The sequence below is a fragment of the Bubalus bubalis genome, chromosome 8 (genome assembly GCF_019923935.1).
Source record: "Bubalus bubalis isolate 160015118507 breed Murrah chromosome 8, NDDB_SH_1, whole genome shotgun sequence".
Taxonomy (NCBI): Eukaryota; Metazoa; Chordata; class Mammalia; order Artiodactyla; family Bovidae; genus Bubalus; species Bubalus bubalis.
Window position 1 is genome coordinate 10,447,375 of NC_059164.1, and position 288,358 is coordinate 10,735,732.

The 288,358-nt window shown below is 38.8% G+C and overlaps 1 protein-coding gene across 7 annotated transcripts; it reads right to left on the minus strand.

Moving 5' to 3' along the window:
* Positions 1-1,418: 1,418 nt before the first annotated feature.
* CALCR (calcitonin receptor) lies at positions 1,419-110,287 on the minus strand. 7 transcript variants are annotated; one of them, XM_006078318.4, is made up of 14 exons: positions 110,207-110,287; positions 109,792-110,021; positions 44,823-44,903; positions 39,218-39,374; positions 38,342-38,452; positions 36,041-36,153; positions 33,726-33,817; positions 25,793-25,919; positions 15,579-15,732; positions 13,661-13,721; positions 13,518-13,584; positions 10,941-11,156; positions 9,798-9,839; positions 1,419-3,930 (listed from the first exon to the last, which is right to left on the minus strand). In XM_006078318.4, exons 2-14 carry the CDS (start codon positions 109,819-109,821, stop codon positions 3,265-3,267), a joined length of 1,917 nt encoding a protein of 638 aa, XP_006078380.4. In that variant the 5' UTR covers positions 109,822-110,021; positions 110,207-110,287; the 3' UTR covers positions 1,419-3,264. The 7 variants fall into 7 exon arrangements, with proteins under 7 accessions (XP_006078380.4, XP_044802369.2, XP_044802370.2 ...); XM_044946434.2 differs by lacking the exons at positions 109,792-110,021; positions 110,207-110,287 and adding an exon at positions 99,167-99,288; XM_044946435.2 differs by lacking the exons at positions 109,792-110,021; positions 110,207-110,287 and adding an exon at positions 48,288-48,434.
* Positions 110,288-288,358: the final 178,071 nt, after the last annotated feature.

Consider the following 288,358-nt stretch of genomic DNA (forward strand, 5'->3'; position numbering starts at 1 on the left):
AGGGTCAGACACGATTGAGCACACACACGTGCATGGTTTAAGGGTATGGGTTCCCTTGGCAGGTTTGACACAAAGAAATTGTTTCATAATGGCTACTATTAGCAAATATTTGATATATAGCTGGATGAAAGGTGTGTGAAACATCTGTTCAATCAATGATAATGAATGAAGGAATGAATGAGAAGGGTTGGAGCTCTGTGAAGAGTGTTTCTATCATTTCTTTCCAACATCTCTCCTTCCTCCAGAAGCCATGGTATCAACATACATCCAAAGGTCGATTTTGGGCCAAAGCTGACCATTTGAATTCAAGTTACCCTATCGGAGAGTCAGATTTTACAGTATGATGGGAAATTATTTTTGTTCAACATCACAAGGGTAATGATATTTATCTGTATTCCCCAGTAGAACACAAAGGGGAAAATGTCGTCTTGATGTATCCTTTATGAAAAATTTCCTCGGATCTCCAGAGGCCAGCAATTCTCGGTGCAATTACATTGCATGAAGAACCTACAAATTGCTTCTGTTTGCCTGTATTAGTTCATCATGCTTCTCATTTAATCCTCATTTTTTTCCATTTCATGCTTTCCAGATCTGAAAATCTTTCTAATAGTGGCTGTTATGCATTCTAATGATACTTAATTTGTTGCCTTTTATCCAGCCTTAATCTCCAAAACTATCTTAAAAATCAATGACTGTAACAATTCTAATGATCTGATGTGATGTTGGACAGTTCAAGTCTGGTCCCACAATAATGAAAAAAAAAAAAACAAAACAGCAATCATAAAAGAATGTGATACTTTCTTGTTCTAGATTTCTTAGCTGTACTTCCCAAACTTATACAAAATAGGCTGATAGTCCTGGTGGTTTTGCATTAACAAAGGTATGAGAACCGTGCTTTGGAGGTTATAGTCAAAGTGCAGATTGAAGATGGCTACACTGACAAGGACAATAACCTTGGTATTTTTGCATGAAAGTCAAAGTGAAGTCGCTCAGTCGTGTCCGACTCTGGGACCCTGTGGACTGCAGCCCACCAGGCTCCTCTGTCCATGGGATTCTCCAGGCAAGAATACTGGAGTGGGATGCCATTTCCTTCTCCAGGGAATCATCCCGACCCAGGAATTGAACCCAGGTCTCCTGCATTGCAGGCAGACGCTTTAACCTCTGAGGGTATTTTTGCATATGGTTTTCTAATTTATATTTTTGGATTATCTTGCCATCTCCTGTAATACAAGCAAGATGAGATGTTAGCATCCCAGATAATATGGAATGAGCTTAGGAGATGAGATGAATGAATGAAAAGATGGATATATTTCTTTAGAACATATGCACACATACAACTCCATGGACCGAGGAGCCTGGCAAGCCAGAGGTCATAGGGTCACAAAGAGAGTCAGACACAACTGAAACACACATACAACTTTTGCTTATCATTACTCTTTATTAATTCATACATGGATACAGGGCAAGCATTTCACGTCATTTTGGCAATGTGCACAATTCTATAGTAAGCTGTTTGATCTTATTCAGCCACTACTATATTAGCACAACAGCATTTAGAATATTTCAGCAAAATGTTATCACGTTTGTACTAGAGCTGCCAGAAATACTGTTTTCCATGTTTGTAAACAAAAATAGGAACACTATTACATAAACACTGTGATTGGAAAAATACCCTCTTTTCAAATCCTCCCTTACATTCAAGTAAAGGAGACATAAGCTACTTTAGTATCCAAAATACATTTTCTCTGAAAGAATATATTTTTCTTTTGTCTTTCCAAAACTATATCATCTCTAAAACTATATCATCTCTGAAAGGCAGTGGCATAAGAGCACATACTTGAGACTTGAGATGTGGAGGGCTTTGATGCATCTCTTCATTTAGAATACAAATTACATAAAGGTAACTGAGTACTGTTGCAAACTCACAAATTAATCTCAGGTGCCGGTAATGATACTGGTTTACTCAGGAGTTTTGAAGATTTTATATGAAAGTAAAGAGAGATATGGGAATATAACATTGGATTTTAATGAGAAACTCTTATTTTAAATGAGTTGGTATACAGTTAAACTTGTAGTGGTTAATTGTTTTTTCCCCCTCCTGTTTCACTAATAGCATCAAACAAGAGGTCAACTACAAACTGATTTCTAATTAGCCCTACTGAATCTTTCTGGAAAAGGCTGAGATCTTGTTAAGCTTAGAAGCTGGGTGGAAAGCAGTTAATGGAGTTATATGGAGTCTTTTAATTACCAGTCTTAAACAAATTTATCTTTTACTGCTAGATAGCACCCAAGGGCAAGAGGTAATCTGCTTTAGAAACCTCGAGTGATTTGCTTTATAAATCCTGGAGTTTAGGAAAGTGGAAAACTCTCTTTAGAGAGAGTATTCTCTTCCACTAGGAATTCGATTTTTTGGCAGTTTTGTGAAAAATTTAGTGGTGGGTTCTTTGTGACCTCCCAATTTATAAATGTTAGTAACCAAAGCACATTCAACATAAAAGCCAATTCCTTCTTACAGAAGTCAGGACCTGCCCAAGACCAAGCTGAGCACACAGTATTAGTAAAGTAATGAACACATAGAAAACTGACTTTTTTTTTTTTTTTTTCATTCAAAGCCTTGTATCTTCCTGCCAAATGCAGATCTTTTTCCCCCACAAAATTAGTCATCTCTACATTAGAAAGCCACTTTGTTTTGAGGAGGTCAAGTTGTAATTTGTGCGGTTTATATTGTGGGTGTGTCTGTGGATGGTAAAAAATCTGAATAACATCAGAATTGATTGAAATTAAAAAAAGAAATAAAAAAATCAGAACCATACCCAAATACCAAAGTATCCTAATTTAAAAGTTTCGAGTTAAAAAGAAAACCATTGATGGTGACTTGAATTTTTTGAAGGTAGAAATGGCTCAAGATTAACAAGGAGCACCCTGGATCTGAACTAGGTCAACTTGTGTTTTACTCAGGTACTTTGCTTACTTTACTCTGACATTTGTACATCTCAGTCCTGGATGAAAGATGGTATTCACAGGAATTCACAGGTGTTGCAGAGTTCACAGGTGTTGTAGAGGGAGACTCCATTCCTCCACTGTCTCCCGGAAGCAAGAGTACCAAGTAAAACTGTCTTCGGATTCACTATGGACAAATGCACTTGATACTTCTCACAAATGAGATGTGTGCTCCTGGGAGGATGGAGATCACTTGAGATGCAGGGTCGGTCTTGCTCCCAGGAAGTGAGGGCTGAGGGACCACAAGGCTGTTGGCGTCACATTTCAAGCGGATGACTCTTGCTCAATGATCTCCATAGCGACGACCTCAGCACCCTCCATGGCGATGACCTCAGCAGCACCCCCCACGGCGATGACCTCAGGAGCACCCTCCACGGCGATGACCTCAGCAGCGCCCTCCACGGCGATGACCTCAGCAGCGCCCTCCACCGCGATGACCTCAGCAGCGCCCTCCACGGCGATGACCTCAGCAGCGCCCTCCACCGCGATGACCTCAGCAGCGCCCTCCACCGCGATGACCTCAGCAGAGCCCTCCACCGCGATGACCTCAGCAGCGCCCTCCACGGCGATGACCTCAGCAGCGCCCTCCACGGCGATGACCTCAGCAGCGCCCTCCACGGCGATGACCTCAGCAGCGCCCTCCACGGCGATGACCTCAGCAGCGCCCTCCACAGCAATGACCTCAGCACCCTTCATGGAGATGACCTCCCCTCCCTCCATGGGGATGACCTCAGCACCCTCCTCGCCCAGGTTGTCGGTGGGCTCGTTCTGTGGCTCCTGGTGGCAGATGTAGATTGGCGGAGCCTCAGCCAGGGCGGCAGCGGCGGCGGCAGTGGCGGCCGCGGCGTTGGCCGCACGGTGGGCCCGGCGGCGGCCATTCCAGCGCTGAGCTTGGTACTGGTTCCACTGACGCTTCAGGGCAGCCTGGACCTGGAAGACGAAAGAGAACCTTCTGTTCATATCATTGTCGGGAATGCCCTGAGCACAATTCTCGGTGCTCATCAGAGGCTGTGTGTGTGTGTGTGTGTGTGTGTGTGTTAGTTGCTCTGTCGTGTCCAACTCTTTGGGACTCCGTGAACTGTAGCCCGCCAGGCTCCTCTGTCCATGAGATTCTCCAGGCAAGAATACTGGAGTGGGTAGCCATTCCCTTCTCCAAGGCATTTTCCCCACCCAGGGATGGAATCCAGGTCTCCCCCACATTGCAGGTAGATTCTTTACCGGTTGAGCCGCTAGGGAAGCCCCCATCAGAGGTTTGGGGTGGCTGAATTTTTAATTCTCATCTAAAAGGGCTGTATGGGAAAGGCTCTGGCTATGAAATACCCATCTTGGAGGAAGAATCTGCAGACCGGAGGACTGAGTAATTTGCTTCAGCTGCCCCTGGCAAGGTTATTTGCTATTTTGATCGAAAGTTTCTTCATTAGAGCTTTTATACCAGGAATGAAATTTGATTTGGTTTCATATTCCATATGGCACGCTCATCATATTAAGAAGGCAGAATTTGAAACCTTTTTATCTGCTACAACTTCTGATACAGCAGAAGCTTTTATCTAAATCTACACGTTATTGGTCATGCAAAAGTATCTGGAAGCCATTTCACAGCTCTGGATTTTATGATAATGGCCTTATACTGTTGATTTTCCTTTATCCAGCATGGCATGAGATGAGGTGTGCCCAATAAAACTCTGGTTAGTGGTTAACAAACCATGTATTAATCATTTTTTGTAATGCTAGATGTCATGGTGTTTGGGAAGGAGCAGTTATTCAATAAATGTTTTCTGAATGGTGTCAACGTTCATTCTAGAATGAGTTTCTAACGCCAAGAAAATGACCATCCATGACTGTATTGTAATTAGTGTGTTGACATCCAGTGGCATTAGGGTGAGGGTGCTAAAAATGTCTAGACTGAATCTGAGGAAGAAATGGAAGTTTTATTTCATGCAAATATGAAAGCCTGAGTTTTGATATAAGACTTAGAAACACGGGTTTTGGAGAACCTGAATCCCTCCCTGAGGTGAGTTATAAAGCACTGGGTCTTCTGCATTTACTGTTAGGTCTTCTACATTTACTGTTAGGTATTCTCTCTCACGCCATGGTGTATGATTTGGAGAACTGCTCGGGAGCTGCAGTGGGTTGCTAATTTTGGAATTACCAGAAGCAAGCACTCATAATAGTAACATCACATCACCTTTCAATGCCTTTTCCACTGACAAGGCCATTTCACTGTGTCTCATTTGATGCCATGAAAAAGGATTGAACTTTGGGTCAAGAAACCAGCTCTGCCCACGTTAGCCATGAAATCTTGGGCAGGATAGTTAACCCCTCTGAGATTACTTTCTTCAATACAACTTTTCTATCTCACCTAGTTGTCTGATGGATCACATGGCTACAGTATGAATCGAGTGGCATCTAAGATGTAAGTATAACACCAAACAAGGAGGCTACTAGTATTCCTCCTGTGATACCCTTATTATGGCAGGATGGTGGTCTTTAGACTGAAGGAAACTCTTCTGTCATATGTGTGGATGTACGTCTTTGGAGGGTGGTGTTGCCAAGGATATAAAAAGAGCTCTTAACAACATAGTTTCTGATCTCATGTTCAGTTATTTCTCATATATTCTAAGCTAGGTCTCCACGGAGAGTCCTCAACAGCCTGGAAAATATTGGATGCTAATGTGAATGAAAGTTTTCTTCACATTGTGATTTGTGCTGGGAAAAGGGTGTTGTTCAATCTTTTTGGGAAAAGGAAAGGTAATACTCTTGGTGGGAAGATTACCCTAGATCAATGTATTTTCAAATATGAATGCACTTATTAAAGATGTTGATGAATGAATAGTTCAGACTCTCCTCTTGCATCACCCACTTTGTCTCTACTTCACTCTTGAAAAAGCTACCATGTTTCCCTGTCAGTTTGTGAGCTTTGCTTTGCAATCTATGCAGTATGGAGAGTTACAGAATTGAAGAGACTAGATTGATTATATAAGAAAGGGCTGATACGAAACCATAGCTGAATCCATTTGGGAAAGAACATCCCTCCTGAGTTATACTTTCAGCTAAATACCTGTGGCCATGGCATTCTTCCTTTAGCACCTCTTCAAGAACCTAGTAAATATTTCAATTGCTTTCCAATTTGGGGGCTGTACTGTCTATTAGACAATAGGTCCTTAAATGCCGAGTTTATGATTTAGGAACTATCAAATGCCCTGTTGAATTAGGAAATATACAGCTCAGAGAACCACCGTCCCCAGACAAAGGGACTGATAGTTTCTGTGGATTCAAAATCTCCTAAATACCAATGTTGTCTTTATAGCTAAAACGTAACACAGATATTTAAAGTTATTTAAATATATTTAAAGATAAACGTAACACAGATATTTAACACTGTCTGAGGCGGACAGTGCCCAGCAGGGGAAAAAAGGAAGTCCTTTGTTTTGCCTCATCTGTCTTTTTAAAATAATCTCCACTGGAGGATCTATGCATACTAATGAAGTACCCAGCATGAGGCCAAAGGGTTTGAAGTCTATTTTAATTTTTAAAAATTATGACAGAAATGTTCATTGCCTCCTGTAATTGTATTCCAGAATTATAAGCTATCCTTTTGTGTGGAGATGGCAATCTGCTTCCATTTGTAAACCACACATGTAAGAATAGGCCCTTAGCAGCATATGAAAGACACTTCAATAATTTCAGTTTAATAAGGGCAATTATCTCCTACAATACCTCAGGTTGAGCCTAACAGTGCTTTGATCACAAGAATATGGGCATTGAATCTATTTGGAAAAAACAGAGGAGACTTTGGTTGCTTCTGAAAAGCATCAGAAATATAAAGAGTTGCCCATGGGGAACGAAGAATACACAAAGTTTTGAATTATATAAATGCATTGCTAGTTATAAAAGCAACTAACACAGATCACGTCACATTTTCCTGATTATGCCAATTTATTTATTGTCAACTGTAAAAAAAAAAATATGAGTCCTGATGGCTTGAAGGAATAATGATTATACCTGGTTCTATTTGTAACTAACTGTATAGGGTGGGTAACATTTGGAGGTCTCTATTTCTATATTTGTGAAAAAGAAAATCAGGTTGGAATCTTCGTGGTTGTTTGGATGTTTTAGTCTTTGGCCTTTGTTTTCCTGTTAAGTTCATTGTAAGAACTTGCAGTTATGTGCTCTTGAATGGAAAATGAGCTTTATCTCAAGAGTTCTGATCGTTTTTTGTCTAGGACAAAGAAATCATAGCTTAGCTTTGGGTCTTGAAGCTGACTTTCTTGAGTTTTCTAGAAAGGCAGTATTTTTGAAAACCAAGTTTTATTGAAAGAATTTTTAAATAGAAAAATTTATCTTTGCATATAAAGTGACAACATTACTCATCTGGAAATAGCACATAGGGACATAAGGAGAATCCCTTGCAAACAGGAAAGGGAAGTGGTGAGTACAGAGCTAGGAAAAATTGGGCATCTTGATAGCTGTCATCTGGAGAAGGAAACGGCTACCCACTCCCATATTCTTGCCTGGAGAATCCCATGGACAGAAGAGCTTGGCAGGCCCCAGTCCACGGAGTGGCAAAGAGTTGGATGCAACTAAGCACATAGCTGTAGTCATCTTTTTGAGGTCTCTTAGATCCTGAGTAACTGAAATGATTGGATGGTCAGTGTCCACTGTCTGGGAAGAGTTGTGGGAAATGGTTTTTACATAAGCGTGCTCTCACGGTCACCTCCTGACACCCGGCACTGGAATTCTCAAAAATCCTTTCCTCCACTGACTACCTGATCGATTTCCATGGCAGGAATCACTGACCACAAATAGATAATAACGAAAAATTAAAACCTTTATCTTCATTGTGGAACTGACCTATCAGTCCCCTAGATTTCTGCTAAAATGTAACTCAGTCAGGCAAAGCCTGATCACAGCCCTATCTCAGATGCAGCTGGAAATCACTTCCTGCAGGAGTAAGTGCCCTGCCCGTGTTCAGTGTGGTAAGACAATATGCCCACAGAAGACCCAGCTGAGGCCCAGATGCCTACAATTCATGGGACTGTGATATTGCATTTGGCACACTACATGATTTCTATATTATTAGAAATGTCACACTTGTACATTCCCCCAGTAACATGATACTAATTAAAATGGAGATGGTTTCTTTAATTCTAAAAGCAGAGAGAACACACTTGAACTAGAGACTTTCAACTGTCAGGCACACCTCTGGGCCCACTTTCTATGCCTGCCACTTCAGAGACAGCGTCATGGTTAAGACACAATCAATATTGAGGTATTTTTATAGGTGCATGCAGTTCTCTAGTGTTTTCAAGGTATACTCTGCCTGAACCTGATTTTTATATTAGCCCTATACTGATAATATTTTAGATGAAAATATTTATTTTGTATGCCACCTGAGCCAATTCAAAAGGCAGGGATATATGTTCACAGGAATTGATATAAAGATGGGGTGACCTAAGTCCTATTTATTTATTAGTTTTTACTATTCTTAAAGAGATACTTTGTTGCTAACAGAAAGATATTTTACATTTCTATCTCAGGCTTTCAGGATAGTCCCTAGCAATAATGAATGTACAGTATATTTTTGTTGGATTAAGGAAGGAGTTGATGGATGAATGAAGGAATAAAATATATCAATTAAAACAGAGAACAGGAGCAACAGTCTTGCAATTTGAGGGCTGGAGATGAGCAAGAGGTTGCAGAGCTGCAAAATATCATAGGTGCTCACTGAATGTTGTTTAACTGAAGCAATAAAGACTAGAAAATTCATTAAATATCAATTGATAATGGTTAGACAATGGTTCTAATTACCAACTTGGAAATAATATATAGATCTCTTAACAAAATGTGATATGCTTTGGTATAAAATTATTAATAAAGATTGATTTAAAATGATCACAGATACTTTAACATTAAAAGTTATGAGGTGTATAACTCAAGGAAGTATACTAATGAAGCTTCAGGAAGGAGACATATATATAATGCTGTGCAGTGGAAGATTTAGTCCATTTAACTAGGAATCGGGAAATCTGGGTTCTAGTCCTGGTTATAAGCTATGATTGTGACATTGTGCAAGTCGCGTGATCTTTCTGGAGTTTTGATTTCTCACCTGACAAATGAGGGAGCTTTCAAATCACATTCTATGCAGCCCTGGAAGTTCTTTGGTACAAATTTAAGCAGCTCCACTTATGTTTTACAAATTGGGCTTCCATGTAGAATATCATTGGAAGAAAGGGAACTCTGGCTAAAAAAAAACCCTTTAAAACACTGGCCATGTGGATCTCTAGGCTTTCCTGATCTAAATATTCAGGTAACAAATTACTTACTCCCTTTTGAGTCTTAACTCCAGGGTGATTTTCCAAGAGTTGAATAGGTGTTGTGACATTGGCCCCAGGCAAATGGAAAAGAAGGCAGAGACTCAAGACAGACTGGCTACATACTGGCTCTGCCCCAGTGACGCGTGGGTCCTTCCCAAGGCAATGGGGATGTGACTTGGGTTCTATGGGAACCCAGAATAGCTTTCACTGTTGCTTCTCAGGGTTCCAACCAGCTTAAGGTACAATGCCAGGAAATGTGAATTAAGCTACCTGTCTGGATAATACCTGCAATTGTACCACACAAAAACATAGATAAGATTCAACTTGCAGTAGTGGAAAAAATAAGATAGGGCTAGTCAGGAAACCCTGTAAGGTCAACTGTAGAAGTGAGAGATAGTACAAAGTGCACAGAGGCCCTTGGGAGGTGGTAAAGTGCTGGCTTCGTATAAAGAGGTGACACTCTTACATGAAATGCACACTTACCTCATGGTTGCAGAAGCAGTAGATGATGGCCACGAAGAATCCCTAAAAAGAGGAGGAAAAATGGAGCTGAAGTTCTTTTTGTGTGTGTTGTGTTGTTTAGTAATCAATACAAATAGACAACCTGGAGAGGAATATTTCACTATGGCAATAGCAAGTCAAAGCTCGATGGAAAAACAATTACTACCACTCATGTCCAGGGCTTAGCTCCAAGAATATTCCATCAGGAATGACTTTTTCTCATAAGGATTCTATTTTTTGGCTACAAGGACTGTTCTCATTAATCTGGTTAATATATTGCTTCCCTTAACATGGAGACTTATAGCAGAATATGCTGATTATAGGGGATATGAAAAGAATTTTTGTACCCAAAAAACTTAAAAACGAGGCTCTTGTCGAGTTTAGTAGAGAGAACTTTTGCAAGCACACATTACAATGCATGGCTACAGGCCTGACTCTGACCTGTCTCCTTGTGGTGAACTAGCGCTGTACTGTACCCACAGCTAAGTCCACCTCGCCAAACAGGACATGGATTTAGTAACTACTCTGAAGTTCCTGTCACCACTCAAGGTTCCTGCGTCCCCAAGCTTGTGTCTACAGAACTGGTCAAAATTGTTGATGATGATCCAGTTTGGAAAGCCAACTGGCATGGATTACATGGGTCTTCAACACTCTCCTCAACAAAGTAAAACCCAATGTGGCCCTCAGATATGGGGGAGGAGAAGGAGAGGTCAATGACTGTGGAGTAACTCTGTCCTCAGCACTGGGCAAGTGGGTCAATTTCTGGACAAATACTTCAGTTGTTTGTTGTTTAGTCACTCAGTCACTTCTGACTCTTGTGTGACTCCATGGATGGTTGCCCTCCAGGCTCCTCTGTCCATGGGATTTCCAGATGTATTCTCAAAGTTCAGGCCTCCCATTTCCTGTTTCCTTGCTCAGTTTTAAGATTCAAAACATGGGGAAGCAGGCAGTGAGGAAGACAGAGAGGGCCACCTCCCTTCCAGGTAATGCGTGTTCGAAACGCTCATTCTTATCACAGAGGAGCCCCAGACAACTGTGGTCCCTGCTCCAAGTAGCTGAGAGAGTGGCTGCATCCATGGTTCCCCCCTCACCCGGAAGTGAATCAGAGAGCGCATCACCCCTCACCTGGAAGTGAATCAGAGAGTGCATCACAAAGTCGTAGATCTTCCCAAACACCGGGTGGGAAGGTCGCCAGGGAAGGATGACGAACTGGACCCCCAGAAGGGGCACCAGGATCAGGGTGGCCCTCACCGCCTTCAGGTATATGTACGAGTCCTCCTGCGATTCCTTTATTTTCTTCACAAGCACCCGGATGATGTTCAGCAGGAAGAAGAAGTTCAACTGCAAAGATTGACGATGTTCTGAGCAAATTCTCCCAGTGAACGTCCCTGAAGGACACCCCCTTGGGCCCAGTTCTTAGCTACCCAGTGTGTGTGGTGGGGTGGGGAGGAGGGCTGGCACCCACACTGGATGGAACACAAGAGACTGCCTGAGAACTGAGACCATCTGCTCCTTGTTATGACAACATGGACCATCAGGGGAGCCAAATACTCTTTTTGAGCGTGAATTAACATCCCTCCCTTTTTTTTTTCTAAATGAGAAAATAATATCCTGAATATGTAACTATATTAGGTTCAAATCTAAGGAAGATGTTTTATTCTTTATTTAGGTTTCTATCATTTTTCCAAAGGAAGTAAAAAATGATATTTTTAGATATCACCTTATCTTTTCATTAAGATTTCCCCCTTAGCTAGGACTAGTTAACTAAAAGTAAAATGGGGGTCTGAGAAATTTACCTGTAAAGCTTATGCAGTGGAGAGGGCTAACCCAGACTACTTCTTGTTTTCTAGTAACACTGTTTAAAGGAAATCACTTCACAGAGGCATAATGTACATTCAATAGAGATTCTAAGTTTACAATTGGGAAGTTTAGACAAATGTATGTACCAGGGTAACAACTACTCCAAACAAGAAAAGAGCACTTCCACCACCCCAGAAAGCCCCCTCTTGCCCCTTTGCAGTCAACAACTCCATCCCCCCACCTCTAGTAGCCACTGATTTCTAGCATCACAGAAATGGGAGTGTGTATATATATATACACACACACACACACACATTGTGTATTCTTTGGTTACTTTGGTTTAACATACTGTCTGTGAGATTCATTTGTGTTGTATATATTGGCATTTCATTCATTTTTACTGCTGAGTAGTACTGCATTATATTAATAATACACACATGTAATTTGTTTATTCATTCTCCTGTTAATGGAAATTGCAATGGTTTCCAAAATTTGATTGTTATGAATAAGCAGGCAGTGAATACCTGCGTACAGGTCTTTGTGGGGGCATGTTTTCATTTGAAAAAGTGACCTAAGAGTGGAAGGCAAGGCCTGTTCAAATGGTGAATGTATGTTTAACTTTATGAGAAGCTGCCAAACTGCTTTCCAAAGAGGTGGCTTCATGTTACACTCCCTCCAGCATTATGTGAGAATTTCAGCTGTTCTTCACGCTTGCCAGCACTTGGTATGGTCACTCTTTAATATCTGCTGTTCTTGTAGATCACAAAAAACTACTTTTGGCTGTGAAAGTTAGTTTTGAAACCAAGGTTGTTTTAACATTTTAATTGATCATTTATTTAAAAATAATCACAGTGGTTTTTCTACCTGGAGTAGAAATAAATGTTGTTACCCCCAAAATTCAAGAAGGAAAGATATCTTTAATAAAAATAAAATATTTATGCAGTGATGATAAATATTCAAGACTCATGTTAGTAGGTCCTTGTGAGCACAGTTGAACTAGTAAGTACATCGCTACTCTGAAAAATGGCAAAAGAAATTGATTCTGCATTGGAAAGGCCAGGAAAGTCAGGAGACAGTCTGGATGTGACCCAGTTTGATCAGTTACTAATGGATGATTCTTCAGTACAGGAGAAGAGTATGATCTATGACTCCGACTGTTTTTATTTTTCTAATTCTTATCTGAAGAAAACAGTCTTGAGGTTAATGGGGGAAATAATGTCTAAATATTAGATTTGATGGCTCTGATGATAGCCAACATACAGTAAACTATGGGTAGAAATAAAGAACTTGGATATAGATTCAGATAATCATATTCTCTCCCTGCCCAAGTTCTTACTTGTCATGGGATTCTAAATGACTTTATTTGAGTCTAGTTTTCCTAATGAGTGAACCATCTTGATGTGTCCACTCTGAAGGACTGCTGTTAGCAAACAGCATGGCAATGTATGCGAAATGCCTGATATACTGTAAGTGCATGTTCAGTGGTAGTCATGATGATGGCTTGTGGATCAAAGGTGAAATGGAAGATGGTTTAGTTTGGCAGAGCCCAGTGGAAAATGGTGCAAGGGGACTCGGTGGTCTCTCTCATTCTTATCAGCAACATCTTCACCTTTGGTCTTTATCTTTAATTAGGAGAATTTATTGAATTGTCTAAAAAAAAAAAACAACACCCCACTGTATTGTTGCTGTGGCTTGTATAGAAATGAGCTTATGCCCCTCCGCTCAATTGTACTAAATAAAAATCATTTAAAAAAAAAGATCCTTGGATCAAATTATTATTATAGATTATCATTAAATTAACTTCATTTTGGAGTTGGACTACACATACTACATAAAACCATCTCAACAGAACACCCCACAGAGATAACACTGTTAATAATGGATTTAAAAAGCAATTCTCACCACCAGTGCCCCCATGACCGGACCGTGGATGATGTAAAGCAGGTTGGTGTCCACACTCAGCCAGCAGCTGAATAAAAGAAGGGGGAATCCATTAATATCACATTTTCTTTACAAATAAATTGACTAACAACCACAATACTTACTTGTCGTTGAATAACAGAGCCCGAGCAATAGCATGAGCAGTGCTTGGCAGCAGCGGGAGTCCTAAAATGGGAAAAAAAAAAAAGTGCAAAAGCTATGACTACAGCTGGATGCAAAGAACAGTGACAAATTCAACATCTTGTCAAGATGTCGTCCTGATGTTCCTGTGCAAATTATCTTTGGTCAAAGCAGATAAAATGCTCTTAGAACGTCACAAACTGTAACAGAGTTTGGTTAACAGCATCCAGTTACTTAAAAGCCTTTCACAGATTATCCAGTGTGGTAGGTACATGATGATGACCAGTAACTGAGACCAGAAAGCTTTTCATTGTGTGTGAACTGGGCTCTGTTACAGAGGGGAGCAGGGCTGTCCTGAAGGGACGTGACCTTCAGGTCATACGCTGACCTGAGACAGCGTATGAAAGCCAAAGTCTGATTGCTCCAAAGATGCTCTCAATATTTCTTCTAGGCTTTTTGTTCTTCTGTTTACAACACGTGTGTTGATCCTATTTTCGTTCAATAAGAACACTATAGCTCAGAATCCACTTCCCTGAGTAAACCTTGAAGTATTTGTCAAAAACAACTGAATTTACAAATGGAATGAAGGACGTAGCTGCTGGCAGTGCACCCTGTCTGAATCTTTTACAAATTAACCTTCATTATATAAAAGTAATCTAGAGTAAAGAAATTTTTATAAAAAACAAAACATTCTCTTTTTCTCAGATGTACCCATGCCCAATAAAATATTGTTTCATGTGGTTGAGATTTGTAGACAGTTTTAAAACCTATCCTCAGATTAAGAAATGTGTCTCGGGTGAATTAGACTGCCACACTTTTATTTTCTGTGAATTATGTGCAAAAGGATATTCAGAATATTGAGTTTTCATCTAAGAACCACCTCAGCTTCTTAACCCATGAAGCATATAGTTCAAAATGGGACCATCGATTAAATGTTTGACTTGAAAGAATTCTGAGTTGACTATTTACACAAGACATAACTGTGTTTTATTCACAGCAGTTCTAACACCCACTCAGGTTTAGAATCAGAGATTCATCCTCTGGATTGATTTTGAAATGCACATTTTAGAGTTAGAGAAGCAACATGGAGATTTCACTTCTACCTTGTCATTTTGTAGAAAGGAAACGTGTTTCGTACTTTAGAGTGTGGACTCTGTATCTGCTAATTCCTAGGGCTTGTCACCTTCCCCTAATCATGATGTCACTTTTTACACAGTTTAGTTCTTCTTTCCTTTTCCTCTTCTCCCTCCAGGCTTCCAGAGCCATAACAACCTTTCCCTTCCACTAAAGACAGTGAGAGAAAGAATAATCCTTCTCTCCCTAGGATTTTTCTCCTGGAGCACTAGATATGTTTTATTTGTTCACTATAAAAGTTCATGGAGGGTAGGGAATTTCATTCTTTGGATTACAACAATGGGAGGGCCAGCAAGGCAAAGAATCAATCTGAAGTGGGTTGTAAAATAAATGAATTTTCTGAGAACTTCAGCATTTGAAGTTGCTTCGATTTGGGAGAAAATGACCAGTAAGTGGTCCCATGCCGACTTATAAGGAAGTAACTCCTGAAAGAAGCATTCTTTCATTTTCTCTTGGGGGGAATTGGATCTTCTCTCCATCAGGGCATGCTTTCTGCCCATCTGTCAGCTGGGTTTGTTTCCTGAAGACATTCTCATCACCACAGCCCTCTTCTGTGGCACTCACCCCCATGCCTATCACAGTCTGTCTGAACTTGTTAAGAGTGTCTATCAAGTTCTCTTGGAGATTGAACTGTGGCCAGGACCTGTGTTCCATCTCTCCTCATAGAACCTGAGCCCTTGACTCTCTTCTGATCAAGACTAGCAGAAGACTGCAAACAATCAGGCAGAGGTAACAGCGGATCAAAACTCAGCAGCAGAAGATACCTACCCCAGCCCAGGAGGTAGTACCACCACATGCGCTGCCCCTCAGCGAACACAGACACCACAATGAGAGTGTGCAGGTAGAGGCCTTCGCAGAGCATCCAGAAATAGTTGCACGACATCATGTACTGGTGGAAAAAGTGCAGAATCTTGCACATCGGCTGTTGGAAAGAAACGAAGATACTCAGAGGAAGACATCTGCAACAATTTGGCCATAAACAGAGGATGAACGTGAAAATGAGCCAAAGTATCTGCATTCAGCCAGAGAGAGAGTTTCCCCGAGCATCTCTCAACATGTGTCACCTACTAGATGCGGAGATCAGGGTACTAGCTCATAGGTGATTAGTATCACATGTAAACAGCCAACTAGGGCAATGGAATTCCAGTGCCCCAAGTGTTCTTGTGGGCTGAGTTATATAGAGTTGTTGTTGTTTAGTCTGCGCTAAGTTGCGTTTGACTCTGTGACCCCATGCACTGTAGCCCGCCAGGCTCCTCTGTTTATGGAATTCTCCAGGCAAGAATACTGGAGTGAGTCGCCATTTCCTTCTCCAGGGGATCTTCCCGACCCAGGGATGGAACCCGCGTCTCCTGCATTGGCAGGCAGATCCTTTACCACTGAGCCACCAGGGACTTATAGACTAGACAAGTTTATTTTCTTATAATGTGTCTGAGAACCATAATTTCTGACAGCATCCAAGGATTCATCACATGACTTTTATGGCCCCTTTTCTATGGCCAATGAGGAGAATAACACAGAAATTGTTAATGCTGTCCTGAAGTTTACTGATCTGTTAATGATACCTACTTAACATTAAAAAAAAAAAAAAGGAGAGAACTGGACGATCCATTTCTCATACATGAGCCAGGAGCTATGTGGAACCCATCTGACCTGAGGGATTTTGTTTTTATAAGGGAGCCTTAGTTTCCACACTGGGGTCCAAATGTTTGGGACACAGAGATAAGGATGGCATCCTCACTTGGTACTGAATAATCCCTCCAAAAACATCCAATTCAAATATAAATAATAAAAGAGTTCATAGTGGTGCTTTTCAAATGTTAGCATGCATCAGAATCACTGGGAGAGCTTGTTAAAACACAGATTTTGGGGGCCCCAGTAGTAGAGATTCTGATTCTGAAGATCTAGGGTGGGCCATGAGATTCTCCTTTCTAGTAAATATCCAAGTGACGCTTAAGCTGTTGGTTTAAGGGCCACACTTGGGATAGATTTCGGGTATATAAGGAGTTTCCTCAGCACCTGACTCCTGTTTTGCTTTCTTGCTAGCTTTCCGGTAATAATAACCCTAACCATTGAAGAGCACAAGCTTGTTCTTCCAGCAGATTCACAATGCAAAGGCCCAACGCCCTGGCTTTGATTCACATGCATACTAAAACCACCTGAGGAGGAGCTGGAGAACTGTTTGTCAAGAAGCTGGAACAGTTGACGAACTGAAAGGCAAAACGTGTGCCTGTCAACTTGAAAACTCAGTGGGTCCAGTACTTAGTGCTAGCTGAATGGAGGAGGAAGATCCCCCAGTCAGAAAGTCAGCATTAACTTTGAAGGAAACCACTGAAGCCTTTCTCTCTAGAGAAATTTAGAAGATCCAGTGTTTTCAATTAAATGTGAATCTGTCATGCAGTCTTGGACTGATTTTTGATAACACCTCAGAGAAAATGAGCTTGAATCTGTGTGACTGTGGTCACAACTGGGTGTGTTTAGCAAAAAGAAAAAAACAAAACAAACAAAAAAAACACTGGAGAAAAAGTCCCATATGAGATAAATATGTTGGAAAATGATCCAGAAATTGGCAAAGGCAACATTCTGGAAGTGATTGGGAAACAAAGCCAGAGAAAAGAGAAACATGCTTTGGAGGGGGGCGCCTGTTAGACCTGTGGCAGGGGAATAAAAATTAACAGCTTGCTACACTCAAGGGTCTTTTCTCTATACAGTATAATGAGGGTATTATCACTTTGGGGATTTTCAAAGCCATGACTGAATGAGTTTTATATTCTCATGCCACAGCCCTTTTGGTTATTTGAGATTTAAAAACCTCTGAGTATGTGCATTCTGCTTTCACACTTAGTCATTTAAGATTTGAGCAGTATTTTACACATGCTCTGAGTTTCTATGTCTCCCATGCTGTGTAACACAGAAATGAAACTTGGTACCACGGTTAGAAAATCATGAGTGCTTATGGCCATGACAATGGTAACAACTATGATATAAATAATAATAGCTAACATCTGAGAGTTCTTGCGTGGCAGACTCAATTTTATGGGTTTTAGATGTATTGGTTCATTTCATCCTCACAAGCAACTCTTTGAGAAAGGCACTACGGTTATCATTATCAGGAAAGTGAAGCACAGTGAGATTAAGTAACTGGCTCAAGATTAATCTGTAGGTAGAAGAGTTGGGATTTGACATCCTGGGCTTTAGCAAGAACAATGCTATGGTATTTGAAGCAAGGCCCCTAAACACAACAAATATCAAATTGACTATTGCTCCATAGCTTTCTGACAGTTAATCAACATATCCCAAGGGAGTGTACAAAACTTCTAGTATTTACATGCGGTACATATTATAATGAAATATTACCGAGCCATTAAAAAGAATGAAATAATGCTATTTGCAGCAGCATGGATGGACCTAGAGGTTGTCATGCTGATTGAAGTAAGTCAGACAGAGAAGACAAATATCATATGACATCCCTTATATTCAGGATCTAGAAAGAAATGATACAAAAGAACTTATTTGCAAAGCAGAGACAGACTCACAGACTTAGAGAGCTAACTTATGGTTGCAGATGTAGGGAGGCGGAAGGATGGGAGGAAAGGATAGTTAGGGAGTTTGGGATGGACGTGTAAAAACTGCTGTGTTTAAAATGGATAACCAACAAGGTCCTACTGCATAGCACAGGCAACTCTGCTCAATGTCATGTGGCAGCCTGGATGGGAGGGGAGTTCGGGGGAGAAGGGATACGTGTATATGCATGGGTGAGTCCCTTCGCTGTGCACCTGAAACTACCATAATGTTGTTAATCAGCTGTACTCCGATACAAAATAAAAAGTTAAAAAAAATAAATCAAAAGGGGAAAGAAAACTTCTAGTATCTCAGCTGAAAGTTTCTTTTTGAGAATGAAAACAAATCTAGAAGAAGTGCTGCACTAAATTCATAACAGCCTTCTCAAAGCAGGGGAAACAAGGGCAAACACTGAGATGAAGACTCCCTACCAAAACCATGCTGCAAGATACCGTTTGTAGGTCACTATCAATGACCTCAGATATGCAGATGACACCACCCTTATGGCAGAAAGGGAAGAGGAACTAAAAAGCCTCTTGATGAAAGTGAAAGAGGAGAGTGAAAAAGTTGGCTTAAAGCTCAACAGTCAGAAAACGAAGATCATGGCATCCGGTCCCATCACTTCATGGCAAATAGATGGGGAAACAGTGGAAACAATGTCAGACTTTATTTTTCTGGGCTCCAAAATCACTGCAGATGGTGACTGCAGCTATGAAATTAAAAGATGCTTACTCCTTGGAAGGAAAGTTATGACCGACCTAGATAGCATATTCAAAAGCAGAGACATTTCTTTGCCAACAAAGGTCCGTCTAGTCAAGGCTATGGTTTTTCCAGTGGTCATGTATGGATGTGAGAGTCAGACTGTGAAGAAGGCTGAGCACCAAAGAATTGATGCTTTTGAACTGTGGTATTGGAGAAGACTCTTGAGAGTCCCTTGGACTTCAAGGAGATCCAACCAGTCTATTCTGAAGGAGATCAGTCCTGGGTGTTCTTTGGAAGGAATGATGCTAAAGCTGAAAGTCCAGTACTTTGGCCACTTCATGTGAAGAGTTGACTCATTGGAAAAGACTCTGATGCTGGGAGGGATTGGGGGCAGGAGGAAAAGGGGACGACAGAGGATGAGATGGCTGGATGGATGTGAGTTTGAGTGAACTCCGGGAGTTGGTGATGGACAGGGAGGCCTGGCGTGCTGAGATTCATGGGGTCACAGAGAGTCGGACACGACTGAGTGACTGAACTGAGCTGAGCTGAACCGAATTTCTTGTGCAGAGGTATCGCCCAGAGGGGTCAGATGAGAGAAACTGGGTTGATGTTTATAGCCATCTTAAGAATGAATTCTTTACAGCCATATGGGAATATGGTTGATTATAATTAATACATTTTAAAAAGAATAAGGATATCCTCTATACTTTTCTGTACCATATGGTCTTGGTTAAAAGACCATTTGTTGGTGTTTTTATGTAAGTCAAGTGAAATTGCACAAGTAACCAGGGTAAGATACCTCACTTCATTGCCACGTCTTGGCATTATTCTCTCTGCACTGTTCCTCAGATCCATACTACTTGTTCTTTCTCAATCAAATATCTTCCATAGGCACCAAAATGGATAGTTCCAGTACAGTTTTCTTGGCCATTGATCTCTCATCCCCCAAGCCTTGCTGTCACTTCCCTCATGTGTATAAGCCCACCGTCCCACCAGGCTCCTCTAGGTTGGGCAGGAGGAGTCAGTTTGCACCCTTGGTTTCACTTCTGAGCATCCATTCCAAGCTGAGCTTCCTGTGACTAGGGTGAAGTTCTGACCTAGTCCGTTGTCCCAGCTGTCCTGAACAAGTGAGACTTAAAAGAAATCCACTTTGTTTTTCAGAACTTGGGGCTCATTTAACTTTGCTTATGTAAGAGGCTATAGAAAATGTGACCCAATTGTTTTGGCGTTTGAGATACAAAATGCTCAGGTTCCTAGCAAAAACTAATCTTGCTGCATTGTCCCCTTTCGGACTCAGACAAAAAGTTCAGAGAGACAGTTCTTTCTAGAAAATGATGAGGGCGCTGCCGGCTTCCTCTAGATGTAGCAAGAACAATGCTTGTAATTCTGCCTCCCGACTCCCTCCATGAAGATCGTTGAAAAAGCAGATAGAACAAGAAAGTGAAATTTTAGATATTATGGAAATGAAATGTTCAAACGACACAAGTGACAATGGGCAATTTTCATATCACTCAGTAAACTGAGGATCTATTCAGCCCTTATTTATTCCATGAGTTATTTTGAGTTTAACTTAAAAAAAAAAAAAAAGTTGTGTGAAGGAAGAAGATTCTCACTCTTGGTTTTACTGGAGAGACTTTGCCCAGCCAAAAACCTTCCACAGGAATAGACTGACTACTTTGATGGGAAAGGGACCAGAAGCCCACTGGGATTCCCTGCTGAGGACTGAGAACACGGTTTTCTTTTGCCCCCAACTAAATACACCCTCACAGAAGTAGTATAAAAGCATTTGGGATGATGCAGCCTCCTTTCACAAGAAATAACTTTCTTTTTAATATATCCCCATGGGCACTGGGAAGGGAAATATTTTTGCCTCTTAACTGCTGATTCAGTGACCTGAGAATTGGGTCAAAATTAAGGGGAAAAAACCAAACAAACCCACAATTCTGCCTTTAGTTTGCTTAAAAAAGAAAGTCTTTAAAAAGTATATATTCTTTTGTATATATAGAAAATTTTATTTTTTTTATAGGAAAGAGACATATGTTTGAATCACAGACAGATGGAGTCTAATGGATGTGCTTTTCTCTATAACTTTGGTTGTGTTTTTCATGTTAATTTCAATTTTTTAATAAATATTTGTAGATTGACAATATCTAATAACTTCCCTTTTCCAAAAGTTTCTTCTGTTAGTTTCTTTGTTTGTCTCTCCTTTCTTGGGTTTTTCTTTATTATCTCTACTTTTCTCAGCTAGGGAAGACCTTAGTCTAATGTTTTCTGTAATGTCAGTTTTTCAGGAAAAATGCAATATTTCACATAATTTAGAGTAATTTACAATTACACATGACTTAATAATATGCTGATGATATGATGCTCAGTGTTTGGATATTATTTTCTCTGTCTTTTTAGAGGTGGGGAATTCACTGCTGGGAGAGATGGGGATTTTCTAGTTAAATCAAATTAAACCTTTCCTTGTTCTTGACCTGTATGTTCAAATATGTTACAACAGCAAAATCTCCTTTATTCCTAATGCCTGCATGCACAGTTTCAACTGCAATTTACTTTAATAGTCTTTTGGATAGGAAAAGATCCCCAAGAAATTGAACTTCTATGATAGCATTTATGATAGAATATGCATTTTCAAGGTGAGATTCAATACAAAGTTTAAGACCTGTGTCTCTCTTGGAACTAGTAAATAAGCAGTTTCAAGGATGAATAACATACAAGCTATATCCACTGGAGAGTTCTTTCCTGCCCTTTCTTGAACTAATTATGCCTGCCTGCGAGAGCAATCTGGTGTTGTTTGTATATGGAAGGTGAGATAAGAGATGGATCAAAATCTCACTGGAAAACAAAAGCTCTGTTCAAATAGAGAAATACTGAAAACAAATGTCCTTGTTTTTTTTCTCCACTTTGGGCCAAGTGTATGCTTCACAATTTACAAACATAGGTTGACTTTTGTCATTGTGGTCGTTTGTTTTTAGCCTATGCTATTTATTTGGTGAAAGACACATGCTTTCAGAGTTTGTCCCTTGGAAGAACCAGACATTTGGACACATGAAAGAGGGCAGCGTGTGCTCACACATGATCATATGCCCCATCTACCATTGTAAGTGGGCTGTGATTGGTGGCTTTGCTTCCCTGGTGGCTCAGAGGGTAAAGAATCTGCCTGCAGTGCAGGAGACCTGGAGTCGATCCCTGGGTTGGGAAGATCCCCTGGAGAAGGGAATGGCTATCAACTCCAGCATTTTTGCCTGGAGAATTCCATGGACAGAGGAGCCTGGTGGGCTACAGCCAGTGGGGTTGCAAAGTCGGACATGACTGAGCAACTAACACTTTCACTTTTTTTTCATTTGAACCTGAGAGGAAAGATTTCTCATTCAGGCATACCAAGTGAAATAGCCAGATGTTTTGTTCCTTTGTTTTCTACCAAAAAAAGACAGATACACACACACACTGAAACAGGTAAATAAGTGGTGGAGCCTCACATATGCAGCTGTAAGACACAGAACGCTGTTTCCATGTGAGGCTGGGTGTATTTCCAGGGATTGTGAAGAGAATGTCATAGGCATTTCCCCCAAATGATATGAATTTAGTTCAGCCTGAAGACTAAAATTTGAGTTTGGGGCACTCAATCAATATTTGACTAATTGGATAAAATTCTACCTTTCAAGAGTTTTACAGCTTTTTCCTAGGAAGTTTGCTCTTGCATAGCTACAAAAGACAACAAAAACCAAGTCTGTTAGGTTAAAAATATATTGATTAGGAGAACTAGGTCATGCTATAAAGATGAACTTCTTTCCTGGTTTTCAAACTTACATCACTTTGAGAATGCCTAATGTGTGTGAAAGAGCCACCCCTCACTCCTCCACATGCAGAAGGAGGCTTTCTATTAATTTCTCCACTCCTCTATCTCACACTGACACTCTCCCAGGGAATCAGCTGTGTTGTGGCTAAGCCAGGTCCCTAGGTACCTGCTTCCTGCTGCTAAGTCGCTTGAGTTGTGTCCAACTCTGTGAGACCCCATAGACGGCAGCCCACCATGCTCCTCCGTCCATGGGATTTTCCAGGCAAGAGTACTGGAGTGGGTTGCCATTGCCTTCTCCCAGGCATTATTAAATGTTTCTAGGCAATAGTGGAGTTGCAAGGCAGGGCTGAGCTGGCTTGGTGGTGGTTAGGAGGCAGCTGTGCGTGTCGACTGGCAGAGAACCTAGGCTTGTTTGTCCCTGAAGTATACTATAAAAGTGAAAACATCCACCAATGATAACTTAGGACACTGAGACAATGAATAGAGTAGCAGATTGGTCGAGAAAGCCGTGTGCAGAGACTTAAGGAGCTAGCCTCAGGGACAGGGTTAGCAGTTACCTTGCAAGCAATTGCTTGCAATAGCACACGCTGGGGAATTTTTAAAAGCTTTATGGGTCTTTGGGACTCTAGAACAACCCCTTAGAAGTAAACAGGCAAGTTTTTACTGCTCTCATTTGATGGGTAAGGTGAAATGGCTTCTACAATTTATTAGTGAACTCAGAAAAGTCCTGAATTTATACTATTTCAGGAAGATAACAGGTTAAGTATCATCTCATCATGGATGAGAGGCCCATTTATTCTGACACCCAGAGAGTGGGGTGGAGGCATGACAAGGGGGTGTGAGACCCCCACAGGAGAGGTGGGAGAGAGTCTACTTAAGAATTGGCGCTATCTCATCATTTGACTGAGCGCTGCTCCCAGGCGGATGTGCTGATTATTCAATAACCAAAGTGCCATTCCCTGGCCTACTTTGAACAGACGGTACCTTTCTCAGGTTTTTGTTTTTCCCCCAATTTTAAACATTTTACTTTGTATTAGGGAATTGCCAATCAACAGGGCTTTCATACTTCATAGGGAATTCCAAATTTGAGTCTTCTTCGCTGAGATAGTCTTAGTTAATGGCTTCTACACCTATTTTTCTATTTTGTAAACATTTATTTACTGTTTATTTATTAGCTGCATCAGATCTGCAGCAGTTGTGGGCTTGCTCAGCTGCCCTATGGCATGTGGGATCTTCATTCTCTGACCAGGGATCGAACCTGTATCACCTACATTGGAAGGCACTAGGGAATTTCCTCTACACCTGTTTTAATCTTAGTGGGGGTAAGCGTCCTTAATGAAATACAGTGTGCATCTTTAATTATGGACAGCCATCACTTTGAAATGGCTGAGTCTGTATCTTAAAGAACAATCTTCCTAAGGAAAGAAACCAAGATAAACAAGAGCTCCATGCAGCACAGAGGACACAGGCTGGGCTTCAGTGTGAGACAGGTCTGGGTTCAAACCCCACCTCTAATGATCCATAGTGTGGAGGACATGTGCTTTCACTGAACCTCCATTTACTCAGTTAATGATGGGGATAATACCCACTCTTCACTGGGGTCTTGTGAGGATTAAGTGACATAAGATTACTTTTATTAAAATCAGTTGACACGAAAAAAAGGAAACTCATTAAGATAAAACCCATTGTGCACCTAAGACAGGACTCTGTCCCCATCACAGATGCCATGGTTTGAAAAGATAGATCATAATGCCTTCCTGGATGTATTCACACGGCAGAGGCTATTAACACTGTGGATCCACTAGAAGCCAGATTAAGCTGCTTTCCCATGCCGTGCCACTGTCACACAGGATGCACGCTCTGGGCAGATTTCACGCATTTTTGTCATCGGGTTGGCAAAGCCATCAAGTACCAGTTCTGAAAGATGAGGCTATCTACAGATGCTTGCATAACACAGTTAAGCAGAGAAACAAAAAAAAAAAAAAAAAAGAAAGAAAATATCCCAGGCCATTCATTGTGTGCTGGATACCTTCCGTTTGTGCTTTCAGATGCACTCTCTACTCTGCCCCGGGACCCAGAGAAACCGCTCGGTGCATATCCTTCGGGGCTTCCTCACCCTCTGGCTTCTGGCTAGGCTCAGTTCACAGGGGCCACCAGCAGAGACTGGGAGGCAAGAGCGTGTGAACTAGGGACATGCAAACCTTTTTTAAAGTCATGCAGACATAAGCCATGATAAAATTCCTAAGAACCACTAGAGTAAATGCACTACAGCTGAAGTGACTGGCCCAAGACCATTCAGGCCCCAGAATGATGAGCAATTAATACCTACGCACACCTGTAACCCATGAGTGACACACCAGGGCCACCGCAAAGCACTACTTTATTCTAACACCTAGTGTGTGTGCTCAGCGAACTTCCCTGAGATGTTAGTGAGCTATTGATTAGTTATGACAACTCATGATCGATGGTATAAATCTTATTTGGCTATAACTTTATTATTTCCAGCCCTTTACTATAGCATATAACCGATACCTCCAAAAATTACACAGGGATGATATGCCTTAATGCAAAACTCAACTGTAAAAGTAAATATTATTATATATGTAAACAGCTGCTTATGTAAGACAATCACACCACGTTCACTAGTTACAGAGGTTGTTGTTTAGTTGCTAAGTCATGTCCGACTCAAGCGACCCCATGGCCTGTAGCCCGCCAGGTTCCTCTGTTCATGGAATTCTCCAGGCAAGAATACTGGAGTGAGTTGCCATTTCCTTCTCCAGGGGATCTTCCCGACCCAGGCATTGAACCTGCGTCTCCTGAATTGGCACACGGATTCTTTACCACTGAACCACCTGGGAAGCCCAGTTACAGATACTATATCTTTAAAAATAAAATTAAAAACAAATCATGCAGCACCTACCGGATCCCTTTTCACAAGCTCTCCATTGGGCACAACCTCAACCAGGTGGATGATGATGATGATAGAGTTCAGAACGTAGGTCAGAAACATGTTCTTATGCAGAGTCACCCGCTGGCAGCTAAGGCTCCTGGAAGGAAAAAGGAAGAGAAAGCATTAACCAGTGCCAAAATATTGATGCTCCTGGAAAATAAACCTTATGTAGTAATATTTTAAATCTTCTCTTTAGCAATAGATGAAAGAACATATAAATGAGGCTGGTCCCATCTTTTAAGGTTCATTAGTACCTTTCTGCCTGATTTTTAGACAGCTTCCTGGTCAGGGTAACACGGTTTTCGGTTCTCAGGGTGACTTCCTACAATAACTAAAACAGTGAGGGATAAAAATCAATTGTAATTGTAACAAATGTCATAAAATTAATTGAGAAGAACTTTTCTAAGAGAAACTATTAGGGTTTAGAGTGGTGCTTCAGAGGAAAAAACCAACTCTCCACTGATGTAATCTGCCAGAAGTTGAGTGGCAAATGGGAAAGAAAACTGAGTCCATGTCCTTGGCCCCTCACATAGGCTGATTTTCTTAAGTCTCCTGTCATCTTTCTCTTTCATCATTTCTTTTTTTCTCTTCTGGATGTGGGCCATTTTTAAAATCTTTACTGAGTTTGTTATAATGTGGCTTCTGTTTGTGTTCTGGTGTCTTGGTAGTGAGACAGGTGGAATCTTAGTGCCTTGACCAGGGATCGACCCTGCACTCCCTGCATTGGAAAGTGAAGTCCAAATCCCTGGATTTCCAGGGAAGTCCCCTCACCATTTCTTTTGATACCTTCTAATTTCTCATATTCCAACTGGAATCAACTCTACGGCTCCTCTTTCCCATGTCCTCCTGATGGTGGAGCTCAGACACAGAGAGAGAATTCTAACTAGGCTCAAATGTGACGTCGTGCTGGGGCACAAGTGTGGTTTGGACCTGGGATCGCTCCAAGTGCTCTGCTCGTTGGCACAGTTCTGCCCCACCTCTGGGGTACTAAACGTTTGCTGGATTTTCCATTCTCCTCTCCTCCACTTCCTAAATTTGTACATATGTATTTGTGTGAATGTTCACATAAAGGAACATTAGTTTAAATATCCTATTTCACTTTTTGATGCAAATGGAGAGAGCCTGCAGGAGGGCTGTACAAAATTGGAGTGATTATCCTAGATGAATTAAAATCTCGTGTTTACCATATTTGATCCAGTCAAAGAACATTTAACATAATGTGAGGACTTTAACATTAATGTTCGGTTAATGATGCCAATGATTGATCATAGTAACTACTCCTAAAAAATCTTCACGGAATAAAGCTAGAATTCCAGGCATTTAGACAAGAAAATTCTGGGGAAAAATGACAATGGAAATGCTTTCCTATATTTTCAAATCAAAGGAGAATGAGTTGTCAATTATCTGTAATGAAAAGTAAGTTTAAGCCATGAGGGATCTGTGAGAAGAGCATATTTTGATTATTGTGGCTACACTTTGCAACTCTACAGAAAGTACAGGCATTAGTAAACAGTTAATACAGAATGTTCTTAAATTCTCAACTTGTTGAGCAGGGGTAAAATGCAGGAGGTAGCCAATGGTAAAGATGGGGTTTAGAGAAGAACTTTCTCTCTCTCACATACACACATACTACCATGTACTATTTTATGAAGCAGCAGAAAATTTTGTTAAATAAATTGAACCTAATTGGTTTTATAATAGTACTTTAAAAGTAGGATGCAAATTTAAGACTTTAAATAGAAATTTATCATGCCCATTTATACTGCATAAGCTCTTCCATAAAGCAACTGTTAAATTTGTGAACAGCCATTTTTCATGTAGTCATAATAGCACTTTATAATTCTTCTCCCTGGGAGGCAGATATCTGTGGTCTCATTATTGGATTCAGTCTAGCCTAAACCAACGACAGTTGACATTATGCAGAACTAAGGAGTATGGATGAATGAATCCTTTGGCGTTGTTACTCTCATGCCTAATTTTCTTTGGACTGAGCAGAGTTCAATAATCTGTCGATGGACATTAGCTTACAGAACTGGTTAATGTTCAGTCTCCTGTGTAAACTAGAACTTCCCTGAACAAAATATGCTTCCTCTACTTCCAGTTTATGGGGCCACTTGTACCCCCGTTTTATTTTTCTTTTTAACACTTACTATCCTTTGCCATATATTTGCTTAAGTGAAAGTCACTCAGTCTTGTCTGACTCTTTGCAACCCCATGGATTATACAGTCCATGGAATTCTCCAGGCCAGAATACTGGAGTGGGTAGCCTTTCCCTTCTCCAGGGGATCTTCCCAACCCAGGGATTGAACCCAGGTCTCCCGCATTGCAGGCGGATTCTTTACCAGCTGAGCCACCAGGGAAGCCCAAGAATACTGGAGGTATAGCCTATCCCTTCTCCAGGGGACCTACTGATAAAGGTATTTGTTTTGTATACCTAGGAGGAGAGGGTCTGGCATGTGGTAGGGCTTAATACTCTTTTTTTTGCACTAAAAATCTTTACAAAATAGCACTCTTCTTCTGAGCCGTGACCATTGAACAGTTTTCCAGTACTTCAGAGAATTAACATCAAATGTTAGATGATCTCATATTTCACACTTTGTATCATATTGAACATTTGCCAGATTCTTAAATGAACTAATATTGGACATTATCCTGTTGTTCACATTATGTAAATGTATTATTTACACTAGGCACACAATGAGAAAATGATGGCTTAAAGCTGGATAAACTGTTAGGTTCCAAAGTAAGAATATGACTTACTTTGAAACAAGTTCTTCAAGAAACAAAGTCTCTGTTTCTTGAAGATTTCAATATAATTTCTGCTCGTTGAGTTTTAAAAATTTTATTACACTTATTTGACATTTACAATCTGCTTTATGAAGTGAGTTGAAGGTACTTTAAATTTACTAAAATTCTTTTAATAATCTAACATGTATTACTATGTATCCACTCTGATTCAAACCTTCTTGAAGATGCCTGGGATATATGGGTGAAGAAAACAGCTGCTGCCTTCAGGGACCTTATATATTACATAGTTATTTACTATTATAATAAATGTTCTGAAACAGAGGTATAGGATATTCAAGAGGATTACTTGGACTTAAGAAATGATGTGTTTAATTGTTCTCAATACAAATATCCTGTTGCTTGAATGAACATGAGAAAAGTGGTCATTTTCCTGTCAGACCTGTAATGTCTGTAGTGGAAATAGCATGAAGCAGATGTTAGCTACATATTATTCCTCTCGATAAAAAAAAATAAGTATTTAGATGGACAGGACATTGCTTACTCTTGAGTGATAGGGAACCATAAGTACTATAAATTCTCCAAGAGTGGGAGGATAAGACAACATAATCTACTCCTGTCTTGGCCCAGTCAAGGTGTCATTCACATATGATGATGAGATAATGATTTACTTTCGTACAAATCTCAAGATGTCACACTTTAAAGCCGAAGCCACATGTCACTTTCATAATTTTAATTTACCTGGTATAAATATTTCACATTAAAAACTGTTGCAAGTTACTGGTATCTTATGTATATATATGTGTGCTTGGGGGAATCTTGAAGTTGTATGAGAAGGTATTTAAAATTTGTCTTGAGTCTTACAGATTGTATAAATCAGTTTGCTATCACAGGGACAAGGGTCAATTTTAAGAGTTTTCATTTACTTAGGTATCATACCTTGTTAATGATGAACAAGAGGAATGCGGGAAGAAGGGAATGGGAAACAGACTGGAGTAGAATGTTAAAACTCTTAGAAAAATTCAAAACATTATACATCTTTCCTACCTGACAAGGGACTTAGTAGCTTGGAATTTAGCACAAAATATTTACCCTTAAGGAACTCCCTTTCAATTATGATTCCTGCCTCTTTTCCTCATTACTACTGGTCTATGAGTGAACATGTGCCAAGACGTGACCAACAGTTATCTTTGGGGTGAGTTGGGAGAAAGGATGCTATTTTTGCAGCCATCGATTTAATGGTTTCTCTGGAGGAATAGTCAGAGATGTATAATAAGATACTATACAAGACAAAGAGTTATCTATCCATCCTCTGTAAAGATGTGAAATAGAATAACGGAATACTGAGTGATAGAGGAATCAATATTCCTTTTGGAGCTCCCAGTGGAAACCACCCCCCCTTTTTTTTTTTTTTGCCAACGTAGTCAATGTAATATAGAGAATGGAATACAATGAAGACACTCCTCTTTCAACATATACCTCTATATACCAACATATATTTTCAGGCAAGAGTAATTGATATTCACAATATTTAACAATCAGCAATGCATGGATACTAAGCAGTCAAAATGGAGGTTAACGAATGTTCTATTATTGGACCTTCCTTAAGAGAAATCCATGAGATGTTTCAGTGCTTAGAATGGTTCTGCAGAAATGTAAGTTGATAAATTATAAATGGTACTAAAGAGATAGGTGAATTCATTGCAAACTTGCTTAAAATAATCAGAAAACAAACACAAATGTCCACTTGCATGACTTTCATAAGCCAGTCTTCTCTAAGGGTATTTTTACTTTAACTCTCTTACAGACATTTACTCTTGGCATCTAGTAGTAAGGAGTCTTGATTAACTAATGTGATGTTTCTATTTAATTCCTCTCCCTGGTATTGCTCCTATTTTCCCAGTGAATGTCCTAAAACCAATGTCATACTAACGGGGCTATCTTCAACCTTAAACTGGTGGATCAGAGGTAACCAGCATACTCATCCTGAAATTCTTTTAACTCTGCCATTTTTATTTAGTTAAGATCTTCAGTGTTGCCTTTTCTATGATCTAAATCACTGAAAAAATTTTCCTTTATCTTGAAGAGGGCATAGAAGTTCAATTTTGCTCTTTTAAAATAACAAAGACTTTATATACATTTATACATTCACTCCCAACAGCACAGGGAACATAATTCTTGTTTGTCTCAGAGTTACACAGTCCTGCCTTTTATCTTCTCCTGCATACTCAGAATAAAGTCATATTAAGATTAGTGGCATGCCTTAATGATCTCATTCTGAGTAATGTCTCAGGATTTCCCACCAAGTATTGGCTGTTCTACAGGCTCCCATATATTCAGTAAGTTTAAATTCTTGGCCTTCCTGGCCTGCTGGTTTGAGTAGGACACCTGCAGACTTATTCCTTGTTATAGACCCTAGAAAGCACATTTTGCGAAATTAGAGTGAGATTTCAATGGGATGATTGTGAATAGGGCATTAGGTCTCAAAAGCTGATCTGGGTGTAACTTCTCATTTTGGTTTCATGAAAGGTTTATGAAATGGATTATTTGGATTTTGCTAAATAACTCAACCCTGGGCATGCAGAATTAAGCAAGGGAGTGATGATTAGATCTTGCTCAAGTTTCACACTGATGATGTCATTTAAGTACATAAATTGTAAAGCCTCCCGTTATAATGTCCGGTTAATATCACAAGGGTGATGTTGAGCATTTGAAAAAAATCTAGAAAAATATTTCTATAAGAGAAAAATGTTGTCATAGATCAGTTCCCTTTTATTTTCACGATCATTTTGAATTTCTGAAATCCAACTGTAAGAAAAAATGTGAAGAATCAGAAACGTACTTTATTGACTTATTTTTAGCCATGCTGCATGACTTGTGGGGATCTTAGTTCCCCAACCAGGGATCAAACCCATGCCCCCGGCAGTGGAAGCATGGAGTTCTAACCACCAGGAAATTCCCAGAAATGTACTTTAAGGAAAACAGATAGCCTTGATATTTTTAGTTTGGGGAAATTTAAGGTAAGATTAAGAACAGGTATAAAAATCAGACGTGACTGCTTTTGGACTTGAATATGGTGTTCTTCATGCCCTAGTCACTCTTACTGTGTGTGCCCTGGAGAACAAAGCATTTCAGTTTGTCTTCCCATCACTGCATCCAGATTCTACCTCAATAAGACGTGTTTTTCCTCCCAAGACTTGCTCTTTGGTGGGTTCTTGAAAGAAAAGATGGTAAGGGCAAAAATTGGTGCTTCCTAGACAGTCTGCCCTCACACGCTCTCAAAGAATTTTACCAGATTAATTTTGCTTTGGAACTAACTGGAATTGAGAAATATTTCACTTTGCTTATGTGCTGCACTTTTAAACACCCATCTTTAGTGGTTTAACAGAGAAATAATTATTGAAAGAACACCCTTACTTTCTTTGCTGATTTGGTTCTCATACCTCATCACTCATTTAAGTGACAGGAGAAAAATGTTCCCTTGACATTTTTTTTTCATCTTTAAAGTCCTGCATGCATTTAGTTGCACCGTTGCAAATTTGGGGCCTTTTCTTTGAATTTTCTTATGATTATATTAAAAAAAAAATGAAAGAATAGACTTTCAGTGATAGACTTTTTAATCAGCATAATATGAGAGCCACGGTGATGTATTTTTCACGTTGTGGTCAAGCGTAGTTGAAAAATGAAGACATTCAAAGGTTAACCATGACACATGCTTACTCTGCTGTATCCTGAATCATTATAATTGAAAAAATTATTCAAATAATTAATCCCCCATGTCTTGTTGCTTTATCAGTCTTCCTCCTGTTCAACCATATGTGGAAGAAACTCATTTTATGCTTATTTATACTATTATTTGCTATTTAGTTAACAAAAACTTGCTATTTAGTTATATTGCTTAGTCTACATAAATTTTGATGATATCAGATGTAGACATATATAATATGTGATTATGATGTAAGTTATAGACAAAGATTAAAAACAGGGTCAAGGAAAAATAATACTTATGTTAAGGGTGTATTTTACAAGTGATTCCTTGGTTTAATTTTGTTTATTATTATGGCAATATGTGAACAAAAGTCAATTTAAGATTCTGGTATTCTGTATACAAATCACTGTACATTTATTTATATCTCACATCTTTTAAGTGTGGAGAATTATTTGTAGTCTGTGTCTATGAGGTTTTCTTAGTCATTTGTATAATATCATTAAAAAAGTATTAGTGGAAGGAAATACCATGGTAGTGTAGAAATTAGAATTCTCATGAAAGACTACCATAGTGCCTCCTGACTTTGACCTATAGAAATGACACTAAATTTAGGAGGCTTTTAGGACCAAATTTATGTTTGAGATATGTTACTATCTCACATATATTATGGTCATTTCGAAAAATATAGAATCAGTGTTTTAAATTCTCTATTGGTGTAAAATCAGTGTCTAAATCAACTTAATCATTTTGCAATAGATAATGCGATCATTTGTATGGACACAACCTCTGAATAGAAACCCTCACCGGAATTTTGTTTCTTACAGGTCTTAGAAGAGAATTTCAGTTAACAATGGTAGGGGTGCAGGGGCAAAAACCTGACACTTGACAACAGGCCATCCTCTTCAAGAAATTGCCCTTGACTCTGCCCGAGTCAAGGCCAAAAGAGCCTTCCTTCCATGGATGCACATGACTGGAGCCTTCCCAGCCCCACTTCTCTTCTGGCCCAACCCACTTACAATACAATTCCCAGTTAAGCAGGGTGTGTTTGAACTTGTGGCCTCCATATTTCAGAGTGGGGGTGAAAAAAAAAGGGGGGGGGAAGATTCTTTCCTCAATGCTTCGTGGCAGCTTAGCCGGTAAGTGGAACTTCACCATGTTAATGTAGTGTATCTACGGGCTCACAGGATTATTTCATTTTGGGAAGGAGGTATACTGCTTTTGAAAATTGTATGAATCCATCCTATTTTTCCTCAAGGGTTAAAGCATATTTTTAATTAATTTTATTTTTCTTGCTACTCCAAGACTCCCAGTGTCACACGTCATGGAATCTGCAGACTTTCTCGTGCAGATTGTTCTGTAAGGAACATATAAGGAACAACACTTTTGCAGTATACCACTTCTTTTAGCGCCTAAGAGAAAATACAAAGCAGATGCTGTAAGTGTACGTACCTAACACGCATGAAAATCACCAGGGAAATCACCAAGGTGACCATCGACATCGAATGACCCACAATAGCCAGGTAGTACAGAATGTACGCGCTCTGGAACCGCAGGAAGGAAAGCAAAGCAGTTACAAAGACAAATACATGAATAAATCATTATACAAGAGGGAAAATAGTTTCTATTTTTAAGTGATGTAAATTGACAACTGTTTTTCTCCTTTAAAAAAACTACTATAATTGTAAATATTTCAGAGGATTAAATTATATTGAATTATAAATTGGATCAATGGATTAACTATCTTAACTGATATCATAAGAATATCAGTTAAACCAGAATACGCATGACATGGTGGGAAGAACCTAAGACTGGGTTCATCAGAGTGTTCTTTACTCAGAGTATTGTCAGTAAGTATTTGTGTGACTCTCAGATCCAGTCACTTTACTTTCCCAGACTGCAGTAGTCCTCATCTTTAAAATAATGTGGTTGGACTAGACGATTTTTAAAGCAATTATATGCTGCTGTAAGGAACATCATTTAGCCCAGGCATACAGAAATATTGGATCTGAAAGGTTGTGAAAAGATGACCCAGGTAAACACTAACCACAAGAAAACCGGTGTGAAATTACAAAACTCTGGATGTTAAGTCAGGATGACCCAGAAATACTAAATTTCTATGCCCCTAATAATATAAACTTAAGTCACAGCATAAAGCAAAAACTGACAACTCCTGGTCATCAATAGAATGAACACAGGGAGGAAAAATCAATCTATAGATTTGAAGATTTGAACAACACGATCAACAGATTTTACTAATTCACATAAAATAAACACTGCACACAACATCTACAGAATGCCCATTCTTTTAAAAAACACAAAGGATATCCACATTGACATATACTAGTCAGTAAAGCAAATGAATACATTTCAATTCAAATCTTAAGTTGGATATTCACTGACCATCATATTCTAGAAATCATCAGTAAAAAGATAACTTAAAAAAAAACCCCTCATATCATTAAAAAGTAAAAATGTATTTCTAAATGACCATTGGGTCAAAGAAGAACTCATAATGACATACCAAAACTTTTTGGATACAGATGAAGTTGCACACAGAGGGAAGTTTACAGACTAAAATGCATATATGAGAAGATCGAAAATCAATGACCTAAATTTCTATCTAAACAAAATTAAACTTAAATGATAAAGAGAACTTGAATATATACTGAGTGGCTCAAAGACAAAATCTAGTTCTTAAAAAGAATTTCAATACCTCTTAGCAAGACTGATCAAGGGGAAAAAACAGACCCAAGATAGATGAAAAACTTGTACACAAAATGCTATAACTGGTTTTGGTGTCCTTGGCCTGTGCCGAGATGTCCCTCTAGTCATCTGGTCTCTAAGCTATCTATTCATCTTGTTCAATTGTTTTTTATTCTGTTTTAATGAAAGGAAAGTTTTCTATACTTGAAAGCTTTATAGAAAATGAAAGCACTGATGTTTCTGTAGCTTCCGAATTAGTAATTATTTAGCATACAGGTCTATCCTTGAAGGAAACAACAGGTTTCCTTTGCAGCCACCAGGGCTGCCCAGAGAAGCCCTGTGTGACAAAACGCTCATCCATGGTGTCTCCCAGCCCGTGGGGACAGGAGGCTGGTGGTAGATTTGGTGATCCTTTCAGATTTCTGAAGAACCTGAAGAAGGGGGTAGTTACCTACTGGCCACTTCCCACCACCCGCCCCATTGGCTTCAATATTTCTAAGCAGAGATAATAAAGCTATTTAACAGTAAGACACAAGAAGTAACAAATTAGAATGGGTTTCCACAAAAATAAACAGCTGTACTCCTATCAGTGGGCTGATGAGAAGCTCCATCCTCAAGAGTTTGTTCAAGGCTTGATAGCAAAACTGTCATGGACCTCTCAGGACAGAGAATGGTCAATTGTTAGCTGGTGACTTGGGGAGAAATCTGTAGTTCTGGAACCCTTCCCGGAGAGAACTGCTGAGGGAGTTCTTGAAAATGCTGCCTAATGTCTGGTATTGTAGGGAACCCCATCATTTGCTCCATGGACACATTCCCCTTGCCATAAATGGCCTATTCCACACACTTAGGGAACCGTCACTGATTGAGTGCCAACCAAGAAGTAAAGCATCGTTTTCTCCCGCACCACTCCCTAAACTTCCCCAAACTGACAGGTCATTATCTGATTTCCTTCTACAAAATAGGCTGGCTTCTTGGTAGCAGAGGTTTTACCATTAGGCATACATTTCCTTGTACAGATAATGACATTCTCCTCCAGTACTGAAATGTGCAATAGAACCTACCTGCATTTTCTCAGGGGTGAAAGCGTTGCACATGGTATAGTTGGACCAGGAAATGTTGCTCTCAGGATGCATGTACCAAACCCCATCTTCCTCACAATACTTTGTAACTTTTTCTGTTAGTGAAACAGAACTCATTACTATCTCAAAATCGCAAGATGGAAAAACAATAAATTAAAGCTAAAGAGCCATTGCAAAGGGTTAATCACTTTATAGAACCTGAACGTGAGTAGAAGTCAATAGAGACAACCAGGACCATGCACCACACAAGATGCTTTAATATGCATTGCTTCAATTTAGCTTCAGCAAAGCCAGGTGAAGCATTGCTATCTCCACTTTACATTGCCAAACTTCACTTTTTTTTCTTTCTTTCTATCAGCCTCATTGGAATCTTAACACTGCTGTTCACTCTCTCATTATCTAGCTACCTTTTTACCAAGCACTTTGTTTAAAAGGAAATCTGTGTCATTTCATTAAACTGTTGAGTGGATCATCGAGATACAGCTTTGGGTCAATGATAAAGTACTAAAGAATTTAAGTTTGTTGAATACAGATGTATTTAAGAATTGCCTTTCTTTTGAAGTGGATTTGTTCCCCAGCTGAGAGGGTTGTATCTAAAAATCAGGCCGAAAAGATGGATCTATGCCTGGAAATCACTGCTTGGCTAACCCCAAAGTTGCCTTTTAGTTAATAACTGTAGCCACTTTAGTAACAGCCCATTGCTGCTTTGGAACTGGCCTTGCAGCCTCAATTACAGAACAACTCTTTGTGCCAATCAGGTTCCTCTAAGAGAGTCATCAGATCAAGATTAATGAAGCATCATTTATTGGGAAGAGTCACTGAAGACCTGGGTACCACCATCAAATAGCACCGAATTAGGGTTTACAGGAAGGTAGTGATGAGCAATGGCACCCCACTCCAGTACTCTCGTCTGGAAAATCCCATGGACGGAGGAGCCTGGTGGGCTGCAGTCCATGGGGTCGCTACAAGTTGGACACGACTGAGTGACTTCACTTTCACTTTTCACTTTCATGCATTGGAGGAGGAAATGGCAACCCACTCCAGAATTCTTGCCTGGAGAATCCCAGGGACGGGGTAGCCTGGTGGGCTGCTGTCTATGGGGCCACACAGAGTCGGACACGACTGAAGCGACTTAGCAGCAGCAGTGATGAGCAGGGAAGAGCGATATGCTCTTTCTCTCTTCACATTCCAACTCTTAAATCAAAATGAGAATTCCTAGAAGTGGCTGGCCTGACCTGGTTTTAAAAGTGCTCCACTGTAATTCTGCTTCCACGGGGGTCAAACTTTGTAACTCATTCTCGGAGGAAGCAGGAAAGCAAGTCCCCCACCAGTGTGGCTAGACTGAAGCCTGAAGGAGAACCATGTTCTGGCTTGAAAGTTCTGAAAACCACTTCAACCTACATAAGTTTGTACAATGATTTAGAAATATTGTTTCTCAAATGTTTTTTTCATTTACTTAGAAAAGGGTTAGTTAGGAGTTCAGAAGACTTGGGTTCAGTTGTGGTTTTATATAAAATATTGTGTGAGTATAAAAGGAGATAATATATATGAAACTGTTTTGGAAAGTAAAAAAAAAACTATTCAAGGAAAACATTCCTTTGTTACTTTTATAATTACAGTGACTTTGATGTTACTAATTAACTTAACACATTTGTTGGCTGTTCATGTGGGGCAGGGCATAGAGCTGGGTTAGTATGATTCATGTTAATAGTACCAGTCTTCTTTACTGAGCATATTTCAATCATCTGCTGTTGGAACAGAAATCTAGTAAGTGTTTGGAGTTACCACCTTCTGATTTTTCTTCCCTACACATGATAGTTTTATATCATTTTCAACATTACAATCAAATTCCCATTATGCTTGTTCCACCAGCCCAGTACACACAAACTCTAGATCAAGGATTTGCATAAGTCATCAAATGGGAGACAATTGAAAATTTTACAAAAAATTCAGCTGTAAATAAAAACTGTTCAGTTTTAGAAAAAGTAATTGCAATGTTTATTAAAATTCAATATTACATATTTAAAATATATAAATGTTTCATTTTTATTTAATATTTAATAGAATTTATGACCAACATGCACAACTGGTCATTGACTTAAAAAATAAGGGCAGCTCACAATCTCTGTACAACTGGATATTTCATTTGTGGAGATGTTTCAGGACATGCTGAACTGTAGAGACTATGATTTGGTAGTATATTTTGCATCTGATTTTCTTTTTGGAATTAGAAAAATGCTAAAAGATTCATTGCAAAATATAAACTAAAAAGAAATACTCTACCTTCCACATCAAAGTCCGGAAAATAATCTGGGCAGTGCTGTTCAGCGAGTGTTCCGGCGGGTGTATCGTCCCAGCAGGCCCAGCCATCCCAGGTGCGGTTGCAGTACAGACCTGGCCATTTAGAGAGAAATTGCATTGCAGTTATCACAAACCATAGAGTCCTCAGCGAGATTTAATAGGGCATAGACCGTTACTCGGGGGCTCTCCACTCAGGTACGGAAATGTTAAAACAGCAGTAGCAACGAAATAACGGTACTAACTTTTCCAACGACTAAGAGACTTTCCCTTTTTTTTTTTTGGTAGGATATTCTCCATTTATTCCTCAAAAGGCTTACTTGTCATCTGTGTCGGATCTTTCCTCCAAAATTTCTCCTTTACGATATCTCCAGAAATGTTATGAAAGAAACCTCGTGAAAGTATATGCTCTATCATGGGTGGATGCTCAGCTGCTAAGTCATGTCCAACTCTTTATGACCCCATGGACTGTGGCCCACCAGGTTCCTCTGTCCATGGGAGTCTCCAGGCAAGAATACTGGAGTGTGTTGCCATGCCGTCCTCCAGGGGATCTTCCCAACCCAGGGATCGAACCTGGGTCTCCTGCATTGGCAGGCAGATTCTTTACTGCTGAGCCACTACTGGGCTACTCTACTTAATTTTGTCTTAAGGGCAGATGTTAACCAAAAGCAGTCAGATGAACCTGAGCAAAGAAACCAGGCATGTCTGTGGCATAAAATACACAAACATACCACAGTATGAAAGCCACTGTTAAAAACATTGGCATATTAAATTAATTGAGTTAACACATATTTACCCCCAGAAGAAAATAAGCCTTTACTAATGTTTGAAACACACATTCACATACAGCCTTCTTTTTACCTTCTCCTTGGTAGGGGGGTAACTTCTGCATTCGGTCAAAGCATTTGTGCTGTGCCTGCAACAGCCTCTGTTTTCCTAAAAGGAAGAGAAATGGCTCCGGCTCCAGCGTTGGAGAGTAGGTGGAATCTGAACTGGCAGGAAGAACCGGAAGTGGGCGCTGTATTAGACAGGAAATGGAGTTACTTACGGAGAGTAGAGAGAGGAGAATATATAATGAGATGATCAAAAAGTATGAAAACATTTATTTTCCTTCTATAAGCAACAATTATGCATGATCTCCACATGGATTATTTTTTCTTTATAATTTAAGTGTCTTTATATTTCATCTTTAAATTCTACCTAAAATTTTCATATTCGCATTCATTTCATCCACACTGAAAATGTATATCACCCACACAGGCCCACGCACCTCATTACAAGATTTTTAAAATTTTAATATCAATGTAAAGTTTAGAAATAAATAACCTGATTTCCAAAAAATATGAATATTAAATCAACTTTGTTTTCTTTGGAGCTCCTAAGAATCATGAATCATGTTATTCAAAGTAGATATATTAGTGCAATAAATAAGTTTTAATTGGATTCTTTCAACTGATTTGTTTGTACTTAGATTGCACACACTGCCAAAAAATTTACCCCATTTATTCCACAGAACAAACATAATATGTTCTTTTGAAATATTCTGCTTTGGATAATTGCCTTAATCTCTTTAAACTGGTTTCATCAGCAGATGACCTATACAAGGTAATTCATTTTCACTGCTGCAAATTAAGGTAAATCTTAAATAGTTTTCCTAGTGCTTCTAAATTTTCAGTGCAGGCTGACATTACTTTGTCAGTCTGTTAGTTTTCATTACCATCATAGGTCCTATTAATCGAAGTTGTGTGTCTGTGTATCTGAAAAGATGGATGTCTGACAAATTGTCTTACCTTGTGTTTAGGTAGATTTCAATTTCTTTTGTGGCTCTGATGTTTTGATTATGTTTGAACTGGAATTTTTTTTATATCCATGTTCTGCATAGAGAGTTTTTTGGAGAAGACTTGCAAGCATCAACCTGCATTGACCTCTGTTTTTCTGAAGTTAGAAATACTCCTGGCTTTCTATCACACCTACTGAAACACTTAATTGGCCTTATTCTGTTTAAATTATTCTAAGATGGAAGTTTCCCCAATGTACTGATGGCAGAGATAGCATTACATACCTTTCTCTATTCTCCACAGTTGCTAAAATAAATATCCTTATACCCCATATACCCCAGGCTATTCATGGTAGAGCCTCACTGTTTTCTAGCATATCTCACTGTGTAGACAATGCATCCTGTCCCATGAGATAGTCTATCACTAAAGGCTAAACAATAAAAATTCATAGTGGAGAGAGAGCATGGAGCAAGAAAAGATGGGAATGACTACAGATCCAAGGTAGAATTAGACTTTGAATATAGGGACTGTCTGCATAGGCAGAGAGGAGAGGGAAGGCCTTCTGGATGGAAGGTAAGGCACACAGGTAAGCCCAGAGGAAGGAAAGGGCATGTGTGAAATTGTACAGAAACCGAACTGGAGGGGAGCATGTTTGAGGGTAAGAAATGAAATCAAGGAAAATCAGATAGTACAGAGCCCTATGAAAACAAATACTAAACTTTTGGGACATGAAAGGCTCAAGGTATTTTAGCCAGTATTTTAAAAGCATGATGAAGTAAAGATGTCTTGCAGTTTTTTGACCAGTGAAGGTTGTGAAAGGAGAGTTAGGCATCAGATTAGAGCTGGGAAGGCCAGCCAGGCAGCTCAAGGCATGGACCACATCACCTTAAGATGGACCAAGAAACAACAACTCAGCACTTTTTCAATAAAAGCACTGAAGTAGACCTGATAAGGAATGGAGAATAGTAAGAGTCAAATGGCCTAGATATTTTAGCCAATACAGCTAAGAAAAAAAAAAATGTAGTGTCTTGAGAAAGAGAAGACATTAAGAAAGGAAAACCTTTCTTGGGGGAGAAGATAAGTTCTCTTTTGGACTGGATGTGGAAGCATCAGCAAGTCATCTGAGCAGAAATCACTTGCAAACAGAAGAGGATGAATATTTATTAATGTTGTAACATTATGGTTGCAACTCTATATGAACACTTATTGCAAATATAGTTGACACCACTCCAAGTGTTAGGATTATTTCTAATTTTAATGCCTCTGGAATTCATGACAGAAGAAATGAACACACTGACGATGATGATTAAAGGTGTACACGTCCCTTATCAATGTGGCTGAAAACCATTATGTTGTAATAGAATATGATGTCATACATAATTTTTTTTCTGTCACTTATATTAGATATGCTAGACACTAGGAACTATTTTGCTTAAGCTTGACCAAAGAAACATTCTGAATTCTATTTTTAAACAGACTGAACAACCCATTAAATGCTCCTGTGTTAGCTGGATATTCATGGAGGCCATGGGGAGACAGTATGTGCAAGAATAGCAAGTGGAAACCTGTATTTTCAATGACAACATTATTTGGCTCAATGCAGTTTTAAACACCAGTAATCATGGCGACATGACCATCTGAAAAAGTAGCTGTAGTTCATTTAGATGACAGTAGCATCTTATCATTCCTCCAATGTTGAAACAAACTCCAGTGAACTTCCTGTAACATGGTTCAACGGAGATTGTTTCAACACTGAGGGAATGAGAAATTAGAACTTCTGTCCTCAGAGGGGCCCTAATAATCTGAGTCCGCACCTGGTCTGGTTCATGTTTGAGCACTGACAAGGCAGTTTTTCCAGTGGTAGCTGAATGTTTCAGTGATTTTCTTTTGAAAATAACATACAAGTTGAGGCATCTGTTATATATGTATCCATGACATATATGTACATATAACCATTACATCTACGTAATTCCAATCATGGAATTACTACTGCTGAAAAATAACATGTAAATTTCATATTAAACTGTTTGCTGATGACTTCAGAGATAAAAATTGCTAGTGAGGTGGTACAATTTTCAGCAGTAAAGAGGGAAAATATAAACAGTAGCGATTAAACCACCAAGTGGTGTGAAAACAATATTCCACTTATCATATGTGTTATGTTTATTCTATATGTTTGTGGAATGTAAATATATAATTTTATGCTCACGTGAAGATAGAAATGAGACATGAAGGACATGTTTTTCTGAATAAAGACTGAAATTCGAGGTTTTGCATTCAAGCCATCTTGCATGATGCTTCCAAAATCAAACCAAAAAAAACCACCTGTTAATTGTTGTCCTATGCAGCAGTTTAGTCACCATATATGTGATGTCACTCCTAAACGTTCCAGTAGATGGCGCCACACATACGACCACCAAGCTGCCACTGACCGCTGTAGTCCGCAGAGGAAACATCAGTGTTCTTCTACTTTGAATGCCTTCCATATGTCAGGCACTGTCCTAGGTTCTGAAGAGTCAGCAGCGAGAACAAACCCGGCAAGGTCCCTGCCCCCGTGGAGCTTACATTCTAGAAGCTTCCATCCACACTAGTCATGGGGTCTAGCAGTAAAGCAATCTGATTTGAATGGCTGTGTGTTTAAGCAATTCCTACTTTGATGTAAGGCAATCAGCTTCCTTGTGTGTTACAGGCGGTTTCCAGAAGAACAGCGACAGAACAAGAAGAGAGCAGTTCTGCGTAGAACTTTAGAAACGGTCCAAAGCTACGGACTGTGGGGGTCCATGCTACTGGCTTGAAGGACGTTTCTACAGATTGTCACAGACAGACCTGTTCTAATGGGAAGATGCATCCAGAATTCACAAGTTGATATGACCAACTTTCCATGTCGCTGTTCTTAATAATGATAATGTCTGTGTTAGGATGATTTGTAGTTTTCAGTTACTTATACTTTTCAAAGTAAAGGATGAAATAGAGGTCTGTCAAGTGTTGGCTTTTTTTCTTCCAGATGGGATCAGACGCCTGACTATGCACTTTCTACCTAAGCAGTATATAAAACTCCTGTATGTATCATAAGGGGCTTCCCAGGGGGCGCTAGCGGTAAAGAACCCACCTGCCAATGCAAGAGACTAAGAGACCTGGGTTGGATCCCTGAGTCGGGAAGATTCCCTGGAGCAGGAAATGGCAACCCACCCCAGTACTCTTGCCAGGAGAATCCCATGGACAGAGGAGCCTGGTGGGCTACAGTCCATGGGGTCATAAATTCAACACAAATTGGGGAACACAGTTAAGTGACCAAGAACAACAAATGCTTCTCAGAAGGGCCTACTTTCTCTCTGTCTTCCTCATTGTTGGTGTGGCCGCTGTCGTCGTCCTCACTAGCATCTTTGGGGCACTATGTGCCAAGCACTGTTCTAAGCCTATTGCGTTACTGCACAAGAAGAGAAAGTGGTAAGAAGAGAAAGTGAGTGCTTTCGGTAAATGTAGATGAGGCTAAGGGAATGTGGTGAACCAGACTGATAATTTTTAAAGACCATTTGGAAATCAGGTTGGTAGAATTCAGTAAATATATTGGTAGTGGTTTTTCATAATAATGTATCTAAGAAGTGACCTTTTAGAGTAATTAATGTCATGAAAAATTTTACTTTTCTTTGAAGAATATTAATGTGGAACATAATGAGTGTTTTAGAAGAAAACTGATATATCAAAAATTTTATGGACAAACCCTCCAGATCAAATATATAATCCAAACAGAAGCAAAATTTCTGCTTGTCACAGTGAAGATCTCATAAAGCCACTTAAGTGCCCTGTGCAATCATGCTTGCTAGTCAAAAGATGCCTACAAATCACAAGGCACCTGCCATGCTCATGCAAATACATGAAATTCTTTCCATCTTTGAATTTTAAAATGTACTAGGTAAGAGTTTTTAAAAGGTGAGCTTTATTTAAAAAAAAAAAACACACCAAAAGTTTTGTAGTCTTTGTTAAAAGACTTTGTTTAGTCTTTCCTAAAAAAAAAAAGGTGATTGGATAATATTCAAACTATCTTATTATCTAGTAGTTACTTTATCATTTCTTCTATCAATGTCTTGTTACATGATTTGTGAAGCAAAATTCAGGAATATTCACATATAGTTGATCACATAGGATTTCATTTGAAATATGAATAACAATACCAATATGAATAAAATATACCAATCTCTCTGCATCTATAGAATATGATATAAGGCTTAGACATTTACAGACAAAAGAAAATATTCCAATAGTTTCTACAATATTATTGTTTAAAATTTCTTTCCAATGGCATGAAGATACATGCATTTCCAAGTACTGGATTACTTTTAGCAAATTATATTGTACTTTATCTGAAGATTAAAATAACACAGCTGTCTTACATAATAAACTATCCTCATTCAGACAGGTACAGAAGGAAGGACTACATTAGCAATTATTCCCATAAACTTTGATGTGTAACATTATAAAAAGTAAATCCCCTTAAAATTAAATTGACAGGCATGGAATGTTAGTAATAGTCTTCCTTGAATAATGTAAAGAGGAGATTTGTTAACAAAATATTAAAGAAAATTATAGTTTTTCTTCTGGGGAACAATGTCTACCCTTGTTCAATTATACTCAACCTTACTGTTTCAGCATTCTTGATTAACATAGCTTAAAATAACTGTTTCACTTACATTCAGGAAGATGAAGAGGGTCAAGCACCAGCGTGTAAGTGTGAACTTCATTTTGGGCCTTTGAAAACGGTCTTTTAAGACCTGAAAAATATAAAAGTAACAAAGACATTTGAATTAATGTAGCTCTAATATTGCCTGTGGCCTTTTTCTCCCCTGTTGATCTGACTTGAAGATCAGTGTCCCAAGACACCCTAAGTAAAATCCATGTAAAGTAAGAACAGTGTGCTTGACACACACACACACATATATATATACACACACACACTATAATGTGTAAAAGAGATAACTAGCAGGAAGCTGTTGTATAACACAGGTAGCCCAGCCTGGCGCGCTGTGACGACCTAGAGGGGTGGAATGGGCAGGGCGGCTCAAGGGGGAGGGGATATATGTATATGATTATGACTGATTCACATTGATATAAGGCAGAGACCACCACAACATTGTAAAGCAATTATTCTCCAATAAAAAAAGGTACAAAAAAAAGAGAACAGTATTTTTAGAGGCAAATGCAACTGCATGTTTCATTGCCCCTCCTCTCAACCTGGATAGACTGTTGTCTGGTTGTTGTCTAAAGTTCTCCCATTAAGAAATTCTTGAGCCCCTTTTACATGTCAGGACCACAATAAAAGATTATGAGAAATCAAGAGCAATCAATGTGGACCTCATTTAACACATGACATCAAAAGAACTGCTGAAAATTTCACTGGAAACATCCACAAAAAAGTCACTTCCATGGGCACGAATAAATAAAATTTGTGCTTTGTAAAGGACTAATAGCCATGCCTTCTGGGTAATCACAAGCCAACTTTCATTTAAATAGTTTATTTAGAGCCTTGAGGATTTGTCTTTCCTATAAATTCTTCAAGTTTCAAGTTGCTATTAAGAATAAATTTCTTCCACAGTAAGACTTGTGTTTGTCACCTAACAGCTCACCAGTCCTACTCAAGGGCACAATAGTCAGAAATAGGCTGCTTTGTCACAAATAAACAGTTTTTCATTTCCCTGCAGATAATTTTATACATGGAAAAATAAAGGGGTGAAAAAAAATTTTTTTAACACAAACATTTCCTTTCTTCAGTGGGATTTGTGTGAAAACTGTTTCAAATAAGGGTGAGTGGTTATAATTGCATCTAGTGCTGTATTGATTGTCCCGCTCTCGATTTTACATATTCTGGTTTGACTTAGTATCCACAGTGCGTGCCTGTTGGACTGTACCCTGTAGGCCTGTAAGACTTCAGACCGAAGAAAGGGCCTGGAGACGATGGCGGAAACATCAACTGTTCATTGGAGAGGGGATCTTAAACCAAAGGTCCTGGAACAAATCCCACCATTGTCAGCAAACGGCAGGCAGGACATGGCAGCAATCTTTGCTACTCGGGGGAGTTTACATCAGGTTGGCTCAGTTACCAGGGAAACGAGCAGCTGGGGCAGGGAGCAAGCATGTGGGCAGTTACTAATTAGGCCTATAATTAAGAGGACTGGATAGTCACTTGAAAGAAACAAAGCCTGGTCCAGCAGGGATGTATAGAGAGCAAGAGAGCAGCCATCTTGAGTGGCCTGACCATACGCTCCATCCCTACATACTCTGCAGGATCCCTGAAATCTTGGCCTACCCCTTTTCTGTGATATCACTGGGGTCAGGCATATAGAGGCACGCTGCAACCAAATACCACACATACAACACAAGTAACAGCAGCCAAGAGGCGGGCAAACTTTGGAGCCAGGGGTTTTCAGGTCAACTTTCATCCGGAAGTCCAGGTGAGGATACAGTATCATCTCACTACAACAATGCATGCTCAGTCGCTCAGTCATGTCCGACTCTGCAACCCGTGGACCCAGCAATCAAACTCACTTCACAGTGAGGTCACTACTCTCGCCCAGTCCATGAACAGACTCCCTCCACTTAGACTAAGGAGAGGATGTAAGATGGTCAGCAGGCCCAATACAGGGGAGCTATGACCATTAAGCCAAATACAAGCAGTAAGAACATTCTGAGATAATACCACCCTGCTGTGGTTTTTGTCTTGGTCTGTAGTATGATCCCACCTGTCCAGCCCTAGGTCCCAGAGCTGGTGCCGAATACTGGAGAGACAGTATAACAGACCAAGGGTTAAGATGATGGTGCCCTAATTAATTCCTTTAGTAGTTTGAGGTGGGGCTGAGTACAAGACAGGTGAAGCCTTTAAATCCCTTTCTAATATTACCCCCCACGAGGAAGCAAACCCAAACCACTGGGGCCGTACCTGCCAGCCCCAGGGTGATTTATAATGTGTTCTTCTGGGGGCAGATCCCGTGGCAAGAGCAAAAGCAAGCTATTGTCCTGACCAACCACTGGCAGCAGTCCTCAGGTGGTCAACAGTTGAACTTGGATGGTGTTGGCCAGTTGCCTCTGGGTTAACATGGTGTAAACACTGGAGTGGGTGCTCCTGGGACATGTTCACATGCAGAGAGAGAGTTTTCCCATCTCAGTTGTTATTATGTACGCCCTTCATCCTTTCAATTAGCCTGAGGGGCAGGTGTAAATGCTAGCGTGTAGCATCTGTATTGGCCCCTTCCTGAACTTGGTGGCCATCTTGCATTGCTCTACAGCTCCAGTAGGCCTTTGTAACACCTTGCACCTGTTGTGGGGCTTCCCTGATATCTCAGTTGGTAAAGAATCTGGCTGCAGTGCAGGAGACCCCAGTTCGATTCCTGGATGGGGAAGATCCGCTGGAGAAGGGATAGGCTACCCACTCCAACATTCTTGGGCTTCCCTTGTGGCTCAGCTGGTGAAAAAATCCGCCTGCAATGTGGGCGACCTGGGTTCGATCCCTGGGTTGGGAAGATCCTGGAGAAGGCAAAGGCTACCCACTCCAGTATTCTGGCCTGGAGAATTCCAAGGACTGTACAGTCCATGGGGTTGCACCTGTTGTAACACATCGTAGACTACACATAGCTACATAATTGTCCCATTATGCAGTATTGTTGCTCTTCCCACTTCTATAGCTGGGACCAGAAGCCCAAGGGTATTTTGCAGTTGCCACGGGCCCCAAACCCTTCTGGTTAACCGGCCACCTCAAACTCACGAGCCTGCCCCTGAGATAACACTCCTAAAGCCTGTGTCTGTAGCCGTTTAGGGCTGGTGGTTGGGGGTATGCTTGTCTTACCTGACCAGCTAACATCCTAGATAATCCATGTCCTTACACTTTGTCTGTATTCTTTAGCCATCCCCACATAGTCACAAGAGCCAGGAGCATGGGACAGCTACCTTTAAACTTGTAAGAGGATCTGAGGCTAGCAGGAGATCATCAGTTTAATGGAAGAGAAAGACATCTCTCATCTCTCATGGTGGTCAGCTCTGCAGGGCCATACATGCTGGTGGACTGCCTCCTCAGATCACTTCCTCAACTTTTCACACCCCATCCTTATTTTCTGATATCTTGGGGCTCACAGGAGTTTTTTTTTTTGGCCTCTTGGCTGCCTCACCAGTGATTGCTGTCGTTCGTTGAGCCACTCAGTCGTGTCTGACTCTTTGTGACTCCATGGACCGGACTGTAGCACACCAGGCTTCCCTGAGCCTCAGTATTTCCCAGAGTTTGCTCACACTTATGTCCATTGACTTGATGATGCCATCTGACCATCTCATCCCCTGTTGTCCCCTTCTCCTCCTGCCTTCAACCTTTCCCAGCATCAGGGCCTTTTCTGATGAGCCGGCTGTTCACATCAGATGGCCAAAGTATTGGAGCTTCAGCAACAGTCCTTCCAGTGAATATTCAGGGTTGATTTCCTTTAGGATTGACAGAGGGCTGCACTTTGTAGGTCTACAAGCCTTGTAGTTGCCCAGCCGTGGGACCCATGAGGCACAGGAGACGGCAACAGAGACTCAGGTGTTTACTGATGTGGGCTCTGGAGTGATACCACCTGCCAGGAACTGGCAGGCAGGCAGGGTGGGGCAGCGGGGTGGGGAAGGTGGCGACCCTTCAAAGGGGAATGACGTCATGTTGTTTCGGTCACCATGTTGGTTTGATTACCAGGGAAACCAGCAGCTGGGGCAGAGGGCAATCATGTGGACAGTTACTAATGAGGTCCTATCATTAAGGGGATTGGATATTCATGTGAGAGAAGCAGGCTCTGGTCAAGCAGGGGATGTACAGAAAGCAAGAAAATAACCATCCTGAGAAGCCTGACCATACAATGCTCAATATACTTGTCCCACCCCGAAGTAAAGTATATTCAATTTACATATTAGTATGCCAGGAAACTCAGGATGTAAGCTGTAATTTTCAAGTGTCATACACTGATCTTGACGCATTGTTTTTGATTGACTTCAAGCCCACTAGTAAGTTAAAAGCATACATATATGTGTCAGGGCTTCCCTGGGGGCTCGGTGGTAAAGAATTCACCTGAATATGAAAGTCCTATGATTTCACCCTTGAGAGAAGCAGTATGTATGTATTTAAGTCAAACTTTAAAATATTTAGGTAGAATTCAATGGCATACAAGCATTAAAACAGTCTATAAATACCCACAGGAATTTAAAACTGTAGGTTTATGATTTTAGTCCTCCTATACATGTTATTATGTCCTTTTACACACTATTGAAAAAATTCTCTTTCAGAAAAAAATATGCCTGATTTGATTAGATGATGGAACTGGAAGGGATTCTAGAGTTCAAGTTTTCTGAATTTTTAACTGAACACCTACTAAAATGATTTCCCTTAAATTGATTAGAAAGTTAGTGAAAGAGCTCTGGTGAGCCTAGATCATGGACCCCCAAACTAGTACACACTCTGACTTACTATCTTGTCCCACATCAAAATTTTCCCTAGTTGGGTTCAGTGTTCTGCCAGTGAAACCTCTAAGGCTGGGTCTAGTTGGAATAGATGTAACCCACGACCATAGTCCATTCTCTTGCTCAGTTCACTTTCTCTTAATTACCTTTAGGAATTCTGTTTGGCTCTGATCTCAAGGGTATCTTAAGGTAGAAGGTGCTTAGCCCCAGAACAAATGGGTTTAAATAAAGAAATGACCTGTGGTTTTATTCAAAATATTTGACAGTTGTTGCTACTTAAACATCCATCAATCAGAACAATTGCTGGCTGTTAACCACTACTAATGCTCACCAGCTGTAAAGCAGCCCAGGCTTCTCTCCTTCCCTTTCTTCTGTAACTCTGCTATTCGTTGTGTATGTACCTCCAAATTTGTGGTTGCAGAAATGGAGTTGTGGTGGGAAAAGGCAGAAAGCACTACATTTTTTTAATAAAAGAATTACATTTTTTAAATTTCTCTGACTCTAGTGATTAAGAATATTTTCTTTTATTTAAAAAAATTATACAATTTTAAAGGTTACTTTTCATTTACAGTTATTACAAACTATTGGCTATATTCTTTATGTTGTACGATATAAGAAAGCACTTCTTGTATTTATAAATTCACTCTTTAAATATTACTGAGTCAGATGCATTTCTTGCTCTTATCAGCCATTACACACTACAGAGAATGTCTGAGTGGGACATACCCTTATGTACCCACAATTCTGAGATTCCACACAAAGATATTCAACCTTAGAAGGGACAAGTTTGCCCTTGTATTTCCAATTCAGTAGCATATATTTACTAAATACTGAAAAGTGCCATCAAATGTAATTTAATTATTACAAAGCTTCCCTTTTCTTATTAAATTATTTAAGGAGCCATTTCCCTGAAATTTGAGCACCTTGGAAATGATCCTTTTTTCATGGCTGTGTGAGCAGTCCAAAAGGTTCTATAAAGTTAGCTCGATTCCCGGGGAGGTGGGGTGTGGGAAACAGAGAGATTAAGCAGAATTAATGATATCAGGGATGGTCAGCCTAGTTGGATGGCTAAATGTAAGCCATGATGATGTAAATAGTTTCCATCATAGCTGTTGTTTCCCACCATGACCCTAATATGATCTAAAGGACATTTATCTTAATTGATGGTGTCCAAGTCAATTTCAGTGCGGCAACCTAATATTTCAGGTGAATAGAACATTTTGCCACCTGCTTTATTACAGAAAGTTTGGTATTTGTGAAGAACTTGCTCATGACTCATTTTGCCAGTTTGCTTTAAAAAAATTCAGTATATAAAGAAGTTATGGTTCATAAATAAGACTTCTCCAATCATTTAATTAATTTAATTAAGAACACCAAGGAAGCAATTTTAATGAATGTTATTTGGTTTAGGGATGCAGGTTCTGGGTTTTATTCAGTCTTGCTAATATGAATGTTCCCTGTGGTGCAGCTTTGGAACACAGAAGAAGAAAGCTGTAGGGAGGAAAAGGAAAAGTTATACTCATCTCACCTTAACTGTTCGGTTCTGCTTTCAATCTGTCTTCCAGTAACTGAAAGTATAATTTTAAAAATGTTTCACAATAATTCCCCAAAGGAATACTCCATAAATTGAAAGAAGGTACTTAGACCAAAGAGAGTGCCATTTCAGCAAGGACCATTCTGTATAATTAAAGCTCTGTTCATGACACAATAGCAAGTTGCAATTAAAAAAAAAGTTAGTACTGAATTAGCAATGCATTTAAGACATAATGTCTGATGATCTTTCTAACTACATCCCTTAAGAGTACCCTGATGGTGATTAGGTATTAAAAGTATATTTCACAAATGTAATTACCAAACTATAAAGGGAAATGAATCTCAATGGCCGATGAAAACACTAGTCGTAATAAACTGATAAAAACAACTGACAAAATATAAACAAAGGCAGAACATGTTCAGAGATATTACAGAAAACGGCCCCAATTTTCCATTTTGCTTATCACCATTTTGCTTTTTTTTGGAAATTCCCACTAGCAGGGGAAGAATACAACAAATTCTTACAATTTCAGCATTGCAATTCCTAGTATACACTATCATTGTAATCTCTGAATAGAAGGGGGGGTGTGTGTGCACGCTAGTCGCTCAGTCGTGTCCGACTCTTGCAACCCCATGGACTGTAGTCCATCAGGCTCCTCTGTTCAAGGGATTTTCCAGGCAAGAATTCTGGAGTGGGTTGTCATTCTCTTCTCCAGGGGAATCTTCCCCAAACAGGGATTGAACACAAGTCTCCTGCAATGTAGGCAGATTCTTTACTGTCTGAGCTACCAGTGCCAAACAACAAATATTCTGTTTAATAATACTGTTTAAAAAGGGGAAGATACTTTCTTTGGAGAATTTCTTGGAAAGAAGTCATTGAGGACATCCATTCCTGGATATCTCCAGAGTGTTTCCAAAGAAATAGACATTACATCAAGGGATATTAGGTATTTTAATAGATCTTCTCTTTTCCTTGTGGACATTGTCTGCACAATTTCTTGGGAAAGAGCACTGAGAACAAGCTGCCTTGAGCTACCATCAAAAATAGAGTGCTGCGTCATTAAAATGCTTCGCTAGGGTGATTTTGCCCAGATAGTAAGTATATCCACAGTGAGTACTGAACTGATCATAAAAACAGGAAAAGAAAAAGCATAAAACAAAATTGAATCATAAACTAAGACAAAACAAGGGCTTCCCTGGTAGCTCCATGGTAAGAATCGGCCCACCTAAAATGAGACGGGGGTTTGATCCCTGGGTTGGGAAGACCCCCTGGAGAAGAAAATGGCAGCACACCCCAATATTCTTGCCTGGAAAATTCTATGGACAGAGGAGCCATGGGGTCGCAAAGAGCTGGACATGACTTAGCAACTCAACAACCAAAGACAGAGCAAACATGGTAAAATTTTCAATGGCAATAAGTTAAATGGCCCGAGGTCATGAATGAACTGCTAACAATTATTACAGATGTGTTACCTAGGTGGGAACCAAATAATGATGAAACATACACCATTATGGGGCAGACCGTAGATTTTGGTCCCAACTAAAGATTTCTATATTAAATATTTGTTTGATCACTTAGGACTGTGTAAGATCTGGAGGGTCTCTGCTTTCTAGCTTACTTTTCTAAGCAAGAACTTCTCCTCCTGAAAGTGACTAATAATCAGAAAGGAATAAAGTCCCAAAGGGCCAAATAAGGGTTAGTTTAGTGAAAAGGAAGTGTGAGCAGCCTTAATGTAATTATAAGGCAGCAGAACACTCGCTGTTGAACAGGCACCCTCCAATGACGTGAGGAGGTGGGAAAAGGGGGACCCATTACGCTGTTGTGTCAGTCAGCACCTGACTGAGAAAACCTTAGTGTAACAGCAGCATTTCAAAAGGGCGACCAGCTGGGAGGGTAAGGAAAAGCAGGGAGAGCAGTGAGCCCGGATTGAAAAGAGGCAGAGGGAATGGCCAGGTAAGGCACGCCAATTGTGCTCTTAATGTTGGGGTTCTTGAGACAGCCTGGAAGTTAAATCAGGCCCCAAGGAGAGACAGAATTACTGAGAAAGAAAGCACAAGAAACCACACCTATATCATTGTGTGTGCAGGACTGGAATTAGGCGGATAAAATTTGCATTCCCTCGTGCAATTGTCCACATGGACAAGATGAAGATGGCTACGTCTCCCTTTTTATCTGTAAGAATCAATGGTCCAAATTTCACAAAACCTTGAATCTCTGATTAACTTAAGGATCAAGTCTATAATATGTCATTGGATACCCCTGAAGAATCTTGTGGAAGCATAGGTATTAAGTACAATGAAAACTTCTATTGCTGTTTGGTATATACCCAAAGGAATTTAGTCAACAGAATCATTGAAATAACTTCATTTTTTTATAGGATATAACATATAATTGCCACAATTGGGAAATGTATAAATCTTTTAACATTGCCTTTGTAGTGTTATAATATCAAGAAAAATTTTATACATGTATTTATTTCTTTAGGAATGAAATTCAAGTTAGAATTCAAGTTAGTTTTAAAGGACTCTTCAGTTGGGGTTTGACTTAAGGTTATTCAATTAATAGTACTTGAATCGAGGACTCTGTTCCAGCTACATCTTTAATTCAATGACTATATTTAAAATTCTAAAAATATTTAGAAAATAATTCCCAAGTAAATTGATAGAGCCTTGAAAATTAGAATAAGGACTTAGACCATCTACATGTTTAGTGGTTAGAAAGGATGAATTAATAAGGATGGCCTTCCTTTGGGACCTAAGCAGCAAATTAGCTTTGCCATTAAATAGAGAGGCTTAGAGAGAGGTTTTCATCTTACCTTTTAGTGCTATCTTTATGCATTCATTTAAGTTATTACATGCAGTATGATAGATGGCTGCTAAATATGATAATAACAGCGGGCCCCTGTGTCAGCCGCTAAATTGGTAATTGCAAGTCAAAGCAGTTTAAATTTGCTAAATTATGTTGATATGTACTCAATTATATTAGCAACAGAAAGGGTGATAAAAAATATTTTCCCAAACAAGATGCCAGTGTAATAAGTCTTAAAAATAAAAAGTAAAACTAAGATTTTCCATCATGAAGTCAAATTAGTTGAATGATTTAAAATGTCTTAATCACTCTGGTTATTTTGTGTTAATCACAACAGAAAATAATATCCTATTAGGTTTAAACTTTGTCAATGATTCCCGTCTCTTAACAGTCAGATAAATATTCCTTAATATTCTAAAAGAGTGAGAGGTTTTCTAATATGACTTTATATAGTAAATCTCCATATATATTGTACTTTTTTTTTCTGATTTCTTGAGGATCCATATGAGGAGACTAAAATTTCTTTCACTTTCCAGTGTGGAAAATAACAGGTATTGTTAATTTTTCAGGGGTCTTACTATTATCATTCATGTAGCATTAATAAGCATGAAGATATGGTAAAAACCCAGAATATTAAATGTGGAAGGGATATATATATATATAGTGCGTGTGTGTGTGTGTGTGTGTATGTTTGAGCTATGCTATTAAAGCAACATTGGCTTTAGGCTTTTCAGGGATGTATTCTTGATGGAGTTGTGTTGTCTTGCTCCTTTACATGAAAAAGTGATGGACATCGTTTTCAAATTGTACCAGGCTCCCATAAATAACCTTTGACTTGTTACAGATGGTACTCTCCCAAATATGGCAGATTCAATATAAATCTCATCTCACGTCATCTTATGATGTGGTGTGGACCCTCCTTCAAGAGGTGGTGTCTATATTCATGCCTCTTCAATTTGGGGATACTTTAGTAATTGACTTGACTTACAGAGTGTGGCAGAAGTGACTCTTCATGACTTCGTAGGCTCAGCTATAGAAGCCTATTTATTGGTTTCTCTTTGGCTCTCTCTTTTCATGGAGACACTTGCCCTTGGAACCCAGCCACAATGTTATATAAAAGCTCATGTTATAAGATGTAGAAGGGCCAAGTTTGGGTGTTCTGATTGACAGCCCAAGTGTCAACTGCTATGCAAGTGATGATAGAGCCTTTACATGATTCTGGGCTGCTGTCTATGGGGTCACACAGAGTTGGACACGATTGAAGTGACTTAGCAGCAGCAGCACCTTACCTATAAGACTTCAGGCATCAAGGTACAAAGTCAAATTGTTTTCCCTGTGTTCTGTCTAAATTTCTGACTCACAAACAGCCAGAGATAATAAATGCTGATTATTGTTTTAAGTTATTGACTATTGGGGTAATACTTTATGCAACAATAGGTAACTGTAATAAAATACAGCTTAAGGGCTCAGGAAAAGATTAAGGAAGAGTATTTGCCAAGTTTCAGTTCTACCACTAAGTAGATGTGTTAGTCTAATGTAACTAGTCATAAGCAAAAGATGCAATGCTCCAGGTATCAGTTTTTTCATCTTTAGTTGGAAAAATTGGACTAGGTCCCTTCCAGCCCTAGGATTCATTATTTTCTGATGGACCATTCTACATAAGAGTAAAGGTATATTCAATAGATATTTGTTGAATGAATGAACAAAAATTTTAAAAATAAAATAATGACCATTAACTAAATATTTTGGGAGCTTTAGTTCTAACAGAGTGAGTGGGATGAAGTGGTGTATTTACCCCAAATACCTGAAATTGTTTCCAACAATATTGGGTTTTAGACAGGAAATGATGAAGTCTTATCTTGCACATCACTGAAAAGGTAATTTGGGGAGTCATTCTCTCAAGAGTTGTTGGCAACTCTTAGACTCAAGTTATTTGAAATATGATACTGTTATCTGGGAAAGAGAAGACCCTAACAGGGTATTTAAGAACTAATAGGCTTCCTAACCTTATATAATATAAATAAACAGACGCCCTAGGTTTTTTTGGACCTTTTAGTACATCTGACAAAAGCAAAACAAAATGAAAAAACTTTTAAGATAACTCAGCAAAAAATTCCAATTTAGAATCAATCTAAAACTTTTGAGGTCAACTGCTTTCAAAGCAGAAACTAGTTTTATTTTCTTTCTAAAGACTTTGTCCAAAGCAACATTTGGAATACTTACATTTGGAGATTAACTTTCTGGCAAATACAGAAATCTCCAGTTTATTTCCTCAGTGGAAATCAGTCTTATTTATTCTGGGGACAATGTTGCATTTATAGACTATGTCCTGATTAAGGACTCAGCATCAAGTATATTATATATATATGACATCAATAGATCACAAAAGGATAAACACAGATTGGAAAAAAATCTCTGGTAAAATTAGTAATAATTTAATTAGTAATCCTGATTCCAACATGTGGATATTTATAGGCTGTATACAAAAAAATAATTTCCCTACATGGTAAGTTTGACCTAAAGCTTCCCTATAATCATGTTAGTTAGGCATTATTTTTCCGTCTATGGGGTCGCACAGAGTTGAACATGACTGAAGCGACTTAGCAGCAGCAGCAGCACTAATCTTTTACTTTTACTAATCTATAGAAGGGATTTTCAGAGATGATTTGAAATGACCTATGTTTTTAAAAAACTTTTTTTCTAAAGGTTTTTGAGATTTTTTTCCTCCCTATAAATTAATTTCCCTGTCATGAGCAAAGGCATTCATTTATATTATTTCACTGTGGAAATCATATTGTCAAGTGGAACTCAGAGTAGTGAGTACTCTATAATTATTTACATTGATGACATAAAAATGTATCATCCCCTAACACTGTATTTTGAAGTCACGGTAGGTCAGCATGTCTCTGCTCCATGTTTTCTTGGTTCAGAGGAACATGAAGAGCTAAAGACCCTATGCCGTATGTGGCATCTTCATTTGATTGAGGCAGAAACTGCACCCAGAGAGAGTAAGAGACTTACTTAAAGTCTTCCACTGAATAAGAGGTAGAGTCCAAATTCAAACCTAAGTTTGTCTGAATCTATGGTCTACGTTTTCATTTTCCCCATATTCATGATGATTTCTTCACTTTAGAAAAGCATGTCTTTTGTTTGATGGTACCATAATCGGTAATTAAATAATTCAGAATCTTAAAAACATACATAGGATCTTCAAGAAATTTACATGGAACTGACAACCATTTGGTGAATATAAACGTGGGGGGATGCTCTTGCTTAATTAAATCCAGCTGGAGATCCTAAAATATTTATGGCAATTATATTTTTGATAGTGTGAATTACTATGACTTATATAGATGATCTGAGCGGTCTAATTAAAAGGCAACTCTTGTTCAAAAGTGGATGAGGCTCTTCAGGAAGTCTTGAAGAGCTCCACGCAGTCTGACGACATCAGTTCTGTACATACACAAGAGGACAGTATGACTCCACAGAACACTTCTGGTTCCGAATGGCACTCGTTTCATTTTTTTCCCTCAATACATGGCAACAGTGACATCACTTATGATAACCACTTTCCTTCCATTGTATGATTACTGTACACGGGAAGTGGCACCTAAATATTAGAAGGCAACAGAGACTGCTACGAGGAAAAACAAAACATTTAAGGCAAACCAAAAGCCCCATGAAGGCCAAGAGGGACCATTAACACTCTCCCAATATTGATACATGTCCATTCTCAAATCCGGACACAGAGCTACTGCTCTTCCACAATGCTCTGTGTTCCCTGGAAAGTCCAGAGATGTAGTCTCTACCTGCACATGAATCCTGACTCTCACTGGGCTTTCCAGGTGGTGCTAGTGGTAAAGAATCCCTGCCTGCCAATGTAGGAGACATAAGAGATACAGGTTCGATCCCTGATTTGGGAAGATCCCCGGGAGGAGGGAATGGCTACTCACTCCTGTATTCTTGTCTGGTTCCAGGACCTAGGAACCTGGCAGGCTACAGTCCACGTGGTCAGAAAGAGCACGCTCCTCTCACTATGCTTCTAGGATGTTCCTAAAGTAAAACTGGCTTTAAAGGAAACTGGGATACAAATAATCCCAAAGGACAATTAGAAGTCTCAAATGCTGTGCAAAAAAATATTTTAAAATTTTATTTTCAAAGATCAGGCTAATCATTCATGTTAATGAATGTTAAAAAAAAATCTAACAACATCTGTTGCTCAGAGTAAAAGTACATACATGTGTTTTTATTTGCTAGATCACTCTATTAAATACTGCAATATAGAATCACTGGTTTCTTACAGAATATCTGATTTAAAAAGATATTTCTTGTTTTTCATATTTCTTCATATATAATCTTTATTTGATTTTTCTCTTAAATTTTATTTGTAATATTTCTATATATGTTTTAAAAGGTAATCATTTCTAGAATGCTGTTTTTTCAGTAAAGCTTCTTAATATTTCTCCATGGCAAATGACCAAGCTAGGTGTGAAATCCTATTATAACATTTATGAGCTGTGTGACCTTGGGAAAGTCAGTCAGTCTTTCTGAGGCTTCATTCTCTCATTTGAAGAACAAGGATGATAATGCCTGTCTTGCAGTATTAAAATAAACTTCGAGGAAGTTGGGTCCATAAAACATTTTAAGTATTCATTATATAGACACTTATTTTTATTGTAGCCTGGGCAAATTCCATTTCTCTTTGAGAATAAACTGTAATTTAATAGTGAAGCCTCTAGAAAGTCCAAAAAGTCAGGGATAGGGCCCAGATACAGTCAGAGAAGTGGAAAGTCCTTAGAAAGTTAGAATTAGGAACCACTTTTACTCTCTGTGTGAAATAAGATTACTAGGAGACAGTCTCAATTTACGGGATTGTTCTTGCACATTGCTGGTAAACTTTTTCCTTTAATAACCTAATTTAAAATTTTACACATTAAAAAAGCTTCATCTGTCATTGTAATCATAAGGAACAATCTTCAATGGGATCTGAAAATTATTCTGCACTTAAACTGGCTTTTAAAAACAATCTCAAATAATATATTGGAGCTATCTGGCCCAATATTTTTCCAGGTACCATGCGAATAGCCTTATTACTTTAAAAAGTGGCATTTCACTGACGCTGTCTGAAGAAAAGATTGTGCAAATAACAATAATAATGGTGGTCATATGAATAACAATTATTAGCATTTACTATGTGTTAGCAATGTTTAAATTGCTTTATATGTGCTGTCTCATGAGTTCTCACAGACAGGGTAGGTACTTTTGTCACTCTCATTTTGCAGATGAAAAAAATGAGGCAGAGAGATTAAGAAGACAAGAAAGAGTAATAGACACGGCATGTCCCAAGAACAGCAATAGTAAGGCATGGTGCCTTAGTCATACTGGATGCAACCGAGCAAATATCTTTCAAACTAAAGAAAAAGATGAAGGGGAGCGTGACAATGAAAACAGTAGAATCCCAGCATTCCCATCTCTGTTCTCTTTCTTCTCCGTGGAAAACTTTCTCTGAGTATGTAATCTATATGCTGAACCATTCTGTGTGTGAGGCAGATGGAGAAAGCATTTCAGGGAGTGCCCTAAGCATTTGTGAAGCAGTATTTATAACTACAATTGGAAGGAAACTTAAAGAGTGTAAATAATTACTGAAGTTACGAATATTAATGTTCAAGTGATATTATTGATCCATTCTTTTGTCCTGATTTTACCACTCACCATACCCATATCATCTTAGGCTAATCAACTCAGCTCTAGTTTCCCATCTGTAAAATGAAACAGCTTTGTTAGCAGATAAGGTCTAAGGTCTCTTGAAACTTGACGTTTTCTGGTTCTTACAACAGCTCAGAAAACTTCATCCTAATTTTTTATAAGATGTTCTGATTTTTAACATATTTTGAGATCAAGGTCCTTATCAAATTGCACTTGACCTCTACCCAGAAGGCCAGTTTCTTGTCTTAGTCATTGAAATGAAGGCATGAGAGATTTCATTTGCCTTGAAAACAGAAAATGATACTGACATCCTATAGATTTAATCTTCTCTGCTCTGTTTGCTGACTGGTTTATTTGTTTCTGCTGTGATGCTGGCCTAATTAAAAAAAATAATAATTTCAGTCGTGGCCAAGACAAAGAAGTTCTGTTTTGGGGGCCTTCTGCCCACCTTTTACATAATGAGAATAAACTGTGGGATAACTCCTAGTGCAACGGAAGAGATGGAAAGCTTCTTTGTTATTCTGTGTTTCAATAACGGAATTTTTCACTTTAAAGTCCCAATGCTTCTGCAGAATAACTAGCACATATGTTTGTGTTGGTGTCAATTTCCTTACATGCCAAGAGTAGATCCCTCATATCAGTAGAGACTAGAAAAGGAGAAGCAGAATTTCTACAAAGATTAGCATCCTTAAGAGTGCACTGTTCAAAATCTTTCAATCCTATGCTTCATTGTTTCTTTGCAATTGATTTTTATACACATGGTCTCAATTGTACCTCACAAGCCTTAGTGAGTGCAGCAAATGTAAGTATATTCATTTTATAGATAAAGAAATGAGGCTTAGATAAATGGAACGTGACCATGTTTTACTATATGTATACAGGCTAGATATAGAACTAGCAGCCAAAGAAATTTGCCATTATTACCCAAGTTATAAATGCTAAGGAAAGAATTAGAGCTCACATCTTTCCACTGTTTTATTTCTCCCTATATTGTATATATCTCTATATATTTATATTTATCTAAGCAAAGATTAAGATTATCATAAGTTTTAGGATAACGAGTGAAGTTTCCCATAATGACATATTTCTTTAATAATAAAAAAGTAACAGTTACTAGAAGTCCTTTGTAAAGTAAAGACGGCCAAGAAGAAAGGATTTTGGTATATCACTCTTCAATTATTATGCAACTGGAGACTCCGTGAGGATACAGAGCTGTAAATTCACAGCCCTGAAACTGAAAAGGAGACCAAGTCCAAGGGAGACAGACTGGAATGGGACACTTATGTGTTGTTTGCTCATTAGAACCACGAGAGCATGAAATGGCTGGTGTTTGAAGCGAGAATACTATCAATGTAAAGATGCCAAGCGAGTGACAAGATAAGCCACCACTTCACAGTTTTGCCTCTGCTCAGTCTACTGGGGACTTTAGAGGTGATTCCACTCTTAACCTAGGGAGTCAGAACTGAAGATTTTTTTTCCTACCACACAACATTTATTGTAGTGCTAGGCACAAAGCCAAAACTCTGAAAATGCTTCCAACTCGAGGAAATTTGAAGTATTATAAACAGCTTTGAATTACTGTCACAAGATCTGTGTTAGATTTGAGATCTCTTTTTGTTATGTGTTAGCCACTTAGCCTTGAGCTAATGACCTGTATCTCTGAGAAAAATACTCATCCTAAAAAATTTAGATGGTATTGATAATTATAATACCTCTTCACATAGTCGGGAAGATTAAAAAATAATTATTATAAACCCTGAATGATTAGTACACATAAATGATTACTATTTCTACTTTTAAAAGAGGCCTTTTAAATATAACATTGTAATAATTCACAATATCAAACACACACACACACACATTGGACTCCCTTGTGTCTATGAAGGTAACCTGACTCACTCACTTTCTATCTTATAGCTTTAATGAGGACATATTGTCTATCCAAGATAAAAAAAATCTTGTTGAGCAAAACATTGACCAAAGGAGAAGTATAAAAGGAATTAGTTTTAATGTATCTATATGGAAAATCCATAAATAAGTCTAACTCCCCGTGAGAGTTTATTGTAGGGTAAAAGTGGCATCTTACATTGGTAGGGAAAAGATGGATTACTTAATAAATGGAGGGTAACAATTGCAAAGTCATTTGGGAGAAATTTTGGTTACTTCTTCCTTCCCAATATATCAATAAGTTTCAGATGGATAATTAATGTTAATATTTTAAATTAGAAATTATAAAAAATGTTGCTTTACAACACTCAACTCCTTGAAATGTAATAGAACATAGTAATTTGAAAGTTACTTGTTAAATGAATATTCGAGAACACTTCGTCCATGAGTGAGTCTCTGGATTAATCAGGTTCTAAGATATTTAGAAAAGGCAGAGGAACCAAAGATCATATTGCCAACATCCGCTGGATCATCGAAAAAGCAAGAGAGTTCCAGAAAAACATCTATTTCTGCTTTATTGACTATGCCAAAGCCTTTGACTATGTGCATCATGATAAACTGTGGAAAATTCTGAAAGAGATGGAAATAACCAGAACACCTGACCTGCCTCTTAAGAAACCTGTATGCAGGTCAGGAAACAACAGTTAGAACTGGACATGGAACAACAGACTGGTTCCAAATAGGAAAAGGAATACGTCAAGACTGTATATTGTCATCTTGCTTATTTAACTTATATGCAGAGTACATCATGAGAAATGCTGGGCTGGAGGAAGCACAAGCTGGAATCAAGATTTCCGGGAGAAATATCAATAACCTCAGATATGCAGATGGCACCACCCTAAAGGCAGAAAGTGAAGAAGAACTAAAGAGCCTCTTGATGAAAGTGAAAGAGGAGAGTGAAAAAGTTGGCTTAAAACTCAACATTCAGAAAACTAAGATCATGGCATCCAGTCCCATCACTTCGTGGCAAATAGATGGGGAAACAGTGGAAACAGTGGCTGACTTTATTTTTCTGGGCTCCAAAATCACTGCGGTTGGTGACTGCAGCCATGAAATTAAAAGACGCTCCTTGGAGGGAAAGTTATGACCAACCTAGATAGCATATTAAAAAGCAGAGACATTACTTTGCCAACAAAGGTCCGTCTAGTTAAGGCTATGGTTTTTACAGTGGTCATGTATGGATGTGAGAGTTGGACTATAAAGAAAGCTGAGCGCTGAAGAATTGATGCTTTTGAACTGTGGTGTTGGAGAAGACTCTTGAGAGTCCCTTGGACTGCAAGGAGATCCAACCAGTCCATCCTAAAGGAGATCAGTCTTGGGTGTTCATTGGAGGGACTGATGTTGAAGCTGAAACTCCAATACTTTGGCTACCTGATGTGGTGAGTTGATTCATTTGAAAAGACCCTGATGATGGGAAAGATTGAGGGCAGGAGGAGAAGGGGACGACAGAGGATGAGATGGTTGGATGGCATCACCGACTCAATGGACATGAGTTTGGGTGGACTCTGGGAGTTGGTGATGGACAGGGAGGCCTGGCGTGCTGTGGTTCATAGGGCTGCAAAGAGTCGGACACGACTGAGAGACTGAACTTAATTGAAGATATTTCCCTTTTTAAAAAAACCTAGAAGAATTGAGTTAAAATTTCTCTCTAATAGTTTGAAATGAAAATAGTTGTCAACTTCATTCTACATAGTGAAGTAACTGTGTTCTCTTGGGAAAAATAATTACTGTGTTGGGGAGAAATTAGTTCTTAATCCTAGGAGAAATTAAGAGATTAAGGTGAGAGAGACACTCTATGTTTGACAGTTTAAGATTGTGAACAAGTATAAAATACTAAAATTCTAGCTTTGAATCACTCCATTCCTAGAATATCTGGCCTTAGGTTAGCTATTCCTTGATACAAGATGAATGAAATTATTCCAAAGAGCATAAAACTATGAATAAGAATAAAAAAGAATAAAATAGTTTTAGAAAAAATCTACTTTTTCTTTATGATTTCTCTCTTTCTTCAAATTTGGATTTGTATTATGAAATGTAGTTTTTCTTTACAAGAAAGAATTGTATACAAAAACCTCTAACAATTAACAGAACTTCAAATTCACTTCATAAAATATCTTCTTCTTTCTGTGTCAAATAGGTGGTTTGGCAAATGAATGAATTATAGAGGGTATATATGGGCTTCCCAGGTGGTTCAGTGGTAAAGAACCTGCCTATTGGTACAGGAGATCAGTTCCTGGGTTGGGACTATCCCCTGGAGAAGGAAATGGCAGCCCACTCCAGTATTCTTGCCTGGAAAAATCCCATGGACAGAGGAGCCTGGTGGACTGCAGTCCATGAGATCACAAACAGTTGAACATGACTTAGTGACTAAACAGCAACAATATATATATGTATATACATAACATTTGTCATATTTATATATACAAATATAAACATAAGTACACTTTTACACAAATTTATATGTATGACATATGGTTTATAAGTTAATATGTTTATTAAAAGGCATACATTTACATTTAAATATCATCTCTTTCTCCATTGTATAGTTTTAAGCTTTCAATGATTTCCAAAGTACACATGCTATGAACTTTTAAAAATGTTATTTGAAAATTTAATTATTTTATATTTATTTAATTTTGTGATTTTTTTAGTAACAACATTTTTTATTTAAAAAATTAAAAATATTGTCATCTGATTAAAGATGACAAGCAACTGAAGTAAGTAGACATCTTCAGAAAATGACTGAATGGTTCTCAAGGGAAAGTATCAAAAACAATCTTTGGCCACTTCAAACTATTGGCCAGGGTTAGCTAAATAGTGTCTATATGTAAGCTTCTGGGACAAAACAATAGTGACCTACAGCTCTTATAAAAAATAAGCATAAACAACAGAAGCACTTCACTAAATCAAAGCTCTTTACATGAGGGCAGAATTCTGTGCGATTTCATGTGGGTTAGCCCTAGTGGGACAGAAAATTTTATCTTCAGGGTTAAAGTGATTAAAGCTTAGGCATCTTTGGAGAAAACAGACCTGCTCAGTTTTAATTACAGAGATGACGTTTTTGTTATTCATTGTGTGAACCATTAAAATTTAATTTAGTAAGCTTATTAAAGCAGCAAAGTAATCTAATGGCTTATTTTAGGTTTCAGAGTTTAAGATACCTTTGTCTACTGCTCTGAAATACTAGCCTTTTTTGTTCCTCAGAGTCTAAAACCAATCAATTAATGCTCTGACACCTCTGAATAGTCCAAAATTAAGTCTATATTTATATAAATTCTGTACACTATCAACAAAGGCTAACACTCGCCTGATCAGTTTCAGATCTACATCCATACCCTACTCATTTCTGCAGAACCAGAGCCTTGCATGGAGTTTGGTCCAAAGTACACTTTCAATAATGTTTGGGAAACTGCTGTGAAATTTTAAAATTTATGATATAATATTTTAAAATGGGTGACTGGTGGCTCAGATGGTAAAGAATCTGCCTGCAATTTGGGAGACCTAAGTTCAATCTCTGGGTCGGGAAGACCCTCTAGAGAAGGAATGGCTACCCGCTCCAGTATTCTTGCCTGGAGAATTACATAAGCTCCAGAACATTATTCTCCATTTAAATTTATCAAAATTGGTTACTTTATTTGAAAATGTAATATAATTTAAAAAGACTTTAATGGGAAAGAACTAGAAATATGTCTTACTCAAATTTAGCCTTTAAGGAACAAATGAAACACAAAGAAAAAGCTACATTGAAATTTCCTAAGATCAGAGTTCATTAACACTAATGTTCTGTTTTACCCCCAAATACTTGGCCTGAAGAAGTATTCACCCTCACTCCAGTTGCTAACTTAGGCTGAAATTGGTATGTAGTATTTATCCAACTTAATTGGAGATTTTGTGAAAGAGGAATGCTTGACTTTATTTCTATAGGAAACCTTGGTCTCCAACGCCTCCTAGAGAAATGCTGGGTTTTATAACGGTGTATGCACTGGCCTGCAATATGATTATGGGATGATTAGCTTATTCTAATGCCTATTGCATACATGGATAAATAGATTAATGAATGAAATTTGATAAGTGGACATACAGCAAAAGATGTAAGTATGTATTTAATCTAGTTTCAAAGTCAAGTAACAATCTGAAGAGCCACCAAACTGCATATTTGGCAATATGATTTTTCATTTATTTTTGAATCACCCCATATATGCTGGTTATCTTTTCATGTATCTTTTTTATTTCTTTTAATTTCATGTTTGAACATCTTGTACCTTGGTCTTACATAAATTTGATAGAATGTAAGGTCAAGGGAACAGTTCCACCACAGTTCAAACAGAACACTAGGCATTAGTATTTGTTCAATGAGTGAATGAATCAATGAATGGAGAGATGACTAAGGTCTGGGCAAAGTCAGTGATTACCAGTCTAAAACACTTAGTCACTGGAAAGATAGTACAATAAAATTAATGTTAATATATGTGAAGGTAAAATTGTCCTTGGAGTCTAGATTAACCATTCAATTTATACTCCCCTGATAATAAAAAAAAGCCTCCAAACATCACTATTTCTACATTTTTACATGTAAAATAGAGTTCTTTTTTCCCCCCACTGCTCTCTCTCAGTGTTCATCTTTTACAGCATGAACTCTCAGGCAAATTGGTTAATCAAATTGAGCAAAGGTAGACCAATAAGTACTCTGACCATTATTTATAGTCTAGAAAGTTAAGTTTGAAAAGAACCCTTTTCCATTAATGGTCTTCTGACATAATCATGTGCATGTCAATATAATTGTCCCTTGTAATGGAACTGGAACAATACAATGTTTGCGGCATCAAGTGGTCCTCCTAGGAAGTCAGCGGCAGACACAGGTGGTAAATTTATAAATCAAAACATTCAGATTTTTGCTTCTGCTCTGCTAATTTTATGGTAACATTAGATTTGTGGTCTCCTGACAGTGGAGAATACTCCCTTACTCCTTCTTGGCTCCTTCCCCTACTTGGGGACTCAGCAGGTGGACTAGTTTTTACATTCTAGAAGCTATATAGACTATGTAACTATAGACGTTATCCTCACCTTTTAATTGAACTTTAATGCCACATCCCACAAAAGGGTTGGTTCTATTTCATTTATTTGGATTAATGTAATATATTAGACAGGCGGTCCATAATTTCCTTTATGTAAAAAAGTACTTAAGATTATACATAAGTGGTGTGTCTTAAAATTCATTAAATATCCTTGCTGCTAAAAAAAAAAAATCCTTGCTGCTGCTGCTGCTAAGTCGCTTCAGTCGTGTCCGACTCTGTGTGACCCCAAAGACGGCAGCCCACCAGGCTCCCGTGTTCCTGGGACTCTCCAGGCAAGAACACTGGAGTGGGTTGCCATTTCCTTCTCCAATGTAGGAAAGTGAAAAGTGAAAGCGAAGTTGTTCAGTCGTGTTCGACTCCTAGCAACCCCATGGTCTGCAGCCTACCAGGCTCCCCGGTCCATGGGATTTTCCAGGCAAGAGTACTGGAGTGGGTTGCCATTGCTTTCTCCAAAAGATCCTTGATATGTTCTTATTAGCAAGGCTCCAGGGAGCACAGATGGCAATTAGTCACACAGGTGTTGGTGACTGAGGACACCAGCATTGCCTAGGAAAATAACTTCTGAATTTCCAGAAGGAAAAAGTGATATTAGATGCTATTCAAAATACCTATCAATAATCTAACCGTCTTGGATCCTTACATAAATTCTTTGCTCATTAATTAACATATTATACATGTTAAACTTATACAATATTACACGTCAATAGATCTCAATAAAGCTGAGAAAAAATATTATTATTTTTTGCTTATTTTAGAGTTTTCCAAATGGGTGAGTGATGGGAAATCTAAGCCTAGCAGGATGGATGGCCCTTTAAGCCAGTGGTCCTTCAAGTATAGTTGCTGGACCAGCAGCATCTCCGGTTGCTTGAGAGCTTATTAGATATGCAAATTCTTTGGCTCCACCCCAGACCTACTGAGCCAAAAACTGGTGGTCAGGCCAAGCAATCGGTGTTTCTACAAACCTTCCAGATGATTCCCATGCAACCTAAATTTTGATAATCTCTGCTGTAAGCTAAATGGAGGTGCCTGGAAAAAAAAGGCTCTCCAGAGAGAGCGCAGTGGAATATAACAATTAAAATAGTATATATTTTATAATATATATAAACAACATAACAATTAAAATATTATAATTTAAATTATACTTATAATTTAAAACATAGTTTGGTTATGGACAGGGCATTTCTTCATTTTGAATGTATTAAAATGTATTTAAATTAAAAATCCATCAACACAGCACTGTGTGGATGCTAACTGTGACTTGGCCCTGTGAAGAGCTTGCTTTAGGCAACAGCGGGATGGAAATTGTTGAATGTGGCTACCTAGGCTGAGTTGGTGTGCAAGTCTTTGAATACTGGCAGGGACCTGAGATGCTAAATTATAGCCGTTGGTGTTCCATATGCCCATCTTGCATGCTCTATGACTTCAGGAATATTTCCCTGAATCATATATTTCCTTTACATATCAAAAAAGAGCTGAAAATTACAAACCATGGAAGATGCAGAAATCAGCAAATTGCCAATCCAGGGAGTCAACAGGAAAAATAGTTCTTTTACTTGAATTCATTTTTATGTATTCTTCCAGGTAATTTCAGAATTTCATGGAAATGTGAATTATGTGGTCATTTGATTATATTTGCATTCTTTTAATCCTACTTCTTTTATTCTGTTCGTTCTTTATACTGGTTTCCATGTCAACAGTGCCAATTGTAAAAGCCACTGCTAATGGAAGCTTAAAAGCAAACCAACAAAAGGAACTCTCTAGCATTAGATTAATTGAAACAACCCAAAGATTTGGTGGCCAAAGTCTTAATCAAAATTCTTTCTCCAGTGGGGAGATGGGAGAGGGATGGGGCAATATAGAGGCAGGAGATTAAAAGGTACAAACTGTTATGCATAAAATAAGCTACACAGATACATTGTGCAACACAGGGAATATAGCCAATATTTCATAACAATTATAAATGGAGTATAACCTTTAAAAATGTGAATCACTATATTGTATATCTGTAACTTACACAGTATAGTACATCAACTATACTTCAATACAAATTCAATTTGGCTGAATTTTTAATATGATGAAATGATCATCAATGAATTATCAAAAAAGTTGTTTTTACATTACAGCTGAAGAATATTTCATATACTGAATAAATAAACCAGCAAAGCCAATAGTGTGGTTAACATTCACATTGACTTAAAAATATCCTTCTGAGGTTTTAGAAAAACAACTTATACAAACTGTAGAAAGAATATGAATTTTGTTAGTATGAACCCTATTGCATATGCTCACTACAGGTAGTCGTGCAGAAATCATTCCCATAACTGTGTGATATGAATCAAAGTAGTGGAAAACGAATCAAAGTTCTCACTATTTCCCTCTTTGTCAATTTTGGGAAGGACACTGCATGAGTAAGTCTCTCTAAAACAAGTGCAGGCTCTATTACGAATAGTTATACCCACAAGCCCCAAAGAGATGATATTCAGGGTTGGAAGAGTTTAGCTCCATGGGCGGGACTGTGCTGAGGACGGGACGCAAGGCCTTTTCAGTCTCCTTCACTCCCCACTAGTCACTACCTCATCTTTGTAAGTGCATCTGTTGTATGTGCCAATGTTTACTGCATCTCCTTTTACCTTAGGCAGATATTTAGGAGGTTAGGTTTCAAAAGACCCCAAGAGCAGAGAATATAGTTTATTGACAGGATGCTTTACAGACGGATAAGGACACTAATGAGAAAGCGGCATAATTGCTCTTCATGGTGGGGCCAAACCTCAGTTAATGGCTGATACACATGGAACAGAATTATTAAGGCACTGTTTCAGAACTGCAATGGTTCCCAAATTAGAACAGACCCACTAACAGTCCAGCTGGCTAGGTTTTGGACTGGTGGACAGCTTGTGGCCTACAGAAGCAATTCTTTAGAATAAAAAAGGAGGGGGTGCTCCTTTGCCAAAAAACCCAGAGGACTCTGCAGGAATTCAACACATATCTATATCACAGAGTCTTGACTGTTCACATCAAAGCAGAAAAGTCTCAAGAAAGATGTTAAGTATTCAATGTCATTGGTGTGAAAGATAATTTCCCATTTCCTGGTCAATGCAGAGATGTTTGGCAAACTACATGTAGGATCAACTCATTTGGCTGATATTCTTTATAAAAGATCCATTTACTGCCAAACCAGTAGGGAAAATGGTGCTCTGGCTTCCCTTCATATGACCTTTGTATACATAGGAGCCAGAGAACCAAGGCTTCTTTGGATCATGGTTCAAATTAGGGCTGGACTTAAATTTAGGAAGAAAGTGATCATATGTTCCAGTTGGTTGACTCCAAACTCCCTTAGTTAGTTTAACCAATTTCAAATACTACCTTTCTACTCAAAGAATGATGGTCAAATAAAAGCCTTCAGGGGATTTGCAGTTCTAGGATCAAAGAAAAGAGCTTTGATTTTTTTTTCCTTTCTCTTAGGCACATGCCATCTAACCCAGAGAACATAGCCAGGGGATCACCCAGTATAGGCCAAGGCTTCTGGGCTTTGAGGTGTAATGCAAGGTGGAGGAGCCGAAGTCCTCTTTCTCCTTGGTCAACTCACAGCATTAGAGTAATAAAGGGTTGTGTTGCTCTGCCAAACCAAAGACAAGCAGACAGGAAATCCTGCAATAATAGAGGAATGCCCAGCAGTGCTGGGTGGTTGGAGACCTAGCTCGTAACAGTCACTCAGTAGATAGTCTACTGAATCGATAAATTAATCCTAAACTCAGCTCTGCAGATATCTACCTATTCAACCGTAACAACTTTTCTTTCTTGAGCTTTCACAAACCAAGTATGATAATGGTGCTTACCTCCTAGGCCTTTACATTCTAGAAACACATCTTGTGAAGTCTCAGGGATTAAAGATGATAGTTCTCTAAAAAGTCACCTGGGGGCTGACATTTTGAGCATAAAAGGGGTGCCAATTTTTTCATTTTTATTCTTGTTTTATTTAATAACATTTAGGGATTTTAAATAGAAGAAAATCAATACATGATTTTCATTTGAACAAGTTAAAAGCATGTCGGATGGACACTCATTTCTCCTGTATTAACTAAACTGCCCAAGATTTACTCAGATAATTACTCAGCAGTAATTATCCAGGATGACTTTATTTTCGCAGGAAGTTGTAACCACCTTCCTATCTGGCATCCTTTCCTTCAGAAGCCTGGTATGTTTTAGGTCTACTTAGCTATTAAACCTCATGAGCAAAGGCCCCTAATTCCTGCTCTTCTTCATTCAGAGTGAACCCAGAGTAACATGATGAACACCCTTTTATATAAGTGTATTTCCCCACCCTAACTTTGCAGTTTGTGTCTAAGCATCCAACAATACCAAGTCTTTTTGATCTTTCTTCAATACCATCCCCCACTGAAACCTCATCTTTGACATTTTATTAACACAAAATATAAAAACCAATAGCAACTTAATGTTTGATCCCTCCCATTGGTCTTGGCATTTCAACAGCAGTCAAAGGCCAATATTTCAGTTGAAAATTTGAAGTTGTTCAGTCGTGTCCGACTCTTAGCGACCCCATGGACTGCAGCCCACCAGGCTCCTCCATCCATGGGATTTTCCAGGCAAGAGTACTGGAGTGGGGTGTCATTGCCTTCTCCGTCTTTCTTGCTAGTAGTCATTGATTTGAAGCTTCAAGTGTGTGGAAGAAGTACAAGAGCATTTTAAAAGTGCAAAATAAATCCTGCGAGCTGTTTTCTATGCTAAATGCTTTTTGCCCTCAGACAGTCACATGCTATTTCATGGAAGCGAGTGGCACACTTTGTCACCAGTCCTGGGCATTAATTTTTTTCCTGCTGTACTGATCAGCTTAAAGGGATCATTCTTTTCTTACTGTGAAATGCACTTCTATTTAAGAAATGTTAATGTTTCCTGTGAACTGATTTTGGAAAGAAAACCTGGAGACCCCGAGAAAACTCTGAACTCCTCTGACTACGCATGGAAAAAATTCAATCTCTCAAAATTATACAGAATAGTAGAGAACACCATATTTTATTTTTTTCCCCAAGAGGAAAGCTTTTTGTTTCTTGTACATATGTTTCAGTTTATTCAATTCAGTTCAGTCGCTCAGTCGTGTGCGACTCTTTGCGACCCCATGGACTGCAGCACGCCAGACCTCCCTCCCTGTCCATCACCAACTCCAGAGTTTACTCAAACCCATGTCCATACAGTCAGCAGTGCCCTCCAACCATCTCATCCTCTGTCGTCCCCTTCTCCTCCTGCCCTCAATCTTTCCCAGCAACAGGGTCTTTTCAAATGAGTCAGTTCTTCGCATCAGGTGGCCAAAGTATTGGAGCTTCAGCTTCAGCATCAGTCCTTCCAATGAATATTCAGGACTGATTTCCTTTATGACTGACTGGCTGGATCTCCTTGCTGTCTAAGGGACTCTCAAGAGTCTTCTCCAACACCACAGTTCAAAAGCATCAATTCTTCGGCGCTCAGCTTTCTTTATAGTCCAACTCTCACATTCATACATGACTACTGGAAAAACTATAGCCTTGACTAGATGGACCTTTGTTGGCAAAGTAATGTCTTTGCTTTTTAATATGCTATCTAAATTGGTCATAACTTTTCTTCCAAGGAGTAAGCGTCTTTTAATTTCATGGCTGCACTCACCATCTGCAGTGATTTTGGAGCCCAGAAAAATAAAGTCAGCCACTGTTTCCACTGTTTCCCCATCTATTTGTCATGAAGTGATGGGACCGGATGCCATGATCTTCGTTTTCTGAATGTTGAGCTTTAAGTCAACTTTTTCACTCTCCTCTTTCACTTTCATCAAGAGGCTCTTTAGTTCTTCTTCACTTTCTGCCATAAGGGTGGTGTCATCTGCATATCTGAGGTTATTGATATTTCTCCTGGCAATCTTGATTCCAGCTTGTGCTTCACCCAGCCCAGCATTTCGCATGATGTACTCTGCATATAAGTTAAATAAGCAGGATAACGTACTCCTTTCCTGATTTGGATTATATGTTTATATGGATTATATGTTTAGTGATATCTTAATTTTCTTGTACTTTTTCTTTTCAGTTCAGCAATTTGATAAAGAAAAGCATTTAATGTGTTTGACTTTACTAAAGTATGTAAGAGTCTATTGAGGAGTAACTCCCCAGGGAACCTAATGTATATTTAAGCTATAATGTAGGTGTAAATTTGGTTCCTTATTTTATTTTCTCCTGCCTTGTCAGATATTGAACATATACAAAAACAAATGAGAATGTAAAAAATAACATTAAAGAAAAACTATGGAAGCCCTAGTGAATTTCATTACCTCTTTTAGTCCTAATTGCTCAAGAAAAACATCCTCAAAGAGGGTATTTATGCCTTTTATATAGACTATTAAGCTAGAATTATTTTTGTACAACTCTATTTGTGCTTCCAATTTAGCTCAGCTTTTATTTTGACAGTTACAAGTGTCTGAGTGTGTGTATTTTTTTTCTTAATGTTTTCTTTTTGCAACTGATAACAGTCACCTTGTTATTTTTCAAATATTTTCCCCTAGGATTTAATTATTGGATATATCAAAATAATGTAGGATTTTTTAGTCATCAAGCATTTTTTTCCCCAAAAATGTGATTGATAATTGATAGAAACTGGTCATAAACAATTCCAGGTATCACTAGTCTCATGGAGGAAGAGTTAAAGGTAAAATGATGGGAATTCCTTTGATAAACATACTACATGGTGTGCATGTGCGTGCACACACACACACACACACGAACTATGAACAAAATATCTGAAAAGAAAACAAAAACATAATTACCTACAACCCCTAAAGCAATATTGTTATTTGTATTTAAGTGTTTTATGAGAAGATCATCACTTAGCCGAGATGTGTTAGACTTAAGTTTAAAAATTTGAGGGACATTGGTCCAGATAGTTTTAAAATATATTATTTGGTGTAGATCAGATGCCGGGGCCAGCGTACTGAGTTAGAATTTTACTGTAAGCACTGTAGGCTGCAAATGAGGCAAGTTATACTGATATGGAAACCTTGTATAAAAAGAAAAAATAATCAATTCTGAGAGTATCTGTATAAGATTGAAAGATGTAAAACTTTTAAGAGCATTTCCTGTAAGTTATATAATCTTATAAAAATAATTTTGGAGCATTTACCAACCAGAGAAATAAAAAGGCCAGCCTACGACAAGGCTAAGAAGATGAGTTCAGTTCTCATGTCCATCTTGAGTAGGTTCCACTGTGGCTCCAGGATTCCACTCTTACCACTCTATTAGCAATCTCAAAGACTTTAAATATGGCATTACGTGTCTCCACAGAGCTACAGAAACAGAACGCCCAACAGTCAGTCCAATCTGTTTCCCGTGCCTTTCAAATGGAATTCTGGGGACTGGCAAGAAGCATAAATGTCTGAATCTGACCTAACTGTGGAGTGTGGAGTACTGCCCTGCCTAATGTTCTAACTTTTTTTTTTTTAAGATAATTAAAATATTCTACCAGTCAAGCAAAATGTATCTGTATCTAAATCTTGTGGACAGATCACTTATGCTTCACCTCTGCTCCACTACCTTTTTGGGGGGTGATCTCATTTCCTGTTCATGTTCTCAGTGTCTTGGGGGACACTGGCTTCCCTTCAGTTCTTCACACACACCATAGAGCCGGTGCATATGGTGATTCCTTTCTTTGGATCAGAACCCTGACTCGTCTGTCTTTCAGAGCTCTCAGCTGAAATATTACCTCTGCAGGTAGGCCTCCTCTGACCACCCTGTTATCCTTTATCCTATTGCTCTCCTCTACTGTATTTATTATATGCTTACATATTCCTTGCCCAGTAGCTCAGTGGTAAAGAATCGCAATGAAGGAGACCCCAGTTCAGTCCCTGGCTTGGGAAGAGCTCCTGGAAAAGGGAATGGCTACCTACTCCAGTATTCTTGCCTGGGAAATCCCATGGACAGAGGAGCCTGGTGGGCTACAGTCCATAGAGTTGGAAGAGTTGGGCACGACTGAGTGACTGAGCACACACACATGCATACAGACCATAAGCTCCATGAAGACAGAGACCAGTGTTCTTCCAGTCCCAACACTGTGTGACCTAGAGTAGCTGCTCAGTAAATTTTTGTTGTGCAAATGGATGGAGGCTCTAAGAATTAAGGGAAGGTCTCCTGGAGGAAATGACTTTTAAGTTGAAAGCCCAAAGATCTCTAAGTTAGTTAGGCAAAGGCATGCTGGGTGGCGAGCATTCCTTGGCAATAGTCATAATGGGAACAGGGAAGAGCATGGTTTGCTCAGGGAACTGGAAGAACCTTTCCTATGACAAGCGTTTAGAGAATAAAAAGAAAGGGGAAGTCCAAGTCTTTGTATGGCCTGAACTGGAGGACCGACATCAAAAGTTTTCTGGGGTGGTTGTTTCCCGCCATGGACATCACGGGTCTGCAGCAGAAGAAAGCAAACAAGCAGAGAGCTGTAGAGTTGAGAGCTGGTAAGGACTGCCAGGCTTCTTGAAGGTTTCAATGTCTAGTTCCAGTCCCAGAGGGCAGGGTGGGAGAGGGTAGAGGGCTGCTGCTGCTGCTAAGTCACTTCAGTCGTGTCCGACTCTGTGCGACCCCATAGACGGCAGCCCACCAGGCTTCCCCGTCCCTGGGATTCTCCAGGCAAGAACACTGGAGTGGGTTGCCATTTCCTTCTCCAATGTATGAAAGTGAAAAGTGGAAGTGAAGTCGCTCAGTCGTGTACGACTCTTCGCGACCCCATGGACTGCAGCCTATCAGGCTCCTCCGTCCACGGGATTTTCCAAGCAAGAGTACTGGAGTGGGGTGCCATTGCCTTCTCCGAGGGTAGAGGCAGCCGCTTTCAATTTCTATAAGCTGCACTAGGAGCCTCCCAACAAAATACTAGTTGCTAAGAAGATTGCAATTAGTTTCTGTGTGTACAATCAAAAATACTGATTAATTCAGCAGGATTTGAGGGGCTGGCAGTTCAGTTTTGGACTTGGTGAGTTTGGAGTACCTGTGAAACAGTCCCATGAGTACATTAAGTAAGAAGACAGGAGTCATCAGTTAGGATAGGATTCTCTTGCAGGGCGGGCATGAAAATACGCTGTGCACTTAAATATGGTCATTCTGTCTTTGGTAAAATGTGGTTGAAAGTATTTCGTGCCGACATGCAACATTTTTCATAAAATGTTTCATAAAATCTGAGATAAAATTTTGTTTGAATTGAGATCCAGTAAAAAGTTTATCTTTGCTGATATATTTTCTATTTTGATCTTTAACCCAATGCATTCATTAACATGAAAATTGGAGGCAAATTTGGTGTTCAATGACAACCAATTTATTTTAAAAGCCTAGTACAGTCTACTTTTTCTTGTTCCTTTAAAGTGATTTGTATTCTGTTTAATCCCCACTTGTCCATTTTTTTAAAACAACATATGCTCAAACTTTGAGACAACTCTAAAGAAAAGATATATGTCTTCTTTATATTTTAAGTGGTATAACACAGAAAGGGAATATATAAACATTAGCATTCCTGTGTCAATCAACTTAATTCAACTTGTCTTTTCCTCATTTATCATTAATCAGGAAGGATTTAGTAGAAAACAATTCAATATCAGTAGCAAAAAATTCAATTTCATTAAGAAAAGTGATAAGCAACTTGGCATTAAAGCTTGCTATAGCCTTGTAAAGACTGCAAAGCTTCAGATGTGTGTTGAGTTTATAATTTGTAACCTGTGATTGCCATGCAAATTCACTCCACTGGGCTGAACAACTTAATTCAACCTCTCTCTTTCCCCATTTATAATCAATCAAGAAGGATTCAATAGAAAATTAGTTCAATATCAGTAGTAAAAAGTCAATTTCATTAAGAAAAATGACAAGTGATTGGCATTAAAACTCACTGTAGTCTTATAAAGACTGCAAAACTACATATGTGTTTTGCTTTTATAATTTGTAAGCTGTGATAGCCATGCAAATTCACTCCCCTGGGCTGAACAATAGATACAAATTGGATTATAAACTCTCAACTAGCAAAATCAAATTATTGCTTTGTAAATGAAACATGAAACTGAGCACTGAATTCTTTTTAAGATAAAAAAGCAATAAAATTTAAAGTAACTGATAGGAACTGGGGGAAGATACATTCACTGCTGCATTTGTATTAAATATTGACTTCAGAACAATACATCAAATACTTTTGTAATTAAGAAATCAGCTGCTGGCGTGTTTTGTTTTATGTTCTCTTAGTATATCTCAGATGATCTGGGCTAGAGGGCATCTCAAGCTTGTGACTTGTATGCTAACATATGAAAGCAGTTTGGCAAAATGAAAGTCAAATTCCACTTCATTCAGTTTCTCTGCCTACAAATATGGAGTTTACTGTGTGACTGGAACTAGCCACTCTTCTGAAAGGGCTTGGTCTGGGCCCATCCACCATAAATGAGATCTTTTAAATTCTAAATAAATCCCTACAGTCTGTTACAAGGCATTTGTGACAATAAACATAGCTGGAATATATTTTCCCATTAAAAAACAATAATTTTTACTTCAGTTAAAAAATCCAACTGTTAATCTGCTTACATTGATAAGAACCAAACACAATAATGTGGATATGAATAAATAAAACAGACAAATATTCAGGTTTGATATCAAATAAAATGGGAGAGGCATTAAAATTGAAATCAGATGGTTTAGTCTCCCTTTTTTAAATCCTAAATAAGGCTGGATATTATAGTTTTAATAAAAGCCTTCCAGCTTTACAGGCAAATACAGTATATTTATTACATTAATTCACATATTATTAGTGAATTTGAACATCTGCATTATTTTGCTGAGACTTCCCTTCATCCTTTTGATGAGTTGCTATTTTCTTTGCACATTTTCATATGTTAAATTCATAATTATAAAATACTTTATATAGTTGTATTGTTAATAATCTCCCTGTTATAGAGCTTACAATTTTGCCTTTTTTTTTGTCTTTGTAAATCTTGTTTATTGATATTTTATTTTTAACACACAGAAGAGTTTGTTTGTGGTCAAACACACCAGTTTTGTACTTTACGGATTTTTGTTTTGCTTTTGCTTTTTTCTTTAGAATGACCAGAGAGAAGTAGTCACCTATATCTGTCTCTCATTCTTCTTCATGAGTCTTTTAACTGGAAGTTGGGATGGGACTCATGAAATGCCCTGGCAACAATGCAGCTGAAATGACCATTTCTTTATAAAGGCAGACTTGGCCGGGAGGAGCTTGTGGCAAGTCTTCCCACAGCCTTCCTCCAACTGCTAAACAGCAAAGATATTTATGTCACTGCAGATCTCCACACCTGTGGTCAGTGATTTCACGCTGCTCATGGCTCATTTCATGCCGAGCAGCAGGAAAGGCCGCTGCGCCGCTTTCCCAGGCTGGACATGAACTCATCTTTTCGCGGGCTGCGAGCTGGCCCCGCTTCCCCCTGACTGCCACAGCCGGGCCGAGAACACACTGCATGCTCTACCGCCTGGGCTTTCTCCTTAGGCCGCGGCGTGCAAGAGGTTGGACCCTACGCATGTTAAATTGGTGGAAACGAAAGAATAAAATACCCATGAGGTAATGTATCTTGGCTTACTTTGTGAACTGGGAGGCCCTATACAAATGCTATTCCTGCTGATGTTATCAGGAAGAAAGGAACCTATTAGACTTATCGGTAAAATATGACTTTCTCAGATGCTGTTGTTTTTCACATCATGTAGACTAAAAATCCTGTCCTTTTGCTAAGTGTAGAGTACTAGTTTTGTTAAAGTTAACCTCAGAGAGCAGGAGTTTTTCCTGGTAAATATGAAAAGAATTTGAACTATGCTGTGTCAATTCTGCTTCTAGGCGCACAGACTCAAACAAAGCAGATTTTGGTTAAAAGGTGAGTTTAACAGAAATGTGGTATCTCTTAGGATTGGGATTATATTAAACCGAGAAATCCAGGTCAGAAGACCTTATCTTCTGCACTTAAATGATGTTTTGCCAAAGAAATGATGGAAGCTCCATCTTTGGGGCAGCTGATGCTAGGCTGGCCAGGACCCTGAGAACATGTTTTAAAAAGACCCTATGCTGGCAAGAGGTATAGAGATGACTTCATGGGACTTCTGAGTCTGGAATGTCTTTGCTTCTATTACCAATTATTTTTGCTGGATTTTTGACACAGCGTTTTAAATTTTTTTAAATCTAAACAAAAATAACTATTGACTTCCTGAAGTTAAACTTGAGTCCTGCCGCTACTATGAGACTGACCTCATATCACCCCTTTCATCATCAGACAAGTGAGGGGATTGGAAAGAATACAAAGAGCCTCCTTGCTACCCTCCAGGCTTGCCTTCCCCTTGCACAAAGTGTGGGTAGGGGCTAAATGAGTGAAACATTGGCAGTATGTAGTATGCTCAGATGCTCAGTCGTGTCTGACTCTTTGTGACCCCATGGACTGTAGGCCATCAGGTTCCTCTGTGCATGGGATTTCCCAGGCAAGAATGCTGGAGTGGGTAGTCATTTCCTTCTCCAGGGGATCTTTCCAGCTCAGGAATCAAACCCGTGTTTCTTGTACTGGCTGGTGGATTCTTTACCACTAGCTTCACAAGGGAAGCTCCAAAACAGTAGTAAGGGATCCTCTTAAACATACATTTTCTTAAAAAAAAAAAAAAAAAACCTGCTACAAATTAACAAACACTGAATATACTAATGTGGAATACCATACTCTCAGAAAAATTTTCACCATAATCCCTCAGACAATATAATTGGATATTCATAGCTCACTCTAACAAGGTCCCAGGCATCATGCTAGGTGTTTTAAGACAAGGCAACGCCATAATTCTGGATTTCCAAGGAAAGTCCTGGCTTATTCCTGTGGTCCTGATGTAATTATTAACAACCTCTCTGTTCACTCACAAAAGTGTACTTGAATAATAAGTCATATGGTCATATTACTTATGTGACCTATTGCCTTTTATCTTAGTAAGAACTATGAGAAAGATACTATTATTATGAGTCTCGTTTTGCAGATGACTTTACAGAAAGGTTCAGTAATTTATCTGAAACTAGCCAGTTTGTAAATGGCAGAATCTGGAAGTCAAACTTGGGCAGTACGGCTTCACAGGGGGTCCGTAAGATGGGTCCTATGGCGAGGTGGCTTCTAACTCACAGGGCATTGTTAGAACAGAGCAGAAACTAGATTCTGACTTGAATTTTCTTCATTGGGATAAGCTGCTTTCTGTGCCCTCACGCTCGTCCCTCTTCTCTCACAGACTGTTAAAAATTGAACAGGAGGACATACTCTCAGAAAGAGCAGAGAAGAAAGGGCAGAACATTCCCAGAAATGGGAATTCTCCCATTGACCCTAGCAACTTCCAGGAAGCCAGGGAAAAGCCCCTTGATCTCAAGGCATAGACCTCTCAAGGATGCACAAGAGGCTTGTGGGCACCCTATGCTTCAGGCATTAGCAGGTGGACTTGGATTAAAAGCCAGAGTTCTAAGATTCTAGTTGGTAGCTAGAGCTCCCAGGAAGTGTGACACGAGGACATGATGTGTTCATGTATAGAGCACAATTTCCTTTGAAGTTTATGTTATACATAGTGTAAGAGATAAGCACTGAAGTTTGACCTCTAATTCCTAAATGGAGACATTTTAGGAGTAAGAAGAAATCAATGGAGAGTACTAAGTGAACTCAATGACTATGATGATTGGCTAACAAATCTTTTTGCAAATCAGGTGGAGTAAAATTCTTTTCTTTCCATAAAACTGTAGGAGGATCTCAATAAGTTGTTAAGATGGAAAGTGATTAGACATAATTCTTAATTTCATGGTCCGTCCTCATGTGATTTTGACCTCTAACTAGGGATGAGTTCAAAGAACTGAGGTACAGGATTATAGTAAAACTCCTTCTATTTCATCTTCTTTTTAATGTTAAAAAATTTTCTCAGCACTTAGATCAAAAAGACCAAAAATAGGAATAGAATTGGATAGAATGCTGAACTCTGTATACTTCTATCAGTATATAATCTTTGCCTATGGATATTATAAACTAATGAGAACAAAGAAAATAGAAAAATAAAACCCCACAAACAAAACATTTCATGTCTCATTAAGGGAAGCATTTTCAATAAAGCTTTACTTTAGATATTTAATAATTTTTAAAATTCATGATATGTTGTATTGTGAAATTGTTGATTGACAATAGTGTAATACTAATTCAGTCTAGAAGAACTTATTTTTGTGTGTATTTAAATTATTATCCCCTGGGATTTTTACTAAGATTTACATTTGTACTTTTTTTTTTCCTTCAGAGAATGGTAATGGGATGATTATCAAAATTTTCAAGTAAAAATTATTTTCAAGTAAAAAAGGTGTTACTTTTTAATAATCGAGTGTAAATTATTTCCTTATTTTCAGAAAGTTGAATGGAAATATGAGTTAAAAGCATATAACAAAAAAATAAATGATGTAGAATTTCCAAATTGTTAAATTTCTAGCGATTATTCAAAGAAAGATGTCTGGCTGGCCATTTAGCCTTTTTGTGCCTGTTTTATCATGTTTACAATGCAGGAGTTGGATAAAATCCATTTAGTGTTTTAGCTGCTGAACTCTTTATTCAGAGCAATCTTAGGTGGCGAAGAGAGAGCGGAGTGGCTCTGGTAGAACTTGGCTGTGGCCGTGGCCAGGGCCTCTCCTTTATTGCCATGGCAACCTCAGAAGAGCAGCAAGAAGAATTCATATGAAAAATGACTCCACTTGGAGGCCAGGGGTTCAGCAAGACCTTTCTGACTCAAAAAACTGTAACTAAAAAGAAAAAAGAAAAATATGTCTAGCTTTCAACCTCATGTGATGGTGCAACCTTAAATCAAGAGCTTGTTTATATATTAATTTACATTGTGATCAGCCCTTTTGCTTGATATGTAATAACAAGAAGCAGTAGATTTAGTAGAGTCTGAGGTAGGAAGTTTGCTTTAGGTAATGGCAGATGTTCTAAATGTTGACCACTTCGGAGTCTTCTACTTACATCCAGGGAACACCGGACTTGCTTCTGGTTGGCATTATTGGATTTGCCAATGATTCATTATGAGAAATGTGCAATTAGCTGTAACCAATTTAATTTGTCTAAAACAGTTAAAATAATACTGCTACTGCTAAGTCACTTCAGTCGTGTTCGACTCTGTGTGACCCCGTAGACAGCAGCCCACCAGGCTCCCCGTCCCTGGGATTCTCCAGGCAAGAACACTGGAGTGGGTTGCCATTTCCTTCTCCAATGCATGAAAGTGAAAAGCGAAAGTTAAGTCGTTCAGTCCTATCCGGCTCTTAGCGACCCCATGGACTGCAGCCTACCAGGCTCCTCCATCCATGGGATTCTCCAGGCAAGAGTACTGGAGTGGGGTGCCATTGCCTTATAATATAGGGCAGCCAAAAAGTTACTCTTAATGTTCTGTCTTTAAACTGATCTCTGCTCTATGTGTCTCCAGGGTACAAAGAGGCAAGACCACACTGCACATGAGTATTACGATTTGCCTGGAGATTTACATCAGTGTTAGACACTAAGTGATGATTAAGTACTCTTAGACTTCTTGTATTTTATATTTAAGAGCACTAACATTTTTCAGGTGATTCTCGTAATTCTCAATTTGATACCCCTTTCAGCTAGGGAAGGTGAAGAGAGAAAAGGGGAAATCTGGTATAAAAGAAAGAATGAGATCTCAGCTGTGAAATTTTCTAGTTCGCTTCTTGAGCATACTCAACTTGTGGACCATTTAAAAAACCTAACTTAGGAAGCTGATATATGATAATATGAAGACAATTATCCTGGAGACTGAGAAACTTGGCTGTGGAAGTTTATGAAATGTTATGTTAAGATCTGTGGTTTGGGCATCAAGATGAGAAGATCGATGTAAAAAAATTAAAAGGTTGATCGTAGACTATATTCAGATCATCTGACTAGATAAACCCTCTGCAGATTGAAAGCTTGCCAAAGACCTTATCAAGTAGAATTCATGGGAAATGCAAAGCTAATACTGTTCTGTAACTTTTGTAACTGAGATGTAAAGACCATGAGCAGTGTTTAAATATTATTACAACGACAAGTACATTTAAGAAGGGCTATCCATGGACTAATCCTTCCCAAACCACCATATGCTGCTGAAGGAGCAGTGCTTTAAACAGTGCAAATAGGCAATTCAGTTTTAATCACTAAAAATCTTATCTTCTGGAGGGATCAGACTGGCAACATAATTAAACGCGGCGATTTGCTTCAGAACACAATGATGGAGTTCATCATTTGTTGCACGTTAGCTAAATACAGCAATTTGTCAAAATGTGAGGTGGAATCTTTATTTTCTCAGTAAGAACACTTGATCAGCTTTGTTTCTCAAGATAATGACTTGATTAAACAGCATATACTACACACTGTACATAGTGTATCTTTTCATTTCCCCTTTAAAGACAGGTTAGTGGAGAAACTTGTCAATTTGATTAAGCTTGGCAGATTTTAAGTATATCTTTAGAATTTACATTTATTGTAACCAAGAATTTCCATTTGTACTAACACATACACACACACAAGAAAAGGAGATGCGTAGACTGGGGCAGTTATAAGAGTATTAAGCAAATACAGTAAATGAGTGGATTAAAGATGGCAAAATAACTACTTGAAATATTTTTAAAAAATCCACTTTCAATCTACATCTTCTACCTATTTCTAGGAAAAAGCAATTAGAAGCGTATAATATAAATATCTGGAGGAATGAGGCATGACTGAGTATAAAGTTAATGAAAGAACTCCAAACAAGATATAAAAGCTCAAAAAATATTTAATTTTGAAATTATTTCCAAAAATGAAATAAATATGTTTGAAATATGCTTGAAATGAAGTAAATATACTTCAACACTATGCATATAAGGCAAGTCCTTCCTGAAATTGTATTTTAACTGAATTTAAGAAAGTTCCTAACATGAAAAGCCATTAACAGAGTGTTAACACTCTGCCATCTGCTGGACGACTTGTTAGCTTCCAAGAAATGCACTCAGGAACCTGAAATGAGTATATCAACAGCAAGGCATCTAACATCCTTTGGAAGAAAGGAAGCTCTGGAACGTGCTTGCGTGCGTACTCAGTTGTATCTGACACTTTGCTACCCCAGAATAGCCCACCAGGCTCCTTTGTTCATGGGATTTCCCAGGCAAAAATACTGGAGTAGGTTACCATTTCCTTCTGCCAGGGGTCTTTCCGACCCTGGGATCAAACCTGCATCTCCTGCATTGGCAGGCGGATTCTTTACCACTGAGCCATCTGGGAAACCCAAAGCTCTGGGATATACGCAGGCAAACCTTTCCACCATGTTTGTCAATAAGCTATTTCCCCACTTATTATGGAAGGCTTTTTGCTAACATGATCCATATGCTCAGAATCAATCCCTTAATTCCAGCAATAACAACACAACGACTTCCTTCAATAGGATTTTTTAGTGCCAGCTACGTTTGGGTCCATTCCCACATAGACAATAACAATGCTACTTTTAGGCACCAGGCCAGCGACAACAAAAACGAAGAAGAGTATGGAAAAGGTCGTAGGTCCTTTTATCTCCCCACCCTTTGGGAAAGCAAATAGGAGGACCACCCTTGCAGAGGTACATCTGCTGGATGGAGGGGACAGAACATGCCAGTACCTCTGCTGTCAACAAAGGGAACCTGTGCCTTAGAGCTGCAGGGGTTAAATACTGTAATATTTAACTTGACAGATAGAACAAATATAAGATTAAATCATGATGATATGTTAAGCCAGCCCAATTAGAAACTCTATAATTTGCTAAATCCAACTGAAATAAATGTTCAATGAAATAATTGAAATTAAGAAAAAGGACTTTCCCGGTGGTCCAGTTGTTAAGACTCCTCACTTCCATTGTGGGAGGCACAGGTTCAATCCTTGGTTGGGGAACCAGGATCCTGCATGCTGCATGGTGTGGCCAAAACATAAAAAGCTGGCCAGCAGTGAAATGAATAATAATAATAGAACTGGACATTACATTTAAATATTTATACTAGAGTCAAAGAATGTCAAGATTCAAATATATAGAGAGTGTGTAGACCCCCACTTCTACAAAGAAGTAAACAGATTCAGGAGGTTAAGTAATGGGAAGAGTTTAATGCAGAGAAAAGGCTGTATCAAAACCTAGTTTTGTCACTTACTAGCTGAGAGATCTTCAGTTCAGTTCAGTTCAGTCGCTCAGTCGTGTCCGACTCTGCGACCCCGTGAATCACAGCACGCCAGGCCTCCCTGTCCATCACCAACTCCTGGAGTTCACTCGAACTCACGTCCATCGAGTCAGTGATGCCATTCAGCCATCTCATCCTCTGTCATCCCCTTCTCCTCCTGCCCCCAATCCCTCCCAGCATCAGAGTCTTTTCCAATGAGTCAACTCTTCGCATGAGGTGGCCAAAGTATTGCAGTTTCAGCTTTAGCAGAGATCTTGGCCATTGTTAATTAGCCTCTCAGAGTTTTCAATTCCTCATCTGTACGAGGTAAATGTATGCTGTAACTTAGAAAGTGGCTATGAAGATTAAAGAAATATTAAAATAAAATACCCAGCTCAATTTCTCAAAGTCTAATAAGTACTCAATGAATATGATCCTCCAAAACCTGGGTCTCCTGCATTGCAAGCAGATTCTTTACCATCTACTTACATTTAAGTAATTTAAAAACGAAGGTTCAGTTCCATTGGTATGCATATCGATGTACATGTGCACATGAGTTTAACTAAGCCAAGGTCAAAGCTTGACCTTTGTGAATCAACTGATTTTCTACATTTTATTCAGCCCCATCTTTAGAAAGTCGCTTGCATGGCCTGAAGTAGGAGTGAATTAGGCTTGATATTAAACCTTTATACGAAACCAAATCTCTGTAATTCTCTCTCTTTGGCCTATTTCCATCCTCTCTGGAGGACATAACTAGACTAATTTCAAAGTTAATCTTTGATAATTAGCACTATCTTTATATATGAAGTACAGCCCATTAATAGATTATTGAATCAAAGAGAATTTATGAATCTTAAGCAAAAAGCAATTGAGGGACATCATAAGAGGAAATACTCATGTAGAGCTTCCCTCTTCTCTTAGTAGACTTGCCCCATAAAGAAGGGCTTACTTTTGCCCAGTTGCAAAGGGTGAACCATCTTTAGCAGAATATGTCTGACAATCCTTGGAAAAAAAGTTCTTCTTCATTGGGTGGCATAAACAGAGAATCTGTTTCTATGATAATGGCAAAAGTATACATCTTTTTTAGCTAGCAAATGGAAATATGAACCCTTGACCCCCTTCTTCTTTCAAAAGTATAGTGTTGATTTAGAGGAAGACAGCTTTAAAATAAAATGGTCTTTCACTCCACTATGGATTGTTTTTAAAATCTGCTGCCTCCTTGCGTATCAGATTTCAGCCATGGTGGAGAGACTTCACTGACAAAATGCTGACTGCCATCTTGGGGTTAGAGGGTAGAGACTGGTTTGTTTGCTCCATAAAGGATGCAAATAGGATCAAAGATGTAACTCATAGAGAAGTACTTCCCTGGAGGCTCAGCTGGTAAAGAATCTGCCTGCAATGCAGGAGACCTGGGTTCGATCCCTGGGTTGGGAAGATCCCCCTGGAGGAGGAAAGGGCAACCTACTGCAGTATTCTTGCCTAGAGAATTTGATGGACAGAGGAGTCTGGTAGACTACAGTCCATGGGGTCACAAAGACTGAGTGACTAACATACACACATAGAGAAGTATATTTGGCTCAATATATCAAAGAGTTTGGGTAGCTGTTTAACCTGGAGATACTGAGATGGGACAGGGTACTAGGGACTCGATCATTTTACAGGTGCAAGTTTGGTCTAGATAACCAGCAAGATCCCTTCCCACACTAGGATTCTATAATTCTAGGTTTACAAAATTCATACTGTAGAAAGATTTACTCTCTCTCTCTCTCTTTTTTTGCACAAAAAGGCCTTGGAGGCATATTAGTACAGTGGTAAGGACACAGGAGTGTGGAATCAGACTTCCTGACAGCTCTGCCAGTGGGCTTTGCTCATTGTTAGCTCTGCCAGTGGGCTTTGCTCATTGTTAGCTCTGCCAGTGGGCTTTGCTCATTGTTAGCTGTATCACCTTGGGCAGTTAATGATGTTTTTCTGTGCCTCAAACTCCCCATTTGTAAAGTGTGGTTAATAGCAGTATGTACTTTTTGGTGGTATTACAGTGATTCATGAGTGAGTACATGTTCTTTGAAAATGCGTTCAAATACTCCTTGCACACTCCCTCCCGAAGAGTCCATGCACTCTTCTTTTCTATTAAATGCACACCCGACTTTGACTACATAAAGGGAATGTATGTGTAATCCCCAAACAGGCAGGGGTGGTGACTATGTGCTACAAATTCCATCACTTCCCACTCCTGTAACCATTGCAGATATTAATCTTCTAGCATGGCACTCAATGCCAATACCACTGTGCCTAGATGTGATCTTAGCATCCTTCTCAACACAAGATTCCAGAGTAGATAAGTGAGAAGAAACTTATTGTCATTTCTGCTTTTGTTAATTTGTTCAAGATATTTAAATTTAAACTTTAACTGTGAAACCTGTCAGGATCAAGAGCTAGACCTCAGACTGACACTTCCACCCCACTTTTTGCTTCAGTGTGATGTTTTCATTGTGGCCTTGGTAAATTGCCACAAGATTTTGGCTTTATCTATTTATTTTTCCCTATGAAGAGATGTGTATTCTTAATAAGCCATCATGAAAACTGGTGTATAAAAATGTGCTTCTTAGAAGTGTGCTTCATTAGCGGTATTATGTCTATTAGAAGTCATCTGTTTGACAGTATATGTATTTATTTTTCACGCTATTTCATTTTTTAGAGATTGCCAAGAAAGGTTTTCAACACTTGCTAGAAGATATCTGTTTCTATTCCTTATAGATTAAGAACCATTCTAGAAATGCAAGATTTCCTCAAAGAAAGGAAATCTACATGCAAAGAGATGAAAGGAGATAGAAGTCAGACAGCACAAGTGACCTAAATTATTAAAGATGACCCTCTCATCATTTGTGTCTGAAAAGGGATTGATATTCATTATCAGCCTTTTCTTGGAACAAGAAAGCTAACCCTTAGGTAAAATGAGGCACACAGGAAAACTATTAATATAAGGATACAAAGTCCAGCAATAGTCTGTAGGGAAGGGCAGAAAGTTTACACGCAAGTAGCAGCAAGCTATTTCTAGTCTGTTTCTCAAGCACTATGTTTCAAAGGGAAGTCTCAGCTGCAGAAATAAGACATATGCAGAATTCTGAAGGCAGAGATAATGAAGAGTCCAATTGCCAGGCCATACATATTATAAGGATGTATCATTTTATAAAGTATATATCAATAATATTTGAGCACTTATTTTATACTAGGCCCTGTGCCAAGAGCCTTACTCATTCAATCTTTATTAACACAATCACTTTGATGGGACTATTAGGGACTCATATCCCTTTTGAATTGATGAGAAAACTGAGGCAATGGAAGGTTAAAATATTCACCCCAAGCCACGGTGCCAGTAACCAGCCAGGCCAGGCTGTGATCTCGGAGCCTCTGACTCCAGAGTCTCTGCACTCAACTGCTACACTGAAGGTCCTTGTGGCTGTCTCAGAACTGCCAGATCCCATGTCCCTACGGTCCCAGGGCCAGCGGGAACTTCTAGGCAGGCAGGTCCTAGCCAGATGATGGAGAATGTCAAACAGAGCCACTCGGCAGGTGGCAGTAGTCGTAGGTCAGTATTCTGCATGGGGCTGGAGAAACTTCTAGATGAATAGAGGTCAGGAACTTGATGGTCAGGAACTTGATAGTCAGGGGGAATCTTGTTGTGATCACGTTCCAGCAGTGCCTCATTGCCCTCCGTACTCCAAAGCAGGGCAGGCATAGTTAACTCAGGGCCCATGGGGACTATGACGGGGCTGGAGGAAGGCTTACTCATTAGTCTCAAACTGGTTATGAGAAAGAAATGACAGGTCTGCAGCTGGGATGGGACTTTGGCTGGTAGCCCCAAATAAATCTGATAGTGGTTTCAACAGCAAAAAAAGTCACTTACAGAGCAGATTAAATGCAAGCATTTAGAATGTCTCCTTTCAAGCTGTTTTGAAGGGATAGAGATTTATCAAAGGGGAGACACTGAATTCAAAACTTGCTAAACAGCTTCTTGATGCAGGTTAATGACTAAATCAAAGTGGGAGAGGTCAGGCACAGCACTGAGCTCATTGTAGTCTTAAAAGAGAAACATCAAGCGAAATCTAATCTGAAATCATATCTTTTGATTGGTGGACACAGAAGATTTATCACATTTATGAAAGACTATTTCTGCTTAATTTAAAATCTAATTAAAATATCCCCTATCCACTGAGGTCCTTCTCACCAACTATGAAAAGAATAGCCAGGACATGGAAGCAACCAAGATGTCCATCAGCAGATGAATGGATAAGAAAGCTGTGGTACTTATACATGATGGAATATTACTCGGCTATTAAAAAGAGTGCATTTGAGTCAGTTCTAATGAGGTGGCTGAAACTGGAGCCTATTATACAGAGTGAAGTAAGTCAGAAAGAAAAACACCAATATAGTATATTAACATATATATATGGAATTTAGGAAGATGGTAATGACGACCCTATATGTGAGACAGCATAAGAGACACAGACATAAAGAACAGACTTTTGGACTCTGTGGGAGAAGGAGAGGGTGGGATGATTTGAGAGAATAGCACTGAAACATGTATATTATCATATGTGAAATAGATCGCCAGTCCAGGTTCGATGCATGAGACAGGGCACTCAAAGCCGGTCCTCTGGGACAAACCTGAGGGATGGGGTGGGGATGGAGGTGGGAGAGAGGGTTCAGGATGGGGAACACATGTATATCCATGGTTGATTCATGTGAATGCATGGCAAAAACCACTACAATATTGTAAAGTAATTAGCCTCCAATTAAAATAAATAAATTTTTAAAAAGCATAGGAAAATATTGAGTAAAATAATCTTCCCCCCAAGAGAACTAGCAAATTCTCTTTACTGACAGAAAAACAAGAATGTTTATAAGTGAGCTACAACAAGACTCTAAGTGAAACTAGTTAAAAATGATCATTAGATATTCTATAAATTGATGTTCAATCGAGGTGCTTGCTAATTTATCTTCTCTGTTTATAGACTATATGGAAGAGCATTTGGACTTTCATAATTACAAAATACACTGAGAGAAAATTAATTGTTGCTGATAGCAAACAGTTCAGTTACTGTCGTTTTTAAAATATAATTTCTTCAATAACTATACCAACATATTTTATGATTGTTCTCTAGTTCTAGCATTATATATGGACTCATTTGAATCTCAATGGAGAAGAGGTGCAGATTATTAAAAACTTGAATAATGAGCATGTAGTTTTTCAGAACTATATGGAGATGACACATAATAAAGTCAAGATTCTGAAAAAATACATATTTGCTTGTAATAAAACTTCAGGGTAAATGTACCACTACAACTGCAACTGGTACTAATACAGATTTTGTTAACATCTAGTAAGTATATAAGAGAATCTAAACTAACCAAAAAAAAAGGCGGGGGGGAGTTCATGCTGAACTTAAACTTTTGTGTGGAGGCACTTAACATTAGTGGACAAAGCAATACTCAGGAAAAGAAATACTCAGCTCAGTGTTGTTCAATTAAAAATAAATATTTTCCAATATAAAAAAAGAATAAAATTAATCTGTAATACTGAATTCAGTAAATTGGATGGTCAAGCACTTGGAACAGATATTTCACCATGCATGGCTTACCTTAAATACTATATCCTGCAAACAGTTCAAAAATGAACATGGGCGTTTTCCTTCAAATATCATATTCAAGAAGAATATGCTATATGCTGTTTGACATGGGACATCTTCAATATGTTCTCTAATTTTTAATTAAAATTTGTTTTAAAAAATTTCCACTGCTTTTTCTCTTATTGCCTTTAACAAAATACATATTTTTAATCACTAAATCTAAATTGGAGGAAACATTTTTCTACTTTATTTTATATTACGTAAGTTAAAGTTATCCTTCATACTCATCCCACTTCTCCAATATAACTGTTCAGAAGTGGAAACCATGAACGATTTGAAGTTTACCATTCTAGATATTTTTATGTGCATATAGATATGTGTAGAACACACAATTCTACAAGAAAATCTATCAAAATATATTCCCCTGAACCTTTCTTATCTTAGTATACAAATATTTTTCCATGGCAGTACATATAGATCGAGGGCTTTCCAGGTGGTGCTAGTGGTAAAGAACCCACCTACCAATGCAGGAGACAAAGAGATGCAGGTTTGATCCCTGGGTTGGGAAGTGCCCCTGGAGAGGCAAAAGGCTCCCCACTCCAGTATTCTGGCCTAGAGAATTCCATGGACTGTAGAGTCCATGGGGTTGCAAACAGTTGGACACGACTGAGCGACTTTAACTTTCACTTTCCTGGAGGAGGCTATGGCAGGCACTCCAGTATTCTTGCTTGAGAATCCCATGGACAGACAAGCCTGGCGGTCTACAGTCCCTGGGGTCACAGGGAGTCAGACACAACCGAAGCAACTTAGCACTCAAATGACTGTATTGTATTGCATAATACACATATGCCATATACATTTAACAATTCCCCTACTGATTGGTGTTTAGGGAGTATCCATCTTTGAAGAATTACAAATAATACTGCAAGGAACATTACAGAGGTATTGAAGGATGTATACAGAAAGACCCTCACTTCTCTAGGGTAGATGATAAACAGAAATGCTAGGCCACAGCAGGTGAGTATTTGTAATTTTGACAAGTAGTACTAAAATCACCTGTTTTTCCTTGATTGTTAGTGTGGCTAAATGCCTTATTATAATAACTTTGGCCATGTGGTTCATCTTCCATGATTTATAAACTTATTTTTTTTTAATTGGACTTTTTATTTCCTAACCTTTCGGGTGTTTTGTATTAAGCTCAGAATTCTAATACCTAAGTAGTAACAAATACATTTTATTCTTTCTACTACCTTTACAGTTCTAATTTTTACACTTAGACCTGCAATGCATCAGTATTTATGAGTATGGTACAATGCAGACAGGCATTTTGAATTTCTTATCATTTCACCACTGATTTGAAATGCCAATGTTATTGTATGTTAAATTTTGAGGTGTGTCTGACCTCTTTATCTAGTTCCATTCATCTATTTATGCTTTTCTGTGTCTATATCATGGTATATTAGCTATTTCCATTTCATGACATGTTTTGACCTTTGATAAGGCAAGACCTTGACTCCTTTTAATCTTTTGGTTATATTTACTTGTTTACCACCCATCTTCTGCATTAGAATACTTCCTGGGAAGCATGGCCTTGTCTCTTTTATTACTGTATTTCAATTGTCAAAAACAATGCTTAGTCCAGAGTGAGCACTTAATACATGTGGTTTGAATAAACAAATTTAAATGTAAGTCTCTTTTACATCCATATTTTTTCTTTTTCTTAAAACTTTTTTTATTGTTAAACAAATATAGAAAACATAAAACAAAAATAAAAACACCCTTATAACTACTGCCCTATATCCAATTTTTAGAAAGAAAGAAAGCAATTTCTGTCTTTCATATAATTATCATGCCAGCAGTCATAGTTTCCAAAGCTGTTGTACTGGAAGGATCTTTATTTCTTTGTATACCAAGGTTTGACAACTGTTTAATTATTTGTACTATTTAAAAGGACATTATTCTGCCATTTGTTTCAGGAAGAAAAATAGCTACTTCCTGGGACTTTCACCTTTAGTGGTCAGCTTGATTATTTAGCCTAAAGTGTTTTTATTACCTGAAATAAATTTTTAAGGCCCGAAGCTAAATGCTGTGAGCACCCCCACCTTCTCACCTTTAGGTGTAGTGAAGAGTTTCTGGAGAAAGACCTGGTACTTGAAAAAAAAACATTTTGAATATTTGTACTCTTTACTTTTCATGGAGCAAAGTTAATCTTTAAAAAATATGTTGGCCTTTGAATACAAATATTTTCAAGCCCTTTTCATAATCAGTGCATTTGATAATTGAGATTCCCAAATGTTATCTTTCTCTCTCTCATTCTCTCAGTGGTGTCCCTGTCTCTTGAACAACTTTCCTTTGGAGGTCCAGCCTTGTTATCTTCCCTGTCTGGTGGATGACAGACCATGTGACAAGCTCTCTGCTGCACAACTATACCCCACATCACAGGAAGATATGAAACTTAATATTTGTTAAAATTTTTTAAGTTCAAGATATTTATTCTCACAACACATTGTGTATTCCTATACACTTGTCCCTGAATATATTAGAAGCAGCTATTTAAGATCCAGATCACTAATGAGCTCAAAACAAGAGATGGAACTCTAAATTAGAGCCTGCTATATTAAGAGAAAACCCCTCTGAAAGAAAAGGAATTGGTTTTCCTTCCTCATTCACGTGCTCTGAGGACTGAAACATGTCATACTTCTCCTTTTTCTTAAAAAGACAGAAACGTCTTATTCTTTAGCATTATGATGGAAACAAAGCTTCTTTGTGAGGAATCATTGAAATGTCTACTTTTTCTAATCTTCCATTGGCAATCAAAGCCACACTGTCTTCTAGGGAGATGAAGTTGCTCTTCAGGTAATTTAAATAGACATAAACAACACACTGATGATCAGTATTTGTAATTTAGAAAAACAGATCTGCTAGTTCTGGACTAATCACACAATTAGGTCTTTTTTTTTTTTTTTTTTTTTATAGACATAAAAGTCACGGATCCACTTTCAAATTTTATCTTCCCATGAAACTGATGACCTTCAGTGACTCCCTCCTTTATGCCCTGCAAGATATTGTCATCTGGTGATCTTTACAATTTCCATTCCCCCTTGTCTTTGTTTTAATGTTTTTATTGGATGGATATATGCAATCAATCATTTTCATTTCATCTGATTTTCCTTCTGAGAAACTTATATACTGTGCCCATATGGACACCATAGTCTAAAACATACATCCACAGAATAACGGAGGCACATTTAAATCAGTGGGATTTCTCAGGGTTTTGCCATCAGTGGAATTGTGGTGTGGGATAGCAGAAAGAAGGTTTGGGGTTCACATAAAATTGTGGGTGAGGGGTAACCAAGAGACGCTTTGGGCTGTGAACAGAACTAGGCTCAAGCCCCAACTTTGTTACTAAACTAAATGGACTCTTTTAGCGCACATTTTAACCTGAGTTAAAGTTTCCTTTTCTATAAAATGAGGATCAAAATAATTATAAAATAGATAGCAGTTACTGACTGCTGTTTATCTTGTGTCATTCTTGACACTTTTCCTACTTTATAGTAAATCTATAAATAATTCTTTAAGATAGAAATAATTCCTTCTTTAAAGGAAGCAGAGTTAGCTAAGCGAGGCCAAAAAATGTTAATAAGCAGTACATTCTGCTTTAAAGCATGTACTGCATCATAGAGTGTTGCTGCTGCTGCTAAGTCGCTTCAGTCATGTCCGACTCTGCGCGACCCCGGAAATGGCAGCCCACCATGCTCCCCCGTCCCTGGGATTCTCCAGGCAAGAACACTGGAGTGGGTTGCCATTTCCTTCTCCGATGTGTGAAAGTGAAAAGTGAAAGTGAAGTCACTCAGTTGTGTCTGACTCTTTGCGACCCCATGGACTGCAGCCTACCAGGCTCCTCTGTCCATGGGATTTTCCAGGCAACAGTACTGGAGTAGGGTGCCATTGCCTTCTCCCATGAGTGGGGATCAAATGAGATACTGAATGTGAATTTTCTTCCTAGATGCTGTGTGCTTCACTCAACCCAGGCTTAGGTGTTTTGAATACGAAGAGGGCTGTACTGTAAATATATGTGTATTCATTGATACCATTTTCTTTCAAGTATAACCTGTTTTCTTGAAAATTTTTAAAAAACTACAAAGTGGTACTTACTAGCATAAAGGTTAATCTTGGGATATTTTACAGAGTTTGCTTTCTGTACCACTCTTCATCACTAGCGGCATTCTTTCTAAGAAAAGCCTTGATTTCAAAATTTATTAATAAGTACAATTCCTCTCCCATTGTCTCCAGTGTGAGGTAGGGGACATAGGGTTGATGAATTCATAATTTTTAAATAAAGAGTCTTTTTAAAAACCTGTCATCAACTATTATCATCATTAGATTAAAAAGAATGGACTTTTTTTGTTGTTGTTGTTCCAGAAAGGGATGAATATATCTCAGAACAAAGCTCAATCCTTTAAATTGAACACACTTATTGATAGGACAAACTCTTGACATGCTCTTTGAGCTTTTTAATTTTGCTGCCAGACAGTGAAACCTCATCATGGATCCACATGGGTCATCGGATGAAAGTTGAGAACTCCTATTTTAAAGACCATGTGGGACTGTGAAAAAATCATGACTGAGCAGCAGACAGACCTGGGTGAGAAAGCAAGTTCTGCTTTTCATAGCACAGGATGGTGTGCCGCTCTACCATGGGCTCTGCAATTTGGCTGTTTGCGTTTAAATCTTGCCTCTGCTTCCAGTTACATCATCTTTCCTTATGTCCCTAAGGCTCATTATTCCCAGGAAGTAAAAAGAGTATGATAATAACGCCTTGATTATTATGAGTATTAAATGGGATAATTCACTTAAGAACATAGCCCTCCAAAATGTTAGTTTTAAAATTAATCTATTGTTAACATATTATTAATAATTATAATTATCTTTATTTCCTTTATTATTATTCATTTATTTAGCTTCTTTGATTTTCAGTTTACCTATCTGTAAAATGGAAATAAAAATAGCTAGCTTGCAGGATTGTTGTGGAGCCTAAATGAGACAATCTGTGTTGGTGCATGCTGCTGCTGCTGCTAAGTCGCTTCAGTCGTGTCCGACTCTGTGCGACTCCATAGATGGCAGCCCACCAGGCCCCATTGTCCCTGGAATTCTCCAGGCAAGAACACTGGAGTGGGTGTGTTGGTGCATAGAATGGCACTTGTCAAAAGCCCAATACATGGTAGTCCTTACTATTTTTTGTGGCATTTCCCTTCCACATTCCCCTAGTGCATGCACAGTTGGCAGGAGGTCCTTGACACCTCCAAGCCCCTCTTTGGTGTTGTACTTGAAACTCTGTCCCAGCCAATCCCTCCATCATCTGCCTAAAAACTCACCTGTCCCATCTATTTGTCCCTTAAGGTCCTGAATGCACCTGAAAGCAATTCCATCAGCAAACTGCCTTGGGAAAGTTTTGAATGTTATTAAAACAAGCACACTGAAAAATCCTAAAAGCAAAGCACATTCGTGATTATCACTTAAAAACTCAGCAATACCTATTTCAGAGCTCAGCTTAAAAGTATTGTGAAGAGGAAAGAAAAAAGACAAGAGACTCAAAAAAATTTTTTTTTCCAGCTTGGAAACAATGAATAATGGTAAGACCAGATAAGATTGTTTTCTCTTCTGCCTAAGTCTATTTTCATGTCCATCAGCATGGACAACTCAGGGGGTCCCCCAAGGTGCCATCTAGCTCCCCACATTTCTACCTGCTAGTTATTACGGGGGTTATGTCTGGATCTCAACCCTTTCTTTTCTTTATTGTGGGGTGGTATCTGGCAGTTGTAGATTCTGGACAGTGATGAGATCAAAAGGAAGGATAAATTCAGCTTATACGGCTATGATCTGATGGAGAATTTTCCTTGATAGAGAATGTCCTATTTTCTTTCTAATACATACCTCCAAATCTAAAAATTGTTCAATGCACCATAGTATGGAACTAGAACAGCTATTTTTTACTGTTCCCCCAAAACATCTGACTAAGGGGATAAAGTGAAACATCTATGTGATACCGGAGGTGTCATATTTCCTTTATTTCTTCATCTGTATGATGAAGGGGTTGGATTAGGACAGCTAAGATCTTCTCTAATTATATGTAAGAAGATGCATACTAAGGAGTGGGGAAAAGGTAGTTTTAGAAGGTTGGTAAGTGACTGAGAAGAGGGAGCATGAGAGAAAGGTGTTACGTTCTTTTGCAAATTCATCAAATACACAAGTAGGTCATGGACTAACTTAAAGGAACATAACTAGGTGTTAAGAATCTGAATGAAGTTTGGGAACAGGGACACATGACAAATGGATGGTGAGAGACAACTTTTATTGTCAAAACCTGGTGTTATTAAAACTTTGGGTTTTATTCTGAATCATTTAGCTGGGCATTTAAATAAATATGAAGAAGGACTTAAAAGTATTGTCCTTGTTATGCTAAGAGGTGGTACAGACTGGAAGGGGGCTGGGAAAAAATCGTTAAATCAACAAAGAAAGGTTCCATCTCACCTTTCCAGCTCCAATCTGTTATCATCAGAGTCGGTCTGTTCTTCTTCATTTGTAAGCCAGACTGTTCTTTGGCTTTCTGGCAGAGAAGAACTTAGGCTGGGATTAAATAAATTCTACAAGGCAATGTCTATGAAACTTTGGACTTCTGCTAAATTGATTAGGCTAATTTACCTATCTGAAGGTTCCCTAAACAGAATAGGATGATAAGCGCTCTGTTCTGCTACAGACACTGATCAATCTTCAAAAGCATTCAAGACAAGTGTCTGTGTTAAAGACCAAGTGATTTATTTATTTTTTTCCTGTCCTCAGAGGATATTTTGTGTTAACTGAGGGTAATATAAATATTTCTCTGTAATATTTTGAGATTGATGAAGGGCAAAGATGATCCTGAGCCCTTTTATTTTTCTTGAGTACTTAGAATGTAGTATCATATCAAATCGACACAGTAAATATTAAGAGTAGATTTTCTTTTCCAACTAGATTGAAATACAAAAAACTGCTTCTCCTTGTGCTGTATATACATTTCCCCCCATCCACGAGTGTGATTACACTTCATACAACTTTGGAGGATTAAACCTTCTTCCTTTAGAGTACATTCATTTCCCTTGCCTCTAAAATGATAACCTATTGCTGGAAAAATGACCTGATTCACAGTGAAATTGGATAGGCTAATGTGAGGCAGTTAGGTTCTAGATCAATATTTTGTGAAATACCCCATAAACACATGTTTTCCATTCTTTCTTTCATTATTCTTAAAATTGGCCTTAACAGTGGAGGGGGAAAAAAGCTTTAGACTGAAACATATCACATAATAGCATATGTGAAAAATTAAAAAATAGTAAACAAAAGAGCTAAAATTGATATTAGAAAGGAAAATAACTGCAGATATGGTAAATAAACTAAAAACATATCAGAGATGGTAAATAAAAATCACTTGCAAAAGGCTGAGCAGCTTGAACATGGAAACACACACAGATTTTCCTTTGACTCTCTGAACAGATTCCCCACCCGCTGCACAAGTACACAGAGTGCCAAAGTGGTCATCTCACAGGGAAATAAGACCATTCACAACACGTGGAAAAGTGCTGCCATGCTCCAAAATAGATCTTGGAAAGTTTATCATCTTCAAGTGAGTGAATAGGAAACTTGACCATTTTTAGACTGATTAAAGTTCAATGTATTTGTACTCGCCATTTTTAGAGCAATTTTTTTTCCCTCCACATCATTAAAACCCTATCTATCATGGGTTTCTGACTAATTTTCATGTAAGTAATCAAGACATAGTTTTGAAATGCTATTTAAAACTATATTTTGCTAAGACAAAATTTTGCTTTTGTTTTTAAGTAGAAATTGCATCTTTACAATAATAGAACAGAGTTTTCGCATTTGACTCTGCTTTTTATGAATGAGATGTCAACTTGGCAAAGCATAATTTCCCCTTCTTATAAACCACAGTGGAATACTATCACATCAGGTGCATCCTATGACCGCTGGAGAGATTAAGATTTAGAACAAATAAGGAAAACCACTTCAATTTCTTTAATTTTCTAAAAAGAGAGAAATCCATGGATCCACTGTTGAAAAAAATTTAAAAGTGAAAGACATTTTACATTATTTATTAAATTTATTTTATTGAAGTATAGTTGTTTATAATGTCGTGTTGACATTTTACATCATGATAACAACACTTTGACTGTAAAGCTTTTAACATAAATGTACAATAAACACACTTTTCTTTTAGGATTTACTTACTCTCTGAAGCCAGACCTCTTTCATTTTCCAATTCTGTCCTGGGTTGGCTGTGTGTTCTTCCATAAGTAACTTACCTCTACCTGCTTCCGTTTCCTTATTGTGCAAAGGGGATAATAATTGTACCTACCTGAGAGTGTTGCTATGAAGATTAAATATATTAATATCTATAAAAGGCTTAGAACATTACTGGCTCATAGTAAGTGCTATGTAATTATTAGATGTTATTATCATTATTGAAATATTTCAATAAATCTATTTTATTACCAAGCTTCCTTGAAATTTTTTAATACATATTTTCCCTGAAAATGAAAAATTACACATTTTGTTGTGAATCAGATATTGGTCAAAGTTTCACATTGGACTTTGTTCCTGTCAGTTACAACACCAAAACTTAATTCCTAAGAACCTACCATGTACAAGTTGGTTGTTGTGACAGAATGCCTTTTCCTCAGCTAGTTTTGCATATTGCAACTTGAAATACTTAGGAAAAATCCATTTGAACCAAAGAATTCATGGAAAGTTCTTCAGCATTTTACTTAGAAATGCCTGTCTTTATATACAGGCAACAAAGCAGGCAGGTGATAATCTTGGTTGGTAAAAATTACAGATTCAACCAAGGCTGTGAACAGAAGATATAATTATGAATATTTATAAAAATGATTAGATTTTTTAAGAAAACACATATCCTCCAAAGCGATACAGACTAAAATTAGCTCTTACAAGCCTGGATATGGTTCTGTCTCAGCAGGTACCAGACCCATTTAGACTCATGAATATGACATCATATGGTCAATCCCACTGTGAACAGCTGTATCTAAGAGGAAATTTGAAAATGATCAAAAAGGCCCACGTGCCCCAAGCCACCCTTGCATCAGTACTTAAAGTTCCTGTTATTATCTTAACTTTCTGAAAAGGCAGATTTCCCAAAGATTTTCAGCAGGGTATTAAGAACTGGTGTATCACAAAACGGTCTTGTGGCTGTGTAAATTGAGAAATGCTGTGAGGACAAGATTAAATGAATATATACCTTCATTTGTTAAATACATATTAATCGAGTGCTGGAAATAAAAAGAATCAACAGGACAGACCCGATGGGCTTTATATTCTAATGAAGGTGACAGAAAAGAGACAAGAACGGAAAATAAAATGATTATGAACTGTTCTAACTATTAGGAAATAATCACGGAGCTGAGAGAGAGAGATGAACAGGGCAACACATACTTTAGAAAGCGTGATTGACTGTGGTGGACCTCTTTGAGGGAGTGACATTTAAGCTAAGGTTTGAAGTAAGGGAAGCAGCTAGAGACGTGAACGTGAGTGAAAGAGCATCGTGGACGGAGGGAAGAGCTCCTGTGGAGGGTGTGAGGAGGAAAAAGACGTGTTGTGCTCTGGTGAATGGATTGAGGGGTCCAGGTAAATGGGATGGGAGCAGTGAGGCTGGGACATCCAGGTCACAGAGCGCTAAAGGCCACAACGAAGAGTGGGGCAGCAAGGGCATGGGGGTGGTGGGAAGCCCTTAATGATGATGCACGGGGGGATACCTGCTCTGATCTACATGCTAGGAGTTTACGTCAGGTGTGAGCAGAGACTATGTAGGGGAGGGGTGCAAGGCCCAGTGAGCAGGCCAGCCAGGAGCCAGGGGAGCGGCCCTGCCAGGGATGACCCTGGTTGGTTACACTGCCCGCGGAGGATACAGGGCAAATAGGACTTTGAAGCTTTTAACATGCTCCAGGGTAGCATCAAGCTTCAAAGTTGATACCAAAGATCCAAACTGATTGGTCAAATAACACATGTCAGTGAATGCCAGGTTCAAGAATTACCTCCTGAATCATTGATAACGTGATTGTTTTTTTCTTGAAGACAGCAAGGGTTTATGCCACTACCAGATAATCTGCAGATGGCAGGGTTTGTAGGAATAGGGTAAAAGAAAAGCAATTGATTTGGGGGTGGGGGCAAAAAGGAGTTGAGTGGGAGACTGTGGAGAGACAAGCAGTGGGGCTTCTTCTTAGGAGAACAGGTTTCTGGAATAAAGGGGAATACTGTGAGCAGTAGGGCTTTGGGAAAGTAAGGGAAGGGAGGGGACTCCAGAGACAGGCTGGGCCTCTTATGGAATGTAGCCCAGGGCCACTCTTATTCATGTGTTTAGCGCTCCATGTGGTCATCTCTAAGTACATTCATGCAAATATTTGCCTGCAAATGTTCATGACTCCCTGCCCCTTTGCAGACTCTTCAGGGAGGCACTGGACTTGGAGTCAGAAGGCTGGAGCTCACAGGGCAGCACTGGCATCTGGGGAGGACTACGTCATCCCTGCCTCAGTCTGCTCTTTAGTGAAAGCGTTCAACTCCGCATCAAAAATATGGATAAAATATTAGCTACCGAGAAAACGTATGGCATCACTTCAAATACTAGGAGTGCCTTTTCACAAATTAAAATGCAGCTCAGAGAGACAACTTCCAGCGTTGATATATGCTGACTCCAAGTTGCCACTACTCAAATCTGCCCCAATTATTAACACTTCAGCAGCTAAGAAGAAAGGCCAAGTTTCTCATTGACCTTCTATTCACTAAAATGATATATCTAATTTGCAAGAATATACGTTTTCCTCATTGGAGGCAATAAAATCATTCTTGTTTTTGAATGGGGAAAAGAAGCAAGCCTGTAAAGTCTCGTTGTTCCTGAATTGGCCCTCGAGCAAGTGATCACTCAGCACTTTGCTGGGATTTTTTCTTTTGCCTTAATGCCGTCTTTGCAGTCTATATGATGTTAGGGATGAAAAAGTGTTCTAATATTGTCCTGACCTTTTAGCCCTGTGGTGGGTCCAGGGAATGAGGTGTTAAAGCAATCTGCATTATTGTGCTCTCTGTGCCGGAACTTCTCTGAATCTTGGGCTAAACAGATCCCACCTCAATGTCCGTAAACACTGACATTTTCTACACTCTCCTGCTTGTAAGAATTCTGTCTGTCGGACTTAAGGTTAGCAACAAATAATTATGCTGAAGTTTGGGTTAATTAATGTATGAGTTGAGTCCATTTGAAATTTAAATTTGGCAGCAATGCATGTCACCTGTCCTTTTTTCCCTTGTTGCCCAAGTTGACTTCATGAAAACCCCACCAGAGAGGAAATTTCTAAAAAATGGCATAATTTTCCTTTAAAAATTATCATCAAAGTGATAATTTTTTCCTAGTCTAGTCCTGGGGTAAGTGCTATTACTTTTGGGCTCCAGAAAGGGATAAATAGAGTTTTCATAGTCAGCTGACACCAAATTCATATTTGTTTACAACAAATTAATTTGCTTAGTTCATAGAAATAGGCTGGGTCAGACATAAAAGCCTAAAGTCCTAGAAGAACTAATGTCACATTTAACTGCTGTGCATGAAATTCCTACATACATACATGGCTGCCTAGAACGCCCACTTGGCGTATGGCGTGAACCAGGGGAGGCTCAGGAACGCAGGCGAATGCGTCCAAATTCCTGGGCATTGGTTACTGCGAGAGGCTTAGTTCCTAAAACCTTAGTGGGTGTGAAAACTGAGCTTGACACCTCCAGAGAGACCGACTTAAAATGTCCATGGAGAGGTGCTCCCCATTCCATTGGTTATTAAAGGCTCTGATCATTCAAGACAATTCATATATACAATTCTAATAAAAGATGTCTAAGTTGTCATCAAAATTTCATTTGACTGCAGTTGTGAAATAAACCAACCTTTTGGCATTAGGCAAGCAGGCTTGAGTTCCAGCTCTGCCCCTTCCGAGAAGCATGGTGAGCCTCATTGGCTGTCTGTGTCTCTGCTTCCTCACTTATGGACTGGGATCGATAATCTTCCATAGGGCTGTCATGAGAACTGACAGCACATCACTCTCTCCCGCACAGTAGGACTTCAGTGAATTATAGCTGCTTCGTAATTATTTTATTTATATTCCTAACGTGTTAAAGGTATTAACTTGCTGATGATCAGTTATTCAAATAGTTGAGAATTAATTGCTCCCAGGATGCCAGTCCATATTGGTAACATGAGAGAGGTCAGTTCTATTTTTTTTCTTTTCTACAGAAAATAAATACTACTTAAGTAGCTTCTGCCTAGTGCAAGAAGCATGGGAGAAGTAGAAGAATCCACTTTGTGATTAAGAAAGTGTAAAGAGGCCGGTGGGAAATGCTTCTGCATGCCTAAACAAAATGCTATGCTCTGAATAGGTAAGTTCTGTTTTAAATGCTCAATGAAGAGAACAGAGTTGGCTCTTCCAATCAACACCAACTCAATCCAGAAAAAAGAGTGTGGGTGTAAGAAGCTTTGAGATGTGAATGGGTTATTGATTTGAGAGACAAGGGGCTAAAATCTGTAGCAATATTGAGCTGATACCATAAAGGTGGGAAAACTTAAGCCTCAATGTAACAAAAATAATTACAGGGAAAAAAAAAGCATGGTCATGTTTAGGTAAATTTAACCCATTTCACGAAGAGAAGAGATGGTCTCTTGTGTGTGCTGGATATGGGATAAATATGTGAATGTCCTTTTTAATATAGTAGGGAAATTAAAAAAAAAAACCCAGATATTCCACAACAGAAAACGGAGAATAAAATGTCATTAAACAAATATAAAATGGTATACTTTGTGATCCAAAATCGGCATCTTTCACTTGTATAATTCACCTGTGCAGCTTCTAAGTACACACATATGCTGGGAGACATTTGGGTGCTGAAAGGGGATATTTCTAGATTGCAATCTTTGCAGGGAGGGGAGTTATAAAACTCATATTTTCCCCCAATACACTGTTATATCAAGAGATTAAGAGTTTATTTCAATGAATGAATGACAAAAGGGAAGAATACTTTATATACACAGAGGCACACACACACAGGTGTGCATGCATGCTACCCCTGGAAGCCCCAAGGAAAGAGATATCACAGGGTGTGATATTATATCTTGCTTGAGAGCAGGGGAATTGACCACTGGAAAGACTTAAAAAAGAAGCAGTATTTAAGTTAAACTATAGGGAATTGTAAGATTTCAAAAAGGGGAGATAGAGTAAGGAGTATATATCAAACTGATTGAAATTGTTGTGTACACTCAATGTTTGCTTTTCCTCACTTCTCTTAGTTAAATCCAGTTGCAATCTCTCAATCCTTATCCCATTTGACTTACTCGCAACATTGAGTCCAGGTGCCTGCCCACTTTATCCTCTCTGGCTTCCCTAATACGATATTTTCTTGTGTTTCTTCCTTTCATCTAACCTTTCATCTCTATTGCAGGCTCATTTTCCACTGACCCTTAAAAAATAGGCTTTCTCAAATAGATGTTCTTACTTTTGTGCTTGCTTTTGTCCCTTCATTTTTGACTCTTTTTTTTTTTAACTTCTCTATAGGCCATATCCTCCATTCCTACACCATCAGCTGAAACAGCTATATGATTGTCTCCCAAACCTGTACCTTTAGTACAGAATTCTCTCTTGAAACACATTTCTATATCTACTTCTAGTGGACATTGCCACGTGGATAAGCCAAACGCATCACATTTCTAATTAAATTCTTTATCTGCCTTTCCCAAAATATTACTTGTCCTATGTGAAGGACATCCATCTCTCCTGTAATCTCTATAATCTCCTATAATCTGAAAGAAACTTGAAATTGATCACACAATGGTTCCTTTCCCTCACTTTTCCTAGTTCACATTTCTATCATTCATCAACTACCCTTGCAGACTCCTGTAAGCTCCTGTTTTTGTTTTGTTTGTTTTTTCCTTTTTCTTTTCTATCTCCACCAAGGTGACTCGAATTGCTTCTCTCTGTTACTGCAGAAGGTATTTTGATTAGTCCTGGCAAGGTCGGCAGGGTCACAAGAAGCTTCCATGCCGCTGTGCTAACTAACGGGTTTGCATTTCGTCATGAGGACAATGGGGATCCTTGAAAGAGCTAAAAGCGGACATTTAAATAATCAGATCTGCCTTTTTGGCACATCAGTCTGGCTGAAAGATAGGAAGAGTATTAGAATGGATACAAATTAAGAGGGTGGCAGATTCCGTACTGCTCTAATACCGAGTTAGCTCGGCAAGACTAGATCTTGTCGGAGCTGTAGGTGTTTCTCCCCCGACCTCGGGCCTTCGACTCCGTGTCCTGCATCGCAGGATACTTTCTGGGTGCCTCCGGATACCTGTGGCTTCTCGCAAATCACAGTGTTGGCTCAAGCCTCCGGGGCTTTTTATGGTCTGGTGTCCTGCCTATAACACAGCTCATCTCTTCCCCTGCTTATCTGGCTCATTGTTTTGTCACTTAAATGCTGAATCATGTCCCCGTTTAGGGTCACCTCCCTCGGAACGCTTCCACGGTGTCCAGCTTGGGGTTGTTCCTCCCTGGGCAGCGCTCACTGGCGTTTCTCTCTCGGAGTACTTATCCCACGGGTCCGTGATTGTCTGTTGGGTTGTCTGACTCTTCCAGTCCCCCGTGAAGCCGGGAAGTGTAATTTGTCACAATATGCCCAGACTAGGATGGCAATGAACATTTAGTAAACATTTATTGAGTTTTTAAATGTGGACAAAGCTATGAGAATGGTAATTTGTTAGACGTGTTACTGGGGAATGTTGAATAGTTCTGAAGGACAGGGGAAGGTGATATTTGAAATGCCAAATTCTGAACTACCACACAAATAAAAGGCAAGAATTGGGGATGGGGTTTCAGGAAAAAAACTAAAACTAGAGTAAAGCAGCTCTGCAAATAAACCATTAATGTAAAGGGGCCCCCTCCTACCCATACCCCAATTCTGAAGCAATAAAATATCAATTCAAAGTGCCCGCTGAAAATTTTCATAAGGGCTGAAAATGACGGAGAGACTGGATTCAATTTTTGTGCCATTGGAACTGGAATTAAGAAGCTGTTGAGGTTTTCTACTTGGCTTAGATGGGAAAGATAAAATGAGATCACATCGTGAAAGCTCTTCCATGCTAGGCTGGAGTGGTTCTAAGTCTTAGGCTCCCAGGGCAAGCAGTGAATAATTACGAATACAGGGTGACAAAATGGGAGCGTAGAAAACAAGTCTGACCGTGTGTGTAACACTGAATGCGTTACAGAGAGACTAAACGTGGCTGAATATTAGGGGGACATTTAAGTATTTTGTTAAAGGTAATAAAGCTTAAATGAGAGGGGTGGCAGTGAAACTGCGCAGAAGAAAAATGCAGCCTCCATGAGAAAAATCTGGAGTAGCCTTGAGAGTTGATAAGACAGAAGCAAGATACACATTTGCAAACAGAAATTTTAATGAAATAGAATGGTTAAATACTGATTACAAAAGCAGAAAATATTTCATGAAGCCAGATACTTTATTTCTTTGAGAAATAGCTCCTTGGGTTTAGAGTATTTGTATTATTCCTCTACAGAGAATACCAATTCATATGCTACTTTTAATAAAGAGAGGTTTTTCATTTGAACAAAGACATAATCTTATACTTCAGGTACCCAGAGAAACCCTGGGGTATCCTGCAGTGCAGGTCAAGGGCATGGAGCCGAAGGCACAGTGGGAGAAGTGCAGTCAGCTTCCATGAGCAATGGTCTTGCAGAGCCGGCTGGTTGGCTGGGTATTAGACACCTTTAACTGCACTCCTTGATCCACGCTTCTGACCATAAAAGTTTTTTTTCTTTTGAGGAAAAAAAAAAAGCACTAAACTGCATTCCAAACAGACAACACCCTTTTTGGAAAAACAATTCAGGAAAACTGCACTTGCAAATATTGAGAAATAGATTCTGATGACATTTTCTATCAATTCTTCCCCTCTCAATTCTTCATTGCTAAAATAAACATATGAAAACTTAACACCTTTCCATATTACTAGTTTTATACATTCATAAAGTGAAACCAGAAACATAAATTAATATTATTTTCTGTGTTTTGATAGAATTGAAAACAAGTTAATACCATGGTGACAACACAAAATATTGTCACTTGGTTTGTAATACTCATTTGTAATTTGTTTTGTAATACTTATTTTATAGACCTCTATAAGGTCATATCAATATTGAAAAGCACAGAGTGATCACATAAAATAATGCTTTTAATTATAATTAAAGTTGAATAAAATCTCATACCTGAGTGGAATATTACTTATGTATTGGTCATTCTCTATTGACCTTGAGGACAGGTCCTTATTTGTCGAGGTACCTTCAGGCTTAATGGAATGCTTGGCATATCATAAATAATCACAAATACTTTTTAAATAAATGACATTTAAAAAACATAGCACTTACATAGAACCTACTATGTACCAGGCACCTACTCAAAGTGATTTACAACATTAATTCATTTAATTCTCATTAGAAAAACCTGATTTCATGAAGAGAATTAAGATACGCAAAGGTTATATAATTTGCCGCAAACCATACAGATTCTTCTAGAAGATGGTAGAGTCAGGCATGAAACTCAAGGAGAGCCCTGTCAGAATCTGTGTTCTTAATACTGCTTTGTGAAAAATGCTGTCTTTAAATTAAATAGATGTACATATATAAATATATGTATTAACTATATTTCATAACAGCACTGAACTTAGAAGAAGACCAGGGTTCAAACACATATTAGATTTATTCAGTTTGTGGCTTTGAACAAGTTCATTAACCTAATGGGTTAATTTCCTTATAGGTAAAATCAAAAGAAAACCTGGTACCTCACAAGGCTATTGTAAGCTTTAAAGAAAATAATTTATGTGAAAATACTAGACTGTAGTCGGCACCCGGGTTATGCTATTTGGTGTGCCGAGAAACGTGGTACTATTTTCTTCTTTTCTGCCTTCAAAAGGGTACATATTTGCATATTACACATCATATAGATCTTAGTAAAAACGAGATCAAATTCTGTATTTGGTAAAACATTGTTTCCAGTAGCTCTTAAAGCTAGAATTAATTTATTAAACCATTTTCTGGACAGTCAGATAAGCTTCAGACTCAATAGCTTGTTTTTTAGAAAAAAAAGAACATATTTTTTTTTACCAGAAACCATTATGGTTTAAACATCTATGATCAATGGTGGAGAAAATATATATTACTTCTATTTTGGATATCAGGTTATAAATATTAAAAATAAAATTAGACCCACAATAGAGCATATGGCATTTATGTTCCAAGACTCTCCTACATAACCCGACTCGACCAAACCCGACGGGAACCACCTCAGTCAGTGGTTCCCAACCATGGCTGCACATACAATCACGTTAAAGAAGCCATCACAATGTAAACCCCCTCATCAGATAATCTGATTTAATTGGTTTGAGGTAGGGTCTGGGCATCCTTTTTTTTTTTTGAAAGTTCTCCCATTGATTCTAATTTGCAGCCTGAGTTGAGAACACTGGTTTAGGTTATCATTGAACACATCACCAGTCTCTTATTTCCATTTCATTTTTACTCTAATAAAAACCAGCAGTAGATAATATTTTCATTCATGTCAACATTGAAAGAATCTGAGAAGTTCACTAAGAATAGAGTTTTCTTCAACTTCGAGCATCATGAAACAAAACAACTCTAAGATTATTTATGTGTTCTTATGAATAAGTCATAATAAGAATTTCATGTTTACCATATTGGGTATGTCGGTATGGTCAATAAATAACCTTAGAGTACTTTACAAGGATTGACTATTATTCTTGTGGCTGTAGTTTCTGAAATTAACTGTAGATTAGAGGCATGGAACCAAAGCAAATCCCGACCAATGGTTGTTTTGACTTATGTTAAAATACTGAGTAGAAATGAGTGCCCACTGAGAATACTGACTTCAACTGCAAAGCTGTTTTGCAAAGCTAATCACCTTAGACCCTCTCATAATGCCAGCATAGAAAACCAGCAGTTCTGACCTTTTAAAGCTGGGTTCCAACTGGACACAGACTAGGCTACCAACATGCTATTACAAATGATACTTTATAAATCCCACAACACTAAAGCCATTCCTACAACACTAAAACCACTAAAATCCCACAACACTAAAACCATTCCTACCATTGTCTCTAATAGTAAGTGAAGGTTGCCCAAATATATGGACCATTTGTTTTTCTATTACCATTTAAGATACACTCAAACTTAGACACTCTGCTTTCTAAAGATTAGCTTCAGAAACTACGTGGCCACACTTAGGTTTATTTTGAACATTTCACTTTCCATCACCCAATAATGCAACAAATAACCTCGAATAGATGATTTGGTTCAGGTTAACTATGGCAGTCAGGGTCTCCTGATGATCGGCGATGGAACCCTGCCTTCTAGTCTTGCATGTACTATGTAATATTAGGTTAAAGCTTTCAGATGGAAATTTTATTAGACAGTTCTGCAAAATATAGCCTGAAAAATGGGTTAAAAAGCTAACTGGATTGTTAATTTTTGACTTTGACTGGATTTCCTTGGACCACAAGGAAAATGAATGTTTCAGGAAGATAGAACTAATATGTTAGAGCTTTTCTTGAAGTCTTTCACCCGGCCTTAGAAAAAGCGTCATGAAAGAAAGAGTACCCTTTTGGAAACTATGCACACAACATATTTTTCCTAATAGGTGTGAAGAATGGCTGCTATGCATAAATGATTGTTGAAAATAATTCTCTGTTAAACATGACTTAACAAGTAACTCCATTGACCACTGGGCTCATTACCAATATCGAGAACAACCAAGACACAGCATGTAGATGCCAGTATCATCTGTTTCTTAGTTAATAAACACCTCTTAGAAAAAATCCACAAAATTCAGCCCTCATTGGGTAATTTTTCAGACTTAGGAAGCTGAAGAATGAAACTTTTAAGGGAAATTGATATTAACAGCAGAGTAAAACTCACACACAATCAGAGGACTCTTCAACATGACACCCTGAGTTTCAGCACCTTCCCAGGACAACTAGCTTTCCTTTAATCAAGAGTAAGGAGAGGCGACTGAGACTAAGCCGACCCTAATCAGACCCTCAAACATCGCAATCAAACTGCAGTTTTGGAATCAAAACCCCAGGTACCTAGTGCATCTCCACCATACCCCGGAACATCCCAGAGCTTGGAATAAATCCCTCTCATTCCAAGACCCTCCTTACCTGGAGTATTTTCTCTGAGTTGTCCTCCATGGTGGCTCAGTAAAGCCAAGGGCGTTCGCAGGTGGTGGCTCCAGAGGCTCAGGAACTCAGGCTCCAGCGGGCATCTCCTGAGCAGGAGACGGCCGGCTGCAGCTGGGTGCGGTGCGGACGGTGCGTGAGCACCTCTCCGACCCAGGAAGGTCCGAAAGCGGCGCGGCGCAGCCCACCCAGAGCCTGGGGGGCTGGCCGTCCTAGTGGAGAGAAAACTACGTTAGTCCCGAGCGCTCTCTGTCTCGTCCCTCTCCTGATTTCCTGACACTTTAATTCTGCTTTAAGTGAGAGTTTACCCCTAACCCCAGCTTGTATTATAGGCTAAGAGGCAAACTGCCTTATCCCCGTGCTTGATTCCAACCTCCCCAAAGTCCAGGAGGCTCACCTTCCCGGCGCCTTCCCTTCCAGCAGTGAGCTGGGCGCAAACTTCTCCCGACTTAAGTCTTCTCCTGCCCGCTCCCCCGCCCTACCCGGCCCGCCTCCACGTCCCCCTCCACCCCCCCGTGGAAGCAGAGGAGGTGGCAGCGGAATTGATGAGCGCCAGCCCCCTCCCTGTCCCCGAACCCTCCCGCCCCCGTCAGCCCGCTCCTGTCCCCGGAAAGGGAGGGGGAGCAGGAGAGCTCCCAACGCCTCCGCAACATCCCCCTGCCCCCCTGGTCCGCTAGTGGGGCTGGGCCAGCCGCCGCAGCCTTACTGGAGTCCCGGCGGGGGGCTCACCCCACGAGCCCCCCGGAGTGAAAGGCGGAGTAAACACGAGGAGCCTGAGAGGGACCCGAGTTAGACCTTTGGGAGGGGGCAACAGTCTGGGCTGGGGGACGGAGGTAGCTTTTGGGGAGCCTTGTCCCCCTCCCCCAGAGGATGCCAATTCCGCAGGGGCGAGTTTCCAAAAGAACCCACCCCTGGAGATCGTGCCACCCTAGCTCCTTCAGCCACTGCTCGGGGGACAGCACCACCTGGGAGCCTGCGGACAGAGGGTCCCTAGTGGGCGAGGTGGTGAAAGTGAGATGGAGGTGGGTGGGGAGACGGTGGGCTAGGCACTGGGGTTCTGAGAGGAAGCCGGGGAAGGAGCTGGGGTAAGGAGAGAGGCCGTGGGGGTCCGGAAAGTGCGGGCAGAGCATTCAGACTGGGGCAGCTGTGCAGAGCTGAAAGCGCAGGCTGGATTCGAGGAAAAAAAGCGCCCTTCATACGGGGGGCTGCTGGTGGGCACAGTGGCTTACCCGGAGTGAGGAAGTGAGGAAGACCGGGGTCTCGAGTGCCTCTCTCCCCCCACCCCCCGCCACTCCCAAAGCCTCTGATGCCAGGAAGAGCCTGGGACAACCCGATTCCAGGCTGGGCACTACTCCGGCTGGCGGGAGCGCTCTGGGAGGTGGGCAAGTTGGTTCCAAGGACGCACAGCCCTCAGCATCCTTTTGCCCACCGCTGGATAGAGCAAGGAAGCCGTGGATACTTTTTTTCCCCTCCTAACTCTGTTCAAGAGACTTTGGGCTAAGAAAGCAACATCCCGCCGTGTCCCGGGACATCGAAGTGGCCGTGGACCGTCCAAGTTACCAACATTACTGCACTCAGCAAAAGAACTAACGGCAACAGCAACCAAATAGGACGGAAGAAAGCCAGACAGCAACACAGCACACTTTCCGGGACAGTACGAGTTGCTCCCAAGCACTCAGGCGTCAGCGGTACCCTGTGAATGGGACTGCAACCTGCGCCCATCTGTTCTCTCATCCCTTCCCTGGAGAGATTACACTATAGGCAAAAGGTGCGTGTGTTTCTGTCCTAATTTGAACTCCCATTTCCCACCCTCCGGGGGGACTTCGGGCACCCCAAATTCATTTGATTGGGGGTTTTCAGGGGGAAGAGAGAGTCCAGGGACAGATTTATTAGGGGTTCATTAGGGGTAAGGCAGACCTTATTAGGGGTTTTGTTTCTCCAGGCTCCTTCTCTGCTCCATAACCCACCCCACTTCACGCTGCCACCTCCAGTCTGGTGACCCAGAGGGCTGTGTGTGACTCATCATGCATTCAAACCCTACAGCACCACCCCAGTGCAGGGGACTATCCCACAGTCCCTTCATTCTGAGGATCTAAGTGGGAATGATGTATTTACCAGTAAAGAATATGACTAGGAAAGGTAGCTGGACCACTGGGAGAGGAATCTTGCAAAGGAACACACACACACACACACACACACACACACAATAATACAAACAAGACCTGTACAAGAAATCTGAATTCTGGGTGTAGATATGAATATTCCCTCTGTGCTTTGACTTTTTCCTGGGTTCAATAGCCCCCCGCTAACCATCTGGGGCTGACCAGCCAACACCTACCTGACCATGCCCTCCTTTGACACGTCTCTTACATAACATTCATTACCCTCTGCCAGTGCAAACAAACAGAAAATTATTAAAGTTGTCTGAGTATCCCTTATGGTCAACTTCTGGGGGCCAAGCACTGAGCATTTCCCTATTGTAGCCCAAATCGTGGCAACAACATTGAATCAGGAAGAGTTTCTGCTAAGCGGAGGGTGTTGCGGTCCTCAGCATAGTGTTACCAAGCAAGCACAGGGAGATTCTTCTGTTGTAGGCTTATCCTCGGGCATCCATTATCACCGACTGGCAACTGGTATTCTGAGCAGGATGGTGCTTGGTTCTATAAAGCTACTAAAGGTGTCTAAGACCCTTAACTGTAACTTAGACAAAACAGAAGTCTAAGAATTAGTGAGAAAATGGCATGAGTGTTTTATAAAATAAGTCCAACTGTGTGTGGTATAAGCATAAGGGACCCAGATGAATTCAGGTGCTGATTGTAATTAGAGACAATATTGGAGGAAAATAAGAGAGTTCTCTGTAGGTAAATTTCAGGGAAGACGAAATAGGAGAAGTGGGATCAAAGATGAGGCTCTCTGGCCTCTCAAGAGGATAAAATTGACCGTCGGACACAGACATTTATTGAGTGCTAAAGGGAGTTGCACCTGTTAGAAGCACTTGGCGTTTACAGAGATTTAACTCTATTGCTGTCTGAACACTGTCAAAATATTTTCTAAAGTAGATACAGTGCTGTAGACCCTTGGAGGGTGGGTGTTAACCTGGGGATGGTCTGATAAGGGGACTCGGCAGTGTTTTTAGAAATACCGTGAGGCCGTTATAGGGTTCTGAAACCAATTTAGGAGGCACAAGCTACATTTAAAAAATGAAGTAGAATAGAAAATACAGAGCTCATCTCCTGTGACAGGTGTGAGCAAGAAACTTGTGTCTGTACAAAGATACAAAGTAAAGTATATTTCTTTTTCTCACAATCAAAATTATCTTAAGATACTTGTTTATAATAAGCCACACTTCAAATGGAATATTGTATATTTGCAAATAAGCTTTCAAATAAAATTAGTTAATCAAAAGGGCATTCAAGAAATAAGCATCTTAAAATGTGATAAACATTTCTGAAGTTTTCTCCGATTGCCTGTGACTTTTAAATTCTCTGTCTTTACGAGACTTTGCCCCTTTCCTTCTGTCCCCTTTCCTCTTTTTTAAAAAAAGATAGAGAGCCGAGTGACCTCTCAACCTTGTGTCTTCAGAACAAGGTTTCTCTTCCGCAAAACCAGGATTCTGGCTGTATCACTTTAATGCCATTTATGGTTTTAGACTCCACTGACTTTTCCATAAAATCATGAAATTTTTGAATTGCTGTGAGTGAAAGGAAGATTGCCTTTTATTAAAAACTAACTCTACTAAAGCTTGTTCTTGTTAAATATGATTATGTAAGGGAAGGTCACATTTTGGAGGGACTGAGAAAAGTCACGCATATAAAAATGTATGCATTTTGTTATATTTGGAAGAAAAATCACTTATCAGGATAGCTGCATTTGAGTTTATTCTTTTTTGAAAAGAAATTTAGAGAAAAGATTTCTGGCCTCTCTCAGGAACCCAATTCCTAGTTTAACACCCCAAACAACAAATTTTTCCTTACCTTGAAATACAACCCAATCCCTCGACACACAATTCACTGCATATTCAATATTACCTTATGTCATGACACACTGGCCTATCTACCCATGGGGGAACCCCAAAAATACGATATGTAGCCCTTACCCTCAAGGAACCCACAATCTATTTGAGGATGTCTGTTTCTTCCTCTTTTACGTCTCCTTCCAAATAGACAACAGCTGGTAATTATCCTTTATATAATTACCCTTCACAGCTTTATAGACCTCATCATGACAGAGAGAAGAATAATTCACCTTAATGAAAAGGAAATATTTTCTTTTTAAAACAATTTGAACTTCCACCTGATAGATCAAGCTCTCTCTCGGGTAGGGTAGTCTCCGGCTTTGATTTTCTGTGTCTTTTCCGGAAATAGGAGACAATGCACTTGTGTCTCTTCCCTCTTCATCTTTCAAAGGGTATAGCACAGTTGTGTTGCTCTGCAGACACAGTTGAGTCTCCTGGCAGAGAAAAAACAAATTTCACTTAAACTAGGAAGTGTCTTTCCAGATTGTAGTTACACAAACCTTACTTGGGTTAACTGTTAACTTTATGAATGAATAGCTCCCGTTAGGAGGAGATGGTGGGGACATACACCATTAAGTGGCAGTGGAAACTTCTTGCCCCATGTCTGCTAAAGTTGGGAAATATCCAGCTATTTCCTAGTTTCTAGTGAGAATTCTGCAGAGAAATTCAGAATCCAGGAGGAAAACTGCAGAGGCAAATGATGCATGCATATATTTATTAATTCATTTGATAAATAATGAATACTTGAGTTCAAAATGTTTATGTTCTTATGGGAGGCTAGAGCTATATAATCAACAAAATAAGAAGTTAAGTTGTTGATTCCAGGTACTGACAATACTAGGAAGATCAGAGGCAGAGCACCGACAGGCAGGCACGGGTACCTTGAGCTGCGATGTGAGCAAGACAGAGCTGGCCATGTTGAGCTCCCCGGTAAAATCCTCATACGGTGTTGCTTCAGTCCTTGTTAAATGAAAATAAGTAACACTAGGATCTGGAATATATTCTTTTTGCAATTGTGTGTGTGTGTATACATGTAAAGGACTCTCTGTGATTTAATTGTATTTAATTTGTGATCAGGAACCTGGCAAACGGGAAGTATTTGACTTGCCCTAAGTGGGACAGGGAGCAGTAATTTTTGGTATTTTGGGGCTGGTCCGTATGAAGTTAAATTAGGAGTGAACCCTAGCATGGTGCTAGACTTTTGGCTTGGATTGTCTCTGGATATGTTGACAGAGTGCTAAAATGCAAGAGAATATACAACTTCCCTCAAAACTAAAGCAAAATTTACCTTTAATATCTATGATTCTTGGTTTTATATTTTCTGATGAAAAATCAATAGCTTTATTGAATTTGCTTTAATGAACACCAATCACCTGCTGTATGCTAAGCTCTCAGTGCATTCTCATTTTAACTCTGGGAAGTGCGTATGGTTATTATTCTCATTTGTAGAGAGATGCAGATGCTGATATTTAATGGTTTGACCATGGAGCCTGGATTCTAACATAGGCAGTCTAATATGTTAGACTGGCTTATATATGCATTTGACTGGCTTAATATATATTTGACTGGCCTTAATTCAGTAACTGTTCAGCACAGATATAGATATATATTTTAAATATATATATGTATATTTTATATATTTGTAAGATCATCTTAATAGGAAATTCTGTACAGATTCACATATTTTTAAATGACAGAATTTTTTTTCCCAAAAATAATGTTTCAGCCAACTCCAAACTGAACACCTAGCCATCTGAATTAGAGTAGATTGTTGCCTTCTAGGCACAGGATATAGTCCTGTGACCCCTCTAATAGAGGGGTCAGACCATTTAAACAATTAATAATAATTCAAAGATCTGTAGCAGAACTATGTTCCACTGCCCTGGGAGCTCAGAAAAGAGGGGATTAATTCTGCCTGGGAAGAGATTTGTTTTTACTAGTTATCGTCACCCTGAAATCTAATACTCTGGCTCTAACAGACTCTGATGTGGGTGGGTGAGTGTTGCAAACACAAAGCCTATACGTGCCCCCAGAAATAGAGTTTTCCTTTCTTTAAGTTTAAATAAGAGGTGACATTTTAAATTATATGGTAAACATACATAAATAAAATCATGTTACAATAGAATATATTGTCCAGACAACTTTTCTTTGGATATTGTGTTTAGACATTTACAACAGATTCTTTCCAGTTCGTAGCTTAAGCAAAAATGTTATTTTGATGATAATTTGCATGACGGGGCACTTAAAGGATAGAAAAAAATGGAATCAGCATAAAACACTGAGAAGAGATATTTTTAAAGCAAAATAAGAATAGAGAAATAGTGGACCCTGTTGCTAAAATTGAGACTTTAAATGTATGAAAATATTTTGATAAAATTTGGAATTTGCTGCCCCACTCGCATCTACCCTGGCTGGCTGGAGGAGATGGAGAAAGAGAACAGAGGCATTAGTTCCTAAGGGACACAGTTTATAAGGGAAACAGGACTCCTTTGCATCAGGTGGGTCTCTCCAATATCCTAAAATACTCTGATTTTAAATGATAGGAGAATGGGTCCCTGGTAGGCATCTATAAATACTTCCGAAATTGTTTTTAATCAAGTATATTACTCAGAGAGGAAGATGATGACAAGGGAACACACATGTTTCAAAGGTGGAAACTGAAAAGAGAAAGGCGTTTTTTAGTATAAAGAGACGGCACCATGAGGAAGAACAGGGACTCAAAGAGAGGACCATGAGATATCAGGTGATTCATCTCTGGGGTGATTCTTAAACTACCCTTGTCACCGAGGCTATCTTTTATAAAAATTGACTACAGAGTACTAAACTGATTACTATATACATATATATTAGTGGGGGGAGTGAAAATCACATCTTCAGAATCTCATTAAACCTCTGTCACTTGAGCATCACCATTTACCGGCCTTGTTTTTTCTACTTCAAAGGGGGGCAGCATTTTTCCATGTCCTCTTTATTCCTGTTCTATTTAAAGGATCTTTCTGTCTGTTATTGTTTATTTCTGCTCATATTTTACTTTGTTTTTTTTTAACCCTTTTCTAATATTCTTTTTTTCCATAACTCAAAATTTCTCCTACGTATTGAAGTGTGCCTTCCTCTAAGAAAGAATATCAGTTTTTATTTTCATCACTCAGTGATCAGCTGGCTAGATTCTTAGCTACTTGAAAGCAGCTCTATACTATTACTTATTTTTATGCTATTATTTAAAAATAAATATTTTTATGTTTCTAATGAGGATGTGTTGAGCTCTTTAAAAAAATGGACAAAAGTCACCCACTGTTTTATGCGGAGTGGCAGAATTATGAAATTTAGGGTAGTGATTCTCAAATTTTAAGGTGGCACAGATCACCTGGGGATCTTGTTAAAATGCAGATTCTGATTTATCACATGGGGTGGGGCTTGAGATTCTGAATTTCTAACAAGCTTCCCTGCCCACATGCTGGTTTATGGATTATCCTTTAAGTAATAAGCTTTAGAAACATTCCCTTCAAATATGCACGTCATTTATGAACTTCACTCTTTCAAAACTTAGAAATATTTTTATGCTATAAAATACATTACTGCAGGACCATGGAGAATAGAACTAATTCTGGTTTTCTTGATCTTAAAAATATTTTAGCAACTATCTGTAGTAGAAATACTGAGGTCAATGTTCTGGGAGAGGGGTGTTTTTGCTGAAGACATGACTCTTGTGTAGGAGGAAGCTGGGAAAGAAATTTACTCTTGGGAGATATTATGGACATCCGTCATTTTTCCGTGGGAGGATATTTGGTTTTAAAGCAGCTAGTCTTCCTTGGAGGCAGGAGGGAGTGTTGGTGGTGGGGATGTTTGGAATCAGTGTTGGTGTTGGGGATGAGGCTTCTGATGCTGGTGACTGTGGGGGTAACGGTGTCGAGGAAACAGGGGTGGTGGGGGCAGAGATGGTTACCCTGGTGATAGTGGCAATAGGGGCGATGATTGGATGGCGATTGTTGTTAGTATGATGGAGATGGTGGGAGTGGTGGTGGTCGTGATGACGGTGGTGGTGATTAACTGTGCTGGCGTCGCCCACGATGGTTGTGGCCATGGTGATATGGAAGTAGGTGTTGGTAGTGGCGGTGCTAGTGACTGTGATGGTGGTTGTCGTGGTGACGGGGATGGTGTTGGTACTCGTGGTGATTTGGTGGTGGTGGTTGTAGTCATGATAGTGGTAATAGAGGTGGAGGAAGTCATAATGGTCATAGTGGGAGTGTTAGTGTTGCAATAGTGCCAGGTGCTTGAGATGTGGGTGAAAGTGTGAGCGAAGGTGCTGGTATCAGCTGCAGTAAATAAAAGAGCAGCAGATCTCGGTTGTCAATTCAGGTTCAAGTCACTTAATATCTCTCTGTACTTGTGCAAACTAATGTCTCTGAATCTCAGTTTTCTCACTTAAAAAATGGCAATAATAAAATACTTAACTGTGAGTATGCTTTAGGGATTCATCGAAATAAACACATGAAGCCTTTAGCAAAGTGTAAGGTATATGATCTATTTTCAATAAATGCATGGATTAGTTTTTGGTGAAATTGACCGATTCCACAGTCATTCTTTCTTTTTTTTTAACGTGAACCATTTTCAAAGTCTTTGTTGAATTTGTTACACTATTGCTTCTGGTAGCAGTGTTTTATGTTTTTTGGCTTTTTTGGCCAAAAAAGATCTCATGAGGCAAGTGGGATCTTAGGTCCCCGACCAGGGATCAAGCCTGCATCCCCTGCATCGGAAGGCGAGGTCTTAACCACTGGATCATCAGGGAAGTCCTCACATTCATTTTTAATCTGTAACTGTCCAAGTAGGTTGAATTATGACTTATTTCTTTTTATTTAGTTTATGTTTTCTTTCTGTCACATATTCATTTGCTCAAAGTGAGAAGTCACTAGATTGGACATTGAACTTTGGATGATAAATGAATAAAGGCAGTTCAGGTATTTTCTATTTAATAATATTTTTCTATACTTTTAGCCCTTAAGAAATTGACACTTCTAAAATATAATAATATATTTCTACCCTGAAAATTCAACAATCCCATACACTGGGAAGTCAGAGCCAGTATCCTTGTAAATGGATGTAGATTATTTTCCATATATCTTTATTATTTAGCCCAGGATCCCCTCAGTATCATATTCCTCCTACCATCAGGTGAATGCTCAGGAAACTCAAGTTTAATATTGGCTGTCAACATACAAAAATTCCCTCCTTGCAAACTTTACGTAACTCGATTAAAAAATCTAAACTTGTTCAGGCATTCAGAATCTTCCCAAGTTGTACCTTTGTAGCCAGCTATTGTCCAGTTCTCACCTTATCCTGACATGCTTTGCCCAAACTAGGCTATTCATTTGTAGTAATAGCTCCCACGTATTAGGTACCCATTGTGTGCCTGTCACCGTGTTTAGCATTTTACATGTATTATCTTATTTGATTTTCATTTCAACCCTACAGGGAACATATTATTATCCTTATTTTACAGATAATTAAAGCTTAGAGCATCTATGTAATTTTATCACTATCATAAAATGAATAAATATTCCAACTCTAGTATTTAGATACAAAGGTCACCCTTTCCAGGACTGCATGCTGCTTCCCTAAATCTCTCTTGTTCCCCCACTTCTCTGCCTTTGTTCATGGTGAGTTTCCATGAAACTCATTTCTTTTTTGTTATTAAAAAAATAACCCTAAAACTCTTTCAAGGCTTCACTCAAACAGTACTGCCTCAAGACTACCTAGATTTGCATTCCAGTTATGTGACTTTAGGATTTAGGCAACTTACCTTCACTATCTGTGCTTCAGTTCCTCAGCTGAAAAATGGGAACAATCATCATTCTATTTGTATCCTCATGTTTATGAGGATTAAACATACGTATACCCTTATACTATATCACACATGCACAATTTTTATCTGTAGTTATGAAGGTTGGTTCTCACATAAAACACTATATAAGTGTTTGTTATAAAAGCAGAAGTTATCTTAGAGATCATCTGGGAAAATCCTTCTAATTGGAAAAATGATGAATCTGAAACTTAGGGTTTGTAACCCTGTCCTGTGCCACATTGCTACCAGCACAGCCAACTCTAGAATTCAGCATTTTTACTTCCCTTGCCAGAGTGTTTCTTTACATCTTTACACTGGAATACTCTGTCCTGAAAAACTGTTCTTAATCTGCCTCTGAACTCCATTGCACTCTGTTCCTCTGTGATGAGGAACATTGCACAGAAACAATTCAGGTAAATTTCTAATTCTCCCAACTCAGTTGTGACATCGTTGGGTGCAAGGGAGACTTTCCCATTCATCTTTGTTCCCCACTCAACATGACTGCTCAGTGGCCACATTGCATTTCATGAATTATTTGAAATCTGCTATTATAATGATTGGAACTGATTATTCATTTGCTAGAAATGGAAATCCAGGTGCTTTCACATCAATCTTCTGTACTGAGGGTTGGGTGCAATTTCACAGAAGAGAAAACTGAGGTTCAAAGGCTCAGAGAATAAGAAACTGGAAGGTTAATTGGATTGGAGCTCTAAAACAAACCAAAGGAAAATCATTTGCTCTTTGGGTAGCCACATCTTTGTTGCCTTCCTTTCTTGCAGATAAAAGAAAATTGTTGGTCTATTATTTGCTTTTAATTTCTGTGCCATGTTGATTTTTCTCATATTTTTAAGTCTCTGATTTAATAAAGAAAATCGCGAGTTTTTTCAGGAACTTGAAATATACATTTTTTTCTGTTTTCAAAAGCAATACATGTTTGTTGGAGAATATTTAGAAAATAAAAAGGAAGAAATAAACCACCTGTAACTTCACCAGTCAGAGATAAGCAACATTAACATTCTGATTCCTTTTCCCCCAGTAGTTTTTCCATGTTAGAAATATTACTTGTATCTGCTAATCTTTCTCTTATTTTCAATGGCATTTAAATTGAGATTGTAATTCTCTTTGCAACTTACCTCCTCCAGTCATTATCTAGGATCTGATGAGGTTGAGTGGTTTATAAACTGATGTGACTTTTTATTTTTCCTGTGATATACCATAGGTTCTCATTAATTTTCTATTTTATACACAGTAGTGTATATATTTACAGGACATATATTAAGTTAACCTTAAAAATGCATCCCAATTTGCATTAGGTACAGACAAATACTGTTTGATTCCACTTATATGAGATACCTAGAATAGTCAAATTTATAGAGTCAGAAAGCACGCTGGTAGATGCCAGTGGCCCTGGAAGGTGAGTGGGGGACTGGGGAGGAGGATTGGAGGCTTAGTGTTTAATGGAGATAGAGTTTCAGTTTAGGAAGGTGAAAAATTCAGAAGATGGATGATGGCAAGAGTTGTACAATGTGAATGTACTTAGTGCCACTGAATTGTTAAATATGGTTGAAATAGCATGCTTCATATTATGTGACTTTTACCACAATTAAAAAAAAAACATTGAAAAAGAAAACAGATGTGAAATAAACTATTTCAAACCCAGGGTGTTATAGCTAGGAGAGAATATGTTAAGTTCAAAGTATGGATGACCTGCTTTTCATGCATTGGGATAACTGTTTCTGGGTTTTGCCCAGTCGAGCATGTCTGTGCTTCCAGTCTCTACTACAGCAGCACGAATAACATCAGCCACCATTTTAGTGGCTCCTGTGTAGAAACAACACTCGTTAGTGTAGCTAGGAGAGTCTGTTCTCTGGGGTAATAGGCACAAAACATGTAGAACAAAGCACATTGAAATTTTTAGCATTTGCATGAACTGCTATAGGTATTGTATCAATCAGAATTAGGGCAGTAAAAGAAAGTCTCTGCTACCACTTTAGGTCTATGCTTTCAAGAGTTGTACAGAGGAGATTCATGCTCTTTACATTTTGTATAATTCTGTATACCTTTCTTTTTTTTCTGATTTTTCTTTTTGATATGGACCATTTTGTAAAAGTCTTTATTGAATTTGTTACAATATTGCTTCTATTGTAATTCCAACTTGCTTCCAAAATGCTTCCAACAGCATTGCTTCTGTTTATGTTTCATTTTGCTTTTTTTTTTTTTTTTTTACCACAAGGCATGTGGGATCTTACCTCCCTGACCAGGGATTGAACCCACACCCCCTGCACTGGAACCTGGAGACTTAACCACTAGGGGGAAGCCTTCTTCCCTTAACCAGGGAAGCCTCCTTGTTTAACTTTCTAATATAAGTAAACATGAACTCCCCTAGCAGTTTCCATGATGAACAGAGGTGAGCCATGCAGAGTTTGGATAAGGAGAGGACATTCTGTTAGACAAGAATATTGATGTTAGGTGGATCTGAAGGTTCTGCCCAGTGCCTGCTGAGTAGGCCTGAACGTTGTATCAGTAGGAATTAGGTGTGGCTGCAAGAATCCCTGCTTGCCAATGCAGGAGACATAAGAGACCCAGGTTCGATCCCTGGGTCAGGAAGATCCCTTGGAGGGGGCCATGGCAACCCACTCCAGTATTCTTGCCTGGAGAATCCCATGGACAGAGGAACCCTGGGGGGCTACAGTCCATGGGGTCGCACAGAGTCATACATAACTGAAGCGACTTATAAAGCATGCACAAGAATCCCACATAACTCTGGATTAATATTATTAAAGTTGGTTGAGATGGGCAATAAGAAGAGCTCCTTCTGCCAAGTCACCAGAGATCTGGGTTTGTTTGGACTCATTGCTCTTCCATTCCTGTGGTGGGGCTCATGTCCTCATGAGCTGAAACAGAATTCCGATGACTGCAACCACACCTCCAGCAGCAGGATCCAGGAAGTAAAAGAAAAAAGCACCAAAGGGCATGTGCCAACTTTCTTTTAAGGAAAGTTCGCAGAAGCTGCCACGTGACCTTGTACTTATAGCTCATTGGGCACAGCTGAGTCATATGGCCACAAGCAACATATGAGTCTGGAAAACTCATATGGGAAAATCCATCTGTTATTCTAGTCCACCATATGCTAAAAATGGTATCAGTATGAAAGAAGGAGAGAATGGATCCTGGGGGCAGTTTTGATTTCTTTCAAAGAAGTTATTACAAGAACCGTAGTGAATATTATTAATAACTCACTCTCTACCTAATTGTATTTCAGCTAACTGTTTAATACAATTCAATGGCCCGTGGGCCAAATCCAGCTTGCCCTCTGTTTGTGTCAATAAAGTTATATGGGAGCACAGTCATGCTCATTCGTATATTTTCTGCGGCCGCTTGCACACTACAAAAACAGAATTGGGTAGGTGAAACAGAGACCTAAAATATTTACTATCTTGCCTTTTACCTAAAAAATTTGCCAAGTTCCATTCTAGACTCTAGAGTATAGCTTCACAAATTCTGAATGAACTCATTCTTTTTTTGTTGTTATTGTCTTTGGTTAAAAGAAGTCTTTTGCTTTTGTATTATTTAGGTACGTCCATAAATAAGATATACGACTATTTAGTGTATTATCACTTAATGAGAGAGAGGGAGAAAGGTTAGGGAGTGGGACTTAGGATTTAGCAGTATAGTTTTATTTCCTAAAAAAGTAAATTGTGATAAAATATTGTTGCTGTTCAGTCACCAAGTCTTGTCTGATTCTTCGCAACCCCATGGACTGCAGCATGCCAGGCTTCCCTGTCGCGCACCATCTCTTGGAGTTTGCCCAAGAATTTTAATATCACCTGTCAAATATAGGTGGTAGGTATATGGAAGGCTGTTAAGTCAATTTTTTGGTATTTCTTTGGTATGTTTAAAATATTCTATTATTAAATACTTAAATAAGGTTTTAAAAAATTACAGCCTACCGCCCCATTTAAAAATATATCTATTGTAATCAAATTTTGGTGCCAATCCAATCTGGATGTCCCCTTACAAGAGTGGTGCGTTGAGTAGACTGACGCTTGTTGGAGTGTGGCATTTTTGTGACCGAAGCTCCAGAATCATATCAGCAGTTCCAGAGACTCTGTACATCATCTATAAAAACGTGTCTGCCTCTGCCTGTGTACTCCACAAATAGCACTTGCATCCCAAAACAGAGAGGAAGACAAATGTCTCTTAGAAAATGAATGTCCTGTCTTGGTATTGATACATTCTGAGATGAGGGTGTTTGAAGTAATAAGGGTTCTGCATTTCTTTGTTGGCGTAACATCTAGATCACTTACTCATAGTAGGAGAAATTATTTAGGAAGACCAAACATCACGCTATAGACTCTTTTAATATTTATGTTTTTGTTTTTTAAAAGAGGGGTACTTTTAATCTATAAGTATGTGGATATTAAAGCAAAAAATAACGAGCCTCTAAATTATTTAAGATTTGCCCCTTCAGAGGCAATGGGCTAAGTCTCATTGTTTCTTTGGGAGAGCCTTCCTGTGCTAAAGAGGTGATACTGCCATGATTTAAGTAGGTAGAGAAATTTAAACTGCTGCTGCAAATGTTGTATCCAGTCAGCTTTTAACATACACACATACTCATAAAAAAGCTGCTTATCTGCCAAAATTGGATAGCTCTACCAAATTCAAATTTAATTAGCTGGAAAAGAGAGTTAAATTTTAATAAATAATTAGGGTGGTTATTAAGCACTAGATGCGCTTAGAATGTGCTGTGTACATGTAATAGCAGTACAAGTGTCTCCCAGGTTTGGTTCCCTCGTTATTTCAAGTCATTACCTTTTGAGGAAAAAAAACACAAAAAACTAAAGTGATGGGTAATTTTCAGAGAGAAAGAAAAATGTATAAAACAAAAACCTTAGAGTTAATGTGACAGTATGTACATTTTTGTATCAACTTGGAAGAATCAAGCACTTACCATATACAAGGTAGAGTATGCTATATTAAGGATATAAAAATGGGTAAAATATGGCGTCTTCTTTCAGAGAACTCACAGTCTAGTGGTGAAAAGGGAAGTAAAAAATTAAGTGTCATACAAATATAAGTGTTTGAATAGGGGTGTGTACTAAATGATTTTAGAGTACAAAGGAGAACAATTCATCCTGACAAAGAAGCACGAAAAAGACATACACGTACAGGTAATAGGAACAACACAGGGGGGACATAAAGAGAGCGTCTCATGCAGGGCAAAGAGCAGCAGGCAAGCCATACACGCCTGGCTCCAGTGGGTATCTCGTTTGCAGAAATGTGAATTGCTCCATGTTGCTGGAGTAAAGGTCATGGGAAGTAAACGACAGGAGGTGAAAATATAAAGGTGGTTAGGGACAGATTGTCACTGAAGGCTTCTAAGGAGAGGTTAAGTATAGTCAGATCTAGGTCTTAGGGAATCACTTGTCTTCAGTGGAAGGGGGAAGGGACAGGAGGGATGAAGACTGGTTAGAAGAACGTCCAGTGGTTTTAGTAGGAGATGGGGGTGATGGTGGCTAATTTTGATCATTAGCAGAGACAACTGAAAGGAGGGGATAAAGAAAAGGAATCTTGCAGAGGTAAATCCTTGAGGGGATAAGAGAGAGTAGATAGAAATGGACAGTAAAGATGATGATGTAACCATGGTAGAGAACGTGTGAGCTGGGAGAAGAGTAGGAGAAAATATTTATTTTTCCTTTTAATGTCTTTGGGTTGCAGAGATCTGTTAGACATCCAAGTTATAATAAATTATTCAGACCTAGAAAACAGGGCAGGAGTGGGCAATCTGGAGAGGGACCTTTGGGATTCATCTATAAATAAGTGACATTTGAGATTGTGGGGTTAGAGAAATCACTCCAAAATAGAGCATAAAGCAAGATAAAGTGAGGAAGCCAAGGACACTTTCTGATTAGAGGGACAGTTTAAATGGATTTGTTCCTTTTTGGAGCCAAGGAGGTTACTATTTGGAGCTTCCTTCTTCATTCACTGACAGAGATGGGGCTTGGTTATCTACTTTCTCTAAGTAATTATTATTTTTTCATTCTTCCAATTAATGTGCATATTTTTTAAGTATGCATGGCATCCCATTTAGCATTGTCCTGTGGCCTTTCCCGTGACCTTTGCTTCTTCTTCTGGAAGTACCCTACCCTGTGATCAGGGCATCTGAGATCTGCCTCTGTGTGAAATTACCTGAAGAACACCACGTACATGATAAAACAGAAAATCAGAGCCTAACTGCAGCAAAATTTTGGGACGAAATTTAAGCAAGGATATTCATGGCTCTTCCATAATTTTCTATTTATTTTATTATTAATTTAATGGATGGTAAGTTATCATAAGGATTCTATTCAAGAATCATATTACCTTTAGATATAACACGTTTTCTTCAATAATTTGACAAAAAAGAATAGATAAATCAATGAATACTGGACATTAAAATTAATTCATACATTTCTGTTGCATTTGAACATTTTTTTTTTATCGTAAGAACATTAATTAGTAAGGAAATAGTCCAAACATTCTGTTGTCTTTATTGCTTGTGCTCTGTGTGGGAAGTACCTGAAATGTGAAAGAAATTCAGGACAATTTTTATCTATTATTACCTAATTTTGACTCATCCTTTTCAGATCAGCTTTCAAATCATTATTATATGTGCTACTCATGGATCAAACTCAGTCACAAACTCTATTTATAAATTTTAAATTACTCGAATTGTCTATTTATCATTTCCTACAATTTTAATTGAAGATTATCTAGCATTTAACAACAGCTCAAGTCAATGATGATTTAATCTAATTAGTTCTATATTGGTCAGGATCAGATCTGGCCAAATAAAATGAGAAAACCTAAAGTCGTAGAAGCTTACACAAGGAGAATCTTAACTTATTCGCAGAGGAGTCTACAGGGAGCCGGCTGCTGTCACTCTGATGACCCTGGTGATTGTCAGGGATCCAGTCTCCCTTTATTTTGCTACTCTGCCACACTTAGGAGTCAAAGACAATCTCTACTTTCTAAGACGGCACACAAGTTCTCTACTTTCATTTTATGGACTTGAGCTGTCCCTTTTCATAAAAAATTACACAAAATACAGTCTCCTGAATAGTAACTTGGTTGCCCAAATGCAACTGGAGTCTGTAGTCATTTCATGATGTATGTAATCATTATGCTGTACACCTTAAACTTATGAAGTAATGTATGTCAATAACTATATAATTGACTTCTATTACTAAAGGTGAATGCAGAGACTGGATCTTGGGAAAGGAAATTAACAGCCCTGTCATAGTATACCATTGTGTATACCGTTATATTAATAGACTGTTATTTTAATATAAAATATAAGAAACTTACTAAGTTAATTTCCATGACAGTGATGGGAATTTAAAGTATCCCGTTCTCTAACTTAGTGCTTTGAGATTTTAATTTACAAAATAATATAGATTCTTATTTCCCAATGGTATAAAATCAGTGCAGTATAATCTATAAGATTATTTAATTCAGAAAAAGGCACTGATTAAATGTAATATGGCAATAAATCCCTAACTCTTTAGGAAGTTATTATTCTACCATCAAGAAAAAATAATTCCTCTTCAAATCCCACTGTCCACTTATAAAACCCTCTGCCAAACCTGTCTACCTTTATCTATTAATTCATTCTAATTGCTTACCCCACTTGTTCTCACACAGACCCTGCCCTTCTGTTTTCAGTAACCAGTACTTGACCCACCTAAGCTGACTTGTATGCTACCATCTCCCTTTATCCTCTGAATTCTCATCATCTACTTTCATCAATTTCTGGTAGCTTCAGTTCCAAAGTTATCAACTCACTTTGGTTTGTATTCATCTGAATGCATCTTGAGAATTTGTGATCTCCAGGAAACACCACATCTCTAAGACCTCAAACTCGGAAAAAGTATGAGATTTCGTATCATGCAGATCAAGGCCCAAATCTCAGCTTTATCGTTTGCTCCTATGCTTGTAAACAGATTAATTTCTCTTTGCCTTGATTTCCTCATCTGGAAAATAATGAGGAGTACGTCAATCTTACTGAGTTGTTGAGAGAACTAACCAAGATACCACAAGAAACCGCCAGTGTCCGATATTCCCCTATTCCAGTCATCACTGTGATGATCTTCAGAGCAGGTACAATGTCTTGCAAAAAGACTGGGTAACAGAATGGCTCCTTATAAGTGGCTTTTGTGTGAAAGAACTCCCATCTTCACATCCTCTACTTCACATATGCTTGTTGGGTCCCAGAGGGCTTCCAGTTCCAATTCTCAGCCGTTGCTGATGAACCCTGAGGCTCCATGTCAGCAGGACAAAGTGCCCTTTCTCACATGTTTCATTTCTCTGGGGGGCCTTTAGAGTTCATTTCTGCCAGTGGACCTCAGCGAGGGCAACCCGGTTTGTTCTGCCAGGTTTCCTTAATTTGTAGTCTTAGAAAGCAGAGGTTGGGTTCTCAAGGTCTTGCCCAAAAGGTGTCAGATTTTTTCTGCTTATTGTCTATTCTTTCCACTGACGAGCTTTGCCTACTAGAACTGTCAGACAAGAAAGCCTGAACTGATTTTTAAAAAAATGTCATTTTACACCCTTTCTGCACAAACTTGCCCTGTAAATATATGCCTAATTACTACTTTTTATTTGCATGACAAGGAAGGATTGTTCTAGTGGCTTCTTTCTGAACCAAGATCTCATGAAGATGTTCTCAATGCTGCCTGTGTGATTAGATATGTCCTCAATTGGCATGATATTTATGCTTTGATCGATAAATATATGGATAATATTATACTCTCCATGCTATTTTAATACTGTGATGAAATTGGAAGTTTTCCTAAATATACAGATTGTAATTTAGAATTGCTAGACTTGTTCAGCTTTTAGTTTAATCATAAACAAAACAGTTAACAATATTTGCACATCCTATTTGATCCAAGCTAGAGCATACATTAAAAAAAATGGACACTTGAGTAGGTTATAATATATGGGCTGTCCTGCAGTTGACTGGTGATGGGCTTCTGATATTGCATCCAGAATGCTGGAATAATCAGCTAACTCTGTTTCTTGCAGATTCATGTGCATCTGGGCATGTTCTGAGGGTTGCTTAGTGGACCTGCTAGGGAATATTTTCATGAGGAACCAAGAGCCTGGTAGAGAGAAAGCAATACCTGTTCTAGGGGCTGACAGCCAGCCTTGTTCCACTCTCCCTGATTATCACAAAGCCCGGGGGAGAACTATCTTCATGATATTTCATTCGTGACACTTCTGTTTCATCATGGTGAAGTGATGCTCAGATTGTCTGGCTAGCTCCCTTAGGCTCCGTGCCAGAGTTCTAAAGTCAGGGGGAATTAATACAGAGAGTCAAACAGTAGATGTCGCTGATATTCCTGTCCAAAGCCGAGGGCTTGGCACAATGCTATCTTTGTGGATTTTGTGCCAGAACAGTTGAAGTGGACAGCAAAACCATCTGTTCAGTGATGCAGGTAAAACGAGAGCATTTTACAAAGCTTCACTGGGCAACAATGATGGGTACAGCATATAGATTTTCTCCAGGATGTTGAGAGCTGTTGGTCAGGGCATTGTGCTTTTGACCTGAGGCTGTGTTTTGAATGTGGAAGAAGGCGACAGTTTTGAGCTACACAGAGAATATCTCCTAGATACACAGCTTTGAATCAGAGAGAAAGAACTGACGTTTCCAAAACCCATAAAGTGAGAATAAGAGGGAGGAAGACAGACAGACAGACACACAGATAGACTTTAAGATTATAATATTACCAAGCTGGTAGCCAAGGAAAGACATAATAAATAAAATTCTCCGTTTTTCTCCTTTGAAATAATCAGATCTTAAGTATCTCTAGGAGTGAAAGCTCATAATCTTTGAGCAGAATTCGCTGGTGGTATTTAATAGTACTTCAATATTTTCAGGGTTCTTTCCTATTAGAGACACTAGAGTGAGCTGTTTAGGAATGAACATTCTGGGGTCAGCCTGTCTCAGTTTTCCTCCTGACCCTCTGTTCGTGATCATGACCAACACATTTAAATTCTGTAAGCCCTCTTCTCCTTATCTGTAAGATAGAAATGATAATAGTGTTACCCTCACAGGCATATTAAATGAAAATTAAATGAGATAATTACTTAATGAATTTGGCATTTACTAGACACTCCATGCACAGTTTTAATATATATAGTCAGTTCTTTAGACTGCCCAGAATTTTACTTTTTAAAGTTCTTTTCACAGCAAACAGAAGACTTTGTTAACCTGGTATGACAGTGATAACTTTTGGGTCTTTTTAAAATTCTTTTTTTTCCCAAATGGTTAAATTATTTCACAGCTTATCAGCTGCGATCCAGTTCCACAGTTTATACCGAGGCAAAACTGCCTCTTCAAATATGGGAGTTGGGTAAGAAACTACAAAATCAGGACAAAGGATATGAAATTTCTATTTCCCATGTGCCTTATTTTGAGCTCGACACTATGAAATTTTGCCTGATCTTATGGTGCCAGATTCCTGTTTGGAATATTGTGCATTTTCTCACATTTTACAGAGCATTAGCTCGACCGACAATTTCACAGATAGTCCAGGCTAATGACATTGAATCCATTTCTTAGCTTGATTCACCAGTTAAGTCAAGCAAATGATTCCTCCATTTCACTAAATAATTGTATAGTACAACAAAAACAACAACAGACAGTGGTCACTTAGAACCTACTTTGAAACCCTGCTTCTGCCTCCTTTTCTGAAAGCCTCTTGCTTACTCTCTCAGTCATATCTGACTCTTTGTGACCCCATGAACTGTAGCCTGCCAGGCTCTGCTTTCCATGGGGATTCTCCAGGCAAGACTATTAGAGTGGGTTGCCAAGGCCTCCTCCAGGGAATCTTCCCAACCCAGGAATCAAACCCGGTCTCCCACATTGCAGGTGGATTTGTTACCATCTGAGCCACCAGGAAAGCCCAAGAATACTGGAGTGGGTATCCTATCCCTTTGCCAGGGAAACTTCCCGACTCAGGAATCGAACTGGGGTCTCCTGCATTGCAGGCGGATTCTTTACCAGCTAAGCTACCAGGGAAGCATATATATACATATGTATATATGTATATATATGCACAGAAAAGCAAAGAAGTCAAAGAAGTCTTGGCTGGGGCTTTTGCTCTGAAATCCAGCTAAAGTAGAAATAGATAAGTTGGGCTTTATGAAGAGATAGCTAGCATTTTTTTGGTGTGTGTTTTTTTTAAACTTTAAAAAATTTTTTAATTTATTTTTTTACTTATTTTTCTTTTTAAATTTTATTTTCTTTTAAAATTTTACAATATTGTATTAGTTTTGCCAAATATCAAAATGAATCCGCCACAGGTATACATGTGTTCCCCATCCTGAACCCTCCTCCCTCCTCCCTCCCCATACCATCCCTCTGGGCTGTCCCAGTGCACCAGCCCCAAGCATCCTGTATTGTGCATTGAACCTGGACTGGCAATTTGTTTCATACATGATATTATACATGTTTCAATGCCATTCTCCCAAATCTTCCCACCCTCTCCCTCTCCAACAGAGTCCATAAGACTGTTCTATACATCAGTGTCTCTTTTGCTGTCTTGTACACAGGGTTATTGTTACCATCTTTCTAAATTCCATATGTATGTGTTAGTATACTGTATTGGTGTTTTTCTTTCTGGCTTACTTCACTCTGTATAATAGGCTCCAGTTTCATCCACCTCATTAGAACTGATTCAAATGTATTCTTTTTAATGGCTGAGTAATACTCCATTGTGTGGGAATGCAAACTAGTACAACCACTATGGAGAACAGTGTGGAGATTCCTTAAAAAACTGGAAATAGAACTGCCTTATGATCCAGCAATCCCACTGCTGGGCATACACACTGAGGATACAAGAAGGGAAAGAGACACGTGTACCCCAATGTTCATCGCAGCACTGTTTATAATAGCCAGGACATGGAAGCAACCTAGATGTCCATCAGCAGATGAATGGATAAGAAAGCTATGGTACATATACACAATGGAGTATTACTCAGCCATTAAAATTTATTTTTAATTGGAGGATAGTTGCATTACAATGTTGCATTGGTTTCTGCCAAACAACAACATGAATCAGCCATAAGTATACATCTATCCCCTCCCTTTTGAACCTCGCTGGCCCACTCCACCTCAGCCCTCTAGGTCATCACAGAGCACCAGGGTTGAGGTGTTAAGCCCCCTGTGCTATACAGCTTCCCACTGCTGCTGCTGCTGCTAAGTCATTTCAGTCATGTCTGACTCTGTGTGACCCCATAGACGGCAGCCCACCAGGCTCCCCTGTCCCTGGGCTTCTCCAGGCAAGAACACTGGAGTGAAGCTTCCCACTAGCTATCTATTTTACATATGGTAATGTATATTTCAACGTTACTGTCTTTAATTTGTTCCTCACATCCTTCCCCCATTGTGTGTGGTTTTGTTTTTGTGCTTTTGTTTTGTTTGAAGGAAAACAAGTTCTGAGCTTCTCTCAGACTTGTGGATAGAAGAGAAAAAAGCTGAAAGAAAGAGTGAAAGGTGTGTGGCCCTACTCTGTGGTAGTAATCCTGGGCTTACCGCCTTGTAGGCTTCATGGGGACGGTCTACACCTGGCCATACCTGTCCATGACAGATCCATTAACTAGTGGTTTCTCCCTCAGAAATTCAGCAGTACATGCTCTATTTTGGTGGTAGAGTATTTTTCATTAGATTCAGATTCCTCCTTGAGATGAAGTAAGCAGGAGAGGTGTTGCACAGAAGTTTTTGTTTCTTTCCCCAGAAGACAAAATTGTTGTCTTTGTGTTCATTCTCATGTTAATTCTATGGAGTTAAAGGTCAAGTCTATGATGAGTTAAGGGGGAGGCTATCTCTCTTTGTGGGAAAGAGGTCAGTAAACATCAGCAAGTTCTACATGCATCAGTTCAGTTCAGTCGCTCAGTCATGTCCAACTCTTTGCGACCCCATGAACTGCAGCACGTCAGGCCTCCCTGTCCATCACCAACTCCCAGATTTTACCCAAACCCATGTCCATCGAGTCGGTGATGCCATCCAGCCATTTCATCCTCTGTTGTCCCCTTCTCCTGCCCTCAATCCCTCCCAGCATCAGAGTCTTTTCCAATGAGTCAACTCTTCACTTGAAGTGGCCAAAGTACTAGAGTTTCAGCTTCAACATCAGTCCTTCTAATGAACACCCAGGATTGATCTCCTTTAGGATGGACTGGTTGGATCTCCTTGCAATCCAAGGGACTCCTAAGAGTCTTCTCCAACACCACAGTTCAAAAGCATCAATTCTTCGGCGCTCAGCTTTCTTTATAGTCTGACTCTCACATCCATACATGACCACTGGAAAAACCACAGCCTTGACTAGATGGGCCTTTGTTGGCAAAGTAACGTCTCTGCTTTTGAATATGCTATCTAGGTTGGTCATAACTTTCCTTCCAAGGAGCAAGCATCTTTTAATTTCATGGCTGCAATCACCATCTGCAGTGATTTTGGAGCCCCCCAAAATAAAGTCAGCCATTGTTTCCACTGTTTGCCCATCTATTTGCCATGAAGTGATGGGACTGAATGCCATGATGTTAGTTTTCTGAATGTTGAGTTTTAAGCCAACTTTTTCATTCTCCTCTTTCACTTTCGTCAGAGGCTCTTTAGTTCTTCACTTTCTGCCATAAGGGTGGTATCATCTGCATATCTGAGGTTATTGATATTTCTCCCAGCAATCTTGATTCCAGCTTGTTCTTCCTCCAGCCCAGCGTTTCTCATGATGTACTCTGCATATAAGTTAAATAAGCAGGGTGACAATATATAGCCTTGACGTACTCCTTTTCTTATTTGGAACCAGTCTGTTGTTCCATGTCCACTTCTAACTGTTGCTTCCTGACCTGCATACAGGTTTCTCAAGAGGCAGGTCAGGTGGTCTGGTTCATCTCTTTCAGAATTTTTCACAGTTTATTCTGATCCACATGCATCACTGGGGTTATTTTCAATTTTTTTTAATTAAAAAAATTTTTTGCTACATCACACAGCATGTGGGATCTTAGTTCCCCAACCAGGGATCAAACCCTCACCCCACACTGCATGGGAAGCCTGGAGTCCCAACCAATGGGCCACCTGGGAAGACCCAATTTTCCTGAGCACATTTGATGCATTATTTTGTGCATCTGGGATTAAAGATAGAGGTGGTTCAGCTCCTCTGAACTCTATTGTTGTATAACAAAGTGTTAGTTGCTCAGTCGTGTCTGACTCTTTGTCGACTCTTTGTGACCCATGGACTGTAGCCCGCCAGGCTCCTCTGTCCATGGAATTCTCCAGACAAGACTACTTGCCATTTCCTCCTCCAGGGGATCTTCCTGACCCAGGGATTGAACCCAGGTCTCCCAAATGCAGGCAGACTCTACGATCTGAGCCACCAAAGTATCTCCAAACTTAGCATCTTAAAACAACAAACATTTATTACCTCATACAGTTTCACAGAGATAGGAATCTGGGAATGGCTAAGCTGGGGAGTTCTGGTTCAGAGTTTCTCATGGCATTGCACTCAAGATATCAGGGGATGCTGGAATCATCTGAAGGTGTGGGTGAGCTTGGGGAGTCTGCCTCCAGGAGGGTCACTCACATAACGGTCAGCTGAATGCTACAGTCTCTCACCACATAGACCTTTCTATAGTTTCCTGAGTGTCCTTATGACTTGGCTGCTGCTTCCTCCAGAGCGTGTGATTCAAGAGGAGAGATCGAAGAGAAAGTCAAAATATGTTTTATGTCTTAATCTTGTCCGTCACAAATCATCATTTCTGCCACATACTGTTTGTCACAAGAGAGTCACTATGTTGAGTCCAAACTCGAGAAAGAAAATAAAAGTATCAGTTGAAGGAAGGGCTATCAAAGAATTTGTGGACATATTTCAAAACCACCACACCCTCAAATCTTTTATAATCCCTCCAGAAAGTTTCTGCAGTTGATCAAGATAAAATATTAAGTTAACCCTTAGGCCATAGCAAGTCAAGAATTTACCATCTCTTCTATTTTCTACTTTGAATAAGTCTTCTTGCTGTCTAGCTGCACTCACCAGACAGTATTAAACATTGTGAAATGGATACTATAAGTCAAATAATGCAATCAAAATCCTTTGATTATCAAGATAATTCCTATTTCCATAGAAAAGGACAAAAGAACTTCCTTCTCTCAGCTAAGGAGAACTTTTTGCCCCCCAATAATTCAAAGATTTGAGATTTCTTCTTTAAGATTTCTTCTTAAAGAGAGATTTTAAGATTTCTTCTTATTCTATTTGGCCCTACCTGAAAGAATCTCACTCAAGTGAATGTGAATGAGTGCGTGTGACTCTGTTTAGCCCGTATCATTTGGCACAGAACCAATATGGATACTTGGTTACCACTAAAGAGGGCTTATCCTCACCAGAACAGTGGCATTTGTTCTTGTTTAGTTGCTCGGTCGTATTCAACTCTTTGTGACCCCCTGGACTATAGCCCGCCAGGCTCCCCCGTCCATGGGATTTCCCAGGCAAGAATACTGGAGTGGGTTTCCATTTCCTTCTCCAGGGGATCTTCCTGACCCAGGGATGGAACCCGAGTCTCCTGCATTGGCAGGCGGATTCTTTAGCGCTAAGCCAATGGGGAAGCCCTAACTGTGGCACATTGTTATACTAATGGTCCCCAACGAGTCATGTCTCTAATCATACGTGCCCTTGTGTGTCCTTTTCCAAGTTGGCTCTGGGGTTGTCCTCATGACTTACTCTGTCCCATTAAACATCAACAGACGTGCTGTAAGCAGAGGCTTGATGAGCATTTGTACATTGGGCCATGACATCTTGAAATCTGGCCACTGGGTTAGAAGTCTGGATTAACTATATGAAGAGGTCACATGGGAAAATTAAAGTACCTCTGCTGAAAGCCCAAACCACTGCTAACCTTGTGAGTGAGGCCATCCAGGAGCAGGCAGACTCTGAAGCCCCTGCAACTGATGGAGAACACAGGAGTGAGCCCAGCTGCCACCGCACGGAATAGAAACAAGCCATCCCACATGGCCTGCTTAAATTATCACTTCCACGGAGTTGTGAGCAGATAAATTTCTTTGGGGGTTTTCTGTTGTGCAGTACTCGTTAAATAATATGACCAGCTTCTCATATATTCTTTTTGAGATTCCAGAATATCAATAACACAGGACACCCATGTGATTTAATTATACATATTCCCAGAATCCAACAAAACTCCTATATGTAAAAGCAGTAACCTACCCTCTAAACACTGATTCTCTTATACAACAATGATTCACAAGTGAAGCAATTTCCACAAATCAGTGCATTTTAAACTCCAGGTCCAGTCTAAAATTGACAGTAAAGAAAGACTGTTAGCATAATTTGAGGGAATAAAGTAGACAGGAGTAAAATAGAGAAAATATTATACAGAGAGTTTCTTGGTTTCAGCTTTTCTAGGCTGTCACTCAAATCTTCCAGATGTTACGAGACCTTTAAGAGAAGGCTCATAGGAAGAGGTTAATTGTTCTATTGTCTGCCCTTCCCTATAATCTTTCTGGAAGCCTGAAGGAGCTGGTCAAGACTCTACTGCAGAAAGCTGTGCTTCCAGATGCTTCCTTCAGGAGACTGCTTTCTTGGGGCCAAATCAGAAGCAATATATACTCTGCAGGTCTCATGCTGTAACCTGGCTCCTTCTCATATGCTGAACTTGTATCTGATCATTTCCTGAGCTCATCTCAACTCTCTTGCATTGTGAATTTCACTACTTTAGTATATACTAGGTGCTCAGTAAATGTTTTTCAATGAAGAATGAAATGCTTTTATTATAATGTAATATTTTTCAACTATGACTTTTTTCTAATTGGGACACAACCTGACTTCCCATGTAGGAAAATGAAAGTTCTCAGTGCTGATTAGAAAAAAATCAATAAAGAGGAAGAACCAAAGCAAAATAAGTGATATCAGCAAAACCACCAACACCGACCAATGTCTGTATCCCTGGTTTAGATCGAAGCTTCCTTGACCCTAGAAACAAATTCCAGCCTTCAGTACCCACTGAGGGTTAAGTAAGAGCTCTGCTGACTTCCTGTGGGGTTCAGGCTGCAAGGACAGCAGCTTCTCCTTTGGTCTGAAGCTTAAGAAAAAGTTCTCTGTATTTGCCTGAGGCTTCTCAGGTGGCTCAGTGGTAAAGAATCCACCTGCCAATGCAGGAGACACACGAGATACAGGTTCGATCCCTGGGTTGGCAAGTTCCCTGGGAGAAGGAAATGGCAACTCACTTCATTGTTCTTGCCTGTAAAAATTCCATGGACAGAGGAGCCTACAGTTGATGGGGTCGCAAAGAGTCAGATACAACTGAGAGACTAAGCATACACATACCTATTCTGGATCCTAGGACACTTTCATTTTGAGGTTTAACAGGAAAATGTGACTTTCGATATAGGAATCTGTCCATATTGTACTTTGTTCTCCAAATGGCCATTCCTAGGCATGTATTTGTTGGATTACCAAAACTATGTCAGAGGCATAATGATTGAATGGAATGCCAAACAAATACCCCTAGAGCTCTTTCCGCTCCTAAAAGGAACCCGTGCACAGAAGAGACAAAGTAGGTGATGCAATATTTTATATTAACTGGAGTTTTGTCTCAAAATGCAAGAATTCTAGGTTGGGCTGTGTGAAGGGGTCCTTTTTCTCCCAATCCAGTGGGCCCAAATAGCTTTTAGCCAAAGCAGGCGATGAACTGTAATTTTGCTCATTTCCTATCATCTTCCCAGAATTTTCCAATCGGTTGTATTGAGGTGCCACTTGCATTGCACCAAAGAAAGGCAAACGAAAAGCAAATTTTAGATTTTACTTTAATACCTGCTGACTTGGTCTTGCCTAAATTTCAAATAGATCTTCTTAGAGGCCACAGGGAAATATGCACAGAGCTCCTCAACCACGAGTCCTTTGCGGCAAACGGCGCACATATGTTAGTGTTTCCTGTCCACTCAGGATGCCTTTTCATGATGCTAATTAGCAGTATGCTCTATGCAGCCTAAGAAACTGAGAAAACTTCTATAATTGAAAAACTGCTTTTACAAGAAGTAGCAAACTCAGATATTCTATCAAGCTTATATCATACATATTTGCTAATGATTAAAGCTAAAGGTTTGCAGTTGGGAGGTTTTTAATTCTAAGTTTTGGCCTGGCATTCAAAGATTAATCATATAGACCTATAGTATTTGGAACTAAGTCACACATGACTTGCAATGTCTTTGTGAGAAATGATGTAGGGTCTCTTTTAAGACTAAAGTAATTAAATTTGTTTTCAATATCCAGTTAACTCTAAGACTCTCAATATTACTATTGAGAAGATTTAACCTCAGCAATATTACAATTGCTAATGCTGTCTTTAACAAGAGATTGCTTATCTTATGCTAAAAAGAAAACCAACAAAAAGAAAAACATCTAGTCAAAGCTCTGGTTTTTCCAGTAGTCATGTATGGATGTGTGAGCACTTCCCTGGTGGCTCAGATGGTAAAAGCATCAGCCTACAATGCAGGAGACCCGGGTTCCATTCCTGGGTCGGGAAGATGTCCTGGAGAAGGAAATGGCAACCCGCTCCAGTGTTCTTGCCTGGAAAATCCCATGGACGGAGGAGCCTGGTTACGGTCTACAGACTACAGTCCATGGGGTCGCAAAGAGTTGGACACGACTGAGAGACTTCACTTCACTTTGTATGGATGTGAGAATTGGACTATAAAGAAAGCTGAGTGCCGAAGAATTAATACTTTTGAGCTGTGGTGTTGGAGAAGACTCTTGAGAGTCCCTTGGACTGCAAGGAGATCCAACCAGTCCATCCTAAAGGAGATCAGTCCTGGGTGTTCATTGGAAGGACTGATGCTGAAGCTGAATCTCCAATACTTTGGCCACCTGATGTGAAGAGCTGACTCATTGGAAAAGACTCTGATGCTGGGAAAGATTGAAGACAGGAGAAGGGGAAGACAGAGGATGAGATGGTTGGATAACATCACTGATGTAATGGACATGAGTTTGAGTACTCTCTGGGAGTTGGTGATGGACAGGGAGGCCTGGTGTGCTGCAGTCATGGGGTCGCAAAGAGTTGGACACGACTGAGCGACTGAACTGAACTGATCCTTCTAAAAGATTTTTATGTTATTATAATAACAAGTAGCTTTCAATCAAATGCATAATAAAAATTTGGATGTAAGAGGATATAATATTTATCTTATATCCTCTTTTATATTGATATTTGTAATGATATTTATCAAGTTACTTGTTAAATAAGTAATTATTTATAATGTGCTTTGGGTTGACTTGACAGAATTATATCCCATTCTTTATAAACATTTTAATTGTAAATAAGCTATATTTCTTACTGAAGTAGTCTACTGAAAGACTTAAACAAAAATCAAAATTATCTAGTGTGTTTCTGTATCTTGTTGAGAGATGAGGGCACATTTATACTTCATTTGTGTAAATGCCTTTTCTTTATTTTCCCATTTTATGCCAAAGAGAACATAAACATAAGAGTTTGTGGAGCCAGATGATTCTGGTATTCACGTGTCTGTTTTCAGCTGATTCGAATTTTAAGGTGTATCAGAATGTATTTGTTTGGAATGACTGGACATGTTCCTGTTAAATTCATTGTAGCTTGTGTTATTGAATTTTCTTGTCTCATGATCTTTTTTTCTCTCCACATTAAGCCTACTAGGAAGAAAAGATTCTCTTCTTTATTTAATATGGGTGCATTAAACCTTTGGGAATCCAAAGCTCTCTCTTCAATATGCATGAATACTTCAAAAGCCTGAATAAGATAATGTGGTTCTAAAAAGTGATCCCTTTACTCCCTTTTCAGGAGCATATAATCCATAGTCAGATAATGCATAATGCCAGATAATGGACCACATTGAGTAAGCCATGTTTCTAAATCCTTTGCTGACCTTAAAAACAATGTTTTTCTTAGAATAAGTATTTTAAATGAGGAAAAATCTTCTAGTCATTCTGTTTTGTTGCCTTTTCTTCAGAAGGAGAAGAAAAACGTTGTCTGCTGTGCATGTTTTTTCCTCTTAAAGGGCTTTAGGGGCCATAAAACTTTAATTTGTAATTTAAAAGAATATATATATATTCTTTACATATGGTTAAAACAGAGAAAGCATCCCTGGGAACTTGTGACATAAGGGCATGGTGGAATGTTAGAAAAAGCAAAGGCAAATTCAAGTGAAAGAAAATGCTAACCAATTTTGGACATAAGGAAAATGCTCTAAATTACAAATATGTCTTTTTGGCATAACATAAAGATCGTACTAAGTGTGTCTGGGTAGACTTAAAGAAACACATGATCATTTAGCGTGGCTTTGACTTCCCTCAGCTACTTACAGTAACATCCTGTTTAACACTGACATCAGAGCGCGATGCTGATAATAATGTCACAGTGTCAGGACAGCGGCATCCCACAGCCTGTAAGATGGCCCTTGTTCTTCCCCAAGGCCGTATTCTAGGCATTTGGCCTCCTTTGGTCCTTCTACATTTAATGCATGGTTTCATCTCTGGAAGCAATAAAGGGGAACTGCATGGTGAATTTAAGAGCAGTATTGTATTCCCGCAATGCTGTGAGGTTCTGGGCTTTGACCATCAAGCTTTAGAAATAATTTAAAGGCATTCCATTAGACATGTCCTTGTGCTGGAAACAGATTCCTACTCATTGGACTTGGTAGATTACCTTAGAAAAAAGAGAGTTTTTGTCCAGAGAACTCATCTTTAGGAAAGAACCCCTTTTTAGGATTTCTTCTCATTTGAAACAAAGGTCAAGACAGTATCTTAAGATCTTTACAGCATTGTTTTCCAATTGAAGAACACAAGCCATAGATGGGGGGCTTCCCACGTGGTGCTAGTGGTACAAAACCCGCCTGCCAATGCAGGAGACATGAGATATGGATTTGATCCCTGGGTCGGGAAGATCCCTTGGAGGAGGGCATGGAAACCCATTTCAGTGTCCTTGCCTGGAGAATCCCATGGACAGAGGAGCCTGGTGGGCTACAGTCCACGTGGTCACAAAGAGTTGGACACGACTGAAGTGACGTAGCACACACAAGATCAGTTTAGTAAGTTTAATAGGCAGTGACAAGCAATTAAAATTAAAACATAAAATATAGTAGCATAAGAGTGTCCCAGCTACCACAGAGAATACTAGCTAACTCTAATTAGCTAATAAGGGTTTTGCTTCAATATGCATAAGCATATGAATATGTTTAGTGGGTTGTGTGAAAAATGTATCTTTTATTGAGTTATGGTGAAAAACAGTCTTTAAAAACAAAACAGTGATTTATGATAATATGATTCTGTAAATGTTTTGCTTTATGAAAGTTCAATGATTCAACTCAAGAAAATGGTCATCCTAATTGGATAGACATACACCTAAGTGGCAAGAGAGTTATAAATGTTGGTTTCCTGTTTGTAGAGAGTTCAATACCATAAAGAGTGCTATCAAAGTTAAGAAGTAGTAAAGAAAATGAAATACATTTTCTCAGAATGCACATTCTGTCTCCTGCAGACCTATAGAGTATGGCATTGGTTGTTCAGAATCTCATGAAGAGAAATGATCTTTTGGACAAAGTTCATTCTCTTCTCATTGAGGCGTCTAGAGACTGACTGGGAGTGATGAAAGGTTGAATGAAAAATTTTTACTTTCTCAAACAAGAATTTAAACGGCCCAGGGTTCACTGAGTGATCGTTTTCATTTCTTGTTCATTTTTTCTTTGCAATCTCATGGCCTGTTTTCATCCAAAGTAAAACTTGAAAATATTATAGATTCTTTTTGAGTACTGGAAAGTGTAGGGCATTTACTCTTCTGAAATAACTTTAAAGTGGATCTTATTTCTCCTTGGTCACCCTGTTTTTTTCCATTTTGAAATCTGGATAGTTTCTTTGAATTACTGAGCATCCTGTGCACTGTTCAGGGGACATTAATGAGTCCTTTTCATCGTGGGTGGTCCCTCTGCATAGCTGGAGACCTCACTGAATTATCTATTGCTAGCAATAAACTAAAATCAGTTTTCACAGGCAACTCATCTTTATGTAAATCCTGTTATCTGATGGAGAAATGATTACTGACGTGGGACATGAATTCACTGGCTTATGCATTGCATACCAAACAAATCTTACAACAAATTTAGAGAACTAGAAATGGTGACCATTATTTCATGTTAGCAATTATAAGACATTTTTCTACATTCAAATCAGTCAGGTATCTTATTATCCCAAGGTTCTTTCACTGTTTTCTTTTTCCTTTATAGTCACAGAATGAGGATTACAGTATTTCTCACTATACTTTATAATCCTACATGGTATCAGCTTTGTTGAGATGTAAAAAAAATACACACTTGTCTTCTCATTATTCTTACATTCTAACAATTTATCCTGTTGACCCTCGTTTTCAAATTGCATAATGATAGTTGGTACAGATGCTGATGCACTAATTGTGGCCAGGGTTCTTATTAGTTGGAACATCCATTCTGATTGGCAGAGCCCAGGCTGTGTTCTTTATAATATATTTTCAATATCTCCCATTTCTCTGCTCTCATTCTCACTGCAAACTTCTTGAAAAATCAGCTGACCCATACAAGGAATCTTTATAATACTTTCAACAGGGGCTTTAGAAACACATCATCAAATAATGAAAGATTTTCAGGAAACAGAGAAAAGAGATAGCCTATCAGTATAACATAAATAAAAGATAAATTTAATGGCATACAAAAGCAAAGTCCATATTAAGCAAAGTTAATATTACACGTTCACACTTTCTTTACCTCCTCTGTCTATACTATTTGTCATAAACTAGAACACAGAATTACCATTCCTAAATATGATTAATAACACTGAGAAGTGAAATAAAATAGTGTGAAGAATCACCAAGGGAGAGATGGGACTGATCCAGACTCTGCTTCTACTTTTGAAGTGAAGTGAAGTCACTCAGTGGTGTCCGACTCTTTGTGACCCCATGGACTGTAGCCCACCAGGCTCCTCCATCCATGGAATTTTCTAGGCAAGAGTACTGGAGTGGGTTGCCATTTCCTTCTCCAGGGGATCTTCCCAACCCAGGGATCAAACCTGGTTCTCCCGCATTGTGGGCAGACACTTTACCATCTGAGCCACCAGGGAATCCCTGCTTATACTTTTAGGCGGACAAAACCTAAAAACTCTGAAGTAAGTCAAGGAGTAGTGAGTTAAAAATCATCTGTTTTCTGCCTGACCCCACTGCTTTGTTTCAAAGATTTACCTCTTTTTTGATTAGAGAAAAAGCTGCCTTGGACCTGCCAGATCTCTGGCTAATATTCCCGCTTTCCCATTTTAGAGAAACATGCTATCTTTTACTATATTTTGATGATTATGGAAAACTAGTAATATCCATCTTGTCCCATGAAAACCCAATGCTCACTATGTTGGTGTAATTTGGCAACACTGCTAATAAATGGTTTTAAACCATTTATTCCCCCTATATATATATTTTTTTTTTTGGTTGAAAACTGCTATGTGAAATTTGAAGTGTTTGACAAACTAAGGAATTCTCTAAAAACTCACAAAATCATGTGTGGGGAAAAAAGAGATTATCTTCCCTTTGAGATAACAATTTCAAAAGGGTGACTGAGACAAAATAAAATTTCTTTCATTTGAATTAAATAAGGCACTGGGATTAGCAATGTCAATCTCATGGAAAGTGTTAACAAAATGTCTAATGATCACAGTAAGTCTAGATCTTCATTTAAAGATACTCAACCAGTAGTGATGGAAATGAATGGGATTATTAAAGCTTGATATACTTATTTCTTTGATATAATACATTTTCAGATACCTAGCGTGGTGTGGGAAATGGAGAATGTCATTAACCAGACTTAGTGATTAGGAGAAAGGTTGCAAATAACAGAGATGGTTTTCATCCCTATCTGGCCCTTTCTAAGTACAATGACTGGGAATGCCTCATTTCTTTATACAATGTCACTGCCTATGTAGCTATCAAGGATGCACCTTTGGTTATAGACAAAGGGCATCCTCATGGGGGTGGTTCAGAAGACACTCAGCAGAGCTTAGGGCATTGCTTCTTTTGTAGGCAATGTGAAGGTAGCTATGGATTAAGGGCCCTACCAGTCAGTGGTATGAATAGATAATGTGGCTGGCTAATCAGATAGAAAACATGTAGTGAGTCCTAGGATGACAATAATCAATCTCTAGGTGTTGGATTAGCCTTCCCTGACTCACTGGTAAAGGTAACAGAGAGGGAAACCCCCTTGTCTGATGTCTTCCCTGGGGGCCCTGTGACCTCAAAGTTTATATTTTATCATCTCCTATCCCTCAGGCCCATAGGGTCCTCATTTGTTGTCATTATCTTTCCAATATCTCATTAAGGCAAAAACTCTAGGCTCTGCTTTTCTCAGTGTTAAGTTTTGATTCTTAAGAGCTGTGGTCATCACCAGCTGGGTTCGTAGATATCCAGCTACCCTCTGTTTCAGGTGAATGATTTTCTTCTTCTTGGAAAATGCCACAGTTGTGCTTCTTTGCAACCTGGTTTTCTTGAAGTTGGCCGGAAACTGGTTTTGGACAATGAACTGTGAATGTAAGTGATACATGTCAATCAATGACTGATGGGAGTTATTGCATATTTGCTCTGCTCTTCTTACACTTTGGGTAGGAAAACTATGAAATGTGTTTTTCCAAGTTTCCCAGTGGTGTTACACTTCAGTTGCCTAGACTGGTGATTTATTTGATAACGAATCCTTTATTGGATTTTTTCCTTCTCTATTTTTGTCTCACTTTCTTCTCTCCTTCTGGTGTTTCCTAGTATTGTCTTTCAAGCAAACTATTTGCACTCAAATCCTCCTGGAGTTGTTTTAAAATATGCTCACAACCCTCAAACACTCTATCTTCTCTAAGATGTAGCCACATTCTGACAATCTATGTGGACTTAGTGACTTGTTTCTAAACAATAGCATATGGTGGAAATGATGTTTTGTGGGTAGGGATAAAAGACATCATGGGTTACTCCTTGTTGTCACTCTTGGATGGCTTGTTCTGGAAGAAGCTAGCTGCCACTTTATGTGAACTCTTAAATAGTTCTCCAAAGAGGTCTATGTGTCAGGGAATTGGGACCTCCTGACAACAACTCTGTGAATCAGCTATTAAACAGAAGACCCCCAGCTCTGGTCAAGGCTTCAGATGACTCAGAATCTTATTGCAATTTCATGCGAGGTCCTAACCTAGAATCACACAGCTAAAATGCTTCTGGATTCTTGACTCTCAGAAATTAGAGAAGATAATAAATGCCTGTTGTTTTAAACCGCTAATATTTTGTTGCACAGCAAAAGGTGACTAATTCGCCTTGTCTCAGAGGTTGCTTTGGAGATGCATCAATGCTATGAGGACTCTCTTGGTTGCATGAAGTGTATAAACTGAGACCAGGTATAAAATAGGGCCATGGCCTAAGTCTGTCTGACAGTGCGTTCAGTGGGTCTATGGATCTACCTTTAGTTATTTATTGAAAATATATGTGCTTAATACGATGGATATATCTAGCAACTAAAGCAACTCTTCTGTTGATTCCTTGACCTTTGGAATAACATCCATTAGAGTGGGAAAGGCCATGTGAAAGCCCCTTTAACTGCATCCCATCATGCAAGGTCATAAATCAGAAGCATCCAAGGTAGACTGGCAGAGATTAGTGCCATTTTCAAAAACTATAAAGTGCAGATATTGCCCCTAAAAAACAAGATAGACCATGGTGAGTAGTGGTACACTTCCAAAAACTTAACAAAGTAATAACCCCAAGTACAGCCACCATGCCAGTTATTATATATTTATTAGAAGATGTCAGTACACTGTACACATTTTATGTAACTACTGACCTGACAAGAATGTTTCTTTCGATCCCAATCAAGAAAAAGGATTGGAAGCATTTCACGTTTACTTGGGATGAACAAACATAGACATTTATAGCCTTGTACCAGGGATATGTTGTCAAGTTATATAATGTGTGGAGTCTCTAGTGAACCCCCATAGAAGAATCACATTGCGGACCCTTAGCATTGAGGAGTAGGGTCACGCTATGTACAGCCCGGAAAATTTTCCCATTCAAAATCAGTTTCTGATGTTTCAGTTTCATTGAAAGAGATCTAATAAGTAAATATCATATAAGCTACTATAAAATCATAGTCTTTCAGAAACTTTTCAGAGGGATGAAAATGTAAGGCAATTCCAGTGAGTTAAATTCTAAAAAGAAATTAGCCCTTTTTAGGAGAGCAGATGCCTCTGCCTTGCTATTATCCCTGGGGCCATGGTGAGAGAAGCTTCCAATAGATAGGAGCCAAATTTTTAATGTACTTTTAATGCCTATGTGTAGATGGCAATGAGTGCTTCAATTTCTGAAAATCCCAGTGACAAAGCAAGTCCGCACACAGTCATAAAATCTTTCCCTTTGGCCTTCCATTGTATGCACAGCAACAGTGTGTGAAATGTGAGGCCCAGGGAAAGAAAGCTGAGAGGTATATCCTAGAGGTATACTGAGCCCTCATCAAGTGCAAGGAACCAGGTGGCTGGAGGCTGAGGGCAGAGCAGGGGAGCTGAGAGGTGGATGCAAACTTCTGCAAGCATAAGTCAATGGAAAACTGGGTCTAGGGAAGAAAGGTAGAAAGTTAGAAGCAAAGAAATCTTCCTAGCAATATGTAGTGCTGGCAGTTGTCCTATAAAGTAGAGAGAAACCTTCAGCATCTTCCTATGCTCAGGAAAGATCTGATCTCCCCATCAAAACATGTGATGAATTAGACCCAATAAAAAAAGCCAACACAGATTATTGTATATATTGCATATAATCATGGATTATATTCACTCAGCAGCTCAACCTAGTGGTTTCTCTGAGGAGTGTGTCATTTCCTAGAGTAATTTTACCTATATAAGTCCCTCCTGTTCCTTTTAGACATAGTATATGACATTTAGTTCGAACTTGCAGGATATATGAAGAGGCAAGACAATGTCACCCATAGTCAAGAGAAGAAAGAGTCAGTTAAAGCAGATCCCTCCATAACACAGATATTGGACTTAGCAGAAAAGGCCTTTAAAATACTTAGGACGAAGTTTTAGAGATAAGGGTGGTGCAAGGGTTTTAAAACACCATCCCAAATTCTTTGACACTCTTCATTGAGAACTAACTCTATTTCATCTCCCCTTGAATATGGACAGGTTTTTATCTGCTTCAAACATATAGTTAGAACTGAGTAAGGTAGAAGTGACCCTATGTAACTACTGAGGCCATGTCAGAAAAAGAAAACAAAATAAAAATCTTGCAGTTTCTCTCCACTCCTTTTGTGATGCTTCCTCTGGCAGAAGCCAAATGCCCCATAAAAAGTTTGGTTACTGTCAGATTGTCATCCTAGAGTGGGCACATATATGAAATCAGGTCAGTTGCCCTAACTGAGCTTGCAGGTAACATCCATCATCACCTGTCTGCTATGGGTTGCCATCTTGATATCCAGTCCAGTTGAACTTTCTTATAACTGCAGTGCCAACTGATATCTTTCTAGAACCACATGTGAGACAACAAAAGCTGAGCCTTTCCTGAATTAGCATAAAATCATGAGCAAACTAAAATGATTATTTTCAGCTGCTAAGTGTGGAATTTATTATGCAGAAATAATAACCAGGACAGGTAGAGATGAGTTGGGAACAGCTGGAGAATTACAGCGGTGAAATGGAAACTGTAAGAGAGAAACAGGCAGATATTCTAGAAGTGAAAAGCATAATATGAAACAAACGAACATTTATTTGATGGGTCTGGTAACTGGACGTGAGAAATGAGAGGATCAATTAAACCAGAAGATGAGTAAACAGAACTTATTTTAATGAAGCAAAATGAACACATATGTTATATTGTCTATGCCATTCCTTAGACTCAGAATTCCTCAGCAGGATTAAGTTCCAGTAACCTGGGGTGGTGATTTATCTGCTAATGCACCTTTTATTGTATCCTGGCCTTCTCTGTATCACCTCCCTATCTTCCAATAAATTACTTGCACTTGAATCCTTGTCCTAGGACCTGCATCTGAAGAAATTCAAATTATACATGTGTTATAAAAGGTGACAAAAATCCTAGGAAGTCAGTTCTATTATAAAACCTTTTTATAACTTTTTAAAGTTGAGGAAATAGAATATTAGAGAGGTGAAGGAACTTGGCCAAGATCATATAGCCAGGAAGTATATGAAAAGGACACTAGTGTCTGCTCTTAACCATATTTGATACTATCTTTCATGGGGTAGCATTATACACTTTAGAGCCCTCCCAACACACTGTCTCATTCATCTTTAGAACAAGTCAGTAAGATGGGAAAAACATACACTTTCACTCAATTTTTTTTTTTTTTAATCAGATGAAGACCCGAACTTAAAAAGAAAGTGACTTATTTAAACTCACACATAGATCTAGGGGCAATGCTAAGACCAGATCTGGGTCTTCTGACTTTTAGTTTAATTCCTTATCTGCTATACCATGTTATAGGACTACAAGTCAATGAAAAATACTACTATATACTTCAATTACCCGCTTGCTATTTCCTGAAATTCTTTTTAAAATCTAGAATGTTGAAGATGTAATCTTTGATCATATTTTTTAGCTCAAGATTTTTAGAAAATTCTAAGGTGACTGTTGCTTATGTATATTTAGCTATTCTCAAATATAACTAAGCCCTAGGGATGCATTTGTTAGAAATCAAGGACAAGGTGACAATGTTAATAATTTCAAGAGGCAATATGTGCAGTGATTAAACCCACAGTCTCTGGAGCCAGATTTCTTTCATTGGGAAAGTTATCTAACCTTTCTCTGCCTTTGTCTCCTTATTTACAAAATGGAATCAATAATATCATTTACATGATTGGGTTGTGAATATTTGAAAAGTTAAAATATATGAAAAGCAGTTAGAATAGTACTTAATAATATTTCATTTTCTGTCCCATCCAGTTGAGTTTTCCATTCTTCAGGAATGGAGTTATGATGCAAAAAAAAAAAAAAAAAATGGTTTTTGGTGACCAGCTCTTGAATTTATATCTTGTCAGAGCAATTTTGAGGGGATATTTTCTTCTACCACATGATTTTAAAGGATGACATAAAATTAGAGTGGAAATTGGTAAAAATCTAAACAGGACATCAGATGCAGGACCAGGAAAAATGAGACACCACTAGATGGAAAGATGAATGTTAAACAATGGTGAACACTGTGGTGGGTAAACTTCCTTAATGGGAATAGATTTCTTTAGGTAAAAACAAGGTTAGAAAAAAGAGGTAATTAAAAGATGTACTCATGAACTTTGGGCAGAATGATGCAAAGAGGTCTGATGAAAAATAAGTTCTCTATATTCCTGCCATAGAGACTGGGAAGTTCACAATTCTACAACTACTTAAAAATGAATATGGACAAGGACTGGAGTGTGGTGAAATGACAAAGTCAAAGATTGCTGGTGAGAGTATGGAAGATTATTTTCTTATTTTGAGTTTCCTTATGTGCTATAATGTGGATCCTGTAATTCAAATAGTTAAGAGCACAAAGTCCATTTAGAACAAAACAAAGTTTAGTGATAAGGTTAACTCGTTTACTTTAAGGAAGGATACACATTAGAATTAATCCAATGGAAATGACCAGAGTCACCAATTCCTCACACTGCCTCCAAGTAAAAAAGTTAAATGTTCTCAAAAAGCTACTGCTTACTTAAAAGAAATCTTTAATGTTACCCTAAGACCATAATCATTAAACCTTATGGTAATGGAAGAGGTGATGGTATACATTTATACAAGTATTAATACAAAGTTCATGCACCAGAGAATTTATTAGGTGAGTTTTAATAAATATTATTCTCAAAGATGCCTAATGTCTTTTTATATTTACAAAAATGCTTACATAAATAAAACATTCCAAACTTGTTTAAAAAGTAAGCAGATTTGCTTAAAATTAATTATTGTAGAGATTTATTAATACTATACTTGACAAAGTTAGAGGGGAAACTTCAAAAGATTAAAAAGCAGTTTTAGAAAGATTCCTATATGATTATGGTAAACACATGCAGAGCTTTTGAAATGAGAACTTTGTCCTTTTAAATAAAATGGCAAGTTAATTGTTCTTAATAATATGCCATGGGGAACCATTGACTTTATCTGTGAAGTTTAGTAAGCAAGAATTAAAGTGATGAGTATAAAATTTCTATTTTGACAAGCAGTGATTACAAAGTCAGTCCATGAACTATTGTAGGAGAGCACAAGTAACACAAAGAGGGTAACCCATGATATTAGTAAGTTTACTCATGACATTCGCATTAGAAACTAACACTGTGTTTGGCAGAGCTTATGCATAGCTCCTTAAGAGAGTGCTTTTGTTACTGTTAAGCAACTACTGTATTTTAAAAACACCATACAAGAAGATAAAGTCAATACTGATTCTGAAACTGAACTGGACAGAGATTGGAGGATGGCATAAATGAAAGTCAATGACTGCTGGTGAAATCGAGGGAGATTATTTTTCTTAGACTTTTCCAGTGTTCTCTATTGTGGTATGTGATTAAGAAGCCAGATCTTCAGGCAGTAGCTTGTAAAGAATGAAAGTATACAGGTAGCCTATAGGAATATGAAAAGGTGCTCAACATTGCTAATTATTAGAGAAATGCAAATCGAAAGTATGAGATACCACCTCACACCAGTTAGATGGCTCTCATCAAAAAGTCTACAAATAATAAACGTTGGAGAGGATGTGGAGAAAAGGGAATCTTCCTACACTTCTGGTGGGAATATATGTTGGTGCAACCACTATGGAAAATAGTATGGAGGTTCCTCAGAAAACTAAAAATAGAATTTCTATATGATCCAGCAATCCCACTCCAGGGCACATATCTGGACAAGATTATAATTTGAAAAAGATATATGCACCTCTATATTCATAGCAGCACTATTCATAGTAGCCAAGACATAGAAACAATGTAAATGTTCATCAACAGAAGAATGGATAAAGAAGAGATGGTACATATATACAATGAAATACTCAGTTCAGTTCAGTTGCTCAGTCGTGTCTGACTCTTTGTGACCCCACGGACTGCAGCACACCAGGCTTCCCTGTCCATCACCAACTCCCAGAGCCTACTCAGACTCATGCCCATCGCGTCCATGATGCCATCCATCTCATCCTCTGTCATTCCCTTTTCCTCCAGCCTTCAATCTTTCCCAGCATCAGGGTCTTTTCAAATGAGTCAGCTCTTTTCATCAGGTGGCCAAAGTATTAGAGTTTCATCTTCAGCATCAGTCCTTCCAAAGAACATTCAGGACTGATCTCCTTTAGGATGGACTGGTACTCAGCCATAAAAAAAATGCTATTTGCTGCAACACGGATGCAACTAGAGATTATCATACTAAGTCAGAAGGACAAATACTATGTGATTTCACTTACATGTGAAATCTAAAATACAACACAGATGAACCCATCTGTGAAACAGAAACACAATCATGGACAGAGAACACACTGGTAGTTGCCAAGGGAAGGGGCTGGGAGAGGGATGGGGTGGGAGAATGCAGCTAGTGGACATAAGCTTTTATATGTGTATTTAATGCATAAACAACAAGGTCCTACTGTCTAACACAAGGAGCTATGTTCATTATCCTATGATAAACCATAATGGAAAAGAATATTTTTTAAATGCATATATATATATTTATATAACTGAGTTGCTTTGCTGTACAGCAATAATTGTAAGTCAACATTGTAAATCAACTATACTTCAATTTTAAAAAGATAAACACACAAGTATAGTCCTATGGGACTGCAAACCTATACCTCACTGGCCACTACTTCAAGGAGTCCCCTGGGTAGCAATCCCCACAACTGGGGCTTCAAACGAGCATAGATGGCTCCTGTCTCAAGATTTCTGCAAGCTGTAGTGAAGCAGAGGGAGGGTGCAAAGCTGCTGTGCCCTAGCCTCTGGTTCCCAAGAGCACATACATATCTACAGGGCCCTACAGGTGTGTCTGCTCCTCAGGCCAAAGCTCCAGGACCAGCAAAGAGGATGCCCTGGCAGAAATACCAGAGGGTGCCTCAGACTACCCTCCATGCACTGCCTCAGGTGGTAGCCTGCCAAGAGCCACCTTGCAAATTGCTACACTCCCATGGGACCCAGCGGCTCAGCGGTAAACAGCCTGCGATGCAGACAATGGGGGTTGGATCCCTGCGCGGGGAAGATCCCCTGGAGGAGAAACTGGCAACCCACTCCAGTATTCCTGCCTAGGGAATTCCACGGACAGAGGAGCCTGGCGGGCTACAGTCCATGGGATGACAAGGAGCTAGACACGACTGAAGCAACTAAACAGCGACTAGGGACCCAGGCTTGCACACTCTGCTGGTCACCAGAACCAGTAGATCAAGGAGTGGGCCCTGGGCAGCCGGTAGGGATGGGGGCAGCCAGACGCCTATAAAAGCGTCAATCTGGGGATCCTGGCCCCTGGAAGCGGTGCAGGGACAGTGAGGAAGGCTGCTGCCGGTCTCCGCCGGAGAGCAGGTCCCCGAATGCCTGTTCTGTCCGAAGCCTGCCAACCATACAGCCAAAGGAGGCTCTCCCACACTGAGTTCGGACACCCTGGATTGGCGCTTTGCCCTGGGCTTTGGGGCCGGTGAGTTCCTGGGTGTGCGGGCAGCGTGAGCCCTTTAGGAACCCTCCACACTTGTAGCCTCGTGGGGCTTGTGGACCGAGCCCAGTTTGTTTTCAGCGCTAGATATTTTGGGGTCTCGCGGATGCCATTTTTAAAAATGGGAGAGCCTGCGGTGGGGTTGAGACCCTTCCCTTCGCTTCTCAGTCAGCAGTCATGGGTCTGCACCCGGGGGGTGGGGAAGGGGGGACCGGTGGCCGTGCGGTGAGATTGTGACGGAGCCTCTCTCACCTGCTTCCGTGTGGACCTTCTCTCCTTCCCCTGGATTCGAGGAGTGGCTCAGCCAGTTTTGTGTTTTTTTCAGAGGATGTTTTTTCATATGTAGCTGTAGACTTGATGTGTTTATGGGAGGAGGTGCATTCAGGGTCCTCTAAGGTCACCATTTTGAACCGAGAACTTATAAATCTCTTAAATGAAATCGTAAATCTCTTAATTGAAGCCAGTATCCACCTGAGGGGCTTCCCAGGTGGCGCAGTGGTAAAGACTCCACCTGCCAATATAGGAGATGTAAGAGACACCGGTTTGATCCCTGCGTTGGGAAGATCCCCTGGAGAAGGGAATGGCAGCCCACTCCAGTATTCTTGCCTGGAGAATCGCATGGACTGGAGAGCCTGACAGGCTACAGTCCCACAGCAAAAAGCCCCACACAGCGAATGAGCGAATGAGCGAATGAGCGAATGAGCACCATGCATCTACCTGAGACCTGAGGTATACTGATAAAAATTATAATTTTAACCTCTAGTTCTTCTGAATCATTGACAAAAAGGTCTTCTTTATTTCCAAAGCAAACAGGAGTAAAAAACAGCTGTAACAAACTGAGAAGTGTATCATATTATGGGTTATATATCCTAATTCCCTTCATCATCAGGACTCATGATAAAATGATTATATTATTAAAGGAGTCTGTCACACTAACTCCATGAACCTTTGCCCAGAAGTTGACTGTTTCATAAGTGAAATCAACAAGCTGATGAGAGCATTGTTGTTCTTTCAGTTCAGTTCAGTTCAGTGGCTCAGTTGTGTCCGACTCTTTGCGACCCCATGAATCACAGCACGCCAGGCCTCCCTGTCCATCACCAACTCCCAGAGTCCACCCAAACTCAGGTCCATTGAGTCGGTGATGCCATCCAACCATCTCATCGCCTGTCGTCTCCTTCTCCTTCTGCCCCCAATCCCTCCCAGCATCAGAGTCTTTTCCAATGAGTCAACTCTTCACATGAGGTGACCAAAATATTGGAGTTTCAGCTTTAGCATCATCCCTTCCAAAGAACACCCAGGGCTGATCTCCTTCAGAATGGACTGGTTGGATCTCCTTGCAGTTCATGGGACTCTCAAGAGTCTTCTCCAACACTACAGTTCAAAAGCATGAATTCTTCAGTGCTCAGCCTTCTTCACAGTTCAACTCTCACATCCATACATGACTACTGGAAAAACCATAGCCTTGACTAGATGGACCTTTGTTGGCAAAGTAATGTCTCTGCTTTTCAATATGCTATCTAGGTTGGTCATAACTTTCCTTCCAAGGAGTAAGTGTCTTTTAATTCCATGGCTACAATTACCATCTGCAGTGATTTTGGAGCCGACAAAAAATACAGTCTGACACTGTTTTCACTGTTTCCCCATCTATTTCCCACAAAGTGATGGGACCAGATGCCATGATCTTTGTTTTCTGAATGTTTAGTTTTAAGCCAAGTTTTTCACTCTCCTCTTTCACTTTCATCAAGAGGCTTTTGAGTTCCTCTTCACTTTCTGCCATAAGGGTGGTGTCATCTGCATATTTGAGGTTATTGATATTTCTCCTGGCAATCTTGATTCCAGCTTGTGCTTCCTCCAGCCCAGCCTTTCTCATGATGTTCTCTGAATATAAGTTAAATAAGCAGGGTGACAATATATAGCCTTCATGTACTCCTTTTCCTATTTGGAACCAGTCTGTTGTTCCATGTCCAGTTCTAACTGTTGCTTCCTGACCTGCATATAGGTTTCTCAAAAGGCAGGTCAGGTGGTCTGGTATTCCCATCTCTTTCAGAATTTTCCACAGTTTATTGTGATCCACATAGTCAAAGGTTTTGGCATAGTCAATAAAGCAGAAATAAATGTTTTTCTGGAACTCTCTTGCTTTTTCCATGATCCAGCGGATGTTGGCAATTTGATCTCTGGTTCCTCTGCCTTTTCTAAATCCAGCTTGAACATCTGGAAGTTCACGGTTCATGTATTGCTGAAGCCTGGCTTGGAGAATTTTGAGCATTACTTTACTAGCATGTGAGATGAGTGCAATTGTGCAGTAGTTTGAGCATTTTTGGCATTGCCTTTCTTTGGGATTGGAATGAAAACGGACCTTTTCCAGTCCTGTGGCCACTGCTGAGTTTTCCAGATTTGCTGGCATATTGAGTGCAGCACTTTCACATCATCATCTTTCAGGATTTGAAATAGCTCAACTGGAATTCCATCACCTCCACTAGTCACTCAATTGTGTCCAATTCTTTCATGACACCAAGGACTTTTATAGTCAGCCAGGCTCCTGTGGTCATGTATGGATGTGAGAGTTGGACTGTGAGGAAGGCTGAGCACCGAAGAATTGATGCTTTTGAACTGTGGTGTTGGAGAAGACTCTTGAGAGTCCCTTGGACTGCAGGGAGATCCAACCAGTCCATTCTAAAGGAGATCAGCCCTGGGATTTCTTTGGAAGGAATGATGCTAAAGCTGAAACTCCAGTACTTTGGCCACCTCATGGGAAGAGTTGACTCATTGGAAAAGACTCTGATGCTGGGAGGAATTGGGGGCAAGAGGAGAAGGGGACAACAGAGGATGAAACGGCTGGATGGCATCACAGACTTGATGGACATGAGTCTGAGTGAACTCCAGGAGTTAGTGACGGACAGGGAGGCCTGGCATGCTGCGATTCATGGGGTCGCAAAGAGTCGGACACGACTGAGCGACTGATCTGATCGGATCTGAGGCTCCTCTATCCATTGGATTTCCAGGGCAAGAATAATAGAGTGGGTTGCCATTTCCTCCTCCAGGAAATCTTCCTGACCCAGGGATCCAACCCGAGTCTCCTGAATTGGCAGGTGGATTCTTTACCAGTGAGTCACTGGGGAAGCCAGATGAGAGTATGGCTACATGCATAACATTTTAATAAGTTTTCAAAACTTCCACTTGAGGGAATAACTTATGATCTATTGTTATCTCATTCTCCAACGGGAAGAATCAAGAAAGTGAAGAGCAGATTTTTCAAGAGGTAGGATTACTTTACGAAAACGTTTCATTCAGCGTTTGTGACAAGGAAGTGCAGCATCTGTCAAAATGGTTCCCATTTCTTGGTTTTAAGGAACTGTGATTATAAACATGGCAGTGAAAGTCAAACATTATGGTATGTTTAGAGGTTGAAGGCAAAATTCCTTGAGATTACAATGGTATCTCACTGCATTCTCTCTGCAACACTCTGGCATACAAGGGAGCAGATTCTGTAAATTAGTAATTGACAAAAACAGCATGGCATGTTCCTTTTTCTCACAGTGTTCCTTCTAGAATTTGTCTCGATAGAACCATGTGTCCTTCATGATTGTAAGATAATTTTGTTTTGTTTTGTTTCACTGGAAGATGTGCTTTAAATTTTTAGAGTGACTCTAACACAATGAGTTTTCTTATTATCAGAACAGGTTCAAAAGCCTCTTGAGAAGGAGTTTGTTTAAACGAATGTCCAGTACAACTATACATGACATGAATTTCCAAAGAATATTCAGAACATTCATATCATGAGGAGGGGGAAAGGGAGAGGGGAAATATCATGAAGTAATTTTATCCAGATTTAACCACTGCACCAGTTCCTCTAAGATAAAAATATAATTTTCTTTTGTTCTAAAACTCAGCTTTGCAAATTGAGTCTGTATTTTTGGTGACATATGGCAAAGTTTCAGAAGAACCCAAAGCTGCTTGATAAATAGTGTTCATTTTCTTATATGTTTCTAAAATGTTTCGTGGTAAACATTTTAATAACCACACAAATAATACAAATATGGATAAATAATTACTGGAATACAAAATTCTCATGATTAAGCAGAGTCTTTTTGGACTGGGCCATTAGAACCAACAAAGGGAATGTAAACATATTTTCTGCCGTTTGTGTTAATTACATTGAAATGCTGTGGAAGTGATGTTCTAAGGAAAATAGACATTTGATGAAGGATTTGAGCAGGTTCACTCTTGTGATCACCAGAGATAATATTTAAAAATGGTTGATAGCTCAGATACAAAGTATCAAAAAGGAACTCAAATGAATAGGTATTATATCTACATAATGAACTACATAGTAACTGTTTCTATAACTTTAGTCCTCCTGCATATGGTACAGTCATCATCTCTAAGTTCTAAGATCTGTCCCATTTTATCAGGGAAGATATTTTAGGAAATACAGAACTATGCCTAGGGAACTAAAAATCAAGTCAATTTTATTGTCAGTACTGATTTAACCTCGGCTTCTTAGCTCTAGTACATGGGCTTCTGTCTTTTTCCTAGATTTTAAACACATACTTATAAAAAGTTCTTATTTTACTTTTTATTGCTTGAGTTCTTTATTTAAAGTCTTCCTAGCTCCTGAAAGGAAGGGTCCATGTATTACTTTCTAATTACCCTTCTCCAGGCTTTTTCTCTCTACTATCTTATCCCCTCTTTGTTTTCATGAAATGTTCATTTCACCACGGTATAAGTTATCTCTATCTTCTAGCAGGAATACATTGTACTAATTGTATATTCCTGGTGCTGATACAGATCCTTGTGTGTGTGTGTGTGTGTTTTATATATATATATATATATATATATATATATATATATATACCTGCTGTGCATGTGTATGGTAGGTTTTTAATCAACTTCTTCTTTCTAAATGAATGTATCAGTCTAGATCTACTCTCCCTTATAACCAAGATAAGTGTGGTCAAATCCATCATAAAACAATCTTCCTTTTGGTTAAATGCATAAAAGGAGTCCCAAAGAATGTCTAAGTAGTCTTTCACAGTAAAATGTCATATTCCAATACGTACAGAGTCCACAGTGATGGATGTTCAAAACTGGATTCTCTGACTCATTCAACTCATCTCCATGCCTTTGTCTCTGTCTTTGATTGTTAGACCTGTACGCTCCTCACTACATTGTTTATCTGTCTGCCCCTAGAGCTCCCTGTGCTTTTTAGTATTTTGGTCCCTCCCCCAAAGTCTATCTTCTAGTCTGGGTTATTTGTCATCCTCAGTCACTTCTTAGTCTATCGTTGAATAGGAGGGAAATCTTGAAAACCAAGGGAGAAGGAGCAGAAACCTCCCTGATGTCATTATCAGAGAAGAATCTGAAATAGTACCCCTTTACTCTTGCAAATAAAGTTGTCATTTATTACTTTATTATGTTGATTAATAAAAGTTCTGGTGATATAGCATTAAAAGTATCTACCTTTCCTTAAGGAAATAGTCTCTTATTTACTTTTTTTTCCCCATTATGTTAGAAGAATAGCTTTAATCCACCCTGGATTGCATTATAAAAGGCATCCTTTATAACCTCCTTTTATAATTTCTAGAGTAAAGGTTTTTACTCTAGCAGTTGTGGATACAGGCTATAGAAAATAGTTCAGAAGGTGGGGTGGGCTTTTGGACTTGCTTCGTCTTACTACTGATGAAAAGAAAGTGAAGTTGCTCAGTCTTTGTGACCCCATGGACTGTAACCTAGTTGGCTCCTCCATCCAGCCATGGGATTTTCTAGGCAAGAGTACTGCAGTGGGTTGCCATTTCCTTCTCCAGGATGCTATCAACTCGTATGTTTTAGTTTGCCTGACTTAGTTTACAGACTTCACAGATGGCAACTGCTTATATGGATACAAATTTTTACCTGTTAACCATATTTTACAATCCTATGCTGTTCTTGGCTAGGCTTCCCTTACCTGTAACTAGATTTCAGTCCATTCCTATTCCTGCCATTGACTTTAGCCTTGTCCTGTTTTATTTTGTTGTTTACTCACTCAGTCCTGTCCGACTCTTTTGAAACCCCAAGAACTGTAGCCCACCAGGATCCTCTGCCCATGGGATTTCCCAGGCAAGAATACTGGGCTGGGTTGCCATTTCCTTCTTCGGGGGATCTTCCTGGCCCAGGGATCGAACCCGTGTCTCCTGCATTACAAGTGAATTCTTTACCACTGAGCCTTGGGGGCAGCCCAGCCTTGTCCTAGTGGTTGAATATATTTTTCTCACTTGGCTTTGTGTACTTCTACAGCATCTAATCTTTTGGTGCAAGATAAGTTCTCAAGGGGAGAAGGAGGGTGGGATGAATTGGGATATTGGGATTGACATATGCACACTACTGTGGATAGATAACTAATGAGATAACTAGTTAAAAACCTATTGTATAGCCCAGGGAACTCTACTCAGTGCTTTGTGGTGGCTCAAATGGGAAGGAAATCCAAAAAACGGGGGAAATGAGTATACATATAACTGATTCACTTTGCTGTACCTCAGAAACGAATACAACATTTTAAAGCAACTATATGCCAACACAAATTAATAAAAAATAAAATAAATAAAATATTACAAAGAAAACTAAAAGTGGGTTTACCATATAACCCAGTAATTAAAGATTTGGACAGTTTTCCTGGAGAAATTAAAATTTATTTTCACATAGGTTCTTGTTAAGAAAAAAAGTTCTCAAGACAAGAGAATGAAGACATTAAAAATAACCTTGATTTAGGGACCTAGTACATGCAAATACATAACCCAAACTTGTTTCCTTATAAACCAAGTTTGAATTCTTTGGGGATGGTAGTGGACAACATGTGTCTGCAACCTTGGAACAGAAGTAGATTTTGAACTCAGCTGTTGATTTCTAAAGTCCATTTTTTTTCTTTTTTTCTTGACACAACAATCAAAAGTGATGAAACTATTACTTCTGTTGGAAACTCTTTTTCTGTGATTAAGTGAAGATAGTTCTCCCCTTTCTGGCCATGGAGGGACAGGGAACATGGCATAGACCAGGCAAGTCAGAATAACCTATCTTATCTCCCTGGCCACTTTGTTCAGTGATAAGCATATGAGCTTATAACTTATTCAGGCTGATCAGAGCCTCTCAAGGTTTTTTGTTTGTTTTTAGTTTTTGTTTTTTAGCTTAGAGTTGTTAGGGAAGGCTCTAAAAAACAAAAAAACAAAAATCCATTAGCCTATAAATGTGAGATATAGGGGTTACCACAGATGATCATCTTATTTATTTTGAAGAAGCCAAAGAGAAAGCCAGCAGGAACAGAAAGTTCTAGGAGATGGCCAAAGAGGCAGTACCCTCTATCTAACCATGCTCGAAACCCCAGAACCTGGTTCCTTTGCTTTGGCCACCTGATGTGAAGAGCCAACTCACTAGAAGATACCCTGATGCTGGGAAAGATTGAGGGCAGGAGGAGAAGGGGATGACAGAGGATGAGATGGTTGGATGAAATCATTGATTCAATGGACATGAGTTTGAGTAAGCGCCAGGAGATGGTGAAGGGCAGGGAAGCTGGGTGGGCTGCAGTCCATGGGGTCGCAGAGTTGGACATGACTGAGAATCTCAACAACAACAACAATGTATGAATTAATACACAAATGCCTTTTCTTCCCAAGAGAGCTTGAGTGGGTTTTATACTACTGGCAATTAGTGAGTCAAATTTGACACTGTAACACAAAAATTGAATCATTTCTTTTAAATCTGAAACCAAGAATTTGTCTCGTTTCAGATAAAGGATAATATAGGAGACATGAATTTGTATTTGAACTAGCTAAGATAAAGAATTCAACATAGCAACACAGCATAGGCAGATAAAAAAATATTTTTTCAAGAGACTAATATCACAACCACACACAAAAAAGTATTTCTATATGCATTTGGTTAGGGACTCCACTTATTACATAACCAATAAAATGGAATAATTAACTTCATTTGGTGGGGCAGACTAGGCAGGTCTAGATGTGAATGGGCAGGAAGGTGGAGAAATACAAGGAAGAGAGAATGTGGAATCAGTTAGATATTAGTAGGAAATTCTAGTCTATTACTTGGACTATTACAAAACTCTCTTTTATTGGCCATAATGGCTTTCAATATGTCCTATGCCCTATGCACAATAAATATCTCTGCTTTTTGTAACATGTCTGTATGTATTATTAATTCTACTTTACAAGAAAGAAACTGAGGCTTAGAAAGTTGGTAAAGGCTATAGAGTTAAAGAACAGAAGTAAAGTTTGAACTCATAGCTTGATTTTATTTTATGTTTCTTTTTTTTTCATAGCTTGATTTTAAAGTCCAGTGTTTTCTTTGCTTCTTGATACACCAACCTACTCCCTTGGAACAGGGACACCAGAGAGTGCACTGACTGTCAATACATTGGCCTTATCAGGTTCCAGCAGATCTTGAGGTGGGCAGGAAGATCATTGAAATGGTAGTCTTGCTTTTGGGTATATCCTTTAATTAAAATAATATATCTGCTGAAGGTGATCAACATAGTTTCCTAGCTTAGGCAGCAGACTGTGGAGCCAGGCTTCCTGGATTCAAATTATGGCTCCAGCAGTCGCTAGTTGTGACATCCTAGATAAACTATTTACCTCTTTGTGTTTCAGATTCCCTATTTTTAAAAAGGGGCTATTAATACTATATGGGCTTCCCAAGTGGCCCTAGTGGTAAAGAACCGACCTGCCAGTGCAGGAGATGTAAGAGATGCAGGTTTGATCCCTGGGTCAGGAAGATCCCTGGAGGAGGGCATGGCAACCCACTCCAGTTTTCTTGCTTGGATAAACCCCATGGACAGAAGAGCCTGCTGGGCTACAATCCATAGGGTCACACAGAATTGGACACAACTGAAGCAACTGAGCATGCATGTATTAATACTATATACCTCTTAGGACTGTTATGAGAATAAAATATGGTAAGGTTTGTAAAGCCCTTCAAGAGCATTGGGTGCATAGTAAGCGCTACATAAATGTCTATTAAATAAAATAACTTTATTATTAATTTACAGAAGGTCTAAGTATTGTGTTTTAATATTAGAGTATTTTTTCCCTTTGAATTGGCTCCTCCAAGTGAGGATTTGTCAAATTTGACATTATTTTCTTTTCTGTTTTTAAATGGTAGAGATATGTAATTCTTTCTTTCTTTATTTTTTGACACTATTTTCATTTTGGCCTGGATTGTACTTGGATGTGCGGGCTGACCCGTGTATTTCAGGATACTGAGCAGCACCCCTGGTCTCTACCCACTAGATGTCAGCAGCACCTCCCCCATGTGACGGCTAAAATTATCTCCAGACACGGACCAATTTCCCAATCGCGATGGCGAAATCGTCCCCTTTGAGAATCCTTGCTCTCCGTGTAGGAGTTAATAGCTATAAACCTCGGATTTGTATACCATTATTAGCACTGACCAAGTTAAAAAGTGGAGCCAATGACTACTATCACTACTCCTACTACAGACGTTTCAAAGTCAAAACTCAGTAACTTGTTAGAAAAGTTCTTGAAGGAATAAGATCTTGTCGCCAGTTTGCTATAAGCCTGCAGAATTTCACCACCCTTTGCTAAATATGGCTCTTTCTGTATTCAGTGTGCTCTGGTCTTTGCCTGTCTTTGTCCGTTTCCCCCGTGTGCCCTTCTTTGTGCAGCGCTGCCGCATGTCTACCAGTAGGTGGTATCCATGAATAATAGGATCCACAGCCTTTCCTTCGCAGGCGTGCTCAGATTACCTCTTCCACTTGCTGCGCCGAGCTCCCTCCGTAGGGATATCCTACTTCTTTCCTCTAACTTGCGGAGGCGGGGTGGGGGGAGGGGAGGAGTTTTCAAACAGAATTTTGCCTTTCCTTATTGTGAAGGAGGTTTGCCATACTTTATAGAGCAGCAGATATTATGTATGCGTAACTCTATGATATGAGTTGGATGCCATGACTTGTAAGCAGACTATTAGAGACAATTCTTTGCTGGATATTTAGAATTCTGCTACTTTGGGTATCCAGATTGTGTTATTTCAGTCTCCTTCGCTGACCACGAATTACTGCATCCACAGTTCCATGTGTTGGTATGGGGACTGGCTTAAGAAGACAAAAAAAGAAGACTGAATAGTACTTTTACCTACTGCATTTTAAATGCCCATAAAAGCACACTGTCTCCTCTATTCATATATCACAGTCAGACTGTTGAAGCATTCCAATTCTAGTAATGAATTATAAGCTTATAGAAGTAAATCGTATGCCATTTTCATTTTCATATGTCACAGGGTATTTAAAGGTTTCAAATTTCAGAAAGATGTATACTAGATAGTAATATTATAGTTTATAAAATTGTAGTATATTACATTTTAGTCCTTTCTTATGCAACAATCTGAGTCTACCACATCTGCCTTCTCTGGATTTTAAATTCTGATTCTTCATTCATCATCGTGGAGGAAGCTACATTGCCTTTATTACATGGCCTGAATAGATCAGACTTGCTCTTTGGAAAATGGATACAGGAAACCTTCAGAAATAATGTTGTCATTTATGAGCCAAAAAAGCAGAATTAAAAGCAAACATTTTTCTGGGAAGTAAAGTGAGGATTAATCTTCAAAGAAAAGTTGAAGGGTGGCTTTCTAAATTAATTTATTTCATCTGACACATTGGAAGGATTTTGCTGTTTCACTTCCCTCGGGCCACTTCTACACTTGTTATAAAATCAGGATGAGTCTATCATTGCCTCCAGCTTTTCAATCTATATCTGACCTTGTGTTCCAATCAATATTATACTGATTGGTATTAATATTGCAGAGAGTGAAAATGACTGGTTCAACGGTGCCTTGGTTTGATCAGTTGTTAGGTATAGATCTAGTGTTAAGAATTGTTACTGATGAAATTATGATCAAACAAATGACTCCCTAGTAGAACTTGGACAGTTTAGTAATAATAGATTATCCTCAGTTAGTAAAATAAAGTGAGGCTTTACTAAACAATATGCACCAGGAAGTTCTAGACATATTTTTATTTTAAAAATTATTAGAAGTTTGGAAAATACTTTTTTATAATATTTTAAAGATTTATTTACATTATGATAAATTTGATTGATCTATCTTCATTATCATCATTCATCCTTCAGTCATAATGTTTTGTCATACATATATATGTATTTAAAGAAATCATTGCTGGAAATCTCTGTGTGTATCATCATCTCATTCCTATTTATCCTTCTCTTATCATTTTCCAGAATATAGTGCTTATCATACCATGTAAGTATTTACTGCATATACTGTTATTCTGCTTGTTTTATAATAAATGGTCTCATACTCAGTGTTTCCTCTAATAACTTGTTTTTTAATTCAAATTAAGCTTAGTGAGGTTCATCCATGTTGATGCAACTCTTACATAGATGGGTAGAGTGCCATTTGTTTATCCATCCTTCAACGGAAGGATATTTAGGTTGTTTATAGCTTGTCTCTGTTACAGAAAGGGCTGTAATGAGCATTTGTGTGCATGTGTGAGAGGGTCTCCAACAGAGAATTGCTGGACTATAGGAAATGCATCTTCAAATTTATCATACATTCTCCATATTGTTCTTAAACTCATACTTCCTTCAGCCATGTATGAGAGTTCTTCTTATTCCATAATATCATTAGTAATTGGTATTATTAGACTCCATCTTGTTTATCTTTCACCAATTGAGGATTATGAAGTTGTATCTTATTGTGGTTTTATGTTGCATTTATCAGGTCAACAGCCTATTGCCTTACATTTATTTGCTATTGAGTTTTGCTTTTCGGAAGAATTTTGTGTTTATATCCTTTGTTACCTTTTTCTCTTTGGTTCTTTGACTTTGTTCTTGTTGATTTACAGAATCGCTCCCACCTTAACCCCTGCCCCTATCTTCCAATATCTTATTTTGTTATTTGTAATATCACAATTTTTATATGTTATTTTAAAAACAATTAGAGTTAAATTTTATTTTCCTCACAAGAAAAAGTTACATTTTCTTCAGTATTAAATCTCTAAAGTATTCAAATGATATACACAAATATAAGAAATTTAAGACAAATGAAAAGTAATTATATGTATACAAATTACTATCAATATAGATTTTATATTATTTATAATTTCTCTTCTTTTCTGTATAAATAACATCAAAATTTGCCTTTAGGTTGGTCAGTAAATCACATTACATTTAACCTGTATTTTAGGGAAACGGTGTACTGCAAAAATCTTTTTAATCATTGACATTTTCCTTTTGTTTAATAGTTTAACGAATATATTATTTTATCCACGAAACCTAGGTCTTTTAGTAATATTGCTTGGTAACTCTGAGCAGTATTTAAAGTTCCGTGAATTTCAGTTTCCTCACTGTAAAATGAGAAGGACCAAGAAAGAAAATCATGAAATATCCCCACTAACTTTAACATTCTGTATTAGAGACTCACACAGACTTACTGAGTATAAAACAGCTGTGACTGTTCTCATTTCCATTTTAGCTTCTCACATGCTTTCTTATTCTTTCTCAGGGCCCCAGAGATCCAAACTATTCTTATTCCTTTTCTGAACTATAGCCCATCTAGTATAGTGACTCTAACATTATATATTTCAAATCTCTGGGAGCCTGTAGAGTCACTGGAGTTATAAAGAAAATGTAAATCTTAAAATGCATCAGATATTTCCTATAGATTAAAAATGGCTCATATGTATGCACTCTAATTTTTCAAATATAAATGGATGCTCCTATGATTAGTAAAAATTTTTTGCAGGGCATTTTTTCCCCTAATGGATTATGTAAAATTTAATTTGTGATTTACTGATCAAGGAAAAGGTAAAAGGTTTTTGTCATTCTGTGTTTTATGGACAGTATAATAAAAAAAAACTAATCTGTTGTGAAGATACTTGGAAATTTTGGTTTTTGATAATGTTAGGAATATTAACTGTTCTTACACTATTTCATTCTGTTTCTTTTTTTTTTTTTTTCAATATGAGTTTCTTCTGAAAATAAACCTATATGTCAATTTTTGGTAAGGCTTTCTGGAAAATTCCTATAGGAAAAAAATAAAGGAGACAGCTTGATATCCTCTGTGCCCCATGGCCTTTATATGCACCTTTACTTTTTTCACTTTTGAAACTACATCTAATTGAGTATATCTGCCTTCTTTACTATGGGTTTTCCTGGTAGTTCAGATGGTAAAGAATCTGCCTGCAATGCAGGAGACCTGGGTTTGTTTACTCGAAGATAATAATTGTTGCTTACTTACTATTGATTTCTCCATGATCCCTAACATGTCATTGTGCATAGTTAGTACACGCTTAATAAACATTTTTTATATATTGAATTGGATGATTCTGTGATTCTACCGGGAGACTGGAAAGCTGCTAATAGATCAGAAACAGTGAGCGGTCACCTGTTCTGGGAAAGCGGGAATGACCAAAGGACATGTCTCCTGATTAGAATATCATTCAATAAGTATCAGTATTCTGGGCTACCTCAAGGACCATCCTGATTGTCAAGGAAGTCCAAGGATCCTTCATCTATTTCTCTTGAATTTTGCATGATTAGGTGATTAAACAAGGGCGGCGGCAAGGTGGGGGGGCAGTTGTCAAGTTTGCCAAACAAAGGTTAGACAACGGAAATTTGTTACATTTGTTTAATACTCTACAGCTTTTAAAATGCTTTAATTACTATATATTTTGTCAGGTATTGTATGGGAAGCTTATATTTGCATATTTCTTAAATAGATTGATATATAAGAAATTAAGGGTGGAGGTGTTCCAGAGGATTCCTTGGGTCTTTGATGGTGCCAATAGCCTAACAAGTCTAAATGCAGTTCCAAGAAATGTATAAAGGGAAGACTTATTGAATGATTGAGTAGTGATGGTTTAATGAAAAGCAGGATGACTGAGTTAACATTTTGTCAGATATTCAAAATATCTCTAGAATCCATTCTTTTTCTTCCAGAATGTCTGCATTCTTCATGACCTGGCTGACTTTGTAGTTTTCTTAATGATGTCTCTTCCTCTTATGTATGTTCTTTTAATGAATTCATCTCTCATATTGTTGCTAGTCATTCTTTTAAGGATAGGACTCCTCATTTCTGTCCCCTGTTTGGAAACCTCCAATGGTTGTCCCACTCTGGCAAATAAAGTGTAATTACATTAGTTAGATGTGGGGAGATGTAGTTAGGGTTTCTCAATAACATTTTTCATGATCCTTCTAAGTTGCCTAAGGGACTTAGATCTGTTTTCCAGTGGGAGAAACTGCCAATATCTCCAAGGGGTTGCACCTGGCTTTTTCTAGTACTTTTCTGAGCAGCTGGCACTTAAGTCCAGGCTTTTTAATGTCAAAGAAGTTTATTTCAACCCAGACTCTATGAAGATTAGTTCATCTTGTGCCATAAAAAATAAAGTCAGTGTGGGAATGGGGCAGGGAGGAAGAAGAACAGTCACATGGCATGCCCTGCTATACCCTGTTTCCAGGGACTATCTCCAAAGGATGCCATAGGATGCTAAGAGATGGAGAATCTTTGAAACCATTGCATTTCTGTCCATGAGTTTGGCCCATATTAAACCCTCTACAATACTCAAGGAAAATCAGATTCTTGAATGTATACTTCAAATATGCCTTTCTCCTTATTTTCATGCTTTTTTTCCTATTTTATTCCAAGCTGTTTGCTGTTCCTCTCATATTCTACACATTTATACTCTAACTATTTACATTCACAGTATCTTTTCTAACTTATTTGCCAGGCAGTCCTACAGTCTTGGTCACCATAACAGTTAAACAGAGCTGTGGCATAGAGCTATTGGTTGCCTACCACACTAACACCCCATTTCTGATTTTTTTCATCTAAAAAAAATTGTCTTTGTAAGCATACCAATTGGTTGATGGTTTAACCATGAAAAAATGATTTATTTACACTGATATGGGCAACTGTGTTAGTGGGAGAAGAAACAGGTCTATATAGTATCACAGAGTTCTTAATATGCATGCCTGAATATGCATGTTTATACAAAACTCCAACCCTCTATTTGTTTGATATATATATATATATATTTTTATTCTAACAGGTTACTAGTCAGCTTTTAGTGGGTTGTCGATACAAACTGCCCCCAAGATGGTTCCTAGAACTGCCTACTTAACGTGTTCAAATTAGATTTATAATTCAAATCATTGAACTATCATGTAATTATAGAATAAAGAGTAGTGTAGTATCTGAGGATACTTTGTTTGAGAAAGAACTTTATGCAGTTCTTTCTTGCTAATAATCTTTATGCTGCTGCTGCTGCTAAGTTGCTTCAGTCATGTCCAACTCTGTGCTACCCCATAGACGGCAGCGCACCAGGCTCCCCTGTCCCTGGGATTCTCCAGGCAAGAACGCTGGAGTGGGTTGCCATTTCCTTCTCCAATGCATGAAAGTGAAAAGTGAAAGTGAAGTTGCTCAGTCGTGTCTGACTCTTAGCGACCCCATGGACTGCAGCCTACCAGGCTCCTCTGTCCATGGGATTTTCCAGGCAAGAGTACTGGAGTGGGTTGCCATTGCCTTATCTGAATCCTTATGCTAGATGATAATTATCCAAATGTGTGAAAATTGTATTATGCTTCTTTGATGAAAGTTATACAAAAACTCAGATATTTACCTTCCATTGTACCTTATATGTTGCTGTTCTGTCGCTAAGTTGTGCCTGACTCTTTGCAATCCCATGGACTGTAACCCTCCAGGCTCCCCCTGTCTATGGGGTTTTCTAGGCAAGAATACTGGAGTGGGTTGGCCATTTCCTTCTCCAAGGAATTTTCTGGACCCAGAGATCAAACCCATGTCTCTTGCCTTAGCAGGCTCTTTATTATTGAGCCATCAGGAATGTATCTTATATGGATGCCAACAAAAAAACCCATGGAGTATATTCAGTGTTAAGGATAGGGTATGAAGTGACTAGTTTGGTTAAAACATGAATTAACTGTAGGAGAGAACAAGAATAAGTAGAGAGACTATGGTAAGGAGAAAAAGATGGCCCCAAGCATTCTTCTTATCTGGTGTACTCATATCTTTTCCCAGTTGTTCAAATACAAAATTTTGGTACTTTTGCGAAGATATTTGATGGATGAATTGAAGCCCCAAATCTGTTAACCTTAAGATAAACAGATTGTCTTTGTGGTTCTGATTTGACCTTGAAATCACCTAAAAGCAGTGAATTTTCTTCAGTAAATTGAAGAAGAGGTCAAGAGATTCAAGGCAAAATAAGGATTTGATGTGCCATTAATGACTTGAAACTGGAAAGAAAGGAATGAAGGAAGCCTCTAGGAGCTGGATGACAGGGAGCAAGGAAGGAAATGGGAACCCAGTTCTACAATTAGGACTGGATAAAGAACAAACTGGAATCAATATCACAGAGGGAAATATCAATAAACTCAGATATGCAGATGACACCACTCTTACGGCATAAAGCAAAGAAGGAGCTAAAGAGCCTCTTTATGAAAGTGAAAGCAGAGTGTGAAAAAGCTGGCTTAAAACTCAACATTTAGAAAACTAAGATCATGGCATCCAGTCCCATCACTTCATGGCAGATAGATGGGGAAACAATGGAAACAGTGAGAAACTTTATTTTCTTGGGCTCCAAAAATCACTGCAGATGGCAATTGCAGCCATGAAATTAACAGACGCTTGCTTCTTGGAAGAAAAGTTATGACAAATCTAGATAGCATATTTAAAAGCAGAGATATTACTTTACCAATGAAGGTCTGTCTAGTCAAAGCTGTGGTTTTTCCAGTGGTCATGTATGAATGTGAGAGTTGGACCATAAAGAAAACTGAGCACCGAAGAATTGATGCTTTTGAAGGATAGTGTTGGAGAAGACTACTTGAGACTCTTGAGAGTCCCTTGGACTGCAAGGATATCAAACCAGTCAGTCCTAAAGGAAATCAGTCCTGAATATTCATTGGAAGGACTTATGCTGACACTGAAGCTCCAATACTTTGGCTACCTAATGTGAAGAATCGACTCTTTGGAAAAGATCCTAATGCTGGGAAATATTGAAGGCATGAGGAGAAGGGGATGACAGAGGATGAGATGGTTGGATGGCACCTACTCGAAGGACATGAGTTTGAGCAAGCTCCAGGAGTTGGTGATGGATAGGAAAGCCTGGTGTGCTGTAGTCCATGGGGTTACAAAGAGTTGGACAAGGCTGAGCGACTGAACTGACCTGAAGGAACTTAATTCTGCCAATAACAAGAATGTACTTTGAAGTAGATTTTCCCCCAGAACCTACACATAAGAACTTGGCCTACCTGGTATTTTGGCTTTTTAATGCCCTGAGTAGAGAACCTATCTCTGCCTGCTTCAGGCTAGACTTTAGACTTACAAAACTGTGAGCAAATGAATTGGTATTGTTTGAAGACACTCATTTGTGGTAAATTTGTTACTCAGCAATAGAAACTGAATGTAAAGGACATTGCAATTATTGGAGTGAGAGAAAATAGCAGCTTGGGCTATGGTGATGGGCAGTGAAGACAGAGAAGAAAAGAGACAGAAGTAAGAGATTTTCAAGAGCTAAAAATGATGGGCAGTGAAGACAGAGAAGAAAAGAGACAGAAGTAAGAGATTTTCAAGAGCTAAAAATGATATGGCTTTGTGAGAGATTGAGGAATAAGGGAGATGGGTTAGTTAAAGCAAGCAGGGGTCCGGTTGGTCACAGTTCATAGTTCACACTTTGGAAGGCCACCATACTAAGTGGATTGTGTGATGGTTGTGGAAAGTAGTGAACATGAATTGGGCTTTACATGTGTAGAGTTTGATATACTTTTGAGACAATCAACAGGAGATGCCAAGTAGGTAGGTAGTTATGAGTCATTGGTGTACTAATGATAAGTAAAGTCATGAGCATGGATGAAATCACCAATGGAGGGTATGGTAGAGGGTAGAACTTCAAGAACATTAATATTAAATGGCCAAGTGGGGGTCAGTAAGCTCACAGAGAGATAGGAAGGCAATCAGGTAAATGAAGTGTAGTGTCATGGAATCTAAGAAGACAAGTATCTCAAAGAAAAGAACATTGTCATTGTGACAGAGGCTCCTAAGATATCGTGACATAGTTCACTTGGAATTCATTGACTGAGTTTCTTTTGGTTACCTTGGAAAGAGCTGCTAGCATGAAGTGATGGGAGCATAAACCTTATGAGTGAGATGAAAGTTAGGGTGAGAAAAAGAAAGCATTAAGGATTAAAAAACTGAAGCATGTTGCTTGTGAAGGGGAGAAGATCAGGAAGTGGCTGGGGATGTTTGTTTTGTTTACTATAGGAAGCACTTTACATATTTAAAAGCCAAAAGAAGACTTCCCTGGTGGTCCAGTGGTTGAGAGTCTGCCTGCCAATGCAGCAGACATGGTTTCAATCCCTGGCCCAGGAACTGAGATCCCACATGCTGCAGGGCAACTGAGACCACAACTACTGATGCTCACAGGCCCTAAAGCCCATGCTCTAACACCGCATAAATCAATATTCTCAAATTGAGAAAAGTTTATCCCAAATATATATCTACCCATCTATACATCAGTATCTATCTAAAATCATTTATATCTATTGTAAATTTTTAAAATATTTTGAATATTTATATTTAAATCATATATATTATATAATTTCGGATCAGGATATCATGAAACTCATGATATATCTGTATCTGTATATATTTTAAAATTTAATATCTAATATTTCAGAAGAAAACAAACAACATACACCATTTAACAATTAAAAATTTTATTTTAATTTGGTTTAAATTCCATTTAATGGCAGTGTTTTTGGTTAGGGATTGAATATATGTTATAATGTAGATTAAAGTGTAATTGTAGTTGAAGCTGCAAAAATATGTGCAAACTATTTTTATAATCTAATTGGTACGCATGAGTTTTATATATAAAATAATTGACTTGATTATCTGAATATGTTCTCTATATTGTTTATGATGGCTGAAATGTATCAGTAAAGATGTTTTTGGAAGCAAGTAGCAGAAAATCGATTCAAATTAGATTAAAAGTAAGGAGATTTATTTATTCACATAACTGGAAGACAAGTGGTGAAACACATTTAAGTATTAATTCAGTGGCTCTGGGTTGTTTTTTTTTTAACAAATCTCCTTTTGTGAGGCATTTGTATATGTATACATATATACAATATGTATATTTGCATACAATAAAATACAACCATTTGCATAAATATAGCTAAATCTTAAAACAGTGAGGCAGAATTAAAAAAAAAACAACCATTTTGAAGGTTCTATTTAATGAGTTCTGATAACCCTAATAAAGATAGAACATTTGTATACCTGTGGTGGATTCATTTTGATATTTGGCAAAACTAATACAATTATGTAAAGTTTAAAAATAAAATAAAATTAAAAAAAAAAAAGATAGAACATTTTCTTTACTACCCCAGATTCTTTAGTGGTCTTTGCTAATAGCTTACGGTGAATGGTGTGGGATTCGTGATCTCCAAAAGGGAAGATTTAGCTTCGGGACCAGGAACCAGGCTTGATCACTCAAGAGCTTTTGTGTAGCAGAGTTTTATTTCAGTGAAAAACGGACAGGGAAAGCTTCTGACATAGACATAAAAAGGGGGATGGAGATTGTCCCCCTGCTAGTTTTAGCAAGCTGTTTTTCTGTCTGTTAGAAAGTTATTAATCAGATAAGGGAGACACCTCAAGGCTGAGGGAGTTTCACCAGGCCCCTGTCCCACAATTCGCATTTTTGAGATAGGATGGCACGAGGTGTGTCATCCTCCAGCCATAGAACAAGTGATATGAATACTGGTTTGCTGAGCTATTATCAGCCCAAGGTTTGAGAAAAGGAAAAAAAGTTACTTACGTGGAACCATTTTGAAGAAAGGCAAATTCCAAAGCAAATACACAGTTGCATTAACACAGCTTAAGAAAAACATTGCCATCATAAAAACACATTGGTGAGCTCAAGGTTTGAGAAAAGTTCAGGTGGAACCAGGTGTCCTCATAGCAACACAGAATTTTAAGAGACACTTGCAGCCTATTTCCTGCATTTGGAGACACCTGGCCTTCTTTCCTGTTACCCTCTTATTGCTTCTCCATCTGAGCTCTTGGCAACCACTAATCTTATCTTTAACATTACAGACTAGTCTCCCTATTGTAGAACTTTATAAACTGCCAGTCACAGCTGGCTTTTCCTTCTGCTTAGGATGAGGCTTTTGAGATTCGTATATGTTGTTGTGTGTATCAGTATTGTGTGAAATCTAAAGTTCATGCTTTTTAATTTCTAAGTAATATTACACTGTAAGAATATGCCACAATTCATAAGTCCATTCACCTGCTGCTGGACATTTTAATTGTTTCAATTTGGGGCTGTTATGGATCAAGTTGTTATGAACAATTGAGTATAAGTCTTTGTGTTGTCATATATTTTCACTTTTCTTGGGTAAACACCAAAGGAAAGATTACTGAATGCTATGGTAAGTGTATGTTTAACTATTTTCCAAAGTGGCTGTACCATTTTATAATCCCACCAACAATATATGAGACATCTAAGTTGTACTACATTCAAGCCTATACCTGACATTGTTAAACTTTTAAGTTTTATCCTATTTCAGTCATTTCTTAGTGGTATCTCATGGTGACTTTATTTATATTCCCACGCTGAGTAAAGATACTGAGAATATTTTCTAGATGCTTATTGGTCATCTATATAACCTTTTTTAGTGGATGTCTAAAACTTTTGACTTTTCTCTACTGGTTAATTTGTCTTATTATTGAGTTTTAAGAGTTATTTATGTATTCTGGGTACCAGTTATGTGGAAAATGGTTAATCTAGTATGCCTGAGTTGCTCTAACCTTGCATATCTCTAAAATGGTCCTGTTTACACTATTGGCCTTTGGTCAGTTCTTGGGAACTGAGCTCATGGAATGCTGACCAGTAAGAGTGTTATGCATACTTCAGGCCTTGACCTATACAAATAATCTGATTTATATTGAGCACCTGATTTTTCTTGGAATTAAATAGAAATAATGGTTGTGCTCTATTTGTGAATGTAATGTACTAAATGCCGCTGAATTATACAATTTTAAATGGTTGATTTTGTTACATAAATTTTATCTCAATTAAAAAAATAGCAATTTAATTAATAGGCAAAGGATTTGAATAGACTTTTCTCCAAAAAAAAAAAAAAAAAACAAAACATAAATGGGCTACTAAGCATATGAAAAAATTCTCAACATCAGTAGTTATTGCTGCTGCTGCTGCTAAGTCGCTTCAGTTGTGTCCGACTCTGTGCGACCCCATAGACAGCAGCCCACCAGGCTCCGCCATCCTCAGGATTCTCCAGGCAAGAACACTGGAGTGGGTTGCCATTTCCTTCTCCAGTGCATGAAAGTGAAAAGTGAAAGTGAAGCCGCTCAGTCCTGTCCGACTCTGAGTGACCCCATGGACTGTAGCCTACCAGGCTCCTCTGTCCATGGGATTTTCCAGGCAGAAGTACTTGAGTGGGGTGCCATTGCCTTCTCCATCAGTAGTTATTAGGGGATTACAAATCAAAACCATATTGTGATACTACTTCACACCCACTAGGATAGCTGCAATCAAAAAGACAGATAACGACAACTGTTGGCAAGGATGTAAAGAGTTTGAAACTCTCCTGTTTTTCTGGTGAATATGTAAAATGGTGCAGTTGCTGTGGAAATCAACAGTCCCTCACAAAGTGGAAAAGAGAAATATCATATAGTCCAGCAATTATGCTTCTAGATATATACCCAAGAGAAATAAAAGCCCATGTCTTATTTGTACATGATGTTTATAGAAGCATAATTCTTAATAGTCAAAAAGCAGAAACAACCCAAATACTCATCAAGTGATGAATGGATAAGTATAATGTAAACCTATTCAATGACATGTTCTGCAATAAAAAGAAATTAAGAACTAATATGCATTACAACATAGATAAATCTTTAAAGTTCTCAGTATAGTCTCAGTATATATCAATATGCAGCCATGAAATTAGAAGACACTTGCCCCTTGGAAGCGTCTAAAACTATGACCAACCTAGACAGCATATTAAAAAGCAGAGACATTACTTTGCTGACAAAGGTCCGTCTAGTGAAAGCTATGGTTTTTCCAGTGGTCATGTATGGATGTGACAGTTGAACTATAAAGAAAGCTGACCACCAAAGAACTGATGCTTTTAAACTGTGGTGTTGAAGACTCTTGAGAGTCCCTTGGATTGCAAGGAGATCAAACCAGCCAATCCTAAAGGAAATCAGTCCTGAATATTCATTGGAAGGACTGATGCTCAAGCTGAAACTGCAGTACTTAGGCCACCTGATGCAAAGGACTGACCCCTTGGAAAAGACCCTGATGCTGGGAAAGATTGAAGATAGGAGGAAAAGGGGATGCCAGAGGGTGAGATGGTTGAATGGCATGACCGACTCGATGGATATGAGTTTGAGCAGGCTCTGGGAGTTGGTGAAGGACAGGGAAGCCTGGCATGCTTCAGTCCGTGGGGTTGCAAAGGGTCAGACACGACTGAGAAACTGAACTGAATGTTCTCAGTGAAAAAAAGTCACAAAAGATGATGGCGTATATACTTACATTTACATGAAATGTCTAGGATAGGAATATTTATAGATATATAAAATAAATTAGTGGTTTGTTGGGGCATGTGGAGTTGGGGTTTTAGAGAGGAATGGATATTTATTGTTAATGGGCATGGGATTTTTTATTTTTAGGGAGGTCAAAATCTTTTATTTTTAATCTATTTTATAATAGATTGAGATGATCATTGCACAAGCCTGTGAATATACTGAAAATGTTGCATTGTTCACTTTAAGTAAGTGAATTTTGTAATATGCGAATTATTTATTAATAAAGCTGTTTAAAAAGCAATGACTGTGGTAGCTGTTATCCCTCAGTTGAATTATAAACCAGGTTGTGACTAAGTCATGAATATATTCATTATATAAGTGATGAATATCTCTATGCATACATACCAGACACAACTTGAAAACTCTTTTAAAACAAAATCTAAATACTTATTGCATATACTGAAAAAAATATAAATGGAAATACTGCATTATTTTATCTAAACACCTACAGAATCTTTTGGAAGCCATTCTAAAAATAATCAATAATTTGTTCTAGAGTCTCACAAACTTTTCTTCTGAGAGACAACATTAAACATTTAAAAATTTCAATATAATATAATTGATAAAATATGTAGTATTACAGTGGATAAGACCTGAAAGGAATGAACCATGCCTGTTAACTGTTTGATATAACTTCTCTAGGCTACCAAGTGGCTCAGGGGTAAAGAATCCACCTACAGTTCAGGAGATGTAGGTTTGATCCCTGGGTCTGGAAGATCCCCTGGAAGAGGAAATGGCAACCCATTCCAGTATTCTTGCCTGGGAAATCTCATGGACAGTGGAACCTGGCAGGCTACAGTCCATGGCATTGCAGAGTCAGAGACGACGGAGCAACTAAGCAACAATAACCTAACTTCTCCAAGTCTTGCCTTCCTTATTTATAAAATGTGTACCATAACAGTACCTGCTTTAGAAAATCATGAAAATTTAATTAGATAATGGATGTAAAGTCCTCAAATAAGTATTAGATATTATGGCAGCCATTATTATTATTATTGCCTTTTTTGGTATATCATGTATATATATATTAGTGTCTAGGAATGGCAGTCCCTAATGTGTAGGATTATCTACTACAAAATTTCTGGAACAGATTCTAAAGGATTAGATACTTCCTCTACTATATTCAGGGTTGACAGATTAGTCAAGAGATGGGGGATGTTTAAGAGGGAATAACAAATTAATATAATGTTCCTACAGTCTTTGAGACTTCCCAGTTGTTGGGTTCTAGTGGTACAGAATCCACCTGCCAGTACAGGAGACGTAGGAGACGTGGGTTTGATCCCTAGGTTGGGAAGATCCCTTAGGGGAGGAAACGGCAACCCACTGCAGTATTCTTGGAAATCCCAGGGATAGAGGAGCGTGATCTCTGTGGTCACATGCTGTGAGAAGCACATTTCACCACTGGATTTGGAATTCCACATTATTTTAAAAATCTTATGTTCTCTTTGTACAAAAGAACTGGTAATTATGCATCATCCTATGATAAGAAGATAAAACCCCCAAAACTCTGTGGCAACCAGTCCTGAGGAACACAAAAGACATTCCTGGTTAAACAGTCAGCTGCTGTTGGAAAATTTGAAAGCTGTTTGGTTTTTCCATAACACTCCTTGTAGTGTGTGCATTGACCACAGGACGGAGCAACTAGATTTTTCTTCACTATTGCAAAGTGCATTCCTCTCCAAATACAGAGGTATGTCTTTATTGTGTAATATTCTTCCACCCAAGCTACTTCTCAATTACTCTTCAGGAATAAATTGTTCGTAGAGTAAAAATGCTCAAAGGAACCTACTCAACTTGATAAACTGTTTTCTGTTTTAAAATGAAACTACATAAGAGATTGGATTTTCCTCCTGGTTAACTTTCCGTTACATGGGAATGAGATAAAATGAAAAATGAAAGAAGGAGAGATTGGAAATATTTCAGAGATTGACTGTCAGATGCTCAAGCAATTCCTTTCTGCCAGGCTGAAAAGAAAAGAAATCCTCCCTAGCTGAGGACATGTGCTTTTTAAATAGAAGAAGGAGTTTTGCCACATGTTTGGGCCACTGTTTTGTTTTAAAAGATCATTATCTTGTGTACATTTGTTTGTAATTGTCTCAGAAGACTGAATGTGAATATGAAGTGGGTAGCTTTACTACTCTTTGTATTTAAGGGAGAGCACAAGAAAATGATTTGCCTAGTTAGCTGCTTCTTGCTGCATCGTTCTCTCTTTGGTGCGTTCCTCTCTGCTTCTGTTCTATTTGAGGTACCCAACTTTAACTTTCACCCTACTCTGTCTTACTTCCTAATAGTGTGTGTGTGTTTGTGTGTGTGTGTACATGGTTTAACTTTTTTTTTTTCCTGTAGGGTTTCCACTATTATTAGTTCTGATTTCCATATATTAATAATATGCATAATAATTTTATTTTTCCACATCACAGCTCTTTGAAAGTCCTGTTTCCCATTTTCCTTCGCACGTGTCTAGTTAGTCAAACAAAGGTGAAAGGAGATTCCAGAAAAAGGAATATTAGAGGTAAAAAGGATTGGAGATCAGCTGCTATAGATGTTTTGCTTTATAGAAGAGTTAGCTGAGATCCAAAGGATGATATGTTTTCCAGGATCAAACATTACCTAAGTGACATTAAATCCTCTTTCCAAATCATCACTTATATCTGTGTTAGCATATTTGTTGTTGTTGTTCTTATCCAGAGAGGCAATTGATGGAGTTATTCAAGTAAAGAAGAGCAGCAGTGGTTCAGGCCTCTTTTCCACTGACACATTTGAAGACATTTAATTTCCTTTTGGGAGAAGGCAACGGCACCCCACTCCAGTACTTTTGCCTAGAAAATCCCATGGATGGAGGAGCCTGGTAGGCTGCAGCCCATGGGGTTGTTAGAGTCGGACACGACTGACTGACTTCACTTTCACTTTTCACTTTCATGCATTGGAGGAGGAAATGGCAACCCACTCCAGTGTTCTTGCCTGGAGGATCCCAGGGATGGGAAGCCTGGTGGGCTGCCGTCTGTGGGGCCCCACAGAGTCGGACACGACTGAAGCGACGCAGCAGCAGCAGCAATTTCCTGTTGGGTTAGCAGCACTGCTACACAAGAGGCAGGTTATCAAAGGAGGTGCTGGCGTTTGTAGGCCCCTCCCTTCTATTCATACCAGAATAGTAGAAACAAAGGACACTTCTTAGTTTGCCATTGCTGAGACAGGAAGCTTCAAGTCTGGGTTTCTCAGAATTGTCACAGATACGTGTGTCACATATATATGGCACAGTCAACAGCATCACTCAGTGAAGCTCCAGATGTCTTTGTCAAGGGCTTGTCTTATGGTAGACCTGATGAGTCCTGAATTTCAATTGGTTTACAAAATGTGCTCTAATTTATCTCGACAGCAATGAGATGTTATTTTGTTAATATATATTTGTGATGTAAAAAAATTAGATGAGCTAATAGAACTTGCTAATTTATTAATAAATCCATAGGAAGAAAGGTGTTGCCTTTGGGCTAACTCATCGTTCAAAAGTGTGGCTACTTCTCTTTTAGAGCACGATTTTGATTGCCATCTCTAGTCTATTTCATTTTATTTAATGAAAGACTTCTACTGGTTACTAATTAATGGGTAATATTTTGTGTTAAACATACCAGTCCCTGACAAATATATCCAAAAATTCAAATAAGAAGGAAACACAGACCCAAACAGAGAAATCAATGTTATCATGCTCATCCATGTGAGTTTTAGTTTTATATTATCAACAAGAGTAGGGACACTGAGACTTCCATAGTGATACTAATTGCTGTCATCAAGTCTTGAACGAGCAAAACAGAAAATAAAAGCATTTTCGTAAATCATTTACTTGTTTTCTGAGAAGTTTTATTCCTATTGCTTTTGAAATTTTTTGGAAGTATATTACTACAACATATTAACTGATTGGTTTAGAAGAGAATGGTTATTACATATACCAGTCAAGATCCAAATAAGAAAACACACCTCTCCAGGTCTTTCAAAAAGGGGGGATTAATTAAATCCAGGGAACAATTACTGGAACCTGGTTGTCTATATATTTTTTTAATAGAGAGGTGAGCTGAGACACCAAAAAGCAGAAGGTGAAGCAATCTAGAGTTAAGAGCAGCAAGACAGTTCTGCCACTCCAAAGATGGAAGGACAAGATAAAAAGGGGTGGTATGACCAGAATCCAGAAGCTGGGTCTTCCTATGGAAGTTAGAATCATAGGGACAGGTGGAAGGCTGTGTAATGAAAGTTGGAGTCAGCAGGGTATGTGACCCCTGCCAAGGATAGCACCAGGAGTAGAGAGAGATGAAAGACAGAAATAGCCTGGATTTTATTCTGTACCTGCCTTCCAGTCTTTTGTTATACTTACCAAAGGCTATGCCTACTTGGCAGTTAGAGGGTAAGCTGCTGCTTCTGTTGCTTCAGTCATGTCCGACTCTGCATGACCCCATAGACAGCAGCCCATCAGGCTCCTCTGTCCCTGGGATTCTCCAGGCAAGAATACTGGAGTGGGTTGCCATTTCCTTCTCCAATGCATGCATGCATGGTAAGTCGCTTCAGTTGTGTCTGACTCTGTGCGACCCTATGGACAGCAGCCCACCAGGCTCCTCTGTCCACAGGAGGCAAGAATACTGGAGTGGGTTGCCATTTCCTTCTCCACAGAGGGCAAGAGAAAGACAAATAAATATAGTTCCCTGTGATATTGAGAAGATCAGAAGATCAGGGGTGGAGAAAGCTTGCATAATGATTATTCACTGATAATAAAATAAGAACTCCTTGAGATATTCAGAAAGAAAATATTTATCTTTTACCTAAAGAAACAAAGGATGACAGAGAACTTCCTCTCAACTAATTTAACAAGAGACAACTCAAATTACAATCCACATGTCACTGTTGTTTTTTCAAAATACAAGGAAGTGGAATAAAATACTCTCAGCTTTAATTTGTGTTAAAAGCTCTTTACCCAAATGACTTAGCCTTGCTTTCATTATGGTGCTAATGAATACCAAATATTTGTACAGATAATAACTATGTTCCTGTATTCATGTTAATGTTTAAGAGGTTAGCTTTAATCATTAACACGTATAACCTATGTAGAGTATGTCAGCCAAGTGATAATATTGGCCATAATTTAGTCATATGTCAACAGAACTCCCATTATTTTAGCCATAACTGTTACGGGTGTTTCCTTTATTTACTTAGGCAAAGATCTAGCTGTGGAAACTTGGAGACAACTTTATTTTCAATCAATCAGCAACTATTTCCCTCATTGTCTATGTGACTACAAATATGTTAAGTATTTTAGGAGGAGAAAGAGAAAGGACAGCCTTGGTTTCTATTCTCAAGAGACAGTGACAACAAAAACCCACTATATTAAAGTGCTTACTCATGCTGACCACAAGAAGGCATAAGACTAAATGTGATACAATGGGTTCAAGACCACAGTCTTACTAGTTTGAAAATCTTGGCTTTGCTTCTTTCTAGTTGTGCAATGCTTTGAAAAGTGTTTCTGAGCCTTGGTTTACAGTACAAACAGGGATGATATTACCCACCACATGTGGTTGCTATGAGAAATGACTATACGTGTAAACAGCACAAGGCACAGCATGGAAAATGCTCCATAAATGATAGTTACTATTCATCATTTTAATAATAATAATCATGGCAGGAATAGATGGGCAAGACTTAAAGGGGATTAGCACTGAGCTTTGAGGAATCAGAAGAATGAATAGGCCAAGGAGGACAGTATTCCAGAAAGCACAAATAGCTTTGGGAAAGGCATATAGAGAGGAAAGAACATGTCTGGAAAGATATATAAATATGGCTAGGGGATGAGGAGAAAACTAATAAGCAAAGGAAGAATATCAGATCATGAAAATGTCAAAAGTAAGGCACTGATAGGGTTCAACCTCTTTTCTAAACACAGGATGTAAGTAAGGAAGTTGAATTTGTAAAGATTTTTCTAAATTGAGGTATGGTTCACATGGTATACAGTATGCAGATCACAAATGCTTGGTTTTAACAATTGTATAAACTTCTGTAAATACCAAAGAAAATCATATTATAGACCATATGCAGCACACCAGAAATTTCTCTCATGCACCTTTTCAATCATTTCTCCCTTCCCCCACCATGATTTCTGTATCTGTCACTATTTAATGACTTTTATCTGTTCTTGGAATCCATATAAATGGAATTATTTGGGAATCAGTCTTCCATTCCTGGCTTTTAAAATTTAACATAATGTTTTTGAAAGTCATGATTTGCTGAATACTATATCATATTTATCTGCATTTTAAAATTGTTCATAATATGTCCTTATTATCATTTTAGTGTTTTTATTTCTGATGCTAAATTTTATTTCCTCTATTTTTCTGACTATTCAACTTGATTAATCTTTTCAGAAAATCAAACTTTATTGATTGTCTTGGTATTTTGTTTATTTTCTGTTTCAGTTGTTTCCACCCAGTTTTTTTTTCTTTTACATTGCATATAATTTGCTCTTCTTTTTTAATTGGAGTTTAGTTTATTTACATTATTATATTAATTTCAGATGTTCAGCACAGTGATTCAGTATTTTTACAAATTATATTCCATTCCAAGTTATTATATCAAGTATAATTTCCTATGCTATTAGAAAGATCATTCTTGCTTATCTATTTTATACATAGTATTTTGTATCTCTTAATCTCATACCCTTAATTTGCCCCTTTTCCTTACTTCTCCCCTTTTGTAACCACTAGTTTGATTTCTATATCTGTGGGTCTGTTTCTGTTTTGCATATATATCCATTTGTATTATTTTTAGGCTCCACATGTAGGTGATATCATACAGTATTTGTTTTTGTCTAATTTATTTCACTAAGTACAATATTCCCTAAGTCCATCAATGTTGCTGCATGTAGCAGAATTTAATTCTGTTTTATGACTGAGTAATATTCATTGTAAATACACATCTTCTTATTCATTCATTGATAAGATATTTGGGTTGCTTCCATATCTAGCCTGTTGTAAACAGTACTGCTATTAACATTGGGGAGCATGTATCTTTACAAATTAATGTTTTTGTTTTCAAATATATACCCAGGAGTGGAACTGATGAATCATATGATAGTTCTATTTTTAGTTTTTGAGGAGCCTCCATACTGTTTTCCATTGAGGTTGCACCAGTTTACTGTCCTACCAATAGTGTATGAAGGTTCGCTTTTCTGAACATCCTTTCCAACATTTGGTATTTATAGACTTTTTAATGATGGTCATTCTGACTGGCATGAAGTAGTGTCAAAATATGCTACAGAAAACATAAAAGAATAAGAAATCACATGTTGAATTTATCTAAGAAATCAAAGTTTGGTTTAATGTTGTAAAATCAATTAGTGTAATTTGCTACATTAAGAATTTAAAGAATAATAATTATATTTTCATGGCAATACATGCAGACAAATTCAATATTCATAAAAGATAGAAATGTTAGTAACCTGAGGGAAAAAAAGCAAAATTTCTTAATTTGATAGAGGTTAGACTTAAAAGGGAAGGAAATCCAAAGAAGAGGGGATACGTGTATACATATGACTAATTCACTTTGCTGTACAGCAGAAGACAACACAACATTTTATTTTTTTTTTCTCTTTTATTTTTTATTTATTTATTTTTTTAAAATTTTATTTTATTTTTAAACTTTACATAATTGTATTAGTTTTGCCAAACATCAAAATGAATCCACCACAGGTATATATGTGTTCCCCATCCTGAACCCTCCTCCCTCCTCCCTCCCCATACCATCCCTCTGGGTTGTCCCAGTGCACCAGCCCCAAGCATCCAGTATCGTGCATCGAACCTGGACTGGCAACTCCTCCATGTCATACATGATATTTTACATGTTTCAATGCCATTCTCCCAAATCTTCCCACCCTCTCCCTCTCCCACAGAGTCCATAAGACTGTTCTATACATCAGTGTCTCTTTTGCTGTCTCGTACACAGGGTTATTGTTACCATCTTTCTAAATTCCATATATATGCGTTAGTATACTGTATTGGACAACACAACATTTTAAAGCAACTATACTCCAATTAAAAAAAAACAAACTATAGCAACATTATACTTGATAGCAAAATGAAAAGTTTTTGCTTTGAATTGGCAATAAGGACAGAAATCTTTCTTTCATTATGTCTATTAAACATTGTATGGGATGTCTTTAGAAAAGCAAAATAAATCAGAAGAAATGGAAGACAAGAAACAAAATTATCAGTATTCACTAATGATATGATTGTACATAAGACATTCCAAATATATTTATAGATAAATTATTATAATTTAGTTTCAAGAAAAACAGATGATCACAGTAAGAACAGTGAATCTTGGGACATTGTAACTTGCCCCATTCCCAAAAGCACATGGACTTTTTTGAACTAGATATAAAAATTATTGTTAATGTTTAATAAAATGATATGCTTCAGTGACAGACATGTAGGACAATGGACAGAACCAGTATCCCAGAAAAAAAATCATGTATAAACAGACACTTAAGATATGAGAGACATGGCATAACAGATAGATAGAGAAATACAGATTTTTTTCAACCAAAAGTGCTGGTACAATTGGAATCCACACTGAAAAAAAATTTGGACTACCTCTACCTCCAAAATTCTCGGATATATTAAAGTTTGACTTGTTAATGGTAAAAATGCTATTTTGAGGACATTAATATTGAAAAATATTTTTGTAATTTTTGAAGTAGTGAAGAATTTCTTTATTTTTTAAAAAAAATTAATTTATTTTAATTGGAGGCCAATTCCTTTAAAATATTGTAGTGTTTTTTTGCCAAACATTGACATGAATCAGCGACAGGTACACATGTGTTCCCCATCCAGAACCCCCCTTCCACCTCCCTCCCCATCCCATCCCCTAGTGTCATCCCAGTGCACCAGCCCTGAGCACCGTGTCTCGTGCATTGAACCTGGACTGGCAATCTGCTTCACATATGATAATATACACGATTCAATGCTACCCTCTCAAATCATCCCACCCTTGCCTTCTCCCACAGAGTCCAAAAGACTGTTCTTTACATCTGTGTCTTTTTTGCTGTCTTGCATACAGGGTTATCGTTACCATATTTCTAAATTCCATATATATGCATTAGTGTACTGTATTGGTGTTTTTCTTTCTGGCTTACTTCACTCTGTATAATAGGCTCCAGTTTCATCCACCTCTTTAGAACTGATTCAAATGTATTCTTTTTAATGGCTGAGTAGCATTCCATTGTGTATATGTACCACAGCTTTCTTATCCATTCATCTGCTGATGGACATCTAGGTTGCTTCCATGTCCTGGCTGTTGTAAACAGTGCTGCGATGAACATTGGGGTACATGCGTCTCTTTCAATTCTGGTTTCCTCAGTGTGTATGCCCCACAGTGGGATTGCTGGGTTGTATGGCAGTTCTATTTCCAGTTTTTTAAGGAATAACCACACTGTTCTCCATAGTGGCTGTATACTAGTTTGCATTCCCACCAACAGTGTAAGAGGGTTCCCTTTTCTCTGCACCCTCTCCAGCATTTATTGTTTATAGAGTTTTTGCTTGCAGCCATTCTGACTGGTGTGAGATGGTACCTCATTGTGGTTTTTATTTGCATTTTTCTGATAATGAGTGATGTTGAGCATCTTTTCATGTGTTTGTTAGTCATCTGTATGTCTTCTTTGGAGAAATATCTGTTTAGTTCTTTGGCCCATTTTTTGATTGAGTCGCTTATTTTTCTGGAATTGAGCTGCAGGAGCTGCTTGTATATTTTTGAGATTAATTCTTTGTCAGTTGCTTCATTTGCTATTATTTTCTCCCATTCTGAAGGCTGTCTTTTCACCTTGCTTATAGTTTCCTTCGTTGTGCAAAAGTTTTTCAGTTTAATTAGGTCCCATTCATTTATTTTTGCTTTTATTTCCATTACTTTGAGAGGTGGATCATAGAGGATCCTGCTATGGTTTATGTCAGAGAGTGTTTTGCCTGTGTTTTCCTCTAGGAGTTTTATAGTTTCTGGTCTTACACTTAGATCTTTAATCTGTTTTGAGTTTATTTTTGTGTATGGTGTTAGAAAGTGTTCTAGTTTCATTCTTTTACAAGTGGTTGACCAGTTTTCCCAGCACCACTTGTTAAAGAGATTGTCTTTTTTCCATTGTATATTCTTGCCTCCTTTGTCAAAGATAAGGTGTCCATAGGTGTGTGGATTTATCTCTGGGCTTTCTATTTTGTTCCATTGATCTATTTTTCTGTCTGTGTGCCAGTACCATACTGTCCTGATGACTGTAGCTTTGCAGTATAGCCTGAAGTCAGGCAGGTTGATTCCTCCAGTTCCAATCTTGTTTCTCAAGATTGCTTTGGCTATTCGAGGTTTTTTGTATTTCCATAAAAATTGTGAAATTATTTGTTCTAGTTCTTTGAAAAATACCATTGGTATCTTGATAGGGACTGCATTGAATCTATAGATTGCTTTGGGTAATCATTTTTACTATATTGATTCTTTTGATCCATGAACATGGTATATTTCTCCATCTATTTGTGTCATCTTTGATTTCTTTCATCAGTGTTTTATAGTTTCTATATACAGGTCTTTTGTTTCTTTAGGTAGGTCTGTTCCTAAGTATTTTATTCTTTTCGTTATAATTGTGAATGGAATTGCTTCTTTAATTTCTCTTTCTGTTTTCTCATTGTTAGTGTATAGTAATACAAAGGAGTTCTGTGTGTTAATTTTATATCCTGCAACTTCACTATATTCATTGATTAGCTCTAGTAATTTTCTGGTGGAGTCTTTAGGGTTTTCTATGTAGAGGATCATGTCATCTGCAAACAGTGAGACTTTTGCTTCTTCTTTTCCAATCTGGATTCCTTTTATTTCTTTTTCTGCTCTGATTGCTGTGGCCAAAACTTCCAAAACTATGTTGAATAGTAGTGGTGAGACTGGGCACCCTTGTCTTGTTCCTGACTTTAGGGGAAATGCTTTCAATTTTTCACCATTGAGGATAATGTTTGCTGTGGGTTTGTCATATATGGCTTTTATTATGTTGAGGTATGTTCCTTCTATTCCTGCTTTCTGGAGTGCTTTTATCATAAATGGATGTTGAATTTTGTCAAAGGCTTTCTCTGTATCTATTGAGATAATCATATGGTTTTTATCTTTCAATTTGTTAATGTGGTGTATCACATTGATTGATTTGTGGATATTAAAGAATCCTTGCATCCCTGGGATAAAGCCCACTTGGTCATAATGTATGATCTTTTTAATATGTTGTTGGATTCTGTTTGCTAGAATTTTGTTAAGGATTTTTGTATCTATGTTCATCAGTGATATTGGCCTGTAGTTTTCCTTTTTTGTGTGGTATCTTTGTCTGGTTTTGGTATTAGGGTGATGGTAGCCTCATAGAATGAGTTTGGAAGTTTACCTTCCTCTGCAATTTTCTGGAAGATTTTGAGTAGGATAGGTGTTAACTCTTCTTTAAATTTTTGGTAGAATTCAGCTGTGAAGCCATCTGGTCCTGGGCTTTTGTTTGCTGGAAGATTTCTGATTACAGTTTCAATTTCCGTGCTTGTGATGGGTCTGTTAAGATTTTCTATTTGTTCCTGGTTCACTTTTGGAAAGTTATACTTTTCTAAGAATTTGTCCATTTCTTCCAAGTTGTCCATTTTATTGGCATATAGTTGCTGATAGTAGTCTCTTATGGTCCTTTGTATTTCTGTGTTGTCTGTTGTGATTTCTGTACTTTCATTTCTAATCCTGTTGATTTGATTCTTTCCCCTTTTTTTCTTGATGAGTCTGGCTAATAGTTTGTCTATTTTATTTATCTTCTCCGAGAACCAGCTTTTAGCTTTGTTGATTTTTGGTACGGTCTCCTTTGATTCTTTTTCATTTATTTCTGCCCTAATTTTTATTATTTCTTTCCTTCTACTAACCCTGGGGTTCTTCATTTGTTCCTCTTCTAGTTGCTTTAGGTATAGAGTTAAGTTATTTATTTGACTTTTCTCTTGTTTCTTGAGGTAAGCTTGTATTGCTATGAACCCTTCCCTTAGCACTGCTTTTACTGTGTCCCTTAGGTTTTGGGTTGCTGTGTTTTCATTTTAATTTGTTTCTATGCATATTTTGATTTCTGCTGTGACTTGTTGGTTATTCAGAAGTGTGTTGTTTAGCCTCCATATGTTTGTATTTTTAATATTTTTTCCCCTGTAGTGGACATCTAATCTTACTGCATTGTGATCAGAAAAGATGCTTGAAATTATTTCAATTTTTTTTGAATTTACCAAGGCTAGATTTATGGCAGAGGATGTGATCTATCCTAGAGAAGTTTCCATGTGCACTTGAGAAAAAGGTGAAATTTATTGTTTTGGGTGAAATGTCCTATAGATGTCAATTAGGTCTAGCTGGTCCATTGTATCATTTAAAGTTTGTGTTTCCTTGCTAATTTTCTGTTTAGTTGATCTATCCATAGGTGTGAGTGGGTATTAAAGTTTCCTAATATTATTGTGTTACTGTTAATTTCCCCTTTCATACTTGTTAGCATTCGCCTTACATATTACAGTGCTCCTATGTTGGGTGCATATATATTTATTGTTGTATCTTCTTCTTGGATTGACCCTTTGATCATTATGTAGTGTTCTTCTTTGTCTCTTTTCACAGCCTTTATTTCAAAGTTTATTTTATCTGATATGAATATTGCTACTCCTGCTTTCTTTTGGTTTCCATTTGCATGAAATATCTTTTTCCAGCCCTTCACTTTCAGTCTGTATGTGTCCCTTGTTTTGAGATGGGTCTCTCGCATACAGCGTCTATAGGGGTCTTATTTATGTATCCATTCAGCCAGTCTTTGTCGTTTGGTTGGGGCATTCAACCCATTTACATTTAAGATAATTATTGATAAGTATGATCCCATTCGGAGAAGGCAATGGCACCCCACTCCAGTACTTTTGCTTGGAAAATCCCATGGACGGAGAAGCCTGGTGGGCTACAGTCCATGGGGTTGCTAGAGTTGGACACGACTGAGCGACTTCACTGTCACTTTTTACTTTCATGCATTGGAGAAGGAAATGGCAACCCACTCCAGTGTTCTTGCCTGGAGAATCCCAGGGATGGGAAAGCTTGGTGGGCTGCCGTCTATGAAGTCGCACAGAGTCGGACACGACTGAAGCGACTTAGCAGCAGCAGCAGCAGCATGATCCCATTGCCATTTACTTTGTTGTTTTGGGTTGGAGTTTATAAACCTTTTCTGTGTTTCCTGTCTAGAGAAGATCCTTTAGCATTTGTTGAAGAGCTTGTTTGGTGGTGCTGAATTCTCTGAGCTTTTGCTTGTCTGTAAAGCTTTTGATTTCTTCTTCACATTTGAATGATATCCTTGCTGGGTACAGTAATCTGGGTTGTAGGTTTTTCTCTTTCATCACTTTAAGTATGTCCTGCCATTCCCTCCTGGCCTGAAGAGTTTCTATTAAAAGATCAGCTGTTATCCTTATGGGAATCTCCTTGTGTGTTATTTGTTGTTTTTCCCTTGCTGCTTTTAATATTTGTTCTTTGTGTTTGATCTTCATTATTTGATTAATATGTGTCTTGGGGTGTTTTGCCTTGGGTTTATCCTGTTTGGGAGTCTCTGGGTTTCTTGGACTTGGGTGGCTATTTTCTTCCCCATTTTAGGGAAGTTTTCAACTATTATGTCCTTAAGTATTTTCTCATGGCCTTTCTTTTTGTATTCTTTTTCTGGGACTCCTGTGATTCAAATGTTGGAGTGTTTGACATTGTCCCAGAGGTCTCTGTGGTTGTCCTCATTTCTTTTAATTCTTTTTTCCTCTGTGCTTCATTTATTTCCACCATTCTATCTTCCACCTCACTTATCCAATCTTCTGCCTTATTCTACTGTTGGTTCCCTCCAGAGTGTTTTTGATCTCAGTCATTGCATTACCCATTATTGATTGACTCTTTTTTATTTCTTCTAGGTCCTTGTTAAACATTTCTTCAATTCAGTTCAGGTCAGTCACTCAGTCATGTCTGACTCTTTGTGACCCCATGAATTGCAGCACGCCAGGCCTCCCTGTCCATCAACAACTCCAAGAGTTCACTCAAACTCATGTCCATTGAGTCAGTGATGCAATCCAGCCATCTCATCCTCTGTCGTCCCCTTCTCCTCTTGCCCCCAATCCCTCCCAGCATCAGAGTCTTTTCCAGTGAGTCAACTCTTCGCATGAGGTGGCCAAAGTACTGGAGTTTCAGCTTTAGCATCATTCCTTCCAAAACATTTCTTGCATCATCTCAGTCCCTGTATCCAGGCTATTTATTTGTAACTCCATTGTGTTTTCAAGATTTTGGATCATTTTTACTATTATTATTCTGAATTCTTTTTCAGGTAGTCTCCCTATCTCCTTCTCTTTTGTTTGGTTTGGTGGGCATTTATCATGTTCCCTTACCTGCTGAATATTTCTCTACCTTTTCATCTTGTTTAGATTCCTGTGTTTGGGGTGGCCTTTCTGTATGCTTGAAGTTTGTGGTTCCTCTTTATTGTGGCGGTTCCTCCCTGTGGGTGGGGGTGGACGAGTGGCTTGTCAAGGTTTCCTGGTTCGGGAAGCTTGTGTCAGTGTTCTGGTGGGTGGAGCTGGATCTCTTCTTTCTGGAGTGCAACGAAGTGTCCAGTAGTGAATTTTGAGGTGTCTGTAGGTTTGTTGTGACTTTGGACAGCCTGTATATTAATGCTCAGGGCTATGTTCCCGCATTGCTGGAGAATTAGCATGGTATGTCTTGCTCTGGAACTTGTTGGCTCTTGGGTGGAGCTTGGTTTCGGTGTTTGTATGGAGGTTTTTGGATGAGCTCTTGTCAATTAATGTTCTCTGGAGTCAGGAGCTTTCTGGTGTTCTCAAGTTTTGGATTTAAGCCTCCTGCCTCTGGTTTTCAGTCTTATTCTTACAGTAGCCTCAAGATTTCTCCATCCATACCACACTGATGATAAAACATCTAAGTTAATGGAGAAAAGATTCTCCACAGTGAGGGACACCCAGAGAGGTTCACCAAGCTAGATGGAGAAGAGAATAGGAGGAGGGAAATAGAGTTGCCCAGGGGAAGAAGAGGGGGAATCTAAAGGGGAGAGAGCAATCTAGCCAGTAATCAATTCCCTATGTGCTCTCCACAATCTGGACCCCTCAGAGAGGCTCATGCAATTACACAGAGAAGAGAAGAGGGAGGAAGGAGATAGAGGTGAGCAGGAGGAGAAAAGGGGGAATCAAAAGGAGAGAGAGAGATCTAGGCAGTAATCAATTCCCTAAGTGTTCGCCACAGCCCGGAACACCCACAGAGATTCACAGAGTTGGGTATAGAAGAGAAGAGGGAGGGAGGAGATAGAGGTTACCTGGGGGAGAAAAAGGAGAGTCAAAGGGAGAGAGGGCAATCAAGCCAGTAATCACACTCCTAAGTTAAAATGGGTACTGAAGATCAGATTCTTAAAGGTACAAAATTGATAACAAATCCCAAAAAGTAAAGATTAAAAATCTAGAGTAGTGGTTAGACTCTCAAAAATACAATATTAAAAAAAAAAAAAAACCAAAATCACAAAAATTATTAAAAAATATATGAAATTCGTTTTAAAAATAGGGTCTTTTTTTGCAAGGTAATAGTAGGTTATAAAAATGAAAATGAAAAGAATAATAAGGGTCTTAAAATTTAAAAACTTTAAAAAAATTAAAATATGATAATAATAAAATATATCTAGGATTTCTCTGGAGCTGTTGCGGGCAGTTTGAGGTCAGTTCAGTTTCAGATAGTTCCTTGTTCCAGCTTATACTTCTTCTCGAGGTCTATAGGCCCCTTCCAATGTAGTCAGTGCTAACTACTACTAAGTCACTTCAGTTGTGTCCGACTCTGTGCAACCCCATAGACGTCAGCCCACCAGGCTCCCCTGTCCCTGGGATTCTCCAGGCAAGAACACTGGAGTGGGTTGCCATTTCCTTCTCCAATGCATGAAAGTGAAAAGTGAAAGTGAAGTCGCTCAGTCGTGTCCAACCCTCAGCAACCCCATGGACTGCAGCCTTCCAGGCTCCTCCGTCCATGGGATTTTCCAGGCAAGAGTACTGGAATGCGGTGCCATTGCCTTCTCTGCAGTGCTAACTATAGGGTTTTAATCTGTTGCACCTGTCACTTCCAAAGCGGTTCCCTCTGTTTATTTTGGCTTCTTCTGTTTGCAAGTCTCTTCAGTGTCTAATTTCTGCCCTGACACAAGGGGGCAGAGGTGGTCACTTATTTAGGCTCACTTGTTCAGTTTTGCATGAGGTGGCCAAAGTACTGGAGTTTCAGCTTTAGCATCATTCCTTCCAAAGAAATCCCAGGGCTGATCTCCTTCAGAATGGATTGGTGGGATCTCCTTGCAGTCCAAGGGACTCTCAAGAGTCTTCTCCAACACCACAGTTCAAAAGCATCAATTCTTTGGCGCTTAGCCTTCTTCACAGTCCAACTCTCACATCCATACATGACCACTGGAAAAACCATAGCCTTGACTAGACGAACCTTTGTTGGCAAAGTAATGTCTCTGCTTTTGAATATGCTATCTAGGTTGGTCATAACTTTCCTTCCAAGGAGTATGCATCTTTTAATTTCATGGCTGCAGTCACCATCTGCAGTGATTTTGAAGCCCAAAAAAATAAAGAGGGAGGAACACTGCAAACAGATATTACTGGCGTGTGTGGGGAGTGCTCGCAGTGTTTCAGCCACACTGGGTTTGCCCCCGCTCACGGCCTGTGTGCTTTCCCCATCAACACTGCTCAGGGTCCAGGTTGCTTTGCAGGGGATCTGTCTAAAGTGGGCCCTGGGTTGCATGCACTTTCCAGGTCTAAGCCGCTCAGGTTCAGGTTCTCGGGTTCTCCACAAAGGCACAGACTTGGTTGGACCTGTGTTTTGTGCCCTTCCCAGGTCTGAGTAGCTCAGGCGACCAGGTGCTTGGCGAGCACACTCTCCCCAGGTGGGGCGGTGTGTCTTATCACTTCCCCCATCCCAGCCACTTAGTTTCCCACTTGGCACAGCAGGAGAGCTGTCTCAGGTGTGTCTCTGGGGAACTGATCTCTGGCTGCGACCCTCCTGGCTGATGTCAACTGTCCAGGATCCCAGGAAGACTTGGTTAGCAACTGGGGGTCTGCTTGCAGTTTGGTGGAGGATGCCATCTCTGGGGCCGAGATTGCCCCTTTCTGGCTCTGACTGTCGCCTGCCTGCCTCTCTGCCTCCGGTGGGGGATGGGCCATCCACAGCCAGCTAGCTCTCCTCTGGTATTTGCTCAGTCTTTTTTCTGTGAGCAGTCCTGGCAGTGCCTTAGGTTAGAGCTTTTAACGGGAAAGGGCTCTCTCTCTCTCTCTTTTTTTTCCTCTCTGGCTATCTCATGGTTTGGGTTGCTATCTCCTGTTAGCTCCCTCAGATTGTCCTCAGGGCATTCAGGCCCGGTCCTTACCCTAAGCAGTGCAGCCTGCACCTCCCTGTCCAGCCCCCTCTTGCTGGTGGCAGATGTGAGCAGCTGGGCTACTTCTCCACTGGGAGTTGTGGTTAGGCGCGTAATCTGTGGGTTTTATTTATTTATTTTTTCCTCCCAGTTATGTTGCCCTCTGAGATTCCAAAACTCCCCACAGACCCGCAGGTGAGAGGGTTTCCTGGTGTTTGGAAACTTCTCCTCTTTCACTACTCCCTCCCTGGGATGGGTGTCCATCCCTAACTCTTTTGTCTCTCTTTTAATCTTTTATATTTTGTCCTACCTCCTTTTGAAGACAATAGGCTGCCTTTCTGGGTGCCTGGTGTCCCCCACCAGTGTTCAGAACTTGTTTTGTGGAATTTGCTCAGTGTTCAAATGAACTTTCAATGAATTTGTGGGGGAGAAAGTGGTCTCCCTGTCCTCTTCCTCCACCATCTTCAAGAACTTTAAAAAAAGAAAAGCATCCATATTAAAATGATAAAGTCAATTACTCTAAAATGAATTTTTTTTTTTGGTCCTCCAAGTATTAGAAAAAAGTGAAGATAAACCAGTTTAGGAGATGTGAGAGAAGATATTCTCAAAACATATAAAGGACCATTGGCTTGATTTGGGAATATATACATAATACTCCCACAAAATAATGTTATGGTGATAGCATAACACAATCATAAAGGTTTTCAAAAAATTAAAATCAGAAAATATCAAGTGTGTTAGACTGAACTGTTGGTTCCAACACTTTCAGTTCAGTCGCTCAGTTCTGTCCACGTCTTTGTGACCCCATGGACTGCAGCACACCAGGCTTCCCTGTCCATCACCAACTCCCGGAGCTTGCTCAAACTCATGTCCATCCAGTTGGTGATGCCATCCAACCATCTCATCCTCTGTCATCCCCTTCTGCCTTCAACCTTTCCCAGCATCAGGGTCTTTTCCAATGAGTCGGTTCTTCATATCAGTTGGTCAAATTATTGGAGTTTCAGCTTCAGCATCAGTCCTTCCAATGAATATTCAGGACTGATTTACTTTAGGATGGACTGGTTGGATCTCCTTGCAGTCCAAGGGACTCTCGAGAGTCTTCTCCAACACCATAGTTCAAAAGCATTAATTCTTCAGTGCTCAGCTTTCTTTGTAGTCCAACTCTCACATCCATACATGACTGCTGGAAAAACCATAGCTTTGACTAGATTGACCTTTGTTGGTAAAATAATGTCTCTGCTTTTTAATATGCTGTCTAGGTTGGTCATAGCTTTTCTTCCAAGGAGCAAGTGTCTTTTAATTTCATGGCTGCAGTCACCATCTGCAGTGATTTTGGAGCCCCCCAAAATAAAGTCTCTCACTGTTTCCAGTGTTTCCCCATCTATTTGCCATGAAGTAATGGGGCCAGATGCCATGATCTTAGTTTTATGAATGTTGAGTTTTAAGCCAATTTTTTCACTGTCCTCTTTCTCTTTCATCAAGTGGCTCTTCAGTTCCTCTTTGCTTTCTGCCATAAGGGTGGTGTCATCTGCATATCTAAGGTTATTGATATTTCTCCTGGCAATCTTGGTTCCAGGTTGTGATTCATCCAGCCTGGCATTTCGCATGATGTACTCTGCTTGTAAATTAAATAAACAGGGTGACAGTATACCCTTTTTTCCAACACTTTTTCCCCCTGTAATACGATTACACATGCACATCATTGCTGTGACTTCTTGGTGTGTAAAATTAATGTCTTTGTTCCTTGACTTTATGCTTGTTATTTAGGATTTGCTTTGACTAATGGCATGTAAGTGTACATGAAATAAATAGTGGCTTAAATTAAGCTTACAGTGTGGAGTTGGCTTCTAGGCTCTCCAGCAGTTCCCTGTTAAGTTCCTTTAAATGTACATATAGCATATGGCATTTGCAATATTAACAATCTGTATTTTGATTTGAGTTATCTGAACAATCTGTGAATTATGAGGTATTTCATAGATACACACACACACACACACACACACACTTTTGGCCTTTGCACATTGCTTCCATATTTGTTTTCAGTGATGGGTCATGATCACTTAGTAGCTGTTTTCTTGAAAAAATGAGAAAGTCCATTATATTCATCTTGAATGAGCTGCCTTTCATCATTAGTATTTTCTACCTCTTGCCTTTTAAAGGACAACCAAATGGGCCTAGAGGCATTTGTTTAGTAGCCTAAAGCATGACTTTTACTGTGACCCTTTGGACAAGTTATTGTGATGGCCTCTGCCGCTGACTGTGGGGGTATAATATTAGTCCAGTGTCTTTTGTATGCAAAACAGTGTACTGGGAGCTATTTTATCCTCTGATTTGCTTCCACTTGCCCTTATTGGAGGCTTCTGGCTAATTTTGGCAAGGTAAAATTTACTCTGCTACTGATGCTGCTGCTAAGTTACTTCAGTCATGTCCGACTCTGTGCGACCCCATGGACGGCAGCCCACCAGGCTCCCCCGTCTACTCAGGCAATATTTATTAAACATTTCCTATATTTTATGAATTAAGGATGTGGTAGTGAGTGACTGAGGCCCTGCTCTCCAGGTGCTTACATCCTATTGAGAAGTATAACATCTAAAGATGTAATAGCAAATTCCTCAGATCACAAGTTTCACTAAAACCTAAAATCATGTGACTCCCTTTCTTTCTTTTTTATTTATTTTACTTGTAGAGCCTTTACTGAATTTGTTACTATGTTGCTTCTGTTTTATGTTTTGGTTTTTTGGCCACCAGGCATGTAGGATCCTAGCTCTCCAACCAGGGATGAAACCCTCCCCCCTGTGGGTCTGTCTCCCCTAGGGTTGCAGACAACCACCTTCTTGCACGTTTCCTTTCCTTGGTGTGTGCACAGGAGAGGGAGAAGGAGAAACCAAAGAAGAGGAGAGGGAGTTCTGGTGCCTTATTTTTTTAAGGACACGGAACCTATTGGATCGAGACCTTCCAACCCCCATGACCTCATTTGATCTTAATTACTTCCTTACTTCAAATACAGCTACACTGGGGGCTTAGGACTTCAACATGTAAATTTTGGGGAAGGGCACATACATTTAGTCCATCACATTTGCTGATCTCCTAGTTCCTCATCCCTTTCCTGACCCAAGACTTTCCTTTCCTGGATCCTCAGTACTAACCTTGATGCTACCTATACACTCAGTGCTACCTGTGGTGTTTTTACCTGCACTACCTAGCTCAGACTCTTAGCTGGTTCTGTCCTCTGAATTTATTAGCATCATCAACCAATGTTGATTATGTAACTACTTATTAAGTTCTCTTATTCGGGCTCTGTGAGGCTTGATCTTATGAGACTGCTAATGAATGCCCCAAATCAAGCCTTCTTACCTCTCTCTCTGCCCTTACTGAGGCTTCTGCATTTCTGCTACCAGTCTTATAGTCTGATGCTATTTGCTGTGCTCAGTCGCTCAGTTGTGTCTGACTGAGCGACTTTGTAACCCTATGGATTGTAGCCCACCATGCTTCTCTGTCCATGGGATTTCCCAGGCAAGAATACTGAAGCAGGCTGCCATTTCCTTCTCCAGGAGACCTTGCTGACCCAGGGACTGAACCTGCATCTCTTGCATTGGCAGGCAGATTCTTTACCACGGAGCCACCTGGGGAGCCCCCCAGTGTTTACTCCTCACTGTGATGAATGACCTGTCATTTCTAGAAATGCTACCTAGTGACTTTGTACCACAGATATTTCCCTAGCGGGCTTTGTGGGCCACCTCATGACCTCACTGGAGCTTGCTCCAATCTCATGCCCTGTATGTACTGCATTTATTAGCACTAAAGCTAGTGATGGTCTCAAGCACTTTACTAAAGTTAGGACATCAAGCAGATGAATTACTTGTTTCTATCTCAGTTGACTGTAAAAAATACACAGTTGGGTAGATGTTTCACTTCAGAAAGAAATGATGACGTATAAACCCATTTGGAAATGAGAAAGAATCATAATGAAGAACCCTTACAAAACGGTGGATAACTGGGCCTGATATGTCTTCTAAGGTGGGTTCCCTATTGACAGAGGTGAATATTTTTAGAACTGAGTTCTTTAGAACCGAGCAGTTATGTTGTAACTATGGCTTATGTTCTCATCATAAGATAAACAAGACCCCTGGCATCTTCTCTGCTTGAATGTAATGAATTACTCAGTTGACAGGGGAGATTTAGAATGCTTCATCAGGCAAACTAACACAGGCTCATTTTCTTACCCAGAATAAGACTTTCTAAAGAACTTTTCCTAGATGAAATGTGTCTCAAGGTAAATACTACTAAAATATTTCTATTTTTTTGAAAGACAACTAAATATTTCAGTTATGGCATCAGTCATTTCCATAGGATTCTATGTGATTAGGAACATACTGTATTTCATTGAAAATACCCCAGTGGGCAGAGAGAAAATCATAAAAGTAGATTATTTCTGTTGATTCATTAAGTTATTTTCTTATTTCCAGGTGAGTGTAAAGATCTTATAGGGACTTGTCAATCTGTTCTCAGCTAGAGTAATGGAACATGTTGAGTTTCAAAAATGTATCATTCAGTCCTTATTTATTCTTACTGCTTTGAGATCCAACTGTTTTTCTTTCCTAATCCCCACCCTCATGACACTGTGATAGTGAAGGAAAATGCCAAAGTGACCAATCATGCAGTGATAATTAATACTGATTATTTACTCTTTCTTTTAGAACATTTTTTGAGTAGTAGATAAATCATTTTTATGTGTAAGCTAAGTTGGGCAAACCAAACTCCCATACAATTTGTAATGTAAGATCCTATCATAAAAGAATTTATATGTTATATAAACTTTCCAAGAAAATTTAAGAGTTCAGACTTTAAACAAATTCTCTTTGTTTTATCCTTTGTGCTCTCATTGCAGGCTATTATCCCCCAATTATTTAAGTTGTGATAATTTGCTAGGTTCATCTGCGTGTCCATTTCTCTGACTTTGTTGTTGTTGTTGTTTAGTTGCTAAGTCATGTCTGACTCTTTTGTGATCCCATGGATGTAGCCCACCAGGCTCCTCTGTCCTTTGGATTTATCAGGCAAGAATACTGGACTGGGTTGCCATTTCCAGGGGATCTTCTCTACTCAGGAATCAAAGCCGAGTCTCCTGCATTGGTAGGTGGATTCTTGACCCCTGAGCCACCTGGGAAACCCTTCTCTGACTTGAATATACTCAATTAAATACGTCTTAATCTTCTTTGTTTTAATAAGCATCTAAACATAGAGCTTCGCATTTACTGTTCACTCAGCATAAGTGAGTAAGTGATTGGCTTGCACATAAATGTTCTCTTTCTCCTAAAAATAATAGAGAAGTTTCTCTATATTACCATGAGCAAATGGAAAGCTGAAATATCTGTAAATCTGACTTTAATAGATCTGTTAAAACAAAACAAAACTGACTTTTCTCTCTATGCTGCTACTGCTGCTAAGCTGCATCAGTCGTGTCTGACTCTGTGTGACCCCATAGACAGCAGCCCAACAGACTCCTCTGTCCCTGGGATTCTCCAGGCAAGAACACTGGAGTGGGTTGCCATTTCCTTCTCCAATACATGAAAGTGAAGTCGCTCAGTCGTGTCTGACTCTAAGCGACCCCATGGACTGCAGCCTACCAGGCTCCTCCGTCCATGGGATTCTCCAGGCAAGAGTACTGGAGTGGGGTGCCATTGCCTTCTCCTTTCTCTCTATAATACTATTTAAAATTTTAGTTCATGGACTGAATGGGTCAAAGATTTTCACACAAGATATTTATTGATAACTTTGCCCTAGCCTGAATGTATGTGAATGTTCATTTCTGAGAATAAGGCCAGTATGTTGAGACATATCTTAACTTTCTTTGTTAGTTTCTACTTGTACCATCCTGTAAATTGAAAGTTTTGTATTCCATTCATACAATTTTGGGGCAACCCATGTTCTTGTTTTAGTTCTTCTACTAAATATCTTCCCTCCAAATGACATGTTAGCTCTCTGTGCTTTTTTAAAATAGAAATGATTATGGTAGTTTTGCCTCCCTCCAAAGGGTGATTATGAGTATAAACAAAATGACAATATGTGGAGGTATTTTGAAAAGTATTAGGTAACAAGTAACTACAGGGAAGTACTGATGCACAAATAGCTATGGAAATGGGATTGGTTAAAATCTTTTATCCTTGGCTCAGTTTTCAAGACTCTTAAAAACAGATTAATTACATAGGGGTTGTATTGAGACAGTCACTGTTCATTCCAGGTCTTGGAGCACAACACTGTGACTTGTACCTTCCCTGACTGGTAACTTGCATATGTTTCGCCCAAACCAGTCCACTCAAACGAAGCCACTTCTTATTGGTAGAGAAGGTGTTTCCCTATTTCTACTCTCTTCTTCCTGCAAATAAAATTCAATCAGTAGAACATAGATCTCTGTCCTCTGCTTTACATGCTCTACCCTGAGGAATTTATTAATAGAATGATTTATCTGAGTAGTGAACTTGCATAGGGGCTTCCCAGGTGGTTCAGTGGTAAAGAATCCACCTGCTAATGCAGGAGACGTGGGTTCGATCCCTGGGTTGGGAAGATCCCCTGGAGAAGGAAATGGCAACCCACTCCAGTACTCTTGCCTGGAAAATCCCATGGACGGAGGAGCCTGGAGGGTTATAGTCCGTGAGGTTGCAAAAGGGTCAGACATGACTTTTAGCAACTAAACAACAATAAACTTGAGTAGAGTTCCTAGATAGGTTTGACTCAGCTCTCCATCTTTTTCTAGGACCAAGCCTGCTTACAAGACCAGTCCTCCTCTATCCTTCCTACTGTGAGTCCTACTTGGTCAGGTCTCCACATTGCTAGGAGGTCTTGGTGGGCTCAGCAGATGAGTACTCATACCTGTCTAGTTCAGGGGTCCAATACTGGTGACCCTACTTAACTCTCCCACCTAAAAGCCCTCCTACCTAGATACTGCTTAATGAAAGTGATAATTTGTTCTCCATAACTACTGTTTATTTTTCAACTTGTTTAGAACCTGAACGGTGAACAGATGTGATATTTACTGCTTCACCCCTTTCTCCCACCCTAGAATTCTGCACATATATGTTGAGAGGATCTAAAAGTTCTACCATGAGCAGTGACCCTCTGGCTGCAGAATTTGTTCATGTTTCCCTCACTTTTTTTCTCCATTCTAGCTGAGTCTTCCTTATTCCAGTATTCTTGGTTCTGGGGCCCCCATTTTTGCCTCTATTTTGGCACCCCTTGTTCATTTCAAGCCCCCTCTCCCTTTATAACCCATTTGGGAACCCAACTCCATGCATTTTGACTTTGGAGAGGAAAACGATGACCCCCCCCCACACACACACACACTAGCCTTGCTGCTGCTGCTGCTGTTGCTGCTAAGTCGCTTCAGTCATGTCCGACTCTGTGCGACCCCATAGACGGCAGCCCACCAGGCTCCCCCATCCCTGGGATTCTCCAGGCAAGAATACCGGAGTGGGCTGCCATTTCCTTCTCCAATGCATGAAAGTGAAAAGTGAAAGTGAAGTCGCTCAGTCGTGTCTGACTCCTAGCGACCCCATGGACTGCAGCCCACCAGGCTCCTCCATCCATGGGATTTTCCAGGCAAGAGTACTGGAGTGGGGTGCCATTGCCTTCTCCAACACTAGCCTTCAGGGATCCCAAATGGTCAGCACACTTAACTCTAACCAGGCCTTCCTCCTAATAAGGGAGGTTGGCATATTCTCTAGCAAACAAAGCCCAGCACTAGCAGCCAAGCCTCTTCTCTGGTGGCCTTCTCTGTGTTTTTGCAGCCTTTTCTCTGTTAGCTCAGAGTTTCCCAACCAGTGTTGCAAGTTACTTGGATGTCAGAGGGAAATACTTTGTTTTTTTTTCTCCAGTACTGCCAATAGACTACTCATACTTGCCCTGTGCAAGAGGTTGAAATTGCCTGTGAGAAGTCTGTAACTACAAAAAATTTCTATTTGGATTCTGAATGGAATGCAGTGAAGGAGATTATTCAGTAGTACTCTTCCCCAATCCCTTTTTTTGGATTTGTTGGTGTTTAGTTTAAATGTCTTGTTTCATGGTCTTGACAGTGTTGTGATATGGTATTACTTTGCAACCAGCGTGATGCCACTATTTTAAAGGTCACTGAGATACTCAGCCTGTGTTTATAGTCCATTTCCTTCTTGGGACACTTGGTTCCTGATTGACTTCACCAGCTTGCTGAGTCTTTGGAAGATCTCTTAGATGGCACAGATTTCAAAAAAGATTTAAAAACTGCCTGAAATATAAAAATAGAAGCAAACTTAGAGGTTCCTCAGACTCTCAGTTTAAAAAGACAAACTGAGATGACACAGATTAAGTGATTTTCCCAATGGAAATTATACTAAATATTAATGTGAGGATTATAACAAAGTTGACATTATACCTGATTTAGGGCTTTTCCCCACTTCACATCACTGTCCTCTCATTACTGGAGAAGTATAAAAACATTCATCAAACACTATCTAACTCAAACAATTTTCTCACTTTTCTACATAAGTGATCACCGGAAAATTTCATCTTGCTTTGAGTATTTAGAAACTTTCCACATAGAGCAAAGGCAGTTATTAATATTTAATTTTTGAAGTTCTTGCTCTGTGGAATTGATATCTAAAAGTAATGATTCTGTTGGGTAAAGATTTATAGAATAAAGCCTTCCTGAACCTTGAGGGGACATACAGGGTAGATGCTACTGTTTTCTTTAAGATTATGAATGCATAACCCACAAAAACCACTGTGACCCCAGTGGTGTTTGGCTCATGCTTTTGAAAACTTGGGTACTTTCATAAAAGAGTGAGAACTTCACTCTGCCCGCCTTGAGTTCATGTCCATAGCAAGAGAATGGTTGCCCACTTCTAGTGCAGGGAGATGAAGAACTGGGATCAATAAAGCCCATCCTCCCATCTGCACAATAAGGTTAGTATACCTATCCAATGTGTGTGTGCTAGTGCATGGTAAGTCACTTCAGTTGTGTCTGGCTCTTTGAGACCCTACAGACTGTAGCTCATCAGGACACACGGACTGTCCATGGAATTCTCCAGGCATGAACACTTGAGTGGGTTGCCATGTTTTCCTCTATGGAATCTTCCCAACCCAGGGATCGAACCTGTGTCTCTTCCATCTCCTGCATTGACAGGCGGGTTCTTTACCACTAGCACCACCTGGGAGGACAAATCAATTACAGAAATACATTTTGAAGCTCTTTTTTCAGGGGCCAGACCTGTATAAATTATTCTATCAGGCATGAAATCAATAAGAAAAAGAGATAGTGATATCATAAGGAGTTATTGAAAATAGTTAAAGAAACTAGTTCTTTACAATTATATGGTCAGGTTGAAAGAAAAGCAATAAAGATTGGTAGCTAGCAAAGTAGAAAGCTGCCATCATCTGTAGGCTTGAAAGGACAAAGGGTACACGCGTTTGCTGGAATCTTCTGAGATCTCCAGCTGTAGGAAATACCCATCTAAAAGAAACTGAGGAATTGGTCAAGGAACAGAGTGTGTTAGCCAACCCACAGCAGAAAAGGGAAGAGTAAATACCCTGAAAACAGGAGTAAACACCCTGAATTCTTTACTTCTATCCTTAAACTCAAACAGTGCTTAACACATCAGAAAGTAGAGGACAAAAAAGCCCAGTTTATGCAAGTCAGTCCTGAAGCACATAGTGGGGGTGAAGAAAGAAAGTCTATTTAGAGGGGCAATTAAACATGGTCCAGCTATGGACATTATCAAAATTTGCTGAATAAATGCATTGTTTCCTTACTGGAAAGAGTATCTTCAAATTTTACCCATTGTACTTGCTTCAGCAGAAACTTTTGTGGCTTATAAGTATTTCCCAATATTAATGCAGGTTCTCAAACTCATTTTTAATCATCATAAGAATTTTCTCTCTTCCATAACAATCTCAACTTCAAAAGTCAGCTCTTAAATTTTCCAGTTAAGATAGCCAATAAGTTATCTTTCTTTATTTTTGAAAAAAGCTTGTTTGAGTTTCTGTCATTTATAGCCAGAAGTCCTAATATGACCTTATTTGCTTTCTTCAGTCACACTTGTATTCAGTTCCTTAACCACGTTCCTATGAATGTTTCAGAAATTACTGTAGAATAATAAATGGCTGAAATTGAAAGTGCCCTTCTCTAGGCACTTCATGAAAAATAAAGGAGGCAAAATAAGCACGAAAGACAAGGTGACAAGCTTGCTTGCACAGCTTCCTTGCACAGATGATCAAAAGATATCATAAGATAGTGATCACTTAAAAAAAATATTTAAACAATCATATTCAGAGTCCTGTACCCAGAGTTCATTTTACCCAGAATCTTGAGGGAAATAATTGAATTTCACAGGAGTAAAGGAGCCTGTGCATGTAGTTATAAAGATTCTTGACTTTATTCCATTTTACTGCAACCAAATCATAATTAGGCACGTTTCTATTTCCCTCAGGATTCATTTCACTCATTTCCCTAGGAGGACTCTGAAATAATAATTTTGATAATGCTACCTCTATTGTTAATAACCAGAGCTACTCCTTTTGAGGGCTTGATCCTGACCTTAGGTACTGCATGAGACATTTAAATACATTTTATCCCATCTTCACAGCAATTCTACAAGGTAGATATACGTCCCACGTTATATCCGAAAAGCCAGATTTCAGAAATTAAGTAACTTGTCACATTCTCTCTTATTCTCTCATCATGGCTTTTCCCCTTATTACACTTACTGCACCTACGTGTTAGCACATATTAGTATTTATACTGACAATGTTAAAATATTTGCTTAAGGGAGGGATTGAGTGGGAACTCCATAGCAGGGAGAACAAAATCTTAGTTGTGTGTTTGTTGAACCATCTGAAAGCTAATCAATTACATAATCTATGGTAAAGCTGGGGTTAGCCAACAAAGTAAAAAGAAAAAAAATAAATGAGAAATATATGCAATAATATTTTTTTTCACCTGACCAGAGAAATTAAAAATGGAGAAATCAAGCTATTAGCAAAACTTTTAAGACTTGGAGGTGGAAGTAAAATTAATAATACTATTATAGTATAAAGATAAAGACCTCTTACTCTCTTTCACAACATTTTGGTGTTATGCTGACAGTATTTTAGGTATAGACAGCCATAGTGAGACTGTACTAAGGATGGAGATGGTAATTATGACACCACAGCTGAAACCAAGGTGATTTTATTATTTCTCACCTAAAACTGATTACCTTGAAAAGGGTAGATCCTGGTATCAGTTCAACTGAGGACTTAATGAGTCAGAATCAAAGCCAATTGTGAATCGCTTTCTTGCTATATTTCTTTTTAAAATGAGTCCATGTCCAAGTCATTCATTGAAGTGTATATGAAAGTAGAGTAGAATAAATATTAAAGAAAATATGATAATTTAGTTTAAATATAGATGTAGACGCTTTGAATCTTAGCAGGACTTTTACCCTCAGGTAAAACATATTGGTAATAGCATCTCATCCAGCATTATGATGTTGGAAACAAGAATGCTTTGCAGTGTATTTTCTGAATAACTTGCCCAATGGTTTCGGTAAACTGAAGGCAAAATCCAGCCTCCTATTTTGGCTCTAGCTACTTCATATTACCTGCCTGAAGCCTGGAACTTAAATACAAGAAAGAAAATGACAATATATTCATAGCAATAGTCAATTTTAATTAAAGTTCAAATTTTGCACGAACAATCAACACTCAGTTAACTTTGGCTAGTGGTGGGTCTCCACACTGAAAATGGAATGTATACATAGTATAAACAACAGATTTTTACAAAGTAATTATAAATATGTATAAAATTTAAAAAATATTTTATTAATTTATTTGACTGTCAGTTCAGTTCAGTTGCTCAGTCGTGTCTGACTCTTTGCAACCCTACAGACTTGCCTGTGCATCACCAACTCCCGGAGCTTACTCAAACTCATGTCCACTCAGTTGGTCATGCCATCCAACTATCTCATCCTCTGTGGTCCCCTTCTCCTCCCGCCTTCAATCTTTCCTAGCATCAGGGACTTCTCCAATCAGCTCTTCACATCAGGTGGCCTAAGTGTTGGAGTTTCAGCTTTAGCAGCATTCCTACCAATGAATATTCAGGACTGATTTCCTTTAGGATTAACGGGTTTGATCTCCTTGCAATCCAAGGGACTCTCGAGAGTCTTCTCCAACACCACAGTTCAAAAGCATCAATTCTTCAGGGCTCAGCTTTCTTTATAGTCCAACTCTCACATCTGTACATAACTACTGGAAAAAACATAGCTTTGACTAGATGGACCTTTGTTGGCTAAGTAATGTCTCTGCTTTTTAATATGCTGTCTAGGTTGGTCATAACTTTTCTTCCAAGGAGCAAGCGTCTTTTAATCTCACGGCTGCAATCACCATCTGCAGTGATTTTGGAGCCCCCCAAAATAAAGTCTCTCAGTGTTTCCATTGTTTCCCCATCTATTTGCCATGAAGTGATGGGACTGGATGCCATGATCTTAGTTTTCTGAATGTTGAGTTTTAAGCCAACTTTTTCACTCTCCTCTTTCACTTGCATCAAGAGGCTCTTTAGTTCTTCTTCTCTTTCTGCCATAAGGTTAGTGTCATATGCATATATGAGGTTAATGATATTTCTCCTGGCAATCTTGATTCCAGTTTGTGCTTAATCCAGCCCAGCGTTTCTCATGATGCACTCTGCAAATAAGTTAAATAAGCAGAGTGACAATGTACAGCCTTGATGTACTCCTTTTCCGATTTGGAACCAGTCTGTTGTTCCATGTCCAGTTCTAACTCTTGCATCCTGACCTGCATACAGATTTCTCAGGAGGCAGGTCAGGTGGTCTGATATTCCCATCTCTTTCAGAATTTCCCACAGTTTGTTGTGATCCACACAGTCAAAGGCTTTGGCATAGTCAATAAAGCAGAAGTAGATGTTTTTTCTGGAACTCTCTTGCTTTTTTGATGATCCAACAGATGTTGGCAATTTGATCTCTGGTTCCTCTGCCTTTTCTAAGTCCAGCTTGAACATCTGGAAGTTCATGGTTCATGTACTGTTGAAGACTGACTTGGAGAATTTTGAGCATTACTTTGCTAGCATGTGAGATGAGTGCCATTGTTCAGTAGTTTGAATATTCTTTGTCATTGTCTTTCTTTGGGATTGGAATGAAAACTGACCTTTTCCAGTCCTGTGGCCACTGCTGAGTTTTCCAAATTTGCTGGTATATTGAGTGCAGCACTTTCACAGCATCATCTTTTAGGATTTGAAATAGCTCAACTGGAATTCCATCACCTACACTAGCTTTGTTCATAGTGATGCTTCCTAAAGCCCACTTGACTTCATATTCCAGGATGTCTGGCTCTAGGTTAGTGATCACACCATTGTGGTTATCTGGGTCATGAAGATCTTTTCTGAATAGTTCTTATGTGTATCTTGGCACCTCTTCTTAATATCTTCTGTTTTTGTTAGGTCCATACAATTTCTTTCCTTTATTGTGCCCATCTTTCCATGAAATGTTCCCTTGGTATCTCTAATTTTCTTGAAGTGATATCTAGTCTTTCACATTCTGTTGTTTTCTCTATTTCTTTGCATTGTTCACTGAGGAAGGCTTTCTTATCTCTCCTTGCTATTCTTTGAACTCTGCATTCAAGTGGGTATATCTTTCCCTTTCTCCCTTGCCTTTTGCTTCTCTTCTATTCACAACTATTTGTAAGGCCTCCTCAGACAACCATTTTGCCTTTCTGCATTTCTTTATCTTGGGGATGGTCTTGATCACTGCCTCCTATACAATGTCATGAACCTCCATCCATAGTTCTTCAGGCACTCTGTCTATCAGATCTAGTCCCTTGCACCTATTTCTCACTTCTACTGTATAATAGTAAGAGATTTGATTTAGATCAAACCTGAATGGTCTAGCGGTCTACTTTCTTCAATTTAAATCTAATTTGATCATGAGTTCATGATCTGAGCCAGTCAGCTCCCAGTCTTTTTTTTTGCTGACTATGTATAGAGCTTCTCCATCTCCAGATGCAAAGTTTCAGTATTGACCATCTGGTGATGTTCATATGCTCTTCTCTTGTGTTGTTGGAGGGGGGTGTTTGCTATGACTAATGTGTTCTCTTGGCAAAACTCTGTTAGCCTTTGCCCTGCTACATTTTGTACTCCAAGGCCAAATTTGCCTGTTACTCCAGGTGTTTCTTGACTTCCTACTTTTGCATTCCAGTCCCCTATAATGAAAAGAACATCTTTTTTGGGTGTTAGTTCTAGAAGGTTTTGTAGATTTTCAAAGAACCGTTCAACTTCAGCTTCTTCAGCATTACTGGTTGGGGCATAGACTTGGATTACTGTGATATTGAATGGTTTGCCCTGGAAACAAACAGAGATCATTCTGTTGTTTCTGAGATTGCATCCAAGTACTGCATTTTGGACTATGCATTTTTACTATGATGGCTACTCCATTTCTTCTGAGGCATCTGCCCACAGTAGTATTTGGTGCTGGCCTTTAATTGCAGCATGTGGGACCATTAGTTGCAGCATGTGAACTCTTAGTTGCTGCACGTGGGATCTAGTTCCCTGACCTGGGATCAAACCCAGGCCCCCTACATTTGGAGCATGGAGTCTTAGCCACAGGACCACCAAGGAAGTACCGATATGTGTATAATTTTTAGCTTTAAATACTAGATGTCCTTGTCCGTATTTTATCATCGTAATCTTTTTTTAGTGTACTGCTTATAGAAATCACTAACATTCCTCTCATCACCGGTGATATGGAATAAACATTTTGGTTTCTAACAGTTCATAGCACTTCTATTAATACTTCGTATCATAAGACAAAATATTAAATTGAAATGAGAACAAGGTGAATGCCTAAGACCTGAACTGTTTTGCATACTTTGATCTCTCCATTGCAAGGTTACTTAGATGCTGGTGGGAGGAGGTTTAAATAGCTTTAATAGTGCTGGTTTTATCAACTGCTGGTTATATCCATAACCTCATGGGCAATTGCTCAGTGAAAACCCAAGAAGCATTTTGTATCTATTTGAAACATACACACACACTCATTTAAATACACACTCTCTCTTCTGTTGTTAACTCTATTTTTTTTTGTTTTTGTTTTTGTTCTGTTGCTGTGTCATGTCTGACTCTGTGACCCCATGGACTGCAGAGTGCCAGGTTTCACTGTCCTTCACCATCTCCTGGAACTTGCTCAAACTGATGATGTTAATTCAGAAAAAAAATTTTTTTTACTCCCTGAAGACTAACTAAATGTAATATTAGAGCAAAGGTCAATCTCACTAGAAATGAAATTCTGGAAACTGTGTCTGTTTCTCCATGGTTCTCAACTCTGACTTTGTATCAACCATCATTATTTTTTAAGGCATCCCCAGTTTTGTGAATGTATGAGCATTTTCCTAAATGAAGTTTTTAGATCAATTACACATCAATGAAGCACAATCATCCCCAGTTGCATTTCTGAATGTTCATATACATTTTAAATAAAAGTACGAGAAAATTGTGAAATGTTTACATTGGAAAACATTAATAAGAGTGATCACTTATAGCAATGCTATCTATTTCTGATATAGAACCAAGGTCCAGGCGTGGACTGAGGACTGGGGAAATGTGTGGTGGTGCCGAGCAACATGCCACCAGGGAACACAAGCCCCGAGTGTGTTCCATGAATTCCTTGGACTCGAAATGCCTGTGCTAGGTTGAATAATGGCTCTGCGAGTATGTCCACAGCCTAGTCCCTGAAACCTGTAAATATTGCCTTATATAGCAGGAGGAATTTTGCAGATGCAATTAAGGATATTGAGATTATCGATTATGCAGGTGGCCCCAAGTAATCATAGATCTTATAAGGAGGGTGTAGAAGGAACAGAATCAGAAAGAGAGCCATGTGACATTAAAGTAGAGGTTGGACTGATGAGCTTTGAAGATAAAGGGGCTACAAGGCAGGAAATATAAGGGGCCTTTAAAGGTAGCTGAAAAAGACCTGGAAATGGACTCTCTCCTGTTTTCAGAAGGAACACAGCCTAGGGGACACCTTGACTTCATCACAGTGAAACTGATTTCAAATTTCTGGCCTCTGGAACTGTAAGAAGAAGAAGAAAACAGAACAAAACAAAAGCCACGTGTTGTTGTAAGCCACCAAGTTTGTGTTAATTTGTTACTGAAGTCTTGGGAAACGAATACAATACCTTGCCTCTTCGTTTTTAAAGCATATCTGTTTTTTATATGTAACTTTTAAAGTCAATATTTTACTCTTTTGGTGGAAGGTCTAGAGGAGTATAAGAAAATGGTTTTGGGGAAAGATGAGTTTTAAAATGAACAGGGTTGAGGACACCAGATGGTATTAAACAAAATTGAAACGGCATAAATCAGAGAATAGGTACCTACCACCAACAGAAACCAGGAAGTAGGAAAAACACATTAAGTCCAAATAAAGAAACAGTCTGAATGTATGTGGTGTTATTTAACCATAAGTTGTCACCAAGTTATATTTCCCAGGTGACTCAATGGTAAAGAATCCACTTGCCAATGCAGGAGATTCAGGTTTGGTCCCTAGATCAGGAAGATCCCCTGGAGGAGGGAATGGCAGCCCGCTCCACTATTCTTGCCTGGAGAATCCTATGTACAGAGGAGCCTGGCCGCTGCAGTCCATGGTATCACAAAGAGTTGGTTACAACTGAGCATGCATACACACACATGAATACAGAGCATGCACAGATCTTTTTCTGATCATTTTAATTATAGAATTTATCTCTCTCAAATGTATCAGTATATCTCCAGTGTATCTCTTGTCTCTTGTTTCTTCCTGTCTCTTCCCTCAGATTATATGAACTCTTTTAGAATGGAAACTGTCTTTCTTCTTTGTGTATTGAAATCTAAAATGTGTTTTGATAGTTAGTAAGCATTCCATAAATACGTTGTGAATAAATAAATCAAAATCCACAAATACAATAGCTTACTCCTCTGATAACCAGTTCCACTTCCCCCTCCCACCACCAGATACTGAGACTGAGAAAAGATTGAGTCCAATTAAGTATAAATGTTGCCTGAACAACCCCCTGGGTGTAAAGGCAAAGTTTCTGAGAATTTTGAAGAGAGAAAGAGCTCTCGTGTAGTCAGCACCTAATTTGAGCCCTAAGAGTGAAGAGGTCCTGAGCCTTCCTAAGAAAGCAGTTCATTGAAGAAAATGGGATACTCAATGGTGTAAAGTACTTCAGTCTTTCTGGCATTAAGATTGGCAATAATCATATTCCTTGTGGAAATTGGTGCTTTACGATACTAGCAATAGCAGCTTTGCCCTATTGTTATTCAGTCACCCAGTTGTGTCCAATTCTCTGTGACCCCATGGACTACAGCACACCGGATTGCCCTGTCCTTCACCATCTCATGGAGTTTGTGTAAACTTCCCTGATAGCTCAGTTGGTGAAGAAACCACCTGTAATGCAGGAGACCCCGGTTCAATTCCTGGGTTGGGAAGATCTCCTGGAGAAGGGATAGGCTACCCACTGCAGTATTCTTGGGCTTCCCTTGTGGCTCAGCTGGTAAAGAATCCACCTGCAATGTGAGAGACCTGGGTTCAATCCCTGGGTTGGGAAGATCCCCTGGAGAAAGGAAAGGCTACCCACTCCAGTATTCAGGCCTAGAGAATTCCATGGACTGTATAGTCCTTGGGGTCACAAAGAGTCAAACACAACTGAGCAACTTTCACTTTCATGTCCGTTGAGTCAGTAATGCCATCCAACCATCTCATCCTCTGTTACCCCCTTCTCCTCCTGCCCTCAATCTTTCCCAGAATCACAGTCTTTTCCAATGAGTAGATTCTTCACATTAGTTGGCCAAAGTATTGGAGCTTCAGCTTCAGCATCACTCCTTCAGTGAGTATTCAGGATTGATTTCCTTTAGGATTGACTGGCTGCATGGCACTGGAGTGGTGAGTGGCCATGAGGAGATACCCCACATCCCAGGTCAGGAGCAGTGGCAGTGAGGAGATACCCCATGTCCAAGGTAAGAAGCAGCCATTAAGAGATACCCCAAGTCCAAGGTAAGAGAAACCCCACTGAGACGGTAGGTGCTGAGAGAGGGCATCAGACGGTAGACAGACTGAAACCAGAATCAAGAAAACTAGCCAATCTGATCACATGGACAACAGCCTTGTCTAACTCAATGAAACTAAGCCATGCCATATAGGGCCACCCAAGACGGTCGGGTCATGGTGGAGAGTTCTGACAAAATGTGGCCCACTGGAGAAGGGAATGGCAAACTTCTTCAGTATTCTTGCCTTGAGAACCCCATGAACAGTATGAAAAGACAAAAAGATAGGACACTGAAAGATGAACTCCCCAGGTGGGTAGGTGCCCAATATGCTACTGGACATTAGTGGAGAAACAACTCCAGAAAGAATGAAGGCATGAAGCCAAAGCAAAAACAACACCCAGTTGTCGATGTGACTGGTGATAGAAGCAAGGTCCGATGCTGTAAAGAGCAATATTGCATAGGAACCTGGAATGTCAGGTCCATGAATCAAGGCAAATTGGAAGTGGTCAAATAGGAGATGGCAAGAGTGAACATCGACGTTTTAGGAAGCAGAGAACTAAGATGGACTGGAATGGGTGAATTTAACTCAGATGACCATTATATCTACTAATGTGGGCAGGAATCCCTTAGAAGAAATGGAGTAGGCATCATAGGCAACAGGGGTCTGAAATGCAGGACTTGGATGCAATCTCAAAAACGACAGAATGATCTCTGTTCGTTTCTAAGGCAAGCCATTCAATATCACAGTAATCCAAGTCTATGCCCCAATCAATAATGCTGAAGAAGCTGAGGTTGAACAGTTCTATGAAGACTTACAAGACCTTCTAGAACTAACACCCAGAAAAGATGTCCTTTTCATTATAGGGGAATGGAATGCAAAAGTAGGAAGTCAGGAAACACCTGGAGTAACAGGCAAATTTGGCCTTGGAGTACAGAATGAAGCAGGGCAAAGGCTAATCTAGTTTTGCCAAGAGAATGTACTGGTCATAGCAAACACCCTCTTCAAACAACACAAGAGAAGATTCTACACATGGACATCACCAGATGGCCAACACTGAAATCAGATTGATTATATTCTTTGTAGCCAAAGATGGAAACGCTCTATACAGTCAGCAAAAGCAAAACTGGGAGCTGACTGTGGCTCAGATCATGAACTTCTTATTGCCAAATTCAGACTTAAATTGAAAAAAACTGGGGAAAACCACTAGACCATTCAGGTATGACCTAAATCAAATCCCTTATGATTATACAGTGGAAGTGAGAAATAGATTCAAGGGATTGGATCTGATAGACAGAGTGCCTGATGAACTATGGACGGAAGTTCATGACTTTGTACAGGAGACAGGGATCAAGACCATCCCCAAGAAAAAGAAATGCAAAAAGGCAAAATGGCAGTCTGAGGAGGCCTTACAAATAGCTGTGAAAAGAAGAGAAGGAAAAAGCAAAGGAGAGAAGGAAAGATATACCCATTTGAATGCAGAGTTCCAAAGAATAGCAAGGAGAGATAAGAAAACCTTCCTCAGTCATCAATGCAAAGAAATAGAGGAAAATAATAGAATGTGAAAGACTAGAGATCTCTTCAAGATGATTAAAGATACCAAGGGAACATCTCATGCAAAGATGGGCACAATAAAGGACAGAAATGGTATGGACCTAACAGAAGCAGAAGATATTGAGAAGAGGTGGCAAGATACACAGAAGAACTGTACAAAAAAGATCTTCATGACCCAGATAATCATGATGGTGTGATCACTCACCTAGAGCCAGACATCCTGGAATGCAAAGTCAAGTGGGCCTTAGAAAGCATCACTATGAACAAAGCTAGTAGAGGTGATGGAATTCCAGTTGAGCTATTTCAAATCCTAAAAGATGATGCTGTGAAAGTGCTGCACTCAATAAGTAAGTTTGGGTAAACTCCAGGGGTTGGTAATGGACAGGGAGGCCTGGTGTGGTGTGGTCCAAAGAGTCGGACATGACTGAGTGACTGAACTGAACTGAACTGCATTGATCTCCTTGCTGTCCAAGGGATTCTCAAGAGTCTTCTCCACTACCACAATTCTAAAGCATCAATCCTTAGGCATTCATCCTTCTTTATGGTCCAACTCTCACATCTATATGTGACTACCATGCAGAGTACATCATGAGAAACGCTGGGCTGGAAGAAACACAAGCTGGAATCAAGATTGCTTGGAGAAATATCAATAACCTCAGATATGCAGATAACACCACCCTTATGGCAGAAAGTGAAGAGGAACTAAAAAGCCTCTTGATGAAAGTGAAAGAGGAGAGTGAAAAAGTTGGCTTAAAGCTCAATTCAGAAAACGAAGATCATGGCATCTGGTCCCATCACTTCATGGGAAATAGATGGGGAAACAATGGAAACAGTTTCAGACTTTATTTTTCTGGCCTCAAAATCACTGCAGATGGTGACTGCAGCCATGAAATTAAAAGACGCTTGCTCCTTGGAAGAAAAATTATGACCAACCTAGATAGCATATTGAAAAGCACAGACATTACTTTGCCAACAAAGGTTCGTCTAGTCAAGGCTATGGTTTTTCCTGTGGTCATGTATGGATGTGAGAGTTGGACTGTGAAGAAGGCTGAGCACCGAAGAATTGATGCTTTTGAACTGTGGTGTTGAAGAAGACTCTTGAGAGTCCCTTGGACTGCAAGGAGATCCAACCAGTCCATTCTGAAGGAGATCAGCCCTCGGATTTCTTTGGAAGCAATGATGCTAAAGCTGAAACTCCAATACTGTGGTCACTTCATGCGAAGAGTTGACTCATTGGAAAAGACTCTGATGCTGGGAGGGATTGGGGGCAGGAGGAGAAGGGGACAACAGAGGATGAGATGGCTGGATGGCATCACTGATTTGATGGACGTGAGTCTGAGTGAACTCCAGGAGTTGGTGATGGACAGGGAGGCCTGGCCTACTGCGATTCATGGGGTCGCAAAGAGCTGGACACGACTGAGCGACTAAACTGAACTGAACTGGAAAAACCATAGCTTTGACTATGTGGACCTTTGTGGGCAAAGTGATGTCTCAGCTTTTTAATATGCTGTGGCCCTTTTATACACGTCAAAGAATGCAGAAAAGAGATCTATCAGGGGTCTTGACTTTCAGAGTTTGGTTAGATTTGAGCCCAATGGAAGTGATATTTCAGAATGGCATTTGAATAAAGGTTAAGAAAGTCCTTGCCTAGCATCAGTTCTTACCTGGGAACACTGGTGAGAAAGAGTTTTAAATAAAATGCATGTGAAAGAAAAAAGCAGAGCTTTCTGCCTTTGTGATGCAGATAGGAATAGGAACTAAACCACTTGATTCCTCTGAATGTATCCTTGTTATTTAGTGGCTAATTCATGTCTGACTCTTTGCAACCTCATATACTGTAGCCCGCCAGGCTTCTCAGTCAACAGGATTTCTTATGCAAGAATACTGGAGTGGGTTGCTATTTTCTTCTCTGGTGGAGAAGGGACCAAACCAGGGATCAAACCCATGTCTCCTGCATTGGCAGGCGGATTCTTTACACTGAGCCACCAGGGAAGCCCCAATTTATCATGCTTTGGACAAATTCAGAGCCACTTGCTGGCTGGAAAACACTGGAACTTTTCCCAGCTAAAAATAATTATGAACTCGGAAGCATGAGAGATCAGACTCTATACAACCTATGAATTCGGGTTCTCTATTCAGTTTCTGTGACAGATGTCAGTTACTCAACAGTGGTCAGGTAGGCAACTTTATTCACCATATGAAGTCTTCTGTGATGATTTAAATGTTACAGCCTAGCCTCCCATGAGTTATTTTTAATTGAACAAACAGGTAATTGGACTGAGTTCAGTGGACTTGTTCAGGGCACATTAATGTGCCATCAAATAGATATTAGAATATATTGTTTTCAGTCTTACTTGTACATTCAACTCGGCTACATTTCTTTCCAATCATTGCTAAGACCAGTTGTTTTGCTGCTGGAGACATTAAAAATTTAGCCCATAGGAGGGTTAACTAAAGGGTCTCTGAGTGGGTCAACTTCAAAGCCAGAAATCATTAATGGATTGGGTACAGCCAACTTTTCCATTAGGCACAGTGCCTAGGATCCAAGAAAATATTTTATTTATAATTTCTTTTAAAATAATAAAAATATATTATAGTAATGAATATATAATAATAAATCCAGCCTGGATTACATTCATCTTTATATAGCACAACCAAAAAATATCATTTTTATCTGTCATTTTCCTTCTTTAATGAAGGAAAAGGGCCCATGACTGGAAACTAGATGAATGGAACCATTACATTTGGGAATACAGAAAATAAAAGCCAATATGTATTCAAAATATCCCACTTAGATTTTGGAGAGCATAGCTTAAGTTGATTTTGATTATAGAGTGTTATATACAAATAAGCCAAGAGGGTTTGGCCACCATCTGAATGGAAAAGGAAATGCTTTATTCAGAAATAAGTTTCTTGCTATACAAATTTAGTTGCACATTTAACTGTGGTTGAACATGGAAAGTATTTGAAGCTAGAAAGTTGGATGATCTTGAGGCAGACATACAAGCAGAGCCTCCCTCCCTGATGGTACGACTTGGCACTGGGGTATGCCGTGGATGGGTTACAAACTGGGTGAGATAATATGCTTAGTTTTCAAGAGTTTAGAGAAGGGCAGTGTGGATGGAAATGGAGTGCCTGGGCTTTCTGGAGTTTCCAGGGCAGTTGCTTCCTCCAATTACTTTAGTATATGACACAGGTGTTAATGTTTCCTACATGCGTCGTGATGTGAAAGATGAAAAAGATGAGTAAATACTGCCCAGTCTAGACTTAAGTTTATATCTAAAATGCAGACATTGGACAAAATGAACTCCAATTCAGTTCAGTTGAATTCAGACATTTTGAGAGAACATTATACTAACTTCTGGTGCTCAAAAAATAATAGAGTGTGGTTTTTCCAAAGTCATAGGTTTCAATGAGTGCCTACACTCACTGGAAAGACAAGCATGAGATTCTCTTCTTATAATACGAGTCATGATGAATTTGAGCATGAATTATAATTCAAATGATATAAATACTCAGAAGGAATGACTAATTCTAATTGTAGAATAAAAACATAGAGGACTTCCAAAAGAGGTGACATTTAGTCTGTATAAATGTCATATCTCCAGAAAAATTGCTATAAGGAAGGGAAGTAGGGTTTAAGAATCATAAACCTAATCTTGGATACAACTCAGATAAAGAGAAGTTAGATTACTACCCATCCAAGATCACTACAGGCTGTTGGCAGAACCGAATGAGAAACCAGCAGCTTCTTAGCAGAAACTCCCAACAAAGCAGCTGGGGAAATGGGATTAAATTCAAGCATTGATAATTTCCTTATTGAAAAAGGTTATGCAATAAGGCATAGTATAACTTCATAGGGAACTATTAATCGATGGCTAAAATATGAGTGAGAAGGAAACTTGGAAGCCGTATGAAAAACAGCTTCTTTCTTTCCATTCTCTTGCCACAGAGCATCAGAGCCCATGCCCTTGGTGGTTTCATAGAGTATCGAACAAAATCGTTGAATTGTGGAAGTGCATGTGGCTCATTTATAATTGAAGAGAGAAGTTAAATAGAAAGCCCTTCTCTAGACCTACTAAGAATGACAAATGACCAAGATAGGAAATACTGGGAAGTTTAGGTCAACAGAGCTGTGGGTGAAAAATGAATGTGGACGCTTAGGGGTATGAATAACATATAACAACACACTTGTCAGACGGTGTAAAAGAAATTGCTCATTAGATCTAAATATGAATCACTTATTCTCTTTCTGTTTTTACTTTCTGTTCTGAAAAATTTAAAACATACACAAAAGTAAAATGAATGGTACAATGGCTTTCCATTACCCCTCACCTAGCATCAACAATTATAAATATATTGCCAAATTTCCTTCATCAAAACCTCCCGCTCCCAACCCTTTGCAGACTTTGTAAAAAATACTTTATTGAAATATAATTTACAAACCATAAAATTCACCCATGGTAACTGTACAGTTCACTGATTTTTAGTAAATGTATGGTGTTGTATTACCATTATGCAATTTTAGGGTATTTCTACCACTCCAAAAAGTTTGTAGCAATGCCAATTTGTAGTCAATCACTGCTCCTATCCCAGGCCCCAGGCAAGTACTGATTTCTCTGTCTCTGTAGATTTGCCTTTTCTAGATATTTAATATAAATAATGTAATGTACTACTTCCACTTACTGTAGTATTTTTGAGGTTCATCCATGTTAAATATGTATCAGTAGTTTGTCTCGGCAAAGAGATCAAACCCGTCAGTCCTAAAGGAAATCAGTCCTGAATATTCATTGGAAGGACTGATGCTGACACCGAAGCTTCAGTACTTTGGCCACCTGATGCAAAGAACTTACTCACTGGAAAAGACCCTGACACTGGGAAAGATTGAAGGCAGGAGGAGAAGGGGACGACAGAGGATGAGTTGGTTGGATGGCATCACCAAATCGATGGACATGAGTTTGAGCAAGCTCCAGGTGTTTGTGAAGAACAGGGAAGCCTGGCATGCTGCAGTCCCTGGGGTTGCAAAGAGTTGGACATGACTGAGCAACTGAACTGAGTTTGTCAGGTTTTTTTCATAAATTGTATTCCATTGTAGGAATATCAGTCAGTTCAGTTCAGTCGCTCAGTCGTGTCTGACTCTTGGCGACCCCATGAAACCGCAGCATGCCAAGCCTCCCTATCCATCACCAACTGCTGGAGTCTACCCAAACCCATGTCCATTGAGTCGGTGATGCCTTTAGGATGGACTGGTTGGATCTCTTTGAAGTCCAAGGGACTCTCAGGAGTCTTCTCCAACTCCACAGTTCAAAAGCATCAATTCTCTGGTGCTCAGCTTTCTTTATAGTCCAACTCTCATATCCATACATGACTACTGGAAAAACCATAGCCTTGACTAGACGGACCTTGGTTGGCAAAGTAATGTCTCTGCTTTTTAATATGCTGTCTATGTTGGTCATAACTTTCCTTCCAAGGAGTATGCGTCTTTTAATTTCATGGCTGCAATAACCATCTGCAGTGATTTTGGAGCCCCCCAAAATAAAGTCAGCTACTGTTTCCACTGTTTCCCCATCTATTTCCTGTGAAGTGATGGGACCAGATGCCATGATCTTAGTTTTCTGAATGTTGAGCTAAAAAAAGCCAACTTTTTCACTCTCCTCTTTCACTTTCATCAAGAGGCTCTTTAGTTCTTCTTCACTTTCTGCCATAAGAGTGGTGTCATCTGCATATCTGAGGTTATTGATATTTCTCCCGGCAATCTTGATTCCAGCTTGTGCTTCTTCCAGTCCAGCGTTTCTCATGATGAACTCTGCATATACATTAAATAAGCAGTGTGACAATATACAGCCTTGACGTACTCCTTTTCCTGTTTGGAACCAGTCTGTTGTTCCATGTCCAGTTCTAACTCTTGCTTCCTGACCTGCATACAGATTTCTCAAGAGACAGGTCAGGTGGTCTGGTATTCCCATCTCCTTCAGAATTTTCCACAGTTTATTGTGATCCACACAGTCAAAGGCTTTGGCATAGTCAAGAAAGCAGAAATAGATGTTTTTCTGAAACTCTCTTGCTTGTAGGAATATACATTTTGATTTTCCATTCATACGTTAATGAACTTTGGATTGCTTCCAGTCTGGGACTATTTTGTATAATGCTGCTATGGGTATTTGTGTATGAGTCTTTACACATATGATTACATTTTTCCTGGGTGTGTGTTAATCGGTCAATTTTGTCTGACTCTTTGCACCCCATGGACTATAGCCCACCAGACTCCTCTGTCCATGGGATTCTTTAGGCAGGAATACTGGAGTGGGTTGCCATTCCCTTCTCCAGGGATCTTCCTAAGCCAGGGATTGAACCCGGGTCTTCTTCATTGGCCGGTGAATTCTTTACCATCTGAGCCATCTAGGCATGGAATTTCTGAATAATGGGTAAGTTTATTTTTAACTTCTTGAAAAACTGTCAAACTGTTTTTCAAATAGGATGTACTTTTTTACATTCCTGTTAACATTAAATGAAGTTTTTATTTTCTTCTTATCCTTGACAGTATTTCAACATAGATGATCATGTCATCTGTGAATAAGAATCATCCTGCTTTTTCTTTTCCAGTCTTGAGCCCCTTCACTTCTATTTCCTGATTATTGCACTGGCTAGAGTCTTCAGAACAGTGTTGAATAAAGTGGCAAGAACTAATCCTTGTCTTGTTCCTGACCATGAGGCAAAAACATCCAGTATAATGTTAGCTGTAAGGTTTTCTTAGATGTCTGTTATCAGATTGAATACATTCCCTTCTGTTTCTGGCTTGCAGGGATTTTTTTTTTTATGATTATAAGGTGGATATTTTCCATTAAAATGATCTGTGAGTACTTCTATTTAAGGTAGTTAATATGATGAATTATAAGGACTGATTTTTCAATGATTTTTTAATCAACTTTATATTCCACATATTATTGTTACTTATTCTGATGTATTGACATTTTCATATTTTATACAACTCTATTAATTTTTATGTAGGTTTTGCATCTCTATTGATCCAGGTTATTAATTTGTAGTTTTCTTTATTTTATAGTCTTTTTTTTCAGCTCTTGGTTATCAGGGTAAACATAGCCTCTTAAAATGTAGGGAAATATTTCCCCTCTTTGAATTTATCGAAGCGATATTGTAGAATATATGTTATTTATTTCTTAAATATTTGCTGAAATTCACCAGCAAAGTCATCTGGGTTTGGAGTTTATAGGAAGATTTTAAACTAGAAATTCAATTTCTTTTATAGATATAGGGATATTTATGTTATCTATTTCTTTGTAAGTGAGCTTTGGTAGTTTATGTCTTTTAAGACATTTGTCTATTTGATCTAATTTGATGAATTTAATGGCATAAAGTTGTTTTTAGTATTTCCTTATATTTTTAATATCTTTAGAATCTATAGTAATATCATTTACTCACTAACTGAATCTCCTCTTTTTCATGATCAGTCTTTCTAGAGGTTTGTAAACTTTATTTATATGCTTCAAGTACTAGATTTTGCTTGCATCTATTATTTATATTATTCTCTATTTTCCATTTTATTGATTTCTATTTTTGTCTTATTTTCTTTCTTCTGCAAACTCTGTTTTTTTGCGTGAATCATTTTAAAAATCTTTACTGAATTTTTTACAGTATCGCTTCTGTTTTATGTTTTGGTTTTTTGGCTGTGAAGCATGTGGGATTTCTGCTCCCTCACCAGGGACTGAACCCACACCCCATGCACTGGAAGGCTAACCACTGGACCCCCAGAGAAGTCCCTAGCTCTGTGTTTTAATTGATCATTTTTTTTCTAATTTCTTATGGTACAAGTTGTGGTCATTGTTTTGAAACTTTCCTGCATATTCCCTAAGTACTGTTTTAGTGGCATTCCATAAATTTTGATAGATTGTGTTTCGTTTACACAATTTTGACCAATTGGATAAGGATGAAAGAGAGACAAAGGTCAATTTTTAATTAGATTAGAATTTGAATTTTCAAGTAGAATATGGGATTTTGAAACAGATTAGGACACAGAGTATTTAGACACAAAGCATTTAGAAAGGAATAAAGAAAGACAGCATCTGTACGTCACAAACTAGTCATTTCCAGGTTAATGGGTGATGAGAAGCACAAGTTCTGAATGTAATGGAAGAAATAACACCTCCTTATAAAAAGTTATAAAATTATAATTTTATAAAGTTATAAAATTTCTAGACTGAAATAGATCTTTGAGGAAGCACATAGCCAAGATTAAAAATTTATTCCAAGGACTTCCCTGGCAGTCCAGTAGCTAAGGCTTCACCTTCCAGGGCAGGGAATGTGGGTTCAATCCCTAGTCAGGGAGCTAAGATCTCACATGTTTGTGACCAAAAAAACCCCAAAACATAAAATAGAAGCAGTATTGTAATAATTTCAATAAAGACTTTAAAAACAGTCCACATCAAAAAAAATTTTTTTTTAAGTTTATTCCAAGTGGTAATGATATGTGATATTAAAAGACAATATCCTGGGGCAAACTCAGCAGAGACAAAGACGAGGGGTCGTAGTGCCTAGTTGAGTAAAAATCCTTATTTCCTCAGAAAAGTGACTGTGCTCTTAGTTTTATCTTAGATTGGATTTACCAATCAATGGTAAACAGGAATTGGAAGTTTGTTTTTTTTTTAACAAAATTTCATTTTAATTTTATTTTTTTAACACCCAAATCATTTTGTTTTGGGGCGTAGAAGATTAACAATGCTATGACAGTTTCAGGTGAACAGTGAAGGGACTCATCCATACATATACATGGATCCATCCAAGACATCATTTTCTATAAAAGATATATGCATGTGTCAGATGTAGAGAACACTAAATATAGTTCTCTTCTCAGAGTATAGTTTCAGTAATGTTGTAGACTACAAAAAGTCCAGTTAAAGAGTCTAAATATTAATATAGAGAGAGATTTCCAAACTTGGATCTCTCTCTTTGGAGAGATCTCCAAACTTGGAGATTTCTGCCACCGTGGTCAAGATTCAGGTGCTCATGATAAGCATGTGTTCATGCATGATAAGTTGCTTCAGTTGTGTTCAACTCTTTGCTATCCTCAGGACTGTAGCCTGCCAGGCTCCTCTTTCCATTGGATTCTCCAGGCAAGAATACTAAAGTGGGTTGCCATGCCCTCTTCTAGGAGATCTTCCCAGCCCAGGGATCAAACTTGCATCTCTTATATCTCCTGCAATGGCAGGCAGGTTCTTTACTACTGGTGCCACATAGGAAGCCCCATTTTAGGCATAAAAAAATAAATATGACTCTTTAATGAATATTCATTTGTCTGAGTGAACTACATGGTAATACATAGTTGGCTCTCAATTCCACATTGCCTGAGAAGGTTGTTTTCCTTCCTGCCCCGCAAGGGATGGGAACAATGGGCAGGAGACAGTTTCTCTCTGCTCTTTCTTGGATTTATCTGGAGTTCCAAAAGGCTGCTTAGGCTCCCATTTGTCTGTCTGTAGGAGGATGATGGGTGGTTGAAATATACATGACCTTAGTTTTATAAGTTTTCCTTACAAACTCCTGGGTAAAGCCATGTAAGCTACAAAACATTAAGGAATCTATCTAAACATCAGTGCATAACAGATGGAGATCCAGATGGAACTTGTTTAACACAGTAGTGGTCATTAAGGACTCCTAACTTGCGCAACGTATGACAAAGTCCTCCCAACTTACATGAGTTTGACAGTCACCTCGTTACAAAAATAATCTAAAAGAATACTTAATTTTTAGATGTATTAATGATGTGCTTTTTTCTATTAATGTGCTTTTCACCAGTATGTGTACCCACATAATCATATGTAGTTTTCAGTGAATTTTAAAATATCTCATATTATTGTTGCAGTTCAGCATGACCCTTTTGAGGATATCCATCCTCCTCCATTTCCCAAGATCGTGACAGGCTATTTCAGCCACTAAAATTAGGGAATTAAGGAGGACTCAATCCTCTTTCCAAGTACCAAGTAAACAGAAGTCCAAAAAGACTTACCATTGAACTACTGCTGCCTCTTGGCACCACACAAAGTTGCCGTTGAGAGCTTGAACCTGTACAGTCCAATGCACTCTGGACCTCACCTTTGGGGTGAGGTTCTTGCTGGTTCCACCAAGTACAGGCTGAATTGCAACTGGGTCCTAAGGGCCTCTGAGTCTGAGCCACCCAGTGTCAGAACTCTCCCTTTTCCGTGAACATCATGGCCAAAGGCAACAAAGCTACAACCAGTGGCCCAAATCTATGTATGCATCTGTTTGTCCTGCAGTACATTTTGAGCTGTTTGTCTGCATTTAATGCCCAAGATGGGCTTCCCAGGTAGCGCTAGTGGTAAAGAACCTGCCTGCCAATGCAGAAGACACAAGAGATGCCAGTTCAATCCCTGGGTTGGGAAGATCCCCTGGAGGAGGGCATGGCAACCCACTCCAGTATTCTTGCCTGGAGAATCCCATGGATGGGGGAGCCTGCGGGTTACTGTTCATCGACTTTCAAAGAGTTAGACAGGACTGAAGCAACCTAGCATGCATGCAATGCTCAAGATATTTTGCATACTCTGGATTTTCTTGATAAATTGGAGAATTTAGCAAAACTGTGACTGCATCAGGGTGGAGCTAAATAACCAAGCTCCTTCTACTTACTATTTCTCCTATGCCTCAGTCACAACTCAATCACTTCTATTTGTGACCCCTGCTGGTCCTTGAATGTTCAAATTGGAGACAATATAGAGAATAGAGAAGATGGAGGGAGTGTAACTTCTTAGGAGTGACACAGACCAAGGCAAAAGTAATTTGGGAATAACTTAGGCAGGAAGACCTTTACTTACTTGGAAATCATGTAGACAGACACAGTGAGTTAGGATAGCTGAACAAGCAATCTCGTAGGTGGCTGAACAAGCAATCTTAAGCTAGGAAGAAAGTGAGGCCTGAGCCATCAAGAAAGAGGAGGTAAATGGATCGTTGGGAGTTTTAGCTGACCGGAGATTGAAGTCCAGAGCAAAGACATCTTAATAACCTAATCTAATGAATGAAACTTCATTAGACTGATTTAATGATGAGATACTGCTTATCAGTTATGTACTTAAACTATTTACTGAGAATACCCCACAATGTAGTAAAGTAGTTTTAATATGTGATTTTCTTCCATTAAATAGACACTGAAGGGGAACTACTCAAGAAGAAGGGAAGTTTCATCACAAGTTCTTGGAGATGGAAGTCTTTGCCCTCACTCCTTTATCAAGCCCATTTCATACTCTATGTTCTTATTTAGACTTTGTCACCTCCCATTTGGAATTCTGGCATGCGTGTCTTGCTGACTTTAATCCGTCTATCAAAATGGTGCCCAGAATAATCTTTAAAAATACAAATCTAATCATGCTACTCTCCCCTTCAATGCTTTCAACTTGTTCTTATGCTGCTGCTGCTGCTGCTAAGTCGCTTCAGTCATGTCCGACTCTGTGTGACCCCATAGACGGCAGCCCACCAGGCTCCCCCATCCCTGGGATTCTCCAGGCAAGAACACTGGAGTGGGTTGCCATTCCCTTCTCCAATGCATGAAAGTGAAAAGTGACAGTGAAGTCGCTCAGTCGTGTCCAACTCTTAGCGACTCCATGGACTGCAGCCCACCAGGCTCCTCCATCCATGGGATTTTCCAGGCAAGAGTACTGGAGTAGGGTGCCACTGCCTTCTCTGTGTCCTTATGATGAAGTGTCAAATACTTAATGTACCCCCAAATGTCCTTAAATGATCTGGGCCCTGCCTGCCTGTCTAACCACATTTCTCTCTCCTGTCATTCTAAGTCCCTACCACTGGTCTTAGGTCTTTAAGCATACTGAGCTCCTTCTGGCCCTAAACTTTCACTCTTAATGGCCTTTCAGCCTGAAATATTTTCCCTCTCAGCAACTCCTACTTCTACTTAAGTCCTGTTTATCTTTATACCTCAGCACAACCATCACTACCTTAGGGATGCCTTTTTGACTCACTAGATTTAAAATTTTTTTTATTTACTTATATTTCTTGTTTTTGGTTGCACTAGGTCTTCATTGCTGCACGGGCTTTTCTGTAGTTGCAGTGAGTGAAGCTTACTCTCTAGTTGCAGTTCACAGGCTTCTCATTGCAGTGGCTTCTCTGGTGGTGGAGCATGAACTCTAGGGTGCATGGGGTTGTGACACGAGCTTAGTTTCCCTGTAGCATGTGGGATCTTCCAGATCAGGGATCAACTCATGTTCCCTGCATTGGCAGGTGGATTTTTAACCGCTGGACCACAGGGAAGTTCTGACTCACTAGATTCAGTCAGAAATTCTGTTATATACATTTTCTTCATACCATTTAATTCAACAGTAATTTAAGATTTTTGATGTGGCTATTTGTCAATATTCATATAATGTCAGTCAGTCAGTTCAGTCACTCAGTCGTGTCTGACTCTTTGCGACCCCATGAATCGCAGCACACCAGGCCTCCCTGTCCATCACCAACTCCTGGAGTTCACTCAGACTCACGTCCATTGAGTCAGTGATGCCATCCAGCCAGCTCATCCTCTGTCTTCCCCTTCTCCTCCTGCCCCCAATCCCTCCCAGCATCAGTCTTTTCCAATGAGTCAACTCTTCGCATGAGGTGGCCAAAGTACTGGAGTTTCAGCTTTAGCATCATTCCTTCCAAAGAAATCCCAGGGCTGATCCCCTTCAGAATGGACTGGTTGAATCTCCTTGCAGTCCAAGGGACTCTCAAGAGTCTTCTCCAACACCACAGTTCAAAAGCATCAATTCTTCGGCGCTCAGCCTTCTTCACAGTCCAACTCTCACATCCATACATGACCACAGGAAAAACCATAGCCTTGACTAGACGGACCTTTGTTGGCAAAGTAATGTCTCTGCTTTTTAATATGCTGTCTAGGTTGGTCATAACTGTTCTTCCAAGGAGTAAGAGTCTTTTAATTTCATGGCTGTGGTCACCATCTGCAGTGATTTTGGAGCCCAAAAAAAGTCTGACACTATTTCCACTGTTTCCCCATCTATTTGCCATGAAGTGATGGGACCAGATGCCTTGATCTTCATTTTCTGAATGTTGAGCTTTAAGCCAACTGTTTCACTCTCCTCTTTCACGTTCATCAAGAGGCTTTTGAGTTCCTCTTCACTTTCTGCCATAAGGGTGGTGTCATCTACATATCTGAGGTTATTGATATTTCTCCCGGCAATCTTCATTCCAGCTTGTGTTTCTTCCAGTCCAGCATTTCTCATGATGTACTCTGCATATAAGTTAAATAAGCAGGGTGACAATATACAGCCTTGACATACTCCTTTTCCTATTTGGAACCAGTCTGTTGTTCCATGTCCAGTTCTAACTGTTGCTTCCTGACCTGCATACAGATTTCTCAAGAGGCAGGTCAGGTGGTCTGGTATTCCCATCTCTTTCAGAATTTTCCACAGTTTATTGTGATCCACACAGTCAAAGGCTTTGGCATAGTCAAGAAAGCAGAAATAGATGTTTTTCTGGAACTTTCTTGCTTTTTCCATGATCCAGTGGATGTTGGCAATTTGATCTCTGGTTCCTCTGCCTTTTCTAAAACCAGCTTGAACATCAGGAAGTTCACGGTTCACGTATTGCTGAAGCCTGGCTTGGAGAATTTTGAGCATTACTTTACTAGCGTGTGAGATGAGTGCAATTGTGTGGTAGTTTGAGCATTTTTGGCATTGCCTTTCTTTGGGATTGAAATGAAAACTGACCTTTTCCAGTCCTGTGGCCATTGCTGAGTTTTCCAAATTTGCTGGCATATTGAGTGCAGCACTTTCACAGCATCATGTTTCAGGATTTGAAATAGCTCCACTGGAATTCCATCACCTCCACTAGCTTTGTTCGTAGTGATGCTTCCTAAGGCCCACTTGACCTCACATTCCAGGATGTCTGGCTCTAGGTCAGTGATCACGCCATCGTAATTATCTGGGTCGTGAAGATCTTTTTTGTACAGTTCTTCTGTGTATTCTTTCCACCTCTTCTTAATATCTTCTGCTTCTGTTAGGTCCATACCATTTCTGTCCTTCATTGAGCCCATCTTTGCATGAAATGTTCCCTTGGTATCTCTAATTTTCTTGAAGAGATCTCTAGTCTTTGCCATTCTGTTGTTTTCCTCTATTTGTTTGCATTGATCACTGAGGAAGGCTTTCTTATTTCTTCTTGCTATTCTTTGGAACTAACTCTGCATCCAGATGCTTATACTTTTTCTTTTCTCCTTTGCTTTTCGCTTCTCTTCTTTTCACAGCTATTTGTAAGGCCTCCCCAGACAGCCATTTTGCTTTTTTGCATTTCTTTTCCATGGGGGTGGTTTTGATCCCTGTTTCCTGTACAATGTCACGAACCTCATTCCATAGTTCATCAGGCCCTCTATCTTTCAGATCATATAATGTACTAGAGTGTAAACTCCATAAGGGCAGGCCTGAATTTCTAAGGCAGCTGCCTGCTTTATAGAAATTCAGTAAACAATACCTTAGTATCAGTGTGAGCAGTAGATCTGAGATACGATGGCATGCGTGGCAGTCACTGTAGACCCAAGATTTAAGCAGGTAGAAAGGTAGGGATGACATATGAGAACCAAATGCAATGGAAGTTATTAGAGGACAAAAAATAGCTGAAAATAGAACAGGCACCATCAGGGATGCCAGCCAGATTTCAGTTCATATATAATCCTTGATCTACTGCTCTCGCCTTTCAGGAGTGGTGTATTGAGGAGTATTCTGAGCTTGCAGCAGAACTCAGGTGGAAAAGAAATGTCATCAATTAATGGTATATTTCTTGGCATGGGAGAGTGAAGTAGCCATGCGTGTGCTATAGATTTGCCATATCTGTTTAAAGGTATTGCCAAGTAACTATTTTCCAAGACTCAATCTGCCAGTAATACTTAGTAAACCTAGCCTACTTTGAGAATACCCACTGAGGAAGTGCATACTTACTAAAATTAAGAAAACAAATTAAAATATCAAACATGAAAACCAAAGCTTAGTCAAGCAGGAGAAAGGTTATAGGTGAACAACTGATTTCACCAAGGGGCTCTTGCTTGTGGTGGAACACCATGGTTAGCGTCCCCATTGCAGGCAGCATGTGATACTAACATTGTCGAGCTCCCCTGGTGACTCAGATGGTAAAGAATCTGCCTGCAATGCCAGAGACCCCGTTTTGATCTCTGGGTTAGAAAGATCTCCTGAAGAAGGAAATGGCAACCCATTCCAGTATTCTGGCTTAGAGACTCCCAGTGACAGAGAAGCCTAGTGGCCTACAGTCCATGGGGTTGCAAAGAGTTGGACATGACTGAGCAATTTTTTTTTTCCCCAGCATTTACCATATTCCAGACAATATGAGATAGCTTTAAATTTAACTCATTCAAATCCTCACAGTATCCTATGAGATAAATATCATTATCCCCATTTTATAGTTGAGAAACTGAAATTCAGAGAGATTAGGTAATTTATAAACCTCTTAAAACACAATGCAAGAGCCAAGATTTTAATCGGGTTTTCATATATATGTGTGTGTGTGTATTTGTGTGGGTGTATATATGCACACATATATTCTTGACACTTGTTACTAAAAGTTCTGTTTCTACACAGCTTTTTAGGAAGAAATTAAGATATACAAAGGATACATCTGTGAATGAAGTAAACTCTTCCTAATTAAGAACAAATGTACCAATACTTTTCTTCAAATACTGAAAGATGTGATTTTGCACCTCTAGAAGGACAGCTGAAAGGAATAGCTTGTCACAAAACTATGATAATCTTTATTTCATGGAGTTATTTTTTATGTCACTGCAAAATGATTAATCGATGGTTTGTTTAATTACCCTTTGAAGCATCCAAGTAAAACTAATCAACATGATATTTCTAGAGTCATCATTTTCTAATTTTTAATAAATAGTTCTGTGTGACTTTCCCAATTGTAAAATCATTTTAAACTTCCATAAGAATTCTTGAAAATGGTAACTTATAGCCATAATATATATATGTGTGTGTATTATATATATATATATATATAAATTTTTGAAGTACTCTGTTATTTTGATTGCATCAAGATCTCTTAAGGAACTATCTATATAATGAGGCCTATCTTGAGAAATGACTGTAGTTGATATAAATATGCCATTGCCACAAAAAGTAAAAATTCCTTGAATCTTTATAAGAGGAAGCACTTTGATAATAAGAACTCCATAGCCTCAGTCAAGATCAACTATTTTTCTGATATAAACATATAGCAGCCTTCAGGGCTACTGGTCTTATATTTTTCATAAGAAAGAGAAATATTCTAAAACGACAAGCAAAAACCGTAGGCTGGGTATGATGACTATGTCTGACAAATTATTTTACACAAATGGAAAGAATTTCTTTTGCTGTATCAGGAAGATATTCTGCCAATAACTCTTATCAATTATTCTCTCTCTCCATCTTTCTCTGTCTCTGTGTCTTATTTTTTTAAATTTTGTAAATAATAATTTAGTACCCCAAGGGACCTTGTCATGGTACCTAACCCAATTCGCTACAGCCAGGACTGAACTTAGAAGAGAGTGGATGTTCTGTTGTGCTGTACTGCCACCAGGAAGTAACCATAAGTGATCAATTAATTGTTCAGTTGATCCACTCCCAGTTGATCATGTGAGCTCTGGCTTTTTACACAAGGTATTGTCAATGTGTTTCTATAAAAGGCCAAATAATAAATATTTTTGACAATTGGGTGATATAGTCTATAGCACAACTATTTAGCTGTGATGTTGTGGAATGAAAGTGGTCATAGACATATGCAAATGAGTTTTTAAATGGGACTGTGTTTCAATATAACTTTATTTACAGAACAGAGATATATATGACCTCCAGGTTTGCCAACTTCTGCTTTGTACTGTCACTTGGGCCAGGATTCAGCACTTCCTCCACCCAAGGTTAAGATGGTGCAGTAGAAATCCCATGAGCTACATTTTTAGACAAGATTAAGGTTTTTAGTGGTGCTTAACAAATTGTCACCAGTCTTCTATTTAGGATCTGAAAAAGACCTTTGCGATACCACACAATAGATGGAATTTCTTCTTGTCCCTCATTTGCCCTTCCCTCCTTCCTTCTTTCTCTTCTGTGTCTCCCCATCTCTTTCTCTCATACCAATAAATATTTTTTGAGGCCAAGATATATGTAAGGCTCTAGGGATACCTTGTTGAATAAGATCTAGGTTTCTGACTTAGAGGGGAGGAAGTGAATAAAGAGACCATTTCCGTAAAACAATCGAGATATTACAGTAGAAGTATCAAATTATATTTTATGAACAAACTGCCTCAGCTTTGGAGGAACAGTAAATGTTTTCCAATTGGATACAATGGCTAAGTTCACAACTGAAAGACCAATCCAGGCCAATGTCAGAGAAAGGTAGTCTGGAAAGTGTTCCAGGAGACAAGGTTTCATATCACATCTGGAGGTACGAGAAACCACTTGGAGCTCATTGGACTGCAAGAACGCAGAGGATGAGATGGTCTTGATGAAGGGTGAAGCTGAGGAGGCAATCTAGGACTAGACCGTGAAGGACGTTCTGGGCACCCTAATTCAAGCCACCTCCTCTGTCCAGGGAATTCTCCAGGCAAGAATATTGAAGGGGGTAGCCATTCCCTTCTCCAGGGGATATCCTGACCCAGGGATCGAATGCTGGTCTCCTGCACTGAAGGCAGATTCTTTACCATCTGAAAGGTAGCAGATTCTTTACCAACGCCAGGGAAGCCCTCAATATTAATAGGACATCTTAAAAAGTCTCTTATTTTCTTACGTGATCCCAAATGTTGGGTTCTTGTGTGTATGTGTGCGTGCATGCTCGGTCACTAAGTGGTGTCTGACTTTGCGACCTCATGGACTGTTGCTCGCCAAGCTCCTCTGTTCATGGGATTTCCCAGGCAAGAGTACTAGAGTGGGTTGCTGTTTCCTTCTCCAGGGCATCTTCCTGATCCAGGGATCAAACCCAGTCTCCTGCATTGGCAGGCAGGTTCTTTACTGCTGAACCACCAGGGAAGCCTGATCCCAAATGTTACCCCTTCAGTCTGTTTAACACACTATTGCCAGAATGATCACAGTCTAGGCAGTTCATGTATATCCCCACTTAAATTCCTTCAGGGGATACTCATTGCTCTCAGAATTATTTCCAACCACTTAATAAGACCCCAAATCCCATCATGATGTGGCCCTGACTACGATTCCATCCTCATCTTTTGTCAGCTTCATCTCTGTGCTCTGTTTATTCTTTTATTTAGGCCCCTAATATCTTCTAAAAGTATTTTTATGTTATCTTTTGTTAGGTTTATTCCTATATTTGCCATAAACACCCTATAGCCTTTGTTGCTATTGAAAACAGTGTCTATTGTTTTAATTACATTTTCTAATACCTTGTTTATTGGTATAGAAATGCAACTGATTTGTGCATGTTGGTCTTCTGTCTTGTATTCCCGCTGAACTCTCCTATTAATTTGAATAGTTTTGCATTCTGTTGGGTTTTCTAAATAGGCAGTTTATAGCAACTACAAGTTATTTAGCTTTTCTTACATTTATTTCTTTTATATGCTTGCATTTTCTTGTGCTTTTGAACTGCCTAGTACTTTCAATACAGGATGGGATTGATGTGGTAGTAATGGACATTTTTGTCTTGCTCCTGATTTTAAAGGACTGATTTTACATTCATATTGAATACGCTGTTTGTTTTAGTTTTTTTTTTATCAGATTAATTTTAACACAAACTATTCCAATACCAAAGAAAGGCAATGCCAAAGAATGCTCAAACTACTGCACAATTGCACTCATCTCACACGCTAGTAAAGTAATGCTCAAAATTCTCCAAGCCAGGCTTCAGCAATACGTGAACCGTGAACTTCCTGATGTTCAAGCTGGTTTTAGAAAAGGCAGAGGAACCAGAGATCAAATTGCCAACATCTGCTGGATCATAGAAAAAGCAAGAGAGTTCCAGAAAAACATCTATTTCTGCTTTATTGGTTATGCCAAAGCCTTTGACTGTGTGGATCACAATAAACTGTGGAAAATTCTGAAAGAGATGGGAATACCAGACCACCTGACCTGCCTCTTGAGAAACCTAGATGCAGGTCAGGAAGCAACAGTTAGAACTGGACACGGAACAACAGACTGGTTCCAAATAGGAAAAGGAGTACGTCAAGGCTATATATTGTCACCCTGCTTATTTAACTTATATGCAGAGTACATCATGAGAAATGCTGGACTGGAAGAAACACAAGCTGAAATCAAGATTGCCGGGAGAAATATCAATAACCTCAGATATGCAGATGACACCACCCTTATGGCAGAAAGTGAAGAGGAAGTAAAAAGCCTCTTGATGAAAGTGAAAATGGAGAGTGAAAAAGTTGGCTTAAAGCTCAGCATTCAGAAAATGAAGATCATGGCATCCGGTCCCATCACTTCATGGGAAATAGATGGGGAAACGGTGGAAACAGTGTCAGACTTTATTTTTTTGGGCTCCAAAATCACTGCAGATGGTGACTGCAGCCATGAAATTAAAAGACACTTACTCCTTGGAAGGAAAGTTATGACCAACCTAGACAGCATATTAAAAAGCAGAGACATTATTTTGCCAACAAAGGTCCGTATAGTCAAGGCTATGGTTTTTCCGTGGTCATGTATGGATGTGAGAGTTGGACTGTAAAGAAGGCGGAGCGCTGAAGAATTGATGCTTTTGAACTTTGGTGTTGGAGAAGACTCTTGAGAGTCCCTTGGACTGCAAGGAGATCTAACCAGTCCATTCTGGAGGAGATCAGCCCTGGGTGTTCTTTGGAAGGAATGATGCTAAAGCTGAAACTCCAGTACTTTGGCCACCTCATGTGAAGAGTTGACTCATTGGAAAAGACTCTGATGCTGGGAGGGATTGGGGGCAGGAGGAGAAGGGGACGACAGAGGATGAGATGGCTGGATGGCATCACTGATTTGATGGACGTGAGTCTGAGTGAACTCTGGGAGTTGGTGATGGACAGGGAGGCCTGGCGTGCTGCGATTCATGGGGTCGCAAAAAGTCGGATACGACTGAGCGACTGAACTGAACTGAACTGAATGTTTCATTGTATTGATTTTCCCACCCGAGTCTATGGAGATGATCATGTAATGTAAAGTGAAGATTAACATAAACAGATTTTCTAATGTTGATTCAATTGTGAATATCTGAAATACATACAGCTTTTTCAAAACACATTAATGGATTATATCTCTAATATTTTATTTAGATTTCAGATTTATGTTCATAATTGAGATTAGTCTGTATTTTTTATTCTCATAAGATTTTTATCCACTTTTAAGGGTAAGTTAATGCTGACTTCATAAGATGATTTGTCTTATGGAGAATGCCTTCTTCTACAACTTCTAGAAGGCTTTGTGAAATAACGGACATAACTGCTTTTAAATTTTGGCAGAATTCACCTTAAAACCATCTGAACCTGGTGTTTTATTTGTGGGTATATATACAGCTTTTTTCTTATTTAATTTTTAAAAACAGTTTAAGGACTCACCTTTTCTATGCTTTGTTTTAGTGAGTTATTTTTTCCCTAGAATTTTTGACCTAAGTTTTCAAATATGTTCTTATTGTCTTTTGTGCACTTTGTTGTAACAGTTCATTCATTTTTAAGTATTTTTATTTGTGTTTTTTTTTTGTTGTTGTTGTTTTTCTTCATCAGTATTGTCTGAGATTTATCAATTTTATTAGGTCTTTCCTTAGACCAAAATTCAGCTTTGTTGTTGACTGAAAGAAAAATAAGTACCACCTAGATGTTCAAAATTATGTTTTATTCCACAGACTTACTGAGGACATAAACCTGAGAGACAGCCTCTCAGATAGCTCTGAGGGACTGTTCCCAAGAGGTAAGGGAAGGGCCAGTATATGAGTTTTGCAAACAAAACAAAACAAAAATATCCTAGGTAATCAGAGCATTAAGAAATTACTATTTAAAGAAAACCCAGACATCTCGAGTTAATAAATTTAGCACTTTTCTATGTTTGGGGAGATGCAGGAGTCTGGGCTCACTGAAATCGTTCCATTGATGTCCACCTTAACTATCTAAGGCTGAGCAACTAACACTTCACTTTTCATAAGAAAATGCCCAGTTGTGTTGAAATTTATTGAGACTTGATAAAATGGCCTATAGTGTGGCCAGTTTTAGTAAATGTTCTAGGTTCAGTGAAAAATGTATAACTGTATATATGTGTGTGTGTGTATATATATATATGTTTTATTAAAGTAGAGTTGATTTACAATGTGTTAATTCCTGCTGTACAGCGAAGTGACTCAGTTATACACATATATACATTCTTTTTCATAATGGTTTATCCCAGGAGATTGGATATAGTTCCCTGTTCCACAGAGTAGGACCTTGTTTGTCGATTCTAAATGTAATAGTTTGCATCTACCAACCCCAAACTCCCAGTCTGTTCCTCCCATTTCCCCCCTAAAATGTATGTTTCTAAGGAATATGTACTAGCTTTGTATACATCGGTTATAGTGTTTATAATTTTCATTACTTTGAACTTATTAGTTCTGTTGTTCAATTTTTGTGTTTACCGGAGATTGTTTTCTTGAGCTATAAGTGACTAAGTGGTCATTTATAATGGTGGAATTACTTTTTTGCTGTTCTGTTTATTTTTTTGCATAATATCTTTTTCAATATTGCTGTAAAGAATCCGCCTACCAATGCAGGAGACTCAGGAGACACAGATTTGATTCCTGGGTGATCCCTGGGTCAGGAAGGTCCCTGGAGGAGGAAATGACAACCCATTCCAGTATTCTTGCCTGGGAAATTTCCATGACAGAGGAGCCTGGAGGGATAGTCCATGGAGCTGCAAAGAGTGGGACACAACTGAGTGACTGAGGCACACACGCATATTAGATATATACAAATTTAGAAAATGTATATGTTTCTGATTTAAATTTTTGATTTAAACTTTTCATCAATATGCAAATGTTTCTGTTGGAAGTAAGGTGTGGCCTTAGTTTAACTGCCTGACAAAAGAAAATTAAATTCCCTTAGAGCAAAAACTGCAGCAGACACTCTACAATGTTATATACAGTGTTCAGTATTAAAAATGTATGAGACTAGCTAAGTGACAAAATGATAAAAAAAACAATGTATTTAATAGAAATAGACTCATAGATGAACTAGATTTTGGAAGTATTTTATGTGACCTCTAAAATAATTGTGATTAATATATTCAAGAAAATAGATGTCAAAGTGGAGAATTTCACAAGAGAATTAGTTTCTCAGCTTTTAGATCTCCCATCTTACAAAGTGTGGGATTAGGAAAATGTATCTGAGAAAAAGACATGCAGAATGTCAGGCTTAATCTCTGTAGTTTCTTAAACTCCACGATTTTGGTCCCTCAAGTCCTTGCTGAGTTGGTAGCATTAAACTCCATTTGTCTTCTTAGCATTGTGAGAATGTTAAAGGGTTAGAATTGCTGCTTTCTGCAAGATCTCTAGGTTGACAACAGTTATGTGTTCATGCTTACTCACATACAACTATTTGGTGACCCCATGGACTGCAACCCACCAGGCTCCTCTGTCCATGGACTTTCCCAGGCAAGAATACTGGAGTGGGTTACCATTTCCTCCTCCAGGGGATCTTCCCGACCGAGGGATTGAACTTGCATCTCTGTCTCTTGCATCTCTTGTGTTGGCAGGCAGATTCTTTACCACTGTGCCACTTAAGAAGCCCCCTGATAGCAGTTACATATTGGCAAATATTTCAAGGAGAGACAGGGCAGAGAATGTCATGGCCTCATCAAAGTGTTTCTATCCTGTCTGTCATGTAGGCTGTTTCAAATTCTGGATGTCAATGCAGCTCTCTAGTATGTTCAAACAGTTGGTTATCCATTTGCATTATAGTCAACAGTTATTCCTGATGGAAGGTTAGTCTTTTACAAACTCCTTTACCATAGACAAAAGTGGAAATTGTCAGTATTTTCCTTTTAACGTGATAAGTTAATTGATTTTTATTAGTTTTAACTACAAATATATTGAGGTGCATTGTTATGACTTTTTCAGTCCTTTTTTCCTCCCTTTATTATCTCTTTTCATTTTTTTTTCTCTACCTATTCAAAGTATAATGTAAGATATACACATTTCTAATATTTTAGTGGTTCCCTTGAAAATTTTAACATTCATATTTGATTTAACTGTAGTCTAAAGTTATCTTGTCTGTCTTCTGAAACAAATCAAGAATTTCAAATATTAATATTTTATTTTCATATACCTTCCCTCCTGAGTTAAATACTTTTATTATTTGCTATTTTAGTTTCTCTTGTTTATTTAATCCCTAAACATATACATTAGTATTATTTTATGCTTATTATTTCATATTTTCATTTAACATTCTTATCACTTTTTTTTCTTGAAGGTCTCAAATTCTCCTCTGATATAATCTAATGTTGGTATTTGTTTCTTGAGGCTTTATTTTCTGTAGACTTAAGTGAGAGTATATTGCTGGTAAAGTTTCTAGATTTCTGTTTGTATAAAACAATGGATTTCAAAGTATACACTATAGAACTCTGGGGAAGCCAAGATACTTTCAGAGGATTCATAAAACTCTTTTCATAAAAATACTAAGATCTTATTTGCATTTTCCCCTTTATTGATATTTGCACAGGTGTTGAAAAGCAGTGTTGGTTAAAACTTCTGGCTCCTTAGAAATGTTTTGATGAAGCAGTAAAAATTACTAATTTGATTGCATTTTAACACTTGAAAACATGTTTTATTATTTTTTTTTTCAAGGAAGGGAAAATATGCATAAAGCATTTTACATACTAAAAAGTACGTAGGTTGTCTGGGGCCAGCGGAGGGAGGGGAGCATTCATCCAATAGTTTGAAACTGAGATGAATAAACTACTTTTCATGGAACACTTCCTTTTTATAAGAACAACTGTCAGGCAACCTATCATTATTTAAAGTTAGGGGACTTGGCAGAAAATTTATCTTCAACAAAATGTGAAACTGCCACTTCAAGGAAAACAGTCAGTGATGTTCTGATAAATGTTTAACAACTAGCCCTCCGGGGACAAAGAAAGTTCCCAATTTGTAGATTAATAGCCAATTTCTGTGGTGTAAATACTCCCAGTGTGGTTGATTATAACTACTGACTTGATGTCACTGAACACAGTGTTAAGAATAGGTAATTGGGTCTCATAAACCATTGCAAACTAACTATCGCACACTAGAGAAAACAGTGCCCGTGATACAATTAGAGATTCTAAGTGGAAATTGGGCTTCCCTGGTGGCTCAGACGGTAAAGAATCTGCCTGCAAAGAAGGAGGCCCAGGTTCAGTCCCTGGTTTGGGAAGATTCCCCGGAGAAGGGAATGGTTATCCACTACCGTATTCTTGCTTGGAGAATTCCATGGACAGAGGAGCCTGGCAGGCTTGAGCCTAATAGCTTAAGGCATGAGCCTAACAGCTTCCCAATATATAAAGACTTTTCTGGAAAGATTGTTAGAGATAGTAACAAATATAATTTTTATATTGTGTAATGAAATGTGTCAACATTTAGAAGGTCTAAATAACTCACTGATCCAATATTTTCCAAATGACCAATGTATGCTATTACCACATCTTGCCTGGATAAAAGATTTATTCAAACTTCAAGATAGACAAATCACTTTAATGTGGCAAAGATTATTTTTTGATATGGTTTCAGATTCTATATTACAACTAACCTTTAAGAAACTACCACTTATCAAGCTTTGGCTTGGTATCAAATTGCCTTAAAAAGACTATTAAAATACCTATCTCTTTTCTAATTATATATTTAGATTTTCTTTGGGCTTTCCTGGTGGCTCAGACTATAAAGAATCTGCCCACAATGTAGGAGACCTGGGTTCCATCCTTGGGCTGGGAAGATCCCCTGGAGGAGAGCATAGCAGCCATTCCAGTAATATTGCCTGTAGAATTCCATGGACAGAGGAGCCTAATGGGCTACAGTCCAGTCCTTCAACCAAATCAATGTGTCAAAATAGAAGGAATGTTTGTTTTCAAAATGGAAGGAAAAGTTCCAAGTCCGGAGTGACTATTATTGTTATCATTCAGTTGCTCAGTTGTGTCCAACTCTTTGCGACCCCATGGACTGCAGCATGCCAGGCTTCCCTGTCCTTCACTGTCTACTGCAGTTTGCTCAAACTCATGTCCTTTCGAGTCGGCAATGCCATCCAACCTTTTTATCCTCTGTTGCCCCCTTCTGCTCATTCCCTCAATCTTTCCCAGAATCAGGGTTTTTTTTTTCCCCATGAGTCAGCTCTTCACAGCAGGTGGCCAAAGTATTGGAATGATTATAGAGAATAACAAGAGGGTCAGAGCTGAATTACTTTCCCTATAGGTGCAGTGTTGAGACAGAGCAAACCCTTGATGTTCCCAATAGTCTCGATGCAGGGGAAGGTCTTTAGTTTTGGAGGTGAGCAAAGCAAAGTGCCTTAAAGACAGCCAGTGCAGCCCTTCACTCTGTCTCAAAGGGTTGCATTCTAACCTTTTAGGACACTTTGAGGATCATTCTTCTGAAAACAGCTCTCATTTAATTAAATTCAATTTTTAACTGATAAATACTTCTTATTTAATTTACATGTTTCCTGGACTTGTTTGGCTTTATTAGAATAGCCTATATTTGATTTTAAGTTCCCAGAAGGAAGAAACCAGATTTGTTTAGTTTCTTTTGAAATGGCCAAGCATAGACCACAGCCAAATTTGTACATAATAAACAACTGATGGTTAATTAATTTTCTCTTCTCTAGAGCCTGGTTTATGGCACAAAATAGATACTCTATCTTTCTTACTAATCTAGTAAAAGTTTACCCTTGTCTATAATACCCAGAAATTTATAGTAATGAAGAAAATAGTGCAGATACAAATATAACTACCTGAAATTCCCACTAAGACAATGGGTAGGGTTGCAAAAGTTTGATTGTATGTCAGTTGTTCAGGAGTTAAAAGACATTTTTCTTTGGGAGAAAATATCATACAGAATATTTATGTGTCTTGGTGAGGTCAAGTCTAAATATATCTGAAATATATTATTGTATAAATACAATAATAATGCAGTGTTTCTGAGGCAACCGTATATTCAAAGTTGTCTGTCAAACAAACAGACCATGTCAGTAGAGAAACAGTTGATCTTTTCCATTAATATACTGCCTTCTGGGTAGTAAAAACAGAGACTCTCTGAGATCTAAGCCACTGAAAATGTTCTGATATAGGAACTTGAGCGAGATAGGAAATAGGGACAAGATTACAGAGAAGAGATAGTGACTCTGATAAGGAGGAGGTTTCGGGTTCCCAGGTATCACTAGTGGTTAAAAAAAAAAAAAAAAAAAATCTGCCTGCCAATGCAAGAGACACAGAAGACACAGGCTCAATCCCTGGGTCAGGAAGATCCCCTGGAGGAGGGCATGGCAACCCACTCCAGTATTCTGGCCTGGAGAATGCAACGGACAGAGGAGTCTGGTAGGTTGCAGTCCATGGGGTCTCAAAGAGTCAGATGCAACTAGCATAGCACAGCAAGGAGAAGACTGAGGACAGAGGTGTGGACAGAAATTCTGGAAGTAGACAGATGAGTATAGATTTGAGTTTTCTGCTAGGATAATGTTGAAGGGAACACTGAGGTCCAGGTTGGTCACTCAGTCTCCGTGGCCACCACCTGTTATTTTCCTGCTATATGGGCCCCACATTTTCTCTCCTTGATCTCTGGATCCTAAACACTAGCATTCATCATAGACATGTGCTTAATATATTTGAGGTACTGCTCAGGGAATCAGGTCAAAGCAGAAAATGTCATGTTGTTCAATTTCTAATAAATCCTCATATTGACTCATCAGCACTAAATTTAGAGTTCAACACTTAGGTATTTAGAAAATTATTCAAGGTAGAAAATGAACCATTGTAATATTTTGTTTCTAGTTAACAAAGAGTGGTCTGATGCAAAGGAAAGAGATTATACCTTTCTACATGTACTCAGTGGTAAAGAATCTGCCTGCCAATGCAGGAGATTCAGGAGATGCGGGTTCAATCCCTGGGTGGGGAAGATCCCCTGGAGGAGGAAATGGCAACCCACCCCAGTATTTTTACCTGAAAAATCCCATGGACAGAGGAGCCTGGCAGGCTACAGTCCATGGGATCTCAAAGAGTCAGATATGAATGAGCAACTGAGCACACATATATAAGTCTGTGCTTTGAGTTTTGTTCTGTCAGTTCCTCTTATCCTCAATATTTTCATGGCCACAACAACACAACCTGGGAAGAAAGAGATTGAGAACACAAGATTAATTGTAGGGAAACAGTTGAATATGATTTTTATATATCCACTTAGATGATTTTCCTTTTAAATAACAAGTGTTAGTGAATGTTTTCAAGAGACTAATACCCTGGAGCTGCCTGTCCTGCTAAGACTAGTGGCTTTTGGTAGGAATTACAAAATCCATAACATACTTAAAATGAAAGTTTTATTTTTTTTTCCTCTACTGGACAAAAGAAATCAAAAATGAGGGGGTAAAATAGATAATGATATAGGAAAATCCGGAGAAACTCAAAGGCTAACATTCATTACATCAAATATTGTTTATAGGAGGGAATCAACTTGATCCCACAATACAACAATCTCATTTCCCACTAAACAAACAACCAAAGAAAAACAAAAAGCCCACATATTGTTTGGTGGTGGTTTATTTGCTAAGTCCATCTGACTCTTGTGACCCCATGGCCTATAGACCGCCGGGCTCCTCTGTCCATGGGATTTCCCAGGTAAGTATACTGGAGTGGGTTGCCATTTTCTTCTCCAGGGGATCTTCTTGATCCAGGGATCAAATCCAGGTCTCCTGAATTGCAGGCATATTCTTTACTGACTGAGCTATTGTTTACTAAAGTTTATTTTTCATCACCATGCAGATAGAAGTAGGTTCCTAACAGCAATGAGCTAGGAGTAGAGAAAATGAATCACACAATATATGTCTTTTGCTCTGTTTAGTCTTAAGGTCTATACTTTTTCATTGTAAATAAAGATAGCAACATTCTTTGTTTTCATGCTCATTAATCAGCCAGTAACTTCATTGATTCTTCCTCTTAGACAGCTCTATTCAGAAAAGTACCAAGATAGCAGATTCCCTTACTTACAAAACAACCACACATGTAGCATTGAAGATTTATCAAAAAGCACACAATCTCTTCTTTTCTGCCTCCATCCCTTTGGCAGAGTATTTCAGAAACACTGCTGAGTACATTGGTGCTTTATAATAGGAGGACAAGAATTGTTATTTTTCTTTGGTAAGATGAAATGTTATAATAATAAAGAGAGTTAAATTATTGAAAATCTCTTTTTTCTTTTAAGAATGAGCACTATGTATTAATATGTGCTCAGTTTGTTGGCTCAAATGGAAATTGGGGGATTTTAATCTTTTCAAATTCATTTTAAGTTTATAAACAGTAAACTTCAGTCTTTATGTTGCATGGTTCTATGAGATGTAACAAATGCACAGAGTCCCGTCCTATCACTTCATGGGAAATAGATGGGGAAACAGTAGAAACAGTGTCAGACTTTATTTTTCTGGGCTCCAAAATCACTGAAGATGGTGACTGCAGCCATGAAATTAAAAGACGCTTACTCCTTGGAAGGAAAGTTATGACCAACCTAGATAGCATATTCAAAAGCAGAGAAATTACTTTGCCAACAAAGGTCCGTTTAGTCAAGGCTATGCTTTTTCCTGTGGTCATGTATGGATGTGAGAGTTGGACTGTGAAGAAAGCTGAGCGCCGAGGAATTGATGCTTTTGAACTGTGGTGTTGGAGAAGAGTCTTGAGAGTCCCTTGGACTGCAAGAAGATGCAACCAGTCCATTCTGAAGGAGATCAGCCCTGGGATTTCTTTGGAGGGAATGATGGTGAAGCTGAAACTCCAGTCCTTTGGCCACCTCATGCAAAGAGTTGACTCATTGGAAAAGACTCTGATGCTGGGAGGGATTGGGGGCAGGAGGAGAAGGGGGACGACAGAGGATGACATGGCTGGATGGCATCACTGACTCGATGGATGTGAGCTCTGGGAGTTGGTGATGGACAGGGAGGCCTGGCATGCTGCGATTCATGGGGTTGCAAAGACTCGGACACAACTGAGAGACTGAACTGAACTGAATTTAGTTATTAATATATTGACATACATTAATGTATTAATGAATGAAGTGAAGTTGCTCGGTCGTGTCTGACTCTTTGCGGCCCCACAGTCTGTAGCCTACCAGGCTCCTCTGTCCATGGATTTTCCAGGCAATAGTACTGGAGTGGATTGCCATTTCCTTCTCCAGGGGATCTTCCCAACCCAGGGATCAAACCCTGTCTCCTGCATTGTAGACAGACGCTTTACCATCTGAGCCACCAGGGAAGTCAATGTAGTAATATAATATGCTATATAAAATATAAATTAATCTAAAATATATAAAATTATGTATAATATCTATATACCATATACTCTATATTAATGTAATTATCAATATGTATTAATATAATTATTAATATAAAATGATATCAACAACCACTAACAAAAAAATAAAAAAAAAAAAAACAAATGCACAGAGTCCCATAGCCATGACCATAATCAAGATTCAGAACAATGTAACACTCTCCCTCAAGATGTCCTCAGATTTATACTTTATAGTCAGAAATAATTGATGCTTTTGAACTGTGGTGCTGGAGAAGACTTTTGAAAGTCCCTTGGACTGCAAGGAGATCCGACCAGTCAATCCTAAAGGAAATCAGTCCTGAAAATTCACTGGAAGGACTGATGCTGAAGCTCAAACTCCAGTACTTTGGCCACCTGATGTGAAGAACCAACTCATTGGAAAAGACCTTGATCCTGGGAGAGATTGAAGGCGGGAGGAGAAGGGGACAGCAGAGGATGAGATGGTTGGATGGCATCACCGACGCGATGGACATGAATTTGAGTAGGCTTCGGGAGTTGGTCATGGACAGGGAAACCTGGCGTGCTGCAGTCCATGGAGTTGCAAAGAGTCGGACACAATTGTGTGACTAAACTGAACTGAACTGAACTGAACCGAACCACTGATCTCTTCTCTACTCATAAAATTTTATAATTCCCAGAATGTCAAATAAAACTATTCATTTTCATATAGCATGTAAACTTTTTAGTCCAACTTGTTTCAACCAGTATATTTGAAATTTATATGTTGTTGTAGATACCATGCCCCGTTTTTTTTTAAGTTCAGTAAGCCATTTTATTCTCAAGTAGTTTTCCTTTAGAGTTAATACAGTTTGACTATTCATTCTGTAGATGAAGGACATATGGGTTGCTTCTAGTTTTGGTAAATGAAACTGCTGTAAACATTTGTGAGTAGGTTTTCGTGTGAGCATGTTTTTATTTTTCTTGTATAAATACCTATGAGTAGGATTTCTGGGTAGAAAGTTGCAGCATGTTTAACTTTATAAGAAACTGACAAGATATTTTCCTTAGTGGCTGTACCATTTGCATTTCTACCAGTAACGCCTGAGATTCCTACTCGCTCTTTTGCATCTTTGCCAGAACTTAGTTTTGCAGGTGTCTTTGTTGTTGTTTGTTTGTTTGCTGTTTGGTCATTCTAATAGATGAGTTCTTCCACCTCGTGTATGCAGTCACGTCTAACTCTTTGTGACACTATAGACTGTAGCCCACCAGGTTCCTCTGTCCATGGGATTTTTCAGGCAAGAATACTGGAGTGGGTTGCCATTTCCTTCTCCAGGGAATCTTTCTGACCCAGGGATCTAACCTGGGTCTCTTATGTCTCCTGCATTGCAGGTTGATTCTTTACCCACTGAGCCATCTGGAAGGCCCCAATAGATGGGTAGTGAAATCTTACTCTGTTTTAAATTTGTATTTCCATAATGAATCTTGATGTTGATTTTTTTGGATGTCCTTATTTGCTGTCTGTATATTTTCTTTGGTGAACTATTTGTTCACATCTTTTCCTCATTGTTGTTGAGTTTTCTTATCATTGAGTTTTGTGAGTTCTTCATGTATTCTCAGGAGAAGGAAATGGCAACCCACTCCAGTGTTCCTGCCTGGAAAATCCCAGGGATGGGGGAGCCTGGTGGGCTGCCTTCTGTGCTCTCGCACAGAGTCGGACACGACTGAAGTGACGCAGCAGCAGCAGCATGTATTCTCAACACAAGTACTTTGTTAGATAAAAAATTTAAAATATTTTCTCTGAGCTTGTGGCTTGTTTTTTTTTTTTTTCATTCCCTGTCTTTCAGAGACCAAATATTTTTAATTTCAATGACCTAATTAATCATATTTTTCTTGTATGCACTGTGTATTTGAGGTCATGGCTAAGTACTCAGGGCCTAACCTGAGATGTCGAAGATTTTCTCTTACAGTTTTATATTTTACATTTACGCCTGTGATCCATTTTGAATCAATGTTTACATAAGATGTACAATATGTATTAAGATTTTTTTTAAAAAATATGGATGACCTATTGTCCCAACACCGTTTGTGGAAGACTATCATTTCCTTACCAAATTGGTTTTGCACTCTTTTTCAAAATTCAGTTGCACTTTGGTGTATAAGTCAATATCTGGATTCTATTCTGATCCATTAATTTATATGCACATTCTTTTGCCAAAACCACACTCTTTAATTACTGTTGTTTCTAATGAATTTTAAATTAAGTACTGTAAATCCTCCAATTTTATTTTATTTTGAAATTTCTGTCATTCCTTGATTTTCTGTAACTATAAAATACCTCTTTTCATCCTTTTTCTTTTACTTAATCTATATAATTGTATTTAAATTGTGATTTTGCAGCCAGCTTGTAGTTGAGTCTTTTTGAAAAATCCAGTCTGATAAGTTTTAATAGTTCTGTTTAAAGCATTCACGTTAATGCAATAATTTCAATGGTTCACCAAGTCAATCATTTTATAACTTTTCTATTTTTATCCTCTGATATTTGTTCCTTTCATATCTTCTTTTGGGTATTTGAATTTTTTTAGGCAATTAATATGTATTGATGTTTTGCTGCTACTGTTTTGTATTATTTTTTAATGGTTACTCTGGGGATTACAATATACATAGCTAATTTTTATAGTCATCTTAGAGTTAATATTTTACCACTTAGCATAAAAAAATAGAGGCTTATGCAACCATTCAGGAGATCAACAAGGAAAGACAGGAATAACACTGTAGATCAATTGGACCTAACACACAGAAACACTACCCAACAAAACTAGAATACACATTCTTCTCAAATACATGTGGAACATTCTCCAAGATAGACCACATGTTAGACCATGAAACAAATCTTCTCCCCTATGTTGTATTTTCCAAGTATATTACATCTATGTACATTGAAACATTCTCCCCAGACAATGTTATATTTTTTTTATTACAACAATGAAATATATGTTAGAAACTTAAGAAGAAAAACATAACCTCTTCTGTTTTCCAAAATGTTTACCATTTCGGTCATTCCTTTTCATTTCTGAAGTTCCAAGTTTCCTCTGGTGTCACTTTCTTTCTTTAAATTTTATTTTATTTTTAAACTTTACAGTATTGTATTAGCTCTGCCAAACATCGAAATGAATCCGCCACAGGTATATCTGGTGTCACTTTCTTTAGCCTAAATTTATGGGAAGATCAATAGAGACAATTCTCTTCGTTTTCTTCATCTGAAGAAAGTTTTCTTCATTTCTTAATTTGCCTTCATTCTTGATAGAGTTTTTGCTCTATATAAAATTCTGGGTTGACAGTTCTTTTTACTCAGCACTTTAAAAACATTATTTGTTTTGTGTCTTTCATGGTTTCAAAAATTTGAAGTCATTCAAATCATTATTCTGCTATATATAAAATGCAATATCTCCTTACCACCCCCACCACAACAGCTTTCAAGATTTTTTCTTTGCCTTCAGTTTTCAGCAGTTGATTATAGAATTTCTACATGTGGTTTTCTCTGAATGATCTAGTTGGGGGTTTGCCTAGTGTTTCAACTTGCAAGTTTATATCTTGCACCAAATTATTTCTATAGATAATTTTCTAGAAGCTTTACATGCATTCATTCCTAATATAAGACGGACTAATGGCTTATGGTTTGATATCTGGTCATTTCTGAACCACGACTAGCTATCAATAGTTGATCCCAGAACCTGCTTTTTTAAGCCTCAGCGAAGCCTCAGAAGTATTCTTACCATAGCCAGAAACCAGTCAGATATTTCTCATAAATTGAAACTCATTGCCACCTCATAATCTAGGGATCCTAAAACTCCCCTCCTATTAAGGCAGTCCACTAGGAGCTATGGAGGTGGATCATATCCTTTTGGTTCTGAGTGGTATTACTTTCAGTGAGGTGAATTTTGATGCTATGTGATAACCTACAATATGGGGTATTTAATTTACAACCCTATAGTGTTTTTTGCTGGACTGAATGTTTTTTAAAGGTGCGGTTTTTACCACTCATGGCCCACTTTCAGTCCAGCAGTCAGAGAAACTGATTTCTAGTTTCAAAACTTTTTTTTTCCCCCTAGAGAAGCCCAGACGATCTTAGTGACCTTTTCTATCTGTCTTTGTTCCAAAACTAAAAATTAAATTTTCTCAGCAACAGGAATGAGAGAAAAAGAACAGAGTTCTAAAATTGAGGCTGAGAAATAACCCAGGTTTAGGAAGGGAGGAGAAGTGGGCATTTTGGGGAAATGGAAGAAATTAAAATGAGTGAGGCGCTTAGGATGGCTAAATCTGGGGAAAAAGAATAGTCTGGGGTTTGGGTGTATATCCTAGCAATCAAGGAACTACCACCTGGGTATATAAAGCAACTGAGACCCTGGGGCTTCCTGCTAGAGGATGATGAGCCTGAATGGGTTCTTCAGTAGAGGTACCACCATTAACCGTATCCATCGTTCTCTTTTCCTTTCTGTTTGTTTGGATCTCTTATAGTGTTCATGTGTTGGAGAGACTTCTTTTGGTACCCAGTGCTGACCCATCTCTGTGTGCAGACTGGTGCCTGGGACCTCTTCAGCTGAAAGTGGTGAGAAGACCAGAAAGCTCTTTCTGCATTACTATCCAGTAAGTCTGACTACTCCTAAGCAAGAATGTGGGTATATCTTCATCCCTTGGGTTCTTTGAGGTTAGCACATAGATTTGGGAAATTGTCCTCTCTTTGGTTTTATGAAACTGTAAATAGATCAATATTTGGGCTCATTTACCCTTTTCTACTGGGCTTCCCTGGTGGCTCAGAGGTTGAAGCATCTGCTTCTAATGCAGGAGACCTGGGTTTGATCCCTGGATCGGGAAGATCCCCTGGAGAAGGAAATGGCAATCCACTCCAGTGTTCTTGCCTGGAGAATCCCATGGACGGAAAAGCCTTTTCTAAAATAAACAAGCTCCAAGTGCCGTACTGTTCAGTTGGAGAAATCAGAAGCTGTGACAGAGGGGCAAGGACTTCTAGTTATGTGGAGAACTCAGAGCTGTAGGTGTAGCTTAGCCACAGTATTTCTCTGAGCTTACATAATTTTAGCACTTAATTTTGATTGAAGGCTTTTTTTAAGCAATCATAAGAAATGTTGAAAGGTACCTTTCTTTGATAAGGTTTTGAGGTTTTGCTTGTGGAGTGTTTCTTTCTGGAATTTGGGGGCAAATCGATTATCTTGAGGAAACAGATGACCATTTCTTTCCTTCAGTTTTATTACCCATTGTGTATGTATATAGCTAATCCTCAGGTATTCTTATTTACATCCTGGGAATGAATGTCCATTCAGCAGCTGAAGATAATGTCATCTGCTGTAACAGCAGCTGTTTCTTGCCAGGTGTGAGGCAGGGAGTTTAGATATTATTGCTCTTAATGCATAAATTAAAAACATTGTAAAATATTTTTGGCGAGAGATATAGAGTACAAATTAAGAAGCTTAGCATCGGTTTAAAGACTGCAGATCTTGGTATCCATTCTGCTAAATGGAGATTTGTTTCTTCTTCTGGATATTTTTTGAGAATACAATCTTATACTTTGACAAATGTCTTTTTTTCTTTTAATCAGGAGCATATGTCCAACTCCTAGTTCATTCAGAAACACCAGGAATATGACTTAATAGTGTTTATCAAATTTAAACCAACAACCCAGGCTTTCTGCTTTTGACTAAAAACAATAATTTCAAGTGGAGTAAGCTGACTTACCTCTCACCAAAATTAAACAGAAAAAAAACTATGCTTGCTTTGGTAGCAGGCTGAGAACATATGTTGAATCAATGGAAATAAGTAAAATAACTGGGGTGATTCAAAGTTTGTCCACATCTGGGAACACATCATGTTTTGACAGCAACATAGATGAACACCAATCTTAGGGTTCCATTGCAAGAAATTATCTTTCCAGTCTCTAATTCAGATATTAATCAGTGAACTGTATTAGCCAAGGCTCTCCAGAAGGACAGAAACAATAGGATGTACATATCTCTTATCTTTGGGGGCTTCCCAGGCAGCTCAATGGGTAGAGAATCTGCCTGCCAATGCAGGAGACACAGGAGACTTGGGTTTGATCCCTGGGTCAGGAAGATCCCCTGGAGGAGGGCATGGCCACCCACTCCAGTATTCTTGCCTGGAGAATCCCATGGACAGAGGAGCCTGGAGCCTACAGTCCAGACACAACTGAAGCGACTGAGTATGCACGCATGCATCTCTGCCTTCATGTTTGTCTGTCTGTCTCTCTATCAAGAGATTGATTTAAAGTAATTGGCTTACATGCAGAAGTCAAAAATCCTGAGGGAAAGCCAGGTAGACTAGAGAACTGGGAAGTACTGATGATCTTAAACTGGAGGACAGTCTGGAGGTAGAATTTCTTCTCTTCAGGCCTTTAGCTTGGTTAGATGAGTATAATCTGCTTTGCTCAGAGCTGACTGATTTAAATGTTAATCATATGTAAAAATTACCTTCACAATAACGTATAGATTGACCTTTGACCAAACAACTGCCTTTCAAAGCCTCAGTTCAGTTCAGTTCAGTTCAGTCGCTCAGTCGTGTCCGACTCTTTGCGACCCCATGAATCGCAGCATGCCAGGCCTCCCTGTCCATCACCAACTCCCGGAGTTCACTCAGACTCACGTCCATTGAGTCAGTGATGCCATCCAGCCATCTCATCCTCTGTCGTCCCCTTGTCCTCCTGCCCCCAATCCCTCCCAGCATCAGGGTCTTTTCCAATGAGTCAACTCTTTGCATGAGGTGGCCAAAGTACTGGAGTTTCAGCTTTAGCATCATTCCTTCCAAAGAACACCCAGGACTGATCTCCTTTCGAATGGACTAGTTGGATCTCCTTGCAGTCCAAGGGACTCTCAAGAGTCTTCTCCAACACCACAGTTCAAAAGCATCAATTCTTTGGTACTCAGCTTTCTTCACAGTCCAACTCTCACATCCATACATGTCAAAGCCTAGCCAAGTGCATTTGCTCTTCCAACTCTTTTAATACCATTTGTTAAAATAACTACCCTTTCTTCATTGAATTGCCAAGGCTCCTTTGTCAAAATCAGTCGGCTATATTTTTGAGGTCTATTTATATTGTTGATCTGTTTTGTTGATCTTTTAATAAATATCTATACTTTTAGTAATACCACACTGTATACTGTTGCTTTACAGAAATCTTAGACTTGGGTAAATTGAGTCTTCTAATTATTTTCTCTTCAGAAATTTTTACACTACTCTGATATCTTTGCTTTCCAGATAAGTTTTAAAAATGGTTGATGTCACAGAAAAGCTTTCAAGGGTTTTGTTGGGATTGTGTTAAATATCAGATCAAATAGGGAAGAACTGACATCTTAACCATATTGACTTTTCTACTGTATGAGCATTCATTCTGCATTTATTTTGATATTCTTTGATTTCTTTCATCAGTGTTTTATGGCTTTCCTGCATATAGATCCTATATATTCTTTTTATATTTATATGTGATTCATTTTTGATGATATTATAAATACTTTTTATTTAAAATTCTAGCTACTAATATTAGTACATAGGAAATCAACTGACTTTTATATACTGGCCTTCTTTCCCGAGTTCTTGCTTAACTCACTAGTTCCAGGAAGTTTTTATAGACTTTGGGGTTTTCCACTTAGACAATCATGTCATCAGCCAACAAAGGGAGTTTTATGTTTTCCTTCACAATATGTACTTACTTTAATGAACTTGATAGGTCTTCTAATACATTGTTGAATATGAGTGGTGAGAAGAATAATCCATGGCTGGTCTGACACTGAAGATAAAGCATTAAGTCTCTTGGCATTAAGTGTGATGTTAGCTGTAGGTTTGCCTTATATATCCTTTGTAAGGTTAAAAAAAGTTTCAGTCTCTTCCAGGTTTGGGGGAGTTTTTATCATGAATAGACTTTGAAGTCTGTTAAGTAATTTTTGCACTTATTAATATGATTATATAGTGTTTATTTATATTACATTGATTGTTAACATTTATGAATGTTAAACTGGAATTGCGGTCCTGTGATGAACCCCATTTAGCCATAGTGTGTTATATATCACTGAGATTTTTAGTTTTATTTTTTAGCTTCTATGTTCATTTTTTATTTTTTAATTTATTTTTAATTAGAGGAAAATTGCTTTACAATGTTGTATTGGTTTCTGCCATATGGCAATGCAAATCAGTCACAATTATACATATATCCCACCCCCCTTGAATCTCCCACCCCTCCCCATATACCATCCCTCTAGGTCATCACAGAGTGCCAGGCTGAGCTTTCTGTATCACTTTTATTTCACACTTTGTTAGAGATCTTTGCTTCTGTGTTCATGAGTGACATTGGTCTTCAGTGTTCTTTTTTTATAATGGTTTTTACTCTGGTTTTGATATTAGAGTAATTATGACTTCATAGGGCTTCCCTGGTGGCTCAGATAGTAAAGCATCTGCCTGCAGTGCAGGAAACTCAGGTTCGATCCCTGGGTTGGGAAAATCCCCTGGAGAAGGAAATGGCAACCCATTCCAGCATTCTTGCCTGGAGAATCCCATGGACAGAGGAGCTGGGTAGGCCACAGTCCATGGGGTGACAAAGAATCAGACATGGCTGAGTGACTAATGCTAACACTAATGACTTCATAGAATGAATTGGAAAATATTCCCTTCTTTTCTATTTTTTGAAAGAGATTGTGTAAATTGCTAATGTGTTTTCCTTAAATATTTGGACAAATTATGAGTGAAATCATCTGGGCCTGGTGTTTTTTTCTTTCTCAAATTAAAGATTTTTAAGTAATAGTTTAATTTCTTTAATAGATATGTCTATTCAGATTATCTGTTTCTCCTTGAGTGAATTTTGTAGTTTGCAGCTTTTGAAGAATTGTTTCATTTTATCCAAATTTTTGAATTTATGGTTGCAGAATTGTCCTTCATATTCTTTTATCATTCAAATGTCCATTGGATAAGTAGTGATAGCCCCTCTTTCATTTTTTATATTGGTAATTTTTTTCTTTCTTGTTTTTTCTTGCTTAGCCTAGGCAGAACTTTTTATTATTCTTTGCAGATAACTAGATTTTGTTTTCATTGATTTCTCTCTATTGCCTTCCTGTTTTTAATTAATTGATTTATACTCTCATATTTATTATTTCCACTCTTCTGCTGTTGCTAAGTTTAATGTACACCTCTTTCTCTGGTTTCTTAAGGTGAAAACCTAAGACTGATTGATTGGTAGGTCTTTCTTTTTTAAAAACATGTTCATTTTATGCTATAGCTATTCCTTGAGGTCAGTACTGCTTTAGCTGTATCCCAAAATGTTTGATAAGTTGTATTTGCATTATAATTAAATTCAAAATATTTAAAAATTTCTTTGATTTTTTAACCCATGATTATTTTAAAATGTATATTTTCCCAAGTATTTGACCATTTTCTGGTGTTGTTAGTGATATTTAGTTCATTTCCATTATGGTGTCAGAACATACTTTGCATGATTTATATTCTTCCGTATTTGTTAAGGTTTATTTTATGAACCAGAATATAGTCTATCTTGATGACTGTTTAATGCTCACTTGAGAAAAAATGTACATTTTAATGTTGGTGTTTAGAGGGTTCCATAAATGTGAATTATGCCAAGTTGATTAACGGTGCTTGCTGTTCAAGGTCCTTCCTGAATTTTTGCCTGCTTGTTTATGGTGGTGAGGTCTTCAGCTCTAGAAGTAGATTTATCTATTTCCCTATTTAGTTTTATCGGTGTTTGTCTTATGCATTTTGATACTCTGTTAGGTGCACAATTGCTTAGAATTGTTATGTCTTCTTGGAGAATTGACCCCTCTGCTACTATGTAATGTCCCTTTTTTATTCCTAAACATTTTACTTGTTCTGATGTTGGTCTGTCTAAAATTAATGAAGCTAATTCATCTTTCTTTGATTTATGTTTGTATTGTGTAACGTTTAGCATCCTTTTAAAGTTTTTTTACTGAGATAAATTTCACACAAAATTTATCATTTTGAAGCCTTCAGTAGAGTGGTTTTCAATATATTCACACTATTGTTTTACCATCAGTATTATCTGATTCCAGAATATTGCCATTATCCCAGAATGACATCTCAGTCTGTTAGCAATTAATCCCAGTTCTCCCCTCCCTTTATCTCCTGGCAAACACTAACCTACTTTAGGTCTCTATGGTTTTGCCCGTTGTAGAGATACCGTATAGTATGTGGCATTTTGTTTCTTGTTTCTTTCACTTATCCTAATGTTTGCAGGGTCTCCCACTTGCAGCATGGATCAGTACTTTGTTGCTTTTTATGGCTGACTGATATTCAGCATGGCTGTGTCCAATGTTGTTTATCCATTTATTAGTTGATGGGCATTTGAATTGTTTCAAGTTTTAGATTGTTATGAATTCTTGTGTACAAATTTCTGGTGAACATGTTTTCAGTTGTCTTGGATCTATACCTCGGAGTGGAATTTCTGGGTCACATGGTAATTCTGTGTTTTAACTTTTTGAGGAACTGCCAAACTATTGACTACAGTAGTTCCATCCCTTCATTTAATCTATATGACTCTTTGTATTTAAATTGGCTTTCTTATGGATTCAGGTAATGCCTTTTTATTCAATCTGAAAATCTCTTAACAAAGTGCTTTTAGACTATTCACATTTAAAGTGATTCTTGAGAGTTGGATTAGAATCCGCTATCTTGCTGTTTTCTATTTGTTGCATTTGTCTTTGTTTCTTCTTTTCTTTCTTCTTTCATTTCATTTGAGCATCTTTTGTGATTCTCATCTATTGATTTATTGTTCATGCCTCATTTAAAAATGTTAAAGTGCTTTTTAAATATAAAAGCTAAAGTTTAGAATATATGTTTTAAAATAATTCTAATCCATCTTCAAATAGTTCTGTACCTTTCCATCTTTCAAATAGAATTGTAGTGAAAGTAACTTAGAAGATTCCCAGTCTCCATTTGCAGTAAAAATAAATTCTTCCTAGCATTTACCAAGACCGTCATGTGATATTAATAAAACCACAATGAAACATAAGCTTATATAAAATAATTTACAGAACTACTTCATTTAAGTGACTAATTTTATATAATTGGCTATTCAGCTTGAAGATGGAGAAAATAGGTTATAGATAAGTGTACCATGTTTGAAAGCTTATTTTCATAAGTGACTGCAATTAAAGAAAATATTATCCCAATTTTACCTAATAAATCATAATACAAAGAATCAAGGCGATCTTGTTTGTGTAGCAATGGCCCCTTAATTGTGCCCTATTTATCTATATATTGCCAAAGTCCTTAACAATGCCAGATCATAATCACCATTCAAATGGGGTTTTTTTGTATGTGGAATAAGTCAGGTTCTTACCTACTTAATAAACCAAAACAGTAAATATAGGAATAAACCTAATAAAAATGGTTGCAGTATAAATGATTTAGTCACATTGGCGGAGAGTTTAGCAATTATATATTAAAACTCAAAACAGGTACACCCTACAACCCAGACATCCTGCTTTCGTGTGTATACAATGAGATATGTAGAAAGATGATCTGTTACTATGGAGCTATGAAATTTAAAATGGCCTGAATGTCAATTAACAGACGAGTGTGTATACATGGTAATCAGAATAAAGCAGCATATTCATTTAATGGGATGTTACGTGATAGTTAAAAGTAATGAACTAGGTATCCATATATCAATCAGAGACATATCTAATACACTTTTTATGAGAACAAGTAAGTTAGCCACTACACCTTGAGAGAGAAGTAGGAAAAATGCCAAGAAGACTCGAAGTTGTAACCATTATTAAATGGTTCCAGGGGCAGAGGAAAAAAACCTGGATTATATTGTTACTCAAATAAAACTTTATTTTTTATTGCAGGTTTATAATTTTTTATAAACTTTATCAGGAAAAGTTACACACACACACACCCTAAATATCAGTGGTTTAAAATAACAAAGGTTTATTTTATACTTATGTTGCTTGTTTATCATGTGGTGTTGGAAGTGACTTTTCATTTAATTTACTCAGAAACTTTCACTTATGGAGCAGCTACTATCTTAATAGCTTAGAGGATAATGGGAAGTTTTGTGGTTTTGCACTGGCAATTAAAATTTTGGCCTATAGTACTTGTAAAAGTTCTACTCACAACTAATGATCCAGAAATAATCACAGGGTGCTCCTTATACGTAAGTGGATCAGGAAGTGAAATTCTACCATAGACCAAGGACCTGAAATATCCAGAGAATAAAATTATGCCCATCACATGGGATAATGAATTTATCTATTTTTCCTACAATTAATCATTTAAAATAGAATTAAACATTGATTTAGTCAGTTAATAAAGAGCAAATGGCTAGGTACAAATATATAGGCTAATATGACAGTTAGGTAGATTTATAATATGAAAAACTTCAAATAAAGGGTTAATGTATGTTTTGAAAATGTGTCCTTACTGACAAGTTACAAAGCTTTGTCCCTGATCCTGAGCTCTTTAGTAATTTTATGAATGGACTGAATGAAGATGAATTATACAGAAGACATTCTCCTAAAGATGAAGGGCAATTTACTACATCTTGCAATCACTCCTGGTAAAGAAAACAGGCCCTTCTACTTCCAACCAAGATGGTCCAAGCCATTATCCTGGAAAACAGCAACAGACCCTAGCTGGCCTTCTTATTCCTACTCTCAGTCCTATTTATTCTTATCAGAGCAAACAGAGAGATAGTTTAAAATACAAATTGCATCTTTCATCTTGCCACTTTCCTCCTGAAAACTCTCCTGTAGCTTCCCATTTCTCCTAGAATAAATTCTGAACTCATCTAAAATACTTCCAAAACCCTTTTTTTAAAAAACAATTTTCCTCTGCCTTCTTTTACCACCCTGCTTGCACCAATCTTTCAGTATACTCATTGAGAATGAGTATTCAGTGAGAATCAACATCATTCAATATACTCCTACCATGCCAGCCTCTTAGTTACTTTAATGCTTGGGGCTCTTTTCTGCCCATATGGGTTTCTCATGGTGTTTCCTCTTCCCAGAATAATGCTCTTCTGACTGTTTCCCTCCTGCTTGAAAAGTGAAAGTGTTAGTCGCTCAGTTGTGTCGGACTCTTTGCGACCCCATGGACTATAGCCCATCAGGCTCTTTTGTCCGTGGGATACTCCAGGCAAGAATAACTGGAGTGGGTAGCCGTGCCCTCCTTCAGGGGATTTTCCCAACCTATGGATCAAACCTGGGTCTCTCGCATTGCAGGCAGATTCTTTACTTTTTGAGCTACCGGGGAAATCTCTTCTTCCTGCTTACTTCTTACTTATACGTTTGGGTTCAATTTAAATGAGCGGTTCTCTGTCAGGGTGACTTGGCACTATCTTGAGACCACTTTGGTTGTTACAACTGGGATGCTGCTGCTGGCATCTAGTAGGTAGAGGTCAGGAAGCTGCCCAAGGACAACATACAGGACAGCTCTCTCCAGCAAAGAGCTGTCGCTTCTAACATGTCAATAATGCTGAGGTTGATAAAGCCTGCTTTCCCTGTAACTTTCTCAACATTTTTACTTAATATAAATTTAATTCACTTTCTCTTGTATCATGCTGTTCTTTTGCTCAGCAACTCATCTAAATTTTCAATTTTGTATTCAGTTCTGCATCTGTTTGTTTAATGGCTGTTTTACCCATTAAACTGTGAATTCTCTGAGAATAGTAAACCTATCTGTTTTGTTTCTCTGCTGTGGTCAGTATGTGGCATGATGTCTGGCCTACAGAAGGCAATCAGTAATAATTGTTGAATGAATTATTAAGGAAGGTTTATTATTCAATAGGAGAGCACTCTTCAAAACCATGTTGAAATAGTCATTCAACACATTGCCAATCAGGTCCAGGAAAAGTGTAGCAGAGGATTTAGACATGTAAATAATCAATTACAGTACAGGGAAGATTAAAATATATCCTACACAGAGTTAAGGAAGGAATAAATAATTACAATGAATTTGGGAGAATTAGGGAGGATCGTCATCCTCATTTTCTTCATTCTTATTTCTTGGATGACAGCCCAGCTGACTCAGAGTAGGGTTTATCTCCTCTTGGCCATGAGGTAAGACATGGCTTAACAGATCATGTTACCAAGGGCTTCCCTGGTGGTTCAGGTGGTAAAGAATCTGCCTGCAATGTGGGATACCTGGTTTGATCCCTGGGTTGGGAAGATCGCCTGCAGGAGGGAATGGCAACCCACTCCAGTATTCTTGCCTGGAAAATTCCATGGCCAGAGGAGTCAGGCAGGCTGCAGTCCATGGAGTAACAGAGAGTCAGACGTGACTGAGCAACTAAACCACCACCAACACACCTCATTACAAATGGTAACTTCTGAGAGTGTTTTCGGTATTAGTTTTCCTCACAGTTGCAAACAAATGGCGAACCTGAGTTCTTTGGCCTTAAAATAATAATTCTATCTTGCAATAGCCATTTGAAAATATTTAAGAAATAATTATGGCGTTGTGAGAATCCCAGAACTCTTTTCTTTACACTGGATCCCAGTTTCTAGGCCCTATTAGGGTGTAATCATGGATCATTCTCATGTGATACAATTTATAATTGGCTAGTTATTATCACTGTTCCAATTTGGAGAATTAAGGTTATATGGATCAAAATTGTGTTAGGGTTATACTTCCTGCATAAACACATATATGGAAAATATAACACTAACTCAATTATATATATATATGTATGTATACACATGTGCACACACATACACATGTGTGTGTGTGTGTGTGTTAGTGGTTCAGTCGTGTCTGACCCTTTGAAATCCTATGGACTGTAGCCCACCAGGTTTCTCTGTCCATGAGATTCTGCAGGCAAGAGTACTGGAGTGAATTGCCATTCCCCTTCTCCAGAGGATCTTCCTGACCCAAGGATCGAACCCTGACATATGCACATAGACACACATAATACACAAGAACATCTCCTTCTACCACAAACATGCACCAGGCGTATGTATTTGGTGCTCAGTGAAATGATTTTTTGGCTTTTCAGGTTTTTGGTTTTAGGGGGAGTAGAATTGCTTTAAAATGTTGTGTGAATTTCTGCTGTACAATGAAGTGAACCAGCTGTCAGTTCAGTTCAGTTCAGTCGCTCAGTCATGTCCAGCTCTTTGAGACCCCATGAATTGCAGCACGCCAGGCCTCCCTGTCCATCACAAAATCACAGAGTTCACTCAGACTCACATCCATTGAGTCAGTGATGCCATCCAGCCATCTCATCCTCTGTCGTCCCCTTCTCCTCCTGCCCCCAATCCTTCCCAGCATCAGAGTCTTTTCCAATGAGTCAACTCTTCGCATGAGGTGGCCAAAGTACTGGAGTTTCAGCTTTAGCATCAGTCCTTCCAAAGAACACCCAGGGCTGATCTCCTTTAGAATGGACTGGTTGGATCTCCTTGCAATCCAAGGGACTCTCAAGAGTCTTCTGCAACATCACAGTTCAAAAGCATCAATTCTTCCGTGCTCAGCTTTCTTCACAGTCCAACTTTCACATCCATACATGACCACTGAAAAAACCATACCCTTGACTAGACGGACCTTTGTTGGCAAAGTAACATCTCTGCTTTTCAATATGCTATCTAGGTTGGTCTTAACTTTCCTTCCAAGGAGTAAGCGTCTTTTAATTTCATGGCTGCAGTCACCATCTGCAGTGATTTTGGAGCCCCCCAAAAATAAAGTCTGACACTGTTTCCACTGTTTCCTCATCTATTTCCCATGAAGTGATGGGACCGGATGCCATGATCTTCGTTTTCTGAATGTTGAGCTTTAAGCCAACTTTTTCACTCTCCACTTTCACTTTCATCAAGAGGCTTTTTAGTTCCTCTTCACTTTCTACCATCAGGGTGGTGTTATCTGCATATCTGAGGTTATTGTTATTTCTACTGGCAATCTTGATTCCAGCTTGTGTTTCTTCCAGCCCAGCATTTCTCATGATGTACTCTGCAGATAAGTTAAATAAGCAGGGTGACAATACACAGCCTCAACGTACTCCTTTTCCCATTTGGAACCAGTCTGTTGTTCCATGTCCAGTTCTAACTGTTGCTTCCTGACCTGCATCTAGGTTTCTCAAGAGGCAGGTCAGGTGGTCTGGTATTCCCATCTCTTTCAGAATTTTCCACAGTTTATTGTGATCCACACAGTCAAAGGCTTTGGCATAGTCAAGAAAGCAGAAATAGATGTTTTTCTGGAACTCTCTTGCTTTTTCCATGATCCAGCTATATGTACACATATATCCCCTCCCTCCTGAGCCTTCCCCCAACCCTCCCATCCCACCTCTCCAGATTAGTCCAGAGCACCGGGCTGAGCTCCCTGTGCCACACAGCAGCTTCCCACTAGCTGTCTGTTTCACACACGCTAATCCAGTAGTTGTATGTTACATGTCAGGGTATATGTCAGTGCCACTCTCTCAGTTGTCCCACCCACTCCTTCCCCCACTATGTCCATGAGTCTGTTCTCTGCGTCTGCTTCTCTGTTCTTGCCTTGCAGATAGTTTCATCTGCACCATTTAAAAAGACTTCACATATATGTGTTAATATACGATATTTGTTTTTCTCTTTCTGATTTTTATGCTTCCATTTCCTTTAAGGTACTAGCGATTTTGATCCTTAATTCCCAATGTAAACTGGGCCCTGAACATTACCTGGTCATGCCGTGTTTCTCTTGTCACTTATCTCCAGTCTCCACAAGACATTTAAACAATTCTTAGCCCTCTTCAAAGCTTGACAGTATTTATTTTTTGTGTATGTGCTTTAACTCTTTAGCCTACTTGCAGAGACAGCAGAAGCCATTGGCCCCACAACCACCCCCATACAACTTCTTACAGCCATGTAACCCAGTGGAGGAATTATTCCTCAGAATTCCCTTACTCTCTCAGGTAATTCTTTACTGTGATTCCTTGGTGGCTCAGACAGTAAAGAATCTGTCTGAATGCAGGAGACCTGGGTTCAGTCCCTGGGACAGAAAGATCCCCTGGAGAAGGGAATAGCAACCCACTCCAGTGTTCTTGCCTGGAGAATTCCATGGACAGAGGAACCTGGTGGGTTAGAGTCCATGGGGTCACACAGACTTGGACACAACTGAGCAATTAACTTTCAATCCTTTACTACTCATGTATACGCAGAACCTTGCTCTGTACTTGACACTTCCCATCCACTCTGAAATCTTTGGACTCAATAGTCTCCCCCAGTCTTCTCTGTCATGCTCAGTTGACAGTCAGGTTTCTTGCATCCCTACATCTGCATCCCCCATTCACTCCTCAATTCAGTCCACTAGGACTGCTGCCCTAGTCACAACTGTGGAAAAGGCTCTCCATGTCAGAGGATGGAATGGGCGCTCCTTCTGACCTCACAGCAGTCTTGGACATAACTGAACACTCATTCTGCTTTAAAAGACTCAGTTCCTTTAACTCCATGCCCCTCTCCTGTCTTTGCTTCTACCTCCGTGTCTACTTTTCTTCCTTTTTTACTTTTTAAAAATTAATTTATTTATTTTAATTGGAGGCTAATTACTTAACAGTACTGTACTGTTTTTTTTTTGCCATACTTTGTCTACTTTTCTTCTGTTAGACTTTTTTAAGATTTTTTTTCCCCCGTGGACCATTTTTAAAGTCTTTATTGAATTAGTGACAGTATTGCTTCTTCTTCTTCTTTTTTAATGTTTTGGTTGGTGAGGTATGTGGGATCTTCACTCCCTGACCATTGGAAGCTGAAGTCTTTAACCACTGGACCACCAGGGAAGTCCTTTCTATTAGACATTTAACTGTAGGCTTCTGATGGTTTCGCCCCAGTCCCTCTGTTTTCTCTTTGCCTGCTTTTATTTATTGATTTTTGCCACTTCGGTGACTTCAGTTCCATCTCGATAGTGATTATTTTTGACTTTACATGTCTCGGCCGAATTTATCTTCTGAGCTCCAGAACAAAATACCAAACATTCTATACTAAATCTCCAACCATATGTTTCATGGGTCCTTCAAAGCTACCATGCCTCCAAAAGCAGTTATGATTCCCTCCGCCTCCCACACTTCCTGGACCCCCCCAGATGGCACCCAGAGCCAATGAACCAGGAAGCAATGAATCATTCTTGATTATTTTCTCTATATCAGCTCCCATAATCACACATTATATATCATGAATTCTACCTCCTCATATGTTGGTTGCAAATACTTCCACTTCACTACTTTTCTTCCACTTAAGTCTAAACCACTGTCATCCCCTGCCTGGACCGATGCACTCTCTTCCCATGACAGTCCTATTTTCACTCCCATCAGCTGGGATCCATTCTGGAGCAGCACACAGGATCTTGAGCAGAACTCTGTATGAATGGTGAACAGTGACTATGACTGACGCCTCCCTCCATTGTCTGCAACATGTTTCTCATCTGAAGTCATCTTCTAAAAATCAAAAGCAACCACGATACTGCTCCAGTTAAAGTTTTTAGTGACTTAAGACGTAAAATACTTTACTTGGCCTGAATTCCTTCACGATCTGGCCCTACCTCCCTCTCCATGATGCTTCTTCCATAGTTTTTCATCCTTTGAATTCTCTAAATTCCCTTTATCCCCAATCAGAGCCTTGGGATATGCTATTTCTTCTTCCTGGGAAGACCTTTCTCTAACTAGTCACCTGGACAAATTCTACTTAACTTTCATGTCTCTGTTTAAAGGTATTTCCTCTGTATAAGCCTTCCATGACAACTTGTATTAGTTAAGGTTTACTCATTAGGAATTCTCATAGACACTGTATTTCTTCTTCTAACCTTTGTATAATTGTAAGCTCCAAGGGGGCAGAGGCTGTGTCTCCCTCATTCATCTGTACATCCTCAGTGGAAAAACAATAGTCACTAAATATTTATGCAAATTAATGAAGTTTTTGCACTCTCCATGAAAATAGCAACTAAACTGTTTAAATAAAGAATTTGCTTTCTGTCATGAATTTCTATTACTGGCTTTTTACATAGTCAAATGTAATCATTTAATTGCAGACTATTTTTATTCTCTGCCTTCTTTGCAAGTAAACTTATCTACAGTTGATTCTAAGTGATATTTCAGATAGATTCATATTAGTTTCAGAAATGTGCTTGGAGTAGCTTGTTTTATCTCTTAGGTCTTGGTTAAGTGACACTGTGGTATAAAAGAATATATATATTACAGATATCACCACAAAAGATTTGCAGTTAATCCAGTAGACATTTTTGAAATTATATCTTCATTTTTAGAAAATTGTGTGGCAAAAATGAGTAAATAACTTCATCTAAATTATACACACGTGCAGTTTGATATCCTCGTAGTTAGAATTACTGAGTCTTTACCAACCATGAAAGCAAGAAAGACAGTGAGTAATAAGCAAGCAAGAAATATATCAGAGAATCTTACTGAACACAGCCTTGGGATTCTGTTTTGCTAGAAGAACAGGAGTTTCAGAAGCAATGAAATATTTTTGATTTAAGTCACTGTTCTCTCAGATTTATCTCAAAAGTGAAAATTCCAGTTTATAACTTGTCCCTAGAAGTTGCTTGAAGTTAAAAACAAAACAGGATAATGTGATGAATTATAAATTAGGAAAACTGGAGTCTTATCCCAGCTCTAATAATTATAGTGATAATAATATAGGAGCATAGCTTAATGGCTTGATTCTAACACATGAAATGAACATGCAAATGTTAACACCACTTAATACACAGGGTAGTTATTTTGGCTAAATGAAGAGCAAAAACTACTTAGCCTGGCAAATGATGCTCTTTTCAACCCAATTGAAACTGGCTTCTTGCATCTTGTTTGTTAGCCTTCTTACCCACCTTCTGACTTCTACCCCACTTTCCCCAACACACACACACACACACACACACACACATCAGTTCTGCACTTACAGAACCAAATTAGTCACTACTTCCTGCGTTTTGAAAACACTAAACCTTTTATTTTTTTTTTTTGTTTGTTTGTTTTTTTGTTTTTTTTTTTTTTGTTTTTTTTAAATTTTATTTTATTTTTAAACTTTACATAACTGTATTAGATTTGCCAAATATCAAAATGAATCCACCACAGGTATACATGTGTTCCCCATCCTGAACCCTCTTCCCTCCTCCCTCCCCATTCCATCCCTCTGGGTCGTCCCAGTGCACCAGCCCCAAGCATCCAGTATCGTGCATCGAACCTGGACTGGCAATTCATTTCATACATGATATTTTACATGTTTCAATGCCATTCTCCCAACACTAAACCTTTTAATACATATGAATAAAGTGCAAATCATTTTGAAATATGTGCATGTGATTTTCCTTGTTTACATTTCATTGTGTGCTATTTTATTACTATGTTTTCAAGAGGAATTATTTATCTTAGAGGAGAACAGAATTTTTATATCAAGATGATGAAAAGAAGGGATTTGTTTGTGAGCCTTTGACACTCAAAATCAAATCTGGGGAGTCAATGGTAAAACAGTGGTTCTGAAAGGCAGGCTTTGGAATTAAAACACTCTTTAGAAAATTGCCGGGAGCCGGCATATTGCATATTGAGTGCATATTGCATATTGAGTGCAGCACTTTCCACAGCATCATCTTTCAGGATCTGGAATAGCTCAACTGGAATTCTATCACTGCCGGGAGCCAGCGTGAGGAGCTCCACCCATGACAAAGGTCATGAGGAAGGAGGCTCGGCACACGCAAAGGCGGGATCGAGCCTCAGGAGTCCCCCTGGAAATTCTTGAGCATCTACCCCCCAAAACCAGAGCCTGCCTACTTTCTGCTTTGTGCTTTCACCTACACCTCTGACTTTACAGGGGGCTGTCCCCCACTACCTCTCTCTGGAAAAAGAGTTAGCTTACAGCTCCAGTTAATAATTCCTGGGTGTGACAGTGTTTCAACCTACAAACTCCTTTGGAAATCCTCTAGCCTGCCTGAATGGGTTTTTCTGGCCACATGTGATTGTTCAGAGCCTCCCAACTGTGAGAGGCAGGAGATGTTCTAAACTGCCTAAACACAGATTCCTTTGAGTAGTTAAAAGATTGATTAGAAATTGTATTGGTGAAGGGTTTTTCACTTGTTGGGCCAATGTTTGCTGCTAAGTCTCCATACTCCTTACCTACTGTGTCCTTGGCAGTGTATTGATTGATATAATGGGTGTATAGAAATGTAAAATGCAGCTTTGTCCAATGCTTTTTGGGAAGCTGGTGCCTGACTTTGGAATAATCACCTTTAGAGAAAAATAAGTTTCTTAAAATGTTAACAGGCCTCCGGGCCAGAAGATGATGTCAATCACCTGAACTTTTGCATATGATAAGTTTTCAGGAAGCCTGGCTTGCTGCATGGCTCTACCCCTTCCCCCATTATCCTCTATGCATAACTTAAGGTATAAAAACTACTTTGGAAAATAAAGTGCGGGCCTTGTTCACCAAAACTTGGTCTCCCCATGTCGCTCTCTCTTTCAACTTCTGGCTGAGTCTCCATCTGGAGCGTGGAACCCGCCATGCTTGCTAATTATGCCTGGGCTTCTAAGATCCGACCGGGGAGGCCTCAGTGTCTCCTCTCCTTCGGGAGAACGGAAGGACGCCTGCGGCCTACGTAAGTGGTGCAAACTTCTTGTCTTGAAGTTTTATTGGTCTCCCGCGTAAACCAAGCTACTCAGCCTCTTTTCTCCACTGAATTTTCCTACTGAGCTATCCTCATTCTATTACTCTTTATATCTTTGATGAATAAATAATTAAATAGGTCGCCGACGCCGTCCCCGCTTCGAATACCCTGGATCAGCCGGGGCTGGACCCCGGCAGAAAATATCTTAGCTAATATTCACATCAGGAGCCAGTTCTGGAAATCTTAGACATAAAGGGAAATTCCTCTCCAAGATGGAAGGAATAGTCTATGTCTTCTGGCCCAGGGTCTGGGAAGAAAAAACAAGGGTTCTAAGATATGCAGGGTGTTCTTTCTTTGCTTCTTGGAGGCAAAATCCCAAGAAGAAAGAGTGATTTCTTGAAGTTGAAGAAAAAGTCAAAAGCATTAGAAGACTGCCATGCAGGATAAAGGCATGCTAGCATCAAAGCGTTAGTAGCTGGAGCAAAGATGCAGTTGCATAGTGACCTGAAGCAGTCCTCCTGGCTCCAGGGGCGATGCACACAATAGAGAAAGGATGGATAAGTTCCTGCACATCTCAAAGGGGAATGAAGAATTAATAACAGCAATACACATTGCCTGTAAACTTGCCAGGCATCCTTCTTAGCATTTTGTATCTATTAACTCACTTAATCTATGCAACCACACACTGAAGAAGAACCCCATTTGACAAAGAAGAAAATGTAGATGTGTGACATTTAAGTAATTTCCCCACGGAGATATAGTTATTGAGTATTAGAACTTCTTTGCAGAAGAGTTGAATGGCACCATGTTAGCTGAGGGCTTTAGGGTAAGCTGCTTGGTTCAGTGACAAAGAAGAGTGAAAGCCAAAATTCAAGGAGTATCCATACTGCCAGTGAGAAAGAAATTAGCAAGGAGGACCATTGGGTCTGATAAGGCTAAGAGATCATGCCTCAGAGGGGGCCAGGCTGTGGTCCTACCTGGCCAAAACCACACTTGGTAGCATCAGTGAATGAGAATCTGCCCTGAGGCAGAAATTAGCAGAGAGACCACCTAAGTACTTCTCCCCCACTGCCATTCAGTCTGTAAGTTTCCCCTATGCTCAGTCATTGACTTGAGAAGGCAGTAGAAAAGGAAAAATGGCTCTGACCTGGAACTGAGCTTGAAACTATTTATCCTTGAGAGGCTACTTCGAATTAAAAAAAAAAAAACTCTTTAGGTTAGAGGACACTGGTTCTATTGATTGCCAGTATATTTTGGCAGCTCCTCCACTTTCCAGTGAGAATGGAACATCGGCTTGTTATGAAAGATAAAGAAGCTAGGCGTAGCTTTATTATAATGTGGGTAAAATTTAACTCTTTTCTTTTGTGCATCCATATTTGCTGTTATATCTGCTGTAACACACTTTCTCTTTCCCTTGTCTGGCAAAGTCTAACTCTCCTTTAAGTCCTAATCCAAGTGTCACATCCTTTATGAGAAATATTGCCAGAAGTCCAGACGGAGTTAGTGACATCATGTGCTTCTAAAGCACAAAGTCCATGTACCTCTATTATATTGTATGGCATCCATCTATTAGTCTGTCTCTTTCCCTAGACTCTGAACACCTGCATATTGTGAGCCTCAATAATTGGGTATGAAATGAATCAACAACCAGATTGGAAGGTTTATGTGAATGTCATGGGATCCAAAATTGCTCAGTTGTGTCTAACTGTTTGTGATCCCATGGACTACAGCATACCAGGTTTCCCTGTCCTTCCCGTCTCCTAGAGTTTGCTCAAACTCATGTCCATTCAGTCAGTGATTCCATCCAACCATCTCATCCTCTGTCACCCCTTCTCCTCCTGGCCTCAGTCTTTCCCAGCATCAGGGTCTTTTCCAGTGAGTCGACTCTTCCATCAGGTGGCCAAAGTATTGGAGCTTCAGCTTCAGCATCAATCTTTCCAGTGAATATTCAGTTGATTTCCTTTAGGATTAACTCTTAGACCCCAAAGTTACACAGTTGAGGACACAGAAAAAATTTGCTAAATAATAGCAGGATTTTTACTTGAGTCTTGATGTTTTTGCATTAGACAGTCTGAGGACTCAAATGTTAAGAGTCCCCCAAAATCATTTAAAAAGCTTGATGAATGACATATCTATTTTCCTCTCATAGAGTACCAGTGCCATTAGGAGAGAAAATTTTGTCTGTTTTCTTCATTCGTGTATCCCTAGTGCCTTGAACCATGCCAATTATTTATGACGTGGGTGCAATAATTGTTGACTTGAAAAAAATGAATGGCCAGTTATTGGAAACTCTACCTGCAGACATATAAATCATAGTGGGTATATCTGGTTCATGCTCCATTGAAGCTTCCCTTTCAGCTATGTACCAGTTGCTTAATAGAAACAGGAAGTTACTTTTTACTGCCATTTCCTTGAAAATCACTAGTAATACAATTTCTTCGAAAATTGCCTGTAACGATACAATAGCCTGAGCGAATTCTGTCTCTTCCCAGACGTAATTTCCTGAGCAACAGTGCTTCTAGGGAGTTATCTTTCCATATAACTTTTATTGAAATCTGTTCAGCCTGACTCCCTCCTTGCTCTATCAAATTATAACTTCCCAGTCTGTGGTACCTCTATTCAAACAGCCGTTTTGCTTATAATGAAGGTCAATGGCTGGCTGTTGACTCAAGGGTGAGGTGGTGCTGTGTCACATTCTCCCAGAAAGTTGCACAGGACAGGTCTATACCTGTTATCTAGCCTGGATTCTTATAGAATTTGAGGATGATTTTTTTCCCCAAATTCCACTTTCAAATGAAATGGCATGCTTTTTACTGATTCATTGATGTTACAAACTGAAAAACTGAGTATAAAACTGAAAAACATCGAGAAAAGGTATTACAAGAAGAAAATGACATTTATAACTGCATCTGCTTGGACATTTTAAAATTTATAATTGACCTATAGTTCAGGTTTCAAGAACAATATGCCTTCACCTGTACATGATCACTTATTATGAAAAGTATCTTTGATTTCTCTGAGTTTCCCCACTTCACACGAGTTTGGCTTGGATTCTCATGCTGATGTCATCTAGGTTTACAGACATTAAGACACATTGAGCCATAATCCCCATAGTTCTAAGTGCTTTTGAATCTAACAGAAGTTGGGTACTAGAAAAATGTAAGATCAGGGTGGCGAAAGCAAAATTGGGCTTTTTTGGGTCAGGCACAAACATAAAACACAAAATATAATAGAGAAACCATACTGTAACAAATTCAATAAAGACTTTAAAAAATGGTCCACATCAAAAAATCTTTAAAAAAAAAACCAAACAAACAAAAAAAAACCACCAGATGGGTCAGTCAGGAAGAAAACTGTATTTCTAAAACACCTATTTTATCCTGTGCAATTAAATCTTCACAAAACCCCCTAATTAACATAAAGTGTGAGTCTTCCCATCTTATAATGAGGAAAGTGAAGTTCAGGGAGTTTGCTCTGATAGGTACAATTAGTAAGTAACCCAACGAAGATTAAAACCTAAATCTATCCAATTGCAAAGCCCATACTACACTGCAGAGATATAAAACTGTGGGCTTAAGGGCACGCATGTATGCAAAGAACAGCCTTTGCAGTGCAATCCTTGAGAACCGTGAAATGTTAAAGAATCTAGATCTCTTCACTCACTCCTTCACCACTTCACCCTTAGTCTTTCATCCATTCCTAAAGGATAGTCTTGTGTTTTCTTCCTCTTGCCACCAAAGTTCACTTGGGTAATTTTTAAAATTAATTCTTATTGGACTATAGTTGTACAATGTTGCATTAGTTTCTACTATACAGCAAAATGAATCACTCACGCATATACAAATATCCCCTTTCATTTGGCCTCCTTCCCATTCAGGTCACCACAGAGCACTGAGTGGGGTTCCCGCTGCTGTATGATGTGTGCTCATTAGCTACCTGTTTATCCATAGTATCAATAGTGCCTATGTGTCAATCTCCACTTTCCAATTCCTCCCACCCCCCAAGTAATTATTTTGATATGAGGTAAACAGCTATTAAATATTCTTTTGTTTGCTTATTTTGTTTTTCTAAGTGCTGTTTTCATTTATTATGTATTTGATTATATTTTTGTTATTTATTTGCATTATGATATTGTGATAGAGGAGGTGATTTGTTTCCAATGCTGTGCTTAATCACTGCATATTGAACAATATATCTATCAATCAATTCTTTAGTATCAAGTAATTAAATAATTGTTTTGTATGCTTTTTCTGGAGAAGAAAATGCAGGGATACTGGTAATGTTGTTATATAGATGTACTGGTGCATTTTAGAAATATCTGGGGGAGTTAGATCAGCTTTGTCAAGGAGATGGGGGCACATCATAATTTTTTTACTTTGAAGAAAAGATGGAAGTGCAAATGTGTCAGCAAGTGCACTAGGACCTTATTAGAATCCTGTGCATCCTATGCATAGGATGCATCCTTATTAGGACCTTATCAGCATCCTGTGCGTCCTAGCATGCACTACTACTACTACTAAGTCGCTTCAGTCGTGTCTGACTCTGTGTGACCCCGCAGACGGCAGCCCACAAGGCTCCCCCGTCCCTGGGATTCTCCAGGCAAGAACACTGGAGTGGGTTGCCATTTCCTTCTCCAATGCATGAAAGTGAAAAGTGAAAGTGAAGTCGCTCAGTCGTGTCCGACTCTTAGCGACCCCATGGACTGCAGCCTACTAGGCTCCTCCGTCCATGGGATTTTCCAGGCAAGAGTACTGGAGTGGGGTGCCATTGCCTTCTCCGAACATGCACTAGCACCTCTTATTAGCATACGAGGTAAGAAAAATGTTTACATTTATGTTTTTTGTCATTCCCTGTTTATGTTCCAAGAGTGATTATAAATAAATTCCTTAAAATGGAAACGGTCTATGCCTCCCTGAGAGGAGTGGTGGGAGAAGGACTTAGGGTGAAAAGGTAGTGTCATGTTGGGTTGTTCTGAGGAACTAATGTGATTTCTTGTGAGAGTACTAGGTAAATACAAGTTACAATAAAATGTTAGTCATTGTTTGAAATACTTTGTTAGAAGAATCTCAGTGTACTTGACACAATATGTTTCTACTTAATTTTGACAATTTCCAATTAGTAGTAGAAAATTTAAGATGAAGGAAAAGTAAATTGGCTTAAAGTTAGAATTGTTTGTGATTAAACCATTGTCAGTGAGTTTTGAGAGTCCCTGTGTGATACATACTGAGTGTTCATCAAGTTAAGCTGGCAAAGTACATACAGCACATGGCCCAAATCTACTCTACCACCTGTTTTTGTAAATAAAGTTTTATTGGAGCACAGCCACACTCATTCATTCATGCATTATCTACTGCTTCTTTTTTTTACTCCAGCAGATGAGTTGGTAGTTGCAACCTCTGGTCCTTTGTAGAAAATGTTTACCTGGACCTCAGTTAGAAAATGAAGATGTTGTAATACACTGAATATTTCATCATACTCAGAACTCATCCTGAAACAGAGTAAATTATAAAATCATTATCAAACATACAAACTCAGTATGTTTCAGGTACAAGTTGAATAGCATATAAAAATTTTAACGTGAAACACCTTTGCCATGCACTAAGTTCAAGAGTACCTAAATTATAAGGCTCTGTTATAATACTGATTTCTCAATAATGATGTTTTATGGCTTAGAAGCTGATGATATAGTGACGAAAATCTTAGAACAGGGCGGTTTTTTTTTTCTTTGCATATGCACAATGTCTATAATTAATCTAAGTTATTGATTATACGTAAACATAAAACTGAAGGATGTAAAAATTTCAGTGATTGAATAGACTTCTATATCTTTTTGGCTGTCTAAAACATTTTTGGGAAGTACCTCTCTTCTACTCCCTCTGATACTCTTGGGACAGCTAATCATACAGCGTCAACTCACCAATGATGAGTGAATATGTCCAAACAAGGGCCCATCAAAGTTCTCAGGAATTAATGTGGATGTTAGTGTAGACCCAATTGCCTCTTTTCTGTGAGATCACCAGTTGTAAGGACTGGGGCTTCCTATGTGTATTTTTGACTGAGATTGAAGCTAACCAAATAGCCTCAAGAGTAGAGAGATGAAAGAACATCTTAATACTATCATGTAAATCTCTGAATTCAACCATGTTCAAAGTAATCTTGACTTTTTATTATACTTACATCACTCACTAAAGTCCCTTATTTTAATTAATCTAGTTTGACTTAGGTTTCTGTCTTTTGCAATTAAAGACATCTAATTAATTTAGATACAATTATTAGAGGCTTCCCTGATGGCTCATTGGGTAAAGAATACATCTGTAATGCAGGAGACACAGGAGACAGGTTCAGTCTCTGATTTGGGACAATTCTTGGGAGGAAGAAATGGCAACTCACTCCAGTATTCTTGACTGAAAACACACATACATTAGAATTTAAGGCAAATTTTCTCATTGTGCTTTCTGTGTTATTACTTATATTTATTGCTTGGCAAAATATATTGAGACTAAGACTTTTTATCTTTCCTTGCCAGTGACAGGCAAAATCCTCACATTAGAGCAAAAGAGAATAGCCTGATAACGTGATGTGCTATGAAAAGTTTTAACACTGTGTCTTGTATGTTGTAACAGACCCCAAAATACAAGTTAGACAGACATAAACTACAAATTTAGACAGATAATTTAGAATGTACTCATGAAGATGGTTTTTAATGACTTGGCTCAGAACTGGAAACATGCCCAGAGATTCAAATTACATTAATAACAAGCATATAACTGGGGTTTCCTGGTACCTACAATGTAGCATGATCTTGTCATAGACAGAATGCAGAGTGCGAGACCTGGATTTGAAGTTGTATTAATTCTATCATATGGATGATTCTTCTAAATACCAGCTTCAGTAAATATAATGTTATGAATAAGTATACAAAGGTATTCTTAATTTTAAGCCTTGTTAAAGTTTCCAAAGAAGTACCTTTAAATATCCCCTGAGATAAAGGAGCTTATAATTTAGTTTTGGAAAGGTGTTTCTATGCAATAACCAAGTGAAGAAGGCCAGGTGGGAAGTTGTCTGTCCATATAATGTAATTTTAACCACATTTAAGAAAATTCCTGTTCTGTACAGTATGCTCATAAACCCAGACAAACTTAGCCTTAATAACTTTATTTCTACAGAGCTGAGGCTTTATCTTCCAAATGACTTTGGAGATGGCATGCGTTGACTCACTTGCTCATTGAGATGTAAGAGATTGATGAGCAGTTCTTCCCTTAATAAAATTCCAAAGGCCCAAGAGTAAAACAGGAATGATGCTGAAAACAATTAGCTTAAATCACATTTTTATTCAAGGAAGGTCCAATAACTAACAATAACACAAGGCCAAATGCCAATCAGATTGAAACCAGGACTCTAAGAGCCATTTGTTTTAAAAAAGAGACCCCCAAAATCTAATATGCAGTGGTAATTAAGGAAAATTTGATGGAAAAAAAGTAAATAAAACTGCAACATTGCCAATTAAAAGGGCAAGAAAAAGCCAGACAGTGATTATAATTTCTTCACCCCAAATCTAATCTATTGCCAAAAAGACCAATCAGATTTCTCTGAAAAGTAATTAGAAGTCATAGAAAAATAACTCGAAGGTCTCAGGCTCATTGGAGGAAGTACAGAACAGGTACAGAACAGGGTTTTTGTTGAAGACTGAGTCTCCCCAGTGAGGCAGCATCAGAGATTTCGTGGGTCCCACAGGGCACCCTGGCCCAACAAGCTCAAGCCTATAGCCCCACTGTGTCCTCTGACCTCACACTTCCAGACCCACTAAGTCAAGGTCTGGGCCTTTTGACTTCTTTTGAAATTCTATAGGAAGCAAATCTGTGACACAAACTATTACTACTTGTGTTATTTGGAGTATGTGGGGAAATCAAGACTTGCCCAAAATCACATGGTGAAAACTAATAACAGAAACAACTACCATTATAAATCTCTCCTGGGTTCCTAAAAGAAAGAAAGAAAGAAAGAAAGTTGCTCAGTCGTGTCTGACTCTTTGCTACCCCATGGACTGTAGCCTACCAGGCTCTTCCATCCATGGGATTTTCCAGGCAAGAATACTGGAGTGGGTTGCCATTTCCTTCTCCAGGGGATCTCCCTGACCCAGGGATTGAACCCGAGTCTCCTGCATTGTAGGCAGACGATTTACCATCTGAGCCACCAGGGAAGTCCACCAAAAGAAAGTGCTCTTTAAATAGACCATACTAAAACCTGCTTGTGTTTTGGTCTCAGAAGAACTTCACATCTGTTCTCTTTTCTCTTCTTCTTGTTGCCATCTTATGGAGAGAGCTGTGTGTGTGCCATGTTAACAATTTAATGGCATATTCAGGGCTTCCCTGATAGCTCAGTTGGTAAAAAATCCACCTGCAATGCAGGAGACCCTGGTTCGGTTCCCGGGTCAGGAAGATCCACTGGAGAAGGGATAGGCGATCCACTCCAGTATTCTTGGGCTTCCCTTATGGCTCAGCTGGTAAAGAATCTGCCCTCAACGCGGGAGACCTGGGTTCGATTCTGGGTTGGGAAGATCCCCTGGAGAAGGGAAAGGCTACCCGTTCCAGTATTCTGTCCTGGAGAATTCCATGGACTATGTAGTCCATGAGGTCACAAAGAGTCAGACACAACTGAGCGACTTTCACTCAATCACTCACTCACTCACTCTAATGATTTCACAAGAGAAAGAAAAATTTCCAAACATGAATGGATAGATATTTTAGCTTCTTTCTTGTGAAATGACTGGTGTGTGAGTGAGTGAGTGAAAGTCACTCAGTTGCATCCGACTCTGCAACCCCATGGCCTATACAGTCCATGGAATTCTCCCGGCCAGAATACTGGAGTGGGTAGCCTGTCCCTTCTCCAGCAGATTTTCCCAACCCAGGGTTCGAACCTAGGTTTCCTGCATTACAGGCAGATTCTTTACCAGCTGAGCCACAAGGGAAGCCCAAGAATACTGGAGTGGGTAGCCTATCCCTTCTTCACTGTATTTTCCTGACCCAGGAATCGAACCGGGGTCTCCTGCATTGCAGGTGGATTCTTTACCAACTGAGCTATCAGGGAAGTGACTGGTGTGTAGTAGATGCTAAAACATAAACATAATGTATTCATATATTCTCATGACTTGACATACAGATGTATTTCCATAGAAATAGAATGTTGATAGGAGTATTAAAGCTTCAAATAAGCATAGTTAGGGAATAAGGAATAATTTCTATTCAGTGTTGTGAAAATCATTCAGAGTGGAGAACTGAGGAATAAAAGAAATAAAATAAGTATCAGGGTGGAGGAGCTAAGATGGCAGAGGAATAGGACAGGGATACCACTTTCTCCCCCACAAATTCATCAAAAGAACATTTAAACGCCTAGTAAATTCCACAAAACAACTTCTGAATGCTGGCAGAGGACATCAGGCACCCAGAAAAGCAACGCATTGTCTTCGAAAGGAGGTAGGAAAAATATAAAAGACAAAAAAAGAGACAAAAGAGGGAGGGATGGAGCTCCATCCTCAGAAGGGAGTCTTAAAAAGAGAGAAGTTTCCAAACACCAGGAAACACTCTCACTGCCGAGTCTATGCCGAGGCTTGGAAGCACAGAGGGCAACATAACAGGGAGGAAAAATAAATAAAGAATTAAAACCCACAGATTAGGAGCCCAACGGTAACTCCCCCAGCGGAGAAACAGCGCAGACGCCTGCACCCGCCACTAGCAAGCGGAGGCTGAGCAGGGAGGCGCAGGCTGCATCGCTTAGTGTAAGGATCTGGCCTGAATGCCCCGAGCGCTATCTGAGCGAACTATTTTGGGCTAGCAAACCAGAATGTGGGATAACTACCACGCAAAGAGGCAGCACTAACCTAAGACACCACCAGGCCCGCGCACGGAACAAAGGACTGAACAGAGATAGCCTGCTGCAGACCATCCCCCTCCGGTGACAGGCAACCAGAGCCGGAAGGGGGCAATCTCAGCCACAGAGAGACATTATCAACAAAACTGTAAGCAGGCTTCTTTGCTAACTAAGACTTCTTGGGGTTCTGGACAGTCAACATCCGCCTGAGAAGGTGCTCTGGTTGTACACCCAGAAAACCGAGTGGTGGAGGGTGGGTGGGGCGGTAAGTCACAGCAACCGCGCTCGCCAAACACCTCATCACCTGAGCTGCTCAGACCTGGGAAGGGCACAAAACGCAGGCCCAAACGAGTCTGCGCCTCTGAGGACTACCCAAGTGCCTGAACCTGAGCGACTTAGACCTGGGAGGTGTAGGCAGTCCAGGGCCGTCCTCGGATGGTTCCTGGCAGAGCAACCTAGAGCCTGAGCAGTGAGGGCAGGGAGGCTACACGCGCCGCGAGCGGGGGCAGACCCAGTGTGGCTGAGGCACTGCGAGCACACGCCAGTGTTATTTGTTTGCAGCATCCCTCCCTCCCCACAGTGCGACTGAACAAGTGAGCCTAAAAAAAAAAAAAAAAAAAAAAAAGTGTCCACCACCGCCACCTTTGTATCAGGGCAGAAATCAGACACTGAAGAGACCAGCAAACAGAAGAAGCTATAACAGAGGGAACCGCCTTGGAAGCGACAGGCAATAGATTAAAACCCTGTCATTAGTACCGACTACATAGGAAGGGGCCTATATAGATCTTGAGAAATATAACCTGGACCAAGGAACTAGCCAAAAATGAACTGACCCCACAATACCCACAACACCACCAGAGAAAGTCCAAGATATATTTTTACTATTTTTACGATCATTTATTCTTTCTTTTTTTTCTTTTAATTTTTAAAAAAATTTTAAGTCCTCTATTACTCCTTTAATTTTCACTTTTATAACCTACTATTACTTTTGCAAAGAACAAAAAAAAGACCCTATTTTTTTTAAAGCAAACTTTATATATATATATATTTTTATAATTTTTTCTTTTTTTCTTTTTCTCTTTCTTTCTTTCTTTTTTTTCTTCTTTTCTTTAACATTGTATTTTTGAAATTCCAAACTCTACTCTAGATTTTTAAGTTTTGCTTTTAGGTATTTGTTACCAATTTTGTACCTTTAAGAACCCAATCTTCAGTACCCATTTTGTACTTGGGAGCGAGATTACTGGCTTGACTGCTCTCTCCCCCTTTGGACTCTCCTTTTTCTCCACCAGGTCACCTGTGTCTCCTCCCTAACCCCTCTCTACTCTACCCAACTCTGTGAATTTCTGTGTTCCAGACAATTGAGAACACTTAGGGAACTGATTACTGGCTGGATCTGTCTCCCTCCTTTTCATTTCCCCCTTTTATCCTTCTGGCCACTTCTGTCTCCTTCCTCCCTCTTCTCTTCTCTGTATAACTCTGTGAACATCTCTGAGCAGTCCAGTTGTGGAGTGCACATAAGGAAGTGATTACTGGCTAGCCCGCTCTCTCCTCTATTGATTCCACCTCATCTCATTCAGGTCACCTCTAACTCCTTCCTCCCTCTTCTCTTCTCCATGTAACGCTGTGAACCTCTCTGGGTGACCCTCACGGTGGAGAAACTTTTCATCTTTAACCTAGATGTTTTATCAATGGTGCTGTATAGAAGGCAAAGTTTTGAGACTACTGTAAAAATAAGACCGATAACTGGAAGCAGGAGGCTTAAGTCCAAACCCTGACTCCAGGGAACTCCTGACTCCAAGGAACATTAATTGACAGGAGCTCATCAAATGCCTCCATACCGACACTGAAACCAAGCTCCACACAAGGGCCAACAATTTCCAGGGCAAGACATACCAAGCAAATTCTCCAGCAACACAGGAACACAGCCCTGAGCTCCAATATACAGGCTGCCCAAAGTTACTACAAAACCATAGACATCTCATAACTCATTACTGGACACTTCATTGCACTCCAGAGAGAAGAAATCCAGCTCCACTCACCAGAACACCGACATAAGCTTCCCTAACCAAGAAACCTTGACAAGCCACCTGTACAAACCCACACACAGCAAGGAAACTCCACAATAAAGAGAACTCCACAAACTGCCAGAATACAGAAAGGATACCCCAAACTCAGCAATATAAACAAGATGAAGAGACAGAGGAATATCCAACAAGTAAAGGAACAGGATAAATGCCTACCAAACCAAACAAAAGAGGAAGAAATAGGGAATCTACCTGATAAAGAATTCTGAATAATGATAGTGAAATTGATCCAAAATCTTGAAATCAAAATGGAATCACAAATAAATAACCTGGAGACAAGGTTTGAGAAGATGGAAGAAAGGTTTAACAAGGACCTAGAAGAAATAAAAAAGAGTCAATATATAATGAATAATGCAATAAATGAGATCAAAAACAATCTGGAGGCAACAAATAGAATAACAGAGGCAGAAGATAGGATTAGTGAATTAGAAGATAGAATGGTAGAAATAAATGAATCAGAGAGGAAAAAGAAAAATGAATTAAAAGAAATGAGGACAATCTCAGAGACCTCCAGGACAATATTAAATGCTACAACATTCGAATCATAGGAATCCCAGAAGAAGAAGACAAAAAGAAAGACCATGAGAAAATACTTGAGGAGATAATAGTTGAAAACTTCCCTAAAATGGGGAAGGAAATAATCACTCAAGTCCAAGAAATCCAGAGAGTCCCAAACAGGATAAACCCAAGGCGAAATACCCCAAGACACATATTAATCAAATTAACAAAGATCAAACACAAAGAACAAATATTAAAAGCAGCAAGGGAAAAACAACAAATAACACACAAGGGAATTCCCATAAGGATAACAGCTGATCTTTCAATAGAAACTCTTCAAGCCAGGAGGGAATGACAAGACATACTTAAAGTGATGAAAGAAAATAACCTACAGCCCAGATTATTGTACCCAGCAAGGATCTCATTCAAATATGAAGGAGAAATCAAAAGCTTTACAGACAAGCAAAAGCTGAGAGAATTCAGCACCACCAAACCAGCTCTCCAACAAATAATAAAGGATATTCTCTAGACAGGAAACACAAAAAGGGTGTATAAATTCGAACCCAAAACAATAAAGTAAATGGCAATGGGATCATACTTATCAATAATTACCTTAAATGTAAATGGGTTGAATGCCCCAACCAAAAGACAAAGACTGGCTGAATGGATACAAAAACAAGACCCCTACATATGTTGTCTACAAGAGACCCACCTCAAAACAGGGGACACATACAGACTGAAAGTGAAGGGCTGGAAAAAGATTTTCCATGCAAATAGGGACCAAAAGAAAGCAGGAGTAGCAATACTCATATCAGATAAAATAGACTTTAAAACAAAGGCTGTGAAAAGAGACAAAGAAGGTCACGGTATAATGATCAAAGGATCAATCCAAGAAGAAGATATAACAATTATAAATATATATGCACCCAACATAGGAGTACCACAATATGTAAGACAAATGCTAACAAGTATGAAAGGGGAAATTAACAATAACACAATAATAGTGGGAGACTTTAATACCCCACTCACACCTATGGATAGATCAACTAAACAGAAAATTAACAAGGAAACACAAACTTTAAACGATACAATAGACCAGTTAGACCTAATTGATATCTATAGGACATTTCATCCCAAAACAATGAATTTCACCTTTTTCTCAAGTGCCTATGGAAACTTCTCCAGGATAGATCACATCCTGGGCCATAAAGCTAGCCTTGGTAAATTCAAAAAAAATTGAAATCATTCCAAGCATCTTTTCTGACCATAATGCAGTAAGATTAGATCTCAATTACAGGAGAAAAACTATTAAAAATTCCAACATATGGAGGCTGAACAACACGCTGCTGAATAACCAACAAATCACAGAAGAAATCAAAAAATCAAAATTTGCATAGAAACGAATGAAAATGAAAACACAACAACCCAAAACCTGTGGGACACTGTAAAAGCAGTCCTAAGAGGAAAGTTCATAGCAATACAGGCATACCTCAAGAAACAAGAAAAAAGTCAAATAAATAACCTAACTCTACACCTAAAGCAACTAGAAAAGGAAGAAATGAAGAACCCCAGGGTTAGTAGAAGGAAAGAAATCTTAAAAATTAGGGAAGAAATAAATGCAAAAGAAACAAAAGAGACCATAGCAAAAATCAACAAAGCCAAAAGCTGGTTCTTTGAAAGGGTAAACAAAATTGACAAACCATTAGCCAGACTCATCAAGAAACTAAGGGAGAAAAAACAAATCAACAAAATTAGAAATGAAAATGGAGAGATCACAACAGTCAACATAGAAATACAAAGGATCATAAGAGACTACTCTCAGCAATTATATGCCAATAAAATGGACAATGTGGAAGAAATGGACAAATTCTTAGAAAGGTATAACTTTCCAAAACTGGACCAGGAAGAAATAGAAAATCTTAACAGACCCATCACAAGCACGGAAATTGAAACTGTAATCAGAAATCTTTCAGCAAACAAAAGCCCAGGTCCAGATGGCTTCACAGCTGAATTCTACCAAAAATTTAGAGAAGAGCTAACACCTGTCCTACTCAAACTCTTCCAGAAAATTGCAGAGAAAGGTAAACTTCCAAACTCATTCTATGAGGCCATCATCACCCTAATACCAAAACCTGACAAAGATGCCACAAAAAAAGAAAACTACAGGCCAATATCACTGATGAACATAGTTGCAAAAATCCTTAACAAAATTCTAGCAATCAGAATCCAACAACACATTAAAAAGCTCATACACTATGACCAAATGGGCTTTATCCTAGGGATGCAAGGATTCTTCAATATCCGCAAATCAACCAATGTAATACACCACATTAACAAATTGATGGAGAAGGCAATGGCACCCCACTCCAGTACTCTTGCCTGAAAAATCCCATGGGCGGAGGAGCCTGGTAGGCTGCAGTCCATGCGGTCACTTAGAGTCGGACACGACTGAGCGACTTCACTTTCACTTTTCACTTTCATGCATTGGAGAAGGAAATGGCAACCCACTCCAGTGTTCTTCCAGTGTCCAACTTCTCTCCAGTGGAGAATCCCAGGGACGGGGGAGCCTGGTGGGCTGCCGTCTATGGGGTCACACAGAGTCGGACACGACTGAAGTGACTTAGCAGCAGCAGCAAGAGCAACAAATTGAAAAATAAAAACCATATGATTATCTCAATAGATACAGAGAAAGCCTTTGACAAAATTCAACATCCATTTATGATAAAAACTCTCCAGAAAGCAGGAATAGAAGGAACATACCTCAACATAATAAAAGCCATATATGACAAACCCACAGCAAACATTATCCTCAATGGTGAAAAATTGAAAGCATTTCCTCTAAAGTCAGGAACAAGACAAGGGTGCCCACTTTCACCATTACTATTCAACATAGTTTTGGAAGTTTTGGCCACAGCAATCAGAGCAGAAAAAGAAATAAAAGGAATCCAAATTGGAAAAGAAGAAGTAAAACTCTCACTGTTTGCAGATGACATGATCCTCTACATAGAAAACCCTGAAGACTCCACCAGAAAATTACTAGAACTGATCAATGAATATAGTAAAGTTGCAGGATATAAAATCAACACACAGAAATCCCTTGCATTCCTATACATTACTAATAATGAGAATATAGAAAGAGAAATTAAGGAAACAATTCCATTCACCATTGCAATGAAAAGAATAAAATACTTAGGAATATATCTACCTAAAGAAACTAAAGACCTATATATAGAAAACTATAAAACACTGGTGAAAGAAATCAAAGAGGACACTAATAGATGGAGAAATATACCATGTTTATGGATTGGAAGAATCAATATAGTGAAAATGAGTATACTACCCAAAGCAATTTATAGATTAAATGCAATCCCTATCAAGCTACCAACAGTATTCTTCACAGAGCTAGAACAAATAATTTCACAATTTGTATGGAAATACAAAAAACCTCGAATAGCCAAAGAAATCTTGAAAAAGAAGAATGGAACTGGAGGAAATAACCTGCCTGACTTCAGGCTCTACTACAAAGCCACAGTCATCAAGACAGTATGGTACTGGCACAAAGACAGAAATATAGATCAATGGAACAAAATAGAAAGCCCAGAGATAAATGCATGCACATATGGACACCTTATCTTTGACAAAGGAGGCAAGAATATGCAATGGATTAAAGACAATCTCTTTAACAAGTGGTGCTGGGAAAACGGGTCAACCACTTGTAAAAGAATGAAACTAGAACACTTTCTAACACCATACACAAAAATAAACTCAAAATGGATTAAAGATCTAAACATAAGACCAGAAACTCTAAAACTCCTAGAAGAGAACATAGGCAAAACACTCTCCAACATACATCACAGCAGGATCCTCTATGACCCACCTCCCAGAATATTGGAAATAAAAGCAAAAATAAACAAATGGGACCTAATTAAACTTAAAAGCTTCTGCACAACAAAGGAAACTATAAGCAAGGTGAAAAGACAGCCTTCAGAATGGGAGAAAATCATAGCAAATGAAGCAACTGACAAACAACTAATCTCAAAAATATACAAGCAACTCCTGCAGCTCAATTCCGGAAAAATAAATGACCCAATCAAAAAATGGGCCAAAGAACTAAATAGACCTTTCTCCTAAGAAGACATACAGATGGCTAACAAACACATGAAAAGATACTCAACATCACTCATTATCAGAGAAATGCAAATCAAAACCACTATGAGGTACCATTTCATGCCAGTCAGAATGGCTGTGATCCAGAAGTCTACAAGCAATAAATGCTGGAGAGGATGTGGAGAAAAGGGAACCCTCTTACACTGTTGGTGGGAATGCAAACTAGTACAGCTACTATGGAGAACAGTGTGGAGATTCCTTAAAAAACTGGAAATAGAACTGTCTTATGACCCAGCAATCCCACGGCTGGGCATACACACTGAGGAAACCAGAATTGAAAGAGACACGCATACCCCAATGTTCATCGCAGCACTGTTTATAATAGCCAGGACATGGAAGCAACCTAGATGTCCATCAGCAGATGAATGGATAAGAAAGCTGTGGTACATATACACAATGGAATGTTACTCAGCCATTAAAAAGAATACATTTGAATCAATTCTATAGGTGGATGAAACTGGAGCATATTATACAGAGTGAAGTAAGCCAGAAAGAAAAACACCAATACAGTATACTAACACATATATATGGAATTTAGAAAGATGGTAACAATAACCCTGTATACAAGACAGCAAAAGAGACACAGATGTATAGAACAGTCTTTTGGACTCTGTGGGAGAGGGAGAGGGTGGGATTATTTGGGAGAATGGCATTTAAACATGTATAATATCATATATGAAATGAGTCGCCAGTCCAGGTTCAATGCACAATACTGGATGCTTGGGGCTGGTGCACTGGGACAACCCAGAGGGATGGTATGTGGAGGGAGGAGGGAGGAGGGTTCAGGATGGGGAACACATGTATACCTGTGGCGGATTAATTTTGATATATGACAAAACCAATACAATATTGTAAATTTAAAAAATAAAATATTTCCTTTAAGTAAAAAATAAATAAAATAAAATAATTTTAATAAAAAAAATAAATAACACATCCCAAAGTTAACCAATACTAAATTTAAATTAAAATTTCTATTTGTATTTTGTTTGTGTTCTACTAATCCACATCTCTATCATCTTTGAATTCCATAAAGAACATCTGCAAAATACAGGATAATATTAATAAAAAAGACCAAAATAAATAAAAAAAAGCATCAGACAAGTGTGCTAGAAAATCTTTTTTATATAAATGTACATATCTATTTTGGGCTTCCCTGGTGGCCCAGTGGTAAAGAATCTGCCTGCAATGCAGGAGTGGCGGGTTCGATCTAGGGCACAGGCAATGTACTCCAGTATTCTTGCCTGGAGAATCCCATGGACAGAGAAACCTGGCAGGCTGCAGTCCATAGAATCACAAAGAGTCGGACATGACTGACGCGACTTAGCATGCACGTGTGCGTGATCTCTAAGAGAACTTCCACCTGCAGGTTTCTGTTTTCCTGGCTTCTCAGCTTCTCTTTCATCATTAAGAATTTTACAATCATTGTTTGAAATTTACTATAAGAATATCAGAGTCCTATGACTCCTTTTTTGGTTATTCATGCTAACTTGCCATCCTGACATATGTTTTAATGTTTCTTTTGTTTAATTCCTACCAGATTTTATATTGTGTCTCTCTGGTACTAATAAAGAATTCCTTGAGCAATTGCTGCTGCTGCTACTGCTGCTAAGTCGCTTCAGTCGTGTCCGACTCTGTGTGACCCCATAGACAGCCGCCCAGCAGGTTCCCCCTTCCCTGGGATTCTCCAGGCAAGAACACTGGAGTGGGTTGCCGTTTCCTTCTCCAATGCCTGAAAGTGAAAAGTGAAAGTGAAGTCGCTCAGTTGTGTCTGACTCTTAGTGACCCCATGGCCTACCAGGCTCCTCCGCCCATGGGATTTTCCAGGCAAGAGTACTGGAGTGGGGTACCATTGCCTTCTCCGTGAGCAATTGCAATTCCTTCCTTTTCCTAGACTGCAAAGACCAGGTACCTGTACGAAAAGCAGCATCGCTTTACAACTGAAATTAATCAAAGAGTAATGCAGAACAGCCTCCTAAATGAAACAAGAAATAGCTGAGGGGTTCCCTGTGATCTGTCCTCATTTCATTTAAAATAGGCTATCCTACATTTACAAAGATGTGTTTATAGATAAAAGAGATAATTTACTGTTAAATTAACTCAACATGGTTAAGAACAAAACTGTTGGAGCTATTTTTTCCCCTTAAATAATAAGTCAAAATAAACTAGCTAAAAACATACATGCTTTTATTTGCATGAATGCTAAGTGGCTTCAGCTGTGTCCGACTCTTTGCGACCGGATGGACTGTAGCCTGCCAGGCTTCTCTGTCCAGTTTATTTTTTTAGGCAAGAATACTGAAGTGGGTTGCCATGGCCTACTCCAGGGGATCTTCCTATCCCAGGGATTGAACCCGTGTCTCTTACGTCTCCTGCACTGGCAGGCAGGTTCTTTACCACTAGCGTCGCCTGGGAAGCCCCACCCAGGGATGGCACCCTGGTCTCCTGCATTGCAGGCAAATTCTTAACCATCTGATGAGCCACCAGGGAAGCCCATGCTTTTGTTTATTCACTTCCATAGCCACTGGCACATTTCTGAAATGTAGCTAACAGGTTCTTTTGTTTGGTAGATGTGTGTTAACTAACCTTTCTTTCTTTCTTTTTTAAATTTTGATGTGGATCTCTTTTTAACAACTTTTTCTCTAGGAACTTTGTTTTTCTCCTTTATTTATTTATTTTATTTTTGGTTGCAATGGGTCTTCGTTGGTGCGCAGGCTTTCCTCTAGGTGTAGAGAGTGTGGGCTCCTCTCTAGTTGTCGCGTGCAGCCTTCTCCCTGGGGTGGCTTCCCTTGTTGCGGAGCGTGGGCTCTAGGGCATGCGGGCTTCAGGAGTTATAGCACGTGGCCTCAGTAGTTGCAGCCCTCAGGCTCTAGGTCACAGTCTCAATAGTTGTGGTGCTCAGGCTTAGTTGCTCTGCAGCATGAGGGATCTTCCTGGATCAGGGATCGAACCTGTGTCTCCTGCACTGGCAGGCGGATTCTTTGCCACTGAGCCACCAGGGAAGCCCAATTTGGTTATCAATCAGTATCTAATGAGCAAGTACTGAATGTATGGAATTTGAAAGTGATTCTAAGGAGATTTTTTCTTTTTAATACTTAGATTACTCAAGTATCAAAGTATTAGTAAGAGGATTTTAAAGTTAAACAGGAAGTTTAAAGGCTGTCCATAGGAGTTACTCCATACTCTTTTTGATAAAAATGAAAAAAATTATAGTTGAACAAATTTATTAATCTTTCTAAAGTGAGCAGAGTTCTGCTGTTTTGGATTTCTAAAATTCAGTTACCATACCAAATGATTTCAAAAGGATTTTCTTAGATATGTGCTGCAAAAGAACATCTGAAATACAGCTATTTGCAGATACTGTTACAACTCCAAGAAGTTCTTTAGGAGTGAAACAGATGACAGGTAAGAGATGGTGGGTGATGGGAGTGATGGGTTTGTAGTGGGTGAAAACAACACTCTTTCTCCTGTAGTGTATTTATTCTTTGTGCCAGTGTTGTGATTGCATAAGAATTAAGGTGCAACCATTATTGTGACCTTAAAATGCAGATTTGAACAAGATTTCTTCTCAGGATCTGCTTGTGTCTTGGGGAGAGAAATGGGAAGGGAAGATCCATTGCAGTAAGTCACCATGGATCATTTCATAGTGATTTAAGCTAATTATTCAGTGACTCCCAAGCCTGGCTTCAGAGCTGGACGACTTGAAAAGCTTTTAAAATGCAGATTCCTTGGCCTCACTGCAGACTCTCTGGACCCTGCAAGATACAATCACATTCAGAGGAGGTTGGAAGTGGGGACACTCACACTCTTCCTCACACTCAATCTGGAGGTTGGAAAAATGGGGACTCTAGGCTTTATTAAATATCTTTCTGCTTTTATATTGGGATTCAGAAGGTTAAAAGACAAATCTTTGGATATTTTATATTTGGCTGTATTTTTAGTAATTATTTCCTTTTTGGTTCTACTAAGTTTTGAGCAAATTTTGTTTTGGTTTGTTTTTAGTTTATTTTTATAGTGACAACCTCTCAGCTTTGCTGAGGGGAACAAGGAAAAGGATTTAGGCTCATGATTTTAAATATAAATCATATTCCTAGAGGACTAAGCTTTGAAGTATCAGGTGATGTTCACTATTTTTTTAGGATGAAAGTAAGATGATTTCATATGCATATTAATTTCCAGGTAATGTGCTAAGCATTTTGTAAGTGTAAGTCAACATAAGCATCTTGTAGCCTTCTACAGACGAGAAAGCTGAGAATTGGCAAGGCTAACTAATTTACCAAAGACCATACAGCATCCAAGGATGGATCTAAATTTAGTCTGGCTTTATAGCTCACAGCCGCTCTTAATAACAGGTTGTATTACTTCAAAATGAAAAGCACTCCATAGAGACCTGACAAAACAGAAATATTGGGGATTCTTTCCAGATTTCATATATGGTCAAATTATAACAGGATTTTTCATCTTACAGAGAGAAAGATCAGTATATGCTTTCTCTGATTGTAAACCTGCAGAACTGATTCTTATAACTTTATCATGTTAAAAATAATATATGTTTACATAATGCAAAAATAGTATTTTAAATTGAAATATGTCATGTTTATGCACACAATCAAAAAACCCTTATATTTTATTTGACTTATAAAATAGTGCTTTTTAGAATTGTAGCACCATACTTCATTTTATTCTTGGAGGGACATGCCTTTCTAAATCTTTCATTAGAACATTGACCATCCTCTATCACAGATTATTTGGTGCATGCTGCATGTGGTGTTCTGTTTCACAGTGATTATTTTGGGTGAATATCTAAGCTATTTGTTAATTTTATATTACTCTTGAGGAAACAAATGAAAAGCTTACTCCCTTACACATCTGGTGCCATTTCAGAATTAGATGATAAATGAATATATTAAACCCTTCAAATCCATTCTCTGCCATAACAGATTGCATTTGAAAGACATTTTGGAATATTGGAGAGAATATTTCCATAAAATGTCAGCAAAAAGAATTATCCACATTTTGCATCAAATTTAGGGAATATTCTAAGGAAGTCAAGAAATTTTCCAAATCAGACACTAATATCCCTGTCAAGTTTCCTACACAGTAAAGATTTTTTAAAAGCTAAACTTGAAATGATGCTTTCATTTCAGTAACTTTATTTAGGAAATTTCCTGTTACTATTTTGAAGTGGCATTGATTTCCCAGTAATGAACATATGATTGTAATTTTATGAGATGTGCCTTGCCATATGTTCTACATTTCTGAAGCACTTTTATCGGTTTCACTACTATAAGCTAACTATGAGGGTTTCAACTCTTCCTCATCCTGTCTGAATAACCACAACACTTTGAGTTTATCTCACTTTACCTACTTATTGCAGGAGGATCATTAGCCTGCTATAACCTAATTCATCCTGCTCAGAAGTGTTGTATTCTTAATATTGTAATATTTCAAATCTTAGTATTTTAAAACTTCAGTCACTTCATTTTTCAGTTCAATTGCTCAGTTATGTACGACTTTCTGTGACCCCATGGACTGCAGCACGCCAGGCCTCCCTGTCTATCACCAACTCCCAGAGCTTGCTCAAACTCATGTCCATTGAGTCGGTGATGCCATCCAACCATCTCATCCTCTGTTGTCCCCTTCTCCTCCTGCCTTCAATCACTTCATTTAATCATTATCTATTTTAAGTTCCTTCTGGGTAAAATTTTATTTCTTTACTGTTCAAAGTAGGGTTTGCTCTTCTGTTGGGGAATTTTAAGGCAAATACTTTTGTAACACTTTTTGCTTCCTTTTAAAGAATCTTCTATTCTTTGAGTTGTGTTTTCTTGTTGAATACCTAGGGTAAATACAGAATACTAGGTTTCAACCTTTTTCTTCTGCTTTTACATACATGATGGATGATATTCATTTGTATATTACATTCCATCTGCATACCTAGAACATTATATAATTCTCATGCTAGAAGTATTAGTCTGGTTTTGTGCTTTAATTTTATATTTCTTATTTCTCTCACATTGACATTTCAGTTAGTTGAAAGAATCTATATATGGTGAACCTGTTATTCTTATTTCTAATATTTCTCTGAATTATCATTTTTATCAGTACAAATTGTATTTTGATAGAAAGATGAGCTTCAGACGTATCTGGAGCTATGTCTTAGCTCCAGACTCCACTCCAAGCACTTGAGATATCAGATGGGTCTGAATCAAAGTTTTTCTTGTGTCAGAGAAATGAAAACTCTGAAATACGTTTATGTCAGATGGAGTGTCATTACACTCCCAGATAGAAATGGCTTATAGGATTGTCTGCTGCAGGGACCTTCTTACTTAATAGAATCAAGGTAAACAAACTGGAAAGAATGATTTGTCCATCAAATACACTTATGATAAAATAAATGAAAATTTTATGCTAAATAAGTGCTGCTGCTTCTGCTAAGTCGCTTCAGTTGTGTCCAATGCTGTGCGACCCCATAGACGGCAGCCCACCAGGCTCCCCAGTCCCTGGGATTCTCCAGGCGAGAACACTGGAGTGGGTTGCTAGTTCCTTCTCCAGTGCATGAAAGTGAAAAGTGAAAGTGAAGTCGCTCAGTTGTGTCTGACTCTTAGTGACCCCATGGACCGCAACCCACCAGGCTCCTCCATCCATGGGATCGACCAGGCAAGAGTACTGGAGTGGGGTGCCGTTGCCTTCTCTGTAAATAAGTGCATGCTGTGTTAGAATGATCTTACTGATGTCTAAAACTCTAGAATATTCCTTAGGGTTTAGACTATTTCTGTAAAAGTTACTGAAAATGTTAAATGTCAGAACTCAATTTTTCCAGAAGAGAGTTTTTCCATAAGATTAATTTTTAAAAACAAAATTATGCTTGATAAAATGAAACTGATTTGTCTTAAAATTAGGCACATCTGAACATGATATTTTCCTGATTAATTTTTAATTTATTTTTTTACTGAAATATAGTTGATTTACAATATTGTGCCAATCTCTGCTGCACAACAAAGTGACTCAGTTATAAAAGTATAGGCTTTTTTTTTAATTTTTTAAACAATAATATCCCTTATATATCTAGCAGGATAATGTCAGTTTCCTTTAAAACTATATTCTCATCTGTGCCAGACACAGATTTCCTGCACTTTGACAATGAAATTTTTCTTGTTTATTTTTCTCTTATTCTTGTTAGACCATAATAATATCAGATCATGTACACCATTCCCCTTCTAGAATATTTATAAAATATTTATTGAAGCCCTCCTATGTGCTGTGTTACATCCTATGAAAATCATATTCCAAGTGTAATGGTTGACCTCTGAATTCAAGTAAGTTACAATTTTTTTTAAACATTGTGTACTTATATAAGGTGAAAAATGGGCAATCTGATATAGGACATTATTTCTCAAAATATTGTCTTGGAATATATACATCAGGTTATCGGGATTGCTTGCCAAAGTTGTTGATTCTGAAGCCTTTTACAGACAAAATTAATCAGAATATCTGTGAGTTAGGATGGGGCATATGTTCTTTATATAATTTTCTATTTATTTTCCTGTACATATAAAACTTAAGGATCAGTGGTAAGGCAGTAAAAACTTGGAAGCAAATTACCATTAAATTAAATAATATCATTAATTAAATGTATAATCTTCAGGAAGATTTTTTAGCCTCTCTTGAGCTCATTTTCTTATATTTAAATAGGGATAATATTTGTAGGTGGGAAAATCTGATATAATGTATACATGCTGACCAGTATTGAGCATGTCAAATCATGATTGCTCAGTAATGCTATCATTAACATGCTTTAAAAAATAGCCAGAAATTATGTTAGAAAGTAAAAAACAGCTCACAAAAGATTTCCACCGACATTTAGAATAGGTTATTTTGCAGGAAACATGTTCCCAGAAAACACCTTACAAAGCTGTTAAATGTTTTTAAAATATCAGCAAAGGCATTAGAAAGCTACCAACATAGTTAAGACTTGAGGGAGGGAGGTTTTAGAAAGAAAGGAACAGAGATGAGATGATTGTTACAAGTAGAATTTCTAAAGGGATATTTACCAGTTCTGAATGAGGGAACTGGGATATTCATCCACCAACTTTTGTTTGTTGGGGTTTGGGAGGTAGGAGAGTTAACTCCAGACTACATATGCACAGGCAAGAGTAGCTTTGGAAAAAGCCCAGTCTTCCCAGGTGGTACAGTGAGAAAGAATCCACCTGCCAGTGCAGGAGGAGCAAGAGATGCAGGTTCAGTTTCTGGGTTGGGAAGATCCCCTGGAGTAGCAAATGGCAACCCACTTCACTATTCTTGCCTGGAAAATTCTGTGGACAGAGGAGCCTGGTGGACTATAGTCCATAAAGTGGTAAAGAGTCAAACATGACTGAGCACGCATATCACCATCATCTGGGACAAAGAGATGCAGATACCAGTCATTGAAAGAACTGGAATCTGCTGAAGTGGTAAAGCTGGAGTGAGATGAAAAATACTCTTGAAGGTCCACACTTTAATATTCTGTGTTATTCATGTCCTATATTAAAGTGATTCTGTCCTTTCATAATTTCTCTAAAGCAGTGTTATTGACACTATAAAACAGGGAAGCTAGTGAAACAGGCTGCAGGTTTTGAACTCACAGCTGATATTCATCACCTCCCTCCTCAATTATTCCTGGATTCCCCTCAACCTCAGCTAGTTCCCTAGCCTGGTAGAG

What these genes read in the sequence shown, in the direction of transcription:
- CALCR (XM_006078318.4), bottom strand. Translation starts at nt 109,821, where the DNA reads ATGGAGGACAACTCAGAGAAAATACTCCAG. An exon ending in TCACCCCTGAGAAAATGCAG is followed by an intron (nt 33,818 to 36,040) that starts GTAGGTTCTATT and finishes CTGCGGTTCCAG; the next exon opens with AGCGCGTACATTCTGTACTA. An exon ending in AGCTTGTGAAAAGGGATCCG is followed by an intron (nt 15,733 to 25,792) that starts GTAGGTGCTGCA and finishes TCTTTCCAACAG; the next exon opens with CCGATGTGCAAGATTCTGCA.